The sequence below is a fragment of the Staurois parvus genome, unplaced genomic scaffold, assembly GCF_062004578.1.
Source record: "Staurois parvus isolate SC_StPar_1 unplaced genomic scaffold, SC_StPar_1.0 ptg000169l, whole genome shotgun sequence".
Lineage (NCBI taxonomy): Eukaryota > Metazoa > Chordata > Amphibia > Anura > Ranidae > Staurois > Staurois parvus.
The window spans coordinates 968764-1257121 of record NW_028317965.1 but is presented as its reverse complement, the minus strand read 5'-3'; the positions used below and the strand labels follow the sequence as shown (position 1 = coordinate 1257121).

Here is a 288358-nt window from a genome sequence, read left to right as displayed (position 1 = left end):
CTGTGTGTCCATTGAAACACAGTGCTGCTTGGTCCTTCCCCCCACTCCCTCCTTCCTGGCTGTGATTGACAGCAGCAGCAGCCAGTGAGCAGAGAGAGAGCAGCAATGCTGCTATGCTGCTCTCGAGCACAGCACTGGATTGACATCAGACTTGGGTAGTTGTGTGTGTAGGGAAGGGGGAGGGGGACTGCACACAGATGTTTCTTTACCTTAATGCAGAGAATGCACACCTTCTGCCTTTAGAAACAATTCAGTTCATTTTAAATATTCAAGCTTACCCATCCATCCATGTCTCCATGCTTTATTTTGTTGAGAAATCTCTTAAAAACACCCCCTAGCATTTCTTTTTGCTGTATTGGGCTGTCTCTTTGCCGGATAAAGATGTCTCTTTGCTGGATTTGGATGTCTCTTTACTGGATTGGGCTGTCTCTTTGTTACATGGAGATGTCTCCCTCCTAGATTGTAAGCTCGAAAGAGCAGGTCCCTCGATCCCCTCATGTTTTGCATTGTATTTATATTGTTCTGTCACATGTTCTGTCCCCCTTTGTAATGTACAGCGCTGAGCAAACTATTGGGGCTTTATAAATACTGTATAATAATAATAATAATGTCTCTGCTGGATTGGGCTGTCTCATTGTTATATGGAGATGTCTCTTTGCTGTATTTGGATGTCTCTTTGCTATAATTGGATGTCTCTTTGCTGGATGGGGTGTCTCTGCCATATGGAGATGTCTTTTTGCTGGATGGGGATGTCTCTTTGCTGTATGGAGATGTCTCTTTGCTGGATTGAGCTGTCTCTCTGCTAGATTGGGATGTCTCTTTGTTGGATTTGACCATCTCTTTGTTGAATTGGACTGTCTCTTTGCTATTTGAAGATGTCTCTTTGCTGGATTGGGATGTCTCTTTGCTATATGAAGATGTCACTTTGCTGGATTGGGATGTCTCTTTGCTGAATATATGAGGATGTCTCTTTGCTGTGTAGCATTACCCTCTTGGGGTTGCTGTTGATTTGGGTCCACCTATAGTCTTGTATAGCCAGGCAATCTGAGTACTCCACACAATCTTGCATTTAAAGTCAGAAATCAGTCCTTGAGCTTTTGTTTTGTTGTTTCTTGAGGGGATTTAGAACTGGGATAGGGTAAGGGGGGTATAGGATGCCCAAGGGAACCGACAACTGAGGACAAACTTCCTGGAACTATTCACAAGCTTTTCTTTTGCATCACAGTCTCTGTTGGAGAGCTAGCCAGCATCTCCTTGATGTACCATCCCAGACCCCAGATGAAATTTGCCTCTTCACCCAGCAATCTGGAGGTTTTTCCTGAGCAGGGGATCCAGCTCCTGTCCCTTTAAATAGGTGAACAGTCACTAGTAGGGGGATAATCTGGTTCCTACCAGAGTGTTCTTTCCTCTATCTGCCCAGGGGGTGCAGTGAATACCCCCTGGGCACCCCTATCTGCCCAGGGGGTGCAGGTGCATTCACTAAGATCCTCTCCTGTACCACTTGTGGGTTGGTGTCTGCTACCAGGCCTATCAGCTGAGCCATTCCTTCCCTGCCAAACAGGTGGTCCTCACTCAGGGGGCCAGTGAGTTCCAAGTGTTCCGCCTTTCCAACTCCAGGCTCACAGGCAGGCCCAACCCCACTAAGCATCCATCCTCAGCCTCACATCTTCCTCTCTCACTCTTCCACCCGACTCCTCACACACACAATCCACACTCCTCCCTCTGAGCAGGCTCCAACACTTTTTAAGAGTGTTCAGCCCCTTGCCAACCTCTTGTTGGGGATTGGCTAGAACCCCTCAAGAGTGCAGCCAGCTACTCCTCACATCCACCCACTGCTTTTAAGGCCTTCCTCCAAAAGCCTTAGAGCACAGGGAAATTCCAGCGGGGCTGGCCTGCAGAGCCTCTCAGCCCTGACCACAATTTGACCCCTCTGGCTATTACACTTGAGCTGCAATTCAGCTCCTGTCTAACCATTAGGATTTAGCCCCCTCTAGCTAAACTAGGAGGGTGCTACAGCTGGGTTGGGCCATCTCTTTGCAGAATATATGGGAATGTCTTTTTGATGGATTGGGCCATCTCTTTGCTGAATGTGTGGGGATGTCACTTTGCTGAATATATGAGGATGTCTCTTTGCTGCTCTTTGGCCAAAATATACTGTAATTTCTTACTGTTATATTTTGAAAGCACTGATGACTTGGAAAACATGTTTCATTTTCATATATTAAGTTGCAAGAATGTTAAAATAAGTGGGTACACTGAAGGACTCCGTGGGATGGCCAGTGGGTGTATTTGGTTGGATGGCCAGTGGGTGGGCCTAAAGCTGTGAAAGGGGCCCCAAAATGTATGATGGCTGGCCTGTGTGTCTCCTCTCCTGGCTTTCCCTCCCTGTCAACAATGTCATCCTATCAGCAGAGCAGGGGGTGGGAGTAGCTGGAGATCTGCACTGAGAGCAAAAATCTTTTCATGTTAACACACAGGTATTCACCCACGTGTTAATATGATCCATATCTGCAGCTCCTCCTGCCCCCTGCTTTGCTGATAGGACATCTTCATCAGGGAGGTGGACACTGGAGAGGACACATGGGCTGAATCTTGCCTCTGCCCTGGACTGTGCAGGGGAGGCAGAGAGTAAAAGGGGCACTCTGATTAGAGTGAAAGGGGGGGGCAGGACTGCACGGGGCATTATGATGGGAGAGCTGTGATTGCTAAGGGCACTGTAACGTAAAGATAATCAATACAGTGCTCCTGTACAGTGCAGTCCCCTTTATATCACAGTGCCCCTTTACATTACAGCGCGGAGGAGCGGCTTCGTGAATATCCTGTCAAAAACCACCCCCCGCGAACTTCCAGCCTTCATAGGAATTCGTTAACAGTAGACAGTACAATTTCAAGCCTGTCTGTTAGCTGAGAGAGGGCAGGAGAAGGGAGGAACAGGGGAATGACTTTCCATTCTAGGCTACAGGTCCGTGTGTTTCTATTGATGCAAAAAGTGTAGGGAGGACAACCCTAGTCTATGCATGCAAGGGTTACTCCATAGGATGCTGCAAGTGAAAGGAGCCATCTTGAACAGAGGGACAGCGGTCATGGCACCAGCTTAAACTGGAACATAGACAAAGATTAAAAGTTAGCTGCACACTGAGTAAGTGATTAAAGCATCTGCTGAAATTGCTTAGGATAAAATATCAAATCCAGCAGCCTGTACTTCATACCTGTCAGCAACTTTTTGTTTTCCTAATACAACAGTCTCTTTAAGGCTATGTTTAAGATTTAGGTTACTACCTCTACTGGAAAACTCTTCAGAACGTAAGTCACCAGTGTCTTCCTCATCTGGCCAGCGACTGAGTGACACATCCAAACAAAAGAGTGTGTCACCTTACTGCTGTGTCCTTCATAGTGACCCAGCCACAGGAGAGATCTCACAGATGTGACATTGGCCTAGGGGTGGTCATAGACTTCTGAAAGGTGAACAGATATCCATACATGATCTATCTGCCAAGAGATAGAAATGTTTGACTTGGTTAAATTATAGAGAATTGAGAGAGAGGAGGGTAAAGGAGGAGAAGACTGTTTGAATTAGTTGAATGCTCCTAGTCCTGAGAACTGAGAGAGGAGGGTAGAGGGAGACAGGAATGTATGACTTGGTCGAATGTTCTTATTTTTGGGATGGGAGGGAAAAGAAGGTAAAGGAGAAAATGTTTGATTGGTTAAATACTCCTAGCCTGTAGAATTAAGATAGGAAGGTAAGGGAGGAGAGAAATGGTTGACTTGGTTTAATGTTCCTAGTCTTGAGAATTGAGATAGACATTGTAAAGTAAGAGGGGAATGTTTGCCTTGGTTGAATGTTCACAGTTTTGAGGGATGATCGAGAGGAAGGTTAAATTGGGGAAAAATGTTTGACTTGTTTGAATGTTTTTAGTCCTGAGAAAAATAGGTAGTCAAAAAAAAGAGTAATGTTTGGCTTGGTTGAATGTTCCTAGCCTTGAGAACTGATTGAGGGGTGTAAAGGAGAATTGGAAAGTTTGAGTTGGTTAAATGTTCCTAGTCTTGAGAATTGAGAGAGATGAAGGTAAAGGTGAAGATAAAGGTTTGAGTTGGTTAAATGTTCTTAGTTTTGAGAATTGAGAGAGATAAGGCTAACAGAGGACAGGAATGAATGATTTGGTTGAATGTTGTTAGTCTTGAGAATTGAGAAATAGGAACATAAAGGAGGAGAGGACTGTTTGACTTGGCTGAATGCTCCTAGGCTTGAGAACTGAGAGAGGAGAGTAAAGGGAGAGAGGAATGTTTGACTTGGTTGAATGTTCTTATTTTTGGGATGTGAGAGAGGAGGGTAAAGGAGGAGAAAATGTTTGATTAGTTAAATATTCTTAGTCTGGAGAATTAAGATTGAGCAAGGCAAAGGAGAAGAGGAATGCTTGACATGATTGAATTTTTTTAATTTGGAGAAAAAGAGGTAGATAAAACGCAAGAGAAATATTTGGCTTGGATAGATGTTCCTAGTCTTGAGAATTGATTGAGAGGGGTGTAAAGGAGAATTAAAATGTGTGCGTTGGTTAAATGTTCCTAATCTTGAGAATTGAGAGAATTTAGAAGGTGTACGAGGAAAAAAGTTTGACTTTTGATGTTTGGTTGAATGTTCTTAGTCTTGAGAATTCACTGAGAGAAGGTGAAGGAGGAGAGAAATGTTTGACTTAGGTGAAAAAGTTTAGTCTTGGGAATTGAGAAAGAGGAGGGTAAAGGAGACGAGGAATGGGAAGAATATTGGACTGAATGTTTTTAGTCTTGAGAAACAGAGGTAGGCAAAAGAAAAGGGTAATGTTTGGCTTGGCTGAATGTTCCTTCCCCTTGAGTTGGTTAAATGTTCTCAGTCTTGAGAATTGATAAATGTGAAGGGGAAGGTTTAAGTTGGTTAAATGTGTTTAGTCTTGAGAATTGAAAGAGCGGAAAGTCGGAAAGTAAATGAGGAGAAGAACATTTGACTTGGTTGAATGTTCTTAGTCTTGAGAATTCAGTAAAATAAGGTTAACAGAGGACAGGAATGATTGGCTTGGTTAAATATTTCTAGTCAGGAGAATTAAGAGAGAGGAAGATGAAGGAGGAGAGGAATGTTTGACTTGGGTGAATGTTCCTTGTCTTTAGAATTGAGAGAGAGGACTGTACAGGAGAATAGGAATATTTTAGTTGGATATTATTATTATACAGTATTTATAAAGCGCCAATAGTTTGCTCAGCGCTGTACATTACAAAGGGGGACAGAACACGTGACAGAACAATACCAATACAATGCAAAACATGAGGGGATCGAGGGCCCTGCTTTTTCGAGCTTACAATCTAGGAGGGAGGGGATAGTGGTACAGGAGGAGATAGCTGTGGGGGATGGAGTGGTAGGAAGAGTGGAGGAGGTCGGCTGGTTAGCAGGGGGTGGGGTAGGCTTCCCTGAAGAGGTGGGTTTTCAGGGTGCGCCTAAAGGAGAGGAGAGTAGGTGATAGTCTGATGGATTGGGGTAGGGAGTTCCAGAGGATGGGTGATGCCCTGGAGAAGTCCTGGAGGCGGACATGGGAGGAGGAGACCAGGGAACTAGAGGGAAGGAGGTCTTGTGAGGAGCGGAGTGTGCGTGCTGGGCGGTACTTGGATATTAGGTCAGTGATGTAGTTCGGGGCAGTATGGTGGACAGCTTTGTATGTCAGTGTTAGGATTTTGAATTTGATCCGTTGCGCAATCGGAAGCCAGTGGAGGGATTGGCAGAGGGGGGTGGCGGAGATGAAGCGGTTGGAAAGGTGAATGAGTCTGGCAGCCGTATTCAGGATCGACTGAAGCGGGGATAGCCAGCGGTGAGGCAGGCCAGTGAGGAGGGAGTTGCAGTAGTCGAGTCGTGATATGGTGAGGGAGTGGATGAGCTGTTTAGTGGTTTCTGGGGTTAGGAACGTGCGGATTTTGAATTATGTTTCTAATCTTGGGAATAGAGAGAGAGGAAGATAAAGGAGGAGAGGAATGTTTGGCTTGGTTAAAATTCTTAGTCTGAAGAGTTAAATGAGATGAGGGTAAAGGAAGATTTGATTTGGTTGAATGTTGCTAATCTTGAGGCTGAGTGAGAGAAGTGTAAATGAGGGAAGGAATGTTTGACATGGCTAATTGTCCATAATCTTGAGAATTAGAGGATGGTACAGGAGGAGAGGGGCAGTACCAAATTCTGCCAATACTGATCTCAGGGGGGAGAGTTTTCTAACCTGCCATTTGTTCCCCATATAACGGACAGCAAGATGAAAGACCTCTCGCATATATGAGATCATCAAAAAAAAATCCTGACTAGGCAACTGTCATCTCATGTCTATAGGTAGCCCAAAATCAATGAAAGCAAATGTCTGATTGCCATGTAATAAAGCACTTATGTTTGTGCTATATTATTATATTAATGTAATCTAAAAAGTACTGGTGTCTGGTCCCTGAAGATCCCAGTATAAAAGCCAGAGCAGAATGTCACTGGAACAGTAATGATAGAGACACTCAGCAGAAATCTGGACTATTAGCAGGTTACCTGGCATGACCTTGCAGTTTATGAGCTCTAAATATCTATTATCCCAAGAACCACTGTTTATCCAACGTCATGATCTCGAAATGTCAGAGATCTGCACAGCGAAGGGTTTACCAAGCTTTGCAAGTGTTCATACTGAATGTGAGAACCACTCTCATACTTAGCCCTCTGCTTCAAGAGGTCAAGTACCCCTCTAGACACCCAACAAGCTGGAAGAAAAAAAAAAAATACTTGTTAATCCAATAAAAAAAGGACAGGAGGGGTTTAAAATGCCTCTTGATTACTCTCTCGAGATCTCACAAATCTGTATTGTAATGCAAAATGAATATCCTGTCTATTGCTCTTTCAGCATTGCCACCCTTGTTCTTTTTCACCAATCAAGACACCTCATTTTCCACTTGTCTTATCCCTATTCACAATCACTTATTGGGTTTTAAATGGCCGCCTAATCTATACACTCTTACTCCAGTTATAGCAGTCATTCCATGTATAGATACTCTTCTCTTTTCACTTCACTTTGCTCTTTGCAACACAAAATGCAGCATCTTGGTTTAAATCTGAATTCCAATAAAATATAAAAGACACAACAGCTCCGTATTTATTATTAAATTATTACATTTAGTTTTTAAATGCAAGCAGTGTAAGTACCTGAATTTGACTAGGACTCACCCTTTCGCAGTCCCTGTACAGCAGAGCTCAGACTGGGAGAAGAAGAAGCAGCAGAAGGAGCCAATAAATCTGGCTATATGTAACTCAGGGGGTCTGATAAAAAAAAAAATGAATATATGACACCATCCACACAAGCAAGGTGGATGTGGGAATCCTCCCCGCCACGCTATTGTATTCTGCATTGTATTATATTAGATCAACTTCTCTCAAGCGGGAATGGTCATAGATGGATTGAAATTTGGCCAGTCCCTGCTGAACCAGCTGAATTTCGATCCATATTTGGCCAGCTTAAAGTTTGCTGCAGTGGTAACAAAGAACATACTGATAGGGGGGAAAGACATACTGATAGGGGGGAAAGTCAGAGTGCAGGCAGGTGCAGTTAGTCAAAACCAAAAAATAAAAAAACTTTAGCGTGTCTTGGGTTCTAAATCTTATTTGAACCCATACAGTGATTATGTGATCAATAATAAGGTGACCCTTTTTAGAAAAAGCTTCACAAAAACCGACTCGCCAAATAGGGTGGGTAGGTGCATTTAGTCACTTTGCCACTAAGTGGCTCTGTAGCAGAATAGTGTCTGTTAGTGACACTAGGTGTTAGGCCCCTTTTAGGTAGAGCCCTCGCTCAAGTGATGTCAGGGGAGAGTCAGCACCCACATATAAACTGGGTGGGAAGGGGACACAGAGTCTCTTGGTGCATGGGAAACCGAACACCCCAAAATCTGTGAAAATGTAGCCAACATACGTAGTCCCTGGACAGAGAAGGGTGGAGTGGACCTGTGCGCAGGAGGAGCCGGCTGTAGTCATTCTGTTTCTTAAGGAGGTGGGGATTAGGGCAGATTGCAAAAGGCCTTTAGGCCAGGCTGGAGATCCCTGTGTGAGGCTGCTTCCCTGGAGGGTTCCTAGGAGAGATCTACCCATTTAGGCGGTGTCTGCAGAGAACTTGTGAGTACCTTGGGCAGAAGAGAGACTGTAGGGAGATGGCTGTTGAGGTGCTGCATGTGCTTTCACCAGTGGCTACTGCAGATCATCCACTATATGTAATGTGACTGTGTATGTCAAGTGGAACGGATGTCCTTGTGATGTGCCTGTAATGCTGTTTCCTGTACAACACCAGTAAAGTGCAGTGCATCTGTTTATTGTGTGGACGTTCTTCCATCGGGATGTAAAGGTCTATGGCCGTGACTGTCATGAGGAGGCCTAAGGCAAGGAGCAGGGCACAAGATGGTGACAGGGTTGGCCTCAGCAGGTAGGATTGTGCTCCAGCAAGGCTGGAGCTGGGGAAGGGACTTGTGCTTGGGTGTCAAAACTAGCCAGCCACGAAGCCCATCTTACAAAAGAGATTGTCTCATTTGCCTGCTGCTACACCTATTAAAGAGGGACAAGACATGTGGGTGTCAGGCTGGCCATACATTATGCAGTCTTCTTTCTGTCAACCATGGGTTGAAGGAAAAAATGTTTCTCAATTCCCCCATCAACACAGTGTCAATCCCTCCCACTACGCTATTGTATTCTGACAGTGGGAAGTTTCCATGCTATCAGAATACAATGATCAGTGCTGCCGGCTACAGCCAGAGGCAATGATTATACAAAAAAAAAATCACAGGCCGGTTGTACTGAAGTAGATCAATAGATTGACTTCAGTACAACCAGCCTGCCCATAGATGGATCAAAACTCAGCCGGAAACCAGATCTCCACCCCTGCCAGACAGGTCTGACTTGTATAATCAAAAGATTAAATTGTCCTAAAAGGACCAAAAAGGGAAGTTTAAATGTTTTTAGGCCCACCAACCCAACTTTACTTACAGAACTGGGCCGCGCACCTAAACACTAAGTGTAAATAAAATAAAGAAATCATTCCTGGAATAGTAGATGCTATAAATGGCCCATGTGGTTTGACCAAAAAATGTAAAGTTTATTAAGTGCAAAAATATTAATAATACAAAAATTTAAACAAATATCAAAAGAGATTGACCTGTATAAACCTCACATCTGAATGGAAAGAAATACAAATTCTTTGACACAGCTCACTTAAACGCATTTAACCCCCCGGCGCCGGAGCCTCCCGGCCCTTTAAGGGTTTCAGAAGGCAGGGCGGGGTTTAGGGGCATGTGACCGCCGTGACACGCTGTCACAGCGGTCACATGATCGGGAAAGGTCCCGATCGAAAGAGGAGATCGGGACCTTTCCGTGAGTATCGGACATGTGTGCTGGGTGCGCGCAGGGCGTGCTCTCTCAGCACATATGTTTTTCTTAATTGCACGCAAATGTCCGGCCACTCGGCATCAAGGCCCCCACACCGGGAGGCAGCACATTTGTGTGCCGCCAGCGCCAATAGGTTAAAGTGGTTGTAAAGACTCCTCGAAGTTTTTTACCTTCATGCATTCTATGGATGAAGGTAAAGAATCTTCTGTGTGCAGCAGTGCCCCCAGCCCCCTCACTACTTACCTGAGCCTCATCATGATCCAGCAATGTGTACAATAGCCTCAGCTGTCCCAGGTCTCTGCCTCCTCATTTGCCGAGACAGTAAACGGGAGTCATTGGCTCCCACTGCTGTCAATTACAGTCAGTCAGTCAATGAAGGGAGATAAGGCGGAGCCATGCTGCAGCTGCATGTGTGAATGGACATAAGGAGCAGCGGGTGCCTCCATAGCAAGCTGCTTGCTTTGGGGGCACCCAACAGGAGGGAGGAGCCAGGAGAGCCTGCGAGGGACCCAAGAAGTGGAGGATCTGGGCTGCTCTGTGCAAAACCACTGCACACAGCAGGTAAGTATAGACATGTTTGTTATATTTCACAAAAAAAAATTAACCTTTAGAATTACTTTAATCTGTGTTTTTAGACTTTAGATGGGGTTCAGTGTGAAAGCGACCTAATAGGTGCTGGTATTTTAAATAATTATCTGCTATGTTGCTGTTGGAGGGTTAAGCAGGCCATACAATGTTAGATTTTCATTAAAATCTGTGTACGAAATTCAGAAACATTATTCGTCCATGAGGCCATCATTGACGCAAGTTTTATTAGAATATAAACATTTTGTCCAGTTGCCATGCCCAGGTACAGAAATGTAACACTTAATTACTTTTATTCTCAGTTCACACTACTGCGACCTGAATGTTGTGCGACTTAGAGTGCGATTTTGCCAGGCAACTTCCTGGTGACTTAAGTACTACTTTCATGTGACTTTGAAGTGACTTTCCGGGAATGCCTGGGTAATCCTCCTGTAATGTCGGACCCAAATCACATCAATATAGATGAGTATCCGACTTGGAGGCGACTACCAATAAAGTCTATGGGCACAAGTTGGATAGACGTTGTCTTGAAGTAGTACAGGAACCTTTTCTAAACTCAGAGCGACTTCAGTAGTGCTAATTAAGACAGTCTCATTGACTAACATGGGATTTCACATGTCAGGGGACTTGGGGGTCTCACAAGTTGGATCTCAAGTTGCGGCAGTGTGAACTGAGCCTTATTGTTTATGAAATCAATGAAAAATACAAATTAAAGTTTATTTAAATGTAAAAGTTTATTGCATTTTTATAAGTAGATTTATATGCACATTCTACTGTAAATAAGCCCTTGAGGTTATATTTGACACACACAGTATTGCATCATACTACAATATACTGATAAATCAAATGTTGCGTGTACCATATACTTCCAGATTTACAGAAACCCTTGTTAGCATGATTTATTCATACATTCCTATACAGTACCATACATAATGGCTTAAAGCGGAACTACACTGCATCTCAGCACCACAAACCAAGAAAAGCGCTACTTCATTCATTTTTAACTGCGTGGCATCGCCAGTACGCAAATATGCGGTCTCTCAGTGGCTGGGCCTTGACACCGAGAGGCCTCATATTTGCGTATCCAATGTAAACAAACATGTGCACCCTGCGCGCTCCCGACACATTTACTGGCGCCTCATGGAAAGGTCCCGATCGCTACTTGCGATTGGGAGCTTTCCGATCATGTGGCCGCTGTGACAGACAATCATGGAGGTCACATGGCATATACCCCTTCCTAATATTGAAGCAAGGTATGGCGCTTCACATACATGCTATACAAACAATAGACTGTGATATAAACATACAAAACCCAAGTCCTCATGCACACGGGACGTTTTTACAGCGGCTGTTTTTGGCTTTTGATGTTTTTTTCTACAGCCAGTAAACCCAGCAGCATGTTATCCTATGTGTCCATTCACACATAGACTGTAATCAACGTTTTTTGGCTGAAAAAACCCAGGACTAGAGAGTTTCTAGAGGAGTTTTTTTAGCTGTAAAAATGATCTAATGCTGAAAAATGCTGCATACCGGTGTTTTTGGACTTTTTTCGACCCAAAAAAAGCTAAAAAACGCTAAAAACGCAAACACAGAAAAACGATTCTAAACGTGGCTAAACGCTAATGCAAAAACGCTAAAAAAAGCTTACGTTTTTAACGTGACTTTACACAGCTAATGTTACCAGCGATATCAAAACGCCCCGTGTGCATGAGGGCTAAAGTGATATAGATCAACAAGTCCAAAAACAAAAGTCCCACACCAAATTGTGGATCAAAAACAGTGTATAATCTTCTGGTCAGGTGCGTATTTACCACAAGGCACTTGCCTAGGGTGGCATTTTTCAGGGGAGCAGCACCTCCCCCCAAAAGAAGGGATGAAAGAGAGACATGTGCTCCATGGGAACCAAGTGGGATTCGAGAGAGGCTGCGGGCTGCTTAATGGTGTACGTAGAGCCTGACTCTCATTCTCAGGGATGTCCAGAGATGAAGATGAGTTTGTGGGGGGGGGGGAAGTTGAATGGAAGGCTCTCCCTGGTGGGGGGCAGGGGTGTTCTTGGTCAATGTCAGGCTTTCTCCACGAGAGGGGCAAGGGGGGGGGGGGGTTGATGTTGGTTGGTGTCCGAGGGGTGGGGGGGGCAGACGACTTTTGTGTTGCCTAGGGCATATATGGCCTGCATTACAGTGCATAAGTCTAGGTTCACACCTGTGCAGGTTGCGTTTTCTGCATTGCATTTTGAGTTGCACTTTGCATTTTTGCCGTGTTTTGCTTTTTTTAATTTTCTTAAAATTTTTCATGTTGCTAGCCAGATTTTAAATGCAAAACGCATCAAAAACGCAGCAAAAACGAACTAAATGCTTTTCTGCAGCATTCCCATTGAAGTCTATAGAGCCAAAAACGTTCAAAAAAGTCACTGACCCTTTCCAAAAAATGCACTGGGTGAAAACGCAGAGATGTGAAACCTGTCCCATAGGAAATCATGATAAATGGACTGCAAAACACTGCAGAAAACATTTAGGTGTGAACCTACCCACATGGAAGAAAAATGTAATTGAAATGTATTTCAAAAATATTCTTCCCAAATATATTGACACATATTTGAAATACTACAATGTTGGCCGTACGCAATATATTTCAATAAATATATATATATATATATATATATATATATATATATATATTGTATGTTGCAATGCGTTTTTATTACAAAATATATGAAAAATATTTTTAAAAATACATTTTCAAATATACTGTATGTCTTTAAAAATACAAATCTACATTTTTGGAATGCATTTACAATTACCTTTTTATATGTTAAAAAAAAATCTGAAGAATGTATTTAAAAAATATATATTGTTAAAAATATTTTTCATATACTTTGTAATATATAAAACAACGCATTTCAACATATATATATACACACACACATTGAAATGCGTTTTTTTGGCCGTATATTGAATATGGCCAAAATTGTAGTATTTCAAATATATTTTTCTTCTACTTTCACTTTACCCTGTCTGGAAAAATAGTATCAGCAAGATAGAAAGTGAAAGGAAATCTCTCCTACACGGCCCCAGTTAGCATTAAAAACCAGACCGGGGCTCTAACCCTTCCCCCACTTTATCCATGTTTTGGCTGGGCATGCATTTTAACCCCCTGTCTACCAAGGTATGTTTCTAAACCTTCAGGTATACAAGTGGTAGAATAGGCTCAGTTTACGGCAACGGGACCATGGACGCATTTACGCGATAAAGCCCTTCCGCCATGCTGCCGCAAATATACATTATGCTGGCAGAAATAAGTTCAAAAGAGAACTTGTGATAGGAAAGTTTCACAAAAGGAAATCGCATTCTAGTAAGAAATCATTTACACAAGTCACCCGTCGTGCGTCATCAATGAAAAATAACAAACGCGGCATAAAGCATTTCCAGGTTATTGATAAGCGCAAATATCTCCAACAATTTTGCAACCTCATGTCAATGGTGATGTAAAAATCAAGAGGTTTTTTGAGAATGACGTGACTAATTAATTATCTATACTATGCTTCCGTTCCAGCTGGCTTAATCCCCATCAGCCGCAATAATTTATTAACGGAGGGATGAGAATAGACATGAATCAGTTTAATGCGCTATAAGTAGGGCGTAACCATGGAAACGGGATGCAGAATTCTATTTTATCTTTGTTTATGTACGGTGTAATTCCCACCTAACCTTGGGAAGTAATGAAGGAGATAAGTGAGTCTACGGATGTCAAATAACTGCAGACTCTGCAAATCGTATCATCCAGGGCGTCATAAATTTCATTCACATGTATGTAAAGTGCACCTGTCATCTGGTATGCTGTCGGTGTGTTGAAATATGGAGGATGAGGAAGGAAACACGTTGAGGGTTTAGAGTGATGGAAATTTACACATGGAAGAAAAATATATTTGAAATATATTTTAAAAATATTCTTCCCAAATATATTGACAGATATTTGAAATACTACAATTTTGGCCATATTTAATATATTTCAAAATCTATTTCAATAAATATATATATATATATATATATATATATATATACTGCATCTTGAAATGCATTTTTTATACATTACAAAATATATGAAAAATATTTTTACAGATATATTTTTTTAAATATATTGTTCAGATATTTTTTAACATATAAAAAAAGTCATTTTAACATAGATTTTTACATATATTTGTAAATGCTTTCCAAAAATGTAGATTTGTATTTTTAAAGACTTACAGTATATTTGAAATGTATTTTTAAAAATATTTTTCATATATTTTGTAATAAAAACGCATTTCAACATACAGTAAATACATTTATTGATATATATTGGATACGGCCAAAATTGTAGTATTTCAAATATATGTCAATAGATTTGGGAAGAATATTTTTAAAATATATTTCAAATATATTTTTCTTCCATATGGAAACAATTTATTTTAAACATTGGGCGGAATTCAGTAAAGTCTTAGCGATACCTGGTGGATACCTGGCGGTATGGCCCTTTAAGGTAGTCTGTGCCTGATTAAAAATTACCCACCACCCCTTTTAGTAGTTGTTTCTAATAGCTCCGCATTTACAAATTAGCACTATTACTGCATCAGATTCAAAAATAATTATTTCTACTCTAGATAATAAAACTGGAGGTAATAAGAACCAACTCTACGTTGGTGTACAGAGACGGGCACAGTGCCTGTCTCCGTATGAAAACAAATTTTATCCAAGCTCAACTGCTCTTTTCACCACACAGAGACAGGAGACTGGTGCACTGGATGAGTTGTCCTCTCCTCACAGCAAATATCCACAATACAAGTAGCCAGCAACTCGGAAAGTTACTTAATGGAAATCTTTATTGGTTACATAAATTCAGGATCCATAGAGCTGACGCGTTTTGGATTCACAAAGCCTTATTCATAGTATGTTCATGCCTTTCTGCATATGCTGTGTAGCAGGAGACATATTTGCCACCACTACCCCCTTCCGAACTGTCACTGGTTTGTGGCTTTGCAGCTGACAGCCTCCTGGTGGCCAGTCATGCTGATGGTGGGTGGAGCTTGGGGTTGCCACCTCATCCCTTTAAACCCAAACACATATTCATTACACAGGTTCTGTGGCTGATTAGGGTGGTCGTTAAAAACTCACTTGGTGCTTTATCTCCATTAAATTAGCCTCAGAACCTGTGTAATTTATTTTAGTTACTTATATAGCTCTGTCAATTTATGCAGCACTTTACTTATATATTGTACATTCACATCAGTCCCTAACCCTCAAGGGGTGTACATTCTAAGGTCCCTAACTTACATTCATACATACACATACTAGGGCCAATTTAGACAGGAGCCAATTAACCTACCAGCATGTCTTTGGAGTGTGGAAGGAAACTGGAGTACCCGAAGGAAATCCACGCAAGCACAAGGAGAACATGCAAACTCCAGGCAAGTGGTGCCGTGGTTGGGATTTGAAACCAACAACCCTAATACTGCCAGGTGGAAGTGCTAACCATTTAGCCACTGTGCTGCCGCAAAAGGGTTAGGGACTGATGTAATGTACAATATACAGTTGTGCTCAAAAGTTTGCATACCCTGGCAGAAATTGTGACATTTTGGCATTGATATTGAACATATGACTGATCATGCCAAAAAATGCTCTTTTATTGAAGAATGATTATCATATGAAGCCATTTATTATTAAATAGTTATTTGGCTTCTTTTTAAATCATAATGATAACAGAAATCACCCAAATGGCCTGGATCAAAAGGTTCCCTCCCCTGGAATGTTTGGCCTTGGTACAGACACACAAGGTGACACACTCGGGTTAAAATGCCAATTAGAGGTTAATGTCCCACATCTGTGGCTTTTTAAATTGCAATTAGTGTCAGTGTATAAATAGTCAATGGGTTTGTTAGCTCTTACGTGGAAGCACTGACTAGGCTAGATACTGAGCCCAGAAAAGAACTGTCAAAAGTCCTGCGTAACCAGGCAATGGAACTTTATAAATATGGAAAAGGACATAAAAATATGTCCAAAGCCTTGAATATGCCAATCAGTACTGTTAAATCATCTATTAACCACTTCAAGTCCGGACACTTTCACCCCCTTCCTGTCTAGGCCAATTTTCAGCTTTCAGTGCTATCACACTTTGAATGACAATTGCGCAGTCATGCAACACTGTACCCATATGAATTTTTTAGTTTAGCATTTGTTTGAGACAGATAACGCTTTATTTTGGTGGTATTTATTCACCACTGGGATTTTTATTTTTTTTTTGCTATGTAAATGAAAAAGTGCAAAAAATTTGAAAAAAGTGTTTTTCTTATAAAAGTTAGCAAATAAATAGTATTTCATCATAAATCTTGGCCAAAATTTATTCTGTTATCTTTTTAGTAAAAAAACAAATACCATATTTTTCGCTCCATAAGACGCACTTTTTTCCCCCCAAAAAAGGGGGGAAAATGTCAGTGCGTCTTATGGAGCGAATATGGAGCGGCCGGTCCGGTATTTCCACTGCCGCCTTGTCAGAATACCGGGCCGGCCGCTCAGCTCTACAGCGGGACCTTATGGAGATGACTGCTGACCTTTGGGGAGGGAGGGGGAGCGGGTACCTGAATTTGACAGGTAGCCGCTCCCACTTCCGTGGAGTTGTTCTTTCATCTTACCCGTTCCTCTATCCAGCGGCGCGGTCTTCCCGGCTTCTGTAGTGCGGGCATGACAGCCGGGTGTCAAGTGCGCATGCGCAAGAAGGGGTGCTTTTTGTGAATGGTAAGGCGGTACCTGGGGCACATGACAGATCCCAGAAGCCGCCGGACCAATCACAAAGCGCAAGTGCTTCTCGCTCATGCGCACTGGGCACCCGGCTGTCATGCCGAGCGCCATTACAGAAGCCGGGAAGACAGCGCGCGGCTGGATCGAGGAACAGGTAAGATGAAAGAACAACTCCGCGGAAGTGGGAGCGGGTATCTGTCAAATTCAGGTACCCGCTCCCCCCCCTCCCCAAAGGTCAGCAGTCATCCCCTGTACTATCCACAGTCTCTGGTCATCCCTGTGCTGTCCCCAGTCTCTGGTCATCCCTGTGCTGTCCGCAGTCTCTGGTCATCCCTGTGCTGTGTCCGCAGTCTCTGGTCATCCCTGTGCTGTCCGCAGTCTCTGGTCATCCCTGTACTGTCCGCAGTCTCTGGTCATCCCTGTGCTGTCCGCAGTCTCTGGTCATCTCTGTGCTGTCCGCAGTCTCTGGTCATCTCTGTGCTGTCCGCAGTCTCTGGTCATCCCTGTACTGTGTCCGCAGTCTCTGGTCATCCCTGTGCTGTCCGCAGTCTCTGGTCATCCCTGTACTGTGTCCGCAGTCTCTGGTCATCCCTGTACTGTGTCCGCAGTCTCTGGTCATCCCTGTACTGTGCCCGCAGTCTCTGGTCATCCCTGTACTGTGTCCGCAGTCTCTGGTCATCCCCTGTACTATGTCTGCAGTCTCTGGTCATCCCTGTACTGTGTCCGCAGTCTCTGGTCATCCCCTGTACTGTGTCCGCAGTCTCTGGTCATCCCCTGTACTGTGTCCGCAGTCTCTGGTCATCCCCTGTACTGTGTCCGCAGTCTCTGGTCATCTCCTGTACTGTGTCCGCAGTCTCTGGTCATCTGTACTGTGTCCGCAGTCTCTGGTCATCCCCTGTACTATGTCTGCAGTCCATTAGTTCAAAATTTTTTTTTCCTGTTTTCTGCCTCTAAAACCTAGGTGCGTCTTATGGTCAGGTGCGTCTTATGGAGCGAAAAATACGGTAACCCAAATTAGTTTATAACCAAAAATTATAATTTTTAAACATTTTTTTAAATGTTTTTTTTTATATTATTTATGTTTTTGGTTTTTTTTTACATACTGTCACCCTAGCAGTACAGTGTCACCATGGTGACACTGTACTACTTGTGGTGGGTAATGAAGATTTTTTTTTTTTTTTACACTGATTGTTTTTACAATCATAAAGGCTGTAAAAGCAATCATTTCTCCTCTCTGGCTGCATTCTTGCAGCCATTGAGAACTACTGAGTGAGCTGTGATTGGTCACAGCTTGTCACATGGTACAAGGCATTGTGAATTGCCTTATACCATGTGACCTCTGTGATCATTCACAGATTTCACACGTAGTAAGCAATGATGTCACAAGTGACATCTTGCTTACTACTCTTCATGTGATCACTGATTGGCCAACGAGTGATCACATGATTGGGACCTCGTACAGAGGTCCTGTTCGACGATCGGTGTTCTACTGTGTCCGGAGGACTGTGTGCTGCGTGCTCCCAGGTAGCGTGCACAGCTAGAAATGGCAGGTGCCGTTTATGAATGGCAAACTGCCCCTGGAGTGCCACCATCCTGACATTTATAAACAGCAGGCGGATGGCAAGTGGTTAAGAAGTGGAAAGTTCAGGGATCTCTTGATACCAAGCCAAGGTCAGGTAGACCAAGAAAGATTGCAGCCACAACTGACAGAAGAATTGTTCGGGATACAAAGAAAATCCCACAGACAACCTCAACAGAAAACCAGGCTGCTCTGGAAAAAGATGGCGTGGTTGTTTTGAAGGAGTACAATATGGTGATACTTGAACAAAAATGAGCTGTTTGGTGGAGGTGCCAGAAAGAAGCTATTACTGCACCAGTGCCACAAAAAAGCCCGGCTACAATATGTCTGACAACACCTTGACATGCCTAACCGGGCCTTCTTGTGTCTTAACATACGCGATTTGCTGCAGCACAATTTCATAAGTAGTTCTTGTATTACTTTTTCTGCAGTTTGTTGCAATTTCGGATATAGGCTAAAATAGGAATCACACTGCAAAACGCAATGGAAAATGCAAGAAATCGACGGGAAATCTTCAGAAAATGCGGTGAAATCGTAAACAAAACGCTCATTTTAAATCGCATCCATTGTGAACCAAGCCTTAGAGCTTAAGTCACTGGTCACACCACTGCAATTTAAAATTGCGCAATTTGTGTGCAATTTCAGTGCGATTTCAGGTGCAATTTGTGAAGACTTTATTTCTACCTGTGAAGATTTTCAATGATTTCTTGCAATTTGCAGTGCGATTTCCATTATATTCTATGTATGTGAAATTGCAATAAAACTGCAGAAAAAGTCATGCAAGAACTACTTTAGAAATCACACTGCAGCAAATCGCACACGTTAACACACTGACATTCACATTCAGTAGATTCGATTTCAGGTGCGATTTGAAATCGCACCTGAAATCACACTGGTGTGACTGGGAACTTAGGGATGGATTTACTAAAAATTGAGCACTCAGAATCTGCTGCAGTTGTACATGGGAGCCAATCAGCTTCTAACTTTCGCTTGTTCAATTAAGCTTTCACAAAACCCCGGAACCCAATTGGTTTCTATGCAGAGCTGCATAGAAACCAATATGAACCCATATGAATTTTTAAGCATTTTTTTTGAGACAGATAAAGCTTTATTTTGGTGGTATTTATTAACCACTGGGATTCTTATATTTTTTCTGCTATATAAATGAAAATGTCCAAAAATTTTGAAAAAAAAAGTGTTTTTCTTATAAAATTTTGCAAATAAATAATATTTCATCATAAATCTTGGCCAAAATTTATTCAGTTATCTTTTTAGTAAAAAAAAAAAAAAAAACACCCAAATTAGTTTATAACCAAAATTTATTTATTTTTTTAATATTTTTGATTTTTTTTTCTGCATACTGTCACCCTAGCAGACACTGTACTACTTGTGGGGGGTGATGAAGATTTTTTTTTTTTACACTGATTGCTTTTACACCCATAAAGGCTATAAAAGCAATCTTTTCTCTTTCTCTCTGGCTGCATTCTTGCAGCCATTGAGAACTACTGTGTGAGCTGTGATTGGTCACAGCTTGTCACATGGTACAAGGCTGTTGTTAATAGCCCTGTACCATGTGACCTCTGTGATCATTCACAGATTTCATACGTAGTAAGCAATGATGTCAGAAGTGATATCTTGCTTACTACTCTTCATGTGATCACTGATTGGCCAATGAGTGATCACATGATCGGGACCTCGGACAGAGGTCCTGTCCGACGATCGGTGTTCCACTGTATCCGGAGGGCACAGGAGGCACCGGATCGCGGTGCTGCGCGCTCCCAGGGAGTGCGTACATCTAGAAAATGTGGTTGCCGTTTATGAACGTTTATGATCGGGACCTCACACAGAGGTCCCGTATGACGATCGGTGTTCCACTGTGTCCTCCAGATCGTGGTGCTGTCGCTCCCAGGGAGCGCGCACAGTCCATAATGGCGGGTGCCGTTTATGAATGGCAACCCGCCCCTGGAGTGCCACCGTCCTGCCGTTTATATACAGCGGGCGGACGGCTAGTGGTTAAATGGACTGTACTACGTTTCTGCAAAATGCAAAACACTGCAGAAAATGCTTATGTGTGAACCTGGGGTAAATCACCCCCTGAGAGTGTTACTGGCCAAATCACCAGGTGAAAATAAACGGGCAGCATATAAAGGAACCGATGCCTTCCATTTTCTTCTTCCAGCCTTTCAGCAGCTACAAGAGGAAATTGGAGGGGATTGGTTTCTCTACACGCCATCCCTCCTATCCACCTCCTGCTGTGATCAGGCTCCTGTGTAATCCTCGGGCCCCTCATCATCCCTTAGAGCACTGCAGGGTTCCCGGCCCACCTCTCCTGCTGGCTGCTGAAAAAGAATCTCTCAAGATAAAGAGAAAATGTGTCAGTTCCCGGCCTCTTCCTTGTTTTGCTGCTGCATGATGCATATTGATATCACATTTAAGCCATATTATGTTCATTTATGATTATGCTTCTTTATTCTTTTTCTTTTTTTTTATATTTACATGTTGTAATCTGACATACCCAATTTATGTATATTTCTTTTAGATTTTATTACTCAGCCCCTGAAGAAGCAATCATTGTCGCGAAACATGTTGGGTGCTTTTCTTGTGTTTTAATGTCCTTCACACCCCTCCCACATGGGATTCATCTGGTGGTTATCATGTCTCTTATCAGTAAGGTGTTCCTTGTACATGGTGGGCTGTGGGACATTGTCTGCGGGGACAGTATAACTATGATCTTTTTAACTACAAGATGTTTTTCCATGACCTATTGTCATAATAAAGTACAAATGATTTTACTAATATGTGTTTGGAATTTCTGTGCCTTTAAAGTCCATTTGCAACACCTCCCGCGTTTTTTCCCCTTCAATTTTTGACTCTTCCTGAATTGAGTCGGTGATCGGTACTGATTGCTGACTCCGTTCATTCATAAATGAATCAACTATGCTTTCATTTGTGAATGAACGGCAAGCTCCATACAGAGTTACTCCTGTCCATTCATTCTGTACAGCTGAGGCTGCAGAGATGGAGATTGAGGGCTGTGTCTTCAATCTCTTTTCTTTGTCTCAGAGGTGAAACATCACAGGTCTGTTTAGACCTTTGATATCTCATTCAAGACCCCCAACTCCTAAAAAAATTGTAAAAAAAAAATTATAAAAAATATAATTGTAAAAATAAAAAATAGTATGGTAAAAAATAATGTAACTGCTTCCTGTCCGCCCTATAGCAGAAGTACTTACTCAACGGCGCCTGGTTATTGCCGAGCATCTCTGATAGGGAGGAGAACTGTTTGTAAACAATACAGTTCTCTCCCGTCAGCTCCTGCACACTGTGTGCCTACAGTGAAGCACAAACACAGCCCAGTATGCAAAACAGCACACCGTTAACCCTTTGATCGCCCCTCATGTTAACCCCTTCCTGCCCAGTGCCATTAGTACAGTGTCAGTGCTTTTTATTATTTATTTATTACATGTACTTATATAGCACCATCAATTTACACAGCACTTTACATATATATTGTACATTCACATCAGTCCCTAACCCTCAAGGGGTGTACAATCTAAGTCTTAGTCCCTAACTTATTAGCACTGATCACTGTATTGTAGCAAGTCAGTTCCCCCCCCCGTGTCAGAATACCCGCTGTACTCCCGCTATAAGTCACTGACCGCCGCCATTAGTAGTAAAAATAAAAAAAAATTCCAGTATATATACCGCCATTTGTAAATGCTATAACTTGCACATAAACCAATTAATTTACATGTATTGGGATTTTTTTGCTAAGACATGGAGCAGAATACATTTTGGCCTAAATTTATGACGAAATTAGATTTTTAAAATTTTTTTATTGGACATGTTTAATAGCAAAAAGTCAAAAATATAGTTTTATTTCTCAAAATTGTTGGTCTTTTTTTTATAGCGCAAAAAATAACGCACAGATGATCACATACCACCAAAAGAAAGCTCAAATTGTGGGAAAAAAGGACATAAATGTAATTTGGGTACAGCATTGCATGACTGCGCAATTGTCAGTTAAAGTAACTTCACTCTCTCACCAACTATTCCTAATCCTAACCCCTCATGCACATGGGACGTTTTGATAACGCTGGTAACCTTAGCTTTTTCAGCTTTTTTTAATGTTTTTGCATTAGCGTTTAGCAGTGTTTAGCATTGGTCGAAAAAAAGTCCAAAAACACCGGTTTGCGGCATTTTGCTGCGTTTTTCCGCGTTAGAGTGTTTTTACAGCTAAAAAACTCCTCTAGAAACCCACTAGTCCTGGTTTTTTTTCAGCCAAAAAACGTTCATTGAGTTTTTCAGCTTTTTTTAGTGTTTTTGCATTAGCGTTTAGCGTCCTTTTCCCTCGTTTGAGTTTTTTAGCGGTTTTTTTGGTCGAAAAAAAGTCCAAAAACACCGGTTTGCGGTGTTTTGCAGCATTTTTCAGCGTTAGAGCATTTTTACAGCCAAAAAAACTCCTCTAGAAACCCACTAGTCCTGGGAATTTTTTCAGCCAAAAAACGTTCATTGAGTTTTTCAGCTTTTTTTCGTGTTTTTGCATTAGCGTTTAGTGTCCTTTTCCCTCGTTTGCGTTTTTAGCGGGGTTTTTTTTGGTAAAAAAAAAGTCCAAAAACGTTGGTTTGCGGTATTTTACTGTGTTTTGCAGCGTTTTTCAGCGTTAGAGCATTTTTACAGCTAAAAAAACTCCTCTAGAATCCCACTAATCCTGGGTTTTTTTCCAGCCAAAAAACGTTGATTCCAGTCTATGTGTGTATGGACACATAGGATAACATGCTGGGGAGTTTACTGACTGTAGAAAAAAACATCAAAAGCCAAAAACAGCCGCTGTAAAAACATCCAGTGTGCATGAGGACTTATGCTGCTAGCAGGGGCGGACTGCCCGGGGTCAGTAGGGGGCCCCATGAGATGCCCCTGGTACCTTTTTCATAAGCTTTTTTGAGTTTGGGCAAGGACACAGGGGCCCCATGATCCCCTATTGCCCGGGGGCCCCATGAGTTGTCAGTCCGCCCCTGTCTGCTAGCATCAGTAATTAGCTAGGAAGATATACTAGATTTACTTTGTTTTTTTTTCTTTACTTACTTCCTTGTTTCTAGGCCTAGGCAAATAATATCATACATCCCAGGAGTCTTTATGGGAGCAGGAGTGTTTTCAGCTAAGCACACTCACCTGTCTGCATTCCTGAGCTAAGGGTAGATGGATTCCAGGAAGTATATGCTACATGAATCATTTGCCCTTACCCTAGGTTCACACCTACATTAAGTGTTTTCCGCAGCGTTTTGCAGAAACTCACTACAGTCCTTTTAACATGATTTCCTATGGGATATGTTCACATCTCAGCGTTTTCACCCGGTGCGTTTTTTGGAAAGGGTGAGCCTGGTTTCCCACTGATGCGGCGCGGCATATTCGCCCAGGAACCGCACCGCATTCCTGTGCAAATCACATGCGAATTATGTGCGGTGCAATTTGAGCCATACATTTTGTATGGCTCAAATCGCACCGCATCTGCACCAAAAAAAGTGCAGGACCCTTTTGTTTCCCACACCAGAATTGGATCGCATGGGTGTTCACATCCATGTGATCTGATTCTGCACATTGCATTGCGTTTGGCGAACTGATTTCGGGGTGTCGTATGAATGGGGTGCAATCAGAGGCGGACTGCCCGAGGTCAGTAGGGGCCCCCATGAGATGCCCCTGGTACCTTTTTCATAGGCTTTTTTGAGTTTGGGCAAGGACACAGGGGCCCCGTGATCCCCTATTGCCCGGGGGCCCCATGAGTTGTCAGTCCGCCCCCTGCCTGCGATTATGATGCGGTGCATAAATCACACAGAAACTAGTGTGAATCCGCATCAGTGTGAACCCAGGCTCAGGGACTTTTTTGAACGCAAGTACAGTACTAGTACAGACAAGGCAAATAAGTCAGCTTCTCTGTGCATGTTGCAGTCCTTATCAGTGTCCATTGAAGGGCTCAGGGGTCAACTCTACAGCCTCACCTAGGGCCCCCGTTCTTCCTCAGGCTGGGTTCACACCTATGCAGTTTGCGTTTGATCCATTTCTGCATTGTGTTTTGCTTTGCGTGTTTGCACTTTTTGGTTCTATAGACTTCAATGGGAATGCTGCAGAAAAGCATGTAGTGCGTTTTGGCTGCTGCCTTCTTGATGCGCTTTGCGTTTTAAATCTGTCTCAGAACAAGAAAAATGTAAAAAATGAACAAAAAAAACTGCATCAAAAACATGGCAAAAGTTACGTTTTTGGTTTTATAGACTTCAATGGAAGCAGCGTTTTTAATGTGTTTTGCGTTTTAAATCTGCCTAGCAACAAGAAAAAAAAAACACAAAATGTGGCAAAAACACAAGTGCAAAAGCGCAACGCAATGCGGAAACGGCTCAAACGCAAACTACATAGGTGTGAACCTAGCCTTGCTCAAGATGGCCACAGCCAGGGGGGGTGTTTTCAAAGTGATTTCTCAGCAAAATAAAGCATGGAGACATGGATGCATGGGGGAGTTTTCTTTGAATAATAACAATGAATTAAATGGCAGTTGTGGTTTGTGGCGCTCAGATGCGGTGCTGTTCCTCTTTAACTGCTTTCAAAGTGACTTTCAGACTGTTTTGCAGCTGCAACATCACTGATTGTAAGACATGGCATAGCGGTTTTCCCAAATGTATTTTGTAGCCTGTTTTACATACAATAATGCAGTTTGTTTTGTTATTATTCTATGATCTGCTGTCTGCAAATAAGCTTTGACATATTCAAATGATACAAGTGAATGTCAGGGGCAAAGGAACCAATGTTACAAGTCTGCCATCTACTGGTCATATGAGGAAATGTGGCTTACTTGAAAAGCCCAAATCTTTTTTTCTAGATTTTGTCTGCCTGTGTCCACTTCCATAGATTTCCTATTATTATTATAATAGAGGATTTATATAGCGCCAACAGTTTGCTCAGCGCTTTACAATATAACGGGAGACAATACAGCAACAATACTGTTCAATACAAGAGGGATAGGAGGGCCCTGCTCCTTGGAGTTTACAATCTAAGAGGGAAGATCACATCCTGTCCTGAGAGAAAGAGAATGAAATTCTCCCCACTGATGACACAGGTGGCAGTACAATTTGACATGGACTCGAGCCCTTCCCCCTAAACAAAATAAAATGTTTTGGCTGGAGTTGGGCTTTCAAGGAAATCTGTACTATCCTGAAATGTGGCAAATACCAATGCTCAGCTCCATCTGAGAAGGTTAGCTGCTCTCAAGCTTCAATACTTTAAAGTAAAGGTAAAGGGAAAACATTTATTAGGTTTGGATGGAGTGGAGAGGGGTTAGGACCCCTTTAAGGTTTTCATTTCTGTCTGTTAGGAAGATTCCCCCTCTCTATTTGTCCTGTTTACTGTTATTACCAAAAGTGAATGTGAAATAAAATCCCTAAATTTAGGTTGTCACCAGAACAGAAATAGAGGGCAAGTCTCCAAAGGAGACACTTACACGGGGCGTTTGGAAAACACTTCTGAACAAAGGAAACTGACTGCTGGAAAATGTAGGTTAAAAAAACGTCTGTTTAGCATACCGCGTTTATGCGTGTTTGCGTTTAGAAGCGTTTTTTAAAGATAACCTCAGGAGACCTTCCAAAATGCCCAGAATGCACTGAAAAATAGTAAAAAATTAACTATTTCAGACATTTTGAGAGAAATAGAGAGAGTAGAAGCAGAGAGAGCAGTATGTGTTGAGATGACCTGTCTGTTCTGGTTGTATTCACTATGGATCCCATCATGAGCATAATGCGGCACGTTCTACCATTTTTTCTTTCACGCAAAACCTGGAACTGACTGCGCTGGTGCACCGGGTCCATTTGAACACATGGAAAACGCTTTGCATGCATTTCTGATGATGAAAAAAGGCTCTGGACAGCATCTGGATATGGAACAGTTAAAAAACGTTTCTAAATGCAAATGCTTATAAACACGGTTAGCCGCGTTTACAATCCCTTGCCATTTGAAATGCTGATAAAATCTACTCCTGAACGCAAGTTTGGTGCGTTCAAAAAAACGACTGTAAACTGAACTGCCTGTAAACGACGATGTGTGCATGGACTCATAGGAAAACATTAGGGAGAGTTCAGGGGCTGCTGGAAAGCTTCTGGATGTGAGTTTACCAGCTGCAGTGTACATGAACCCTTATTCTGGTGACTACCAGGGATTCTCTTGCATTGGAGAGATTTCCTCTCCCTTTCTGTTTTGGCCATGGGACAGTAGTGAAGGGAAATCCCCCAATTGGACACATACAGTGCTCAGCATAAATTATTACACCCCTTTTCAAAAGTAAGATTTGAATCAATATCTCAATGAACACAAGAAAAAGTACCAACATTTTGAGAACACTGAGTTTTATAGAACATTTGTTCGGCTCATTACATGAAAGTAAGACTAATAATATAACTTAGATTACAAAATCTTCAGTTTTACTCAAATTAGTTGATGCAAAAATGATTACACCCCACAACAAAAACTGTTCCATCTAGTACTTTGTATGAGCTCCATGATTTGTAAGGACAGCACCAAGTATTCTAGGCATGGAATGAACAAGTTGGCGACATATTGCAACATCGATCTTTTTCCATTCTTCAAGAATGACCTCTTTCAGAGCCTGGATGCTGGATGGAGAGTGATGCTCAGCTTGTCTCTTCAGAATTCCCCATAGGTGTTCGATTAGGTTCAGATCAGGAGACATACGTGGCCAATGAATTACTTTCACCCTGTTCTTCTTGAGAAATGCAACAGTGGCCTTAGATGTGTGTTTTGGATCATTGTCATGTTGGAAAAGTGCACAACGACCAAGGACACGAAGTGATGGGAGCATCTTCTCTTTCAATATAAAGCAGTACATCTGTGAATTCATGATACCATCAATGAAATGCAGCTCCCCGACACCAGCAGCACTCATGCAGCCCCACAGAAGGATACTGCCACCACCATGTTTCGCTGTAGGCACCGTGCATTTTTCTTTGTACTCCTCACCTTTGACAGTTTTGAAGCCATCAGTTCCAAAAACCTTTATCTTGGTGTCATCACTCCAGAGTACAGAGTCCCAATAGTCTTCTTCTTTTTCAGCATGGGCTCTGGCAAATTCTAGGCGGGCTTTTTTGTGCATGGGCTTTAGGAGAGGCTTCCTTCGTGGATGACACCCATGCATGCCATTCCTCTGCAGTGTATGCCGTATTGTGTCACGGAAAACAATCACCCCAGTTTGACTTTCTACTTCTTTAGCTAACTGCAGTGAATGTGCATGGCAATTTTCTTCAACCCTTCTCATCAAAAGACGCTCCTCTTGAGGTGTTAAATTCCGCGGATAGCCTGGACGTCTCTGTGAAATAGTTGCAGTTCCATCTTTGTTACATTTTTTTATCACTTTTGCCACAGTATTCTGAGTTAAGCTTTGCTGATCTTCTTGTAGCCTTCACCTTTCTTACGTAAAGAAATTATTTTCTTTCTCAGGCCTTGTGACATTTCTCTTCCATGTGGTGCCATTGCTGACAGTATGAAATGGGAGGGATTGTCATTTCTAATTAACTCCCTTTTGTAATCAAGTGTCTGCTGGACACCTGTTTAATGAATAATTAGACTCACCTGTGTTGAATTCTTGTTAATTCGGATTTTGTTGTCAAAAATGTAGCTTCGCTCCTAAGACTTTCATTGGGGTGTATTCATTTTTGCAATGTGGTCTTGAATGAATTTGTTAGGAAAAATACTTTTTTCTGTGTGCAAATGAACAAATCTTGTTTGCAATCAATGGCCCACATTTGTGGGAGTATTTTGTAGTATAGTGTCCCATAGAAAATATTGATTCTGAAAGGAAAGTAAAGGTTTTCTGACAAATGTGTTGGGGTGTACTCATTTATGCTGAGCACTGTATGACAAAAAAAACATGACGGGTTATAACCCCCACTTACTCTACCCAAAATAAAATAAGGTTCTACCTTAAAGTTCAACTTTGGGCATAAAAACTGAAAATTGTATCAAATACTTACCATAATTTTCCTTTCCTGTCACAATCCATAGCAGCATACATGTGATATAGCTCTGCCCCTATATCACATGTATGATGCCATGTTGGCGTCAGGAATAAACTTTCCCATGTAGTGGGGCTGTACCCGTCCTGCATGGGTTAACTATTCATTTTGTCCAGGGGCGAACAAAAAGTTTATACTCACCCGATCCCCTGCTCCAGGGGCAAACTGCCCCTTCCCCCCACGATCCAGTGGTGGACTCTTCCAGATGTCCTCATGTCCACAGCAGGTCTATGAGCTTGATGACATCAAGGAACAGTCCACTGTACAAGACCACTAGACCGGGGGGCTTAGGAGCTGAAGGGACCAGTCTTGTGCAGAGAGGATCGGAGGATTAGGTGAGTATATCTTCCTTCTCCAATCCCCTGGACAAAAACAAGCATTTAACCCTTGCAGTGGAGCTGTGTAAAACCTTCCTTTCCTGCCCTGACACAGTCCTGGCCTGGAACAAGCATGCAGATTAATGGAGACAGAACTCCTAATTTGAGTACTTGATTCAAGTTCATGACTTCAGAAGTCATTGGATCATCAAAACAGCCAAGTAACCAGTGTATTCAGAGGAAAGGTCAGCACTGGAGGCTTCCATATTTTTTGAGTACAGGTTTCCTGAAAGAAAACTTTCATACAGTAAGTGAATCATGAAGACTATAATCCCCGACATATCCTTCTAAAAATACTAGGTCTCTGGCTGTCCACTACCATCTCTAAATGACACAACACACCAGAAAATGACTGCTTTCTGGCAACTTATTACACCAGCAGGGACCCTTGGTGACGTCACTGACCAAATACGGTCATTACCATATGTGGTCCATGGCATCGCCCAGGTTCCTGTGCACCGTATTGACATTCCAGCAGAACCTGTGGCAGGCGTGGAGAGAATGATTGTGGCTGAGGGTCATCCTGTTGTTGGGCATTGCCCATGACTGACTATGGATATACATTGCCAGATGGCGTGATTGCCTTTGAAATTACCTAGTGGGAACAACATTTTTGGGGGAGTAGGGGTTCTACTAAAGGACTTTTTGCATGGTGTCTTTATTTAATATTTCCATTTTTATTTTCAAATGAGTAGGGAAGAGGGACGGATATCTGTTGGCCACTTATTCTAAATGTCATCAGAGCCCAACATCCACCAAGCCAGGGGTGTCAGAATGAGGCCCTTGTCTGTATCAACATGGCGGCAAGGTGCCTTGTAGGGGGGTGGCTTCACTGCTCCTTCCCCTGCAAGATACCTTCCCCATGTTGAGAGCACGTGGCCTGATATGGTTCTGGGGGGAAGGCATGCTTGCTGTTCTCCCCTTTCCTGGCCAATGCTTGAATAAGCATTCCATGCCTGAATAAGGGTCTAGCATGGATTTTGAGGACAATACCACACATCTACTTAAACCCTACTAAGATGGAATTGTAATTTTATTATTTTTTTCTATTCATTAACCACTTGCCCTCCAAAGGATTTACCCCCTTTCCTGACCAGGCCATTTACTGTGTTATGGTGCTGCATTATTTTAACTGACAATTGCGCGGTGATGCAACACTGTTCATAAATCAAATTTATGTCATTTTCCCCCACAAATAGAGCTTTCTTTTGGTGGTATTTGATCACCTCTGCACTTTTTAGTTTTTGTGCTATAAGCAAAAAAAGATCAGTAATTTTGAAAAAAACACCCAATATTTTTGACTTTTTGTTATAAAAAATATACAATATTTCTTCATAAATTTAGACCAAAATGTATTCTGTACATGCCTTTGCTAAAAAGAATCCCAGTAAGTATATATTAATTGGTTTACGTGAAAGTTATAGCATCTACAAATGGCTGAATATATACTGGAATTTTCATGTATTTTTTTTTATACTAGTAATGGCGGCAATCAGCGATTTATAGTGGGACTGTGAGACTGCGGTGGGCATTCTGACACTGCATGGAAACTGTCACTGACATCCCCAGTGATATTAATACAGTGATCAGAGCTAATAAAAAGCACCTACTGTCAGGAATGGACTTGCCAATAGTGGTGGGACTCACCTGCCTTGTGGGCTGCAGTACCAGGGCTGGCCAGCGGGTGCTCTCAACAACCAGAGGTTCACTTCGGCAATTAGCCATCACCTGGGGCTGATTGCAGGTGGTGTATTTAAGGGATGGCCAGACCTGCAGTCTGTGCCTTGGTGTGTGTTTTTCCATGGGCCCCTGTATCTTGTAACCTGTTCCTGTTTCTGCCTGACTTGTTGCCGACCCTGCCTGATCCTGACCTCTGCTGACTTCTCCTGTTTGATCCCTGGCTTGTGACCCTGACCATTCTCTGCCTGACCCCCTGTACCTACCTGTCCGTTAGTTGCTGTACCCGGCTCGTGACCTGACTACTCTCCGCCTGCTCCTCCTGCACCTACCTGCCCGATAGTTATCGACCCGGCCTGCCTGACTACGTTGTGCTCTATATGTATATGTACCTGTGTATCTATATCAGTTTAGGTTTGGGTTTGTTTCACCTTGTTGTATGTATTTGTGTTAGCTTGGGGTTTGGTGCTCTGCATTTATATTTGTATTGTTAGTCTTAATAAATTGTCTTATTTATACCATATCTGCAGCCTGCGTTTCCCTGTGTCAGTCCACACACTTCTGGTCACACCCGCATCCCTGACACCTACACTGTACTAATGACACTGGGCAGGAAGGGGTTAACATCTAGGGCGATCAAAGGGTTAACTGTGTGCTTTGTGTGTCTTACTATGTGTGTTGTGTTTTACTAGGGAGACATGTTGCTTTGTATGTCTCTGCTGTGCAGCATATCCATGCCAACAGGAGAGACACCTGTGTTGTTTACACACAGATCTCTCCCCTCTCAGCCCTGCCAACAATCACTGAGTCCCGGCCAGGAATCGCTGTCCGAGACCCGGAGATTGGCATCCCCGTGAATTTGCGCAGCCATGCAGCCTTGTAGCAGTACTTCTGCTATAGGGTGGAGGACAAGTGGTTAAAGATAATGAGATTATTGAATATTTATTTAGCTGTCTATAGTACAGTAAATGTGTGACTCTTGGGTGAATGATGTGTGAACACATTTATAAACACACTGCTTAGGGCTTATTCACACAGGTGCTCAGCCCCATGGAGCGTATATACTTTTTTTCTGCAACCAACAAGCTATGTGCAAGCAGCCCATAAAGGTGAATGGGAGTGCATCAGGCTGTACAGACTTACCGAGCCGAGCCGAGTTTGATAGACACACAAGGATGGGTGCACAGACCTTGACTCAGAGCCTACTCATCCAGGTCAATGCACCTGTCTCTGCGTACTTGTTAAAATCAGTTGTGCAGAGGAGTCCATACAGTCATTGAGTTCCCATTCACTTTTATGGGCCGCCTACACACAGAATAGCGATAGCCAAGAAAAGTAAACAACTCCCCTCCCACTGTGAGGCTGAGCTCCCATGTGAATGAGCCCTTAAAGTAATATTTTATTACAAATAAAGTTTTTGCAAAGAAATTATCAATTTGTCAACTTTGGGTTTATAATTTTTATACTTTTGCTAGGCAGTGATATACGGTGCATTCATAAAGTATTCGGACCCCCTTCATTAATTCTCATTAATCACAACTCAGTACCCCATAATGACAAAATGAATTTTAGAATGCCTGTGAATTTATTAAAATGAAAAAACTGAAAAATCACATTGACTTAAGTATTCAGACCCTTTGCAACAACACTTGAAATTTAGCTCAGGTGCCTCCCATTTCTCTTGATCATTACTGAGATGTTCCTACACCTTGATTGGAGTCCACCTGGGGTAAATTAAATTGATTTGATTTGATTGGGAAAGGCACACGCCTCTCTATAAAAGGCCTCACAGCTGACACTGCATTCTGTATCAGAGCAAAAGCCATGAGGTCAAAGGAACTGCCCGCAGAGCTCTGAGACAGGATTATTGTAAGGCACAGACCTGGGGAAGTCTACTAGAAAATTTCTGCTGCACTGAAGCTCACAATGGCCTCCATAATTCTCAAATGGAAGAAGTTTGGCAAAACCAGGACTCTTCCAAGAACTGGTCAGGGGAGAAGGGCCTTACTAAGAGAGGTGACCAAGAACCCAATGGTCACTCTGACTGAGCTCCAGAGATCCTGTGTGGAGACGGGACAATGTTCCAGAAGGACAACCATTACTGCAGCCCTCCACCAATCTGGGCTTTATGGCAGAGTGACTGGACGGAAGTATCTCCTCAGTGCAAAACACATGAAAGCCTACTTGGAGTTTGCAAAAAAGCCCAAGAGAAATGGGAGGCACCTGAGCTAAATTTCAAGTGTTGTTGCAAAGGGCCTGAATACTTATGCCAATGCGAAATTTCAGTATTTTTCCTTTTTCATACATTTGCAAGCATTTCTGTTTCCCTTTGTCTTTATAGGGTACTGAGTGTAGATTAATGAGAAATAAATTGAATTTAAAAAACTAGTATCAGGATCAAACATAAAATTTAAAAAAGTGAAGGGGGTCTGAATACTTTAGGAATGCACTGTAGACAATCAGCATGTGCAGGTGTAAAGATTATAATTCAGTTTTATCACACTAATCACTTCTTTCCTCCTATGTTCTTTCCATGCAGGTCAGTTCCAGCCCTTGCATTGCTGGCCAGTAAATGAGTACGTGAACAGATAGAGAATTAAATCTGCCCTTTAAGAGGCAAAGTTATGGATTTAAAAATATTGTCCTATTACTTGCTACAAAATCGATAAACTGCATTTACTCTGCACAGGTAAAATAAAGTAAAATCCATAGCAGATCATTGTCTATGAAAGACCTTCAAGGTCCAATAGTATTTACAGTTGTTCAACAATAAAATCAAAGAAAAAGAAAATTAAACTGATCTGACTTCATTTAACTCTTACTTTAAGGGCAGATCTCCATCTATGCTTTAGGGCATCTAACACATTACTGCAGCACACGGTACATGCATTGAGGCATTGCAGTGTCATTCACTTTGATCCATGCTTGGTAAGGCAGTGCCCATGTGGCCATATTACGCCAATGATGTTGCAAGCATCCTCACTTCTTTGTTTGCATGGAACCAACCAGCAGCTGATTAGCCTGACGCTGACAGCTTCTTTTTGGGTTCATATAGAACCCAAACTCCTCCCTACCCAGAATGTACAAAATTATGGGCGACAGTCATTTTAGTTGAGCGCATAGCAGTATGGGAAGGGGGGTGAGGTATAAATCAGAATATCCCCAAAACTACAGTAGATCTTATCACAGTCAAGGATCGGGCTCAGAGACAAGTAGCTATAGCAGTAGAGAGGCCGCCACCAATCAGCAGGATAAGTACACAAGTAGGTCACCCTGGAGAATGACATGGGCTTACCCAAGGCAAGGGGTCTGAACACTAACTGGTATTCACCAGAGCTCCTGATGGTGGAGATGGGTTTTGCTGAGTGATAGTACCAGGTCGCGGTCCCCAGGATTGCCCCACCTGGAGTTGAGCAAGTCAAGGCCCAGTAGCAGATATAACAGGTAGGAATCAAGCAGAAGCGTAGTCGAGGAGCAAGCCAAGGTCAGTAACAAATGGTTCCAAGTTGGGATCAAGTGGAAGGGTAGTTGAGGAACAAACTGAAGGTAACATATGATAGTGAAGATAGGGACAGCTGCAGGTATGCAAAGAAGCAAGATATTGGCTGAAGAGAGCACAGTATTCTGGCAAACAGGAAATGCAAAGGTATGGCTTGAATAGGAATGTTATGGGACGAGTTGGTTCAAGGTTCACAAGAAACTATGTACAAGGCAGGATTGTCTAAGGCGTGGGTCTCCAAACTTTCTAAATATAGGGCCAGTTGACTGTCTTTCAGGCCTTATGGGGGGCCAGACTATGGACAGTGTGGATAAATAATTCCTCAGGCTTGATGGTCAGTGGGAGTAAAAAAAACGCATATCACCCGTGTGGTCAAGAGGAGAAAGAGTAGTGCCCCATCATTGGTATCAATGGCAGAAATAGTGCCCCATTGTTGGTGTCAGTGGGAGGAATAGTGCCTCATCATTGGTATCAGTGGGATGAATAGTGCCCCAGCATTGGTATCAGTTGAAGAAATAGTGCCCCATCATTGGTATCTGTTGGAAGAATAGCGCCCTATCATTGGTGTCAGTGGGTGAAATAGTGTCCCATCACTGGTGTCAGTGGGAGGAATAGTGCCCCATCATTGGTATCAGTTGGAAGAGAAGTGCCCTATCATTGGGGTCAGTAAGTGAAATAGTGTCCCATCATGGGTATCCATGGGGGGAATAGTGCCCCATCTTTGGTATCAGTGAAAGGAATAGCACCCCATCCTTGGTGACAGTGAAAGGAATAGTGCCCCATCCTTGGTGTCAGTGAAAGGAATAGTGCCCCATCCTTGGTGTCAGTGAAAGGAATAGTGCCCCATCCTTGGTGTCAGTGAAAGGAATAGTGCCCCATCCTTGCTGTCAGTGGGAGAAATAGTGCCCCATCATTGGTATCAGTGGAAGGACTAGTGCCCCATTGTTTATGTCAGAGGGATGAGCAGTCTGTCAAGGGCAAGCAAAGGACCGCATCAGGCCGGTGGGCTGCGGTTTGGAGACCCCTGGCTCAACAAGAAGACTTACTGCCAGACACAGCAGAGGTCCTGGTTTCAGATCCAGGCCCTGCCACTTATATTTTAGGCTAGGCCTCAATCTCTTCCAGATCTCTCTCAAATTCTCTCATGGTTACCTTCTAAATCATAGACTGTACTGGCTGGACTCTTGCAGAGCTCTGGTAACTGGAAATTGAGGTTCTCAGGAAGTTGTATCTCAGTCTTTATCTTCCAAGGCAGGACAAAAAGGAAAGATTTGTTTGTATAACTTCACGCTCAACCAGTCACTCACCACATGGCCATATGTGGGGGACAGTTGCAGCTTGCTTCCTCTAGGCCTTATACTCTTGTCTTCAGCAGCCAAAACCTTCAGGGGTTCCTCCCAGGAAGGGAAATGCCTGAATCCTTTCATGTGCTAGGCATTAGGCAAGACTGACTTCTAAGGGGACATCCTCACAGGGCAAAAGTCCAGGAGGGAACAGATAGAACAGGAAGTGCCTAATAAGTTAAATTGTTCGCTTAGCAACCCTCAACAGATTCCCAAGGCCTATTATTTGGCCAGGCTATTAATCACCCACAACACAGAATATTACATCCCTAGTTCCCCCTGCTGGAGCCAGTTCAGACAGCATGTGGCAGAGAATGTCAACTCTATGCAGAGAGGCTCACTCCCACTAAGGTACAGTTAGGCTGACTACAGCACACTGCTGGCTACAGAGTTTACAAAAATACAAAAAAAAGGAATTTAGCAAAAATACAACTACCCTACATGCTAAATATATGAGATGTACTGCACCTGTCATCTTATATTTGGGGCTCATTCACATCAGCAGCCTTGCATTAGGCAGCATTGCCCAAGGCAATTTCAGGGGAAGAACAAGGCAATTTTCCTCATGTCCTATGACTTCAGTTCACACAACAGTGCTGCATTGGTGTATGCTGAGAAAAGGAGACATGTTGCATGTTTACATTTTAGAATGTGTTCCAGCATGCTGTAATTCATCACAATGCAGCACATAAGAATTGAATACATGCTGAAAGAAAAATGAAGCACTGTAATGAATTTTAACAATACACACTGCAGCGCAAGACAACAATACACGCCAGCTGTCTAGTGTAAATGGGCAGTTAAGGACAGCTTCACCTTTGTACATTTGTCCTTTGACCCCCTTCCGACCCAGTCCTGGCATCCCTTTAATAGGGTCTGAATGCCGGGGGCGAGGTAGGGATCAGCAATCATGTGACCACTGTGATTGGCTGTCAAAGTGGCCACATGATCAGGAGCCAATCCTGCTAGCTACTGATCATTAGTGGGCACTGAGAGTTGTCTTTGAAAGCTCGATCTCCGTGCTGGGAGTGTGCAGTAAGCGTGCTCTGAACACAGGAACATCAGCTGCCCAGTGACACATATGTACAATGTGTGGCTGTTACAGTCCACCCTCTTATCACCGCAAATACACTATATTGCTAAACGTATTGGGTCACCCCTCCAAATCATTGGATTCAGGTGTTTCAATCACCTCCATAGCCACAGGTATAAAATCATCACCCAGGCATGCAGACTGCTTCTACAAACATTTGTGAAAGAATGGGTCGCTCTCAGGAGCTCAGTGACTCCAAGCGTGGTCCCGTGATAGGTTGCCACCTGTGCAATAAGTCCATCCGTGACATTTCCTTGCTACTAAATATTCCACGGTCAACTGTTAGTGGGATTATAACAAAGTGGAAGCGACTGGGAACAACAGCAACTCAGCGACCAAGTGGTAGGCCACATAAAATGACAGAGCGGGGTCAGCGCATGCTGAAGCACACAATGCGCAGAAGTCGCCAACTGTCTGCAGAGTCAATAGCTAACGACCTGCAAACTTCATGTGGCCTTCAGATTAGGAGAACAACAAAGTGTAGAGAGCTCCATGGAATGGGTTTCCATGGCCGAGCAGCTGCATCCAAGCCTTACATCACCAAGTGCAATGCAAAGCATCAGATGCAGTGGTGTAAAGCACGCCGCCACTGGACTCTAGAGCAGTGGAGACGTGTTCTCTGAAGTGACCAATCACGCTTCTCTGTCTGGCAATCTGATGGACGTGTCTGGGTTTTGCCAGGAGAACGGTACTTGCCTTACTGCATTGTGCCAAATGTAAAGTTTGGTGGAGGGGGGATTATGGTATGGGGGTTTTTTTCAAGGGTTGGGCTTGGCCCCTTAGTTCCAGTGAAGGGAACTCTTAAGGCCTCAGCATACCAAGACATTTTGGACAATTTCATGCTCCCAACTTTGTGGGAAGAGTTTGGGGATGGCACCTTCCTGTTCCAATATGACTGTGCACCAGTGCACAAAGCAAGGTCCATAAAGACATGGATGGGCGAGTTTGGGGTGGAGGAACTTGACTGGCCTGCACAGAGTCCTGACCTCAACACGATAGAACACCATTGGGATGAATTAGAGTGGAGACTGCAAGCCAGGCCTTCCCGTCCAACAACAGCGCCTGACCTCACAAATGTGCTTCTGGAAGAATGGTCAAACCTTCCCATAGACACCCTCCTAAACCTTGTAGACAGCCTTCCCAGAAGAGTTGAAGCTGTTATAGCTGCAAAGGGCGGGGCCAACTCAATATTGAACCTGACAGACTAAGAATGGGATGCCAATAAAGTTCATGTGCGTGTAAAGGCAGGCCGACCAATACTTTTGGCAATATAGTGTATGTGTTATGTGGGCAGCAACAGGTTAATAAATTCTCCCCACCTCCTTGAGTGCCTGCCACCAGGGCAAATATTTACATTCATCCCTAGTCCAGCGATCTTCACGATGTGGACCTTTCCTACTATAAATTCACATCATGGCTACATTTATTCCTATGGGAAAACAGTGATTGTGGTTGCAGCATCCAGCAGTCATTTGGAGTACAGCTTTCTCATAGGAATTAATAGGACTGCAATGCACAGTATGAAGCAGCTGTTTACCGCAATGCATAAAATATAAATGGGTCCTAAGTATTTGGATTTTGTTCCCCATTTATATAAAGCTTTATAATCTGTTTTTGTTACTGCATCCAGTGAGTGCTGCTGCTCAGCAGATGTAAGTACTGTGCATTGATCTGAGCTTTGTGTAAAGTAATCATTGTCTCCATTAGAGGGCAGCAGCTGTACTATTAATTCTAACCAAACTGACGCTATCCTCACTGGTGTAATTTAATTCCTAATGAAAAGATCTCAAGATTACAAATTACATTTCGTGACTCTACAGTGAGTTGCAGCAATCATTGTATAAAGGTGATTCAGTGAACAAAGTGCGACACAAATGTCTGTAGTGAGTCTCTGTGGATTTCACATGTAAGCTCAAATTTTAGCTAAACAGCTCCCGAAGCAACACAGACTGACTAGACCAGGGGTGGGCAAACTTTTTGACTTGAGGGCCGCAATGGGTTCATATATTGGACCCGGGGGCCGGACCAAGAGTAGATGAATGATGTGTATGTGTCATCCATAGTAAGTATAGTAATATTCCCCCATAGTAATTAATCCCCCATATAGTAATTCATCCCCCATAGTAATTCATCCCCCATATAGTAATTCATCCCCCATAGTAATTAATCCCCCATATAGTAATTCATCCCCCATAGTAATTCATCCCCCATAGTAATTCATCCCCCATATAGTAATTCATCCCCCATAGTAATTCATCCCCCATATAGTAATTCATCCCCCATAGTAATTCATCCCCCATAGTAATTCATCCCCCATATAGTAATTCATCCCCCATAGTAATTCACCCCCCATAGTATTTCATCCCCCATAGTAATTCATCCCCCATATAGTAATTCATCCCCCATAGTAATTCATCCCCCATAGTAATTCATCCCCCATAGTAATTCATCCCCATAGTAATTCATCCCCCATATAGTAATTCATCCCCCATAGTAATTCATCCCCCATAGTAATTCATCCCCCATATAGTAATTCATCCCCCATAGTAATTCATCCCCCATATAGTAATTCATCCCCCATATAGTAATTCATCCCCCATATAGTAATTCATCCCCCATAGTAATTCATCCCCCATATAGTAATTCATCCCCCATATAGTAATTCATCCCCCCTATAGTGTCAATTCAGTTACCTTTGCTCTGCGCGTTCCTCTCGCCGTGTTCCCGCGCCGTTCCGGTCTTCAGGGCGGACTGTGAGAGGAGCCTAGCTCCCCTCACGTTCGTCACGCTGCCCCACCTACACACCTCCTGACAGCCATCCTGACAGTATCACGCTCCACGGGCCGGATTAAAAGGTCCGCCGGGCCATATACGACCCGCGGGCCGTAGTTTGCCCATTGCTGGACTAGACGAATCAAAACTGAACTTCAGCCTAAGGCTGGCCATACACTATACCATTTTCTGCCCAATTTCCTTTAGATTTACCTTCAACTATGTAGTGCAAGAGCCTGCCTAATTGGTTACAGCTGAAAGTGTTGTTAGGATTGACCTCCTATTACAGTGATGGCGAACCTTTTTGAGCCCGAGTGCCCAAAACTGCAACACAAAACCAACTTTTTTATTTCAAAGTGCCAATACTGCAATTAACCACTTGCCTACAGGGCACTTCTACCCCCTTCCTGCCCAGACCAATTTTCAGCTTTCAGTGCTGTTGCACTTGACAATGACAATTGTGCGGTCATGCAACACTCATTTTTTCACACAAATAGAGCTTTTTTTGGTGGTATTTAATCACCACTGGGTGTTTTATTTTTTGCACTATAAATGAAAAAAGAGCAAAAAATTAAAAACATAAAAGGTTTTCTTTGCTTCTATTATAAAATTTTGCAAACAGGTAATATTTCTTCTTTGATGTGCGTTGGTGAGGCTGCACTAATAGGCAGCACTGATGGGCATTGATGAGGCGGCACAGATAGGTAGCACTGATGAGGCGGCACTGGTGGGCATTGATGAGGAGGCACTGGTGATGCACTGATATGCAGTAATGATGGGCACTGATAAGCGGCACTGACTGATAGCACCAACTGGAGGCACTGACAGACGGCACTGATCGGCGGCACTGCTGGGCATCATTGATGGGTGGCACTGATGGGCAGCACTGATGGGCGACACTGCTGGGCACTGACAGGTGGCACTGCTGGGCAGCATTGACAGGTGGCACTGCTGGGCACTGATGGATGACACTGCAAGCAGTTAATCTCACCTCTGGCAGTGTCGGTGTGGCTTCCAACCCAGCAGCTCATTCCCATCCACGCTGAACACATCGCCCCTGGCCTCGAAGCAGTGTGGGAGCCTCTTCCTCTCTTCCACGCCCATCCCCAGCTACATTACCCCTGGTGCCAGATCCGCATAGGAGCCATTTCCTCTCGTCCACACCCACTCTGGCCCCAGAGACATGTGGGAGATGTAGTTTGATGGGGGTCCAGTGTGGACGAGATCTGGATGGCCGGTCAGTGTGCGCTCATCTTCCTCTTCTTCCTGGCGTGCCCACTGAGATGGCTCTGCGTGCCATAGGTTCGCCATCACTGTCCTATTATATGGTTTTTGGTAAATCTAAACCAAAAATCTCAAGAAAATTGTATAATGTATGGCCAGCCGTAGCTTCAGCCTTGCAGTTGTACCGGCTTCTCTCCTGTACTGAAACTGCTTACTCTGATTTCACTGCACACTTAGATCTTCTCGCAGTGTGCAACAAAAGCTGCAGAGAGAGCCTGCCTTATTTTCTGGATGGAAGATGTCCAGCATTCTTTAGGCCTTTCTTCACCAGTCTTAAGATGGGAATACACGATTAGAAAATCGACCGATCGATCATCCGACGACCGAGAGGTGTTCGTTCGTTGGTCGAAATCGTGGCCCACATTAACCAATCTAAAAAAATACGTAGTGTTGATGTCTTCCATACAAGTGGAAGTGATGCGGTGTGCGTGTGACCTTGTAGCCATGCCCTTCCGGCCAGAACGAGCGATATACACAACAATGACCAGCAATGAGTATAATATAATTTATTACATGACCTATATACATAAATAGTGATACATAAAATATAATCTGCAGAATTCTGGTTTCATGATCTCATTAGGACAATCTACTTTTAACATTTGGATTTTTCGTTCATGTTTACGAAGATTCCTTGGACATAAACATCCGGGTCATCTTCTGTTTCCCCTCATGCGTGATAGCTCTAGATAGATTTTTTTCGTACGACCGTCATACCATCGCATAGCAAATCGGTCGTTCGTATTGCAAAACAACCACATTTTTCACTGTTGTTCAACCGGATTTTTTCGTTCACAGTATCATTATCGGTTAAAACATCCTGCTCATCAACGAAGGGAAAATCATTTGATCAGTGGTTCTACGAAATTTTTCATACAATTTTCTTATCGTGTGTACGGGGCATTAGGCAAGCCAAAGATTAATCAATTTCTTTCCTTCCTTCTTGAGTTGTAGCTGGTTGACCATTTGATGGTGTCTGCAGCCAATGCCATTTAAAGGGCTAGCAGCATGTCACCAACCATCTGTTGAGCTCTCTGTATATGTGGCATTCCAGCCTCCATTGTAAGGGGGGCATTCTTCCCACTGACCACCAATGTAAGGGGCATTTTTCCCCCGTCCCCAATTAGTGTTTTTGGCAGGAGCTCCCTTGCACCTGAAAACTATTTCAAGGCTTCCTTGGGGGTAAAAGGTAGCAAAAGCCTGATCTAGATATTTAGTATGGGATTTGGCTTCTGTCCAAATTAGCCTTTGGGTCTCTATTTTTTATTTTTTTTTACATGAATTATTCCAACTGTGCATAGAATTTTGCAATGTGATAGCAGTTTGTATGACTAATAAGGAGCTCTGACAGAGTATCTGAAGCTCTTCAATTGCTGTAATGAAATTTCATTATGCTAGAATTGTCTGGTGTGGATTATTATACCACAAACATGACCTCAGAGTAAATGTATCTGTTTATTTAGCCAGACATTTGTCAGGCTTTTACTAGATTTGATCACCATTATATGTCTGCAAAAATCATGACCCATATCAGCAGGTTAATTAAAGCAATAGTTCTATTGTTGTATCTCTATAGCTTTACCTAAATAAGAATCCTCCTATTTATAGTGCAGTTATCACTTTAGCTCTACAAAGAAATGACAATTTTTATATATTTTATTCTCTTACTTACCATCAAAGTATACTTAGAGTGTATATATAGGCAAACCTTTTTTTCGGTTCGTTTTGGATAGAGGAGGAAAGGGTTAAAAGCTATCGGATATTTTTTTCCTGCTGTGGCAATTTTCCTTCACTTGCTGTAATCAAGAAGAAACAGAAATTGAGCAAAAATCTTCCCAAATGTAGGGGAATTTGTGGCCGGGACCAGGGGCGGACTGACCATTTGGAAACTCGGGCACTACCCGAGGGCCCGGGGTCAGTAGGGGGCCCCATGAGATGCCCCTGGTACCTTTTTCATAGGCTTTTTTGAGTTTGGGAAGGACACGGGGGCCCCATGATCCCCTATTGCCCGGGGGCCCCATGAGTTGTCAGTCCGCCCCTGGCCGGGACATTTGTCTCCAATAGATGATTTACCTTCCCCATGGCTCTTGTGACAACTTTAACATTTTTAACAACTTAAACATTTTCATTTTCTCCTCACGATTTGTCCTCAGCAGGGTCACAGACAGCAATAGAAACTTTACAAAGGGTAAAAACACAAGAAGAATATACAAATTCCATGAAGAACTTCCATATGTAAGGCAACAGAGCATACCTGTTAAGCTACCCAATGATAGATAAACATGATGTACGCTAATCTCCAGTTGGTCATTTAGTTCTTAATTTAATAGAGAGAAAACAGGTGGCGCACACACCTAGTGCATTATCCAAGGTTTATTGTAGGAGTGAAAGAATAATAAAAACATACTCACAGACGAAGCATGTATCTAAAAATCATAGAAAAATGACAATGGCCACAACAGCAGGCAAGGTGTTCTCACTGTCAGTGTGGTCAAATGGCTGATGCGTTTCGGGGACGAATCCCTTTCCTCAGAGCTGATGACCAGCCTCTGATGCTGATGTATGATGAATGGAAAGTAAGAGCCTTGCTGTTGATGCCTTTTGGCTATGCATATCCTGAGGCGCTGGAGAGTACATACGATATCGTTCGGTTGTTTTCTTAATCTAAAGCTGATCTCCATGTTTTCGTGAAGTTTAAATAATTTGTTTGGACTAAGCTTGTCCAAACAAACTATTAACTTTACTACTAGCTGTATAAACTATATGTATCCTCAACTACATACAGAATACAGGGCTTTCTTTCAGCAGCGGGAGGGGAACTTATTTAGCCAAACTTCTTTGGCTAACCACCCCATTGTTTAGAAAACATAAATCTAAATGGCTCAAATACTTAACAATCCATGGACATGACATAACATGCTGGGTCCCGAGTCTTCTCTCTTCCAGACTGTAATGTGAGAAGGACCTTCTTCAAGTGCCCACGTTGCTGCTTGATGATATGAAGATGACATGAAGATGACATGAATGCTTTACATTGAGTCAATCACTGTGGTCCTCACAAGGCCCTAAAGACTAAAGCAGTGGTGAGATGACCTCATGGTAAAAGGGGTAGGGGCCAAAAAAAACAGCCAGCAGCAACTTGGACTGCTTTGGTGGATCACCAGTCTTCATTCCTGGAAGAGGCAGACACAATTGTCATATGCAAGGGCGGACTGACCATTTGGAAACTCGGGCACTGCCTGAGGGCCCGGGGCCAGTAGGGGGCCCCATGAGATGCCCCTGGTACCTTTTTCATAGGCTTTTTTGAGTTTGGGCAAGGACACAGGGGCCCCACGATCGCCTATTGCCCGAGGGCCCCATAAGTTGTCAGTCCGCCCCTGGTCATATGACAGCATAAAAAAATACTTAAGAACTTTTTATTGTGAGTGGGTGGTAGGGTAGGGATTATAGTAAAAATGTAATAGAGAACAAAAGAAAAGAACTCACAAACCTTGCGCATTACCTCAGTAAACAATTAATGTATTTATTGATAAGTTATACTCACAAGAGTAGCAGTAAAACAGGCATATAACATCCAAAACCAACACAGGGCTAGATGACACGTGCAAGTTCCATCCGGAAGGGAGATAGAATCTTGGTCAATCTGACGCGTTTCAAAGGGGGATCCCTTCTTCCTCAGTGCTTAACCATTAGCCGCCCGGCCAATGGCCGTTTGGCGGCTTCAAAAGTGCTTCGGCATTCCAGGTGCACGCCATTTGGCGTGCTCCTGCACATGCGCAGTTTGCGCTAATGCAGAGCCGCGCAACGGCGCGATCTGTCACCGGCCGTGTACCTCGGACATGGCCGATGACAGATCTGAGTACCGGCCCCCGTTGCTGTTACCATGTGACCTGCTGTGACCAATCACAGCAGGTCACATCACAGTTGTATACAATGGATGGCTTCATTCATGCCATCCATTGTATACTAGTGCCTAGCTGTGAATGGTCACAGCTAATCACATGCACATGTCATGTGATTAGCTGTGACCAAATCACAGCGAAGCACAAAAAAAAAAAAACAAAAAAAAAAAAACCTGAATGAATCGATTTCATTCAGGTAAATGCTTGCTTATAGCAAAGTAATTCTTTGCTATAAGCAAATTGTGTAAAAAAAAAAAAAAAAAAAAAAATACTGATCACTTCCCCAAAGTAGTACAATGTTATTATGGTAACATTGTACTACTTTGGTCATAGTAAAATCTGAAAAAAAAATCTTAAAAAAAAATTAAAAAAATGTAATAAAAAATTTAAAAAAATATATATATATATATATATATTTTTTTTTTCATACTGTCACCAGTCAGTGTCCCTGTTCACCGCCATGCCAGTTATATGATGATGCTGTACTGCACTGGTGAAAATATGTAAAAAAAAATAGTGAAAATAATTTTTTTTTTCATTTTCCGAAAAATTATGACAAAAAAAATACAACTTCAAAAAACTCGCCATGCCTCTTATGAAGTACGTCGGACTGTCTACTCTGCAAAAAGGGGTCATTTGGGGGATATCTGTACTATTCTGACATTCTTGGAACTCAAGAAATGAGATTGGCCGTCAGTACTTAAGGATTGATCAATATTCAGATCTATACCATAGTTTGTGAACTCTATAACTTTCCTACAAACTAAATAATACATCCTAATTTGGGTTATTTTCACCAAAGACATGTAGCAGAATACATCTCAGCCTAAATTTATGAAGAACAATTATTTATTTGTAAACTTTTATAACAGAAACAAAGAAAAACGTGTTTTTTTTCAAAATTTTTGGTCTTTTTTTGTTAATTTGGCAAAAAATAAAAACCCCAGCAGTGATTAAATACCACCAAAAGAAAGCTCTAGTTGTGTGAAGAAAATTATAAAATTTTAGTTTGGGTACATAGTTGTATGACCGCGCAATTGTCATTCAAAGTGTGAGAGCGCTGAAACGTGAAAAATGGCCTGGGCAGGAAGGGGTAAAATTGCCCGGTATTGAAATGGTTAAAGTTCTGCAAAAGAGGTTATAAAATGGTTTGCAGGAATGACCAGTTTCCAGTATTCAAATGATAATTGGCAGCCTCACTGTTGTGTGTTATCTATGTGTTTTTAATTCCTAGGAGGCATTTTGCCACTATGTGTCAGTGTTTCAGTATTTCCATCAGTTTGTAGTAAAAATGCCTGGGCTTTAGGCTAGCTTCACACCTAGGTGTTGTGTTAAACGCATTAGTGAATTGCAGTGTCAGTCATTCTCAATGGGACCCCAATGCATGGTAATGCATTATAAGACCCCTTGTTATGATCAGGCCTGCCTGTCAGTTTTCAAGGCGGCCTGAATGGACGGTCCATTCATTTCTATGGAATGTGTGTCTGTTTGCACCCACCTACTTCCGATCCCATCCAGATTCGTCCTCTTCCATGTAAGTGGATCGGATTGGAGGTAGTTGGGTGTAGATGGACAACTGGTCCATTTACACTTGGCCACCCATAGAGCAGAGCGCAAACTGAGCAGACACGGACCTATCATCCACCTGCTCTGCTTTGCTCAGCAGGGTATCAGCGGACAGATCCACTGCTGATCTTAAAGCGGAGTTCCATTCACCCTGTCAAAAAAAAAGTCAGCAGCTACAAAATCTGTAGCTGCTGACTTTTAAAAAACAGCTACTTACCTGTCCCACGGTCCCATGGTGTGTCCCCTGCAGCCTGTTTTACCGGCCCTCCTGTATTCCAGGAGGCCGACATCTTCAGTGTGGGCACCCAGCTGTGATAGCTTGCGCTATGAATGGTCCTGTAGTCTTCTGGTACCTGTCACGTGTCCCAAAAGACTATAGGGAAGAAGGGAGGGAGGACACCTTCCGTTTCCGATCACCTAGGCCAGGGGTAGGCAACCTGCGGCTCTCTAGCTGTTGTGGAACTACATTTCCCATGAGGCATTGCAACATTACAAAACTGACAGTTACAGCTATGACTTGCAGAGGCATGATGGAACTTGTAGTCCTGCAACAGCTGGAGAGCCGCAGGTTGCCTACCCCTGACCTAGGCAATGGGACCAGAAGTGGGAGCGGGTACCTGTCAAATTCGGTTACCCACTCCCCCCCCGCCCCCTAAGGGTGCCAATCCTTAATGGGGGGCGGGGGTGCAGTCCTTAAAGCGGAACGTCCTCTTTTGGGTTTAACTGAGCCCAAACCCTGTGAAAGGGGTCTAAAAGTTCTTTCTGGTGCTTTGACAGTTCACCAGAACGTATACATGTGAAGGGGGCTTTAATGTTGGAGCATAGCATCACTTTAATGGTTTAACTTGGTAGTGTGCCATCATTATGGTTCAAGAATCCAACTAAGGTACAGGGCTGTTTGACTAGAAAGGAAAACTATATTTTAGGAATAGGCTTTAAAAAAACCTTGTGATATAGCATCATACTATACCATTGGGACCAGGAGAGCAGATATTCTAAAACTGTGTATGTATTAGGCTTAGGCCCCTTTCAAATGGGCGTCATGCGTTCTGTCACACTTTTTCAAAGAAAAAACAGATTCAGTTTACATCAGTTTTCAGTTCAGTTTACATCAGTCTACATCTGTTTTTGAATCTGTTTTTTTCCTTATTGTAGAAACCAATTAAGGGTGACTGTAACTGTATACACAAATGTTCTTGCCTAAAAGCAGACAAAAATGGAACGGATGTAAACGGACGGCCTCCATTTACATCTGTTCCTTTTCAACAAATCTGGACATTGGCTGTTCCGTTTAAAAAAAAAAAAAAAAATAACTGAACAGATGTGGAAGTTCATTTATAGAAATCAATTGCTGTCCGTTTTTCATCCATCAAATGACGGATGAAAAACAGAAAGACGAAACGCCCGTGTGAAAGGGGCCTGAGAAGTAAGAAAGACAACAGACCTGTTGCAGTGCTGGCCATAATAAATGGGTAGAATTTCAAATTAAAAATTTTAGGAAAAGAATATTCTAAGAAGTTTGTTTTTCTAATCATTAGTGGGTCAAATCGATGTTCATTTCCAAACACAGTGATGAGAAAATTTGAAGGAGCAGGATGGAAAAATCTTGAATGAATGAAATTCTGACAGTATATGTGGTTTTCATTCAGTTAAGTCCATTCATTCCAACATCAAATGTTAAAAGCAAATTAAATCTTTTGAACGAATTTGAATGTTCTGAGAATTTATGTACAAATTTTCTTAGAACTTTTCCTAAGAATTTTCATCTGAAATTCTTGTTTTAGGCTGGCCATACATGGATCCAATTCCAAGCAAGGTGGATGGAGGAATCCTCTGCTGTGCCAATGTATTTTGACAGTGAGGCTCCTTTGATGTCAAAATACACTGATCAAGTGATTGCAGCTGATTGGCTGCAAGCCCCATGATCAACAAAGGTTCTCCAACATTCCTGTTCAACAGAAGTTGACCATTAGATCTACGTCTGTCAAGCAGGAATGACCATAGATTCATTGAAATTACACTCACCGGCCACTTTATTAGGTACACCTGTTTTATTGCTTAGTAACACAAATTGCCAAAGACGACTTTCTGAAGTTCAAACCGAGCATCAGAATGGGGAAGAAAGGGGATTTAAGTGACTTTGAACATGGCATGGTTGTTGGTGCTGGTCTGAGTATTTCAAAAACTGCTGATCTACTGGAATTTTCACGAACAATTATCTCAGAGAATGGTCTGAAAAAGAGAAAATATCAAGTGAGCGGCAGTTGTGTGGGTGAAAATGCCTTGTTGATGTCAAAGGTCAGAGGAGAATGGGAAGACTCATTCGAGATGATAGAAAGGCAACAGCAGATCATATCAATATGGACCAAAATCTCTGAGAAATGTTTCCAACACCTTGTTGAATATATGCCACGAAGAATTAACCACTTCAAATCCGGACACTTTCACCCCCTTCCTGCCCAGGCCAAATTTTCAGCTTTCAGTGCTATCACACTTTGAATGTCAATTACCCATATTAATTTTTTAGCATTTTTTAGAAGGATAAAACTTTATTTTGGTGGTATTTATTCACCACTGGGATTTTTATTTTTTTGCTATATAAATGAAAAAGTCCAAAAATTTAGAAAAAAAGTGTTTTTCTTATACAATTTTGCAAATAAATAATCTTTCTTTATAAATCTTGGCCAAAATGTATTCATCTCTTTTTAGTAAAAAAAAAAGAAACAAACCCAAATTAGTTTATAACCAAAAATTATAATTTTTCAAAACTTTTTTTACATTTTTAATTTTTTTATATTACTACTTATGTGTTTTTTTATTAACATGCTGTCACCCTAGTAGTACAGAGTCACCATTATTATTATTATTATACAGTATTTATAAAGCGCCAATAGTTCGCTCAGCACTGTACATTACAAAGGGGGACAGAACATGTGACAGAACAATACCAATACAATGCAAAACATGAGGGGATTGAGGGCCCTGCTCTTTCGAGCTTACAATCTAGGAGATAATGACACTGTACTACTTGTGGGGGGTAATAAAGATTTTTTTTTTTTTTTACACTCTTTGCTTTTACACCCATAAAGACTGCAAAACAATCATTTCTCCTCTCTGGCTGCATTCCTGCAGCCATTGAGAAATACTGTGAGAGCTGTGATTGGTCACAGCTTGTCACATGGTACAAGGCTGTTGTGAATAGCCTTGTACCATGTGACCTCTGTGATCATTCACAGATTTCACACGTAGTTGTAGTATATTGTGTGTAATATATATGTATACAGGGGCGGACTGACCATTTGGAAACTCGGGCACTGCCCGAGGGCCCAGGGTCAGTAGGGGGCCCCATGAGATGCCCCTGGTACCTTTTTCATAGGATTTTTTGAGTTTGGGCAAGGACACAGGGGCCCCATGATCCCCTATTGCCCGGGGGCCCCATGAGTTGTCAGTCCGCCCCTGTATGTATATACTGTATATTGAAGACATTGAAACACATACTGACAGTCCAGTGACAAGACCACTTTACACACCAAAAGGACTCCTTACTATGTTAATGTATGCAGGAGGTAATCACCTTACCTTTGTTGTGTTGGGGTAACCTGTTTTGGGTAGATATATGGAGAGTCAGGGGAAGTTTAATAGCAGGTTATTTGCAAATAGATTGGGAAAAGTCTTACATATTCATGGTGTGCTTGTTTATGGTGAAGAGAGCAGATTTGCCATAAACAAGACAAGGAGTATCTATTTAACTTTTTAATTAAAATCTATGCATACAGCTATTCTAGGTCTAGACACAGAAGTTCAAACATGCTAATAAAATTGGGCAATCAGAGTGCTTGCCATTGTACTGAATGGGGAAAATGTGTATATTAACACAGGACACAATACATAGGATAGAATACAAAGGTAAGGGCTCATTCACACTTGGCTGCTTTACCAACGCTTGCCAAACGGAGTGTTTTTAACGCTCGGCAAACGCTCCGCAAACGCCGCATGCGCGGTTTAGCGGCGGTTGCTAGGCGTTTGCCGAGCGTTAATAACGCCCCACAAACGCCTATAATGCAGTTTGAGTGGTGTTACCGCTCCGCAAACACCCCGCAACCGTGTCTCAACTGCACCGCAAACGCCGGCTGGGCATTTGCGGAGCGGCACCATAGATGAGAATAGGAGGCTTCAACGCCTCCTGACTCGACCAGAGGCGTCCGTTTTGCTGCGACGCAAACGCTCCCGTTAGAACAGCACCATGTGCTGTAATGTGCAGAATTGGCAGAGGCGTTTGGGAAGCGGTAAAAACGCTTCCCAAACGCCTCTCTGCCGCCTGCACACGACGCTAGTGTGAACGTAGCCTAAGAAAGCACAAGGAATACATGGGACAGGGCACAGGAAGGTTCTCTAATGATTGCCTGTCATCTTACTTGTCTGTACCTCAGCTGGAAAAGAGAGTTTTTTTCCTGTCATTGATATGGGAGCACAGGTATAGATCATAACAGTGGCGGACTGACAATTTGGAAACTCGAGCACTGCCTGAGGGCCCGGGGTCAGTAGGGGGCCCCATGAGATGCCCCTGGTACCTTTTTCATAAGCTTTTTTGTTTGGGCAAGGCAAGGTCCCATGATCCCCTATTGCCCGGGGGCCCCATGAGTTGTCAGTCCGCCCCTGGATCATAAATCACAATATTGCATGCATGGAAGCTACCTAGGTGCATATTATAGCTTGGACATATGCTGGACGGTGTAGGATCTCTATGCTTGATATGAAGTATCTTGTTCTGTCACATGTTCTGTCCCCCTTTGTATTGTACAGCGCTGAGCGAACCATTGGCGCTTTATAAATACTGTATAATAATAATATATAAATATACACTGGTCGTACGTCCTCCATTATTGATATAAGACAATAGATTTGTCTTATGAACTGTTTCTGTGTGGACTTCATTATTTCAAGACAACAGTAGTAAGCAATGATGTCAGGAAGTGACATCTTGTTTACTACTATTCATGTGACCACTGATTGGCAAATCAGTGATCACATGAATCGGGACTTCACACAGAGGTCCCGTACAGCGATCCCAGACACAGCGGGCACCGATCGCATTGCCGCGTACTCAGGGGTGGACTGACAACTCATGGGGCGCCCAAGCAATAGGGGATCATAGGGCCCCTGTGTCCTCGTCCACACCCGAAAAAGCCAATGAAAGGTACCAGGGGCATCTCATGGGGCCCGCTACTGACCCCGGGCCCTCGGGCAGTGCCCGAGTGCTCGAATGGTCAGTCCGTCCCTGCGCTTGCTCCCAGGGAGCGCACACAGGCAATGATGTGGGGGATGTTAAGAAATGTCCACCCTCATCGGCAGTGCTCCCGTCCAGACGTTTATATACATGAGCCAGACGGGAATTGGACAAAGCAGTTTTGAATGCAAAAGGTGTCCAACCCGGTACTAGCAAGGTGTACCTAATAAAGTGGCCGGAGAGTGTATTTGTTCAGATGTAAATGTTATTATCAGTGTTTATAAAACAAACCATTTACATCAGACTTTGATCCCAGAGTATCTAACAATCTAACATGACAGAATCAAAATAATCAAGGGCAGGAGCACTGCCTGAGACTTTCGGCCAGGCTCCGGTAGGTACATAAATTGCCTACACCTATAGCTAGGGCATTGTTCAACATTAGTCGAAGCTGCACAGTTGGTTTTTATCTACAGGCTCCCCTTACTTGCATAGGCAGTTTTTTTGGTAAAGGTGAACTAACCCTTTAAGTACAAAACACTTAGGGGTTGATTTACTAAAGGCAAATAGACTGCGCACTTTGCAAAGTACAGTTGCATTCTGCAAGAGCAGTTACTCCAGAGCTTAGTAAATGAGCAGAAGCGCTGCTGACTTCCATCATCCAATTATGTGCAAGCAAAAAATGTTTTTTTGTTTATTTTTTTATTTTCTTTGCAAGCGATTCACAAAGTGAATCTTTACCTGATTTATTAAGCTCTGGAGTAACTGCACTTTGCAAGGTGCACAGTCTATTTGCCTTTAGTAAATAAACCCCTTAATGTTTGACTGAAGACTTGCCCTCCTGAGGATTTCCCCCCCTTCCTGACCAGGCCATTTTTTGCTTTACAGCGCTGCGTTACTATAACTGACAATGGCGCGGTAATGCAACGCTGCACCCAAATTAAATTTACCGAATTTTTTTCCCACTAATTGAGCTTTCTTTTGGTGGTATTTGATCGTCTCTGCGTTTTTAAATTTTTTTTACTATAAGCAAAAAAAGACCAACAATTTTGAGAAAAAAAAACAATATTTTGGACTTTTTGCTATTAAACATGTCCAGTAGAAAAATTAAAAAAATCAAATTTTATCATAAATTTAGGCCAAAATTTATTCTGCTCCGTGTCTTTGCTACAAAAAAAATCCCAATACATGTAAATTAATTGGTTTACGTGAAAGTTATAGCATCTACAAATGGCAGTATATATAATGGGATTTTTTTGTTTCTACTAGTAATGGCGGCGATCAACGACTTTTAGTGGGACTGTGGCGGACATTCTGACACTGGGGGGAACTAACTTGGTGTCACTGACACCCCAGTGACACCAATACAGTGATCAGTGCTAAAAAAAAAACAATGACACTGTACTAATGGCACTGGGCAGGAAGGGGTTAATGTGAGAGGCGATCAAAGGGTTAATTGTGTGCTGTGTGTGTCTTACTATGTGTGCTGTGTTGTGTTTTACTAGGGAGACATGTTGCTTTGTATTTCTCTGCTGTGCAGCATGTCCATGCTGACAGGAGAGACACCTGTGTTGTTTACACACAGATCTCTCCGCTCTCAGCCCTGCCGACGATTACCAAGTCCCGGCCATGTGTGCTGTGTGCTGGGAGTGTTTTACTAGGGGGCGGGGGTGTTCTTCACTATAAACACACTATAAACACACTGATCGGGATGGCTGTACTGTGCACAACCATCCTGAGCAGTGTGCCCGAGCAGACAGGGAGGAAGATTGTTTGTAAACTAAACAATCTTCCTCCCTGTCGGAGATGCTCGGTAATCACTGGGCGCCGGCAGGTAATTACTGGCACATAATTAATGGCGGTGCGGGTAGGGCGCGTGCGCGTCTCGCGCGCGCCCCCTACCTGGAAATGCAAAACCACATATATATACGTGATTCTGCGCACAGGGGCCGCCCTGTAGCAGTATATCTACTATAGGGCAGTCCATAAATGGTTAAATTCTGTTTTTTGTTTTGTTTTTTGGAACAGACTACCTGCAGACTACATGCTGCAGGTTATGTGTCCTTGTGTCATTCTTCTACAGAAGCATGGTATTCGGTTATGTGTACTTTCATTGACAGGGAACTGTATTTTCTGTGACTAGGTTGCCTAGGAGATTTTGATTTTGCTCAATAAGTAGTGTCCTTAAAGAAGAAGACAAATGTCAGCGAAAGCATATTTTAACACGTTTTTCTTCTGAATCTCACCACTGAATGTTAACAGGGATTCATTGCTTCGTATTCCGGCGTTGTGTTCGTACTTTCCATGATATGTGGACAAAGAAGAAAATTCCTCAGCTACGCAGCTCCTAAAAGGTCCTAGGATTTGTGTAACTGAAAAACCAACATTGATTTGTACAATTCAACAGACCATCCTACGTTTATCATTCATGATGATCATCGATTCCACTGCTGTTCTCTCATTGCTTTCTGTCTAGAGCTCTTGTAGAATTGCATCTCAGCCATTTCATTTTTATCTTTTCAAGAAAAAAAAAAAACCCTAGCATAGCAACAACATGACTGTGAATTGGGCATGATCATTATTGTATCCATGTCATTTTTATATTCTTGGACTTTCATAAATAGTCATGACAATCACGATAGACTCCTTTTAACCCTCGGTTCACACCTAAGCGTTTTCTGCAGAGTTTTGCAGAAACGCACTACAGTCCATTTAACATGATTTCCTATGGGACGCGTTCACATCTCAGCGTTTTTTTGGAAAGGGTTTTTTGTATTTCAATGTTTTATTGATTTATAAACATTTTAAGACAGGAGCAACTAGAGATGAGCGAAGAAATGAAAAATTCGATTCGACTGATTCGGCGAATTCGTGGACAATATTCGATTCGAGTCGAATAAATTCGCTGTGAATTTAACTTAAAAAAGGGTGTTTCTAGGCTTCAGAGAGACTTAATATTAGTGCAGAACACTGTACCTTTAATTTAAATGCCCTTGGAGTCTGCTGGGGAAGAGAAATAATACTGTCTGTCAGTATGACATGCAGATGAGTGCCGTCGATCTTAGAATCACTGCACACTTCACTCCTTTGGCCAGTCACGGGGCCAAAACCAGTGTTTGGAGCCACAGTGTGGCGGTGGAGGCAGCAGCAATGGGAGGCCATACAGCAACCTATGACAAAATGGAAACCAGCAGGAGCGTGAGGAGACCTGAAAGTGGCACATGGCAGAGTGGGAGCAATGGGAGGCGGTACAGGGACCCAGGTCACACTATGGGCCCAGCAGCAGCGTGACCAGGCGGTACGGGGGCCCATGGCCGATATGGGGCTTGGTGGCACCTATGGAAGGCCTGTAATCTGCCAGCAACCTATGACAAAATGGACAACCGCAGGAGTGTGAGGAGATTTCAAAGTGGCACATGGCAGAGTGGAAGCAATGGAAGGCCGTACAGGGACCCAGGTCACACTGTGGGACCAGCATCAGCGTGAACAGGCGGTACGGGGGCCCATGGCCGATTTGACCTCATTCATCCCATAGTCCTGCCGACTCACGAATAGCGTGGCCTCCTCAAAGGGCCTGAACAAGCGCAGGTGTCACACATGAGCTGCCAATGGCTGACATCTAAGTTACACAGGGAGTACCTTTATCCGCTTTTAACATCAGGAAATCTGTGATGGCCTTTAGCTGTTCGTAAAGGCGGTCTAACATATGTAGGGTTGAATTCCACCTTGTTGCAACGTCACAGCATGAGGAGTCGGTACGGGGGCCCATGGCAGATTACATGTCTGGCAGCAGCTATGTGAGGCCCGTAATCTGCCTGCACCCTATGTCAAAATATTTAACACACCAGCAGTGTGAAGAGACCTGAAAGTGGCACATGGCAGCAGAGTGTGGCGATGGAGACAGCAGCAATGGGAGGCCGTACAGGGACCCATGAGAGACTCTGGACTTGGCAGCAGCATGAGGAGGCGGTATATAGGGGCCCATGGCAGATTAGGGGCCTGGCAGCAGCTATGTGAGGCCCGTAATCTGCCTGCACCCTATGTCAAAAAATTTAACACACCAGCAGTGTGAAGAGACCTGAAAGTGGCACATGGCAGCAGAGTGTGGCGATGGAGACAGCAGCAATGGGAGGCCATACAGGGACCCATGACAGACTCTGGACTTGGCAGCAGCATGAGGAGGCGGTATATAGGGGCCCATGGCAGATTAGGGGCCTGGCAGCAGCTATGTGAGGCCCGTAATCTGCCTGCACCCTATGTCAAAAAATGTAACACACCAGCAGTGTGTGAGGAGACCTGAAAGTGGCACATGGCAGAGTGGGAGCAATGGGAGGCGGTACAGGGACCCAGGTCACACTATGGGCCCAGCAGCAGCGTGACCAGGCGGTACGGGGGCCCATGGCCGATATGGGGCTTGGTGGCACCTATGGAAGGCCTGTAATCTGCCAGCAACCTATGACAAAATGGACAACCGCAGGAGTGTGAGGAGATTTCAAAGTGGCACATGGCAGAGTGGAAGCAATGGAAGGCCGTACAGGGACCCAGGTCACACTGTGGGACCAGCATCAGCGTGAACAGGCGGTACGGGGGCCCATGGCCGATTTGACCTCATTCATCCCATAGTCCTGCCGACTCACGAATAGCGTGGCCTCCTCAAAGGGCCTGAGCAAGCGCAGGTGTCACACATGAGCTGCCAATGGCTGACATCTAAGTTACACAGGGAGTACCTTTATCCGCTTTTAACATCAGGAAATCTGTGATGGCCTTTAGCTGTTCGTAAAGGCGGTCTAACATATGTAGGGTTGAATTCCACCTTGTTGCAACGTCACAGCATGAGGAGTCGGTACGGGGGCCCATGGCAGATTACATGTCTGGCAGCAGCTATGTGAGGCCCGTAATCTGCCTGCACCCTATGTCAAAAAATTTAACACACCAGCAGTGTGAAGAGACCTGAAAGTGGCACATGGCAGCAGAGTGTGGCGATGGAGACAGCAGCAATGGGAGGCCGTACAGGGACCCATGAGAGACTCTGGACTTGGCAGCAGCATGAGGAGGCGGTATATAGGGGCCCATGGCAGATTAGGGGCCTGGCAGCAGCTATGTGAGGCCCGTAATCTGCCTGCACCCTATGTCAAAAAATGTAACACACCAGCAGTGTGTGAGGAGACCTGAAAGTGGCACATGGCAGAGTGTGGCGATGGAGACAGCAGCAATGGGAGGCCGTACAGGGACCCATGAGAGACTCTGGACCTGGCAGCAGCATGAGGAGGCGGTATATAGGGGCCTATGGCAGATTAGGGGCCTGGCAGCAGCTATAGGAGGCCCATAATCTGCCAGCACCCTATGTCAAAAAATTCTACACACCAGCAGTGTGAGGAGACCTGAAAGTGGCACATGGCAGCAGAGTGTGGCGATGGAGACAGCAGCAATGGGAGGCCGTACAGGGACCCATGACAGACTCTAGACTTGGCAGCAGCATGAGGAGGCGGTATATAGGGGCCCATGGCAGATTAGGGGCCTGGCAGCAGCTATGTGAGGCCCGTAATCTGCCTGCACCCTATGTCAAAAAATTTAACACACCAGCAGTGTGAAGAGACCTGAAAGTGGCACATGGCAGCAGAGTGTGGCGATGGAGACAGCAGCAATGGGAGGCCATACAGGGACCCATGACAGACTCTGGACTTGGCAGCAGCATGAGGAGGCGGTATATAGGGGCCCATGGCAGATTAGGGGCCTGGCAGCAGCTATGTGAGGCCCGTAATCTGCCTGCACCCTATGTCAAAAAATGTAACACACCAGCAGTGTGTGAGGAGACCTGAAAGTGGCACATGGCAGAGTGTGGCGATGGAGACAGCAGCAATGGGAGGCCGTACAGGGACCCATGAGAGACTCTGGACCTGGCAGCAGCATGAGGAAGCGGTATATAGGGGCCTATGGCAGATTAGGGGCCTGGCAGCAGCTATAGGAGGCCCATAATCTGCCAGCACCCTATGTCAAAAAATTCTACACACCAGCAGTGTGTGAGGAGACCTGAAAGTGGCACATGGCAGAGTGTGGCGATGGAGACAGCAGCAATGGGAGGCCGTACAGGGACCCATGAGAGACTCTGGACCTGGCAGCAGCATGAGGAGGCGGTATATAGGGGCCTATGGCAGATTAGGGGCCTGGCAGCAGCTATAGGAGGCCCATAATCTGCCAGCACCCTATGTCAAAAAATTCTACACACCAGCAGTGTGAGGAGACCTGAAAGTGGCACATGGCAGCAGAGTGTGGCGATGGAGACAGCAGCAATGGGAGGCCGTACAGGGACCCATGACAGACTCTAGACTTGGCAGCAGCATGAGGAGGCGGTATATAGGGGCCCATGGCAGATTAGGGGCCTGGCAGGAGCTATGTGAGGCCCGTAATCTGCCTGCACCCTATGTCAAAAAATTTAACACACCAGCAGTGTGAAGAGACCTGAAAGTGGCACATGGCAGCAGAGTGTGGCGATGGAGACAGCAGCAATGGGAGGCCATACAGGGACCCATGACAGACTCTGGACTTGGCAGCAGCATGAGGAGGCGGTATATAGGGGCCCATGGCAGATTAGGGGCCTGGCAGCAGCTATGTGAGGCCCGTAATCTGCCTGCACCCTATGTCAAAAAATTTAACACACCAGCAGTGTGAAGAGACCTGAAAGTGGCACATGGCAGCAGAGTGTGGCGATGGAGACAGCAGCAATGGGAGGCCGTACAGGGACCCATGAGAGACTCTGGACTTGGCAGCAGCATGAGGAGGCGGTATATAGGGGCCCATGGCAGATTAGGGGCCTGGCAGCAGCTATGTGAGGCCCGTAATCTGCCTGCACCCTATGTCAAAAAATTTAACACACCAGCAGTGTGAAGAGACCTGAAAGTGGCACATGGCAGCAGAGTGTGGCGATGGAGACAGCAGCAATGGGAGGCCATACAGGGACCCATGACAGACTCTGGACTTGGCAGCAGCATGAGGAGGCGGTATATAGGGGCCCATGGCAGATTAGGGGCCTGGCAGCAGCTATGTGAGGCCCGTAATCTGCCTGCACCCTATGTCAAAAAATTTAACACACCAGCAGTGTGAAGAGACCTGAAAGTGGCACATGGCAGCAGAGTGTGGCGATGGAGACAGCAGCAATGGGAGGCCGTACAGGGACCCATGAGAGACTCTGGACTTGGCAGCAGCATGAGGAGGCGGTATATAGGGGCCCATGGCAGATTAGGGGCCTGGCAGCAGCTATGTGAGGCCCGTAATCTGCCTGCACCCTATGTCAAAAAATGTAACACACCAGCAGTGTGTGAGGAGACCTGAAAGTGGCACATGGCAGAGTGTGGCGATGGAGACAGCAGCAATGGGAGGCCGTACAGGGACCCATGAGAGACTCTGGACCTGGCAGCAGCATGAGGAGGCGGTATATAGGGGCCTATGGCAGATTAGGGGCCTGGCAGCAGCTATAGGAGGCCCATAATCTGCCAGCACCCTATGTCAAAAAATTCTACACACCAGCAGTGTGAGGAGACCTGAAAGTGGCACATGGCAGCAGAGTGTGGCGATGGAGACAGCAGCAATGGGAGGCCGTACAGGGACCCATGACAGACTCTAGACTTGGCAGCAGCATGAGGAGGCGGTATATAGGGGCCCATGGCAGATTAGGGGCCTGGCAGGAGCTATGTGAGGCCCGTAATCTGCCTGCACCCTATGTCAAAAAATTTAACACACCAGCAGTGTGAAGAGACCTGAAAGTGGCACATGGCAGCAGAGTGTGGCGATGGAGACAGCAGCAATGGGAGGCCATACAGGGACCCATGACAGACTCTGGACTTGGCAGCAGCATGAGGAGGCGGTATATAGGGGCCCATGGCAGATTAGGGGCCTGGCAGCAGCTATGTGAGGCCCGTAATCTGCCTGCACCCTATGTCAAAAAATGTAACACACCAGCAGTGTGTGAGGAGACCTGAAAGTGGCACATGGCAGAGTGGGAGCAATGGGAGGCGGTACAGGGACCCAGGTCACACTATGGGCCCAGCAGCAGCGTGACCAGGCGGTACGGGGGCCCATGGCCGATATGGGGCTTGGTGGCACCTATGGAAGGCCTGTAATCTGCCAGCAACCTATGACAAAATGGACAACCGCAGGAGTGTGAGGAGATTTCAAAGTGGCACATGGCAGAGTGGAAGCAATGGAAGGCCGTACAGGGACCCAGGTCACACTGTGGGACCAGCATCAGCGTGAACAGGCGGTACGGGGGCCCATGGCCGATTTGACCTCATTCATCCCATAGTCCTGCCGACTCACGAATAGCGTGGCCTCCTCAAAGGGCCTGAGCAAGCGCAGGTGTCACACATGAGCTGCCAATGGCTGACATCTAAGTTACACAGGGAGTACCTTTATCCGCTTTTAACATCAGGAAATCTGTGATGGCCTTTAGCTGTTCGTAAAGGCGGTCTAACATATGTAGGGTTGAATTCCACCTTGTTGCAACGTCACAGCATGAGGAGTCGGTACGGGGGCCCATGGCAGATTACATGTCTGGCAGCAGCTATGTGAGGCCCGTAATCTGCCTGCACCCTATGTCAAAAAATTTAACACACCAGCAGTGTGAAGAGACCTGAAAGTGGCACATGGCAGCAGAGTGTGGCGATGGAGACAGCAGCAATGGGAGGCCGTACAGGGACCCATGAGAGACTCTGGACTTGGCAGCAGCATGAGGAGGCGGTATATAGGGGCCCATGGCAGATTAGGGGCCTGGCAGCAGCTATGTGAGGCCCGTAATCTGCCTGCACCCTATGTCAAAAAATGTAACACACCAGCAGTGTGTGAGGAGACCTGAAAGTGGCACATGGCAGAGTGTGGCGATGGAGACAGCAGCAATGGGAGGCCGTACAGGGACCCATGAGAGACTCTGGACCTGGCAGCAGCATGAGGAGGCGGTATATAGGGGCCTATGGCAGATTAGGGGCCTGGCAGCAGCTATAGGAGGCCCATAATCTGCCAGCACCCTATGTCAAAAAATTCTACACACCAGCAGTGTGAGGAGACCTGAAAGTGGCACATGGCAGCAGAGTGTGGCGATGGAGACAGCAGCAATGGGAGGCCGTACAGGGACCCATGACAGACTCTAGACTTGGCAGCAGCATGAGGAGGCGGTATATAGGGGCCCATGGCAGATTAGGGGCCTGGCAGCAGCTATGTGAGGCCCGTAATCTGCCTGCACCCTATGTCAAAAAATTTAACACACCAGCAGTGTGAAGAGACCTGAAAGTGGCACATGGCAGCAGAGTGTGGCGATGGAGACAGCAGCAATGGGAGGCCATACAGGGACCCATGACAGACTCTGGACTTGGCAGCAGCATGAGGAGGCGGTATATAGGGGCCCATGGCAGATTAGGGGCCTGGCAGCAGCTATGTGAGGCCCGTAATCTGCCTGCACCCTATGTCAAAAAATTTAACACACCAGCAGTGTGAAGAGACCTGAAAGTGGCACATGGCAGCAGAGTGTGGCGATGGAGACAGCAGCAATGGGAGGCCATACAGGGACCCATGACAGACTCTGGACTTGGCAGCAGCATGAGGAGGCGGTATATAGGGGCCCATGGCAGATTAGGGGCCTGGCAGCAGCTATGTGAGGCCCGTAATCTGCCTGCACCCTATGTCAAAAAATGTAACACACCAGCAGTGTGTGAGGAGACCTGAAAGTGGCACATGGCAGAGTGTGGCGATGGAGACAGCAGCAATGGGAGGCCGTACAGGGACCCATGAGAGACTCTGGACCTGGCAGCAGCATGAGGAAGCGGTATATAGGGGCCTATGGCAGATTAGGGGCCTGGCAGCAGCTATAGGAGGCCCATAATCTGCCAGCACCCTATGTCAAAAAATTCTACACACCAGCAGTGTGTGAGGAGACCTGAAAGTGGCACATGGCAGAGTGTGGCGATGGAGACAGCAGCAATGGGAGGCCGTACAGGGACCCATGAGAGACTCTGGACCTGGCAGCAGCATGAGGAGGCGGTATATAGGGGCCTATGGCAGATTAGGGGCCTGGCAGCAGCTATAGGAGGCCCATAATCTGCCAGCACCCTATGTCAAAAAATTCTACACACCAGCAGTGTGAGGAGACCTGAAAGTGGCACATGGCAGCAGAGTGTGGCGATGGAGACAGCAGCAATGGGAGGCCGTACAGGGACCCATGAGAGACTCTGGACTTGGCAGCAGCATGAGGAGGCGGTATATAGGGGCCTATGGCAGATTAGGGGCCTGGCAGCAGCTATAGGAGGCCCATAATCTGCCAGCACCCTATGTCAAAAAATTCTACACACCAGCAGTGTGAGGAGACCTGAAAGTGGCACATGGCAGCAGAGTGTGGCGATGGAGACAGCAGCAATGGGAGGCCGTACAGGGACCCATGAGAGACTCTGGACTTGGCAGCAGCATGAGGAGGCGGTATATAGGGGCCCATGGCAGATTAGGGGCCTGGCAGCAGCTATGTGAGGCCCGTAATCTGCCTGCACCCTATGTCAAAAAATTTAACACACCAGCAGTGTGAAGAGACCTGAAAGTGGCACATGGCAGCAGAGTGTGGCGATGGAGACAGCAGCAATGGGAGGCCGTACAGGGACCCATGAGAGACTCTGGACTTGGCAGCAGCATGAGGAGGCGGTATATAGGGGCCCATGGCAGATTAGGGGCCTGGCAGCAGCTATGTGAGGCCCGTAATCTGCCTGCACCCTATGTCAAAAAATTTAACACACCAGCAGTGTGAAGAGACCTGAAAGTGGCACATGGCAGCAGAGTGTGGCGATGGAGACAGCAGCAATGGGAGGCCATACAGGGACCCATGACAGACTCTGGACTTGGCAGCAGCATGAGGAGGCGGTATATAGGGGCCCATGGCAGATTAGGGGCCTGGCAGCAGCTATGTGAGGCCCGTAATCTGCCTGCACCCTATGTCAAAAAATTTAACACACCAGCAGTGTGAAGAGACCTGAAAGTGGCACATGGCAGCAGAGTGTGGCGATGGAGACAGCAGCAATGGGAGGCCATACAGGGACCCATGACAGACTCTGGACTTGGCAGCAGCATGAGGAGGCGGTATATAGGGGCCCATGGCAGATTAGGGGCCTGGCAGCAGCTATGTGAGGCCCGTAATCTGCCTGCACCCTATGTCAAAAAATTTAACACACCAGCAGTGTGAAGAGACCTGAAAGTGGCACATGGCAGCAGAGTGTGGCGATGGAGACAGCAGCAATGGGAGGCCATACAGGGACCCATGACAGACTCTGGACTTGGCAGCAGCATGAGGAGGCGGTATATAGGGGCCCATGGCAGATTAGGGGCCTGGCAGCAGCTATGTGAGGCCCGTAATCTGCCTGCACCCTATGTCAAAAAATGTAACACACCAGCAGTGTGTGAGGAGACCTGAAAGTGGCACATGGCAGAGTGTGGCGATGGAGACAGCAGCAATGGGAGGCCGTACAGGGACCCATGAGAGACTCTGGACCTGGCAGCAGCATGAGGAAGCGGTATATAGGGGCCTATGGCAGATTAGGGGCCTGGCAGCAGCTATAGGAGGCCCATAATCTGCCAGCACCCTATGTCAAAAAATTCTACACACCAGCAGTGTGTGAGGAGACCTGAAAGTGGCACATGGCAGAGTGTGGCGATGGAGACAGCAGCAATGGGAGGCCGTACAGGGACCCATGAGAGACTCTGGACCTGGCAGCAGCATGAGGAGGCGGTATATAGGGGCCTATGGCAGATTAGGGGCCTGGCAGCAGCTATAGGAGGCCCATAATCTGCCAGCACCCTATGTCAAAAAATTCTACACACCAGCAGTGTGAGGAGACCTGAAAGTGGCACATGGCAGCAGAGTGTGGCGATGGAGACAGCAGCAATGGGAGGCCGTACAGGGACCCATGAGAGACTCTGGACTTGGCAGCAGCATGAGGAGGCGGTATATAGGGGCCTATGGCAGATTAGGGGCCTGGCAGCAGCTATAGGAGGCCCATAATCTGCCAGCACCCTATGTCAAAAAATTCTACACACCAGCAGTGTGAGGAGACCTGAAAGTGGCACATGGCAGCAGAGTGTGGCGATGGAGACAGCAGCAATGGGAGGCCGTACAGGGACCCATGAGAGACTCTGGACTTGGCAGCAGCATGAGGAGGCGGTATATAGGGGCCCATGGCAGATTAGGGGCCTGGCAGCAGCTATGTGAGGCCCGTAATCTGCCTGCACCCTATGTCAAAAAATTTAACACACCAGCAGTGTGAAGAGACCTGAAAGTGGCACATGGCAGCAGAGTGTGGCGATGGAGACAGCAGCAATGGGAGGCCGTACAGGGACCCATGAGAGACTCTGGACTTGGCAGCAGCATGAGGAGGCGGTATATAGGGGCCCATGGCAGATTAGGGGCCTGGCAGCAGCTATGTGAGGCCCGTAATCTGCCTGCACCCTATGTCAAAAAATTTAACACACCAGCAGTGTGAAGAGACCTGAAAGTGGCACATGGCAGCAGAGTGTGGCGATGGAGACAGCAGCAATGGGAGGCCATACAGGGACCCATGACAGACTCTGGACTTGGCAGCAGCATGAGGAGGCGGTATATAGGGGCCCATGGCAGATTAGGGGCCTGGCAGCAGCTATGTGAGGCCCGTAATCTGCCTGCACCCTATGTCAAAAAATTTAACACACCAGCAGTGTGAAGAGACCTGAAAGTGGCACATGGCAGCAGAGTGTGGCGATGGAGACAGCAGCAATGGGAGGCCGTACAGGGACCCATGAGAGACTCTGGACTTGGCAGCAGCATGAGGAGGCGGTATATAGGGGCCCATGGCAGATTAGGGGCCTGGCAGCAGCTATGTGAGGCCCGTAATCTGCCTGCACCCTATGTCAAAAAATGTAACACACCAGCAGTGTGTGAGGAGACCTGAAAGTGGCACATGGCAGAGTGTGGCGATGGAGACAGCAGCAATGGGAGGCCGTACAGGGACCCATGAGAGACTCTGGACCTGGCAGCAGCATGAGGAGGCGGTATATAGGGGCCTATGGCAGATTAGGGGCCTGGCAGCAGCTATAGGAGGCCCATAATCTGCCAGCACCCTATGTCAAAAAATTCTACACACCAGCAGTGTGAGGAGACCTGAAAGTGGCACATGGCAGCAGAGTGTGGCGATGGAGACAGCAGCAATGGGAGGCCGTACAGGGACCCATGACAGACTCTAGACTTGGCAGCAGCATGAGGAGGCGGTATATAGGGGCCCATGGCAGATTAGGGGCCTGGCAGCAGCTATGTGAGGCCCGTAATCTGCCTGCACCCTATGTCAAAAAATTTAACACACCAGCAGTGTGAAGAGACCTGAAAGTGGCACATGGCAGCAGAGTGTGGCGATGGAGACAGCAGCAATGGGAGGCCGTACAGGGACCCATGAGAGACTCTGGACTTGGCAGCAGCATGAGGAGGCGGTATATAGGGGCCCATGGCAGATTAGGGGCCTGGCAGCAGCTATGTGAGGCCCGTAATCTGCCTGCACCCTATGTCAAAAAATGTAACACACCAGCAGTGTGTGAGGAGACCTGAAAGTGGCACATGGCAGAGTGTGGCGATGGAGACAGCAGCAATGGGAGGCCGTACAGGGACCCATGAGAGACTCTGGACCTGGCAGCAGCATGAGGAGGCGGTATATAGGGGCCTATGGCAGATTAGGGGCCTGGCAGCAGCTATAGGAGGCCCATAATCTGCCAGCACCCTATGTCAAAAAATTCTACACACCAGCAGTGTGAGGAGACCTGAAAGTGGCACATGGCAGCAGAGTGTGGCGATGGAGACAGCAGCAATGGGAGGCCGTACAGGGACCCATGACAGACTCTAGACTTGGCAGCAGCATGAGGAGGCGGTATATAGGGGCCCATGGCAGATTAGGGGCCTGGCAGCAGCTATGTGAGGCCCGTAATCTGCCTGCACCCTATGTCAAAAAATTTAACACACCAGCAGTGTGAAGAGACCTGAAAGTGGCACATGGCAGCAGAGTGTGGCGATGGAGACAGCAGCAATGGGAGGCCATACAGGGACCCATGACAGACTCTGGACTTGGCAGCAGCATGAGGAGGCGGTATATAGGGGCCCATGGCAGATTAGGGGCCTGGCAGCAGCTATGTGAGGCCCGTAATCTGCCTGCACCCTATGTCAAAAAATTTAACACACCAGCAGTGTGAAGAGACCTGAAAGTGGCACATGGCAGCAGAGTGTGGCGATGGAGACAGCAGCAATGGGAGGCCGTACAGGGACCCATGAGAGACTCTGGACTTGGCAGCAGCATGAGGAGGCGGTATATAGGGGCCCATGGCAGATTAGGGGCCTGGCAGCAGCTATGTGAGGCCCGTAATCTGCCTGCACCCTATGTCAAAAAATGTAACACACCAGCAGTGTGTGAGGAGACCTGAAAGTGGCACATGTTTGAGGCATGATTCATGGCGGATTTAGTCAGTTGTGTCAGGAACTGGTGGTTTGAAATCCAGACTAATCCACGCCTGATTCATTTTCACAAACGTGAGTCTCTCCACACTTTGGGTGGACAGTCGTGTCCTCCGCGGAGTTACAATACCTCCTGCCGCACTAAACACGCGCTCCGATGCCACGCTACTGGCCGGGCATGACAGCCTTTCAAGGGCAAATTCAGCTAGTTGGGGCCAAAGGTCAAGTTTCGTTGCCCAGTAGTCAAGGGGATTGTCTACCTCGGTTGGCAGGGTGCTGTCCAAGTAGGCCCAAGCCTGTTGTTTGAGCTCCTGCTCCAGGTCCACCTGATGCTGCTGCTGCTGCTGCGGCTGGTTAGTAGTTTCCTCACTGCGCTGGTGAAGAAAGCTACTCATCATCGACTGCAGACTGAGGCAGCCGCTGCTGGTGGAGCTGCCACTGCTCCTACCACCCCACCCCTCCCCTGCTGCCATGCCAGCGGAACGCGAGCGCACAGGGCCCACAGTGTCTGAGGATGGACGTTGGCGCACAAAGGCAGAGACCAACTGACTACATAGGTGGTTTTTATAGTACGTAATTTTGGCCTCCCTCTCAGCAGGTGTGAAAAAGGCCACCATTTTGGACCGGTAGCGAGGGTCCAACAAGGTGGACAGCCAAAAGTCATCCCTCTGTCTGATGGTTATTATTCGGCTGTCGCTACGCAAGCAACCGAGCATGCTATGGGCCATTTGTGCCAAGGAATGCGAGGGACTCCCTGCCTCCATCTCCACAGCATACTGCCACGGTGCGTCTGGGTCCTCTGTCTCCTCCTCCTCCTCCTCTACCAGATGCTCCTGCTCCTCCACTCCTGTCCGCTGAGTGGAAAAACCACCCATTTCACTCAATAATTCCTGAGCACAAATGTCCTCCTCTACCTCCTCCTCTTCTTCCTGTCCTGCCCCCACAGGGGTCATGTGGCGTTGAGATCTGTGCGCCACGTCTACCGCACCCTGACCAGCCATTGTTAACAGCATTTGTTCCAGGACGTGCAACAGAGGAATGACGTCGTTCATCCCATAGTCCTGCCGACTCACGAATAGCGTGGCCTCCTCAAAGGGCCTGAGCAAGCGGCAGGTGTCACGCATGAGCTGCCAATGGCTGACATCTAAGTTACACAGGGGAGTACCTTTATCCGCTTGTAACATCAGGAAATCGGTGATGGCCTTTCGCTGCTCGTAAAGGCGGTCTAACATGTGTAGGGTTGAATTCCACCTTGTTGCAACGTCGCAGATCAGGCGATGCTGTGGAATTCCGTTCTGACGCTGCAGCTCAATGAGGGTGTTCTTTGCGGTGTAGGAATGGCTGAAATGCATGCACAGTTTACGTGACATTTTAAGGATGTCTTGCAGTGGGATGGTGGATTTTAGGAACCGCTTGACAACCAGATTGAACACGTGAGCCATGCATGGCGCATGGCACAACCTTCCTTGACGCAGAGCAGACACCATGTTCTTTCCGTTGTCAGTCAACATGGTTCCGATTTTTAGTTTGCGCGGAGACAGCCATCTGTCGATTTCTCTGTTCATTACACTCAGCAGTTCCTCCCCTGTGTGACTACGTTCGCCAAGGCATACCAGGTGCAGCACAGCGTGACACCGTTGCGCCCTGCACATGTGATATGCCGGTCGGGTAATGGGACTTGGCACGGGGGTGGCGGCTGAGGACACGGCGGAAAAAGAGGTGGTAGAGGCGGACATGCTTGCTGGACCAAGGACGTGCAAACGTGGAGGCAAAAGCGTCGTGACCTGTCCAAGTTGCTGGTGCGGCTGTGCCGGCACCACGTTCACCCAGTGGGCCGTAAATGACATGTACTGTCCCTGACCGTAGTTACAGCTCCACACGTCGGCGCTGCCGTGCACTTTGGCAGAGACCGACATGCTCAAAGACTGGCCCACCATCTCTTCTACATGTGAATGCAGGGCTGGCACTGCCTTTTGGGCAAAGAAATGACGGCTTGGCACTCTCCACCGCGGCGCGGCACAAGCCATCATTTCTCGGAAAGGTGCTGAGTCCACCAGTTGGAAAGGGAGGGACTGCAGCACCAGCAACTTGGACAGGAGGACGTTCAGCTTTTGCACCGTCGGGTGCGTGCTCGCAAACTGTTGTCTCTTGGATACGGATTCCAAGAAAGACTGTTGACGGAATCCGAGAAGAGGAGTAGCAGGAGAAGGAGCATCTGAACGAGCGGAAGATGCCAATGAGCGACAACTCCCCTCAGCAGAGGTGTTGGAGCCTTGACTGGCTGATAGAGGGCGATTGACGACGTCGGGTGACGGAGCAAGTAACGGAGCGGGTGATGGAGCGGGGGCTGGGGCAGGCAGAACCGCCGTATGTTTATCACGGTTTTCCCAGGCCACCGAATGGTGACGCTGCATATGCTGACGCAACGCTGTAGTCCCAACATGGGCCCCCTGGCCACGCTTGCATTTCTGGCCACATAGTCGACATACGGCTACGTTTACTTCCTCGGGCGGCTTGAGGAAAAATTGCCACACCACCGAGTAGGAAACTTTGCCCCCGCTACTCTTCACTGGCTGACTGCTACTTCCTCCGTGCGCAACGGCACCACTACTGGCCGTGGTGGTAGGCTGCAGTGGAGCTGGTGCTCTACTCCGTGGACGTTTGGCTCCACTGACACTGATGCGACCCTGCTGCTGTCTCCTGGGCAACCCACCGACTGTTTTGCTCGCTGCCAAGCTGCCACCCTCTTCTCCTGATGATGCGGAAGAAATTGCCTGATGACGACGAGGCTGCCAAGTGCGATCAACCTCCTCATCATCAAGTAGGGTCTCCGCCTCACTACTAGCCCCCTCGGCTGCGTCTGGGTCAGGAGACAGACCTGTCTCTAGACCGGCTACCGAGCCACTCTCCTCGCCAGTACTTGTTCGCTTGGCTGCTGAAAAGGCCGATGTCTCCCCCCGTTCCTGACCGCCCTCTGTTAGCTCTTCCTCACTGTACAGTGGGGCTGAGCCCACAGCATGCGATACTTCGCTTGGTGAGGGAACAGCAAAGGACAGGGGCAGGTAGAGGACACGTGATTTCAGTGGGCTTGGTCCCGGGCCATGCCAACTAACGGTTGTGTCTGACGTACCCACCGACCGTTGGCTGTAGGTGTCAGAGGTGACCTGGGAAGAGGAAGACGACCGAGCCAACCAATCAATGACGGCAGGGTTGTCGGTGGAGACACGACCGCTGGATGACACCGGGAGCACTGGCCTCTGGCTGCGAATACTGCTGCCTCGACCCCTTCCTCTGCTGCCACGTCTGCTCGCTCCTAAAACATTGCCTCCTCTGCCACTCCTCTGCATGTTGTCTGACATACTATTTAATTCAACGATTAGGTGTCCCTGAGTAACAATTCTCTGGCACTCAGTAACAATTCTGTCTGTCCCTGAGTATGAATTCTGTGGCCCTGAGTAACAATTCTGTGTCTGTGCGAGTAACAATTCTGTGTCTGTGCAAGTAACAATTTTGTGTCTGTGCGAGTAACAAATCTCTGGCACTCAGTAACAATTCTGTCTGTCCCTGAGTAACAATTCTCTGGCACTCAGTAACAATTCTGTCTGTCCCTGAGTAACAATTCTCTGGCACTCAGTAACAATTCTGTCTGTCCCTGAGTAACAATTCTCTGGCACTCAGTAACAATTCTGTCTGTCCCTGAGTAACAATTCTCTGGCACTCAGTAACAATTCTGTCTGTCCCTGAGTATGAATTCTGTGGCCCTGAGTAACAATTCTGTGTCTGTGCGAGTAACAATTCTGTGTCTGTGCAAGTAACAATTTTGTGTCTGTGCGAGTAACAAATCTCTGGCACTCAGTAACAATTCTGTCTGTCCCTGAGTAACAATTCTCTGGCACTCAGTAACAATTCTGTCTGTCCCTGAGTAACAATTCTCTGGCACTCAGTAACAATTCTGTCTGTCCCTGAGTATGAATTCTGTGGCCCTGAGTAACAATTCTGTGTCTGTGCGAGTAACAATTCTGTGTCTGTGCAAGTAACAATTTTGTGTCTGTGCGAGTAACAATTCTCTGGCACTCAGTAACAATTCTGTCTGTCCCTGAGTAACAATTCTCTGGCACTCTAACAATTCTGTCTGTCCCTGAGTAACAATTCTCTGGCACTCAGTAACAATTCTGTCTGTCCCTGAGTAACAATTCTCTGGCACTCAGTAACAATTCTGTCTGTCCCTGAGTAACAATTCTCTGGCACTCAGTAACAATTCTGTCTGTCCCTGAGTAACAATTCTCTGGCACTCAGTAACAATTCTGTCTGTCCCTGAGTAACAATTCTCTGGCACTCAGTAACAATTCTGTCTGTCCCTGAGTATGAATTCTGTGGCCCTGAGTAACAATTCTGTGTCTGTGCGAGTAACAATTCTGTGTCTGTGCAAGTAACAATTTTGTGTCTGTGCGAGTAACAATTCTCTGGCACTCAGTAACAATTCTGTCTGTCCCTGAGTAACAATTCTCTGGCACTCAGTAACAATTCTGTCTGTCCCTGAGTAACAATTCTCTGGCACTCAGTAACAATTCTGTCTGTCCCTGAGTATGAATTCTGTGGCCCTGAGTAACAATTCTGTGTCTGTGCGAGTAACAATTCTGTGTCTGTGCAAGTAACAATTTTGTGTCTGTGCGAGTAACAATTCTCTGGCACTCAGTAACAATTCTGTCTGTCCCTGAGTAACAATTCTCTGGCACTCAGTAACAATTCTGTCTGTCCCTGAGTAACAATTCTCTGGCACTCAGTAACAATTCTGTCTGTCCCTGAGTAACAATTCTCTGGCACTCAGTAACAATTCTGTCTGTCCCTGAGTAACAATTCTCTGGCACTCAGTAACAATTCTGTCTGTCCCTGAGTATGAATTCTGTGGCCCTGAGTAACAATTCTGTGTCTGTGCGAGTAACAATTCTGTGTCTGTGCAAGTAACAATTTTGTGTCTGTGCGAGTAACAAATCTCTGGCACTCAGTAACAATTCTGTCTGTCCCTGAGTAACAATTCTCTGGCACTCAGTAACAATTCTGTCTGTCCCTGAGTAACAATTCTCTGGCACTCAGTAACAATTCTGTCTGTCCCTGAGTATGAATTCTGTGGCCCTGAGTAACAATTCTGTGTCTGTGCGAGTAACAATTCTGTGTCTGTGCAAGTAACAATTTTGTGTCTGTGCGAGTAACAATTCTCTGGCACTCAGTAACAATTCTGTCTGTCCCTGAGTAACAATTCTCTGGCACTCTAACAATTCTGTCTGTCCCTGAGTAACAATTCTCTGGCACTCAGTAACAATTCTGTCTGTCCCTGAGTAACAATTCTCTGGCACTCAGTAACAATTCTGTCTGTCCCTGAGTAACAATTCTCTGGCACTCAGTAACAATTCTGTCTGTCCCTGAGTATGAATTCTGTGGCCCTGAGTAACAATTCTGTGTCTGTGCGAGTAACAATTCTGTGTCTGTGCAAGTAACAATTTTGTGTCTGTGCGAGTAACAATTCTCTGGCACTCAGTAACAATTCTGTCTGTCCCTGAGTAACAATTCTCTGGCACTCAGTAACAATTCTGTCTGTCCCTGAGTAACAATTCTCTGGCACTCAGTAACAATTCTGTCTGTCCCTGAGTATGAATTCTGTGGCCCTGAGTAACAATTCTGTGTCTGTGCGAGTAACAATTCTGTGTCTGTGCAAGTAACAATTTTGTGTCTGTGCGAGTAACAATTCTCTGGCACTCAGTAACAATTCTGTCTGTCCCTGAGTAACAATTCTCTGGCACTCAGTAACAATTCTGTCTGTCCCTGAGTAACAATTCTCTGGCACTCAGTAACAATTCTGTCTATCCCTGAGTATGAATTCTGTGGCCCTGAGTAACAATTCTGTGTCTGTGCGAGTAACAATTCTGTGTCTGTGCAAGTAACAATTTTGTGTCTGTGCGAGTAACAATTCTCTGGCACTCAGTAACAATTCTGTCTGTCCCTGAGTAACAATTCTCTGGCACTCAGTAACAATTCTGTCTGTCCCTGAGTAACAATTCTCTGGCACTCAGTAACAATTCTGTCTGTCCCTGAGTATGAATTCTGTGGCCCTGAGTAACAATTCTGTGTCTGTGCGAGTAACAATTCTGTGTCTGTGCAAGTAACAATTTTGTGTCTGTGCGAGTAACAATTCTCTGGCACTCAGTAACAATTCTGTCTGTCCCTGAGTAACAATTCTCTGGCACTCAGTAACAATTCTGTCTGTCCCTGAGTAACAATTCTCTGGCACTCAGTAACAATTCTGTCTATCCCTGAGTATGAATTCTGTGGCCCTGAGTAACAATTCTGTGTCTGTGCGAGTAACAATTCTGTGTCTGTGCAAGTAACAATTTTGTGTCTGTGCGAGTAACAATTCTCTGGCACTCAGTAACAATTCTGTCTGTCCCTGAGTAACAATTCTCTGGCACTCAGTAACAATTCTGTCTGTCCCTGAGTAACAATTCTCTGGCACTCAGTAACAATTCTGTCTGTCCCTGAGTAACAATTCTCTGGCACTCAGTAACAATTCTGTCTGTCCCTGAGTAACAATTCTCTGGCACTCAGTAACAATTCTGTCTGTCCCTGAGTAACAATTCTGTCTGTCCCTGAGAATGAATTCTGTGGCCCTAAGAATTCTCTGGCACTCAGTAACAATTCTGTCTGTCCCTGAGTAACAATTCTCTGGCACTCAGTAACAATTCTGTCTGTCCCTGAGTAAAAATTCTGTGGCCCTAATAACGTTTCTGTGGCCCTAAGTAACAATTCTCTGGCACTGAGTAACAATTCTGTCTGTCCCTGAGTATGAATTCTGTGGCCCTAACTAGCGTTTCTTTGTCCCTAAATAACGATTCTGTGGCCCTCATTAACAAGTCTGTGTCCCTGAGTAATGGTTCTCTGTCCCTAAGTAACTTCTCTCTGTCCCCAATTCTCGTTTCTGTGGCCCTAACTCTGTCCCTGTCCCTAGTACAGAGCGGTCTGCCTCTGTTCAATGACTGCAGGCAAATGAAGATTTCCAAAATGGCCGCTATATATACCTCGACCATTACACAGTGCTGGCTGGCTGGCTGCTGATTGGCTGATGCGATCACATGTCGTTGAGGAATGCATTATGGGGCAGCGCGCCTTGTCTGCGCGCCTTCCCCGACATCCCCGCTCCGTCGCCGCACATGTCAGCCGCCATTTTCGGAAAAATTTCGATTCGCGCGTCCGAATTAGGCTGTTTTTCGGATTCGGCACGAATCGAAATTTTTCCGATATTCGACTCGAATTCCACTTCGGATGCTTCGATTCGCTCATCTCTAGGAGCAACAAAACACGCCCACGCAGGAGCTATCAATTGCACATAAAATAAAAAAATTAAAAAACAGTGCTCTAACACCAACAAAGCAAAAGGGTGCCCAAGCAGGGGCTAACAATGGCACATAAATGACATAAACATTAGTATAACACCGACACAGGGGCGGACTGACCATTTGGAAACTCGGGCGCTGCCCGAGGGCCCGGGGTCAGTAGGGGGCCCCATGAGATGCCCCTGGTACCTTTTTCATAGGCTTTTTTGAGTTCGGGCAAGGACACAGGGGCCCCATGATCCCCTATTGCCCGGGGGCCCCATGAGTTGTCAGTCCGCTCCTGCACCGACAGTAACTCAAACTAAAGGAAGCTATCCATTGCCACACCAAAAACAAACAGAAAAAGAAAAGGAAAGAGGAGTACAAAAGGGAAAAGATAACAAGACCAAGAGCAGGGGTCCGAGAATGTTTTTCTAATGCAAAAAGTTAAATTTTTGGTTCTATAGACTTCAATGGAAACGCTGCAGAAAAGCATGTACTGCATTTTTGCTGCATTTTTTACGCGTTTTGAATCTGCCTAGCAACAAGAATAAAAAACACAAAACGCGGCAAAAACACAACGCAAAACGCACTGCAGAAACAGATCAGTTGTATACAATTAGGCAGGCTCTTGCAGTACACAGTTGAAGGCAAATCTAAAGGAAATTGGGCAGAAATTGGACAGAAAATTGTATAGTGTATGGCCAGCCTTACTAAAACTGGAGCACGCACAATCTGGTGCAGCTCTGCATAGAAACCAATCAGCTTCTAGGTTTTTGTGAAAGTGTAATTGAACAAGCTGAAGTTAGAAGCTGATTGGCTCCCATGCACAGCTGCACCAGATTCTGAGTGCTCCATTTTTAGTAAATCAACCCCTAAGTGCCCGGTCACCAGTACGATTTCAGGTGCGATTTTAAATTGCACCTGAAATCTACTGAATGTGAATGTCAGTGTCCTAACATTTGCGATTTGCTGCGGTGCGATTTCTAAAGTAGTTCTTGCATTACCTTTTCTGCAGTTTTGTTGTGATTTCATACATAGAATATAATGGAAATCGCACTGCAAATTGCAAGAAATCAATGAAAATTTTTACAAGTAGCAATAAAGTCTTCAGAAATCACACGTGAAATCTCGCTAAAATTCCAAACAAATCACGCGATTTTATATCGCAGTGGTGTGACCGGTGACTTAAGCTCTAAGGCTTGGTTCACAATGGATGTGATTTAAAATCGCGCATTTTGTTTGCAATTTCACCGCATTTTCTGAACATTTCCCAACGATTTCTTGTGCTTTCCATTGCGTTTTGCAGTGCGATTTCTATTGTAGTCTATATGCGAAATCGCAACGAACTGCAGAAAAATTAATACAAGAACGCAGAAACGCACTACAGTCCATTTAACATGATTTCCTATGGGATGCGTTCACATCTCAGTGTTTTCACCCAATGCGTTTTTTGTAAACGGTCAGGGACTTATTTGAACACAAAAAGTTATGTTTTTGGTTCTATAGATTTCAATGGAAAAGCTGCAGAAAAGCACGTAGTGCGTTTTTCCTGCGTTTGTAATGCATTTTTGCCACATTTTCGATGCATTTTTGATGGGTTTTGCGTTTTAAATCTGCCTAGCAACAAGAAAATTTTTAAAAAGAAAAACACATCAAAAACACAAGTGAAAAAAAAAACGCAATGCAGAAACGGAAAAAACGCAAACTGCATAGGTGTGAATTTAGCCTAATGGAATTTTTTTCTTAGGGAAAATCTTCTAAGGGTCAGACATGGTTGAGAGAAATGGAGTGCAGATTGTTCATATTTCTATGGGTAAACGTGAACAAAATTTCTACCATAAGCATGCAGAATTTGTTAATTTGTGGGAATAAAATTGTAGAAGATCCCAGTGGTGCTGCAGGCAGAACCTTTTCCACTCTTTAGTCTCAAGGTTGCCATACAAAGCTGAAATTTCACTCATTATGCCTGTGAACTCATAATGACAAAATCAATCCAACCCTTTATGCACACTCAGCAGTGTAGATGAGGGAATCGCCAATACTGGATATTGTATTCAAGCAGTCGTAGCACCCGCGGCTGCCTGAATACCTGAACAGTGACTGCATCTTCCCTGAATAGTGATCGCATCTGGGAAAGCCATCTGGGAAATGTAGCTTGATGTGGGAAAGACCAAGAATCACTCACAATACTAGTAGAGCGTCCATTGATGAAGGGTTGGGTAGAAAGGGTAGAACCCATAATCGTGCTTGATAGTCTGCCTGAGTTGTTGATGGTGAGATGGCGATAGAGTTGGTGGAACAAGGAGCCTATGCACCCTTATGGGGGTCCATACAGGATTACGTTAGGAATTCAGTCTTCCTGAAGAAGCAGATGGACTATCACAGCCAAAAGTACATCCAGGCAAAGGTCTGGATTCCTTTGTGGACTAGAAACGGTCAGAATTTCTATGAGAAAAATTATATTTTCATCTTTTCTCCAACTCAAATCTTAGTTGTTTTAAACTCAACAGGCCCCAACAACCCAGGGTTACTTTCAGGTCTCAGTTCACACAAGAGATAATCTCATTCCCAACGGAGATAGTTTGTTTTTACAAATATAGGTGTCCGTTTATGAACCAGCGGTAATAGATCGCTGCTCAGTTCTCCGGCATTCTCGGAGAACACAGTTCTCCTGTGAATGCAGTTTATGAAGCAGTTCTCCGAACGAAGGGAGAACGGTCTCCAAACGCTGGAGAACGGTCTACAAACTCTGGAAAACGGCTGATTTTACTATAATCTCGTGAGATTACAGTAAAAGATCAGTTTACTAAGCAGAGGTAAACTATCGCTGCTTAGTTTGCGGTCCCTCTGATTCTCCAGCTCTGGGCTGGAGAATCTGGAGGGAGAACACAGATCTCCAGCGAAGGGCTGACATGATCTCCTGGGTGTCATAAACTGTGAATGACCAGAGAATAGCTGAGATCCGTTGAATCGCAGCTATTCTCTGTGTCATAGACGGACACCAAAGTGTGCAGAATTGAGGGAAAGAAGGACAACTCTCAGTGCAGGAGCAATCGGTTTATCACATTTTTACTGCAGCTGGAAAAACTGAACCATATCTACCAGCATTTCCAGGCCCCATAAATGTGAAGTGTGGAGACACCTTGTATGTGTGACCAGGTAGACTTGTGGACACAACAAATTAACAGTCTAGTCATTCAATGACTCACCATTGTTCAGCTCTGGGAAGGCTAAACAAGAGACAAACACTTCTCATTAAAGGGATGTCTATGGGAAGTTATCCAGATGAACCTTGGAACTATTTATATGTTTAAAACTATCCATATAACCAGGGGCGGACTGACCATTTGGAAACTCGGGCACTGCCCGAGGGCCCAGGGTCAGTAGGGGGCCCCATGAGATGCCCCTGGTACCTTTTTCATAGGCTTTTTTGAGTTTGGGCAAGGACACAGGGGCCCCATGATCCCCTATTGCTGGGGGCCCCATGAGTTGTCAGTCCGCCCCTGCATATAACTAAGTTATTTTTTGGGAAAAAAACATTATGAAGATCATGGACATATTTATAAATATATGTTATTAAATTGGAACACAAAGTTGCAAGATATCTAGGTTGATTGGATATAAAAAAAAATATTTTATCCCCATATAATATCTCGTTGCTAAAAAAGATTTCTGAATGTTAACACAAGTTATTTATGTGTAATCCCATTATATATTTAGTGTGTTGAAATGTATCTTTATTATTATTATTATACAGTATTTTAAAGCGCCAATAGTTCGCTCAGCGCTGTACATTACAAAGGGGGACAGAACATATTGTATGTGTGCTGCCATATCTATAATCAATCAGTAGTTAAGTATGCAAACTATTAGGTTTATATGTATGAATATATATATATATACATAAATTTTTTAATTTTTTTTAATTATATATTTTTTTTCTTTATGTCCTATATGTGCATAAATAATATTTTAATCGGTATACATAAGAATACAACTCTTTACAGTTAAGGTTTTCCATTTAAAATACTGGTATACAAGAAATTAGGAATAGTATCTACGCTCCAAGGGCATTTTTACAGTTTTCAGTCCAATTTGTTATAGTGAATATTGATCTTTCCCTATAACAAATTAGTTACTTCAGAAACATCAAAATAGTCAGGAATTATCTTAGAGTAACACTCCGTGGGAAAAGTACAAAAACAAAAGTTGGCTGGATTATTAGACAAATTCACCAATAAGAAGAAGGTACTACCTTCTGGGCCAGTTTGTTTTTTGATAGGCTGTACCTCATTAGGGGTGCTGCTGTGCTGGAAAGAATGGTTAAAAGGTCAGACATTTTCAACAAGGATCCAAGGGCAGAGAGAAAGGGAAAATGTGCCAAGATGAAGAGGTTATGAATGGGCATTAGCAGGGGTTAATAAGAGTGAAGGGTGTGGCAACCAGCATGAGAAGTAAAGAGGCAATTAAAACTACTTATGCCATAAATACAATAAAATGTGTCAGTAAAATATAAAATGTAGGTTAGGATACAAGAAAGCTAATCAACAAACTGGAACTGATGTTGACTGACAAGGATTATTCTATAGTACATACTACAGAAACCTAGCCATATGAAAGTACGTAGTAAATTTAGAAGTCTACATTGTATTTAAAAAAGGATAAAAAAAAACAACGCAGGAAGGGGCTTGTCTGCTTGTTAAAATTATTTTACACCAGCGCTGAAGGCTGTGAAAGCATTTAGTCTGTATGTATTGTGTGCACCTAGTGATACAATCATTACCTGTAATTGGGTATGGTATCAGCTACCTCCAAGAAATTACAGGGCTGAAGTTCAAATGATGATAAAAACTGAAAAGACATTTAAACAAAAATGAGGACCTTATTGATGGATGATAACAACTATCTAGACATCACCTGCAACCAGGGACGGACTGACCATTCGGAAACTCGGGCACTGCCTGAGGGCCCAGAGTCAGTAGGGGGCCCCATGAGATGCCCCTGGTACCTTTTTCATATGCTTTTTTGAGTTTGGGCAAGGACACAGGGGCCCCATGATCCCCTATTGCCCGGGGGCCCCATGAATTGTCAGTCCGCCCCTACCTGCAACTCTGGGTTCAGAAAAATATTGAACGAGGGCACTAAAAAGCTATACATTTTAGAAAGACAAGGTAAACAACTTAGAGAAGTTCCTAATCGTACAGACTATGGAAGTATATAGTTCAATAAAGATACCAACACTGAATATGAAACTTAAAAATATATTGAATAAATACGATAGCAAGTACATTCCTGCCTGGGAATAACACATCTAGAAGAGTACTGGTATAAATAGGAGCATTTTAGATAGTTGCAGCATGAAAGGAAAGCATTTGAATTCTGAAGGTTTAAGGTACTGATCTTATTTTTAAAGAGCCAGAAGAAATATATTGTAAATGCTTGTTAATATGTTTTCAAGTATATAAACTAGAAGAAAAATAAATCTATTAACATAAGCCTCTAGAAGAGAGAAATCAAATTACAGACAACGCAACATAGGCTGATTTGTTATCTATTTTTAGTCTTTCAATTAAATGTTACTGAAGTGTACCTGTACTTGTACCTAAATAAAATTAGGTTTAGCACAAATCTGGGACTGGTCTGGCTGTTTGATCCCAGGTTCTATTCCCTGCACACAGCAGCCAGGCACTCGGTATTTCCCAATCACCCACGTAAGAGAACAGGCTGTGCGTGTCTTTTTTTGTTGTTTTATTTTGTCATAGAACTTGGATAGGATGAGGGTGAGCCTAGAGATATTCCAATAGACAACTTGCAGTAGAGGACACTTAAAGCGGAGTTCCAGTGAAAATAAAAGTCAGCAACTACAAAAACTATAGCTGCCAACTTTTACAAAACAGCCACTCACCTGTCCCTCGATCCCGCAGTTTCCCCCCGTAGCCTGTTCCACCAGCCGCCCTGTATTCCTGGCACCGGCATGTTCAGTGTGGGCACCTGGCTGTGACAGCTTGTGGCTTCACATCTGGGTGTCCACTGCGCATGCCTGAGAAGCTGCTTTGTGAATGGTCCCGTAGTCTTCTCGGACCTGTCATGTGTGTACCAGGGGGGGCAGTGTGTTCCAGGGGAGCGGTGTCTTCCAGGGGGACTGTGTGTACCAGGGGGGCGGTGTGTTCCAGGGGGGCAGTGTGTAGGGGGGGACTGTGTGTTCCAGGGGGGCGGTGTGTACCAGGGGGGCGGTGTGTTCCAGGGGGGCAGTGTGTACCAGTGTGTACCCACGGTTTCCCCCTGTAGCCCGTTCCAACAGCCGCCCTGTATTCCTGGCTCCGGCATCTTCAGTGTGGGCACCTGGCTGTGACAGCTTGTGGCTTCACATCCGGGTGTCCACTACGCATGCCTGAGAAGCTGCTTTGTGAATGGTCCTGTAGTCTTCTCGGACCTGTCATGTGTGTACCAGGGGGGGCAGTGTGTTCCAGGGGGGGCAGTGTGTTCCAGGGGGGAAGTGTGTTCCAGGGGAGCGGTGTCTTCCAGGGGGACTGTGTGTACCAGGGGGGCGGTGTGTACCAGGGGGGCGGTGTGTTCCAGGGGGGCGGTGTGTTACCAGGGGGGCGGTGTGTACCAGGGGGGCGGTGTGTTCCGGGGGGCGGTGTGTTCCAGGGGAGCGGTGCATTCCAGGGGGGGCGGTGCGTTCCAGGGGGGTGGTGCGTTCCAGGGGGGTGGTGCGTTCCAGGGGGGCGGTGCGTACCAAGGGGGCGGTGCATTCCAGGGGGGCGGTGTGTTCCAGTAGAGCGGTGTGTACCAGGGGGGCGGTGTGTACCAGCGGGGCAGTGTGTACCAGGGGGGCGGTGTGTATCCGGGGATCAGTGTGTACCGGGGGGCAGTGTGTACCGGGGGGGGCAGTGTGTACCAGGTGGGCAATGTGTAGAGAAGTTGAGAAGGTGTGCACAGGGGGTGAATTTAATTTGGGATAATTACCTGGTTGTGTTTATTTGTTGTTTCTAATGAGACTAATCCCTGGTTTACACTGGATCCAACTTTGAAATCATGCAACATCACTTGAAGTGACATGATTTCAAAGCCACATGTCAGTGCAACTTCAGCTGCAACTTGGCAGACATCTGTGTGACTTCATGCACAGATGTCTATGCAAGTCGCACCTGAAATCGCAAAGAATAGTGCAGGAACCTTTTTTTCAAATTGGCGCGGCATCGCAAAGTTGGAGTCACACTGATTTGAACAGTTCCATTGCTGACAATGGGGTGTGACTTGAAACTGTCAAATTACATGACAAGTCACAGTTAAGAGCTGTGAACACTGTATACCCCTTTCAGCCCCCTGCTGGTCACTTACCTGACCAAGGATTGGCTGGAGAGGCATTAATATGCAGGCCAGGGCTTGTATTCTTCACTATTTCCCATTACTCCCTGGGATACAGGGGAAAGCAATTTAATCTGCACCAACAGAACCCAGAATAGACTACACAATGAGTGTTCTCCCTGGCTACAGAGAGGCCAAAAACGAAATTTAAACACTGGTAGCCTACTGGGGCGCTAAGTATGATTAAGGTCTTGCTTCAGAAATCCAAACTCCATCTGGTTTCTCACTAGTATGGTGCATGATCTGGGAGAATCCCATTTGTTTCTATAAAGAAACCGTCTTTTGCAGACTGTTGTATGCTATCAGCTTACGTGGCAGGGCTGCTCCCGTCTCTGGAAAGAGCCTGACAATATTGTCAAGATCCACCCAGCTGCCTGACAGCTGGCTCCACCTATCAGCGTGCGGCCGAGAGCAGGCGCCAGCTGCACCCGCCCACTCCCAACCCAGTGCTCCAAAGAGCACTGGAGGAGCAGAGTGGAAAGCGGTGACTGACAGTCACTGCTCTCCGCAGACCAAGAACTGAGCAATCAGCAGTCATGTGTTCACTCAATTCTCGAGCTTTATATGGGACAGCTGCAGCATCACACTGATGCTGCAGCATGGAGGTGAGTATGTACTGTATGTTTGTTTTTACCAAACCTCAAAGGAGAGGTTTGCTATGGCCTTGCCTATACTGATGGCTCCCAAATGGGGTAAACATTCTATTTGTAAACTGACTTTGATCCCATGTATTAGCAGGTCAGGATCTAGCCTGTCTGATGGGGGGGGGGGGGGGAGTGTAGTAAAAAATGTCAGGGGGGCAGAGGATGGGAGGTCAGCAGGGCAGGGGTCACTGCTAGCAGGGCAGAGGGCGGGGGCAAAGTTCCTTCTCCGATCCCTGTACTATGTAGAGCCTGGGCACAGACAGCAGAGCTCCTCCTCCCCACACAATCCATAACTGAGATCAGCATAGTGTCAGGCTAGGGCAGTATAATGTCAAACTGGGGTGGTAAAGTATCAGATTAGGCTGGTATTGTGTCAATTTAGGGCAACATAGTGGCAGTTTATGGCAGTATAGTGGCAGGTTAGGGCAGCATAGTGGCAGGTTAGGGCAGCATAGTGGCAGGTTAGGGCAGTATATTGGCAGGTTAGGGCAGTATAGTGGAAGGTTAAGGCAGCATAGTGGCAGGTTAGGGCAGTATAGTGGCAGGTTAGGTTAGTATAGTTGCAGGTTAAGGGTAGTATAGTGGCAGGTTAGGTTAGTATAGTTGCAGGTTAGATTAGTATAGTGACAGTTTAGGGTAGTATAGTCGAAGGTTAGATTAGTATAGTGGCAGGTTAAGGGTAATATAGTGGCAGGTTAGGGCAACATAGTGGCAGGATAGGGCAGTATAGTTGCAGGTTAGGTTATTATAGTGGCAGGTTAGGGTAGTATAGTGGCAGGTTAGGTTAGTATAGTGGCAGGTTAAGAGTAGTATAGTGGCAGGATAGGGCAGCATAGGGGCAGGTTAGGGCAGTATAGTTGCAGGTTAGGTTATTATAGTGGCAGGTTAGGGTAGTATACTGGCAGGTTAAGGTAGTATAGTGGCAGGTTAGATTAGTATAGTGGCAGGTTAGGGCAGTATAGTGTCAGGTTAGGGTAGTATAGTGTCAGGTTAGGGCAGTATAGTTGCAGGTTAGGGCAGTATAGTGGCAGGTTAGGGCAGTATAGTTGCAGGTTAGGTTATTATAGTAGCAGGTTAGGGTAGTATATTGGCAGGTTAGGGTAGAATAGTTGCAGGTTAGGTTAGTATAGTGACAGTTTAGGGTAGTATAGTCGAAGGTGAGATTAGTATAGTGGCAGGTTAAGGGTAGTATAGTGGCAGGTTAGGTCAGTATAGTGGCAGGTTAGGGTAGTATAGTGGCAGGTTAGGATAGTATAGTGGCAGGTTAGGGTAGTATAGTGGCAGGTTAGGTCAGTATAGTGGCAGGTTAGGGTAGTATAGTGGCAGGTTAGGGTAGTATAGTGGCAGGTTAGGGCAGTATAGTAGCAGGTTAGGGTAGTATAGTGGCAGGTTAGGGTAGTATAGTGGCAGGTTAGGGCAGTATAGTGGCAGGTTAGGGCAGTACAGTGGCAGGTTAGGGTAGTATAGTGGCAGGTTAGGGTAGTATAGTAGCAGGTTAGGGTAGTATAGTGGCAGGTTAGGGTAGTATAGTGGCAGGTTAGGGCAGTATAGTGGCAGGTTAGGGTAGTATAGTGGCAGGTTAGGGTAGTATTGTGGCAGGTTAGGGTAGTATAGTGGCAGGTTATGGCAGTATAGTGGCCGATTAGGGCAGTATAATGGTCGTTTAGGTAAGTATAGTGGCAGGTTAGGGCAGTATAGTGGCAATTTAGGTAAGTATAGTGGCAGTTTATGTAAGTATAGTGGCAGGTTAGGTTAGTATAGTGGCAGGTTAGGTTTGGCTTTGGGGAGGCACAACTAAAATCTAGAGAGGGGGGGAATAGCTCACCCCAGCACCCCCCCCCCCCCCCCAGATCTGGCCATGTATATTAGTATATATGTTTACAGCATACAGCCTGGAATTTGATTCCTTTGGCACTATGAAGATGAATTTCTGGGGAATATGAGCTTTAGTTTTACAGGCCTGAATTGCTTTTTATCTCTGTATCATTATTGTGCAGAATCTATTTTCTTAACAGATACTGAAAGAAAAAATAATATGGTGCATAACGAAGCTACGAAATACTTGGCATGGAAGGTGATTCAGTATGTCTGATAAGATGATTTAAACTTGAGGTATGAACATTCACATGCACTTAACAACTACAATTACTGGCTGCCACTCTGGATTGCAGTTCATAGAAGCAATGCTAACTACCGAAGATCTAGTTGCAAACTGACTTGTGTGCAGTTTATTATGGACACACCCGCGGCTGCTAAACCAAACTGACTTCAACTAAATGTTAAAAGAAAACCTGTACCTGTTACAGAATTTTGTAGACTGTTACTGAGCTCTTCTAAAAACTTTGCCGGGTGGATATTGGCAATCTGCCTAGCATTCTGTACAGTAAACCTGTACTTGAGTCCTAATCCCTATGTAAACCTAATCACTAAGATTTCATATACACTTTAAAGGAAATCTATGGTCACAGCATACACTTTCATTTTATATCAGGGCTGTAGTAGCAATACAAACAATAATTGATTTTGAAAATCCAATATAGGCTTACTTAAAAAACAAAATATCCTTTCATGTAGTGCTGCATGTCTGCTGGCTGCCACTTTCTACTGAAAAAAAATAATTTTCATTTTTTTTTTGTATTTTCGAGAAATGTGTTGCAAAAAAACCAAGGTCTTCAAAAGACTTACAATACCTCTTAAAAATACATTGGGGTGTTTATGCACCCAAATGTGGTCATTTTTGGGTGTCTCTACTGTCCTGGTGCTCCAGGGCCAACAACGTGATAGAAAATTGATGCGCAATAGAACAAATAGATGTGTAGTTTATGCCCTAGAAAGCCTGAAGCTTGGTACTTGGATTTTGGGTCTCTCTAAGTTGTTTGGCCTTAAAAAATCTCAAGCATATGGTATTGCCACACTCGGACAGAGTTGAAGATTGAGTCTTGAGGTCTAAATCTAAGTATGCCATTGCCTATGCTTTGTTTTAGAAATATCTTAACTCACAACTTTGTGTAAAAAATATATATATTTTCATTCCGCATTTTCAAAAACTTGTGGCAAAAAAATTACATTTTCAAAAGACTCACTATGACTTTTAGAAAATAGCTTGGCATGTTTTGTGGTGTATCTCCTGTCCCTGCACTTCAGGGACTCAAGATATATGATAGGTAGTCAGAAAATTAGATTAATAATTTATGCTTCTTGAAGGCCCAAAGGTGCTCCTTGAATTTAGGGCCTCTTTATGCATCTAGGCTGTAAATAAGTCTCACATATGTGGTATCCCCATATTCAGGAGGCATAGCAGAATGTGTTTTTGTGTGTAATTGTAAGCATGCCTATGCTGTGTGTGAGAAATAACTTGTTAAAATGATGGCTTTGTGACAAAAAAAAATTTAGTTTCTTTTAACTTTAAAAAACTCACCATGCCTCTTACTAAATACCCTGAACTGTCTACTTTCAAAAAGGGGTCATTTCCAGGGCATTTTTACTGTCCTGACATTTCAGAGCCTCAGTTAATAACTAAGTATATCAGGATTGATCAATTTTCAAATATACATACCAGAGCCTGTAGACTCTAACTTTCAGACTGGGTAAACATTATAACCTCCTAGATCAGTGGTCTCCAAACTGTGGCCCGGGGCCGGATGTGGCTCTTTGCTTGCCTTTATCCAGCCCTTGGGACACTTTTCCTCCCATAGACAATGACAATGGGGCATAATTCCTGTTATTGACATCAGCAACTGAGCACTATTCTTTCCACTGACACCAACGGTGGGGCAATATTCCACCTACTGACACCAACGATGGGGTTCTATTCTACCCACTGTCTCCAATGATAGGGCACTATTCCTCCCACTGACTCCAACGATAGGGCACTATTTCTCGTACTGACTCCAATGATGGGGCACTATTCCTCGCACTGACTCCAACGTTGAGGCACTATTTCTCCCACTGACACCAACGATGGAGCACTATTCCTTCCCCCAATGCCAAAAAGTTGATGTTTACTCCCACTGATGGCAGGACAATTTCTACTCCCAATGGCCTACAGTCTGGCCACCCTAAAGTCTGAAGGACAATAAACTGGGCCTCTGTTTAGAACGTTTGAAGACCCCCATCCTGGATTGTAAGCTAACGAGCAGGGTCCTCTGATTCCTCCTGTATTGAATCATATTGTAACTGTGCTGTCTTCCCTCATGCTGCACAAACTGTTGGTGCTATATAAATCCTGTGTAATAATAATAACCTGGTTTGAGTTATTTTTAGCAAGGAAATGTAGCAAAGTACATTTTGGCCTAAATTTAAGAAAAAAGATTATTTATTTGCAAAGTTTTATAACAGAAACTGTAATGGTAATGCAGACTGGGCCCCTCACAAAGCTGTGTGAAAGGGTAAGGTAGCCTTGTAGTTCAGAATTTAGCCATGACAGTTTGTAACACAAGGAGGCTGAATAATAGCTTCCCCTAGGAAGCTATTTGGTACAAGTCTGGAGTCTGTAGAATTATACATTTCTGTCCCTTCCTCTTGGTAGAATCCATAGCCTCAGTGTATTTCATAACTTCTGAAATAATAACAGTACAGACAGAATAACGACATATTTACCTCCATCAGTTAATCAGTAGCTCTTTGAGCCCAAACACTGCTACACTAGGAGTACCGGGAGCAGAACCAACCCAATTCCTCTCCAAGGCGAACTGGGCGTCTGAAATCTGTCATATTGTCAAATACCTGTTTATTGCTAAGGTAATTAGATTGTAAGCTCTAATGAGCAGGGCCCTCTGTTTCCTCTTGTACCATATTGTATTGTAACTGTAATGCCTAACTAAAGCGCTGCACAAACTGTTGACTCTATATATATCCTGTATAAAAATAATAATAAGAATAATAATTCAATGCTGGATGATCATATGCAAGTTAGCAGACTGTAAACTGTGGGTATTCAAAGACATTTATACCTATAGAAAACTGTACCTGGGACATGGTTGTAAACACAGTAACATTCCGTGGCCACTTCTCAGCCGCTTAATTGGTCATGTCAGGCTCCACCCAACGGGATCTCTAGTGGTCCACAGTATGGGATTTCCCAGGACGTGGAGTCTAAGTCCCAGTCTGCCTTTTCACCAGAGCCCCTGATGGTGGGGATGGACTTGGTGCAAGACTGGGACCAGGTCGCGCCCCTGGGCACCCCCGGCGGTGGTAGAGGGGTCCCGTTGAGAGTATGTGCCCGGGATAAGCCTGCTGTGAAGGGGCTGACAGGTCCCAATCCGAGCGGGATGGATGGATGACTGCTAGGAGTGAGCGAAGGTCAGACTAGCCGGATCGGTAACAGTGGTCAAAGAGTAGTCAGGTCACACGCCGGGTTCAGTAACAGAGGGTCCAAAATAACAGTAACTACAGGCAGAGGAATGGTCAGGGACGAGCCGGGGTCAGAGCAGGAGAGGGTCAGCATAAATCAGAACAGGCAGAGTTTGGCAACAAAGAAACGTACTAACAGGAACACAGGAACAGGAACAAGACCTTGCGGCAATTGCGGAGATGCACAGGGCAGGTTTAAATAGAGTGCCCTGTGCTCTCATTGGTGCGGCCGCGATCGCTAGTGCGCATGCGCGGCCGCCACCGCGATCGCCGAGAACTCTGTGCTCGCCGGCTTGGACGAATTGGCGATCTGCGCATGCGCGCACTGCTGAGCGGCTGGGATCCCTGACAGGTCAGATCACTTCTGTAAACACCCCCCTCACCAGCAGGAAAACGGGGCTGCCCTTGCAGTTGAAAGCTCTCATTTAACATCAAACCAAGGAACACCTGTCAAGTTATATGACAGCCAATGTACCATCTTGCTTGATTGATTGGACTTTGCAAAACCAGGACATTGTTACCCCTGGTTCACATATATGCAGCCGTGCGGGCCGCTTTCATTTGAATGAACTCCCGTGCCCCGTGACACTCAGGGAAGAAGTCCCTGCACTTCTTCTAAAAACAAAGTCCACACGGGAACCTCTGTTCCCAGTACGGTTGCTTTTTCCAGTGCGGGTGGCGTGCCATTAGAACTAATAGCACCCGCCCACGGGTCCGCATTCCTCTGTGCGGGTGGTGCGGCTGCACGGATTTTAGTGCAGATCCGCAGCTGCACCACCTGCACATATGTGAACCAAGCCTTAAGTATTCTCACCCTCAACCCTTTTGTATTTCTCTGTTGCATTACTGTCTCTTTGCTTCTTTGTAATATCTTTTTTCTGTAAATATTTATTTTCATCGTTTTTTTACCTTTTCATTTTTAAACCATATTTTGAAAAAGTGTTAAAATTTTCTCTAATGTCCTAATGCAAACGTAAAGATCTCTGTCTCTTGAAGAGCGCTATTACATGGTAAGTCTCTGAATATACCTGTCTGTGGTGACCGTGTGTGTTACAGATGTTTATTTTAATATCATAATTGTTATTGCTAATATTGTGAACGGCTGATAGGCCGATCCTATTTCGTGGCAGTTTGTGGTTTAAAAGGTTAATTGCTTAGTTAACTAAAGCCAGTGACAAGTCTGTTGGCATCTACATTGTGGTCCTGCAAGCTGGAAAATCTTTGTGCAGGTAGAGGTTGAGAGTGTCATTGTTGCGAATCAATGACAGCTTATTGTGAGGTTGACTACTCATTTGTCACAAGTTGGTGAAAAGGGTGGTGGTCTGACACCACGTTCATCACAGAAACTAAGATTTTTTTTTTTTTCAAAATGTGCAAAAAAAAAAAAACCCGTGGAAGTCCCTTTGGAAGAATTGCTTATGTCTGCACTTTTTAATGGGTCTTTTTGATTGTACCTGTCACTGCTTCTAAGCTGTACGAGCAGTGATTCCTGTACTGATTCCGTCGCCTGAAACTCCTCCTCTCAGCTCCTGTGTAGTTCAGAAGGCAGGCTCTGCGAAATGTGTGGCACAGCAGTGCCTACTCACAGCGGTTAAGAAAATCCCAACCTGATCACCTGCTAGTAATTTCAGTCACGCTATAGAATTCCTTATGAGTTGTTCACAGAGCATCAGTCACCACATGACTGACTTAAAGTGTATCTCCACTTTTACAGTCAAGTTTGAGAACCCCCATTATGGTGTCCTTTTATCAAGCAGTGGTAAATGACTGCTGCTCAGTTCTCTGGCACTCTCTGAGAACGCAGTTCTCCTGTGAACCTTTTATGAAGCGGTGTAGATCAGTTCTCCGAATGAAGGGAGAACGATCTACAAACGCTGGAAAACAGCTGCTTTTACTATAATCTCGCGAGATTACAGTAAGAGATCAGTCAAACACCATTTACTAAGCAGAGGTAACTTATCGCTGCTTTGTTTGCGGTTCCCCTGATTCTCCAGCTCCGGGCTGGAGAATCTGCAGGGAGAACACAGATCGCCAGTGAAGGGCTGACATCGCTCCTTCATATACTGGCCATCTGTGTGCTGAGATGATCAGCGGAGAACATGTTCTCCGCTGATCATCTCGATTTCCTAAACCACTAATGCTGTGAGATCAGCAATGATCCTCAGGATCGCCGCTGATCTCTGTTTCATAAAAGGACACCTATATGTTTGTGTGCTCCATTTTGTGCAGCATACCTAACAATTAAAAAATATTTTCTATCTTTTTAGCTGTTTATTTGAAGCAGGTCTATACGCAGGACTCCATAGGCATGTTAACATTTTTAGAGTAGCTGCAATGTGCTATTAAGGTACATATGTAGGGATAGTTTGTTTTTTTTTGTTTTAACATACAATTAATTATGTTACATAGTTATTCTGGCTGAAAAAAGACAAAAGTCCATCCAGTTCAACCATAGAAAAAAAATAAAAAGTTATAATCCTACACCCACAGTTGATCCAGAGGAAGGCAAAAAACCCCAGCAAAGCATGATCCAATTTACTCCTGCTGGGAAACAATTCCTTCCTGATCCCCCGAGAGGCAATCGGATATTCCCTGGATCAACTTTACCTATAAATGTTAGTATCCAGTTATATTCTGTGTATCCAAGAAACAATCCAGGACTTTTTTAAAGCAATCCACTGAGCTGGCCAGATGTTACATGTTACCTATGGCTTGTTTGGTGACTGTGATCCCAACTGCCCTGAGATCATTCACAAGCTCCTCCCATGTAGTTCTGGGCTGATCCCTCACTTTTCTCATGATTATCCTTAGCCCATGAGGCGAAATCTTGCATGGAGCTCCAGACTGAGAGCATTGTATTTTGTATTTCTGCCATTTGCGAATAATCGCTCCAACAGTTGTCTCCTTTTCACCAAGCCTCTTGCTGATGGTCTTGTAGCCCATTCCAGCTTTGTGCAGGTCTACAATCTAGTCCTTGATGTCTTTTGACAGCTCTTTGGTCATTTGTCCATGGTGGTGAGGTTTGAATGTAAGAAAAATTCTGTGGTCTTTTATACACATAAAGAGTTGTTGCTAGGAGCATCTTTCTAAATTGACAGGACTAATCTGTGTACCACGCAGGGGGGGACCGACCATTTGGAAAGTCGGGCACTGCCCGAGGGCCCGGGGTCGGTAGGGGGCCCCATGAGATGCCCCTGGTACCTTTTTCATAGGCTTTTTTGAGTTTGGGTAAGGACACAGGGGCCTCATGATCCCCTATTTCCCAGGGGCCCCATGAGTTGTCAGTCCGCCCCTGGTACCACATGAGCACATAGCCAGTCTGTGGGAGCCAGAATTATTGTTGGTTGGTAGGGGATCAAATACTTATTTTACTCACTGAACTGCAACTCAATTTATAACATTTGTATTGTTTGTTTTTTCTGGATATTTGGTTGATACTCCGTCTCTGTCATTTGAAATACAGCTGTGACATTACATTTCTTTGTAAGTGGGCAAACATACAAAATCTGCAGGGGATCAAATAATTTTTTCCCCCACTAAATATATATATATATATATACACGCACACATGCACACACACACCCACTAGTAAATATTTGATTTACATGAAAAAGTATATGTTGCTTTCAACAAATTATTCTGAAATAAATGTTGATGTTCTCAGAATGAATAAGACAATTTCACTAAAAGGTTGGTTAGAAGTGGATTACCTTTCCATAGAAAACATCTACACTATATTTTCTTTTCTAAGTGAATCTTGGTCATCTGTAAAAAAAAAAAAAAAAAGTACAGTTAATGGATTTAAAATGGATAGTGATTTGTCAAAAGAAGATGCCTCACTTTTAAAAGTTTATCCAGTGCATTAAATTGAGTGTAAAGTTTTAAGGAATTTAAGTGCAACTTTTATAAGAAGCGTTTCTAAAACGAGCAATGTGACTGAATTGGTTTCTTTTGGCGGAGATATTCATTATTTATAATAACTGAGCTTGGCACAACCCCGCTTATGTTCAAGTAGGGATACATAAAAATGGAAAAATGTTACCTTTAATATTATGCTTACACAAAAACAGAGCAAGGTTGGCCGTAGACGTATCATTTCAAGTGTTGCTTCTGATTATGAACATCTCTTGCATTTATTATGCATCACGAAGGAGCAAAAATAAGTACTTCAGGCAAAATACATCTTCATGCAGGTGTGATCCTTCACTCCTCTATGTAGAAATGTGAAGGACCCAAAGTACCATGTAGAGATGTGCACAACAGAATCATTTGTTTTGTTGCATTTTGGATTCGTTTGTTGATTTAATCATTTTGTTTTTTCATATTTGTTATGTTAGTAACAAATAACACATTTTTAGCATTTATTCCCTATATTTGGATTCATTTCATATATTAGTTTTTTTCTAATCAATTCCAAATTCAAATTTCAGAAGAGGGCTATATTCGTTCTATTTTATTCTATTTGAATTTTGGAAGATGACTATATTCTTTTTATTTTATTCTATTCTATTCAAATTTTTTAAATTCGAATTTTGGAAGACAGATATATTCTTTTTATTTTATTCTATTCTATTCAGATATCAAAATTTGAATTTCGGAAGGCGGCTATATTTTTTCTATTTTATTCTATTCAAATTTTGAATTTCAGAAGATGGCTGTATTTTTTTCAATTGTATTCTATTCAATTTGAAATTAAAATTTGGAAGACGGCTATATTCTTTTAGTTTTATTCTATTCTGTTCGAAATTCGAATTTCGGAAGGCGGCTATATTCTTTCTATTTGATTCTATTCAAATGTTGAATTTCAGAAGACAGCTATATTCTTTCTATTTTATTCTATTTGAATTTTGGAAGACAACTATATTCTTTCTATTTTATTCTAATAGAATTTCGAAATTCGAATTTTGGAAGACGGCTATATTCTTTCTATGTTATCCTATTCTATTTGACTTGAATTTCAAAATTCGAATTTCGAAATTCACATTTCAGAAAACAGCTATATTTATTCTATTTGATTCTATTCTATTGGATTCCATTCTAATCTAATTCTTTTATTTTCTATTCTATTCTTTTCTATTATTATTTGTTCTCAATTCCATTCTTTTCTATTCTTTTATTTTAATTTTTATTCTATTCAGATATCAAAATTTGAATTTCGGAAGGCAGCTATATTTTTTCTATTTTATTCTATTCAAATTTTGAATTTCAGAAGATGGCTGTATTTTTTTCAATTGTATTCTATTCAATTTGAAATTAAAATTTTGGAAGACTGCTATATTCTTTTAATTTTATTCTATTCTGTTCGAAATTCGAATTTCGGAAGGTGGCTATATTCTTTCTATTCTATTCTATTTGAATTTTGGAAGACAGCTATATTCTTTCTATTCTAATAGAATTTCTAAATTAGAATTTCGGAAGATGGCTATATTCTTTCTATTTTATCCTATTCTATTTGAATTGAATTTCAAAATTCAAATTTTGAAATTCACATTTCAGAAAACAGCTATATTTAATCTATTTGATTCTATTCTATTTGAGTCTATTCTATTCTAATCTAATTCTTTTATTTTCTATTCTATTCTTTTCTATTATTTTTTGTTCTCAATTCCATTCTTTTCTATTCTTTTATTTTAATTTTTATTCTATTCTATTCCTTTATTCTTTGATCTCTTCTATTATTTTATTTTATATTATGTTATTTTTTTTTGTATTCTGTTTTATTCTTTTCTATTCTATTTTATTCTATTCTATAAAGCAGCCTATAAAGTATGAATCGTAATCTTATTTGACATTTATACCTTACTGTATTTATAGCACTCTGTTTCCATTTCAAACTCATTTTATAATTCCAATTCGTTTTGGAATTTGGATAATTTGTTTTGTTATAATTTATTTTGGATTTGTTGAAATTCATTACTATCATGATTTGGAAATTCGGATACATCCGAATCACGGAAATAATATAATTTTATTTATAATAATAATAAAATCTAGTAAATGCCTCAGTACACACCCTTCCACTTAGCTGAAGTCCCTTTCAGGAAATGCTGCTCTCCCTAAATTCATAGGCATTTGATCACATGATCTTTGCTGAAAGGAAGATCAGACTTCAAGCAGAGCCACTGACTGAATTTAAAGGAGTGCAATGGCCACAGCATACACATTCATTTTATAACATCGGCTTTGTAATAAAAGTACAAACAATAGTTATTATTGACAATCCAATATAAGCTTACTTGAAACATCTCCTTTTATGTTGTGAGTGCTGCCTGTCTGCTGGCCGTCTCTTTCCACAACTTCCTGGATTCCCTGCATAGTTTGCAGCTTCTCCTCAATCTCTAAGGACTACATGGTACTTTACAATCAGTGATTCTTGTACTGACTCCGCCTCCTGAAACTCCTCCTCTCAGCTCCTCTGTAGGTCAGAAGGTGGGCTCTGTGAAATGTGTGACACAGCAATGCCTACTCACAGTAGTTACAAAAATTCCAACCTGCCAATAATTTAGGTCTCCGTATATAAATCCTTATTGATTATTAACAGAGCAACAGTCACATGATCAGTCACCACAAGACCAACTTAAAGTGTATTTCTACTTGCAGTCAAATGTGATAACCCCCACTATATGTGTATGTGTTCCAATTTGTACAGCGTACCTAAAAGAATTTAAAAAATGTTTTCCACCTTTCTAGCTGTATATTTGGAGTGGGTCTATACATAGGAATACATAGGCAATTTGAAACTGTTCAGAATAGCTGCAATGTGCAATTAGGGGACATACACTATATTGCCAAAAGTATTGGGCCCACCCTCCAAATCATTGGATTCAGGTGTTCCAATCACTTCCATGGCCACAGGTGCATAAACTCAAGCCCCTAGGCATGCAGACTGCTTCTACAAACATTTGTGAAAGAATGGGCCGCTCTCAGGAGCTCAGTGAATTCAAGCGAATTGGTACCATGATAGGTTGCCACCTGTGCAGTAAGTCCATCCGTGACATTTCCTGGCTAATAAATATTCCACGGTCAACGGTTAGTGGGATTATAACAAAGTGGAAGCAAATGGGAACCACAGCAACTCAGTCATGAAGTGGTAGGGCACGTAAAATGACAGAGCGGGGTCAGCACATGCTGAAGCGCACAGTGCGCAGAAGTTGCCAACTGTCTGCAGAGTCAATAGCTAAAGACCTCCAAACTTCATGTGGCCTTCAGATGCACAACAACAGTGCATAGAGAGCTTCATGGAATGGGTTTCCATGGCCGAGCAGCTGCATCCAAGCCTTACGTCACCAAGTGCAATGCAAAGCGTTGGCTGCTGTGGTGTAAAGCACGCCGCCACTGGACTCTAGAGCAGTGGAGACGTGTTCTCTGGAGTGACCAATCACGCTTCTCTGTCTGGCAGTCCATTGGAGGTGTCTGGGTTCGGCGGTTGCCAGGAGAACGGTACTTGCCTGACTGCATTGTGCCAAGTGTAAAGTTTGGTGGAGGGGGGATTATGGTGTGGGGCTGTTTTTCAGGGGTTGGGCTTGGCCCCTTAGAAGGGAACTCTTAAGGCGTCAGCATACCAAGACATTGTGGACAATTTCATGCTCCCAACTTTGTGGGAACAGTTTGGGGATGGCCCCTTCCTGTTCCAACATGACTGCTCACCAGTGCACAAAGCAAGGTCCATAAAAATACATGGATGAGCGAGTTTGGGGTGGAGGAACTTGAATGGCCTGCACAGAGTCCTGACCTCAACCTGATAGAACACCTTTGGGCTGAATTAGAGCAGAGACTGCTAGCCAGGCCTTCTCATCCGACATCAGTGCTCAACCTCACAAATGCACTTCTGGACGAATGGTCAAACCTTCCCATAGACACCCTCCTAAACCTTGTGGATGGCCTTCCCAGAAGAGTTGAAGCTGTTATAGCTGCAAAGGGCGGGGCCAACTCAATATTGAACCCTACGGACTAAGACTGGGATGCCATTAAAGTTCATGTGCGTGTAAAGGCAGGCAGCCCAATACTTTTGGAAAATAGTGTATGTAGAGACAGCTTTTTAAAAAAGCGTTGTCACATATTGAGCCTGACGTGAAGAAGAAGGCCTCTCCTACAGCTCAGGTTCAGGATCCACCGATACTGGAATAGTGGCCGCGAGAGCACGGCGGGGTATGAGTGCCTTTAGTGAGTCCAGTAGTCTGCGCTGGTGGTAGCCAACACTACACTGGTTGGAAGCCAGGAGACAGAAGCAGCTGACAGTAGAAAGGTACAGCAGTCAATGCAGGCTGGCATGGAAGAGCTGGCTGTCGACAGATGGCAGATGCTTGGCGGAGAGCAGAAGCCAGAGGAGAGCATGCTGGATTGGAGGAGCTGTAGCAGGCTGGCTGAGCAGGAAGCAGGCCAAGACAAGTCGAGTCAGTAACACAGCCAGATCAGGCATAATCGTCAGGCAGGAGAACGGTCAGGTCACAGGCCAGGGTCAACAATGGCGAAGCAGATTAGGCAAGAGCAGGAGGCAGAAGCAGAATCTGAGGACAAGCCAAGGTCAGGATCAGAGGTCGGGCACAGGAATCAGGAAATGAAGAACACGGCACTTTAGACCAAACAGCAATGAGCCAGTGCTATAGCCCTGTTTAAATAGTTTGGCGCCAGTATTTGTGACAGGCACGCACCTGGGCGTGCGCGCATGCATATGTGTGTGCATGTGTACATGTCTCTATACATCTGCCCAGCCAGTTGCCGGCCTGCGCAGGTGGACATGTATGTGCCTAGGAACACTGTGGGCAAGTACTGTGGGCAAGCCTTCCCTGACAAGTCCATTAGGGGCATCCAATATTGTGTTTCGGCCTTGTCCCTTGAGCACAGAGATTTCTCAATATTTTCTGAATCTGTTCTTTTTTTGGTGATGAGCACTGAGGGCAGAACAGTGGTGTAGAAGGGAATGTCAGAAAGCACTAAAGATTTCACCAACTTCAGTGGTAGCAACGAAGAAATGGCAAAAAAATTAAAAAAAACAAAAACAGCATGGAGCATCATAATATCAAGTGTTCAGTTACAAAGTGTTTATCTTTCGAACAAGGTTATGTGTTTTGGTCAAATTTTGTAGAGGAATCCATGCCTAGACATTTGGTCACCTGACTGATCGCTGTGGGAGCGTGGAGAAGCACTTTCTTTTGACATTTATAAATGAAAGAGGTGTTAGCATTGTACAGATCCTCTTTATTTTCCTTTTTTGTAGCAATTTACTATGAATAAGATGCTGTTTAGATGGATCTTAATCCCCATTAAGTCGATTTTCTCTTGGTGTTTCTATACGGTACCTTCAGTGTTAGATTTCTGCAATCATCCCTGCAAATTGTTGTGGATCTAATATGTCTGTTGTCACTTAGCTGACCACACAATCAGATTTTGTTGTGACCAACACTTGTTTAATGTGAGTGTCTAGTTAATGGATAAAGAAATAAATGTGAACAAAATTGCACATATGACAGATTTGTAGAGTCGCCACCCGTTGAACATTGTTTTATCTTGTGACACTACAAAGTGTATTATGTAAACTTTGCAGGTATGCCCTTGAAAGTTGTGAATTCAGAAATTTTGTTGCGACACAACAGCTAAAATGATACTACTTTAAAAATAATTAAAAGCTAAAATAAATAAATTAACAAAAAAATCTAAAAGAGCATTTTAACATGAAATTGGTGTTTTAATACATTTATAAATGCACTTTTTATGTATAAAGAGATGCATTTAAGATTCAATTATTATGTCCTGCTAGCGGCATAATAATTAGTTTCCACAAGGTGTGAAAAAAAACCTGTAATTGCTAGATCTAATTTTATTCGAAGAATACTCAAGAAACAGAGATTTCCCTTTTACATGAGTGAGTTCTTTCTTTTGTCCTATGAGCGTGTTAGTATTTCCTAAGGTAACAATTATTCTGTAATTACTGGTAAATTAATGTCTGCTTCCAAATCTTAATGTAAAAAAAAGTTTAAAAAAAACCCCAGTATATATGCTTTTTCCCCTCAGATTCTTTGAAAGGATTGGATTTATGGTATTACTACAAGATTAGCATAAACTTTAGAATAGGATAAAAAATAAGGTGGGCTCTCAGGGAAGAATATTCTCAGATAGTCTGAGTTGTCTATAGCAGGGTCTCCAAACTTTCCAAACAAAGGGCCAGATTACTGGTCAATGGAATCAGTGGAGGAATAGAAACCCATCCTTGGTGTCAGAAGTTGTAATAGTGCCACATTGTTGGTGTCAGTGGTTGGAATAGTGACCCATCTTTGGGGTCTGTGGGAGCTATAGTAACCCTCCGTTGGTGTCAGCGGGAGGAATAGTGACCCATCGTTGGTGTCAGCAGGAGGAATAATGACCTATTGTTGGTGTCAGTGGGAGGAATAATGACCCATCCTTCGTGTCAGTGGAAGGAATAGTGCTTCATCATTAGTATCAGTGGAAGGAATAGTGCTCCATCATTGGTATTAGTGGGAAGAATAGTGACCCATTGTTGGTGTCAGTGGGAGGAATAATGCCCCATCGTTGGTGTCAGTGGGAGAAATAGTACCCCAGGAGCCAGATAAAGGCAAGCAAAAGGATCACAGTTTGGGGACCACTAGTCTATAGAACCAAGCACTTGCTTTCCTTCCTTCCTCTGCAACCTTTACAAAGAAAGGGCCAGATTACTGGCTACTGGAATCAGTGGGTTGAATAGTTCCCCATGCTTGATGTCAGTGGGTGGAATACTGCCCTGTCATTGGTGCCAATGGAAGGAATAGTGCCCAATCGTTGGTGTCAGTGAAAGGAATAGTGCCCCATCCCTGGTGTCAGTGGAAGGAATAGTACCTCATCATTGGTGTCAGTAGGAGAAATAGTGGACCATCCCTATTGTCAGTGGAAGGAATAATGCCCCATCCCCGATTTCAGTGGAAGAAATAATATCCCATCTTTGGTGTCAGTGGCAGGAATAGGCACCATCCCTGGTGTCAATGGGAGGAATAGCCCCCCATCATTGGTGTCGGTAGGAAGAATAATGTCCTATTGTTCGTGAGAGTGGATGGAATAGTGCACCATCATTGGTATCAGTGGGAAGAATTGTGCCTCATTGTTGGCCTCAGTTGAGAGAATAGTGCTCCATCATTGATATCAAGGAGAAGGACCAGATAAAGGCCATCAAAGGATTACAGCATGGAGACTACACTATAGCAACAAATCACTTGCTTTCCTTCTCCCAGGGTAGTATGGGAGCATTATAACAGACCTCTGATTAGTTTAATTGGTTAATACAGATTTTTTTTAGACATTACAACAATTTTTCAGAATGTATTAAAAATAAGTTCCAGATTGGGTACTTTTATACAGTTCACAGCAAACACTTTAAAGGGTCTATTGATAAAATATTTGCTGTGTGAATGCCTCAACATTTGTACAGCAATCAAGAATAATTCCCATAATGTGTCTAATATGTGTATGTCCTATGATCATCATCACCGTCTAGTGGCCATAATGCAGTATACTCATGAAATACCACAATCAGGGAAATACTGCATTATGGCCATCAGATAGCGCTGACGATCATAAGAAAACATACATATTAGACACACTACAGGGACTATTTACAATGGCTGGGCAAATGAGGCATTCTCAAAGCAATTTTTTATAAATAATTCTTTAGACATGGCCTGGATGACTGGAAAACCTCACTGACAAAAGTGTTTTTTTTTCTTTGCTGCTGGAGAAAAAAACATACAAAACAGACAATATTGGTGGTGTAGCAACAAGGATAGCACCCGCTAGCAAGCCGAGGGCAGGGGCGTATCTACCACGAGGTAAACAAGGCATTTGCCTAGGGCGGCGATTTTTAGTGTGTGGTACTCAGATGCAGTACAGTTCCACTTTAAAGCACTGTCTCCACTGGCAGCACATGTGACATGATGACAACACGTGAGGACAATGTGGAGATAGAATGTTGTCACCAGGTATTATTTTAGTGACAGCTGAAGATTTAAAAATATTAAGAACTACTTTTGAATGTAAATTAAAGTGGTTGTAAAGTTAAAACTTTACTGCAACCTAAACCTAAACCTTACTGCATGCTCTGCATTAAGGTAGAAAACCTTTTAATAATAGCCCTCCCCTGTCCCCCCCCCCAAAGTCTGATCTTGATCCAGCGCTGTGCTTGTCTGCAGCTGCTATTCTCTTTTCTCCCCTTTCCCAGCTCTCACAGGCTTGGATGAGAGCAAAGGGAGCCACTGGCACTTTTACCCCCTTCCTGCCCAGGCCAATTTTCAGGTTTCAGCACTCTCATACTTTGAATGACAATTGCGCGGTCATGCAACACTGTACCCAAACTAAAATTTTATCATTTTGTTCACACAACTAGAAATTTCTTTTGGTGGTATTTAATCACCACTGGGGTTTTTATTTTTTGCTAAATTAATAAAAAAAGACCAAAAATTTTGAAAACAAAACATGTTTTTCTTTGTTTCTGTTATAAAAGTTTGCAAATAAATAATTCTTCTTCATAAATTTAGGCCGAGATGTATTCTGCTACATGTCTTTGGTGAAAATAACCCAAATCAGTATTTATTATTTAGTCTGTAGGAAAGTTATAGAGTTCACAAACTATGGGATATATCTGATATTGATCAATCCTGAAGTACTGACGACCAATCTAATTTCTTGAGGTCCAAGAATGTCACAACAGTACAGATATCGCCCAAATGACCCCTTTTTGCAAAGTAGATAGTCTGATGTATTTCATAAGAGGCATGGCAAATTTTTTGAAGTTGTAATTTTTTTGTCATAGTTTTTGGAAAATTAAAAAAATTATTTTCACAATTTATTTTGTACATACTGTCACCAGTGCAGTACCGCGTCAGCATATAACTGGTGTGGTGATGATCAGGAACACTGATTGGTGACAGTCCGAAAAAAAAAAGTTATTTTTTTCTAATTTTTTTTATGTTTTGCTTTCTTTTTCTTAGATTTTTTTTTCATATGACCAAAGTAGTATAATGTTACCATAGTAACATTGTACTACTTTGGGGGAGTGATCAGTTTTTTTTATTTTTTTTTTACACAATTTGATTGCTTATAGCAAAGAATTTATTTGCTATAAACTAGCATTTAACTGAATGAAATCAATTCATTCAGGTTTTTTTGTTGTGATTAGCTGTGATTGGCCACAGCTAATCACATGACACAGATGGGCTGCGATTGGCCCAACCTGTGCATGTGATCACTGTGACCATTCACAGCTAGACACACTTGTATACAATGGATCTCATGAAAGGAAACCATCCATTGTATACAACTGTCATGTGACCTGCTGTGATTGGTCACAGCAGGTCGCATGGTACTGGAAACGGGGCCGGTACACAGATCTGTCATCGGCCATGTCCGAGGTACACGGGCGGTGACAGATCTCGCCACAGCGCAGCCCTACGGGTACATGCAAAGCGCAATGCAGGAAGGACATCATATGACTCCCTCCCGGAGGGATGCGGTGTTCGCCCGGCCATCATTTGACTATAGGCTGGGTGGCAAGTGGTTAAGAAACACTTAAAAAAAGAAAAAAAACTGTAGTCAATTGTAACTATTTTTGCAGATCAAGCAGAGGAAAAAAATATGGAATCACTCAATTCTGAGGAAAATATTATGGAATCACCATGTACTTTGTAGTTCTAAAACAAACATCTGCATCAGATTACATCTGCTAATTAGTCTGCAGGTAAAAAAGAGTGCTTGCACACCTTGGTGAGCTGTTGCACCAAGCTGATTGACATGAATCATGGCTCCAACACTAAAAATGCCAGTTGAAACAAAGGAGAGGATTATAAAACTTCTTCAAGAAGGTAAATCATCAGTGAATGTTGCAAAAGATGTTGGTTGTTCCCAGTCAGCTGTGTCTAAAATCTGGACCTAGTACAAATCAAATGGGAAGGTTGTAAAAGTGAAGCGCACTGGTAGACCAAGGAAGACATCAAAAAATCAAGATAGAAAACTTAAAGCAATATGCCTTGAAAACAGAAAATGCACAAAACAAATGAGGAACAAATGGGCAGAAACAGGAGTCAATGTCTGTGACCGAACTGTAAGACATCGCCTAAAGGAAATGGGATTTACATACAGAAAAGCCAAACGAAAACCATCATTACCACCTAAGCATAAAAAAACAAGGTTAGAGCGGCTAAAGAAAAGCAATCATGGACTGTGGATGACTGGATCAAAGTGATATTCAGTGATGAATCATGAATCTGCACAGGGCAGGGTGATGATGCTGGAACGTTTGTTTGGTGCCGTTCCAATGAAATGTATAAAGACGACTGCCTGACGAAAACACGCAAATGTCCACAATCATTGATGATATGGGGTTGCACGTCAGTTAAAGGTACGGAAGAGATGAGTTATTAAATCTTCAATAAATGTGCAAGTTTATATTGAGATTTTGGACACATTTCAATTGAAAGGATATTTGGTGATGATGACATATGATGATGACTTTTTCAGGATGATAATGCATTTTGCCCATAGGGCAAAAGCCGTGAAAACTTTCCTTCAAGAAAGATATTATGTCAATGGCATGGCCTGCAAGTAGTCCGGATTTGAAAATTTGAAAATCTATGGTGGAAATTAAATAAAATGGTCCATGACAAGGCTCCAACCTGCAAAGCTGATCTGGCAACTGCAATCAGAGAAAGTTGGAGCCGGATTGATGAAGAATACTGTTTGTTGATCGTTAAATCCAGTCGCCAACTGTCTGCAGAGTCAATAACTAAAGACCTCCAAACTTAATGTGTCCTTCAGATTAGCACAACAACAGTGTGTAGAGAGCTTCATGGAATGGTTTTTATGGCTGAACAGCTGCATCCAAGCCTTACATCACCAAGTGCAATGCAAAGCATCGGATGCAGTGGTGTAAAGCATGCCGCCACTGGACTCTAGAGCAGTGGAGATGTGTTCTCTGGAGTATTGAATCACACTTCTTTGTCTGGCAATTCGATGGAGGTGTCTGGATTTGGCAGTTGCCAGGAGAATGGTACTTGTCTGACTGCATTCTGCCAAGTGTAAAGTTTGGTGGAGGGGGGATTATGGTGTGGGGTTGTTTTTCAGGGGTTGGGTTTGGCTCCCTAGTTCCAGTGAAAGGAACTCTTAAGGTGTCAGCATACCAAGACATTTTGGACAATTTCATGCTCCCAACTTTGTGGGAATAGTTTGGGGATGGCCCCTTCCTGTTCCAACATGACTGCACACCAGTGAACAAGGCAATGTCCATAAAGACATGGATGAGCCAGTTTGGGGTGGAGGAACGTGACTGGCCTGCACAGAGTCCTGAGCTCAACCCCATAGAACACCTTTGGGATGAATTAGAGCGGAGACTGCAAGCCAGGCCTTCTCGTCTGACATCACAAATGTGCTTCTGAAAGAATGGTCAAACCTTCCCATAGACACCCTCCTAAACCTTATGGACGGCCTTCCTAGAAGAGTTGAAGCTGTTATAGCTGCAAAGGGCGGGGCCAACTCAATATTGAACCCTACGGACTAAGGCTGGGATGCCATTAAAGTTCATGTGTGTTTAAAGGCCTGCCAACCAATACTTTTGTCAATATAGTGTATATGAAGTTATGGATAGAAGCACAAAACGGAGTATACATAGCCATCTTATAATATTATGTATATATATGTGTGTGTGTGACTCAGTAAGGATCATAGTTATCCCTATACAGAACAATTGAATGAACATTTTCCAAGAGTGGTGATTCCATACTTTTTGCCAGGGGTTGTATTACAGAACAGGTAAGTATGACATGTTTATTATTTTAATTAAAAACAATTCAAGCTTTACAATCACTTTAAACATGCTTTAATCAAAGATATTGATCTCAGAATTTAAAACATGGCTTTGTCCCCCTTTAGCTTACCTGAATCCCCCAAGCAACCTAATCTTGGTTCTGTTACATAGGCAGACCTGTCAGTGACATACAAATACTCTAGATACTGGCAAAAGTAGAAGTGGCTTTACTGTAAGCAAGTTGTCTGTATACACAGCATAAAACTGAGTGTAATAACAACAGTGCACAAATAGAAGTTACCCCAAGACAGCAGTTGGACTTTCCAAGTAGATGACGATCCTACAAATCTTTAGAATCAAGTGTTGTAGAAGCAGAAGACAACAGCAGCTAATAAGGCAGCACCATTTCCTTTGCAGAGCAGAGCTGGTAGCAAATTCTTTAAATTTGCACGTAAAGTGGTTCTAAAGGCTGAAGATTTTTTTTATCCTCATGCATTCTAAAGAAGGAGGTAAAAAATCTTCATTGTGCAACTCCCTCTTCAGCCCCCGTAATGCTTACCTGAGCCTGATCTTGATCCAGCAATGTGCACAAGAGCAGCAGCTGCCTCTGGGGGCACTCAGCAAGGGGGAGGAAACAGGAACATCAGTGGGGGACCCAAAAAGAGAAGGATCAGGGCTGCTCTGTGCAAAACCATTGCACAGAGCAGATAAGTATGACATGTTTATTATTTATAAAACAAAAAATATTAACCTTTTGCCTAGGTTCACACTAGCTCACATCGATTCCTGCACCCCCAACCCCCTATAGCTGCTTACGAGAACAACATGCATCTCATCCCATAGTGCGATCGTAGGTGCGGGAACCACATGGAAACTGCATGGTCAAAAAGACCACACGGATGCATTTTGGAAAAGGTGCATGAACTTTTACCTTGAATGAAATGTGGGCACAACAGCCTATTAAAATGAATGGGCTGCCATGCCCATGCATATGCGGGCTATACGGCCCACACTAGTGTGAACCGAGCCTTAGTTCTATTGTGAGCAGATGTGAGCAGTCAGCTAGGAGAGAGGAAATTAAAGTGATAACATAGAAGGGTGAACCGCCGATATCTACAGTGCTCAGCATAAATAAGTGCACCCCTTTTGAAAAGTACGTTTTTAATCAATATCTCAATAAACACAAGAACAATTTGCAACATTTTAACAAAACTGAGTTGCACAAAAAATGTGTTTTGCTCATTACATGAAAGTAAAGTTAATAATATAACTTAGATTACAAAATGTTCAGTTTTGCTCAAATTAGTTGATAAAAAAATGAATACACCCCACAACAAAAACTATTCCATCTAGTATGTTGTATGACCTCCATGATTTCTAAGGACAGCACCAAGTGTTTTAGACATGGAATGAACAAGTTGGCGACATATTGCAACATCAATCTTTCTCCATTCTTCAAGAACGACCTTTCTCAGAGCCTGGATGCCGGATAGAGTGTCTCTTCAGAATTCCCCATAGGTGTTTGATTGGGTTCAGATCAGGAGACATACGTAGCCACTGAGTCACTTTCACACTGTTCTTCTTCAAAAATACAACAGTGGCCTTAGATGTGTGTTTTGAATCATTGTCATGTTGGAGAAGTGTATGACGACCGAGGGCAGGGAGTTACGGGAGCATCTTCTCTTTCTATATAGAACAGTACATCTGTGAATTCATGATACCATCAATGAAATGCAGCTCCCGGACACCAGCAGCACTCATACAGCCCCACAGAAGGACACTGCCACCACCATGTTTCATTATGGGCAACATGCATTTCTTTTGTACTCCTCACCTTTGTGACACCATACAGTTTTAAAGCCATCAGTTCCAAAAACATTTATCTTAATCTCATCTCTCCGGAGTGCCAGAAGTCTTTTTTTTTTCAGCAGGAAGCCCTGGCAAATTCTAGGTGGGCTTTTTTGTGCATGGGCTTTAGGAGAGGCTTCCTTCACGGACGACACCCATGCATGCCATTCCTCTGCCGTGTACGCCATATTGTGTCATGGAAAACAATCACCCCAGTTTGGCTTTCTACTTCTTTAGCTAATTGCAGTGAACTTGCATGTCAATTTTCTTCAACCCTTCTCATTAGAAGACACTCCTGTTAACTGTGATAACATCTGTGAATGGCCTGGGCGTCTCTGTGAGATGGTTGCAGTTCCATCTTTGTTAAATGTTTATATCACTTTTGCTACAGTATTTTCTATTTTTCTTGATAAATTTGATTTGGTATCCTCTCTTTATACCCTCCATTGTTCCATTGGGTCTTTGAAGACAACAGAGTTACCCATAGACAGAGTGACATGTCGCAAGTATCTACCGTGGTGGAGGGAACCCACCAAGATAAGTCCTCTGTGCAAAACAGATAAAGTTTTGAGAACCTATTTTGGAGGACGGATCTCTTCTCCACTTTCTGCCATTTCTCTTCAATCAATTCTTTATTCTCCGACATAAGCAGGAGAAGGGACATAGACCCTTTTAGAGCTTCTGGGCAGTTCCTCAGCCCAACACAATTAGACATGTATCCGAATTTCCGAATTACAATAGTAATGAATTTAAACGAATCCAAAATAACAAAACAAAATTTCATCAGAAATAACAAATTATCCAAATTCAAAATGAACTAGAATCAAATTTGAAACTAATTTAAAAACTAAATCGAATTAAACAAATGGGAAATGTAAACATATTGCTGACTATTGCTGATTTCCTTGAAAGACTGTGTATATTAGTGTTAGAATATAGCCAGCTTCTGACATTCAAATTTCGAAAAGAATAGAATAGAAAATAAAAGAACAGAGTAGAAAATATAAGAATAGAGTAGAATATAAAGGAATAAAATAAAAAATAAAGGAACAGAATATAATAGAACAGAAAATAATAGAATAGAAAAAAATAGAACGAATATAGTGGTTTTCAGAAATTCAAATTTTGAAAAGAATAGAAAAGAATAATATAGAACAGAATAGACTAAAATAAAATAGAATATAATAGATAATAAAGAACAGAATAAAATATAAAGGAATAAGGTAAACAATAAAGGAATAGAATAGAAAAGAATAGAATAAAATAGAAAGAATATAGCTGTCTTCAGAAATTCGAATTTTGAAAACAATAGAATAATATAGAATAAAATAGAATACAACAGAATAGAAAATAAACAATATAATAGAAAATAAAAGAATAGAATAAAAAGAAATAGAATATAATAGACAAGAAAAAAATAAAATAAATTAGAATAAAATAGAATTTTGAAAAGAATAGAATAATACAAAACAGAATAGAATATAATAGAAAATAAAGACTAGAAAATAATAGAATAGAATAAAAAAAGAAATATAATAGAATATATGAGAAAAGAATAGACAACAAAAGATGAGAAAAAATAGAATAGATTAGAACAGAATACAATAGAATAAGATAAAAAGTATATAAGTTCAGAAAATTGAATTTCGAAAAGAATAGATTAAAATATAAAAGGAATAGAATAGAAAAGAATAGAAAGAAATAGAAGATAAAAGAATAGAATAAAAAAAAGAAAAAAGATTAGAACAGAATAAAATAGAAAGTATATAACAGTCTTCTGAAATTCGAATTTTGAAAAGAATACAAAAGAATAAAAAACAGAATAGAAAAGAATAGAGTAAAACAGAACAGAAAATAAAAGGAATAGATTAGAAAATAAAAGAATAGAAAATATAGAATAGATTAGAATACAATAAAAAGAATATAGGTGCCTTCCAAAATTTGAAATTCTAATAGAATAAAATATAAATATAGCCATCTTCCGAAATTCTCATTTCAAATAGGATAGAACTAGCTATTTTAGGCGATCGCAGCAGAAGAGGGAATGGGTACCTGTCAAAATCTCCTTTTGGGTTGATCTCCTCTTCAACATTTAAAGACAAACTCATGGCTGCAGTGATATTGATGAGCTTGTGCTTGTTTTCTTTGGCTGGCTACTGGCTGTAACATGAGACCTGGGTGGCTGTATAGCTGCCTGATCACTTTTACAGTGTGGGATGTTTGGTCCCCACTCCAGCATTTCCCTGGAGCGTGGGACAACATCAAAGGGTCAGGATGGTGAATGGGAGACCAGGGACCAGCTGTTCCCTGATTTCCGATCTGATTGTTTTGTTGAATCAGACATCAGATATTCAGTTTATTACAGTGGAGAAAATAATTATTTGATCCCCTGCAGATTTTGTAAGTTTTTCTACTTACAAAGAAATGGTCTATAATTTTTATCATAGGTGTATTTTAGAGACAGAATATGAACCAAGAATCTAAAAAAACATGATACAAATGTTATCAATAGAGTTGCAGTTCAGTGAGTAAAATAAATAATTGATCCCCAAGCAAAACATGACTTAGTACTTGGTGGAGAAACTCTTGTTGGCAAGCACAGAGGTAAGACGTTTCTTGTAGTTGGTTCCCAGGTTTGCACACATCTCAGGAGGGATTTTGGTCCACTCTTCTTTACAGATCTTCTCTAAATCCTTAAGGTTTCTTGGATGTCACTTGGCAACTTGACGTTTCAGCTCCCTCCATAAATTTTCTATAGGATTAAGATCTAGAGACTGGCTAGGCCACTCCATGACCTTGATTGTGCTTTTCCTTGAGCCACTCCTTTGTTGCTTTGGCGGTATGTTTTGGGTCATTGTCATGCTGGAACACCCATCCACGACCCATCTTCAGTGTTCTGGCTGAGGAAAGAAGGTTCTAATCCAATATTTTACAATACATGGCACCGTTCACTGGCCCCTCTATGTAGCAAAGTCGGACGTTTCCTTTAGCAGAGAAACAGCCCCGAAGCATAATGTTTCCATCTCCGTGCTTGACTGTATGGATAGTGTTCTTAGGGTCATGGTCAGCGTCTTTCTTCCTCCAAACATGGCAAGTTAATACAATACGCCAACATGGATTGAAATCTGTCAGCGCCCGTAAGACCCCCTTCCTCAAGAAGGCACATGTACAGGCCCATCTGAAATTTGCCAATGAACATCTAAATGATTCAGAGAAGGATTGGAAGAAAGTGCTGTGGCCAAATGAGACCAAAATTGAGCTCTCTGGGCAACTCGAGTGATTCTGTGACTGGCCCACAGGTATCACACGGCACAGTGGGCCAGTCACAGCCCCCCATACCATATGATCACAATACTAAGCACAACTGGTATGATCGAAACCCATTCACAACAGTTCAAAGCATTGCTCTGATCATCACTGTAATGGCAATGTGTAAAAAAAAAATAAAAATCTCTGATCAGCCCCCCACCACCACCAGAGTAGTACAGTGTCACTCTGATGACAGGATGTTAAAAAGAAAAAAAAATATTTTTTGAAAATACTGTCAGCAGTCAGTATCCCTGGTCACCGCCATACCATGATGGTGCTGTACTGCAATGGTGACAGTATGTCCCAAAAAAAGAAAAAATTTAATTTCATCATTTTTCCCCCCAAAAATTGTGACAAAAAATGACGTAAAAAAACTGCCTCTTACTAAGTACCTTGGACTGTCTACTGGAGGGTATTTGTACTGTCCTTTGTACTGTCCTAGCATATTAGGGCCTCAAGAAATGAGATAGGCCATCAGTAGATCAGGATTGATCAATTTTCATATATATATATATATACACACACACACACAGTATATATCTATCTCAACAGGGCTTTTTTTCAGTAAGAACGAGGGGAACGCAATTCCGTCACCTCCAGTACTGAATGTATGCACTGGCAAGTGGTGCTGGGGTGTGTTGCATGCTGACTGCTGGGAGATCACTAGAGGGATCTATTGTTGCTGAGGAGGTCTATTGTTGCTAGCAGGGATCTACTGTTGGAATGGTCTATTGTTGCTGGCTTATAAACAGTGTATCGATGGTGGCTTCTGGGGGATCTGTTGTTCCTGCTGGGGGTCTATTGTTGCTGGGGTGGTATTTTGTCGAGGGGGTCCATTATTGCTGGGGAAATATATGTTGGGGGAGATCTATTGTTGCTGGGAGGTCCATTGTTGCTGGCTGCGAAAGATGTATTTTACGGCTTTTTTGTTATTAACAAATCCCATACAAATTACTTAGCACCACAAAATGATATTTGGCTCTGCATTCTCTAAAAGGAGTGGTACTGGGAAGTGGGTACAGGGTGGAAGCAAGTGATGGTGCTTGGAGGTGGATAGGGGGAAGGAAACAAGAAGTGACTCAAAAAGGGGTCGTTCCTGCACCTAATCTCTGAGGAAAAAAAAAAAAAGCCCTGTATATCGATATGCACTTATTGGGTTTTTTTTTACCAAAGACATGTAGAATACATTTTGGTCAAAATTTTTTAAGAAATTTGATTTATATCAGATATGTTTTATAACAAAAAGTAGCAAATATAATTTTTTCTCAACATTTGTAGTCTTTTTTTTTTTGTTGCTATAATAACCAGTGGTGATCAAATACCACCAAAAGACAGCAAAAAGGATAAAAATGTAATTTGGGTACAGAGTATTGCATGACCGTGCAATTGCCAGTTAACCTCTTCCTGCCTAAGGGTAAAGAAAATGTTAATGCCTAAGCACAATTTTGCAACTTTGACGTGTTGTTAAAACCGTACATATCATCATCACAACTACTTTCTGTATCCAGGTGGATTATACCTTGTTTTTTTCAGGACAAATTGGGCTTTTAATTTTGTGATAAATAGTAATGGATATCTCTTGATTTTTGTTTTGTTGTCAAAGGAAAACTGTCCCAAAATAGTACAAAAAAAATTGTTTTTAAATTTAGTTGTATATTTCTTGCTATTACCATAACTTAAACAACCCAAAATAAATTCACCTGATCCTGTCGATCGCAGGGATATCACATACAGTATGTGTATGTTAGTTGCTGTTTGTACCTGTAGTATGGTACAGAAACAATAGTCAGCATTTTGCTTTTTTTTTTATCCTACCTAAAACACCTTGACACTAATTAATTAAAATATACATGATTAACATTCCACCCCAAATATGCTGACCGTGACCTTTGACCCCAACACTAACCCTGGCAAACCTTGATCTTATTTTTTTTCTTTCATCTCGGTCCAACTTTCAGGGAATTCGTGGGTAATCTTCCTGTAATGTCACATCAATATACAGTGGATCTAAAAAGTCTACACACCCCTGTTAAAATGTCAGGTTTCTGTGATGTAAAAAAATTAGACAAAGATAAATAATTTCATAACTTTTTCCACCTTTAATGTGACCTATAAACTACAACTCAATTGAAAAAATTGAAATATTTCAGGGGGTGAATTAAACATAAAAAAACCCCACTAAAATAATGCGGTTGCATATGTGTGCACACCCTATTAAAACAGGGGATGTAGCTGTGTTCAGAATTAAGCAATCACATTCAAATCATGTTAAATAGGAGTCAGTACACACCTACCATCACTCTGATGTGTCTCTGATTAACCCCAAATAAAGTTCATCTGTTCTAGTAGATGTTTCCTGACATTTTCTTAGTCGCATCCTACAGCAAAAGCCATGGTCCGCAGAGAGCTTCCAAAGCATCAGAGGGATGTCATGGTTAAAAGGTATCAGTCAGGAGAAAGGTACAAAAGAATTTCCAAGGCATTAGATATACCATGGAACACAGTGAAGACAGTCATCATCAAGTGGAGATAATATGGCACAACAGTGACATTACCAAGAACTGGACGTCCCTCCAAAATTGATGAAAAGACGAGAAGAAAACTGGTCTGGGTGGCTGCCAAAAGGCCTACAGCAACATTAACCACATGCCGCCCAGCCACTGTATAAATACGGTGGCAGGGCGGCACGGCTGGGCAAAACCACGTTTTAAAACATGTGTTTTGTAAACAGGTAGAGGGCGCACCGCCACCCTACCTGTCCCGCCGATCACAGCCGCGGATGTCAGTCGCCGGGTCATTTCCTGGCGATCGACGGCAATCCCTGACAGAGAGCACAGCTGCAATAGCTGTGCTTTCTGTCAGTTCCGACAGCTCCAGGACACGCTGATCGGGACAGAAGTGTTTCTCTCTCCCGATCAGCGGTATCCTGTGCAGTACACACCCCCGCCCCCTAGTAAAACACTCCCCTCACACAGTTAACCCTTTCCCTGAAAATAAACTTAACCCCTTCCTCCCCAGTGCCATTAGTACAGTGTCAGTGTTTTTTTTTTTTGCACTGATCACTGTATTGGTGTCACTGGGGATGTCAGTGACCCCAAGTCAGTACCCCCCAATGTCAGAATGTCCGCCTCAGTCCCGCCATAAGTCGCTGATCGCCGCCATTATATCATTATAAAAAAAAACTAAAAATCCCAGTATCTTTCCCGCCATTTGTAAATGCTATAACTTTCACGTAAACCAATTAATTTACACGTATTGGGTTTTTATTTTAGAAAAGACATGTCGCAGAATGCATTTTGGCAGAAATTTATGACTAAATTTGATTTTTAATTTTTTTGTACTGGACATGTTTTATAGCAAAAAGTCCAAAATATTGTTTTTTTCCTCAAAATTGTCAGCCTTTTTTTTTATAGCACAAAAAATAAAAACCGCACATGTGATCAAATACCACAGAAAGAAAGCTCAATTTGTGGGAAAAAAAAGGATGTAAATTTCATTTCTGTACCATATTGCATGACCGCGCAATTGTCCGTTAAACTAGCGCAGCGCTGTATAGCAAAAAAATGGCATAAATTGCAGTATTTATCCCATAGTTTGTAGACGCTATAACTTCCACACAAAGCAATCAATATACACTTATTGGGATTTTTATTACCAAAAACATGGAGCAGAATACATTTTGGCCTAAATTTATAACCAACTTTGAGTTTACTATATATTTTTTATAGCTGAAAGTAAAAAATATTGTTTTTCTTAAAAATTTTTGGCCTTTTTTTGTTTATAGCGTTTTTTGTTACATGAACGCAAATGTGTGGCCGCTCGGCGTCTAGGCCCAGATGCTGGGAGGCCGCACATTTGTGTGCGGCCGGCGTAAAGGGGTTAATTTAGCAAAACATAAAAACCCCGGCGGTGATTAAATACCACCAAAAGAAAGCTCTAGTTGTGTGAAGAAAATGATAAAACTTTAGTTTGGGTACAATGTTGTATGACCGCGCAATTGTCATTCAAAGTGTGAGAGCGCTGAAACCTGAAAACTGGCCTGGGCAGGAAGGTGTAAAAGTGCCCGATATGGAAGCGGTTAAGAAAGTCATATACGATTCTACCCGATTGTGTGATTTTATTTACAGTTGCCTTACAATCAGACTGACCAGTGTAGAGCCACCATACACCAGATTGTACAATCATATTATAGAGTGTATAACCACACAGAACAGATTGTACGCTCGCCAAACATGAGATTGTAATATTGCATTTATGGTGGCCGTATACTATTGTATCCGAATGTCGGCTCTCACTTCTGGTGCCATACAATCAGATTATACAGTTGTTATAAATAAGATTGTATAGTGTATGACCACCATACCGAAAACTGTACAATCCGATTGTATGGTTACTAGAAGTGAATGTGTACAATGTATGGTCACCATGAGGAAGATTGCACAACTACATTGTATGGTTGCTATGAGATTGTACAGTGTATGGTCACTCTTAGTCGTCACAGAACCCCTTGTGTCTCGTCAGTCCCAGGTGTTCCTGTGATTGGTCAGTCAGGTGTCTCCCTTTCCTTTCATTAGTTTGTCCCGTGTCCCCTTCCCTATGATTGGTCTGTTGGGTGTCCCCCTTTCATTAGTTTGTCCCACATCCCCTTTCCTGTGCTTGGTCTGTCGGGTTTCCCCCTCCTGTGATTGGTCAGTCAGGTGTCCCCCTTTCCTTCCATTGTTTTGTCCAGTGTCCCCCCCCCTCATGTGATTGGTCAGTCAGGTGTCCCCCCCCCCTCATGTGATTGGTCAGTCAGGTGTCCCCCTTTCCTTTCATTAGTTTGTCCCGTATCCCCTTTCCTGTGATTGTTCTGTCAGGTATCCCCCCCTCCTGTGATTGGTCAGTCAGGTGTCCCCCCCCTCATGTGATTGGTCAGTCAGGTGTCCCCCCCCTCATGTGATTGGTCTGTCAGGTGTGTCCCCCTTTCCTTTCATATGTGTGTCAGGTGTCCCCCTTCCTGTGATTGGTTTGTCTGGTGTGCCTCCCTTCCTGTGATTGGTCGGTAAGGTGTCCCCCTGTCTTCCTTCCTGTATGGTGTCACCGCTCACTCCCAGTCACGTCCTCTCACACTGCGTCACCGTCCAGCCCTTCACTCTGTCCGCCATTACCTCACCAAGGAGCCGACCCCTGCCCTTAGCCACCCTCCCCAGCCCGTCTCTGGTCCCCCCCGGGCCCTCTGTGCCCCCCGTCCTCTGTCCCTTTCATCTCCCTCAGCCAGTCACCCAACTCCACCCCAGCCTCCATCTTCCCTCAGCCACCGTCCGGCTGTGCGTGAGGGAAATTGTTATCGTCGCCGATTGGCTGCGGAGCGGCTGCGGATCTGCATTGCCCTCTGCGAGTGGCCGTCTCGTCATCGGCGCGCTGTGTCGGGGTCTGTGATTGGCTGTGGCCGGAGCAGGCAGTGAGTACGCGGCTGTTCCTCCTCCTCCCCTCAGCTGTGTGCCTGTGTCTCTGGCGGTGTCAATGGCTCCTCCTGCCGCGGACAGACGGGGCTTACGGGAGGGGATCTTATCGGGGCTCCTGTGAGGAGAGGAAGCAGCCATCGGAGGAGGCGGCCGGCACCGGGACGGACAGCGGAGCCGCCAGGAGGAGGAGGCGGAGGAGGGGTGGACGGTGACTCAGCTTCTCCCTCATAACCAGCCCCGCTCTCCACAGCGCGACACCCAGGGCGAGCCCAGAGCTCTGCGAGCAGCCCGGCCCTCCTCAGTCAGCAAATGAACTCGGTCAGAGCAGCCAACAGGAGACCCAGGCGAGTGTCGAGGCCGCGCCCGGTACAGCCGGAGAGAAACAACGCCGGGGAGCGGGGTAAGAGGACGGGGGGGAGGGGAGGACGGGAGGGAGGAGGAGGAGGGGGTCCCGGATTACTACACACTCCCAGGCCGCACTCCAACACCGGACTATCCCCTCACCCGCCTCCGGGGGCGCTGCCAGGAAACTGCGCGGCTCGGGGATGGGGAACAGGCCGCAGGCCGCGCTTTGTCTGCTGGACCGGTGACGGGGGAGGGGGGGATGAGGCCTGCCGGGGGCAGCGAGGGGACACAGCCCGGCCTGAGCCGCCTTCTCACCCGGGAACACAATGCACAGCCCGGCCTGAGCCGCCTTCTCGCCCGGGGACACAATACACAGCCCGGCCTGGGACACAATACACAGCCCGGCCTGAGCCGCCTTCTCACCCGGGGACACAATACACAGCCCGGCCTGAGCCGCCTTCTCACCCGGGGACACAATACACAGCCCGGCCTGAGCCGCCTTCTCACCCGGGGACACAATACACAGGCCGGCCTGAGCCGCCTTCTCACCCGGGGACACAATACACAGGCCGGCCTGAACATTACAGATACCTGGCTGCAGGATGACAGCACTGCCGGGACACTGCACGCACAATGAGACACACAGCCCGATCACCGGGCACATACAATGAGACACACAGCCCGATCACCGGGCACATACAATGAGACACACAGCCCGATCACCGGGCGCATACAATGAGACACGCGCAGCCCGATCACCGGGCGCATACAATGAGACACGCGCAGCCCGATCACCGGGCGCATACAATGAGACACGCGCAGCCCGATCACCGGGCGCATACAATGAGACACGCGCAGCCCGATCACCGGGCGCATACAATGAGACACGCGCAGCCCGATCACCGGGCGCATACAATGAGACACGCGCAGCCCGATCACCGGGCGCATACAATGAGACACGCGCAGCCCGATCACCGGGCGCATACAATGAGACACGCGCAGCCCGATCACCGGGCGCATACAATGAGACACGCGCAGCCCGATCACCGGGCGCATACAATGAGACACGCGCAGCCCGATCACCGGGCGCATACAATGAGACACGCGCAGCCCGATCACCGGGCGCATACAATGAGACACGCGCAGCCCGATCACCGGGCGCATACAATGAGACACGCGCAGCCCGATCACCGGGCGCATACAATGAGACACGCGCAGCCCGATCACCGGGCGCATACAATGAGACACGCGCAGCCCGATCACCGGGCGCATACAATGAGACACGCGCAGCCCGATCACCGGGCGCATACAATGAGACACGCGCAGCCCGATCACCGGGCGCATACAATGAGACACGCGCAGCCCGATCACCGGGCGCATACAATGAGACACGCGCAGCCCGATCACCGGGCGCATACAATGAGACACGCGCAGCCCGATCACCGGGCGCATACAATGAGACACGCGCAGCCCGATCACCGGGCGCATACAATGACACGCGCAGCCCGATTACCGGGCGCGCACACACGCAGCCTGATCACCGCATAGACAACACACAGCCCTGGTTACTGTGTACATAATAAGAAGCGCAGAGCCCCGATTACTGGGCACATCCTAAAGAAGCGCAGAGCCCTGGATATTGGGTTCATAATCAAGAGCACATAAGAGTGCAGAACCTTGATTACTGCCCACACGATACAAAGCGCAGATTAGTGGTCACACAGTGAAAAGCACAGAGCTCTGATTATCAGGCTCATAAAAAGCACAGAACCCTGATTACTGGGTGCATAATAAGAAGCACAGAGCCCTGGTTATTTGATACATGATACAGAGCCCTGATTACTGGGCACATAATAGAAATCACAGCCTCATAATACATAATCTAGTACAGAGTATAGCCTGATCTCCAGGTATGTCATGAGAGGCACAGAGCCTTGATCACTGAGTACATAATAAAGAGCACAGATCCTGATTATTGGGCACATGATAGAAATCACAGCCTCCTAATACTAATAATACAGCTTAGATTACAGCCCGATCACCAGGTACATAATAAAGAGCACAGAACCCTGATTACTGCATGCATGATATAAAGCACAGATTACTGTGTACATGATGGAAATCACATCCTCATAATACATATACTAATATGATCATATAATAAGTCTCCCAATACAGAGCACAGCCTGATCACCAGGTACATAATTAGAAGCACAGAGCCCTGATTACTGACTACATAATAAAGAGCACAGATCCTGATTACTGGGTATGTAATGAAAAGCACAGCCTGATTATCAGGCTCATAATAAAGAGCACAGAGCCCTGATTACTGCATACATGACACATAGCACTGATTACCGTGGACCTAATGAGACAAAGAGCCTTGATCACCAGGTACATAATAAAGTGCATAGAGCCCTGATTAGTGTGTACATAATACTAAAATCAGGATACAGCCGGTTCACCAGGTACATAATGAGAAGCACAGAGCCCTGATCACTGGGTACATAATGAGAAGCACAGAGCCCTGATCACTGGGTACATAATGAGAAGCACAGAGCCCTGATCACTGGGTACATAATGAGAAGCACAGAGCCCTGATCACTGGGTACATAATGAGAAGCACAGAGCCCTGATCACTGGGTACATAATACAGCGCACCTTTTAATCATTACTGGGCACATGACAACCACAGAGCCTTGATTACTGGGTAAATAATAGAGATCACAGCCTCATATAATATTAATATGGCTCATAATACAGTACAGCATGATCACCAAGTACATAATAAAGAGCACAGAGCTCGGATTCTGGGTACATTATACAAAGCACTGATTACGAGGTATGTAATGCAAAGCACAGAGCCCAGATTATTGGGATCATAATGAAGAACACAGAGCCCTGATTACCGGGCTCATAATGAGGAGCACAGAGTCCAGATTATTGGGCTCATAATGAGGAGCACAGAGTCCAGATTATTGGGCTCATAATGAAGAGCACAGAGCCCAGATTGCCGGGCTCATAATGAAGAGCACAGAGCCCAGATTGCCGGGCTCATAAGGAGGAGCACAGAGCCCAGATTGCCGGGCTCATAAGGAGGAGCACAGAGCCCAGATTGCCGGGCTCATAAGGAGGAGCACAGAGCCCAGATTGCCGGGCTCATAAGGAGGAGCACAGAGCCCAGATTGCCGAGCTCATAAGGAGGAGCACAGAGCCCTGATTGCCGGGCTCATAAGGAGGAGCACAGAGCCCAGATTGCCAAGCTCATAATGAGGAGCACAGAGCCCAGATTGCCGGGCTCATAATGAGGAGCACAGAGCCCAGATTGCCGGGCTCATAATGAGGAGCACAGAGCCCAGATTGCCGGGCTCATAATGAGGAGCACAGAGCCCAGATTGCCGGGCTCATAATGAGGAGCACAGAGCCCTGATTGCCGGGCTCATAATGAGGAGCACAGAGCCCTGATTGCCGGGCTCATAATGAGGAGCACAGAGCCCTGATTGCCGGGCTCATAATGAGGAGCACAGAGCCCTGATTGCCGGGCTCATAATGAGGAGCACAGAGCCCTGATTGCCGGGCACATACAGTGCCTTGAAAAAGTATTCATACCCCTTGAAATTTTCCACATTTTGTCATGTTGCAACCAAAAACGTAAATGTATTTAATTGGGATTTTATGTGAGAGACCAACACAAAGTGGCACATAATTGTGAAGTGGAAGGAAAATGATAACTGGGTTTCAAAATGTTTTACAATTATCTGAAAAGTGTGGCATGCTTTTGCATTCAGCCCCCTTTACTCTGATACCCCTAACTAAAATCTAGTGGAACCAATTGCCTTCAGAAGTCACCTAATTAGTAAATGGAGTCCATCTGTGTTTAATGTAATCTCAGTATAAATACAGCTGTGCTGTGAAGCCCTCAGAGGTTTGTTAGAGAACACAAGTGAACAAAACGTTATCATGAAGACCAAGGAACACACCAGACAGGTCAGGGATAAAGTTGTGGGAAGTTTAAAGCAGGGTTAGGTAATACAAAATATTCCAAGCTTTGAACATCCCACAGAGTACTGTTTAATCCATTATCCAAAAATGGAAAGAATATGGCACAACTGCAAGCCTACCAAGACATGGCCGTCCACCTAAACCGACAGGCCGGGCAAGGAGAGCATTAATCAGAGAAGCAGCCAAGAGGCCCATGGTAACTCTGGAGGAGCTGGAGAGATCCACAGTCAGGTGAGAGAATCTGTCCACAGGACAACTATTAGTCATGCACGCCACAAATCTGGCCTTTATGGAAGAGTGGCAAGAAGAAAGCCATAAGAAGTCTCATTTGCAGTTTGCGAAAAGCCATGTGGGGGACACAGCAAATGTGGAAGAAGGTGCTCTGGTCAGATGAGACCAAAATTAAACTTTTTGGCCTAAAACCAAAACTCTGTGTGGCGGAAAACTAACACTGCACATACCATCCCCACTGTGAAACATGGTGGTGGCAGCATCATGTTGTGGAGATGCTTTTCTTTAGCAGGGACAGGGAAGCTGATTAGAGGTGATGGGAAGATGGATAGAGCCAAATACAGGGCAATCTTAGAAGAGCTACAATGGAATGGTTTAGATCAAAGCATATTCATGTTAGAATGGCCCAAAGTCGAGACCTAAATCCAATTGAGAATCTCTGCCAAGACTTGAGAATTGCTGTTCAGAAGCTCTCCATCCAATCTGACAGAGCTGGAGCTATTTTGCAAAGAATGGGCAAAAATGTCCCCCTCCTAGATGTGCAAAGCTGGTAGAGACATCCCCACAAAGACTTGCAGCTGTAATTGCAGTGAAAGGGGGTCCTACAAAGTATTGACTCCGGGGGGCTGAATACAAATGCCGCCACACTTTTCACATTTATTTGTAAAAAAAATTTATCATTCTCCTTCCACTTCACAATTATGTGCCACTTTCTGTTGGTTTATCACATCAAATCCCAATAAAATACATGTATGTTTTGATTGTAACATGACAAAATGTGGAAAATTTCAAGGGGTATGAATACTTTTTCAAGGCACTGTAATGAGAATCATAGAGCCCTGATTACTGGGTACATTTTACAGAACCCAAATCACTGGGCTCCTAATAAATAACAGCCTGATTACCAGGTTCATAATACAGAACCCTGAAACCTGGGCTGATAACCAGGGCTCTGTGTACTTTATTATCTGGTACATGATACAGAGCCAAGATCACTGGACACCTAATAAAAAGCACTGCCTCATTACCAGAGTCATAATGAAGAACAGAGAGCCCTGATCACCAGGGTCATGACAGCGCACAACTCATCATACGGAGCACAGAGTGGTCACCAGACACATTGGGGTTTATTTACTAAAGCTGGAGAGTCCAAAATCAGACTCCCTTCTGCATAGAAACCAATCAGCTTCCAGGTTTCATTGCCAAAGCTTCATTGAACAAGCTGAGGTTAGAAGCTGATTGGTTTCTATGCAGAAGGGAGTCTGATTTTGGACTCTCCAGCTTTAGTAAATAAACCCCATAATGACAGGCACAGGGCCCTGATTACCAACCACATAACAGAAATCACAACCTGATTACTGGGTACATAATAAAGAGCACGGAGCCCTGATTACTATGTAAATGATACAAGACATTGCTTACTGTGTATACAATGAGAAGCACAGAACCCAGATTATTGGGCGCATGATAAAGCGCACAGAGCCCTGATTACTGGGTATATAATGAGAAGCACAGAGCCCTTTTCACTGGGTGCATAAAAAAGAGCACAGAGCCCTGATTATAAGGTGATGAAAAATCACACAGCTCAAATTACAGAACACAGTCTGGTCACTGCACACATGACAGCACAGAGCCCTGATTACTGGATACATAATGAAAAGCACTGCCTGATTACCAGGCTCATAATAGAGTCCTGATTACTGGGTACATGGACACACCGCACTGATTAACGGGTACTTGATAGGAAGCACAGAGCCCTGATTACAGGCACATAATAAACAGACCGCAGAACCCTGATTACCAGGTATATAGTACAGAGCTTTTATTACCTGGTACATAAGGGAAAGCACATAGCCCTGGTCATCTGGAACATGATACAGAGCCCAGATAACTCCGCACATTATGAAAAGCACTGCCTGATTACTGGGAACATGACACATAGCACTGATTACTGGGAACATAAGAAGCACAGAACTCTGATTTCTGGACACTTAAGAGCACAGAACCCTGATTACTAGATGCATAATGAGAAGCACAGAGCCCTGATTACTAGATGCATAATGAGAAGCACAGAGCCCTGATTACTAGATGCATAATGAGAAGCACAGAGCCCTGATTACTGGACACATAATAAAAAGCACAAAACTCTGATTACCAGGTATATCATATAGAGCCTGTATTACCTAGTACATAATACAGAACCCAGATTACTGGGCACGCAATGAAAAACATTGCCTGATTATCAGGCTCATAATAAAGAGCACAGAGCCCGGAGTACATGATATGTCGATTGGGTACATAAAGAGAAGTCCAGGTACATAATAAAACGCAAAAAATCCTGATTATCAGGTACATAAGAACAAAGCCCTGATTGTCTGGTACATACTACACAGACCAAAGAGCCCTGATTACCAGATACATAGTGCGAAGCACAGTTTGATTATTAGGGCACCAAATACAGAGCCCTGATCACCAGCCTCCTAATTAGAGTACGGCCTGATTAGTGGGTAATTATAAGGCACACAGCCTGATTACTGGGCTTATAACAGACTATAGACCCCTGATTTCTAGGCTGATAATAAAGAGCACAGCCTGATCAGCTGGCTTGTAATAAAGAGCACAGCCTGATCACTGGGCTACTCATGTGCACAATCTGTTCCCAGAGCTTGTAATAAAGAGCAAGGCCTGATCACTGGGCTCATAATAAAGAGCATAGTGCCCGGATTACTGGGCACATAATATAGGGCAGTGCTTCTCAACATTTTTTTCAGTCAAGGCACCCTTTAAAATTATGGATAATCTCAAGGCACCACAATCTAAAATGTAAAAAACTATTTTACACACATTCAATCCACTACATCCAACGTTAGAGGTGATTTATTCTTCCAAAGGAAATACACCTTTGCACACTGGTACTGACTAGTATTCCAATGTGTCTCACTTTCTCTCCCTCACTCCAGTGCTGACGGAGAGGGACAGGGGAGGGCCAAGCAAGGATGATGTGCATGCCATGTACCCAACATCCTTCTTATGAATTGATGATGTCATTGGTTGTTAGGTCATTAAAGTACACAATGAAAACCTGTGACTTTGTGTACTAAAAGGCAGGATTGATCTACCTGCTGGCTTGTATACATTTTTGGGCATTTTGCCAAGGCGTCCCTGAAGAAGCCTGAAGGCACCCTGGTTGAGAGAGGCTGATATAGAGCACAGCCAGATCACTGGGCTAATACAGTGTATTTCCCCACACACAACAGTCTTGAGTTGAGGCAAATACACCATACACACATGTGGAGGCAGATTTAAAAGCAAACAGCATTTACATGATTCTGGACGCATATACCCTTTCACTTGTATTGGTGGCTGTATGTGGCAGGCATGAGAAAGCGATGTAATTTTACTTACAAAGACATAAATGACCATATGCAAGAAGGCCTATGTTTGTTTACATGTTTTACATCAGATATGGAGGGCCAAATCATCTCTGACCACTCTGGACACATCCACTGCTTGTGAGGCTAGACACATTCTGGGGCTACATTCATACTGGCGTTGGGAGGAAGGGGATAGTTTGTACAAATTAATGGCACAAATTCTAGTGTTATGGCCGCATACAATCTGTATCCTGGGTTGGTTGGAGGCTCTATTCACATGTAGGCGCTCAGAAGAGCAGTTTCATGCAAATGGCATAAGCCAATAATTTGTACAGATCTGACAGCCACCATTGACAGCTGCTGCTTTTCACATATAAGGGTTGATTTAGTAAAACTGCAGAGTTGAAAATCTGGTGCAGCTTTGTTTAGAAACCAGTTGGCTTCCAGGTTTCTTTATCAAAGCTTAATTGAACAAGCTGAAGTTGGAAGCTGATTGGCTACCATGCACAGCTGCATCAGATCTTGCCCTCTCCAGTTTTAATGAATCAACCCCATAGTGTGATTCTAAGGCTGGCCATACATTATACAATTATCTTCCAATTTTCTGCCCAATTTCCTTTAGATTTACCTTCAACTGTGTAGTGCAAGGGCCTGCCTAATTGGAAACAACTGAAAGTGTTCTTTAGGTTTGTCCTCCTATTATATGGTTTTTGGTAAATCTAAACCAAAAATCTCCAGATAATTGTATAATGTATGGCCAGCCTAACTGGTGGTGGCCCCTGGCCACCCTTGTGAATGTAGCCTTAAACTTCTGAAAGGTCTGCCTCATAGTTTCATATCACAGGGTAAATGCATCATCTCCTTTCTTCTGATCAGTAGTCAGACACCTTTTTTTTTTTTTTTTTTTTTTTTTTTTTTTTTCTTTTCACAGCTACCCCAATCCCCTTCCCAAGAAATTGGTAATAATTTTCTATGGAATTGGTAACTTCAATAAAGTGGTCAGCTGCTCAGCGATTGACATTCAGCAGTGTTTTGTGACAGTGGCAAAATCACCAACAGTGGTTTCTCTTTATTTACTTATCTCTTACAGCAACAGTCACTCTTCATTCACCTCTATTACTTGGCTGCAAATCATTGAAGAGAGCCATTTGTAGCTAAGCCATTTTACCATTGTCGCAAACAGCTGCTGAATCTCAATTGCTGAGTGACAAATCACGTTAAATATTTAAGAGTTAGTGATCCCATTATGCATTAGTTAATTGCCCGTCTGACATCAGCCTTAGTACCATACCGCACATAAAAAATCACCATAATACATCAAAAATGCATGTGCCTTGATGTACATTTAACATGCATTTTCATGTGTTTGTAATTGCGTTATTATGCAGTTTTACATGCGTTTAAATGTCTTCTGTGGTGAAGGGACATGTCCTTGGAAGAGTGAAAAAAATCAAAAATTTTTTACTGTCAGTTGTGTTTTACACACAACACAAATCTTCCTAGATTGTAAGCTCCAAGGAGCAGGGCCCTCCTATCCCTCTTGTATTGAACTGTATTGTTGCTGTATTATCTCCCATTATACTGTAAAGCGCTGAGCAAACGGCGCTATATATATCCTGTAGAATAATAATTCACAGCATTTTGATTTGAATAAGGCCCTTGCAGTAAACTGTTGATCTGGTTCAGAAAAATGCGGGTCTATGCATGTGGTGTGAACAGGCTCATGTGCATGTGTGAACAGACTCCTGTGCATTTACACGTTTTCCATCACATTCAAAGGGCCAGTGTCCTCTCTGATGTCTTTGGACACAATAAGGCCCCTTTCATATGACTAGTTCAGTGTTTCTCAACTCCAGTCCTCATGGACCCCCAACAGGTCATGTTTTCAGGATTTCCCTCAGATGAAACAGCTGTGGCAATTACTAAGGCAGTGAAACTGATCAAATCACCTGTGCAAAATAATGGAAATCCTGAAAACATGACCTGTTGGGGGTCCATGAGGACTGGAGTTGAGAAACACTGGACTAGTCCGATCAGGTCTTCCTGTCTGGTTTTCAGGCATACCTGATCGGCCCTCCATTTGCATCCATGGAGTGGTGGATATGAACAGACTTGTGTCCGTTTACACCTGTCCACGTCCAATCCGACCCACTATAAAAAAAAAAAAAAATACGGAAGAGGTTCTGTTCCCCTTTGGTCTAGCAGATCGGATCAGAGGGCAGTAGAGAGTAAATGGACAGCTGGTTCATTTACATCTGGCCACACATATAGCAGAGCGGGCTGTGTCTGTGTCAGCTCTGCATAAACTGAGCAGACATAGACCTATCATACTCCCTCTCTGCTCTGCAGAGGATCAGTGGACAGGTCCCCTGCTGAGCAAACTAGAGTCAAGCAGTCTGACCAATGTGAAAGGGGCCCCACTGTTAGTAAGGCTAAACGCCTTCTTTCATTCATATGTCTTAAAGGCTAAGTTCACTTTTAGGAGCAGGTTACATGTTACACCCATATTTAAGGTGTAATATGCTCCTAGTGAACCACCTTCTGCTGCCTCTGCTCCTCGCTTTGTGACAGCGGGATGGGGATCTTCTCCCTGCACCTACTGTTGTTTGAACACATTGTGGCCTTGCGGGCTCTGCCCACACGGCTGGATCATTCAGTCACAGTTTCCTGTGAACTACTTGGACTACAATTACCGTCAGCCATTGAGGTTTACTGCTTGTAGATCTGAATGAGCTGCGAGGGTGCTGGTGAGCGCTCTTGTAGTCCATTGATTCTACCTGCCCGTATCTCCAGTACAGTCTCAGAGTACACTGGGATACTGAATCTTGGCATTGCACCTATGGGTACAATGTTTTAAAGGCTGCAATGTAAAAAAAAATCCCCACACATTGTTTTTACCTGCAAAAAGACATGGATTTATTTTTGTAAAAGGTGAACTTGTCCCTTTTAAGGCCTTTTGACATGTTGAGGGGAGTTTCCCAAGACTGGATCAGTTGTGCATAACATCCTATCAGCTGTTAGCTTTCATTTTCAAAGCTTAACTGAACAAGCTGAGGCTAGAAGTTGATTGGTTACTATGCACAGCTGCTCCAAATTCTCTCTGCTCCAGTTTTAGTAAATTTCCCCCCCATGTGTGATGACTGGATTTTTGTCAGCACCTAATCACCAGCGGTTACTACACGGTCGCGTACAAATAAATGTTTTCTATGTTCCCCTATTCACACAGTACTGCTGGTGTGGAGTAATGCAGACATGCTGCATTTTTCAGCAGTGCATTGAGTGGAAATGGAGGTCATGCACTGCAGTGCAGAGACATGAAGGTAGTGTGGGGGCTGGTATACATGGCCTGAAAATCATTTGGTTTACCTGGAACTGTCTGAATTTTGCTCTTTGTACACTGCTGTCTGATCAGAAAAACCGCATTCGATCAGAGCCTGCAGCCCATGACTGCAGTGCTGATCTGTGTGTTTTGATGGGGGAAGAGTCCCCACTGTCAGAATACCATAGCTTGGGGGGGGGGTCATGCCTCCACAGCACTTGTGTGGATGGGGGAATCTCCTTAAATTTTTTTTTTCCATTCATCCCACTGATTGAACAAAAAAACTGTCCATGTATACCTTGCGTATCTTTTTGTACACTTTAAAGTTAATGGATAAAAAGTAAATCATGTGATGTGCTAAAACACAGCAAACTGTACACCAGCCTGCACACTACAAATGAGCATTTCATTGTGCAGCTAGTGTGAAGGACCCTTGGCTACCAATTTTTGAAGAGCGCTCATTAGTAGCAGTGTACATCCTAATGCTTTAGTACTGGTACTGAAAACAGGCTGCCAGCAAATGTAGCCACAAAGCTCTGTGAATTGCTGGCATTAGTGATAGTGATTTGTAACATCGAAAAATCTTTGCTACAAAGTTGGTCATCTGACAACAGCCTTACACTTAATATATTACATTCTTCTTCCATAAATACAATTACACAGAAGTGCGATCTAGTTATGGAGAATTTTTTAAAGTGGCGTATGCACTACTTTTGGCATGGTGATTTTTAGCTCATCCAAATTGAATGGTCTTGAAATCGCACAGCCTGTTCCTGTGTGATTCAGCTCCAGGCATGGTGTGAACCGGCCCTAATGGGGTCATTTTCTGATATGAGTGTTGCTATCCACATTTTGTTTTCCTTAAAAAATATATTGTCTTTAAAGCCTAATGCTAGGAATGAAAAAAAAGAAACCTACCCTTGCAGTGGCCCCTGTGTATACTACAAGGGTTAAATGCTCATTAACTCAGGAACAAGGTGTAATATTTGCCTCACACCTGGCTTCAATAGGCTCTGGTACTTTCCTAAGCTTTGGCTTCTCAGTCCTTGCATACAATGCACAACTGTTGGCCAAAACTGGGGGGAATTTAGTAAAACTGGCGCTATTGTAAATAGTAACCAATCCGCTTAAGCTCTGAAATTAAAAGAAGCTGATTGGTTCCCATGCACAACTGCTTCAGATTCTGCCTGCTCTAGTCTTAGCATTTTACCTTTATAGTGTGTGATGATATCACTGCATGACCGAAGCATGGTGCACCTTAGAGGGGAGGCTGTGCGGGACCAATTAGTACAGATGGAAAGAGCTTGTTGGCGCAGAATACCGGAAGTGTTGCACAGTACTCCAAATCCCATGCAAGGGTTTTTTGGAATTCCCAGAGTTGGTCTTTAAGTACTTTTCATACCTGATGCTAAAAAGACTTCTGCAAATATAATTTAAAAAGCCAATACACAGACCGGCCTCCCCGCTGGTTTTCATATACATTTATGGATCACACTGGCTGCATATTCGTTCAGTGTAATTATTCAGTGCCCTATGAATGATTTGCACATTATGGTTCTACCATCTTAAAGTGTTGCTAAACCCAGAACAGTAAAGTCGGTCTGTATATGCAGTAAAGCATGCTTTTTATACTCACTGTGGAACCTTAGGGTTAATCCTCTGCATTGTGTAAATGCTGTTTTATTCTGACTTCTCTGTTCCCCCCCCTTCTTCCAGTGTTCTCCCTCATCTCCTGATAAGACACATTGTGTGGAGTCACTCTGCACATGCTCAATTTGGTGTGTATTGCTAGAGAGGTTTTTTTTGTTTTTCTTGGGAGAGTGCATTTGATCAGCACAGGGCCAATCAGCATTCTCTAGACAGGTCAGGGGTTCTGCATTCTCTTAGAGGACAATGAAAACCCCTACAGGCTTTAACATGTGTTCTGCTGTACACTGATAGAAGTCACAAGACTGCTATATACTGCTGTGAGAAAAGGTATTTAGCAGTTTATATTTACTAAAATAATTGCATTTCCATGTTCTGTGTACTGTGGGAGACCAGATATAGTGAGTGCAGGGTCCGGGGAGGCCGGGTATAGTGAGTGCAGGGTCCGGGGAGGCCGGGTATAGTGAGTGCAGGGTCCGGGGAGGCCGGGTATAGTGAGTGCAGGGTCCGGGGAGGCCGGGTATAGTGAGTGCAGGGTCCGGGGAGGCCGGGTATAGTGAGTGCAGGGTCCGGGGAGGCCGGGTATAGTGAGTGCAGGGTCCGGGGAGGCCGGGTATAGTGAGTGCAGGGTCCGGGGAGGCCGGGTATAGTGAGTGCAGGGTCCGGGGAGGCCGGGTATAGTGAGTGCAGGGTCCGGGGAGGCCGGGTATAGTGAGTGCAGGGTCCGGGGAGGCCGGGTATAGTGAGTGCAGGGTCCGGGGAGGCCGGGTATAGTGAGTGCAGGGTCCGGGGAGGCCGGGTATAGTGAGTGCAGGGTCCGGGGAGGCCGGGTATAGTGAGTGCAGGGTCCGGGGAGGCCGGGTATAGTGAGTGCAGGGTCCGGGGAGGCCGGGTATAGTGAGTGCAGGGTCCGGGGAGGCCGGGTATAGTGAGTGCAGGGTCCGGGGAGGCCGGGTATAGTGAGTGCAGGGTCCGGGGAGGCCGGGTATAGTGAGTGCAGGGTCCGGGGAGGCCCGGTATAGTGAGTGCAGGGTCCGGGGAGGCCGGGTATAGTGAGTGCAGGGTCCGGGGAGGCCGGGTATAGTGAGTGCAGGGTCCGGGGAGGCCGGGTATAGTGAGTGCAGGGTCCTGGGTTTAGTAACACTTAAACATTTAGATTTGTAAACTCCCCTATTACATGTAAAGACTGGCTTCACCATTACTCTGCACGTTTACTATAAGTCACAAAGTGACTGTGCTGTCATTTTAAAATGAATAAAAACCTTTTAAATGTATTAAATTTCTCAGTTTGTTCAAACATTGATATACATGTTATTTGTATATTACATTCCTTGACTGCTCCAGATGATACAAGGTAAACAATAGATTGTATTCATCACATGTTACCTATTGTTTAACTTGTATCATTTGTGATCCTTTTTTTACTGATATAGGTGTAATATGCTTGTATGCCTTTTTTCTCACCTAAAATAATACAGTAACAGTAATCTTTTTCAGTTGAATATGTTACGGCCAATCATCTATTTACATTGTGCCATTTAGCAAATACTTTTTTTTGTTTTTTTTTGATGCATAAATAACATTTGTATAGTTTAATCTGCATGTGGTCTGTCCATTGTGTCTCCAGAAAGAAAACTAGAATAAGATACATTTGAATGAGATTTTAGATCTCCGATATACTCTACAGATATACTATTTATTTATTTTTTTTGTTCCCTAGCATAAAGAGTAAGGCATCATTTTTGTAATTTTGGCCTTGTGAATGGAAACCCATCAGTGACAGCTTAGAATGTGAAGAGAGGCAATAATCATTACATGAACATTTGTCTTCTGTGAATAATCATAACAGGGGTCATGTATCTGATTAGCATTTACTAATGAGGAGCGAAGCTACAGCAGATATTATACTGTGCTGAGTATATTGCGGGTATTGTTATGATACTAAGGTGGTATAGGAACAATGGCTATGTGATGGGAAAGATTATTTGCAGTGGAAGAAAACTGGTGCTGCTTTACTGGTTCTTAGTCGAGGCAAATTTTTCCTTGCAAGCGTATAAATTAGTGGTATTGTCATGTTTTTTTGGTGTCATACTGTTCAATGAGATCCTAAATGTTTATTGCAGTTAGGTCAATTCCATTGTAGAATGTGGCCCTTAGTAGTAAAAAATAAGAGTGCCTACTAAATTCATTTTCAGCATGTGGTACTAGAAGTATGGCTGTGTGGGGTTTTTTTTTATTTTTTTTTTGTTTTTTTTTCCTTTTTAGTTTGCATACTGATTGTGCATATTTTAAATATTACTAACATGTTAGCATCTAGTTACTTCATATTGGTGTATTAGAACAGAAAGTAACCTATTTCTAATAGGATGGTTTTTATCTATTCCTTTTATTTTTTGTTTTGGGGATTTGTCTATCCCAGTGGTCTCCAAAGTGCAGCTCCAGGGTCGGGTGCGGCCCCTTTGGTTGCCTTTATCTTGCCATTGGGGCACTACTCTTCCCACTGATAAGAGGCACTATTCCTTCCACTGACAACACTGATAAGGCATCATTCCTCCCACTGACACCAATGATGGGGCACTATTCCTCTTACTGATAAAACAACAAAGGGGCACTATTCCTCCCACTGATATAAATGTTGAAAAACTATGCTTGCCACAGACACCAACGATGAGGGGCTATTCCTCCTGCTGACCACAGGCATTGTTTACTCTTACTGACCACCAATACCATGGCATTTTCTATTCCCACTGACCAGTCTAGCCTCTTAAGAAAAGAAAAAATGTTTTTTTTTTTTAATTTAGAATTCCTTTTACTTTATGTTGTGCATTATTAGTTTTATGTTCTGAAATTTGGTCAGTTGGATCTTCTCCAAAATTTGCATTTTGTTTACCTGCCAAATTCTTTTAGGTGCTAGCTCATGCCACGTGACATTCCAGGTAACCGTTCCTTGTCGTCATAGTGCTGTGTGTGGCTGACGTGCTCTTCCTGGTGAATACTTTATAATTACATCTAAATAAATAGAGCTATATTTAGAAATGAAGAAATTAAGGGCACTATGTTAATGGGAATATCTGAATAATATCAGTGACTCAGTCCAGATCTGTCTGGCACTAAATACAGAAAATGGAGTTTTTCTATGGAACTTTTTTTGGAATAGTTGAATATCGGAATAGTTTTCTTGTAGTGGAATACAGTGGTACTCAGTAACAGTTGACTTCGCAGGAAAGGGCAAACTTTAACTTTTATGTTGTGTTTATAGCTGGTATAATGCATATAGATGAACGTATATGCAAACCCTCATATAGGCTTTAACATGGTAATGTCATTTCAAAGTTATCTTCATTATTTTTAAATCTGCAGTTTGCATTAAATTAATCTACTTTAAAATTTTAGGACATAAACTTGTATTTCTTCATCCTACTTGTTTTTGTACATGCTGTATTAGTGGTCTGTAGCAGCGATTTAATACCTGGAGCTCCTGCCATGGAATTTCATGTTTTAGGGCGACAACACTTTTGTCTCTGTCTCTCAGTTGTGCTCTTTTGTTACCCTGTCATAAAGACTTCTGATGAAGACTGCAAATGGCCTGGCATGATGCATAGTTATCACCGTCAGGAAACCCTTCCTGAGAAATGCTATGGAACTACCAAGACAGATCAGTATGTTATTTAAAAAATCACAACTGTATGGGATACAATGTTTAAATTAATTGTCATTCATTTAGGGTTTCCATCTACTTTAAATTTTTAGGACAGAATTCTTCATCCTATTAGGTTTTTTTTACATGCTGAACGGCTGTAATCTTTATCCTTTCTTTTACCACTTGGGGTGTTACTGACTGTAGGCTCATCTGTGAATATCCTGTGTCCTGGCTGTACATTGGATGCATGTATGTTCTGGGTCAAGAACTTTACAAATATTAAAGCCTATGAATGACCTCTCCTGAGCATGCAGCTTTTTTTCTATTATACTATTTTCACACACATACAGTATACCACTAATAACTCATATGACCATTATGACCATTGACAGGTTGCGTGAATAACATTGTCATCTGAAAGTTGGTGGGATTCGTTAGACAGCAAGTAAACATGATGTCCTTTTGAAGTTGATGTGTTAACCACTTGAGCCCCAGAGGATTTACCCCCCTTAATGACCAGGCCTTTTTTTGCTGTTTGGCGCTGCACTAATTCAAATGATAATTGCGCGGTCATGCAATGCTATACCCAAACAAAATTTACGTCCTTTTTTTCACACAAATAGAGCTTTCTTTTGGTGGTATTTGATCACCTGTGCACTTTCTATTTTTTGCGCTATAAACAAAAAAAACCACGAAAATTTTGAAAAAAAACAATATTTTCTACTTTCAGCTATAAAAAATATATCGTAAACTCAAAGTTAGTCATAAATTTAAGCCAAAATGTATTCTGCTACATGTTTTTGGTAAAAAAAATCCCGTGCATTAGCGGGCAAACTGGCGCTATCTAGGAGGGGCGCTAACACTATCGGAAGTCACCAGTGACACTAATACAGTGATCAGTAAAAATCTGTTCACTGTAATCAATGACACTGGTGACAGGGCAGTGAAGGGGTTAACGGGGGGGGGGGGGCGATCAAGGGGTTAAATGGGATTTCTGGTGCACTAGCGGGCAAACTGGCGCTATCTGGGAGGGGCGCTAACACTATCGGAAGTCGCCAGCGACACTGATACAGTGATCAGTAAAAATTGGTTCACTGATCAGTGACACTGGTGACAGGGCAGTGAAGGGGTTAACTGGAGGGGGGGGTGATCAAGGGGTTAAACGGGATTACTGGTGTACTGGCGGGCAATCTGGCGCTATCTGGGAGGGGCGCTAACTCTATCGGAAGTCGCCAGCGACACTGATACAGTGATCAGTAAAAATCGGTTCACTGATCAGTGACACTGGTGACAGGGCAGTGAATGGGTTAACTGGGGGGGGGGGGGGGAGGAGATTAAGGGGTTAAATGGGATTACTGGTGTACTAGCGGGCAATCTGGCGCTACCTGGGAGGGGCGCTAACACTATCGGAAGTCACCAGCGACACTGATACAGTGATCAGTAAAAATTGGTTCACTGATCAGTGACACTGGTGACAGGGCAGTGAAGGGGTTAACTGGGGGGGGTGACCAAGGGGTTAAACGGGATTACTGGTGTACTGGCGGGCAAACTGGCCCTATCTGGGAGGGGCGCTAACACTATCGGAAGTCGCCAGCGACACTGATCAGTAAAAATCGCTTCACTGATCAGTAACACTGGTGACAGGGCAGTGAAGGGTTAACTGGAGGGGGGGGGGGGCGATCAGGGGGTTAAATGTGTCCTAGAGTGTTCTAACTGTAGTGTACTGTTTGTGTACTCACTTTTTGGATGTCTTCTTCTCTGTCTGGAACGGAATGTGTCCAGGCAGAGAAGAATGACATCATATCCTGCCCTGTGTGTATGTCAACACAGGACAGGATAGGACAGGGACCGATCATGTGATTTCAGCCAGAAATCACTGGCTGAAATCTAATGATTGATCCCTCCTGGATCAAATAGTGTCACCCGCGGGTCGGCGGGAGCGCGCGCGCGCCCCCTGCCGGCGAAAGTGTCGGGAGCGCGGAACCCGTTTTTAAACGTGGTTTTGCGCTCCACTGCCGCCCTGCACACGTATATACACAGTGGCAGGGCGGCAAGCGGTTAAAAGCAGAAAAATGGGCACTCAGTTTGTTGTGTATAGGGCTGCATAGCTGTAGACCAGTTGGTGTGCCACAGTCTGATTCGTGTCCACAGTCGAAAATAAATATGATGGGCACATTGTAAGCTCGAAAGAGCAGGGCCCTCGATCCCCTCATGTTTTGCATTGTATTGGTATTGTTCTGTCACATGTTCTGTTCCCCTTTGTAATGTACAGCGCTGAGCGAACTATTGGCGCTTTATAAATACTGTATAATAATATAATAATAATAACATGAGCATCAGAACTGGACCATGGAGCAATGGTGGAAAGTGGTTTTGGTCTGGTGAACATTTTCTTTAACATCATGTTGATGGCTGGGCACATGTGTGCCACTTACCTGAGGAAGAGATGGCACCAGGATGCAGTATGGAGGAAGGCAAGCCAAGCCAGTGGAGGCACTGTGATGCTTTGGACAATAAACTGCTGGGAAACCTTGGGTCCTGCCCAGGGTGGATTTGATTTAAATCAAACTGATTTAAATCACGATTTAAATCACTAGTCAGTAAGGCTTGATTTAAATCCTAGTTTTCTACATAAAGACTAATTCTTGCTGGTATAACTTTAATATGCAAGTAGATGAAGATTTTTAGAATAACAACTTTTCATATTAGTTTTTTTATCCCCAGTTTAATAGGTTAATCATTCATATTTGGACAACTTTTCTGCTGTACTTAGGAAGGAGAAAAATAATCATTACCTTAATAATAACAATTTAAATAGATTTATTCAACTGAAACAATAACATTCCAGCATATGTGATTTGCTTAAACAAACATCCATGTTTGTTAACTAATTTGGCTAAACAAAATCTATATATTTTAAGAAACGTAGACTGTCAGCCCCTTCCTCCTCACACTTAGTTTCACTTTCTTCTTGTGCAGATCTATTCCACTCCAAACAATCAGAAAAATATTGTTTCTATTCTATTCACTGAACTTCTTGAAACTTATCACTGAAGGGGTTGATTCTGTATTCATAGGTTTGTAGAAGTTAGGATGAAGGTCTTTTTCTTAACTCTGTTCATGTTATAACATTTTTGCTGTGAAGAAGAGGCATGTGATCTCCGCTGAGTCAAATTCAGTTTTGAGAACTGCAAAAGTAAACCGAGCATCTGTGATAATATCTTGTAGGCAGAGAAACTGCCCAATAATCTTACAAAAACCTCTGGAAGAGCATGACATTGTGAATGGATTCATGGAATTTATTTACCAAAAAAATTAAACATATACAGCCTTATTCTACATAATTAAACTAATCTTTATTTCATGATGGAATAACCTTTGGATGGTAATATATTTTCCAAAAAAGCATTTTATTTAAAAAAATCAGATTTTAAATAAAAATCTGATTTAAATCAAAAAAATCTGATTTCTTTTTTTGATTTTTTTTAAAAAAAAATCATTGATTTTTATCCACCCTGGTCCTGCCGTTCCTGTGGGTGTTACTTGACATGTATTGCCTATAGCTAAACGTTGTTGTGACCAAGTATACCCTTTTCATAAAAGCGGTATTTCCTGTTGGTAGGGGTCGCTTTCACTTTTTACCCTACCACACTGCACAAATGGTTCGGGGAACAAAACAAGTTTAAGGTGTTAAATTGGCTTCCACATTCTCCAGATCTCAATCCAATCTGATCACCCCCATTACTAGTGTAGTGTTTGTATGGATCAATATAATGATCATGAACAGAACTATACTAGTGCCTGCTTTCTATAGTGTCCCCAAAAACGCAGTGTCAGCTCTGTTTGCTGCCAGCACAAGCGTTTAGTCCCTTCGCTGTTTTTCACAGAAGATTTGTACCAATTGATTGTGGGCCAAAGCAATTTATACACACGACAATACATTGCCGCCCACCGAAAAACAGCTCTTGCCAGACAATTCGTATGGACACCTATGAAGGTTTCTAAATGTAATACTTTTTTGGGCCTAACCCTCACCATGAACATTACAAAAATGAATGAATTGTCATATTGGTTCACAAACCTGATTCCTTATATGCCTGTGTTTTCTGCTGTTACATATATGCCCAACATGGACCAGCAATGTATTGGTACGTTGCTGGACTTTGAGTGGTTATACTGGGATGATGCCTGCCGTTACAGGCATCATCCTAGTATCATCTTTTTCAGCTGGCGGTCAGCTTTTATGTAAAAGCAATCCTAGTGGCCAATTAGCTGCTAAATCGTTTTTACAAGCATCGGGAAGGGACACTCCACCCCCCCCTCCTGCTGCCTGCCACAGTTTTCTTGGGCTCTCCTGTCCCACAGAGGAATCCGAGAATGCAGCTGGCAGTTCCGCTGGCTGACTATAGAGCTTATCGGAGACCAGAATGGCTCCAATCATCTCTATGGTCTAAGACAGTGGTCTCCAAAGTGCAGCCCTTTGCTTGCTTTTATCTGGCCCCTGGGGCACTTTTACCTCCCACTAATACAAGACACTATTCCTCCCACTGATACCAACAATTGGGCATAATTCCTCCTACTGACATCAACAACCGGGCACTTTTCCTCCCCTTGACACCAATGATGAAGCACTTTTCCTCCCCTTGACACCAATGATGGGGCACTTTTCCTCCCCGACATCAATAATGGGGCACTATTCCTCCCATTGACACCTGTCATGGAGCACTATTCCTCCCACTGACACCAACCATGGGGCACTGTTCCTCCCACTGACACCAACCATGGGGCACTATTCCTCCCACTGACACCAACCATGGGGTGCTATTCCTTCCCCTAATACCAAAGATGCATTGTTTACTCCCTCTGATGCCAGGACAATTTATTTTCCTGATGACCACAGTCCGGCCCCCTAAAACCTGAAGGACAGTAAATTGGCCCTTTGTTTAAACAGTTTGGAGACCCCTGGTGTAAGAGACCGGAAGCTATGAGCATTTCATAATTTCCATTTTGCTGGACTTTAACAGCGCCATTTGTAAATTGGGAAAGCATCTGATCACACTGATCTTGGTGAGATCAGATGATGTAAGGGCAGAGGAGATATCTAGAGTCTTATAGACCCTAGATTTATCAAAAAAGAATAGCTGTCAATGCCTATTGCAGTCACATGGGATATATACATTCCCTGTGATGGCACTAAAAGTGATTAAAAAAAGACAAAAATTAAAGGGACAGTGTAAAAATAATTTAAAAAAAAAAGCTCACCCTTCCCCCCCCCCCCCCCCCCACCTGCGTGCACAAGCGTTGACCCCGTGCCACTATGTAAACAGCGGTTGCTCCATGCATGTGAGGTATCTCCACAAACGTCAGATCGAGGGCAGTATTCTAAATATAAATTTTAAAACATCACCTATCGATATTAAAAATGTATGTACTTTGTCTCCATTGCATGGGCTTGCGCAGTTTTAAAGCATGTTATGTTTGGTATCTATTTACTCAGTGTCCCATCATCTTTTATATCTTATCAAACAATTGGGCAATAATATTGTAGTTTTTGTGCATTAAAACTCTAAAAAGTGTATTTTTCCCAAAAGATTTGAAAAATCACTGCGCAAATACGGTGTGACATAAAAAATTTCAACATCCACCTTTTTATTCTCTAGGGCATCTGTTTTAAAAAATATATATGTTTGGGGGTTCAAAGTAATTTTCTAGCAAAAAAAAAAGTTTTTTCATGTGAACAAAAAATGTCAGAAAAGCCTTGGTCTTCAAGAGTGGGTGATGTGTGCCATAAGCTTCTAATGTTGGCCCTGAAATGCCAGGATAGTAGAAACAACCCCTCCAAATTACCCCTTCTTGTAAAGTAGACAATCCAAGGTATTTGCTCAGAGGCATGGTGAGTGTTTTGCAGATCTCATTTGTTGCCACACGGAAAACGAAGAAATAAAACGTATTTTTTCTTTTTTTCAAAACCCTGTAATAAAAATTATATTTGTAAAATACTTACGCCTCTCATCAAAATCCTTGGGGTGTCTTACTTTCCAAAAAGGGGTCATTTTGGTGGGTGTTTGTACTTTCCTGGCATTTTAGGGCCTCCGAAACTATGATAGGTAGTGGGGAAGTGCTATGAGGAAATATGCCCTTTGAAAGCCTGGAGGTGGTCATTGGATTTTGAGGGCCTGTATGTAGCTAGGCTGCCAAAAAGTCTATCACATGTGGTATCCTCATACTCGGGAGAAGTAGGAGAATGTGTTTTGGGGTGTTATTATTATTATTATTACATCGAGTTTATATAGCGCCAAAGGGTTTGCTCAGCGCTGTACAATACAATGTTATTCCACATATACCAATGGCATGCATGAGCAATATATCATTTAAGTGACAACTTTGTGTAAGGAGAAAAAAAAAAAAAAAAAAAAACTTAATTTTCGAAAACTTTCTGGCAAAAAATATAATGTTCTAGGGACTCAACATGCCTCTCTGCAAAATCCTTTGTGGTGTCTACTTTCCAAAAGGGGGTAATTTGTGCTGCCCTGGTGTTTTAGCACCTCAAGAAATGTGATAGGCAGTCAGAAAGTAAAAGCTGTTGAAATTCCAGTGTGTGTGTGTGTGTGTGTGTGTGTGTGTGTGTGTGTGTGTGTGTGTGTGTGTGTGTGTGTGTGTGTGTGTGTGTGTGTGTGTGTGTTATCATCATCATAGTTTGTAGACGCTATAACTTGCACACAAACCAATTAATATTCTTATATTGGGTTTTATGTATATGTGTGTGTATATATATATATATATAATGTGTGTGTATATATATATATAATGTGTGTATATATATATATATATATACACACACACACACATAATTTTTTTTTCCACTTTTGGTCATAAAAAATATCCAATAAACTCAGTCATAAATTTAGGCCACATTGTGCTACGTCTTTGGTAAAAAAAAAAAAAACCCAATACAAGAATATTAATTGGTTTGTGTGCAAGTTATAGCATCTACAAACTATGATGATTATATATATATATATTTTTTTTCCCCCAGAATTTTCGGTCTTTTTTTTGTTTATAGCACAAAAAGTAAAAACCACAGAGGTGATCAAATACCACCGAAAGAAAGCTCTGTTTATGTGAAAAGAAGGACATTTCGTTTGGGTACACCATTGCACGACTGCGCAATTACCAGTTGAAATAGTGCAGTGCCGAACAGAAAAAATGGCCTGGTCATGAAGGGGGGTAAATCTTGTGGAGGGCAAGTGGTTAAGAGTGCATGTTTTGTTGGTAAACATGATAGAAAATACTCAGCTGGATTTCTCAAACAAAGCAGTGTACTATCAACTTGGTGTTTTGGTGCGTCTCGTCCACATATGACCATTGCCATAGCAAGGTGAAACAATACACACTGACTCCTTGGCAGTTGTCTATTCATGTATCTCAGCTACCACTGCTAGTTATATCCAGGGCATCTAAGGATACCAGCAACCCAATAAGTGTTTTGCATAATGCAGCGATGTAATGATCATAGCACAACTATGCCGGTAACACAAACTTTGAAGATAATTCTTACAACTAGAAATGAATTGGTTTGTGGAAGTCTCATACTTAATGACACTTGAAATAGCATTGCCTTTACAGTCTCCAAATTTATTGCCCAATATGTCCCCACATTCCCTCACCAGACTATCAAAATCCTTAACCACAGTCAACCAGTTATATTAGGTACACATATGACTTCAGAAGATGTCAATAGCTTGATTTTACTTTTACATGATGATTGGCAGCAACAGAACAGCTAAAAAATAACTATGATCTTTATCATTCTCTGTTTAAAAGTAGCACATTACAAATGCACAAGCAAGTTACCAAACCAAAATCTGAAATAGTTATTGACAATGTTACTTGCATGTCATCCAGTTCAACACATTGAAGACAAAATCTTAACTTTGATTTCAGGTTTAATAATGTGGAGAATCCTGTTGTATGTTTGAGTCAATTTAGTCAAAATTATTTAGACATCCCCAACTTTACTAACTTCATTTGGTTCTTATACAACAGGTTAAAAGTCTCTGATTTACACATTTTAAAGTGGTTCTGAAGCCTAAACCTTTTTTTCTGTTAACATGCTATTAAAGCCACAACAGTAAATTCAGTCTGTATATGCAATAAAGCATGCTTGTTATACTCACTGTGGAAATGGAGGGGTTAATCCTCTGCAATATGTAAAAAGGCTGTTTGATCCTATCTTCCCCTTCTGCTGTTCCCAGTCCATCTGCTGATCGTACAGAGCTCTAGGAATCACTCTGCACATGCTCAGTTTTAGTGTGTATTGCTAGAGTTTTTTTTCTTTAGAAGGGTGCATGTGATCAGCACAGGGCAAATCAGGGCTATCCAGACAGAGGGTCAGGGGTTATGCAGCCTCATAGGACGGAGCAGAATGAAAACTCCTCCTATAGCCCGTCTGTAGTAGACCTCTCTGCCCTGACAGGCTTTGCTGAGGCAGCAGGAACCATTGGTGGTTGCCTGACTGAGCCACGCTTTGTCTGTGTATGCAAGCAGCATGGCTTGGGATCAAGCCTGTTGGTGTGCCACTATAGGAAGCGACTTCCTATGGTGGCACACTGAGAAGATGAAGCACCGGTGGGGGACCCCAGAAGAAGATCGGGGCCATTCTGTGCAATTCAATTGCACAAAGCAGGTAAGTATAACCTATATTTCTGTGAATATTTTCATTTCTCCAGGACATGGTATAGATAATAGCAGGGTGGATTTGATTTAAATCAAACTGATTTAAATCACGATTTAAATCACCAGTCAGTAAGGCTTGATTTAAATCCTAGTTTTCTGCATAAAGACTAATTCTTGCTGGTATAACTTTAATATGCAAGTAGATGAAGATTTTTAGAATAACAACTTTCATATTAGTTTTTTAGTTATCCCCAGTTTAATAGGTTAATCATTCAAATTTGGACAACTTTTCTGTTGTACTTGGGAAGGAGAAAAATAATCATTACCTTAACCACTTGCCTACCAGGCACTTATACCATCTTCCTTACCAGGCCAATTTTCAGCTTTCAGCGCTGCCGCACTTTGACAATTGCGCGGTCATGCAACATTGTACCCATATGAAATTTTGATCATTTTTTTCTCACAAATAGAGCTTTCTTTTGGTGGTATTTAATCGCCACTGGGCGCTTTACTTTTTGCGCTATAAATTAAAAAAGTGCAAAAAATTTGGAAAAAAAAAAAATTTCTTTGTTTCTATTATAAAATTTGTCAAACAGGTAATTTTTCTCCTTCACTGATGTGCGTTGATGAGGCAGCACTGATGGGCACTGATAGGCAGCACTAAAGGGCACTGATAGGCAGCACTAATGAGGTGTCACGGATAGGCGGCACTAATATGCAGCACTGATAGGCGGCACTGATGATGGGTACTGATAGATGGCACTGACTGGCACAACCGCTGGGCACTGACTGGCACAACCGCTGGGCACTGACTGGTGGCACTGACTGGCAGCACTGGTGGGCGGCACTGCTGGGCAGCACTGCTGGGTGGCACTGGTGGGTGGCACTGGTGGATGGGCACAGGTGGGTGGCACTGCTGTGCACAGGTGGGTGGCACTGCTGTGCACAGGTGGGTGGCACTGCTGTGCACAGGTGGGTGGCACTGCTGGGCACAGGTAGGTGGCACTTCTGGGCACAGGTGTGTGACACTGCAGAGTGGCACAGGTGGGTGCACTGCTGGGCACAGGTGGGCGGTGGTCCGTAGGACACAGCGATCACGGAGATCGCCGGGTGCGTGCCCCCTGGGGCGCGCAGGAGAGCGCGTTCTGGGGGGACGTCATATGACGTCCACCCAGAACTGGCTGGCCACAGTGTAGCCGTCATTCGGCTATCTGCGGTCGGCAGGTAGTTAATAATAATAATTTAAATAGATTTATTCAACTGAAACAATAACATTCCAGCATATGTGATTTGCTTAAACATCCATGTTTGTTAACTAATTTGGCTAAACAAAATATATATATTTTAAGAAACTTAGACTGTCAGCCCCTTCCTCCTCACACTTAGCTTCACTTTCTTCTTGTGCAGATCTATTCCACTCCAAACAATCAGAAAAATACTGTTTCTATTCTATTCACTGAACTTCTTGAAACTTAGCAGTGAAGGGGTTGATTCTGTATTCATAGGTTTGTAGAAGTTAGGATGAAGGTCTTTTTCTTAACTCTGTTCATGTTATAACATTTTTGCTGTGAAGAAGAGGCATGTGATCTCCGCTGAGTCAAATTCAGTTTTGAGAACTGCAAAAGTAAACCAAACATCTGTGATAATATCTTGTAGGCAGAGAAACTGCCCAATAATCTTACAAAAACCTCTGGAAGAGCATGACATTGTTAATGGATTCATGGAATTTATTTACCAAAAAAATTAAACATATACAGCCTTATTCTACATAATTAAAAAACTAATCTTTATTTCATGATGGAATAACCTTTGGATGGTAATATATTTTTCAAAAAAGCATTTTATTTAAAAAAAATCTGATTTAAGTAAAATAAATCCGATTTTCTTTTTTTTTATTTTTTTTAAAAAATCATTGATTTTTATCCACCCTGGATAATAGTATTTAATCACATTCAGTAACATTGAAGATGTATCTCCCCCATCTTCAGAATTACAAATCAAGCCCAGTGGAATGTGAAAAGCTTCTGCTAGCAATGCTAAGTAAATTTGTACAGGTGTGTATGGGTTACTTATGTAGCCTCCCAGCTTTGTTGTTTCAGTTACTTCTGAGACAGGGCAATGTGACTTTATTTCCTCGCTGTGATCATTGGCAGTAGTTGGATGCAGACACTGTTCATGGTTTAGAATGCTCTTTTCATATTACAGATTTAAAAAAGAATTTGGATCATTTCAAATTAGTTATTATCATAGCAATATATACAGTCTTGGTGTTTGGTTCCTCAACAGAGGCCAACAATGACAAATAGCTGACACTGAAGCCATCTATTGGTATGCATGTGGTTGCATAACACACGTTAAAGTATAACAAATGGCAATTTCCATTTTAGACCGAGTAAAGAATGGTAATAACCCATTTAAGGATATGTTTTGGGGGGGATTTACCTTCATTTCCTGTCCCAAAGCCAAAACAGGAAGTGAGAGAATCTCTGCAAATTAGTTCTGGTGACCTGGGGGCCCCAGGGAATTCTCTTAGTGTCCTCATTGGAAGATTTCCCTTCTATTACTTTTCTGGGGACAACCCAAAATTTAGGGTTTCTTTTAATTTCTCTTTCAATGATAATGGTAAACAAGACAAATAAGGTGAAAAATTTAAAAATTCCCTTTTGTATGCTAGACACAAATGTCAGGCAGTGTTTTTGCTTTGTTGTCCACTACATTATAAAACCATGCCAGGCTGAACATCATTTCCTCAGGTTAGCATAGGAGTTATTTTCTCCATGTAAGACATGACATGTTGTGAAGAATGTCTCCAGAAATTGGTACAAGTGAACTAAAGTTGAGAATTTTCATTTTGGATAGAGTAAGGGAGGGTAATAATCTGTCAGGGTGTTTTTGTTTTTTTCCCCTATCTGTGGAGAATTTGGGGAGATTTCCTTTTCATTTCTGGTTTCCTTTCACTTCCAAAATGAGAGAATCCGTTGTCACCTGAACAAGCATCCCTATTTGAATATTTTCCCACCATCACTGTTCTGGGGACAACCCAATAAAAACCTGACAGGCGGTTCATTCCTCTCAATTCTATCCAAAACTTAAAAAAAAACAAAACTCTCAGATTTATGGGCAGCACAGTGGCTAAATGGTTAGCACTTCTGCCTGGCAGTACTAGGGTCGTTGGTTCGAATCCCAACCACGGAACCTCCTGCCTGGAGTTTGCATGTTCTCCCTGTGGCTGCATGGGTTTCCTCTGGGTACTCCGCTTTCCTCCCACACTCCAAAGACATGCTGGTAGGTTAATTGGATCCTGTCTAAATTGGCCCTAGTATATGAATGTGAGTTAGGGACCTTAGATTATACACCCCTTGAGGGTTAGGGACTGATGTGAATGTACAATATATATGTAAAGCGTTGCGTAAATTGACTGCGCTATATAAGTACCTGAAATAAATAAAATCTCATGCAGACTGTTTTTCTCTCTGGTGTATAAGACTGTGGTTGGAGGCCATAGGCACACTGTCCAGCCCCACTGCTGCCAGCCTGTCAAACTCTGACAGCTGCTGAGGGTGAGTAGTGTACCTTGCGGGTATGTATGTCCAGGACAATATGCACCCAAAGAGAAAATTCTGCATTACGAACAATCGTCCTTGAGTGCATCCTGCTATAAATGGAAGAAACTATGAGGGCATCGTCCAGCCGCAGCAGCCATCAAACTCCTATAGAGTTTGATGGGCTTCAGGCAGCAGGCAGGATGGTGCGCCTGTGCCCTCCAGCTACAGCAAATTGCCGAGGCTTCATGCATCAGGGCTAATGTGCATGCGACCTTATACTTGAAGCATTCTTTGTATTGTTTTCAGGGAACCCATCCTTTTTAAAAATGGGTGTCCAATTTCCTTGCCAGTCCTGTTCACGAAGTGTAGGAAATGGTTGGAGAAACTGCTGTTCTGGGATTCTACAGTATGTGTGGTTAGCCTGGTCACTTAATCTTTCCTAAAGGTGTATGGGGAGGTGTGTTGCAATAATGGGTTCTGTCCATGATTTGAGCCACCCACAGCTCGAACTTTTGTCCATTTCTGTTGAATTCAAGCCATGTAAGGTTAGCATAAGCAGCCTTTCTGAATAAAAAATAGATAAAAATCTCCACCATCTGTAAAGCCTTTGTACGCTATCAGCCAGCCCAATGTATACCCTGTCCCCTATCTTCCTATCACAGTGGGCTATTCTCTGCTGCTGGCAGTATATAGAGCATTAAAACAAATGGATTGGAACACTACACCCTGCCAGGGGCGGACTGACAACTCATGGGGCCCCCGGGCAATAGGCGATCATGGGGCCCCTGTATCCTTGCCCAAACTCAAGCCTATGAAAAAGGTACCAGGCGCATCTCATGGGGCCCCCTACTGACCCCGGGCCCTCGGGTAGTGCCCGAGTCTCCAAATGGTCAGTCCGCCCCTGCACCCTGCGCACTTTGTAAAGGAAAAGAAAGGCATGTTTTGTTTACAGTCGGGCAGGCCATACTGTACTTGTTGCAGCACTGGGTTTTCTAATGAAACTGAAGTTATCCTGTGAATTTGTTTTAAATATCCTTTAGTGTCAGTTTGTCAAATTCCATCTTGGATGAGTGCATTTGATAGTAACTGTGTATAGCCACACATTGCTATGGGAGTAGTAGCTATAGGGAGCTAGGGACAGGTTATGACAGACCTGTGTTGTATAAGCAACTAACCAAGCAAAGGCAACAAGAAACAAACATTGTAAACAATATTGTATTCATGGGAGAGCTGCAAAGCATGTCAAAACAGAAGTCTTGTTTGTAACATTTTTGGAAGGTTATAAACCGCTTAAAATAATGGTAAGAATTAATTATTTGATATGACAGTTTGATAAGTCTGATTTCTTTTCAGCTTGTTTGAAAGGGTTACTTAGTTTACCTTCTTTTGATGATGGTATGCATGCTTTTTAAATTGATCAAAACATGACAAGCGACAGTACTTGGTATTGGAATGGTGTATGTCAGGTTGTGCCTAGCATAGCGTTTTGTGAAATGATGATGAAGGGTATTTCATTTGGGTTTGCTTTCTTCACCATTGTGCCTGCAGAGATAAGAGCACATGGCGTTTCTTTCTGACATGCACAAATATCTGATTGTAAAGTGCAAATATCATTCCACAGTGCAAAAAGATAGTGATTTTCATCTCAGATTTCCATAGCTTAACTGGATTGAGTAGTTCTGCTTTGATATATGAATAAAAGGTATGTTTGCGTGCGTACAGAACATGTATAGCCATTGTTTAATTTGGTTTTGAACAGATTAGGGAACAAAGAAAACAAATGTAATTTCTACAAACTATCACTTTCCTCAGAAACCTGGATTATCTTTTTCTTTTACAGCATTCCAGCTCTCATAAATCCAGAAGAAACAATCTTAAAGGATAAGTTCACCTTTCGTTACACCAATATTCAGAGTGTAACACTGTTACTGTAACACTTACAGTAAATATAGGGAAAAAAAATGGACAATGTTAGAGTGCCGTTTCACTTTAATTTTATCTGCTGCAGTAACACTTACAAGTCTTGTATTCTCCCCAGCCTGTGATTTTACAATGAAAAGAGAATCCGCAGATTTATGAGCCCATCTGTCACTCTGGTCTTTCCTTCTGTCTGCATGCTCCTTATTCGTATGTGAGCACTGCACTGATTGGCTCCTTGTGCTTCTGTTTCTTCTAGTCATAGTTCTGATGTACAGTGGATTATCAGAGGCTGATGCAAAGTTAAATATAGGCCATTGCTTGCATCAAAATAAAAAAAATTATATATTAGTGCAGTTGCTATGAGACCTGTACCTGCTTGCAGTTTAGCTTTAAACAACATTAAAGCTTCCCTTTTTTTATTTATTTTTAAATTAAAAAAAACCCCAAACATGTCATACATGCCTGCAAGGGTTTCGCACAGAGCAGCCCCGATCCTCCTCCTTTTCAGGTCCCCCACCTTCACTCCAGGCTCCTCCTCCTTCTGTGCGTGCCCCCCATAAAGCCGAGCTGCCCTGTCTGCATCCATTGAAACAGAGCAGGTGGATCAGCCCAGCTTGCTTGGAACAGCATATTTTGTATTTATTTTTGAATTAAAAAAACAAACATGTCATACTTTCATATTTGCCTGCAGTGGTTTTGCACAAAGCAGCCCCGATCCTCTTTTCAGGTCACCCACCGACACTCCAGGCTCCTCCTCTCCTGTGCGTGCCCTGTCTGCGTCCATTGAAACAGAGCAGGCGGACCGGCCCCGCTCGCTCGGAACAGCATTTGAGTGACAGCAGTGGGAGCCAATGGATCTCACTGCTATCACTTTGTCTAGGGAGGAAGGAGACTGTGTTGAGGGCCGCTGCTCACTTGCACATCATTGGATCAGGCTCAGATAAGAATAAGGGGGGGGGGGGGATGGACAGAAGTTTTTTTATCTTTCTAACGCATAGAATGCATTAAGGTGAAAAACCTTAATGCTTTATAACTACTTTAAAGAATAAGTGCTCTTTCACACAAAGTACACCTAGTCTTTTTGTCTAAAAGTGCGCTTGTTGTTTAAAGATGGCTGTAGGTGTACAGCGGCCACTTACACTTTTTGCTCTTGATATTTCCAAATTCTCCCAGGCATTACTACATACACCTGTGTGCAATAAAACGCTATATTTGTGTAGGCTTGTTAAACTGTATGTTGCTGATGCATTGTGTGAATATAAGGCAGCACAGTGGCTTAATGGTTAGCACTTCCGCCTGGCAGTACTAGGGTTCTTGGTTCGAATCCCAACCACGGCACCACCTATCTGGAGTTTGCATGTTTTCCCTGTGCTTGTGTGGGTTTTCTCCGGGTACTCCGGTTTCCTCCCACACTCCAAAGACTTGCTGGTAGGTTAATTGTCCCTAGTATGCGTATGTATGTTAGCTAGGGACCTTGGATTGTACGCCCCTTGCGGGTTAGGGACTGATGTGAATGTAAAGCGTTGCGGAAATTGACGGCGCTATATAGGTACCTGAAATAAAAGTAAATGTACCATTAGGCTGTGTGTGCTTTGTGCTTTCATTGACCCCAGAGTCCATGACCATGAGGTGGGATAGGAGCAACTGTAAGTAGAAGAATGTAACACAAAGTAGAAGGGGGGGGGTATGTGATGGATGGTGCATAGGCCTGTAAAGCTGAATGCATGCAAGAACCCTTAAGTACTGCTGAGTGGATGAGGTGTTTTCTGAAAAACATTGCTGCTGATGGGGAAGCAAAAAGTGCTTTTCTATTGTACAAGATGTTCAGGCAGGCATGTATCCCCAATTAATACTATATATTTTTGTATGTGTTTTTTGTACTAGGTAAACCCCCTGTACACCAACATTTAATTTAGTGTTGAGGCTTTGGAGAGGTGAGTGAGGATGGTCCTCACCAGGCAAATTCACCCTCCCTGTCTGTCCTGGTGGTTCTCTGCTGCTTTTTAATCAAGCCCAGCAAAACAAGGAATGCTTCTTTCTTCCTGCCCCCCTTCTTAATTTGTCAGTGCTAGAATTTCTGACTGGTAAGGCAGTCTTAAGGTTGTGGGTGCTTCTTGTTAAACTATTGGGGTTTCAGTTTTTTGATTTAGGACTTTAAGGGCCCATTCATACCAGCTGCTGTGGTCTGGCCAGATATCAGCACATTACACTGTTCCTTTTTTTTTTTTTTTTTTACATTTTTAAACAAACTTTGTTGGAATGTTACACACAGACATTTCATAGAGTTCTGCTGGCTTGTTTTTTCAGAGCCCACCACCACAACGCAGCAGTAGGAACTGGCCATACCGGAGACAAAGCATTTTGCCTTGTCTTGGAGTGGGACTGTTCAGGATTAGCCTCCCAACTCGATCCCACCGCTCCTGGTGTGAATGGATCCAGAGGCTACTTTCACGCTGATCTTTGCAAAAATGCATGTGTGTTTACTGTGTGTTTTACAGGTCATGTGACTCAAACGCACTGCACTTTTGATGTGATTTTTTGCCATGTTTTCAATGGGGAGGTACGTTTTTATTGTGTGGTGTGTTGGTTTTTTTTTTTTTTTAAAACCACACCAAACCTGGACTAAAAATGCAGCAAGCGGGATTTTAAAAAAAATGCACCTGCATTGGCAGTCTGTTGTGCAAGGCTGTCAGTGCAACCCTATGCATACGGTGTGAATGGGCCCTTTTAATAAGCTTTGTAGGGGCAATGATACTATTCACAGGGTAGATGTCAGCAGTTAGGTGGTCACATTCAACTGGACTTTTGGGAATGTTGGAGATATTTTTACCTTTCATTTCATGAAAAATTTCTTGTACAAATAAACCTATTTTATTGCAGATTATATCTGACCTTACCGATGGGCAGCACAAGTACCCTGCATATTACCCTACACATCCGTTTCATTTTAACAGCTGAGGCAAGTGGTGACATTTAGAAACTGAATTGAGGCTTTTGGAATTATAACTTGAAACTGCCCCTTATGTTTACAGTGAATATAATAAGGATTCATTTTATATTTAACTTTAGCAGTAAAATTCATGGACTTGGTTGCTTTGTCTAGATAAAACAAAGCCCTTCCTTGATGTGTTGCCAACAACTGCATATGTCTGCATTGAAGCCAGTTATATTTGCACTCGAGGGGATAATAGCTTTCTGCAGCCTTTTGGCGTTTGTAGCGACAATAAACTGTAACTGAAAATATACAGGCTGGTCCCTTGGCCTCTGTGATGAAGGAAATGCCCAATTATTTGGGTAGGGTCTGACATTTTTAGTGTTCCTTGTGTGTGATTCCAATAACAATAAACATATATTGTGGAATGCTGGATTTTTTTCTAATTAGGCTGTTTAATTATAATTAATCTTGAAACCATTGTTCATGAGGAATGTTTAGTCGCTAAATCTGCACAAGCCGAGCAATTTCATCTTTAGAAATGATTGATATATTTTTAGCTTGGCGTTTTTGAAGCACTGTAAAGCTTTGTGATATGTTAGATCTCCGTGTGGCTGAAATGCTTGTGCAACAACTTTTCACTGTTGAGTTCTAAAGCTCCATCACTTTTTAATGGAAACTGCAAATTCAGTTATTGAAGGGGGTGGTGCTTCATTTCATTCATTGATGCAATAGTATGTCTTCTGGGAACAGTGGAGCTGGGTGTAAAGGCTGGACATCGTTGGGCACTCTTGATGAATGTCTGTTACTGCTCCCTCCATTCTATTAACTCTCACTGCACCCAAAGATTGAGAGGGGCGGGGATCGCAGTTTGAAGATTGCAAGGGATCCAGGAGCCAGTAACACAAGGGATATCATCGATTAAAGTGGTTGTAAAGCCTTAGGGCTTTTTACCTAAATGCATTTTCTCCTAGATTGTAGGCTCTAAGGAGCAGGACCCTCTGTTTCCTCTTGTACCAAATTGTATTGTAATTGTTATGTCTACCTTCATTTTGTAAAGTGCTGCGCAAACTGTTGGTGCTATAAAACTCCTGTATAATAATAATGCATTAAGGCAGGGGTGTCCAAACTTTTTTCAAAGAGGGCGAGATTGGATTAAGTGAACATGGTGGAGGGCCGAACATTTTTCCGAACATTCTTTGAACCATTACAATTAAATGCAAATAAATTATTTTATGCCAAGTTAATTGCAAACGACATACTTTTCATTTCATAACATTAAGATCAACTGACAGCTGAGTTTTCACAATGTATTGAAAATAAATTTTAAAAAAAACTTACCTGCACTCATGTGAAGGGTGAAAAAGGTAGCTGGAGCTGAAGTCTCTGCTCGGCAGCCGGGAGGGGAAGAGAAACACACTTCACGCTGGAAGCCCGGCCCTGACGTCACCGCCCTCTGTCGCTCCCAGCGCGGCGCAGTCACGCATGCGCACTGCTCTCAAGCAGAAGACTGTCTGCCACAGAAGGGAGGGCCATGCGACAGCCGCATTTACACAGACCAGGGAGAACGCGCCGCAGTCAGGCATGCGCACTGCCCTCAAGCAGAAGACTGTCTGCCATAGAAGGGAGGGCCGTGGGAGGGCCACATTACACAGAGCAGGGAGGGCTGTTGGAGGGCCGTATTAAACCGATTCCCGGGCCGTAAATGGCCCGCGGGCCGGACTTTGGACATGCCTGCATTAAGGTAAAAACCCTCTGTGCTACATGTGTTCCCTCCCACTCCTGTTAAACTTACCTGAACCCAATCCCGGTCCATTGATGTGCATGAGAGCATCAGCTCCCCTGGCTCTGTCCCACTTCACTGCACAGATTGATAGCAGTGGGAGCCTTTGGCTTCCGCTACTGTCATTCAGATTTTTTTATTTCATGTTCTGTATGTTTTATGGATATAAGTAATTTGTCAGTCCAATATATTGTTACAGATATAAAATGTTTGGTGATCTCTTACAGATGTGGATTTTATTGCTTAGTTACATTGGTCCAGCTTGGACCAATGTAAGTATGCTTATTATTATTATTACTACTGATACCTATATACCACAGTCAGTTTACGCAGCGCTTCACATATATTGTACATTCACATCAGTCCCTAACCCTCAAGAACGTACAATCTAAGGTCCCTAACTAACATTCATACATACACATACTAGGGACAATTTATACAGGAGTCCGTTAACCTACCAGCATGTTTTTGGAGTGTGGGAGGAAACCGGAGAGCCTGGAGGAAAGCCACGCAGGGACAGGGAGAACATGCATATACCCTACATGCCATGCGGGGATTGCTGTGGAAGCGGAGAATCAACATTTTGTCTTCTAGGTCCCTACGTCAAGTGGCTGCCCTAATGCATACTGCCTGCACAGGGTTACTGGCTTGGCCCAAATGCCATTCATGGAATTCCTTGCATTTTTTGCTCAATGAATACAAGACAAACTGATTGGAAAGGGTGGATAGGCAGGGCGGTGATGTCACAATCTCCACCTCAATTAGAGCACACCTTTCATCCACTGAGAAAAATGTGCGAATGCTGCTGACCTTCCACAGAATAGAAAGACGTATTTGTACATTTTTTGTTTTTTTTATATGTGTTAAAGGCTAAGTTCAGCATTTACCAGAAAGTAGCCTATGCAGTGGAGGGTTTCCTGGGGATAATAAAACTGTGCAGCTTTGTAAAATGTTCAGTGACATTGTTGTGCCTGTAGGCCATTTGGGTCCCCTCAGAAGCCTGGCATGGAAACTCCCAGTTAGCAACCCCCATTGTCCTAGCTTGTTGCTAGGAAATGAAAACCGTTGGGTGCTCAGTCCACAACGGTTTTCAAGTCCTAGAGAAAAGCCAGTACATGGGAGTTGCTAACTGGCAGTTTTTTTCCAACCCAGGCTGGTGAGGGGACCAAGATGGCTTACAGGTATGACAATAATATTGAACATTTTACAAAGCTGCACAGTTTTTTAATATCCACTGCTGCTTGACTGTGTAGGTGATTTTCTAGAAAAGGTGAACTTGGTCTTTAAGGAATTTTTATTAATTTTTGGATATATTAAAGAATATTTCCTTTAGGTTGTTTAGAGAGTATCTCTCTGTACTGGGAAATAGTGTAGTTCCCTATTATCTGTTGTATAGTGTTTACTGGGGATGCCTTGATTAGAAAACTGGCTGAATGATGGTGTGTTGTTTTTTTTTTTTTTTTTGTGTGTGTGTTCAGTTCCAGCATTGTAGGGATGAATGCTTGGAAAGCAAGTATACTGCATCTTGGGCATTCAACCCTGAACATAGGGCCCTAAGCCAAGGGTATCATTCGGTTCAGTATTCAGCCTTATCCAGCCATAGTGTATCTCAGCCTTCAGTGGACTTTGACAGACCGCAGGACTGAACCCTGCACCTGTGCTTCCTGGGTTCACTAAAATGCCAGGATTGGACGCATAGTTGCAAGTTGCCCAGTGTGAAAGGGGCCAGCATGATAAAATGCGATGTAATTATGATGGATGTGGTGTTGATTTGTGCAGAAGTGTTAGCATATTTTGTACTTTTGCTGGTTATCCAAATCTGTCATCCAATAATATGAAAATCCCAAATTTTTCTAATCTTCAAGGGACTACTAATGAAAATTAACATTTATGTAAATGCTAACCATAACTTTATCTTATTACTTCTGTTAAAGTGGAACTTTAGTCTGACCATTAAGTTCTGATAGATCACTTTCTGGTCCCCCCCCCCCCCTTTTTTCAGGTATAGCTATGTAAAACATAAAAAACAAGTGCCTATACTGTTCCCAGCACCTGCTGTCACAATTTGCAAACAGCACAGCCATGCAGGGCTCCGCCCACACAGAATTCTGTGAATGAGTGAACTACTACTACAGTCAGCCATTGCAGCTGACAGCTTGCAGTTCTCAATGAACTTCGAGGGCGCTGGTGAGTGCTCTCCTAGTCCATCGAATTTCTTTGAATTCAGTAACTGCCTGCCTATATTGGAGGTACGGGCAGTGTACTGACAATCTGCAAGAGCCAGACTTTGCAGCTGAAAAAAAAAAAAGTATTAGTATTTAGTAATAAAATATATATATATATATATATATATATATATATATATATATATATATATATATATATATATAATATTTTTTAAGTGAACATATCCTTTAATGGAATATATGGTTGAACTGTACCCAGTTTGTAGAGTAGGACTCGCCTTGAGTGGGCTTTCTGATGTGCTGATTTGTGGCGTACCTTTTTGTCCGTACAAGATACTTTTTTTATACAAAGAGTTCTATTGAGGATATCACATGATGCCAATGCACTTTCTATTTGTTCTATAGAGTTTTTACAAAGATTCTCAGTCTGGAGAGAGATCCACAGCTGTGGAAATTTGTGATTACTACAAAGGAAAAACTGGAATGGATTTCCGTTAGAAAGTTACACTCCTGCTCTGGAGGAACTTCTATCACTCTGGCATTGACAGTTTATACTTTAATGCCCGTCGACTAAAGCTTTGCTCTTTTAAAAGCTTCATAAGTAAGAGGTATCACTTTAACTCCAAGGTTTTTGCATTGGTGGATGAATAACCTGATACAAAACCCTTCTAAAGATTTGTTAAAATAAATATTTTTTTTATATATGTAGATACTGATGAACAAGTGAAAATCTTTGCTTGTTAACCAGCCTGAGTGGCACCGGTAGCCTTTGCTTGTCTGACCTCAGAAGGACAAAAAGTATTTTGCTGGAAATGTTTGGTTGGCCACCCTGGTTTACCTGAAGATTTGCCAATATATTTTTTTTTGTCTTGCTGCAGTTAAACCTCCGCTAGCTTGCATGCTTGGGTATTCTGAGCATCCAAAAAAAATAATAAAATCATTTGAGCCATGCCTGTGCATATTGTCTATGGCCGACTTAAAGGAGAAGTACAGCCAAAGCTTTGTTGGCTGTACTTCTGTGGATCATAGGCATGCAGTTTGTTCTACACGCCTGTGACCCGTTTTCAGTTGACGTTACTCAGCCAGCCCAGGCTTGGGAAAGATCCAGACTTCAAAGTCGGGATCCACCCCAGAGTCTGGAACAGAACCTGGCTCAGGCTTTCAGGGCTTCGAGCCAGCCTCCCCCTCTACAGTCCACTGCTCTAGTGAGTGCTTGGGGGACTGAGCAGACAGCGGTGACCGCTGTTTGCTCAGAGCAGCTATGAGAACTCGGCAATCATTAGAGCCCCTGGGGGACAGACGCAGCATTGAATTGATGCTGCATCCACCTAGCTAAGAATAAAAAGGGGGGAGGGGAAGCCCTACTTCTCTTCTAAACCTGAAGTGCTATGACCTATGAACCATGGTATAGAAAGTTATCAGTGAGTGAATGATATGCACCTTTATTGGACATGGGCAACCATCTGCACTCCAGCTGTCGTGTTCCATCCCCCAGTCTACTCTATTTTGCCATCTAAAAGGAATGGTAGTTGTAGTTCCAGAACAGCTGGAATGCCTAATACTCCTCTATTAGAGCCTGTTCCTGGATACTTCATAGCTTTGAACCCAAAATTTATTGTAACATGCATCCCTATTCTAGTTTGGCTTTTATTTACAAAATCCCCAAACTAGTTTAATTCTAGAAAAAAAAGCCTGTTTTTAATTCACTTAGAAATACTTGGGCTTTGTCAGTGACCTTCTGAGACAAATGTATTTGTAACCCCCTGCTGTTGCATTCATGTCCCCCCCCCTTCCCCCCATAAAGTTTTAACCTTTTTCCTGTGTTGTCTTTTGAGGTCTGTTGTGTTCCCTGTCTATTGCTGCATTGTTTGCTAGGGAATTTGGATTATACTTGGGAGTGTCTTCACCTTTTCACAGTATCCTTTGCCCACCTCTCTCATTTATTTATCCCTGAAAAAGTATTTGCTCCTAAAGGACCCCTAATCCAAAGCCTGCCATTTTACTTGGTGATCTGAGCACTTGGAAGTAATTACGACTGTCAATCTTCCCTTCTCTTGACTTCTCCACATTTTCATTGTTTTTTAGTGGGTCTTCCACTTGGGGGTGTTCCACTATACTACATGCGGCCAGGCTCTTTCACTTTATATGTTTTATCAGCAGAGAAAAATGGTCATTGCATATAAAATTATCTTCAAACAGATCTTATGAAACCGGTCAGGTTCGTGTCTTTGGATACTTTAAAGAGGTACTGTTAGGTGGCTTTTCATGTAATATTGGGGTAGGTAGGGTTTGCTTCTTAATTTCAGAGCTTTCAACAAAGAGAACAGTGAACAGCACAGTAGTGACATCACCAGATCTCACATATCAGGTAGTAAACTCATTTTTTAGGAGGCATTTGAGAAAAAAGTTAGTTTTCCAGGGTAATGCTTAAGCACAATTGTTTCTAGGCGATCATAGCAAATCTTCACTTTTTGATTTCACTTTAGGGCATGTGACACTTCTTGTGGCGGGTGATATTTCCCACTCTACAGCTGACTTACTGTCTGCCTTTTGAAGAATTCTACTAGCAACATTTCCTTTTAGAGCTCATTCTCCCAATCTCTGTTCAGCTGCATTCAGATCAATGCAGGCTCAGCACATGGGTACAAAGAAAACCATTGTTTTCGATATGTCCTGTTCATACCACAATGCTGTGCTAAGTTGCTTTGTGGTGCATTGCAGCTACTTAAAAGCCACATTCATTGTTGGATTGCATTTGGCAATACAGCAAGTACTGAAGCAATATGAAAGTAGAATTTTAGGCAAAACTTTTTTTTTTCTTTTTGGATAGAGCCAGGGAGATTTTTAAGCTCTGTTTATTTTTTGCCATCTGTGTGTCCCATAGGGGAGATTTGCCTTCATGTCCTGTCTATATCCAAAATAGGAAGTGAGAAAACATCCCTGCAAATTATGGGAATTCCTTGGGGACCCCTAGGTCACCAGAACTAGTTCCCCTCTAACTTTTCTTGGGGCAGCCCAAAATTTGGGGTTTTCTTTTAGATTTGCTTTCAATATGTAAACAGTAGAAATAATGAGGGTGAAACTCCCTAATGGGGACACAGCAAAAAAAAAAAAAACAAACAAAAAACTGCCAGGTGCTCTAATCCTCCATTCTATCCAAAACCACCTTTACTTATTACATTACATTGAGTTTATATAGCGCCAAAGGGTTTGCTCAGCGCTGTACAATAGAATACAATACTTATGCTTCATATGTTTGCTTTCAATAGGATAGGTGTCCTTAAATCTATATCCATTTCATCTACTAATGACTTTTTGTAAGTAACACGTACTTCAAAGTGTATGCCAACTTTTTTTTTTTTTTTTTTTCTTCCTGGTTTTGGTTAGGATGGAGAAGAATTGGAATTCGTGTTGTAGTTAAAACTTGCAGGTGTTCCAACACTGCCACTTGAAGTCAAAGCTGGCCATAGATGGAGCGATTTTCTTTCCTGCGACCATAGGATGTGTTAATGGGGGAATCCCTCCTGCGGAGCCATCAGGGTTTATTTACTAAAGCTGGAGTGTGCAAAATCAGGCTCACGTCTGCATAGAAACCAATCAGCTTCCAGGTTTGATTACCAAAGCTTAATTGAACAAGCTGAGGTTAGAAACTGATTGGTTTCTATGTAGACATGAGCCTGATTTTGCATTCTCCAGCTTTAGTAAATATACCCCATTGTGTTCTCCATGCCAGGAAAGGGAGCTCTGGGAGAACACAGTGGTTACTGCTAGCGGCTATATTAGCCGCTAGAATTGCATGTAAAACCCAACAGGTTGGTTCTACCCAAGTTGATCAACTGATCAGCTTGTGTACATTCACCTTGCCCACATATGGTTTGAATCTTGACTAGTCCCTGCTGAACTGGCATAGTTTCAAATGGTCTATGGCCGCCTTAAGGAAAAAAGTTTTGGCTGGGCATACACTTTAATAATTGCAATTGATGTGATCAATATATTAAGCATTGCTTGCAGTAATTTAGCAGTGTATCAACTGACTATGCTCCAACTTTATAAGTGCTTTTAATATAGCACCTGTTTACCTGTCATACTCATAAAGCAAAACTATATGAGAGGTTATTGCGAAATTATAACCATTTACATTTATTTAGCAGAGCAAGCAAATTAACGGTGATTAGAGCAACCATTTGTGTAACTTCTCTGTTGGAAGTTGAGTTGCAAGCTAGTTTGTATGCTTTAATGCCCAACTTCAGGTCTCATTTCACTTTAAATAATTTGATTGGGCCAAGCTGGCCAAACAGATTCTTTCCATTACTAATATATGCACCCCTTGTCATCGCTGTGTTCTGGCTGCAGCACAGGGCCTTTCCGCCCCATTGCCAGAGCAAAATCCTGTCCGGTTGAGCACTACTCAGTCATCCATAGGAAGCTTTGTGTTTTTATGAATGGATACAAGTCTTCCTCTGACTGAGGTAGAGATCATGACATTATCTGCCCACATCTCCATTCAGCCAACCTGCTCACTTCTCCACTTAGCCAAACCCAACTAGAATTTGTTCTGGGGATGACACCACCATGCCGCTGCCAGAGCATAGCGCTGTATATTGTATGTAGCCAATGCTAGGGGCACATATATTAGTAATGGAAAGAGTTTGCTTTGGCTAACTTGCCCCAAAAGAATTATTTACAGTGAAAGGAAACCTGGAGTTAGAACTCAAAAACAGGGCAATGCTTGTTCAGGTGGATAGCCTTGATATTTTACATTTGTGTGTGTGTACAAACACCAGCCACTTGATTAGGTACACTTGCTTGGTAACTCAAATTGCTAATCAGCCAATCACATGGCAGCTACTCAATGCATTTAGACATATAGACGTGGTGTAGACGTCTTGCTGAAATTCCAACTGGCATCAGAATGGGGAGGAAAGGGGATTTAAGTGACTTTGAATGTGGGATGGTTGTTGGCGCCAGATGGACTGGTCTGAGCATTTTAAAAACTGCTGATTTACTGGGATTTTCACACACAACCATCTGTAGTGTTTACAGAGAATGGTCCAAAAAAGAGAAAATATCCAGTGAGCAGCAGTTGTGTGGAAGAAAATGCCTTGTTGATGTCTGAGGAAAATGGGCAGACTGGTTGACGTGACATTCAGATGGTGGGGTCATAATTTGGCTTAAACAACATGAAAACATGGATCCATCCTGCCTTGTATCAACAGTTCAGGCTGCTGGTGGTGGTGTCATGGTGTGGGGGAGATTTTCTTGGCACTAGCAAGGTGTAGCTTTTTATAAAGTGACCAGTGAGCGTGTGTAAGTAGATATATTCTTCCTGGCCCTTCTGAACTACCAAGTGACTTATATTTGGACATACAACTGCAGTGCATCTCTGAATACATGACCTTGCAGCGCTTTCACAGCACTTTACCCATCTTTGTAACTTTTGCTTGTTTGATTTTTCGGTGTTTGTTTTAATCAAAATAGTGTAATTCTGTGATTCTGCACTTATGTTTACTTCAATAGTTGGTTTTATTTGAGAAATTTGTCATCAGACACTGAAAACGATTCTGCGACTTTGCTCAGTGATGTGCGAACTTGGCGCTATATTTCACATTTCAGTGTTTTTGGTTTGATTACATTATTGAATTAAATGTATTATATTTTTTATGATTATATTATAATTTTATAATTTCATGTTTCAAATTTTATCATACCCGGAATGTTTGCTAGACTCTTGTTCGGATAGATTTCAGTGAGTTATTCCTAAGAATTACAGGCCTACAATACAAAAACATATTTCCATTGAAAACAACGTACCGCTTTGAGCACAGAAATACTGACCTAATCAGACCGCTAGGAAGGTTAAAGAGTACTTTGCTGTCATGCCACAGTACACTTCTCTTTTAAAATGTGCGGTGGTTTGCGTCAGAAAATGACATGCCTCGAAATGTTGATCTGACCCACACCCCTAGTGCTTTGTCAAGCAGTATGTTTCCACGGAAGCAACATAGGGGATGGTTGGGAGTATTACTGAGTGCAGTGATGTATTCTTGTTTCTGTAGAAATCTGATTACTGAGTTGCCAGTTAAAAAAAACAAAACAAAAAAACTCTCAAAAACATCCTTCGCTTTACATCTGATGCAAAAAGCTGCTGCATGCGACCTTGGTCATCCGGTTCCTATAGAAGCCATGAACACTGGAGCACTTGTAGCCTGCAGTTGATCCTGCCTCTCTGCAAGTAAGAGGCAGAAATCAATTAGTGTAGGGGGCAGCAGTATGTATGGTCACCTTGAGGGGGAGGTCTGCCGCACTCACATTTGTATGGAAATCTAATCGCTGAGAATTGCCAGGCTACATGCAGCTGCTTCTTCATCACAAGGTGAGCATTTGTGATACTAAGTGCAGAAAGGCCCTGGTGGGAGGATGTGTATTTTTTTTGTGTGAATAATGGTGTTAGCTTGCCAGCATGTAAAACTCCTGGCCACTAGAGCAGCTGAGAGCTTGTTTATATTTTTACTGTAGGCTTCCTGATCACTTCTGTACACTTGAAAATGAGCCCCCCCCTTCACCATGTGTCCTGGGATGACCTTTTTTCCAGGGTGCCTGGAATCATCATGGCAAGTGTCTGGATGGTTAACTTTGTTCACTAATCTCCCCTGGGTAGACTGTACCTTGGAAAAATACTCTGTTCTGAGTTGTCAATTCCCAGATGCTCTGGTGGGGGAAGAAGCTGATAGAGCATAATCCATGATCAGTCAGCTTCAGCAGAGTGACAAGTTAACAGTAGGTGTCTAATAGACCCTGATAACTCCTTGAACCTGTTTCCTGCACTTCGGTATCACATAGGAGGGTTATCGGCCCCATTGTAATAGAGTTAAGTGGGAAAATAAAAGCTAAATGAAATCTGTGGTCACAGGATACACATTCTTTTTATAGTATCAGCATTATATTAGCAATGCAAACAATATTTTTGACCATCCAATATACACTTAAAATTTCTAAGGATTACATATCCCATAGTACCTTGCTGCCTGCAAGCAGTGAAACTCCTCCTCCTCTCAGTACCTCTGTAGTTCATAAATGTGGCACAGCACTGACTACTCACTGGGCATAGTGACTACTGACAATAGAGGTGATCGGGACCAGAATGTCCCCAATCTTTTATCCACTCCCTCATCGTATCACAACTCAATTACTGCAACTCCCTCCTCACTAGCCTGCCTCGCCGCTGGCTTTCCCCGCTTCAGTCGATCCTGAATACGGCTTCCAGACTCATTCACCTTTCCTACCACTCCGTTTCTGCCAATCCCTCCACTGGCTTCCGATTGCGCAACGGATCAAATTCAAAATCCTAACGCTGACGTACAAAGCCGTCCACCATACTGCCCCGAACTACATCACCAACCTAATATCCAAGTACCACCCAGCACGCACACTCCGCTCCTCACAAGACCTCCTTCTCTCTAGTTCCCTGGTCTCCTCCTCCCATGCCCACCTCCAGGACTTCTCCAGGGTGTCACCCATCCTCTGGAACTCCCTGCCCCAACCCATCAGATTATCACCTACTCTCCTCTCCTTTAGGCGCACCCTGAAAACCCATCTCTTCAGGGAAGCCTACCCCACCCCCTGCTAACTTGACCTACCTCCTCCACTCTCCCCACCACTCCATCCCCCACAGCTATCTCCTCCTGTGCCACCATCCCCTCCCTCCTAGATTGTAAGCTCCAAAGAGCAGGGCCCTCAATCCCCTCATGTTTTGCATTGTATTGGTATTGTTCTGTCACATGTTCTGTCCCCCTTTGTAATGTACAGCGCTGAGCGAACTATTGGCGCTTTGTAAATACTGTATAATAATAATAATCTTCTCTATGGTGTAGGAATTCAGTGAAATAAATGTGTGGGGGTCGTCGCAAAGTAATCCTTAAAAACTGCAACAATTTTGGGTGCCTTCGTTTTTTTTTTTCATATATATACTGAGAGCAATCGTCGCTGCGTGCACTATGATTTAAATATTTTTTACTGAAGATATAGCTATGGTAAATTAACTGTTCATATATTGTGTAAGGTAAAAAAACAATTGCAACAATCCTCCCTTTTTTTTTTTTTTTTTTTTTTTTTCTTTCAACTCGGTTAAACTTTTGGGTGTTGGGGCCTAAAATGCACATTCTAACATGTACAAGAAATGGGGGCAAAACAATTCTATGCTAGCAAAAGGATTGAAGTAGAATATACCAAAACAGACGAAGGTGTTCAGTAAAACCTGGCTGGATGTAGTTTGTATATAGAGATTTTGCATTTGCTGTAACTAAAGATATAAATATTCAAATGGTAACTATCCCCGTGCATGTTTAGGCTCTGTGCCTATGTAGCTCCTGGGACTTAATCTGTCGGCAGCATTTCTGTTTTCATTAGCTATTTAGTTGCAAAGATACTCAGATTCAATGTTACAGATTTTTAGTATGTAACATTCTTCAGGCACTTCAAAGATTTTTTATTTCTTTACTTTGTTTCAGTTGTCACCCTTGACAGCTGTAATGTACTCAAAATGTATGTGAACATGCTGAGAGAGAGTTTTGCCAACTTTGCTGCACATAAAGTCTGGGCAAAATAAGAGTACGAAGATCTAGAATATGATACAGATGTATATCTGCTTGACACAATTGACCCCCTCTGCTGTTCAAAAATATCTGCAGCAAAATAAAACATGCCCCTTACCACTTCTTCATAGTGAGTGTTTTTAAAGCTAAACTCTGCCCTGAATTGAAATACTTTGAAGGTAAACAAAGCTATTCATTTAATTGTGAGCAGGTAAAATGAGGACAATGGTTACTCATCGGTGTACCTATTTCACAACTGAACACTATGAATGGATTTGTTTACAAATCTAAATCCATTCATAAATGTTTTTCGTTTCAAAAAGAAATTGTAAATCTAGATAGCAGTTACTAAAAGAAAAAAAAAAGTTTTAACTATTTTTTGTTTTATGTGAAAAAATTAGGAAAAAATAATACATATTTCAAGAGCCATTAGGGCAGTTAGACACGCAACCCCATAGAATGGTCTGCATCCAACCTCTTCCCTTGCCCCCCTCCTTCTTCCTTCTTTTTTTTTTTTTTTTTTTTTTTCTTTCCCCTTTTCTGACCCTTTCCTTCCCCCTTTTTTGTTTGGTTTTAAAATGTAATTTTAGAGCAGATCCCTTTTAATCTGTGTTCTAGTAAATTCTATTATAAAGTGGTCTGTGGTGCTGCTCTGCCGTCTCAGCCGGGGAGTGGGATCTCCCTTCTGGGGGGGGGGGGGGGGGGTTGTCCATCCTTATTATAGAAGGTCTACAGCTGTACCTTAGGAGCAGCACCTAAAGTACTGTTCTCTTATGACTATATATGTAATGCCTACCTTTTGAATGTTGAGTCTTCTTTATAGACTGTAGTCTCTTTACATATCAAAAGTATATTTGACTTTATACTTATACCACTGGGGGGGTGTTAGCAAATTTAGGAAAAACAAAGCTGTTATGTGGTCTTCCATACATGGTTTTTCAAAGGCTAAACGTACCAATGATACATTTTGTGAAAGTGCGGTTGTGCTTTCAAATGTTTTTATCAACTTCTCCTATAAGTAATTTGTGGAAAACGGTGGCAGACCTTTCTTGGGCTGAGCAATGTCTGGCAGTGTGCAGCTTAATAAAGCAGCTAGTAATGTCTGGGCAGTTTGCATGTGTTACTATCATAGGCTTGTTTCTGTTCCATTGTGAATGATGGTATCATCAGTGACTCACCATTTGCTGTAGTGATAGCTTTGTAAGAAAAAAATAGCTTGGTTTCTGTGAAATATGTCCTGTAATTGGCTATCAAGCCCTAGCAAGTTTAAACTTCCACTGCAGAGAGTGCCATGCAGAGGTATTTGTGATGAAGCAGAGCAAGGGCAGACCCTTTATGCTTTGTATATGTTCACACTGCAGACCGGTTTATGGCTTTCAGCTGGGTGCTGTTGGTTTATTGCACAGCTAAACAACCAATTCTGATTTCTGAGTTGTTACTTCTTCTAGCTTGGCTTCCTATATTTATTATTTCTGGACACATGCTGCTGCTAAGATGTGTTTAGATGACTTGACTGTGACTCATTGTGTGAAGTATGCATGTGAAAAGGAGGTAACTGTTACGTCAGTATGTTTTATTGTGGACAGCTATGGGAGAGACTGACTTGCCATTCTGATTCCTCGTGATTTATATCAACAAAATTAGTGTGCAGTCATAAGAAAGTTGGACCGTTTTCGGCATTTCCTGTAGATATTTGAGACCGTTTTTTTGCTGTGTGAAAAACTTGAATATTTATATATAAGCTCTTCTTTTTTTTTTTTTTTTTTTTTTCCTTTTTCCCCAATATTAAACACTACAAGGAGATTTAAATTCTAGTAATACCTGGCTGCTTTTATATAGACTGTGAATACCATTAGTCAGTTTGTTGCTTGAGGTCGCTGCTGGGCCGCCTTCTGTGTTTAAAATTTTGTTGCAAGTATTTTCCTACTTTGCCGCACCAGCTAGCAGTTCCTTGGTGTTACCTGGTGTAAACATCATGTGCACAGATAGTAGTAGATAACTCTGCTGGAAATGTTTTGCTTATGATGCTGTTGTTTCTCCCACTGACCCCTTCATTGTTTCCTAAAGCAAACATAGGGGTTGGAGTAACCTTGGCGTCCAGCAGGGCACATGGGCAGACACATTTGAAAGTGTAGGACAGCAGGGATGCTGAGACAGTAACAGTTTACTGCACTGCCCATTTGAGTATGACCACCTTAAGACCAGGCCTTTTCTAACACTTTTTGTTTACAAGTAAATATCAGTATTTTTTTGCTAGAAAATTACTTAGAGCTCTTAACCATTACATTATTATTTATTATTTGTTTTTTTTTTTTGTTTTTTTTTAGCAGAGGCCCTAGAGAGTAAAATGGTGATCGTACTTTTTTTTTTTTTTGTGTAGCAGTTTTTCAAATGCAATTTTTTTTTTTTTTAGAAAATATACTTGAATTTTAATGCAAAAAACACAATATATAATCCAGTTTTTTGGTAAAATATATTATGCTGAGTAAATAAATATCAAATGTGTCACATTTTAAAATTGCTCACGCTCGTGGAATGGTGGCAAACTATATTTAAATATCTCTATAGGCAACGCTTTCAAAGTTTTGATAGGTTACTAGTTTAGAATTACAAGGAAGGGCTAGAGCTAGAATTATTTCTCTGTAAAGTTCTCTGTAATACCTCGTGTGGTGCGAACTCCGTTAACATATGCACGGGTGACATATGTTTGCCTCTAGTTTTGTTTTTTTGTTAAAACATTTTATTTTTACACTGTACCTTTTTTTTTCATTCGCTTTTATTGCTATCACAAGAAATGTAAACCTCCCTTGTGATAGCAATAAAGCATGGCAGGTCCTCTTTTATGGAGACCTCTGGGGCCTAGAAGACCCCAGATCTCTCCTCTACCCTTGAAAGCATGAGATTTAAAAAATAAAAATCTCGTGCTTTCCAGAAAAAAGAAAGTAGCTCTGTTTACATTTTTCCAAACCGGAAGCGACGAAAGGCTTGTCTATTCCGGTCTCCTAGACCATAGAGAAGATTGGGGACATTCTGGTCCCCGATCACCTCTATTATCATTAGTTGTAACCAGCAGATCAGATCCTGGGCACCCTGGATGGAAGAAAGAGCCCGGTAAAGAAGAAAAGCACACCAGAGAGCGATGGGGGGGGGGGGGGGGTCAACCCCTCCCACTGTTGTCTAAAAGCGATCCAGTGACTAACCAGCTGTTTGGATCTGCTTTTAGCAGAAAGGGAATCCGCTGATGGAAAAAAAAAATACTGGGGTTATGGTGGACAGCTGCAGCCGTGGCCCCGCTAAACCACTTCAAAACCGCAGCCATGGCCCCGCTAAACCACTTCAAAACCGCAGCCATGGCCCCGCTAAACCACTTCAAAACCGCAACTTATACATATGTATTGTAATCTTGACATGGAAGAGAGCAAAGGTTTACCGCACTACCCACTTGAATAGCGAGTAGTAAGTTGCCTTTACAGGGTGCTGACAGGTTCACATTAGGGTAACCGTATTCTACAGATCTACTTATGTTTGGTTTTTCTTAATCCTGTCTTCCATAGTAAGAATAGATCTGTGTCCTATTGAGATGGGCCTTCATGAACCGGGTTTTTGATCAGCGTCCTTAAGTAACATTGAATTGTAGAATTGTGAGTTCTTCTGTACATATGATAGTGGATGGGAGTGATTACAGCTGGTCATTGTGAAGAGTCTGGGAGGCAACACACATCAGATGGTAATCACTCATTTGACAGTGATCAAGTAGGTAAGGTTATTGTTCTATAAACATTTTTTGTCAAAGTGTATTTGTCTGACTCTGTCACTGAAAATTGTTGTGAAAAAATATCTTTACATATTACTGGTTATGGTGTCCGAATAAACGTATGATCTTGTAAGTCTGGATTTTTTTTTTTCCTGTAACGATATAGTTCCTAGCAATTGGTGATGGGTTAAAATGGCAGGCTGAAGGTTAATAACCTGGCATGGCCATGAGCTTGTGTCATTCTGCAGCGAGTGATGGAATCTTGCTGCAGCACAGCAGTCTTGTATCTTTTACCTCCAGCTCCACGCTTTGTCTTTTCTCATTCTTATTTTTCATGTAGTGTCATTTTCTTGTACTGTCAGCTTCATCAACAGCATCAACAACCTTGAAGCTGAGCTTATTTATTGCACTGTTAAGCAGTGCTTTTAGAATAAACAGCAGCAGGTTTTGTCTGAGCTGTCACAGGAATCATGGCTTCTGCTGCAGTTGGGATTATTTGAGGTAACCCAGAGATAAAGGACTGGCTGTTGCATAGAGACATTTACAGCAGTTAGGATTCCTTTATTTTTATTTTTACTTTCCGTGGTGGGTATGACATGTCTGTTGGCATTTTTTTGTACACATGTATGTTGAGGACAGTGGGGAATATTGTCATAATGTTACCGGGTGTGGTCCACCTTTTTTGTGTTTCCAGTTCACATTTCAAGGGTGTATGCTTGATTTTGAGCACTGCTGAGTTTTGTAGGAGTCTGTTAGCTAGGCAGGTAAACCTGTTCCTCCTCCTCCTGCTGTGTGTAGATAGTCAGGGCTGGACCAGTCCTAGAAGACGGGTATCCAGTATGTCTGAAATACCGTATTTATTTATTTTACATACTACATGGAATACCTCATCTAAGAGCTATTTGCACTTGAAGTGTGCACATAGAAGACAACAACATTGTGTCCTGCCTCCCTGTTAGAAACTTCAGGATCTAGCCAGCTGCTAGCACTCTATACTCTCTATAAGCTCTCCATACACTAGTAGAATTTTTATTCATTTTTTAATTTTTTTTTAAGAATGTTCCTTTTACACTCTAATCATTAGTGGGTCGAATCGATGTTCATTTTCAGCTGCACTGATTTGAAGATTTAGAGGTGCAGGATGGAAAATTTTTCAAGAATGACTTTCAAACAGCGAATGTGGTTTTGTTCCAAAATAGAGTGCACTGCATGTATATGTATGTGTAAAATATATACTTTTTTTTTTTAACAAATGTTCGTTTGAAATCTACTAATGTACAGGGGTCAGAAAACAAAATGGAAACACTACATGATTAGCAGCTGTGAAAGTGATAACATGTTTCGCATTGAAAGCGAAAGTGATGTAATGTGATGAGACACCTAGCTAACAGGTGGGAAGCCTCACTTTCGTCATTCGATGTGTGCGCTGCTAGTAATACGGAGTCATGTCAGAGCTTACTGAGCTTCAAAGAGGGCAAATTGTTGGTGCCGCTTAGCTGGTGCCTCTGTGACTGATTTGCCGTGTCACGAGGTACAGTATCGAAGGTTATGACCGCATATACAGTTTCCGGAAAACATTCTCTGATGAGCACAAACGCGGTCAACATGGTCAATTGACTGAAAGAAACAAAAAGGTCATTGCGCAGGCTTGTGATCCGGAATAAGAAAACAACTGCTGCCAAAGTGACTGCAGAGCTCAATCTCAGTCCTGTGAAGATTGAGTCCTATGAAGGCTGAGATTGAGCTCTGCACTCTTGCAGCAGTTGTTTTCTTATTCCGGGTCACAATCCTGCACAGTGTCCTTTTTTGTGTCTTTCAGTCAGTTGACCATGTCGACCGCGTCTATGTTTATCAGAGGACGTTTTCCGGGAATCTGTATATGCCGTCATAACCTTTGGTACTGTACTTTGCGACACTGCAAGTAAATTGTCAACTTCAGTCACAGAGGCACCAGCTAAGCGGCACCAACAATTTGCCCTCTTTGAAGCTCAGTAAGCTCTGACATGACTCCTTATTACTAGCAGCGCACGCAGTGAATGATGAAAGTGAGGTTTCCCAACTATTAGCTAAGTGTCTCATCACACAGCGGAAGCAAAAGAATGTTACATCACTTCCGCTTTCAATACAGAACACGGCTTTCACACCTGCAAATTATGTGTCTCCTTTTTTTGTTTGTTTAACCTCTACAGAGGTGTGGAAATTTCTTTAAAAACTACCAGGGGCTAAATTTGGGGTCTCAATCTATTTGTCCCTCTTGACCATCTACTTGTCCTGCTTAAAAAAAAAAAATGCCAGAATGGAAAATATGAAGGGTTGATGGTGGTTGTGTTTTTTTTTTTTTTTTTTTTACATTTTTTTTTTACATTTTTTTTTTAATTAGGCAGCGGTGATTTTAGGACTACCTGGGGCTTTTAAAAACGAAAGGGGCTTTATGATGACTTTAATTTTTATTTTTTGCTATAAAATTTCTTAGGACACCCAAAAAAATAAATGTATTAATATTATACAGGATTTATATAGTGCCAACAGTTTACACAGCGCTATACAACATAAGGCAAACCGATGCAAAAAACCCCCCACAATACATAGCCCAATTTTTTTGTAAAATATAAAAGATGATGTTATGCCGAGTAAATGGATTCCAAACTTGTAATGCTCTAAAATTGCGCATGCCCATGCAATGGTAACAAACGGCGTACATTGTACTTTTTATGGTGGAAGTGATTGCTGGTGAATCAGGTGTCCTGATGGGATGGGACAGCTAGTGGAAGGTGGTGAGATGTCCCCTCCTGCTGCCTGTAAAAAATAATCCAGCGGCTAGTTAGCCACTCAGCCTGCTTTTCCAAATGGGGTGGGGGGGGGGTCACAGGGGATGTATGGGAGGGGGGTTAGGGACAGTATAGACAGTGTGCTCTTGGATTATATGATGAAAGATATTGGTGGGATCTCTGTTCCCTGTATGGTGGTCTGCCCCGGAGTACTGGGCTTCCCCCATAAAGGGTGAGGGCCAGTATAGACTGTGTGCTCTCAGTAGATTATATGAGGGAAGATTTTGGTGGGATCTCTGTTCCCTGTATGGTGGTCTGCGCCTGAAAGTCAACCCCCCCCCCCCGACTAACAAATGATCTCTAGAAGCACCATGCACCCAGGTATATAGTACATATAAAACGGAATACAACTCTGAGCATCTGCACTGGCAACCTATGTTACAGAAGGTTGCGGGCCCTGAGAGGCAGGGGGCGCACTACCTGCGGTGAAATGCCAGGAGAGGGAGAAGCTATGGGACATGCCGCACACCGGAGTGGAATGGAAGTGAACCATACTGTAAAGCAGGCCACGGGCCTGGGAGGGGGTGGCGAAATGCCCAGCAGTGACATGCCAGGGAGGGAGAGGAGCTCTGAGGATAGGCCCACCTGCAATTTGGAATTGGATGGGACCAGACTTCTCTGTACAGCAGGCTGAAGGCCCGGAGAGGGGAGCACACTGTCTGGCAGTGACTTCCGGGGAGGGGGTGTGGAGCTTCGGAGAGAGTCCGGGGACAGGCCACATGCTGCATTGGGATGGGACAGCCCGCGGCGGGAGAGGGCTCCCCTTTAGAGACGACCACTGGCTCTAAGCCCTGCTGCTTGCCTGCAGCAGGGCTACATGTAAAAGAAAAAAACCCTGTTGCCCGGAACTACATGTCCCGGATGTCGGGTGATAGGAATCGCACATCCCTGCATTGTATAGCAAGCATAAGGCTACCCATACACCTATAGATTTCTCCAACCCTTTCCTTTTGGCTATTGAGTTCTGATGGCTGGCACCTGCTGCTGTCGAAATACTTGGTACCTGCATCTCATTGGATGCAGTCACTGTTTGGCTGACCGTATTCCAGCTGGCAGACGGGGCCAAGAGTGGCTCGAGTTTTGTTAACCACTTGCCCTCCAAAGGATTTACCCCCCCCCCCCTCCTGACCAGGCCATTTTTTGCGATACGGCGCTGCTTTACTCCAACTGACAATTGCGCGGTCATGCAACTCTGCACCCAAATTAAATATATGTCCTTCCCCCCCACAAATTGAGCTTTTTTTCCATGGTATTTGACACGGGGGGGGACTAACTGCCACTGACATCCCCACTGACACACTAGTACAGTGATTAGTGCTAATAAAAAGCACCAACACTGTACTGACACTGGGCAGCAAGGACGTAACATCTGGGGCAATCAAAGGGTTAACTGTGTGCTCTTCTAATATTTTGTCTGTGTGCGGTTTACTGTGTAAGCACGTTGCTTTGTATTGCATATAAAGCAGGGGAGAGATCTGTTTTGTTTACATACTATTCCTCGCGGATCGCTGGGTGCCGGTTGGGGATCTCCGGGACGGGACCCAGTGATTGACAGCTGTAGCTGCTAATGGCGGCGCGGGTAGGACCCGGAAATAGAAAATTGTGTGTGTGATTTTAAGCGGCCCTGTAGCAGTACTACTGAAATAGGGTGGTCAGGAAGCGGTTAACTTCTGAAGACTTAACACAGGTGGACTGAACAGTCTATATGTTAATGGTAAAGCCTGGTTCACGCTGGTGCTGCTCTGCGATCCGTGTTTGCATGGGCACAGCATTCATTCACTTGAATGGACTGCTGTGCCTGCGTCTCATGCAGGAAAAAGGTTCCTGCATCATTTTTGAAACACCGTGGCCAGGAAATCACATGGTGCTTTTACACCATGTGATTTTCTGGCGGTTCCAACACCTGCAAACACACTGCATTTTAGATGTGTGGGGGTGTCATTAGGAATGAATGGCATCCTCACGCATTTATAAAGGGCGGTGGGTGGTTGCGGGTATCTCACCTGTTTCTGCACCCCCAACCACCCTCTATAGTGTGAATCTTGAGTAAGGGTTATGTTCTGAAAGAGCCAATTGGTAAATCACAGAACCCATGTGTCTACACATTTTTTTGGGATGGATGCTTTTTGGTAAGCTATGTGGAAAAGAGCATTTAATTGCTGATGAATCTAAACCAGACACAACATTGGCTACCATGAAGCAATGACAGCTTTCATTGGTTTGAACTTCTGCTGTGAATGAGAGAAATGAGAGGAAAAAATAACACAACCTTGTGATACAGAAAGTGGCCTTCCACAAGGGATGATTTATTCTGAGTGATTGGCAGGCTGCAACAGCTTAATAGCACATGAAAGATGCCCTCTGCTGCTGTAAAAACCGTGGCGTAGATTTATTTACAAACATTAAAGTTTTTACCAGCAGAATATACAAATGCTGGTTTGAGGAATAAAAGACCTTTATGTCCCCTTTTATCAAAGTGCAAAAAAGCCTTGCCAATTTCAACTGTTTATAAATTGCCCCAGTGCAAGGCTATTGGTAGTCCCAAATTAAAAAAAATTTTGATTTTTAATATGTACCATGCAAGTATTTTTATAATTGAAGCTTAAAGGAAACTTTTGTTTTAATAATTCTTAATACTCTGTGCCCATTCTGAAGAAAGGGAGGTAGATACATTGATGATCAGTGGTGCGAAGGATAGCAAGGATGTTAAGGTGGGGCAAAGGTATGACACCTGACCAGGGGGGGAGTGACAACTCATGGGGCCCCTGTGTCCTTGCCCAAACTCAAAAAAGCCTATGAAAAAGGTACCAGGGGCATCTCATGGGGCCCCCTACTGACCTCGGGCAGTGCCCGAGTTTCCAAATGGTCAGTCCGCCCCTGCACCTGACAAGCAGGCCCTGGGGGCAGCGTTAGGACCAAGCATCAACTTTGGGGTCATGTCTAATTTACTAACCACTAAGTGCAACTTGGTTATCACTGATGGCAATCTAATTGGACAGTAGGCCGGGGGGAGCCAGGATTTCCTGGAGCTGCATTTTCTCTGTCGTAGCCATGTTGACCACAAGAATGTTTTTTATATATTGGTAGGCTGTGATTGTGATAATCTTAATATAAATCTCATCAATGTGCATAAATGTTCTCTGTACAATTATGTGCATACATTTTCTTTATTTTATTTATATATATATATTATTATTTGTGTGTGTGTGTATGTATGTGTGTGTGTGTGTGTATATATGTATGTATATATATATATTTTTTTTTTTTTTGTAGCTTGCATTGGTCCTGTTTTGATTAGATCTAATCCTTTGTAGCTCATATCCAGAGGGTAGCTGGGATTGCAGAAATTTGCTGTAGTAGTCTGTACTACATACAGTCAGTGTTTTGGTCTTTTCCGAATGCTGCTCAAGCAACTTGCCGTCTGTAGACTTGAAAGATATTCCCTGAATGGAGGAGGTACTGAGTGAACAACACCCTATTTTTCTTTTTTCAAAGAATACAAGGTGTTCTCTTATTTGATGAAGCAGAGATAGTGACATCATCCACCCTTCTTCTACTCCTCATTCAAGGAAAGAACAGCTTGTATTCATTTGAAAAATAAAATACAAGACATTCTTGGAATGGAAAAAATGCTGTGCAAGTGACCACCTGTCTTCAGTATACAAGAGGGCAAGTCACTGTTCAGTAAAGGTGATCTGGGTGGCTGTAGCACGGACTATCACTTTTACTGCACTTGGAAGTGCCCAGACGCCCCTCTTTATCATCCTTATTGTGATTGCAATAAAGTTAAACAAAAAAAAAGTTAAAATTTAAATTAAAAAATGTAAAATTTAAAAAAAATTATTTTTTATGAGCAACCCTGTTACCCTGTGCACCTGTTTAAATACAAACAGGCATAGAATGTGCATGTGTATATAAACATTGAGTGAGAGAATGTGAGCAGAAATTTTAGGGCCATCATTAATGGTATAGTTAACCCTAAATTGATCTGATTGGTCTTGTCTGTTGACCATGTCTCTATTTTTATTTTTTTTCTGGAGGTGGGGAGACAGATCTTGCTACTGAGAAATTGTGAATCTCTTGCCATTACGTTAACCACAGAAACCTAAAAATTGTGGATGGGGTTGGGTCTTTAAAAAGGAATAAAATGTAACACCTTTATGATCATTAAAGTTTTTACCTGCTGAAGCTTTGATGTTGTATAAAATTGCTAACCTGTCTCCCTTCCTGTGCAGATGAAGTGCCTGCAGACATGGTTGCAGAAGAATCAGGTCCTGGTGCACAGAATAGTCCATATCAACTTCGCAGAAAAACTCTTATCCCTAAAAGAACCGCTTGTCCAGCAAAGAGCAGTATGGAGGTAAGAGAAGAAACTATTTACATTCTATTTTTATGTTGTTGTTTTTGGTTTAGAGGATTTTCTGATCTGCATGATCACAAGGATCTTTTTCTTGCAGATTTGAATAGAATGTTATAGAGCTGTATGACACTGTTTAGAAAATAAGAATTACCGTATTTTTCGCTCCATAAGACGCACCTGACCATAAGACGCACCTTGGTTTTAGAGGCAAAAAACAAGAAAAAAAAATATTCTGAACCAATGGACTGACACAGTACAGGGGATGACCAGAGACTGCGGACACAATACAGGAGATGACCAGAGACTGCGGACACAGTGCAGGAGATGACCAGAGACTGCGGACACAGTGCAGGAGATGACCAGAGACTGCGGACACAGTGCAGGAGATGACCAGAGACTGCGGACACAGTGCAGGAGATGACCAGAGACTGCGGACACAGTGCAGGAGATGACCAGAGACTGCGGACACAGTGCAGGAGATGACCAGAGACTGCGGACACAGTGCAGGAGATGACCAGAGACTGCGGACACAGTGCAGGAGATGACCAGAGACTGCGGACACAGTGCAGGAGATGACCAGAGACTGCGGACACAGTGCAGGAGATGACCAGAGACTGCGGACACAGTGCAGGAGATGACCAGAGACTGCGGACACAGTGCAGGAGATGACCAGAGACTGCGGACACAGTGCAGGAGATGACCAGAGACTGCGGACACAGTGCAGGAGATGACCAGAGACTGCGGACACAGTGCAGGAGATGACCAGAGACTGCGGACACAGTGCAGGAGATGACCAGAGACTGCGGACACAGTGCAGGAGATGACCAGAGACTGCGGACACAGTGCAGGAGATGACCAGAGACTGCGGACACAGTGCAGGAGATGACCAGAGACTGCGGACACAGTGCAGGAGATGACCAGAGACTGCGGACACAGTGCAGGAGATGACCAGAGACTGCGGACACAGTGCAGGAGATGACCAGAGACTGCGGACACAGTGCAGGGGATGACCAGAGACTGCGGACACAGTGCAGGGGATGACCAGAGACTGCGGACACAGTGCAGGGGATGACCAGAGACTGCGGACAGTGCAGGGGATGACCAGAGACTGCTGACCTTTGGGGAGGGAGGGGGAGCGGGTACCTGAATTTGACAGGTACCCGCTCCCACTTCTGTGGAGTTGTCCTTCCCTCTTCTTCCCGGGCCGGCTTCTGTGACAGCTGGGTGCCCACTGCGCATGTGCGAGAAGCGCTGCGCTTTGTGAATGGCCCGGCGCCTTCTGGGACCTGTCATGTGTCCCAGAAGACACCGGATCATTCACAAAGCGCAGCACATGCGCAGTGGGCACCCGGCTGTCACAGAAGCCAGCGCGGGAAGACTGTGCAGCGCTGGAGCGAGGAACAGGTAAGGTCCTGCAGGAGAGAACAGCTGAGCGGCCGGCCCGGTATTCTGACATGGTGGTGGCAGAAATACCGGACCGGCCGCTTTATATTCGCTCCATAAGACGCACTGACATTTCCCCCCCTTTTTTGGGGGGAAAAAAGTGCGTCTTATGGAGTGAAAAATACGGTAAAGGACATTTTAAAGTGGTTATAAAGGCTGGGTGTTTTTTATCTTGATGAATTTCCTGATTTAAGGTGAAAAAGCCCCACTATTTCCTAAGCCCACTTTCCAAACACTCACCTGAGCCTGTCAGGGATCCAGCACTGTGCCCCGCTGCAGTATTCTCTACCCTTACGTCCTCTTCTCACAGGGACTAAGGCAGCAGCCATTGGTTACTATTGCTGTCAAAGGCTGTGAGGAGGGAGCAAGGGGGGGGTGGGGCTGAGCAGCGCTGTGTGTCTATGGACACGGGTAGTGTGGCTCAGGAGCTAGCCTGCAGGTGTGCCTCCATGGCAAGTAGCTTGCTGTGGTGGCACACAGAAGAGGAGGAGCCTGGAGTAATAACACGTTTGTTATTTTAATAAGAAATTCTTAGCTTTACAGTCACTTTAAGAAAAATGGTAATTTAGCCTGCTCTTGTAAGTGGTGGTTTTACCTCTACTAACCTGGTCCGCATTATATTACATTAGATGGAATAGGCCCAGATGTTATCTAATTGATATCTTTTGTACACCTCAATGTCTTTTAATTTTTTTTTTTTCCTTTTGGGTCACATGACTGTTAACAATTAAATTTCAGTGCTTTCCTTCCCTTCTGAGGGCAGTAATTTCCCTTAAGGCTAAGGTAGGAGGGAAGGAGCTGTATTAGTATTTATATCCTCTTAGGTTGCATCAGCGTGAGCTGTATTTCTGCCTGTGCTCCGACAACACTCTGTTCAGGAACAATTACAGCATGTGTGTACTATGAGGGGAAGTGTCCAAAGAGGATATAAAGCCCTGTTGTATGCCCTGCAGAGGAAATGAGGACTTATTCATGGGAACAGTAGGATCAACATGTAATAAGTATACATTATACAAGGCTGTGAAAATAGCACACACATGGTCAATGAGCATGTTTTTGTGGAAACCTTCAAAGGACAGTTTGCTATGCTTTAAAAAGTTAATTCGCCTTCACAATAGATGTGATATACTTGGACAGAGGGGTGACGGTGGACACGGTATACTTGGATTATACTAAAGTATTTGACACAGTTCCCTGCACACTGCTAATGTGTAAGGTAAAGTCTACAGGCTTGGAAAACTCTGTATGTAAATGGGTAGAAAACTGGCTAAAAGATCGTATTCAGAGAGTAGTGGTTAATGATTCATTCTCTGAATGGTCTAGGGTTGTCAGTGGTGTAGCCCAAGGTTCAGTGTTGGGACCCTTTTTAATATATTTATAAACAATATAGGTTCTGGGATTATAAATCCCATTTCAGTCTTTGCAGATGACTCCAAGCTGTGCAGTGGAATAACGTCCTTACAGGATGTCTCCAATTTACAAGCCGACCTCAATGCTCTGTTTAATTGGGCAACTATTTGGCAAATGAGGTTTAATGTTGATAAATGTAAGGTTCTGCACTTAGGGACTAAGAATATGCATGCATCATACATACTGGGGGGGTACAACTGGGGGGATCAATGGTGGAGAAGGATCTGGGGGTTCTGGTAGATCACAAGCTTAATAATTACATGCAATGCCAAGCTGCTGTTTCTAAAGCGAGCAAAATCCTCTCTTGTATTTAAAAGAGGTATAGACTCCAGAGAGAGAGAGATCATATTACCCGGTACAAATCATTAGTAAGACCTCATCTGGAATATGCAGTTCAGTTTTGGGCACCAATTCACAAAAAGAAAATTGGGGAACTGGAGAAAGTGCAGAGAAGGGCAACCAAACTGATAAGAGGCATGGAGGAGCTCAGCTATGAGGAAAAATTAGAGAAACTGAATTTATTATCTCACGAGAAGAGGAGATTAAGGGGGGGATATGATCTCCATGTATGATGCATAAGGGGGGATATGATCTCCATGTATAATACATAAGGGGGGATATGGTCTCCATGTATAATACATAAGGGGGGATATGGTCTCCATGTATAATACATAAGGGGGATATGATCTCCATGTATAATACATAAGGGGGGATATGATCTCCATGTATAATACATAAGGGGGGATATGATCTCCATGTATAATACATAAGGGGGATATGATCACCATGTATAATACATAAGGGGGGATATGATCACCATGTATAATACTTAAGGGGGGATATGATCACCATGTATAATACATAAGGGGGGATATGATCTCCATGTATAATACATAAGGGGGGATATGATCTCCATGTATAATACATAAGGGGGGATATGATCTCCATGTATAATACATAAGGGGGGATATGATCAACATGTATAATACATCAATGGTTTATATAGTGAACTCGGTGTAGAGTTATTCACCCTGAGGTCATCACAGAGGACAAGGGGGTATTCTTTATGTCTGGAGGAAAAGAAATTTAATTTCCAAACACGGAAAGGTTTCTTCACAGTAAGAGCTGTGAAAATGTGGAATAGACTTCCTCAAGAGTTGGTTCTGGCCAGCTCAGTGGATTGCTGTAAGAAAGGCGTAGATTCTTTCTTGGATACACAGAATATAACTGGATATAACATTTATAGGTAAAGATGATCCAGGGAATATCTGATTGCCTCTCGGGGGATCAGGACAGAATTTTTTCCCTTGCGGGAGCAAATTGGATCATACTTTTTGCTGGGTTTTTTGCCTTCCTCTGGATCAACTGTAGGTGTGGGATTATAACTTTTTTTTTTTTTTTTTTAATGGACTGGATGGACTTTTGTCTTTTTTCAGCCAGACTAACTATGTAACAATAAACTTGCTCATGCATTCCAGCCTCCAAAATACATTAAAAAAAAAATAACACTGTTCAGGTTTTTAAAGAGAAAATTCTTTTTAATGTCATACCTGTCCACTGGGTGTGGCATCTCCCAAGTCTGTCTGAAAATCTGAGGTAGGCGCATGTTGTACGACATGTTTCGCCCCGCCCACCGGGGCTTGGAGTAACAGAGGTGAAAAGGAAAGCGTGCGCACGTCTCATGTGCAGCTTTTAAATGCGCCTAGATAGAAGTTTTTAAGACATTTTACAGGTATGACATTAAAATGAAGTCTCTCAAAACCTGGACAATGTTTCCTCATGTACTGGGGATGCTGGAAATCACATGCATATATTATATAAAGATAAACTAAACCTTTATCAGCTGTTTTCTGTTTCCATACATTTTTCTTAATAGAGCTTTAAATAACCAAACTACAGAAACTTAGATAAACTTCAAACATTTGGGAGTATACATCTTTACATTGGGTACAAAATACAAATCTAGGCACCAGTGCAACGAGGTGTCGTGCATCATGAGATTCTAAATAGGGATAGCATTTAGCCGATACAGGGGACTGTGTGTACTTCAGATTTGAAGGGGCGGCAGAGAAAGGCAGGACAGGAGCAGTGTATATGACTGCCTGTCACTATATGTCAGTGCCGGTTTTTAAATGTAATTACCGGCTTTTTTTTTTTTCTTCACTATAGCTCACAGAATGAGCTGTCAATTTCCCCCCAGCTAAGAGAAACACAGTTTCCTTTCTGTTTCTTTCCCCAAGCTAAAAGAAACAAAGTTTCCTATAGCTCTGGGGAAAGTGACAGCTCATTGAGCTATAGTGAAGGAAAAAAAAAAGCCGGCAATTGAATTTAAAAACTGTCACTGACACATAGTGACAGCCAGTGAGGGAGCCTCTCTGTATACACTGCTACCTCAATAAATATATATATATATATATATATATATATATATATATATATATATATATATATATATACACACACACACTGCTGATCTCCGGCCCTCTCCTTGTACACACTGCCCCCCTCTACCCTACAAAGATGGCCTGTCACTCATACAGTGAAGGAAATAAGTATTTGATCCCCTGCTGATTTTGAATGTTTACCCACTCACAAAGAAATGATCAGTTTAAAAATCGAATGGTAGGTGTATTGTAACACTGAGACAGAATAGCAACAAAAATTTCACAAGAAATGCATGTCTAACAAATTCTGCACTGATTTGCATATTCATGAGGGAAATAAGTATTTGATCCCCTATCATTCAGCAGGATTTCTGGCTACCAGGTGTCTTTCATACAAGTAACAAGCTGAGATTAGAAGCAGTCTCTTAAAGGCAGTGCTGCTAATCTCATTTTGTTACCTGGATAAAAGACACCTGTCCACAGGAGCAATCAAACGATCAGATTAAAAACTCTCCATGGCAAAGACCAAAGAGGTGTCCAAGGATGTCAGGGACAAGATTGTAGACCTACACAAGGCAGGACTGGGCTACCAAACTATCGCCAAACAGCTTGGTGAGAGGGTGACAACAGTTAATGCCATCATTCACAAATTGAAGAAACACAAAACAACTGTCAGTCTCCCTAGGTCTGGTGCACCATGCAAGATCTCACCTCGTGGAGTGTCAGTGATCATGAGAACAGTGAGGAATCATCCCAGAACTACACGTGAGGATCTTTTCAATGATCTCCAGGCAGCTGGGACCTCAGTCACCAAGAAAACAATTGGTAACACTACGCCAACAAGGATTGAGATCCTGCAGTGCCTGCAAGGTCCCTCTGCTCAAGAAAGCACATGTCCAGGCCCGTCTGAAGTTTGCCACTGAACATCTGATTGATGCAGAGGAGGACTGGTGGAAAGTGTTGTGGTCAGATGAGACCAAAATCGAGCTCTTTGGCATCAACTCAACTCGCTGTGTTGCTTATGACCCCAAGAACACCATCCCAACTGTCAAACATGGTGGTGGAATCATTCTGCTTGGGGGGTGTTTTTTTGCTAAGGGGACAAGACAACTACACCGCATCAAAGGGATGATGGCTGCAAGGGTGCTGTGACTGCACAGAGAGGCACAGAATCTGTAGTAGCAGTTCTGGTTTCCTCTGTACTGCCGACTTCTGAGAAGGGGGGGCAGAAATGAGCTTCTCCATGGCTGCACAGAGAAGCACAGTATCTGGCATAGGAATTCTCTCCTCCTCTTTGCTGCCGACTACGAAGGCAAAGTGGGGGCGGAGATGAGAGGGGTGCTGCAGGAGAGAGGTGCAAGGGCCGCATGAAATGGCCTGATGGACCAGACTCTGGGTATTGCATTGATGTTTGAGGCATAGTATATGTAAATAATGGTTCTTATTTAGGATTATTTTAAGGGGATTGCAGAAATAACAAATGCATCTTTTCATAAATGGCCCACTATATGTGTTATAAGATATTAATTTTAAAAAAGTGTTTTACATTTGATCACTGGATGTTTTTTAAAGCATGTATGTGATCATAAAATGAACATTTGCGATTGCTGTAAGTGTTTTGTGGGAGTTTTTTGTAATATTCCATGTTTTAAGCATTCTTCCTATCCATAATGTGATAGGTTTTCAACTTTGTGCCAGTTTGCTTTCCCTTACAGCAGTGTCCCCATATCATTTGATTGCTAAAACCAGCTGTGGCACATGTTGTCATTGCATCATGCCCCTGGTGTTGCCAAAGCTTCACTTGCTGTAAAATGCTTGTATGTATTCCATGATAGAATGCACATAAGTTTCCAGAATTTTCAAAAAATTAGTGTAAGTGTTTAAAGGAGAAGTAGGACCAAAGCTCTTTTGGCGCTACTTCTCTGGGTCATGGGAGTGCATTTTGTTTTGCACTCCTGTAACCTGTATGCAGACAACCGCAAGCTAAAGTCCACTGTCAGCTGACGCACTTAGCCGGTCGAGGCTCTGGAGGGATCCCATATTTAATGTTTGGATCCACCCAGCTGCCTGAGGGGCAGCTGTGTCTGCATGCTGTGGAGAGCCTGAGCCAGCCGTTCTGCTCCCCCCATGCAAGTATGGATGCTTTATTTTAATTTTTTTTCTTAATTTCTCATGTCTCTTTAAGGCTATCAGACTGGCAGTGAGTGTGTGAAAATCATTGAGGCAGAATATGGGAGAGCGTAAAACCGCAAGCATGATGTAGATAAAGGGTGAGTGAGATAGAGGGACAGGAATTGGGAAGTACAAGGGTCTACTGACAGTAGCAAATGAAATAGAACAGACCATTACATCAGGTAAAATAAGTATTGAACACGTCATCGTTTTACTAGGTAAATACATTTTTAAAGGTGCTATTGACATGAACTTTTCTCCACATGTCGGTAACAACCCATGCAATCCATACAGAAACCAAAACAAATAAGTTCAGAAGTTCAAAGTTGTGTAATAAAATTAGATGACACGGGGAAAAAGCAGTGAACACACGAACTGAAATTTGTTTAATACTTTGTCCAAAATTCTTTGCTGATAATGACTGTCACGAACGCGGGATCGCTGTCACCAACATGGGGCGATCCCACGATCGCGATGTCCAATATGTGACGACCGCGGTGTCAGACCCCAGCCCCTCTCACCAAACTCGTGACCGAAGGACTAGCCAATCTAAAACCGCGATGTCACGTGCGTAACAATGCCACACCCAGCTGCACCCTGCAAAACTATTTTCCAGCTAATTGGACCACAATCGATGTACCGGCAGCCTGAGCGATTGTTACTCGGTCAGGTTAATTACGCAATTAACCCTTCACACTGCCATCACCTCCTTTTTGTACAGAGAAAGAGGAAACTTGGCGATATCAGTTATAACACTATAATGGTTGAGGTAATCGTCTGTATAACACGGTTATACAGAGGGTTAAACAAACACAGTAGCGTTCTCTTTAGAGGCAGGAATTCATAAATTGCAATACAGAGATATAGAAACAGTTAACACTTTCAGAAAGAAAGATTTATTACTAATAGATCAAACGGGTGCAATAAAAATCTTTACAGAAAAAGATGCAAGTAAGATATATACCGTATTTTTCGCTCCATAAGACGCGCCTAGGTTTTAGAGGAGAAAAACCAGAAAAAAAATATTCTGAACCAATGGACTGCAGACACAGTACAGGGGATAACCAAAGACTGCGGACACAGTACAGGAGATGGCCAGAGACTGCGGACACAGTACAGGGGATGGCCAGAGACTGCGGACACGGTGCAGGGGATGGCCAGAGACTGCGGACACGGTGCAGGGGATGGCCAGAGACTGCGGACACGGTGCAGGGGATGGCCAGAGACTGCGGACACGGTGCAGGGGATGGCCAGAGACTGCGGACCTTTGGGGAGGGAGGGGGAACGGGTACCTGAATTTGACAGGTACCCGCTCCCACTTACGCGGAGTTGTCCTTCGTTCTTCTTCCCGCGGCGGCTTCTGTGACAGCCGGGTGCCCACTGTGCATGCGCGAGAAGCGCTGCGCTTTGTGAATGGCCCGGAGCCTTCTGGGATCTGTCATGTGTCCCAGAAGACACTGGACCATTCACAAAGTGCAGCGCTTCTCGTGCATGCGCACTGGGCACCGCCGCCTCGGGAAGACTGCAGCGCTGGAGCGAGGAACAGGTAAGGTCCTGCAGGAGAGAAGAGCTGAGCGGCCGACTCGATATTCTGACATGGTGGCGGCAGAAATACCGGACTGGCCGCTTTACATTCGCTCCATAAGACGCATTGACATTTTCCCCCTTTTTTTGGGGGGGAAAAAAGTGAGTCTTATGGAGTGAAAAATACGGTATATATAAATATACAGAGACCAACAGCACAGCAAAGAGATATCAGAGAGAGGTGAAAGGCTTAAGGTACTTGCCAAAGTCCTGGGTTAGCAGATCCAAGTTTCAGAGCGAAAGGGCACGGGTCTCCCCAGGTGGTACTGATGTTAAAATGGGAGACATCTTCAACTTCTTTCTCTTAGGCCTGACAGCCCAATTTGTAGTTCCCCAGCAGGGGGTATCTCTGAAGTCAAGGACCAATACCCCGTTTAGGGCGTTGAGGTCTGGGCGTGGACCTAAACTAAAGCCAAAATCTTTCCTAACTCATATTTTGGCTCATAACTCTTCATATGCACCAGTGACACTCCATCCACGGGTAGATTATTATGCAGACACGTTTGAGGATTGATTAGATATGAATTCTGAAATTATACACTGAACGGTTCACGAGATCTACTTTTCTGCTTTCCTATGTATTCGAGACAAGGCGAGGGACCTATCAAATTGTTCATCTTCTCTTAGCCAATCTGACGATATGTCTGGTTTTTATGTAAGTCTCTCTTATTCCAAGATATGAGACATAGGGGAAAAATGGATTTTTAAAGTGTTAGCTGATCCTTGGAATGTCTTGAACTCCAGGGAAAGCTTGCCTTCTCTTATACGAGGTGTTACTTTTTACAGGTTCTTCCGCCAGCTAGACCCCAGCTCCCTTGGGGACTTTATAGCTCCTAGCCCCCTGCTGGGCCCTGGCCTCCTGTGACACTCCTAACAAACATACACACTTGCCAAATGTCGCTGTGACTCTGAGAGGGAAGGGGGAAAGTATGAGGGAAGAAAATGGAGATTCTTAACAAAATGGAGGACTGCATCAGTCTCTGGGTATACGCTGTTACAATGACATTTTCAAGATGCCTCCTATATGGAAAAACTAGTCATATGCATTGCCCAGTTGTGATTTTGGCCCATTCTTTCACACAGCCTTCATATCTTGAAGGTCCCATGGGCATCTTTTATGTTCTCTAATCTTTAGTTCTTTCCATAGATTTTCTGTTGGATTCAAGTCAGGTGATTGACTGGGCCATTCCAGCAGCTATGTTTTCTTTCTTTGAAGCCAATTGGCTTTGTGTTTGGGATCATTGTCTTGCTGAAATGTCCACCCTCGTTTCATCTTCATCATTCTGGTGGAAGGCAGCAGATTTTTATCAAGAATGTCTTTGTACAGTTTTTCATTCATCCTTCCTTCAATGATATGAAGTTTTCCAGTACCATCTTCTGAAAAACAGCCCCACATCATGATGTTCCCACCTCCATGCTTCACTGTTGGTATGGTGGTTTTGGGGTGATGGTCAGTGCCATTTGACCTTCAAAAATGGTGTGTTCTATGGCATCCAAAGAGTTCCATTTTCGTCTCCTGACCAGACTATATTCTCCCAGTATTTCACAGCCTTGTCTAAATGTTGTGCAGCAAAGTTTAAATAAACTTCAACATGCTTTTTCTTCAGCGATGGAGTCTTGCTTGTTGAGCGTGCATACAGTTATGAATAAACACGTGATTGAGTGAAACGCGTCAACAGTTCTGTACTTGTCCTGGTGCCTTTTATGTCTTATAGATTCAATAAACTATTTTGATATTTCATCACCATCCGGTTTGCGGCTAACCTTTCTTCCTGATTGAGCGTGCATACAGGCCATGGCGGTTCAGAGCATTACTTATTGTTTTCTTTGAAACAATTGTACCTGCTAATTCCAGGTCTTTCTGAAGCTCTCCACAAGTGGTCCTTGGCTCTTGGACAACTTTTCTGATTCTTTTCACTTCTCTGTCAGAAATCTTGTGAGGAGCACCTGGTCGTGGCCAGTTTATGGTGAAATGATGTTCTTTCCACTTCCAGGTTATGGCCCCAACAGTGCTCACTCAAACATTCAGAAGTTTAGAAATCCTTCTGTAACCAATACTATCAGTATGTTTTGCAACAATAAGATTGTGAAGGTTTTGAGAGAGCTCTTTGCTTTTACTCATCATGAGATTTTTCTTGTGTGACACCTTGGTAATGAGACTCCTTTTTATAGGCCATCAGTTGAGACTGAACCAGCTGATACTAATTTGCACTGACAAGGGGCCGGATTACTTTCTAATTACTGATGGATTTCAGCTGGTGTCTTGGCTTTCATGCCTTTTTTGCACCTCCCTTTCTTCATGTGTTCAATACTTTTTCCCTATGTCATTCAATTTTATTACACATAACTTGATTTCTGAACTTGTTTTGGTTTCTTTGTATGGATTGCATGGGTTGTTAGACATGTGGTGAAAATTTCACGTCAATATTACCTTTTTAGAAGTGTATTTGAGAAAAATGGGGATGTGTTCATTACTTATTTTACCCGCTGTAATTTCTTCTGTTATGAAAATGATCTATTTACATTCTAATATCTGTTAAAAGCTACTATACCTGCTGGGTGTAACTTGTGTTTAGCCACCTCCCGCCTGGCCAGTGTACATAAACGACCAGGTGGGAACTTCCTCGTTCTGAGTGGACGTTCCTGTACGTTCCTCAGACCACGTGCCTGCGTGTGGCCCCAAGGCTGTGTAGCAGCACAATTCTGTGATAGTTGTGTCCCTCGGTCACAATCCATCTTGGATCGGTATATGGGCTCTCTGGTTGGCCTTGCTGATCACGTGATAGCTGTGTCCAATTACAGCCATCTCAGAATGTCAACAGAGACACGTCTCTGTAGTTGATTTCTTGCCTGAGCTCCTTCAGAGCTCAGTGGGGGGAGGGGGGAGTGGGGGAAGCTGCAGATTCATCCATTACACAGATCTGCATCCATCCCACACCAGTGCACCAAGCACCATTTGTCCCTGTCCATAGCCCAAATATCAACATCTGTCAGTGTCCCACAAACATCTGTCAGTGTACAGTGCACAAAACATCTGTCATAGTATACCAGTGCACAAAAATAATAAAAAAAATTTAAAGTACCCCCATCCCCCCTTGCTCACGTGCAAAGGCAATCGCACGCATTGGTCTCATACACATACATACACCGTGTTCCAAATTATTATGCAAATTCTATTTAAGTGTCACAAAGATTTAAATATTTTGTTTTTCAGTGTAACTCATGGATGGCATTGTGTGTCAGGTCTATTTTGATCACTGAAAACAATCTCTGACACCTGTGATAATTAGATTGGCAGGTGAGCCCAATTTAAGGAAAAACTACTAAAGGAGGATGTTCCACATTATTAAGCAGAGCACTATTTTCAAGCAATATGGGAAAGAAAAAGGATCTCTCTGCTGCTGAAAAGAGTGAAGTAGTTCAATGCCTTGGACGAGGTATGAAAACATTAGATATTTCACGAAAACTTAAGTGTGATCATCGCACTATTAAGAGATTTTTGGCTGATTCAGAGCACAGACGGGTTGGTGCAGATAAAGGCACATTGAGGAAGATTTATGCCAGATCCATGCATCGGCTCAAGAGAGCAGCTGCTAAAATACCATTACATAGCAGCAAACAGATATTTGAAGCTGCTGGTGCCTCTAGAGTCCCACGGACATCAAGGTGTAGAGTCCTCCAGAGTCTTGCAACTGTGCATAAACCTTCTATTCCGCCACCACTAACCAATGCTCACAAGCAGAAACGGCTGCATTGGGCAAAAAAATACATGAAGACTAATTTTCAAAACAGTCCTGTTCACTGATGAGTGCTGCGCAACCCTGGATGGTCCAGATGGATGGAGTAGTGGATGGTTGGTGGACAGCCACCCTGTTCCAACAAGGCTGCAACGTCAGCAAGGCGGTGGTGGAGTCATGTTTTGGGTCGGAATCATGGGAACAGAGCTGGTCGGCCCCTTTAGCGTCCCCGAAGGTGTAAAGATAACCTCTGCAAAGTATATGGAGTTTACGACTGACCACTTTCTTCCCTGGTACAGAAGGAAGAATTATGCTTTCAGTAATAAAATCATCTTCATGCATGACAATGCACCATCTCATGCTGCAAAGAATACCTCTGCATCAATGGCTGCTATGGGGATAAAAGGAGAGAAAGTCATGGTGTGGCCTCCATCCTCCCCTGACCTCAATCCTATTGAGAACCTTTGGAGCATCCTCAAGCAAAAGATCTATGAGGGTGGGAGGCAGTTTACATCCAAACAGCAGCTCTGGGAGGCTATTCTGACAGCTTGCAAACAAATTCATGCAGAAACTGTCCAAAACCTCAAAAGTTCAATGGATGCAAGACTTGTGAAGCTGCTATCAAATAAGGGGTCCTATGTTAAAATGTTTAAAAAGGTAAAATGTTGTTAAAAGTTTGATTGAAATAGCTTTTGATTTCAGTAAATATGCTGCAAACACAACAAATGACAATTTTCAGTTCTTTACAACCTATAAAGTGTTTTGAAACTTACTGTGCGGAATAATTTGGAACAGTGTATTGTAAGTGTTTTATGTTTAAAAAAAAAAAAATACTGTTATTAGGAGGTTTGTTCAATAAAATGTGAATTGTACTCTTAATAGTTGATATCATGAGAATTATGCTGACTGTTATTTACATCAATTATTTAGGTAAATGAGAAAAATGTAATTTGCATAATAATTTGGAACAGGGTATAAACAGTGATCACACCACACATGTATTGCTGCGAACGTCTGAGCGAGAGCAATAATTCTAGCACCTGACCTCTGTAAAGCTAAACTGGTAACCTGTAAAGGTTTATAAAGCGTCACATATGGAGATTTTTAAATACTCTAGTTTGGCACCATTCCATAACCGTGCGCAATTTTAATGCATGACATGTTTGGTATCTATTTACTTGGTGTAACATCATATATTCTATTGTACAAAAAATGTGGGTATTATATTGTTTGTGTGCGCATCAAAATTATTTAACCGCCACTGTACATAAACAGCCAGGTGGTATCTTCACCATTCTGAGTGAACGTTCCTGAATGTCCCTCAGAATGTGGCCACACAGCTGTGCGCTCTCGGTGTCCCTGCGTCCCCTGGACACAGCGCAATGCCGCTTGGCAGAAGGGCTCTCTGATTAGAACTTCTGATCACATGATGGCTGTGTCCAATCGCAGCCATCATAGGAGGTCAACAAAGCCACCAGTCTGTTGGCCGGCTCTGCCTCTTCTCACAGAGAACCTGCTAGTGAGGAGAAGCAGAGCAGATCTGTGTAAAACACACACACATCACCCCATAGTGTCCCCCACACAGCTGTCAGTGCACCAGTGATCCACATCTGTCACACAGTACCAGTTTAAATTCCACATCTGTACCTGTGATCTAAATTTGTCACAGCATAACCAGCGTAAAGTCCACATCTGTGCCCGTGATCCACATCTGTCACAGCGTACCAGTGTAAATTCCACATCTGTACCAGTGATCCACATCTGTCAGTGTACCGGCGTAAAATTTGAATTTGTACCAGTGATCCACATCTGTCAGTGTACCAGTGCTCATCTACTTCTGTATCAGTGATCAACAATTGTCACGGCCTACCAGTGTCAAATCCACATCTGTCAGTTTACCAGTGCTCAATATCTGTCACATAGTACTAGTGTAAAATCCACATCAGTACCAGTGAATAACATCTGTCACGGTCTACCAGAGTAAAATCCACACCTGTAACAGTGAGCAATACCTGTCAGAGTATCAGTGTGAAATCCACAGCTGTACTAGTGAACATCAAAATCAACATCAGCAGTGCAGCATAAACGTGTCTAAAAATTATACACCAGCGAGGAGACTTTCCAGATACTGAGTATGACGGACAGGAGTAGTGGGGAACTCTTTGTCGGCCTCAGATTCTGAGTATAAGCCACTTGAAAGCAGTGGGTCAGCAACAGATTCTGAGGAGAGAGTCCAAACAAGAGGTTCAGGAGATCTGAGGAGAAGCAGGCATCAGTAGCACAGTGGCGATTACAAGCAGCACAGCACTCCCAGAAGATAGCAGCAGAATGTATTTTGGGGTGTAATTTTTGCTATGTACATACGATGTGTTAGAGATATCTTATAAATAGACAACTTTGTGTAAAAAAGAAAAAATAATACATTTCCATTTTCTTTCCACATTTTCTGAAAACTTGTCGAGAAAAAAAAAGACATTCAAAAGACTCATTATGCCTCATAGAATATACATTTGGGTTGTTTTCCTTCCAAAATGGGGTCATTTGTGGGTAATTCCATTGTCCTGGTGCTCCAGGGCCTTAAAAAATGTGATAGGTAGTCAGGATATGAGATGTCATTTATGCCTCCTGTAGGTACTATTTGGATGTTTGGAAGTCTTACACATGTGTTATCCCCATACTCAGGAGGAGCAGCAGAATGTGTTTTGGGGTTAAGCTGCAAATACACATATGCTGTGTGAGAGGAATAAACTGTTAATATAACAATTGTGTGGAAAAAAAACCCCCAAATGTTATTTACTTCATTTTCCAAAGAATTGTGTGGAAAAAAATTACAGGTTGAAAAAACTCACCATGTATCTTACTGAATACCTTGGAATGTCTACTGTCCAAAAAAGGGGTCATTTGGGGGTATTTGTACTGTCCTGGCTTGTTATGCAGGCCATAGACGGGGAGAAAAACGGCCGATTTTTCTTTTAAAAAACGAAAAATCGGTCGTTCAAGCGGCCGACGTTACCAGCAATGGTAAAAAAAAATCGGCCGATTTTCATCCAGTCTACAGCTGGCAAAAAGTGTCCCTGCAGAGAGCTCTGCTATTTATTTGACAGTTCTTTGACATTTATAGCGGTTGCAACAATGTATCTATCTATTTGTATCCATTTAGGATACAGATGTTTTTATTCGGAAACAAATAGATACATTGTTGCAACCGCTGTAAATGTCAAGGAACTGGCAAAGAAATAGCAGAGCTCTCTGCAGGGACACTTTTTGCCGTACTGGAATTCCTCTTATTTTTCCTCCTCCCTCCTCTTCCTGGGCAACAACTTCAGTTTGGATCTGCCACCTACTTAACGCAGACCTTCACCAATGAACAGGGCAAACATTTTGAAGAATAACTACTCCTTTTTTTTAAATTAACAGTTTATTTTTTTATTTTCACTTCTAACATCCTAGGCAAGGGTGACATATCTAGCATATTTGCACATATCTTGCACACATAGTGGGCCTTTAGGACCTTGCAAGCACCAACTAAGTGACTGCGTATGTGCAAAATCCCATGCATGTGCAGGAAGCAGCAGGTCTCTGCCATTGTGTGGGACCTGGCAGATGTTCCTGTGTGCATGTGTGGGATTTCTCACATGTGCAGGCTGCCAGGGGTGTCTGCCAGGGGTGTCTGCCAGGTTTCACTCATAGTGTGTCTGTTCATGTGAGGAATACTGGTCCTTAATGGCTGTGTGTGAGCAGAGCAACAAGGACGAATTCTGGTCTGCAAGGAGTACAATGCTGAACTAGTTAATTTTTTGTGTGCGTGTAAAAAAAAAAAAAAAAAGTATATGCGTGTGTATGTGTGTTCTACTGTCAGCTGCTTCTGTCTCCTGGTTTCCAACCAGTGTAGTGTTGGCTACCACCAGCACAGACTACTGGACTCACTACAGGCACTCATACCCCACCGTGCTCTTGCGGCCACTATTCCAGTATCGGTGGATCCTGAACCTGAGCTGTAGGAGAGGCCTTCCTCTTCACGTCAGGCTCAATATGTGACAACGCTTTTTTAAAAAGCTGTCTCTACATACACTATTTTCCAAAAGTATTGGGCTGCCTGCCTTTACACACACATGAACTTTAATGGCATCCCAGTCTTAGTCCGTAGGGTTCAATATTGAGTTGGCCCCGCCCTTTACAACTACAACAGCTTCGACTCTTCTGGGAAGGCCGTCCACAAGGTTTAGGAGGGTGTCTATGGGAAGGTTTGACCATTCTTCCAGAAGCACATTTGTCAGGTCAGGCACTGATGTCGGACAAGAAGGTCTGGCTTGCAGTCTCCGCTCTTAATTCATCCCAAAGGTGTACTATGGGGTTGAGGTCAGGACTCTGTACAGGCCAGTCAAGTTCCTCCACTCTAAACTCGCTCATCCATGTCTTTATGGACCTTGCTTTTTGCACTGATGTGCAGTCATGTTGGAACAGGAAGGGGCCATCCCCAAACCGTTCCCACAATGTTGGGATTGCCAGACAGAGAAGCATGATTTGTCACTCCAGAGAACACGTCTCCCCTGCTCTAGAGTCCAGTGACGGTGTGCTTTACACCACTGCATCCGACTCTTTGTATTGCACTTGGTGATGTAAGGCTTGGATGCAGCTGCTCGGCCATGGAAACCCATTTCATGAAGCTCTCTATGCACTGTTGTTCTCCTAATCTGAATGCTACATGAAGTTTGCAGGTCCTTAGCTATTGACTCTGCAGACAGTTGGCGACTTCTGTGCGCTTCAGCATGCGCTGACCCCGCTCTGTCATGTGATGTGGCCTACCACTTGGTGGCTGAGTTGCTGTTGTTCTCAGTTGCTTCCACTTTGTTATAATCCCACTAACAGTTGACTGTGGAATATTTAGTAGCCAGGAAATGTCACGGATGGACTTATTGTACAGGTGGCCACCTATCACGGGACCACGCTTGGAGTCACTGAGCTCCTGAGAGCGACCCATTCTTTCACAGATGTTTGTAGAAGCAGTCTGCATGCCTAAGTGCTTGATTGCATACACCTGTGTCCATGGAGGGGATTGGAACACCTGAATCCAATGATTTGGAGGGGGGAGAGAGAGAGATTGTTTCTCTTTTTCATGTTTTTGACAACAATCCCCTCCAGCCTTTGCGAAAATATGCCATCTCCTTATGTTCATGTGTCACCCATACAAGAAATTTGTTAGGAGTTTCAATCCATCCCCACTCTTATTTTTGGACACTGGTAGCAATAGAACCCTGACAGCGGAAACCTTTCCCTGTTCTGTCCAAAACGAACTAAATGTTGGACTGGACTTAAGCTAATTGTAGCTGTTTAAATGAACATGCCGTGGTCTTTGTAGTATGGCTATTCCACTGTACCATTTTGCTTTTATTGGTTAGGTTAAATTATTTTGAGGATGTCTCTTTAAAATGTTTTTTTTTAAATGTTTGGGAGGGTGAAAGACAAACATGCAATTAAAATGTATTTAAATTTTAGCTCTGAGACCTGTTAAATCTTTCTCTAACCAAGATTTCATTCTTAAAGGGTGCTTCAACTTCGACAACTGAAAACTTCGGTCATAGAGCGAAGCGTGCAAGAATGTCTGGGAAATCCCAAGACCTACCTGGTAAAACTGCTATTCAAATTCTTCTGTCTGTGTGATGTATTTGTCGAGCAGTTCACACTGGTGTGTTGCATAGTTATACACTGGTTTGAAGGAAAAAAAACAGTAGAAAAGTAGCAAGAACCCTACTTTTTTCAATGCTACACGGTAATACATGTCAGTGCAATGTGTCTTAAAGCACAAGGAAAACCACAGGCCAGCATAAGATTGGCTTTTCTGCCATGCCATAACCCCTTTGTGTGTCCCAGTAAATGATGAGAAAAGTGCATATTAAATTGCAACACACCGCAATGTAATATATCGATGCACATGCGTTTACCTGCTCTCAACGCACGCTTTGCCGTCTGAGTAGACCTTTAGGCTTGGTTCACACCTATGCAGTTTGTTTTTGATCTGTTTTTGCAGTGTGTTTTGCGGCTCGCTGTGTTTTTTGATGATTTTTTATTTTTTCTTGTTTATAGGCAGATCAGCACTACATGCTTTTCTGCAGCATCTCCATTAAAGTCTATAAAACCAAAAACGCAACTTTTCGTGTTTAAAAAAAGTCCCTGACCCTTTCCAAACGCACCGGGTGAAATTGCAGGGATGTGAACCTGTCCCATAGGAAATCATGTTAAATGGACTGCTGTGCGTTTCCACAAAACGCAGCGGAAACCGCATAGGTGTGAACCTAGATTTAATCTGTGTTCCAATCTGGGTTACCTTCATGCCAGCTGCTTGTTTAATTCATCAGACAATTTTTTGTTCCCTGTATTAAAAACATCTATTGTATGAAATCATTAGTGATTTTTATTCTGATGCTTCAACAGCAGCACCCGCAGAACAGTACCTTCAGGAAAAACTGCCAGATGAAGTTGTGCTGAAGATCTTCTCGTACCTTTTGGAGCAGGACCTCTGTAGAGCAGCTTGTGTGTGCAAGCGCTTCAGTGAACTTGCAAACGACCCTATTTTATGGTAAGTGGTGTGTTTATGGAAATCTTTTTAGAGAAGGCTGCTAGGATGTTTTGGATTTGTACTGTTATATACATCATATACTGTCTCAAATGTCCGAACCTAGCTGCTGGAAGTATTCAGCTACACTTTACCACTTTATTGTCCCTTCTCCCTCCAACACTAGACAAATAAGGCTGGTAACTGACAGTGGTGGGAAGTGTGTGCTGTCGGATTGCTCTTGGACTATATTCCTACGTCTGCATTTTATTGTATTGCTTAGAAAATGCTTCCTGCAACTCTGCTGCAGTTTTTTGCAAAAGTTTAGTTTAATAGGAATGCATGTAAAATGCAAATAAAACGTGTCTAGAACACACCTCTCTGAGACTGCAGGACAGCTAATTTAGCCTCGGGCATTTAAATTAACAAAGTGCTGGCTTTATTTTAAGCTCAGGTTGGGTAGCCTTACAAGTGGTTTCTCAGGGAAGGGCGTAAGGGGCTGTACAGGTTCAGCAACATTGTCCATCCCTATGGAACCCAGACCCCGGAGACTCTTCCAGGGCTATGCCCACTGTGGGACTAACAACATGGATGAGTAAGACCTGTTCACACTGGACTGATACTGTAGCCTCATTTATTATAGGTATCCTGAATAGCTTTCCATGTTAAAGCTATCAGGAAACCGAGTATTGTGTTCTGAAATTAACATATAGAATGTTAAACTTGGGGTGGGTGGCTAGGTGTTACATCACACCACAGGTGCCTAGAGCACTTTTTAAGTTGGACTTTATGTACACTGCTGCTCCTAAACTCCAGTTTAGGAGCTTTTGGCATTTTTTTTGCCAAAGCTCCTAAACTCAACTTCATAAAAGCCTATGTGTCCATGTACACATAGGCTTTTAGGAGAGTTTAGGAGCTTCTGCATTTAGGTGAGGCTAAACGTCCCTCTCCTGAACGCAGAAGAATTGCGTTCAGGATAGGAAAGTTTTGACCGCCGGCTGCAGGAAAATGCAACATCGCGGTACCGCGTTTTGCCGTGATTTGTGGTCTCCCACGGCCAGCGGTCACAGTAGGCTCGTGTACATGGAACCTTACTCAGACACTTGCTGACGCATTTTTGCCACAGGGCTGCTGACACCCTGCTTGCTGTGCACTCCTTCACAGATACACTTGCTCTATTTCTGCACCCAGCCTACTCCATGCGTTTGCCTATCAGGGGAATACCCTTACAAATAGTGGTGGAAACCAGGTGAAAGGGAACTGGGACAGAAGCGCTCGCAAACATTTGTCTGCCGAAGGCCTGCAGATCACTCAAACTGCTTAGTGAAGAGGGTTCCCTTGCACTGGAGCAGGTCCCTATTCACCAGTTTTTGCATCAGATTCTACCTGTATCCCAGACATGCAGCAAGTGGCCAATTCGACCAAGTCAGGCTTTTCTACAACTATGTCAGGCTTTCTCGGGCAACAAACAGCCTTATTGGTGCCGTCCCTGTGCAGAGCACAAAAGCACCAAGCTTCTTCTCCCCCCTCATTATCGAAATGAAGAAGACTGGCATATAGTGTTACTGGAGACTGAGAAAGATCTCACTCCCCAGCCTTTTCTACAACTGATTGTTATTTCATTCATCATGTTTGCCGTTGTAGATATGTTCATTTCTGCTGTGCGCAAAAGCCTGGGCATTGCTGCACTTAATTCTCCTCTATGCTCCTTTGGATACCAAGAGACCTGCTGTCCTGTACTGTATGATTATGATGAGAGGAATTTTTACTTGGCTATAAATTCCATATCTTGGAGTAAGCACAGGACACATGCTACCCTCCTTTTTATTTCTGAGTTATTCTGCATTACTTGCAGCAAAACTGAAGGCTCAGGGAGTGGGGTAGGGTTATATGGGAACTCTCAGTGAGCATGTCCAGCAAAGCTTTGCCAGTGTCCAGTCACCTGAAAGTACCAACGTATAACTTGCCCTGTGGATATCCAACCTGTGTCCTGTATTGTACTTAAAGATATAAAATTTACACTTAATTTCCTCCCATCTTCTGTTTTTTGTTCAGGGCCATTTCACAGCATGCCTGCAAATGAGTTGCATAGGAACCAGGGGCGGACTGACAACTCATGGGGCCCCCGTGCAATAGGGGATCATGGGGCCCCCTGTGTCTTTGCCCACACTCAAAAAAGCCTATAAAAAAGGTACCAGGGGTATTTCATGGGGCCCCCTACTGACCCCGGGCCCTCGGGCGGTGCCCGAGTGCTCGAATGGTTAGTCCGCCCTGATGGGAACCCTCTGTGTGATTCACATACAGTTCTGTGCGCTGCGATTTCAGCCCATTCATTTTGAATGGGCTATAATCGCACTGCACCAAAAATGGTGCATGCACTACTTTTTGAAACTCATTGCAACCAGATTGCATGGTACAAAAGTACCATGCGATCTGGTGACCTGCGTTTGTTATTGACACCCCCTGCACATCGCAATTAGAGTGCATTGTGTGTGTGGTGTGAATTACACAGAAACGTATAGCGTGTTCCTGCTTGATTCGTGTCCAGGCATGGTGTGAATGGGCCCCCAAGTACAGCAGACCTTATTTCTGTGTCTGGGTCTTTGCTTAGAGATTCTTGCACCATCACTGCACAGCTATGACAGACCAGTTATGGCTTTTCAGCTGTGCGTTTTGTACCACTGGAACCAGGTGATTTCTCTTTACGTTTCTATAGAGAATTGCATAAAGGAAAGATCTGTGTACTAAATCCTTTATTGGATTTCCCATAAAAATAATTGGACACTTAGACTCCAGAAACTCATCTAAAAACCAAGCTCTGCCTTTTTACTTTCGTTTGTTGCATGGGGGTTAAAGTTCTAAACATCGGGCAGGATCATCCCTTATAAAATGTACAGTTCTCAGCATAAATGAGTATGCCTCTTTTGAAAAGTAAGATTTGAATCCATATCTCAATGAACACAAGAACAATTTCCGAAATTTTTACAAAACTGAGTTTTATAGAACATTTGTTTAGCTCATTACATTAAGGTAAGGTTAACAATATAACTTGGATTACAAAATCTTCAATTTTACTCAAATTAGTTGATGCAAAAATGAATACACCCCACAACGAAAACTACTACATCTATTTTGTATGAGCTCCATGATTTGTAAGAACAGCACCAAGCCTTCTAGGCATGGAATGAAGAAGTTGGCTACATATTGCAACATCGATCTTTTTCTATTCTTCATCCAGCATCCAGGCTCTAAATGAGGTCGTTCTTGGAGAGTGATGCGCAACTTGTCTCTTCAGACTTCCCCATACTGTGGATATAAAAAGTCTACACACCCCTGTTAAAATGTCAGGTTTCTGTGATGTGAAAAAAAACGAGACAAAGATAAATCATTTCAGAACTTTTTCCACCTTTTAGCCGCTTCCCGGCTGCCCTATAGCAGCAATACCGCTACAGGGCTGGACGGGTGTGCAAAATCTCACGCACGATTTTGCAGTTCTGGGCACAGCCATCCACAGCAGTGTGATTACAGTGAAGCACACACAACCCCCACCCACTAGTAAAACTCCCTGCACACAGTTAACCCTTTGATTGCCCCTCATGTTAATCGCTTCCTGCCCAGTGCCATTAGTACAGCGTCGGTGCGCTTTTTTTTCTTTTTAAAGCACTAATCACTGTATTGGTGTCACTGGGGATGTCAGTGACACCAAGTCAGTTCCCCCCAGTGTCACAATGTACGCCGCAGTACTGCAATAAGTCGCTGATTGCTGCCAATACTAGTAAAAATGATATCATTTGAGTGCAGCGTTGTATGACCACGCAATTGTCAGTTCCAGTAACGCAGCACCTTAACGCAAAAAATGCCCTCCAGAGGATTTCCCCCCCCCTTCCTGATCAGGCCAAGTGGTTAATGTAACCTGTAAACTGTACGACTCAATTGAAAAACACATTTTTTCTTTTAGGTGGAGGGAAGTAAGAATAAAAAGCTAACATTCAGAAGTTGGCTTCCTATTTGTTTTTGTCGCCCACTAGAACAATTGCTGAGGCCTGGAAGAGCCCGCTTGTCCCTCCACTATAATGCTTAATGAACAGATGTCAAGTATCTACAACGACTCCCAACATAAATTCTTGAAAATATGGGAGCCGTGGTTGCAATATGCCTTTCCCACGCTCCCCCCGGCTAGTCTGGGGATGTGATGTTGTTCGGTATTGGCGTTCTTGGACCCCTGCTCTTGGTTATCTTTTTTCTTTTGTACTCCTCCTTCCTTTCCTTTTTCCTTTTGTTTTTGGTGTGGCAGTGGATAGATGCCTTTAGTTTGAGTTCCTATCTGTGTTATACTAATGTTTTGTTATTTTAGTGCCATTGTTGGCCCCTGCGTGGGCGCACCTTTTGCTCTGTTGGTGTTAGAGCACTGTATTTTCTAATTTTTTTATGTGCAATTGATAGCCCCTACATGATTTGTTGCTCCTCTGTTAAAATTAATAAAAACTATTGAAATACAAAAAGCTAAAATTAATATGGTTGCATAAGTGTGAGCATACTTAATCTAGTACTTTGTTGAAGCCCCTTTTGATGTGATTCCAGCACTCGGTCATTTTAGGGATGAGTCTATCAGCATGGCACATCTTGGCTTGTCAATATTTGGCCACTCTTCCTTGTAAAAACACTCCAAATCTGTCAGATAGCGAGGGTATCTCCTGTGCACAGCCCTCTTCTGATCACCCCGCAAATTTTCGGTAGGATTCAGGTCTGGGCTCTGGCTGGGCCATTCCAAAACTTTAATCTTCTTCTGGTGAAGCCATTCCTTTGTTGATTTAGATGTATGCTTTGTGTCGTCATGCTAAAAGATGAAGTTCCCCTTCATGTTCAGCTTTGTAGCAGAAGCCTGAAGGTTTTGTGCCAATATTGACTGGTATTTGGAACTGTTCATAATTCCCTCTACCTTGACTAAGGCCCCAGTTCCAGCTGAAGAAAAACAGCCCCAAAGCAAGATGCTGCCACCACCATGCTTCACTGTGGGTATGGTGTTCTTTTGGTGATGTGCAGTGTTGTTTTTGCGCCAAACATATCTTTTAGAATTATGGACAAAAAGTTCAACCTTGGTTTCATCAGACCATAACATATTTTCCTGCTTGCTTTTGGGAGACTTCAGATGTGTTTGCAAAATTTAGCCAGGCTTGTATGTTTTTCTTCGTAAGAAAAGATTTCCATCTTGCCACTCTACCCCATAGCCCAGACATATGAAGAATACAGGAGATGGTTGTCACATGTACCACACAGCCAGTACTTGCCAGATATTCCTGCAGCTCCTTTAATGTTGCTGTAGGCCTCTTGGCAGCCTCCCAGACCAGTTTTCTTCTCGTCTTTTCATCAAGTTTGGAGGGACGTCCAGTTCTTGGGAATGTCACTCTTGCGCCATATTTTTTCTCCACTTGATGACTGTCTTCACTGTGTTCCATGGTATATCTGATGCCTTAGAAATTCTCCTGATACCTTTTACCAATGAGATCCCTCTGATGCTTTGGAAGCTCTCTGCAGACCATGGCTATTGCTGTAGGATGCAACTAAGAAAATGATAGGAAAGTTTTACTAGAACAGCTGAACTTTATTTGGGGTTAATCAGAGGCACTTTAGATGATGGCAGATGTGTACTGACTCCTATTTAACATGATTTGAATGTGATTGCTTAATTCTGAACACAGCTACATCTCCAGTTATTAGAGGGTGTGCACACTTATGCAACCGCAATATTTGAGTTTGTGTACGTTCCCCTCCCTAAAAGATTTCAGTTTGATTTTCAATTGAGTTGTACAGTTTATAGGTCACATTAAAGGTAGATAAAGTTCTGAAATTATTTTTGTCTAAATTTTTTACATCACAGAAACCTGACATTTTAACAGTGTAGATATTCGATTGGGTTCAGATCAGGAAAGCATCTTCTCTTTCAGTATAGAGCAGTACATTTGTGAATTCATTATGCCATCAATGAAATGCAGCTCCTAACACCAGCAGCACTCATATAGCCCCAGAGAAGGACACTGCCACCACCATGTTTCACTGCAGGCACCATGCATTTTTCTTTGTACTCCTCACCTTTGCGACACCATACAGTTTTGAAGCCATCAGTTCCAAAAACATTTATCTTGGTCTCACCACTGCAGAGTACAGAGCCCCAGCAGTCGTCCTCTTTTTCAGAATGGGCCCAGGCAAATTCTGGGCGGGCTTTTCTGTGCATCGGATTTAGGAGAGGCTTCCTTCCTGGACAACACCCATGCATGCTGTTCCTCTGCAGTGTACGCTGTATTGTGTCAGAGAAAACAATCACCCCAGTTTGGCTTTCTACTTCTTTAGCTAATTGCAGTGAACTTGCATGGCAATTTTCTTCAACCCTTCTCATCAGACGACACTCCTGTTGAGGTGTTAACTCCTGTGGATGGCCTGGACGTCTCTGTGAGATGGTTGCAGTTCCACCTTTGTTAATTTTTTGTATCACTTTTGCTACAGTATTCTGGCTGACAAGTCTTGGTTCACACTATTGCGACCTGAAAGTGTGACTTTGCCTGGCGATTTGAGCACTACTTTGAGGCAACGTTCCGGGAATGCCTGGGTAATCTTTCTGTAATGTCGGATCGAAATCACATCAGTATAGATGAGAATCCAACTTGGAGGCGACTTCCATTAATGTCTATGGGCACAAGTTGGATAGAAGTCTCATTAAAGTAGTACAGGAACCTTTTCTAAAGTCGGAGCGACTTCAGTAGTGCTAATTAAGACAGCTCTCATTGACTAACATGGGATTTCACATATCATGCGACTTGGGGTTTCTCAAGTTGGATCCCAAGCCGCAGCAGTGTGAACCGAGCCCATGTAAAGCTTTGCGGATCTTGTAGCCTTTGTCTTTCTCGTGTAAAGAAATTTTCTTTCTCATGCCTTGTAACATTTCTCTTCGATATGGTAACATTACTGACAGCATGAAATGGAAGGGGTTTTCTTTAAGTTATGCCCTTTTATAATCGCCTGTGTGCTGGACACCTGTTTAATGAATAATTAGACTTGCCTGTAGTTGAATTTGCTAATTAGGATTTTGTTGTCTAAAATTTAGCTTTGCTCCTAAGACTTTCATTGGGTTGTATTCATTTTTGCAACATGGTCTTGAATGAATTTGTTAGGAAAAATACTTTTTTGTGTGTGCAAATTAACAAATCTACTTTGCAATCAATGGCCCACATTTGTGGGAGTATTTTGTAGTATAGTGTCCCATAGAAAATGTTGATTCTGAAAGGAAAGTAAAGGTTTTCTGACCAATGTGTTGGGGTGTACTCATTTTATGCTGAGCACTCTATATATAAAAAAAAATTGTGTGGAGAAGCACATAAAAAAAAAAAAAAAAAAAAAATCTGACTAAGCACAAATATTTAGAGGATAATCAGACTTGAGAAATCTGCAGGTTCCCTGGAAGCTGGAGCTGCAGAAATAATACTTTTGAAATTAGTTAAAAAGGCTTTATAAAGGGACAATAGACATGTGAAATAACAATTTCTGTGACATTCCGACTACAGCCCAGTGCTGGTAAAGGTTGTCATGACATCTCCATGTTACCCATTACTTTAGTAATTGCTTTCTTTTGAAAATTGAAAGCATTCACTGAAGATGTTCATGTACTCATCATGACTGTAGTTGTGATAGTATGCAAAATTGTGACAACGTGTACGGAGTAATCATTTTCCTACAGTAAAGGGCTTGCTCTAAGTCTCGGGTAAAATTGCATTCAGGCAGAGAGTTCCATGTTTTTGTGTGTTTTTTTTTTTTTTTTTTTTTTTTTTGTCTAGAAAGGGATTCTTTCCTTTTCTCTGTGTTCTGTGTGTGGAGATTTTTCCAGCTGTTTGTCAGATTTGTCTTGTCATGATAAAATTATGGACCACAATTTGCCTTTTGAGTCAACAGAATGCAGGGATGTGCTACAGGTGAGATCTCTAATTCTTCTGTCACCGGTCACACACAAATTGCGTGATTTTAAATTGCAGCAGTGTAACTTCAGTGCGATTTCAGGTATGATTTCAGAAATCTTTATTGCTACTAGTGAAGATTTTCAACAATTTCTTGTAATTTGCAATGCAATTGCTATTGTATTCTATGTATGTGAAATTGCAACAAAACTGCAGAAAAAGTAATGCAAGAACTAATTTAGAAATCGCACTGCTACAATTCACACATGTTAAGACAATGACATTCACATTCATTGGATGCGATTTAAATTCGCAAATCACACATGAAATCGCACTAATGTGACTGGGCACTTAGTTTGCCATGCAGATGATGATAAAGTAAACCATTTTTTTTTCTTCTTTTTTTGGAATGAGGCGACTCATGTACTCCTTAATATGCTCATATAAAGACTTGTATTAACGTCCAACTGTTCTCTGGCAGGAAACGATTATACATGGAAGTGTTTGAGTATACAAGGCCTATGATGCATCCAGAACCTGGGAAATTTTATCAGATTAACCCTGAAGAGTATGAACCTCCAAACCCCTGGAAGGAGAGTTTTCAACAACTGGTATAAAGATCTATACTTTTGGTTTCTTAAATGTAGAATGAATAATGGTGGTATAGGTTAACAGAAAAGGGTTATGGCTGTTAAATGTACACATCTTGAAAGTGCTAGAGCTTTAAATTGGGTATTTAAATTTTTGTATTCTAAAATAAAAACTCAGTCCACATCAGTCCTTGCCCTCAAGGAGCGTACAATCAAAGGATCCTATCTCATCTTTTTATCCGTTTTTAACATTTGCAGTTTCTGAAAGATGCACTTTTTCGGATTTGTAATCCATTACCAGCCTAACAAAGATTGCACAGAATTCACCATGTGAAAAGCAGTCTCTTGAAGTGGTTGTAACCCTTACATATACCCAGTGAAGTGGCTAGCCTCAGGTGATGCACATATATAAAACAACTCTTCCTTCTTATCTAAGTTGTACCTGTTCATCTGAAGTCTCTTATGTACAGCCAAAATTCTGAATTTATAGAGCTTGTCTGAGAGTTCAGAAGAAAGGGGGTGGATAGCTACATTACACACTGCAGAGCTCAGTGAGGGCAGCTTTGGGATCTGATAGGAGGTCAGTCCCCGTCACTGTTTTTTTTTTTTTTTTCTTTTTCTTGATTGTCAGGATAACTTTTCAGAAGTGACTCAAGCTGATAGCAGAGAAACAAAGCAGCAGACAGAAATGACACTTGGTGCTCTTAACAGAGATAAGTACACACTATAGAGGGATATACTTTGTTCATATTTCATGTCTGAGGTTTACAACCACTTTTAGGAATTTTGTTCTGTGCTATGGCTGTGTTAAAACGGACAGCTTCGAACCCCACTAGTAATGAGGAACCAATCAGAGTGGTGTCTGATCATGTAATCCGGGAGTCAGGGTAGCTTTTTCAACACTATATCCAGAAGTGATATGAATGGCTTTGCAGCCACTTAAATCCGTGTTATCACACAGCAGTGCTTACAGACCAATTTAAACCCACCATGGACATGTTCTAACTTTAAATCGTCATGACTTATATGGCATGTCCTTGGCAGTCAAATTATAAAAACCTCTTAGCACACATAAGGGGAAAACATGGAAATCTGGCTACAGAAAGGGGTTTTTTTTTTTTTTTTTGCTAATGGAAAAATTGCATGTATAATGCACTTCTGCCTGCAACCCAAAGATAAGTGGAAAAATCTCCTTTGGATTGTTGAACATTAACAATGTTTGTTTTATCCTTGACAGTACAAAGGAGCTCATGTTAAACCTGGATTTGCAGAGCATTTTTACAGCAATCCAACAAGGTATAAAGGCAGAGAAAATATGCTGGTAAGTATCACTTAGTCTTTACGCGTACAGATGGTATATGATTTGTGGTGTGGTAAATGTTTTGTCAATGTTTTCTGCCAGTACTACGACACGATTGAGGATGCATTAGGTGGTGTCCAGGAAGCTCACTTTGATGGACTTATCTTTGTGCATTCGGGCATCTATACAGATGAGTGGATCTACATAGAGTCCCCAATAACAATGATTGGTGCAGGTAATATTGTATGGTAAATTGTACATTTATAGTTAAAGATTGAAACTTTAACATACAATTAGTTAAGTTCGGTTTCATTTGTCTTCACAGCACCAGGAAAAGTTGCAGACAAAGTAATAATTGAAAACACTAGAGACTCAACATTTGTTTTCATGGAGGGGTCAGAAGATGCATATGTTGGGTACATGACAATCAGGGTAAGCATGTATTTTAACGTGTTTTAAATTGACCAGGATTTTATTTTCTTTTTAACATTTTGTTTTTTGTTTTTTTTTCTCTTTGGCTTGGCAAGTGCCACCTTCTTATTTAAAATGTTCTTAGTCATACAGTTCTGATATAATACACAACACATTAGGGTACTTGAAATCGTTTGCATCAAGCTCTGCCAAAACAAGCTTACATTGTAATTTTCATGCTACAGCAATTACTTGTGCTGTAGCCACTTAATCTGCTCGTTTGTATTTGGCTTTTTAAAAGAAACCAGGTGTACCCAGAAAAGTAGACGACATCACAGGGAAGATAAATGGCATTTAAATTGTGTCCCTGGTGTAAATTGAAATCTAAACCACAGTGCTGTAAGGTCACAGTGCTAGCCACCCAGTATCTCAGCTGGCAGTTCTTGTAACCATATAAGGGTGCTTGTCTCAAAATTTGACTAATCATTTAAGCCCATAATTGTTTCTGACGCTCAATTAAGTGGAAAGGAAGTAACTTCCCTATACAGTGGGTATAGAAAGGAATCCCCACCCTTTAAAATAATCACATTTTTGTTGCTTTGCAGCCTGAAATGAAGACACACAGTTTTTGTTTTATCCAGCTGCATTTACTCAGTGCAACTTATAACATCCAAATGAAAGATATAACACCAACATGGCAGAAAAAAAATCAAAAACAGAATCCGTTGGAAAAAGGATCACCCCCTTGTGTCGGTATTTTGTTGAACCACCTTTTGCTTTAATTCCAGCCTTTAGTCTGTTGGGATATGTCTCCACTAACTTTGCACATCTAGACTTTGCAATATTTGCCCGCTCTTCTTTGCTGAACTGCTCAAGTTCAGTTACATTTTTGGACTGCAGTCTTCAAGTCATTCCACAGATTTTCAATGGTGTTTAGATCTGGGCACTTACTAGGTTGGGCAAGGACATTCCCTTTTTTCTCCTCCAACACTGTGTGCTAATTTTTGCTGTATTTTTGCCATGTTGGAAGGTAAACATTCCTCAAGAATTTTACGGTATTTTGCTCAATCCATTTTTCCTTCTATCCTAACAAGTGCTCCACTCCCTGCTAAAGAACCCCCCCCCAATCACAGGATATTACAACCTCAATGCTTTACTGCAGCAATGGTGTTATTTGGATGTGAGCTGCACTGGATTTCCATCAGACAAATCATTCTATTTGTATCTCATCTGACCAGAACACCTTGTTCCATGTGACCTCAGAATCTTCAAGATGTGTTTTGGAAAACCTCAGTGGTGACTGCATGTGGCCTTTTTTGAGGAGTGGCTTTTTTCTTGCAACTTTCCCATACAAGCCACATTTGTGGCGAATTTGTGATCTTGTCACATGCACACAATGACTGCTCTTTGTCATAAATTCCTGCAGCTGCTTAAGAGTTGCTGTAGGCTTCTTGGTATCCTCTAGACCAGTTCCCTCTTGGCTTTTTCATCCAGTTTGGAGTGACGTCCTGATCCAGGGAGGGTCTGCGTTGTACCAAATACCTTCCACTTCTTAATAGTAGACTTGACTGCCCTTTTAGGCATTGATAAAACCTTTGTAATTTTTTTGTATCCATCACCTGACTTGTACCAGTCCACAACTTTATGTCGGAGATCTTTTGACAATTCCTTGCCACCCATAGTTGAAGGCTTGCTTCAGTTGCACTACCAGGGACTGAAATGCTCCAGGAAAGCTCTTTTCATGCTGAGCTAATCAAAATGACCACAGCTGAACACAGTTGAAAGTCAAATGGCTTTGTGTGCCATTGAGAAGGTGATTAGCTATACACCAGATTTCAGTTTACAAGGTATTTTAGGAGGGGGTTGATAATTTTTTTTTTTTCAACTCATCGATTCTGTTTTTTTATTTTTTTCTGACATGTTGGTGTTGTATCTTTCCCTTGAATATTAAAAGTTGCACTGAGTAAATACAGCTAGATAAACCAAAAGCCGTGTCTGTCTTCATTTCAGGCTGCAAACCAACAAAATAGTGTGATTATTTTAAGGGGAGGGGTGAATTCTTTTCTATACCCACTGTAACTTTATGGGATGTTTGCTGTAAGCAGTTTTCCTGGTCTGGTGATCCTTAGGCAGGGCTTGGTAAATTTGCTTTGAAACTAGGAGGAAGCTAAGAAAGTTAGGAGCGTCTGTCTTGCTTGTCTCCAATTTCAGTACTTTCTCAGTTACTTGGCAATCACCGGGCGCCGGCGAGTAATCACCAGCCGGGACCTGATGATTGATGGCCACAAATGTCAGCGCAGGTAGGGTGCACGAGTGCCTTGCACACGCCCTCTACCCGGAAATGCAAAATCACATGTATATATATGTGATTTTGCGCACAGCTGCCGCCCTGTAGCAGTATTTCTGCTATGGGATGGAGCTGAAGCAGTTAAAGAATAAGTTCACCTTTTAACAAAAAATAATGCACTTCTTCTTTTTTTTTTTTTTTTTTTTTTTTTTTTGTGCAGGTAAAAAAATGTACATTTTATTCTTACACTTTTTTTTTTTTTTTTGGTTTTGAGCACCTGGAAAACATTGCACCAGCGATCAGAAGATTGCTGGTGCCATGCAGGACTCCTGCAAACCTTTCAGTGTATGTGTGCTCATACCCCGCACGGGCAAGCAGATACACACTGACAGGAAGAATCCATTAAATACCATAGTGCATAACAGCGCCATGGTAATTCATTGAGAACTACAAGCCAACAGCCGCAGAGGCTGACGGAACTTGTAGTTTTCCCATTCACAGAATACGGTAAATGAGTGATGTGGCCAGGTGGGCGGTGCCCTGCATGGCCACATTTTTAAAATTGCGACAGCTAGCGAGGGAGATGATCCCCAATAGATGTCACAGTGGGGGATCAGAAGGGAGTGGGGGCCAGTCCTTGATAACCTGTTACACCCTGAATATGGATGTAACGTTACAAAAGATGAACTTTTCTTTTTTAAGGTGTAACATGGTACCAATCAGACCCTACCCATACTCTTTTACAGTGTGCGTGATTCTTTCCTGCTGCAACTGTCAGATTTGAAATGTGCACAGCTGTGCTTGGCTCCATGTGCACAGCTCTGTCTATTATTAGGAGATCTGTGAATAAATGAGTTCCATCTGCCACCTTTTGCACGTAGACTCTCTAACTGAAAGTGCATACCTTGCAAAGATAGAAAGCCAGAGGAAGAGTCTGCAGGAGCCTGTCATTGTACCAGAGTTCCACTGATCATGGTTGCAATGCTTTACAGGTTGATTTGCAAAACTAATAAATTCTCCCTTTTTTTTTTTTTGCGCAAATTTTGCATTTATTTATTTAATTAATTTAATTAATGTATTTATTTATTTTGCAAACCGTGGACTTAGCCTTTAAATATATACCACTTTTTAAGTTTTGTGGTCTTTTGTGTTTATTTTTGAAGACCCTTATACTGCAGCAATCAGACTGAGAGAGGAAGGGGCAGGACCAGGGAGTCAGGTGTACTGCTTCAAATGTGCTGTCAGGGAACATACAGTGCGAACTAAGAGATGACCTCATCAGTCTGTAACTGCTGTTTCACTGTCCATTTGGAATGCTGGGGATAGAGAATACACTTCAGTATCCCTTCTGCGTTGCCCTCTGCCCAGCTACGCTGTGTTGCTGAGCTGTGTAAATTTCATAACTAGATAGACAAAAATACAAATCCTGTGGCAGATAAAACTCCTTTTAATAGTATTCCATCTGTATATGTGCATGTTTCCTTTTTTAATTATTCTGTACTTTAGATTATTGTATAATTAAAGGCTTTGGGGCCTTTGGAAATGAAACCGGCCTGTAACATTACAGACTTTAATTACCAAAACCTTACTCACTGCTGCAGCCCTTGCCGTGGTTTCCTCTGGCAGTCCTCCCAGTGTTGTATAGCAGATTGAGCATAATGCAGAGATGTCTGTATCTGAGGTCTGTAGTTCATATTTTTCTTTTTTTTTTTTTTTGTGAAGATGGGCTGGTTTTTTTTTTTTTTTCTTTTTTACGATTACTCTTTTTTGTAGCTTTTATTAGGATAACTTAAAATCCAGAACACACTGAAGAGGGCTATAGTATTTAAATTGTTGATCTGTGTGATCATTGCTGTTGAAATGTCACATCAGTATATATAGGAAGTATATGTGTCCAGCTACCTTCACTCAAGTCTATTGATATTCACTGCCTGGAAAGTATTTTACTATTTTACACTTGGAGCACTACCTGGAAAGTTTTGCTTGTGCCATGTAAACGTTTTGTCATAGTTACTGTAAATGTTTTATATGCTCAAGGATACAATGGAGTTGACTTACTAAAGGCAAATACTCCATGCTCCAGAGCTTAGTAAATGGGGGTGGGGGCGGCTCTGCTGCTTACTTCCATCATCCAATCATGTTCTTCACAAAGTGAAGTTTCACTAAGCTCTGGAGCAACTGCACTTGCAAATTGCAGTCTATTTAGTAAATCAACCTCAATGTATTACATATTTTGAGAATGTATGATGCACTAAATTGCTAAACCAGAACCTTGAAATGTAAAATTTTTTCAATAATTGCAAAGTATTCTATTCTGCTTTTGTTGTAGTTCAACCCTGATGACAAGTCTGCCCAGCACCATAATGCACATCATTGTTTAGAGATCACAGTGAACTGCAGCCCAGTCATTGATCACTGTATAATCCGCAGCACTTGCACAGGTACCTGGCACATAATTTTCATGTCAATAAAAGTCCGTAAGATCGTGTCATTTTACTGGTTATCATAATTGGGTATAATGCGTTATTGCTGTTTTCTCTTGCAGTCGGCTCTGCGGTGTGTGTAAGTGGCCAGGGCGCATGTCCGAACATCAAACACTGTAACATCAGTGACTGTGAAAATGTAGGACTGTATATCACCGACCATGCAGAGGTAATCATTAGTCCTACGGTTTTAATATTCTTTAAAACATAATAAAACTGTAAACTTTAAATTCGTGTTGCTTTTTTTTTTTTGTACATAATTGTTGCCAGTTAAACTTGTGTTTAAAGTTGGCCATACAGAGACATTTTTTCATACAGAGACAATGTTTCATTTTTGAACTGGTAGGTAAGCTAAATTTCCATAGTGTTAGGCTCAGCCTAAACCATCTATTTTAAATATCCATTCAGGTAGATCTCGTGCTATTCACTGGATCAACACTGATCAAATCTGGAAAATCTCTGTGGCCAACATAAACAGAATAACTTAGTTTACACTTTGGCGCATTTATTGAGATATGAACATCTGCTTTTGCTCAGCATTATTTAGTGATGAGATGGCCACAGGCACATCATTTGTTTGGGTGTCTGGTATGGGAAAGGCGCTAATCTGTTCTGTTGTCACAAAGAAGTTGAGTAAAAGTCCTAAGGACTCGTTCACACGTGTGTTAATTATGAAGAATGAAGCGGCACTCATTAATGAGCCTGTGGTTTTGAAGCGTTAAAAAGCATCAAGAAAAGCTTGTTAAATGCCCATGGAAGTGTTTTTTCTAGGGTGAAGTGCTTAAAAGGGGAACTGATGTAGAGCAAATAATCTTCTTTGAGGCGTGGTTAGCTTGTGGTGTGATAGCAGACATTTTTGTGATTTCTTTGCAAGATGAATTCCTTTACTCACTGGCACCAACAGTTTGCTGACACAAATAGCTTCACCACTGGCACTAATGCTCAATGCCTCTGTCCCTGCTTGGGCACTGTTGGTATTGCTGGCGGACTTGATGCTTTTGCCTGTCTGCAGGACCAGTTACCACACAGCTGCTCTGTACAAACCAGAAGTGGCTGGAGCTGCTCTATCTAGTTGTCTATTATTTCCCAGTGCATTCTGGGATACAGGAACCTCCACTGCCTCTCCTCTAGTGCACAGCTGAAAAACGCTTCATATCATCATCATCATCATCATCATTATTATTATTATTATACAGGACTTATATAGCGCCAACAGTTTGCTCAGCGCTTTACATTATAGTGGGAGACAATACAGTAACAATACAGTTCAATACAAGAGGGATTAGAGGGTCCTGCTCCTTGGAGCTTACAATCTAGGAAGGAGGGGATAGTGGTACAAGAGGTAATAAGCTGTGGGGGATGGAGTGGTAGGAGGAGTAGTTGATTCCAGTATTAGCTGGGGTCGGGGTAGGCTTTCCTGAAGAGATGGGTTTTCAGAGTGCGCCTAAAGGTGAGCAGAGTAGGCGATAGCTTGGGGTAGGGAGTTCCAGAGGATGGGTAAAGCCCTTGAGAAGTCCTGGAGACGAGCATGGGAGGAGGAGACAAGGGAGCTAGAGAGCAGGAGGTCTTGCGAGGAGCGGAGAATTAGTGCACCGTAAACGCTATAGGCACCTTTTGAAATTAATGGAAGCAGCTGATAAGCAGCGATGCTTCCTGAAAGCAACATGCTGCTGTAATATTTATGGCAGGCATTGAAGGGCAATTAAGAGGCTTTAAAAACACTGCTCAAACGTGACTTAAACACAGGGTGTTGCCGCATGTGTGAACGAACCCTAACTGCATGTGGCTGGCATATCATTCTGTAGCTGTATAAAGTAGAGTAGAAAGGAATTCTTTATTGGGTAGGAAGGAAATCATCTGAAAATATGAATTCTCACAAAAATATCTTCACTTCTGATATTTTTTAATGGGAAAAAAAAAATTCAGTCATAGCTTAATCATCATTGGTTGATTGTGAATCTGAGGGTTTTCTTTTTTTTCTTTTAATAGTATTTGTTTTTTTGCAGGGGATTTATGAAGACAATGAAATCTCCAATAATGCATTAGCTGGTATATGGGTAAAAAATCACGGCAACCCTATTATTAGGAGAAACCATATTCACCATGGTCGGGATGTTGGTGTGTTCACGTTTGACCATGGCATGGTATGTTCTAATCTTGTCTTTTTATTTTCTGTTGATAGGATTTAGGGCCCATTCCTACTAATTTGCTATAGTGATGTGTGCATTACTGCAACCCACTGTAACAAGCGTTGGTGAAATGCGGTGCTATTCATTCTGAAAGGCACCCAAATGCATCTTTCTGACATGCATGGGATGCACTGCCAGGAATGCTGCACTCACTTCTTTTGGTGCGTTAGGCAACCCGCTTAGATGAATGACCTACCTTAATGTGACATGTTCACGCCCATGAGTTAAGTCAGCCCTGAATTAATAGTTCCTTACTGTTATTTTTTTTTATATGTATAAAGCTAAGGTCGCTATAGTGGGATTTGATCTAATGACAGCAGATTGTAACAGCCCCATGATACCCCTGCTAGTGCTACCCTGTTTTGCACTCATTAGGACAGGAAGCATATGCTTCTGGTATATCCAGCAACATGTTGCCGCAGCAAGAACCTCCCATATCGAAGGGATGTAGTTCTGATGTTTAAGGATTTCAGCAAACGTCTGGAGGCATTGTTGTGAAGCTTCTTTTGCCTTGGTAGGAGCAGCTGTGCAACTGGTTGTTGTGGCTATCGGGGTCTGCCAAAGTCAAAAGGGTATGGGCTTAGTGCCTGTTTAGAAGGATTCCCTCTAAAGATTATGCTATTTTTGGGAGATGCCTGGTTTCTTGTTCTCTAAAAAAAAAAATTTTTTTATTTTGGGTAGCCCTGAAAAGGTAGTGTGCGGTGTTTTTCCTTTTCACAGAAAACATTTTTTCGATTTGACCTGGATGTTTATATCCAGAACACATCAAGAGGTAAGAGCATTCTGTTACAGTTTAAAGAGTAGGATGGACACATGATTCCAAAAACTGCTGTTCCTTCTGCTCAATGAGACATTCTCTTTGCCATCACAAGGCCTTGGACTCTTAGCCAAAAACTCATTTCCATGTAAAGTCCTAGGCTCCCCAGCCAGCTACACCAAGGACCCAAGTCTCTCGGGTGGGTGGACTTTTGCAGGCCTTTGCAGAATTTTGGGAGGGGGAGATGGCAGATGAGTGGATCTGCAGTATAGTGGCTCATGGCTCCCTGGTTGATATCCAGAGCTTTCCCTTTAGATGCATTAGGTTTGCTTTGAATCTGTAGAAAAGGTTGCTTGATAATCTTCCTTTTTCAGGGAGTTGATTTGTTCAGGTTCCAGAGGACGAGAGGTTCTGCGGTTTCTACTTAAACCTCTTTAACCCCTTGACGCCGATGTCACACAAATATGTGGCCTCACGGAACTGGGCTTTTTTCCGTGGGGCCGCATATTTGCGTACCTGTCTTTGTGCTGGGAGCGCGCCACACTGCGCGCACCCAGCACAAAGACCGTGCTGCACTGCGCGCACCCAGCACAAAGACCGCGGTGTCACTGAGAGCCCCGGGTCCCGTTCCAACGATCGGGACCCGGGACTCCCGATTCCGGGTAACATGATCACTGTGATAGCCTCTGATTGGCTATCACAGTGATCAGTCACTGTGCAGCCCAGCCCCCTTGTTTTTTACTCTCTCTATGAATGTAGAAGAGAGATACATTGTATCTCTAACTCCTGGCATAGAGAGAAAAATGTTTTTTTTTTTAAAAAAAGAAAAAAATAAATATTAAAAAATAAAATGAAAAAATACATAGATCAAGGTTTGATCTAGTTCAGTGCCAGGGTTGTTTGTTTGGGTCAAGGTCAGGGTTTAAAAAAAAAAAATAAAAAAAATAATGGTGTTCGTGTCAATGTCAGTGTGTTTTAGGTAAAAAAAAAAAAAAAAGACAAACAAAATACGCACTGTTGTTTCTGGGCTGTTCTATGGGTACAAACCACAAATAACATACACATATATGATATCGCTACGATCATCAAGTGCTGGATAACTTATTTTGGGCTGTTCTTTCGTGGTAGGTTATGGTAATAACAAGAAACACACAGCTAAATAAAAAAAAAGATGTTTTTTTTTTTTATTATTTTGTGCCAATTTTCCTTTGATAATAAAAAAATTTCAAGAGATATCCATTACCATTTACCACCAAATGAAAGCCCAATTTGTCCTTAAAAAAACGCTGTATAATTCCCCTGGATGTACAAAGTAGTTGTGATGATATGTACGGTTTTGCTAACACATGTCAACATTGCAAAATTGTGCTTAGGCATTTAGATTTGTTTTACCCTTAGGCGCGAAGGGGTTAAGATTCTGAAACTGGACAGGAATGTTTGTGCTACTCTGGCTCTCAATCATCTCAACAGGTTGCTTTCTGTCTGTGGGATAGGAATGTCATTTCAGTTTGTGGCCCTGCTGTTCAGCCTGTCCATGGTTCCCAAGGTATTCTCCAAGGTCCTGGCTCGTATTCTGGGATTTTTATGATACCAGGGGATCCTTATTGTAAGGTACCTGGAAGACTGACTTCTGAGGGTGCAATCCGCTCCCCTTTTGGAACATAATGGGGGTAATTTACAGAAACTGGAGAGCACAAATTCCGGTGCAGCTGTGCATAGAAACCAGTTGGCTTCCATGTTCTATTGCCACAGCTTAATTGACCAAGCTGAAGTTAGAAGCTGATTGGCTGCAATGCACAGCTGCACCAGATTCAGAGTGCACCAGTTTTAGTAAATCTGCCGCTCTGAGGCCACTCCCCTCCCAACTTCATGGTCACATGGGGAGTCTCAATTTTTGTTTGCCCCCCCCCCCCACACTTTTCAATACAGAGGAACAGCATTGTCTGAGTGCGGATGGTCTGAATGGACTTGGTGGGGTCTGTGGTGAGCTCTCTTCAACAGGGAACCTCCTGACATTAGTGATTTCAAAAATGCTTTTCTCTCACAGTGCGAGTAGTCTTTTTTTTCCTTTTGTTTTAAATTCCCAGAAATCAGCGGTTGGGCTGAAATATCACCTGAAGTGTGACAATTGCTGCTCTTTTAGCTACCTGAGCTCACACACTGTCTCCCAGCTTCCGAGTGTGCAGCGTAGAAGGACAGGCAGTAGATAGGGCAGCAATTGTCACTATTTGGGTGACCTTCACCCCATCAAGTAAACTGAGGCATGAGACACGGTCAAAGTAAACTAAAGAGGAAATGTAAATCTTTAAAAGGCAAGTTTGGGTAGTTATAATTTGAAACTGGATATTTAAGTTCTTGCATAAGCCGAGTTATGTTCGGTTCTTTATAATTGTACTTCTACTGCACAAAAAAATCCTCCCTAGAATGCATAAAGATTGGCGCAGGCAGATTTTACGAAAGTGTCTCGTGTTCTAAAAGTGGTGCAGAATGCGCTGAATTCATATACATGTCTAGAACTTGTACTTGAATTTGGCTCATGCTTTAGAATGCACGAGGAAACTTTTGCAGAATCTGTCGTTCGTTTTCCTCTTTGTACGCCAAAAGAGATGATGCTAATTAGCTCCACTTTTACATTTGGCACAATGTAAAAGCAGCGCATTTTAGAGCTATCTGAATTGGGTGAACGAGTCGCAAGTCAGAACCAAATTGTCGCAAATGCTTTATGAATCTGTAGCAATACATTAAGTGCGATTACCGCCAGAAAAGTGGTGCAGCAACTTTATTGAATTCCCCTCACTATGTTCTGGTTTGTCTGTTTTCACATATACTTTTTTTTCCCCTTTGTTATTTCATTATAAAATTGTTGCATTTTACCCTCTGTGGTTTCCTGCAGGGTTACTTCGAAAGCTGCAACATCCATAGGAATCGAATAGCAGGCTTTGAGGTGAAAGCCTATGCCAATCCCACGGTGGTCAGATGTGAAATCCACCATGGTCAGACGGGAGGGATATATGTCCATGAAAAAGGGAGAGGACAGTTCTTGGAGAACAAAATCTATGCAAACAATTTTGCTGGTGTATGGATTACCTCAAATAGTGACCCAACCATACGGTAAGTAGTTAACATTTGCTTTTGTGGTGTTGCTGAAATGGGTGCAGGTTAAGGGCTGGCTGTTTCAAGAATTGCCCTTCTTAGAACATTAATCAGGCTTGCAAGGTGAACAGAGAAAACATTGCATATGTAATTCTTTGGAGCTCTTGTGTGGCAGCAGTGTCATCCTATTACTATTTTGTACCAGTCTTTGGCCAGGCTTGAAGAGTTTTAATCAAATGTGTTCACACTTTTCCTGTAGCTGTAAAGTTTATGTATTCTCCACAACTGTAATGGTAAACTCTTTAGAAAGCATTGGCACCCCTGCTATGAATTTTCCTTGGATGTTGCAGTTTAACCACTTGATGCCAGGGCCATTTTTTTAAAAAATTTTCCCACACACTAAATTCAGCATCTTTTGCTAAAAAATTACTTGGAATACCAAAACATATATTTTTTGAAAGCAGAGGCCCTGGAGAATCAATTGGTGGCAATTTTTTTATGTCACACATTTGCACAGCCCTTTATCAAACACAAGTTTGCAGGAAAAATTACACTACAGTAAATTTTAATATACACAAGCTTTATATATTACCCCATTTTTTTTGTATTATATTAAAGATGATTAAGGAGTGAGGGGCGTTCAAGTTAAACCGTGACTTTTGAGTTTATATGATAAAAGAACAAATATCAAGGAGTGGAAACCACGTTTATTTTTCAACATCCACATTTATTTATTATCCCCTGCTATATTTATACACTTATCCCAGCGTTTAATGCCTGGAAAGCTTTGGCTAAGAAAGATTTGTCACCATGCCTGAACCATCCTAGGACATTAATGAATGATTGTGTTCACCCTTCCCACTGAAAGATTTGTCACTTGTGCCATTGCACGACCGGTTACGTGTCGATTATCCATGGTGAATGTTCACAGGAATGTCTGCTGTGGTCTGAGAAGCAGCACGGCCAGGATCACTGGCGAACGTATGGCCATCTTTGAAATGTTTGCACCATTCAAATATCTTACTGCGGCTGAGCGTCTCATCACCGTACTGTGCTTGAAGTCTTCTGTAGATATCCGCTGGATTTATGCCTTTGTTCACAAGAAACTTAATCACCACATGCTGTTCCATGCACGCACGAACACTGTTGTCTGCCATCTTGAGCAACAGTCTCTTGACTGGTCCGCAACATGTGCGCCGCTATCAGAAATAGGACACACTTGCCAGTTAATACTGCGTGAAGTACCGCCACAATAGCATCCCTTTTTATGCATGTAAAATTAAAAGTCCCGGTTTGACTTGAATGACCCTTGTAGATACATGTAAAGATTACCTAAAATTGTCCCTAGGTGGTACTTTAAAAGTCTTTGCAGGCTTTTCATTTAGACTTGATTATGAATTATGGCCGTAGAATTATTGCTCTCACTCTGACATTTGCACTGATACCTCATATGTGTGGTGCAGTCACTGTTTACATATGCATGCTGCACCTACATATGGATGTGTGTATGCGTGGGGGGAACAGGTTTGCATCTCATTTTTTTTTTTTATAATCTTTTCCACTTTTTTTTTTATTTTTTTATTATTTAACTCTATTGCTAACAAGCCCTTTGTTATAGCTTTGGATAGTGACAGGTCTTCCTTCTGGAGACATCAGGGGTTTATTAGACCCCTGATGTCTCCCCTGCCCTCCAGTGAAACTAACCAAGTACAGATTGTACTTAGTACTTGACAAAGGCGTGCCTTGCCCTGAAACTTGTAACTAAGCTTATATGTCATGCATGACGTCATCTTGGCCATTTTGTTGGCTGTAACAATGGTTATCGTGCAAGTGATATACACACACAGTCTGCTGCTGCTGATGGTTCTTTCTGGTGTTCCCTTAGTTGACTTACTGATTCTAAGCACCTTACATCACATCCACCTAGAGCAGTGGTTCTCAACCTGTGGGTCGCGACCCCTTTGGGGGTCGAACGACCCTTTCACAGGGGTCCCCTACGACCATTAGAAAACACATATTTCCGATGTGTAAAGAGCAGCTACTCTGTTAAAAGCAGCTACTGTGTTGAAAGCAGCAGTATTGGAGATAAAACGACACTCATGAATTATAATTACTGGGTAAATAATGTTATGGTTGGGGGTCACCACAACATGAGGAACTGTATTAAAGGGTCGCGGCATTAGGAAGCTTGAGAACCACTGACCTAGAGGGACTTGCTCACCATTGACCACCTTGATGATGCCATCTGCTGGAGACTTATAGATATGCTTTTTAATATATTTTGCATGATTGGATATTTTTTTTTTTTTTTACTTTTCTCTTACACGTGGTTTGCTGGTGGGAGCCTCCACAAATCCTGCTTGGAAGAGAGACTACTGGCCTTGGCCACTTCATGCCACGGTGTTTTTATATGGAATTTTTCCAAGGACTGAATACACTTTTATGTAATTTATAATTTTATATTCAATTTTTTTTCGCAGTAGTGCCCCCTCTGTTGCGCCTGGGTACACTTAGGACGTGTTAGTGCCTTTTGCAATTTTTTATTTAATGTGGGTGCTGGGAGGTGGTATCCATTGACTACAAAATGGAGTTTCACTCCCTGCTCCATCCTCAGTTTCTCACCTTTTAACCTTCCATTGTCACTGCATAGGTTAACAGATCTCCATCAAACCATCTCTGGTATTCTCAGAAATGTGTCATTGCCTTAGATCCTGTGGCCAAAACAGTTTTATGGATTTTACTTCCACCTGTTCAGTTGCCAAACTCATGGGGAGGGTTTCTTCCCCGTATTTGATCTAAAAGTACTCAAAATCAATATTTGACCTCAGAAATTCTGCATGGAGTCTACCAGGTCTTTTATTGCTTCCCTTTGCCAAGAGACTTTCTAGCTTCTGTGGACATCAAGGATACGTACCTTCATGTCTCTATCTTTTCATCGCTTCTTGCGCTTTGCTTTTGAGGTTCATAAAGTTCCAATTCTTTGCCCTGCCCTTTGGCCTCTTATCTGCATCTAAAGTGTGCAGAAGTGTCGCCTCCAGTATTGGCCCTGTTGTGCTCTCATTACATCCCTATTGTGGGATACTTAGATGACCACTTGTTGAGGGAATGTTGGCGCTGGCCCCCGTTGGATAAAGTGACCTTGACTGTCCAGGCATTACAGTAGTTTGGTTAGATCCTGAATCTTTAGAAGGCATCACTAGAATACACTCATCATTTTGCATGCACCGTGTCCAGGACTAGACCCTGACTCGTATATAGACCCCACACTTCTGTGTTTGATTATATACTCATTACAGCTTTTCTGTTCAACGGAGGCATGCTGGTGTTAGAAGAGGTTATCCTGGGCTGGCCTACAATTTTTTGTTTGCCAGTGTCCAGTCCTCCTGTAGGCGTCATGATAACAGAGATAAGACATCTGTATCCTTAATGGACGCCAGGAAAAGTATTTTATGGTTGGTACAAAAATCCTGTTTTTACGTGACCGCATAATTAAAGTAAATTTTTACATAACTCCCTTTAGTAAATCAGTCACATTATCTACATAGTATTGTGATGGACAAAGCTTAGGATCAGATGGAATGCAGCATTAGGTGACATAGTCCATGCAGACATATTAGGATTGTGTTTTTTTTTTTCTTGGGAGAGTGCATGTGATCAGCACAGGGCCAATCAGCGCTGTCCAGACAGAGGTCAGAAGAATGAAAACTCCTCCTACAAGCTGTAAACCGTGCTCTGCTGGACACTGATAGCAGTCACAAGACTGCTATATACGGCTGATGAGAAAAGGTATTTAGCAGTTTATATTTACTATAATAATTGCATTTCCATGTTCTGTGTACTGTGATAGAGTGAATGCAGAGTTATGGGTTTAGTAACACGTTAAGTCTAGGAAAGCTAAATGTCCCAGGACCCTACAGAACAAAGCACATACCACAGAACATGTGGGGTGCATATTTCGAAAATAAAAATAGTTTTTTAAAGTGCTCAAAAACGGTGAGAGAAAAGTTTGGCCTTTTTGTTTGGTATCTTTTTTTTTTTTTTTTTTTAAACTAGTCTTAACTGTTACTGACTAAATTTATTTTTATGTTTCAAGGGGAAATGCAATTTTTAATGGAAACCAAGGTGGTGTGTATATCTTTGGTGACGGAAGAGGCCTTATAGAAGAAAATGACATTTATGGTATGTACTTTTTTTTTATCTTTTGGGTTTCTTGCATATGGTATTCCTGTACTGCTTGTCCCTTATAAGATTTTAATTTGTGTCAACAGGCAATGCTTTAGCAGGAATACAGATACGTACAAACAGCTGCCCCATTGTCAGGCATAATAAAATCCATGATGGTCAACACGGTGGAATCTATGTGGTAAGCTAATATAATTATAACTTGTATACACAGTTAGGTCCATATATATTTGGACACAGGCACAATTTTCATACTTTGGGCTCTGTATGCCACCAGAATAAATTAAAACGAAACAATCCAAATGAATTTGAAGTGCAGACTTTCAGCTTTAATTCAAGGGGTTGAACATAAATATCAAGTACAAATTTTAGGAACTGCAACCATTTTTATACACAGTCCCTCCATTTTCAGGGGCTCAAATGTAATTGGGCAAATGAATATAATCATGAATAAAATGTTTATTTTTTAATATTTTGTTGAGAATCCTTTACTGGCAATGACTGCATGAAGTCTGGAACCCATGGACATTACCAAAGACTGGGTTTCCTCCTTTCCGATGCTTTGCCAGGCTCTAAATGCAGCTGTCTTCAGTTCTTTGTGGGTCTTTCAGCCTTCTTTAGTTTTGTGTTCAGCGTTTCATCCCTTCTAACATTCTGCTTAAACTTTGTGATTTGTAATAGTACTGCTTGAACTTTGAAGAAGGGGACGTACCCCGAAAGCTTGTCCTCAAAATTGTATGTTAGTGCAAATAAAAAAAGTATCACGGACAGTACTCAATTGTTTCTGTCGCAAATGCACTAATACGGCTACAATCACCTCAAGCGTTCAGCAAGTGAAATGCATGCTCAGTTGGGTTGAGATCACGTGATTGATTCGGCCGTTGCAGAATATTCCACTTCTTTCTTTAAAAGCTCCTGGGTTGATTTTGCAGTGTGTTTTGGATCATTGTCCATCTGTACTGTGAAGCACCATCCAATCAACTTTTCTGAATTTGGCTGAATCTGGGCTGAGAGTATATCTCTAAACACTGCAGAATTCATCCGGCTGCTTCTGTCTTCTGTCACATCATCAATAAACACCAATGACCCAGTGCCACTGGACGCCATGCATGCCCATGCCATCACACTGCCTTCACCATGTTTTACAGATGATATTGTTTGCTTTGGATCATGAGCTGTTCCAAGCCTTCTCCACACTTTTTTTTCTTCCCGTCATTCTGGTACAGATTAATCTTTCATCCATCTTAGTTTCAACCCTCTGTATTTGCTTTTCTATTCTTCAGGTTTATGAATGGTTTGCACCTTGTGGTAAACCCTCTGTATTTACTCTCGTGAAGTCTTCTCTTGATTGTAGACTTTGAGAGTGATACGTCCACTCCTGGAGAGTGTCCTTCACGTGTCTGGATGTTGTGATTGGGGTTTTCTTTATCATAGAGAGGATTCTTTGATCATCCACCACTGTTGTCTTCCGTGGACATCCATGCCTTTTTATGTTGCTGAGCTCACCAGTGCATTCTTCTTTCCTCAGAATGTACCAAACTGTTCATTTGGCCACTCCTAATGTTGCTGCCATCTCTCTGATGGATTTGTTTTGTTTTTGAAGCCTTACAATGGCCTGTTTCATTTGCATGGACAGCTCCTTTGAACACGATGTAGGTTCACAGCAATAGATTCCAAATGCAAATAACACACTTAGAATCACCTCCAGACTTTTTACCTGCTTAATTGATAAAGAAATAATGAGGGAGTAGCCCACACCTGGCCATGAAACCGCTTTTGATTCAATTGGTCCCTTGAAAAAGGGGGGATGGCTACTCTTAAGAGCTGTAATTCCTAAACCCTTCCTCCAATTTGGATGTACATACCCTCAAATTAAACCTGCGAGTGTGCGCTTTCAGCCCATATCCCTTATATAACTATATAGCTTGAATATGTTTTGGTAAATACCTGACAAAAACTAAAATTGTGTCCGTGTCAAATATATATGGACTTAACTGTATGTTTACCCATTTCAAGAACTCAGGAAAGAGATAAAGTTTAGAAGACCCAAAACACTACAAGTGGTCCCTGGTTTACGTAGGCCTAGTTTCACAGCTTAAAGTTGCATTCACCTGGTGACAGTTTGGGTATGCTGAATATACAACATCTATAAGCTAAGCAAACCCTGGTTCACAGTACTTGGAGTCAACAATACATGTCGCCTAGGCTGTAATAAAACGAGTATCTATACTTTTGTGGCTTCCTGATCGGTAAGATGTCACCTTTGTCCTTGACCCAATTTGTAACCATTTGATTGTGTTGAATGCCTGTTACCTCACTTGCTGTGGGGCACTCCCATTCCCCAAACTCTGACTCCTAACCATCCTCCGACTCCTACGTCCTGTAGTGGTGCACAAGCATATGGGGAAAAACCACAGCATACGATTGGGGAACAGGTATTCTATACATGCGGAAGTGTGGTATACATGCTGCTGCCGCAGTTGACATAGAGGCACTGTTTTAACACGCAGGCCTCCAGCCAGGGCATTGTTTAGTAACATGATCACTTTAGCCATTATAAATCAGGGAATTGTACTGCAATAGAGAATTTTCATAGAATATGTTAAAATGTGTTTCTCTCCATTAAAAAAAACCACGCCTACATTTCTATGTAATGCTATCTTTTATTTCCAGCATGAGAAGGGACAGGGAGTAATTGAAGAAAATGAGGTCTATAGTAACACATTAGCTGGAGTTTGGGTGACAACAGGAAGTACTCCAGTGTTACGGAGGAACAGGATACACAGCGGAAAGCAGGTATGGGGTAAATCCTTCTGTGTTATTGATAGGTTCCATGGTGACACTGTTCTATTACAGTCTGTACTGACAGTTTGATCTAGGAATTGTTCTAATTGGTGAAAAAAAAAATGTACGTCAGTGGTGTATTCATGTCTGGTTTTTTTCTTTTTGTTTTTTTTTTTTGTGGGGGGGGGGGGGTCACGGTCGCGGCCCCCCCACTATGAAAATAAATAGCCCCAGATCCTTCCCATAAACCACTAATACTAATGACCTGCTGTTCTAGAACATCATTTTTTTTTTTTTTTTTTTGTACAGAGGGTTTCTGCTCTGAGGGCCGGTTCACACCACATGCAGTCCAGTGTGGTTTTTATTTTTCTTTCTGCATAAAAAACCGCATGGATAGTAGGTTATATGGTTTCCAATGGCATATTTCACTCCTATGCTGTCAGTTCTAGTGTGTTTCAGTTCCAGAAAAAAATAATTTTTTCTACACTGAACTGTGCTGGAATATGGTAAAACACATAAAAAACACAGCACAATGCACATGTTCTTATTTAAGGTGAAGAAAAAAAGGGGGGAAAAATGCACTGGAACTCATCAGAAATGCATCTTCAAAGCACATGCAGAAACACATTTGAGCTTCATTTCGATGGTTTGAACCAACTCTTAGGGCCAGTTTACCCTGTAGAAACGCAGTCCAGATGGGTTTCTGTAATGCTGTTATTGATGCTTTCCAGTGCATTCTTTCCCCTCCTTTTTTTTTTTTTCCACCTTATATAGATGTGTGTTTTCAATGTGTTTTACTGTGTTCTGGTAAAGTTCAGTGCAGAAAAAAAATGCAGCACGTTTTTGGAACTGACAGCAGTGGTGGTGTTAATTATGCCATTGGAAACCAAATAACACAGTATCCATGCCTTTTTGATGCAGAAAAAGAACGCACTGGACTGTGTGGCGTAAACTGGCCCTTAGACGGTGTTCCAGGGAAAAAAAAAGTAGAACCTGCTGCATTTTTACTGTACTGGAACCCGGTATAACGCATCAAGAACCCACCAAAAATGCATTGGAATGCACAAGTCCTTAAGGTGATGAAAAAAAGATGGAGCGTGTCAAAAACGCGGATGCAGAAAAGCAACGGGCACCCATCTGGACTGCGTTTCTGTGGTGTGAGCTGGCCCTTATAGAAAGTACTCTCTATGCTTCAAGACTGCATAAGATTGCATTTAAGCAGCTCCAGATCTGCAAATACTCACCAGACTAGACTTGCGTAGCTAACAGCCTCTCCTCTCATAATTTTTGAGGCTGGTAGCTTTTCTATACATGATGCATGTAAACAGAATATACGGCCAGTCAGGAATACTGTTCACGTTTGTAACAAAATACAAATTCTCTCCTAGGTCGGTGTATACTTCTATGACAATGGACATGGAGTACTAGAAGATAATGACATCTATAATCACATGTATTCTGGGGTTCAAATACGGTAAGGAAATTTCCTGTGTAGGTAGAAATTCTTATCTTTACATTTTATGCTAGCAGGTGCTGAACTCACAAACCATCATCTACTCGAGTAATGAGATCTGACATCATTTCAGGCTTTACCTTTACTTATTTCCACATTGTGTCTAGTTGTGTCTGGAACTTTGCTCCATCCAGAAAGAAATGAGGGAGTTGGAACTTGAAGTCGCACTGTCGTTAAACTGAAACCATGGATAAAAAAATCTACTTGCAAAGAATAAAGTAGATGCTCACCTGACCCGCCGTCAAATGTTGCTCTGTTTGAAGAGAAGTAGTCACCTGAAATCCCTTCAGAAACCAACTCTTCTGGGAGTGTTTATCTCCTAGTCTCTATGTCCATACTGTATCCTGTAGTGATGTAGGGGTCATCAGGTGAAATCTCGGAATGCAATAGATAACCAGGAGATTAACACTTTCAAAAGGATGGGTTTCTGAAGTGATTTTCAAATATTTCTCTCCCAGAAGTGACTTCATGTGGTGGTATGTCTTGGGTAGAGTAGTATTTGGCAGCAGGAGAGGTAAGTGGACATCTGTTCACTGTGTTAGTTTAGCGACAGTGTCACTTAAAGCAAACCTGTTTACTACCAATGACTAAAAAGTGATTATATGCAGAACCCACCTTACTTTCCTGTCCCCCTAGAGCAGTTGCAAAAATATTAGCCCAGTCCGTAAGTGATGATTGTGCGCACTCGACCAGGCTGCTGAGCGGAACACTGTCGGTCAACCATTCCTCTTTCAGATCCTGGGCAGCACACATTAGAGACCATAGTTAGTTTTTAACAAATAACAGGCAGAAAAGGTAGCAGAAGAGATACCCGTTTTATAGTCTGGGGCAGGAATAATCGATTCGAAGGACGTCTGTCATTGAGATGACAAACAGTGTTTTTTGCAATATGTAAACAGATTTTTGTTTTCTGAACGTTGTTGGTAATGAGCATTGATACAAATTGCAAATATGGCAGTCATTTTACAAGCTTATGTTTCCCTTTAAGCACTGAGGAGGACATCATGCCTCTCAATTCTGACTGAATGACAGGACAATACTACTCAAAGCAGCACTTGGTCACTGCTCCACTTTGAAAGACTACATTCTTATGATTCATATAATTTTATAAGACTGTTCTGCAAGCGTCGTTAATCTTGTTTACCAATTCCTCTATTGTATTTGTTGCAGTGACGACTACTACTGGCCTGTTTTTAGAGCTCAACCTAATAAAATAAGATGCCCAATATTACATATGCTGTGGAAGAGAAAAGTACGTGTGTAGGCAGTTAGCAATTTCTACTAAATAAATAAGCAATAGGCTAAATTTGTTGATAAAATGGAAATTTCTTTATCGTACATCATGGGACACAGATCGTCTTTGTATTCATTACGAATAGGGTCATTCGGTGACCTTCAGGTGCTTGGACCAAGTCAGGGGGTCTCTTCCAGGTATAAGCCCTCCCTGTTAGGCAAGGCTTGCTAGTGTCTGAAGGTGATGGTCACAGCTGTGCAGCTCTCTGCACAAGAATAGCTAGCTTCTCAGCAGTTCCACCAGCGATCAGGAGACTGGCTTTATCTGGATCCATTCATCTCTTAGAGAAATGGTATCTGGACCCTGCTTTGGAGGACATGATGATGTCCTGTAATTTTTGCTTGTCAGCACTGGAACCTGTGCAATGATATATTGGCTTGTGGACTATTAGAATGCTATACAGGTCCGTGGCAGTCATCTCCTGGTGAAGGGTTGGGGGTGGAGTTGAGCCCCTGAACACCCTTAGTGGCAGAGCCAGCCATGATGGATAAAGATTGGACCCTCTGTGGTTGACGGGTGAGTGCCCTGGGGTAGTCCGTGCTAGTACCTTCATCTGGTGACTCTTCCCCAGTAGCACCAGGGAAGACTCCCATTAACCAAGGAATCTCAGCTGATACTATCCCTTACCACCATTAGGTTCCAGTCCTTTCTAATGTTTGCCTAAGGTGGGTATGCAACTTCATCAGATGGGCTATAAAAGGGTTCCAACTGTTGCAAAAGCCTGTTGGACATAACTGTGTCCCTAGGAAGTAAATGACTCTGCCTCTACTGATTCTTTATATTTTACCTTTTCTACGACTGACTATGCGATTGAAAAAATACAATCACATCTTTCATTGCCTGTCCTATAAAATTGGACTCCCTGTTTGACTCACTTAATTTGCTTAGGCTGAATTAGTTTCAAAGATCGGTTCACATTTACAAAAAAAAAAAATGCTTTTACAATTTTTTTTTTTGTAGGAGCCTGGAAAGCATTGCACCCACAACCAGCAGATTGCAGGCGCAGTACAGAGCTCCTGCAGACTGTAAGCCGTCTGCTTTTACCTCATACGGGCAAGCAGTTACACGACAGGAAGAATCAATGAATTACCTAGAGAGCTCAACAGTGCCCTTGTAGTTCATTGAGAACTACAAGCCGACAGCCACAAAGGCTGTTGGTAGATGTACTTCATTCATTCACAGCTTCACCCACACAGCTGCCCTTTTTTCAAACAATGACAGCAGTTGCAGAGAGAGGAACCCTGGCTCGCTGTCACAGGGAAAGGGAGGAGCCACTGCAGTATGGTACATCTTGACTTGGCAATATTTGCCTGCTCTTCCTTGCAAAAAAATCTCTGATTGTGAGGGCATCTCCTGTGCACAGCCCTCTTCACATCACCCCAGTTTTTCGATCGGATTCAGGTCTGGGCTCTGGCTGGGCCATTCCAAGACTTGGAATCATCTTCTGGTGAAGCCATTCCTTTGTTGATTTGGATGTATGCTTTGGGTCGTTGTCATGCTGAAAGATGGAGTTCCTCTTCATGTTCAGCTTTGTAGCAGAAGCCTGAAGGTTTTGTGCCGATATTGACTGGTATTTGGAACTGTTCATAATTCCCTCTACCTTGACTAAGGCCCCAGTTCCACCTGAAGAAAAACCACTTCAAAGCATGATGCTGCCACCACCATACTTCACTGTGGGTATGGTGTTCTTTTGGTGATGTGCAGTGTTGTCTTTGCGGCAAATATATCTTTTGGAATAATTGCCAAAAAATTCAACCTTGGTTCCATCAGACCATAACACATTTTCCCACATGCTTTTGGGAGACTTCAGATGTCTTTTTGCAAAATTCAGCCGGTCTTGGATGTTTTTCTTCGTAAGAAAAGGATTCCGTCTTGCCACTCTACCCCATAGCCCAGACATATGAAGAATACGGAAGATTGTTGTCACATGTACCACACAGCCTGTACTTGCCAGATATTACTGCAGCTCCTTTAATGTTGCTGTAGGCCTCTTGTTAGCCTCCCAGACCAGTTTTCTTCTCGTCTTTTCATCAATTTTCGGGGGACGTCTAGTTCTTGGTAATGTCACTTTTACGCCATATTTTCTTCACTTGATGATGACTGTCTTCACGGTGTTCCATGGTATATCAAATGCCTTGGAAATTCTTTTGTACCCTTCTCCTGACTGATATCTTTTACCAGTGAGATCCCTCTGATGCTTTGGAAGCTCTCTGTGGACCATGGCTTTTGCTGTAGGATACAACTAAGAAGATGTCAGGAAAGACCTACTAGAACAGCTGAACTTTGGGGTTAATCAGAGGCACTTTAAATGATGGTAGGTGTGTACTGACTCCTATTTAACATGATTTTGTATGTGATTGCTTAATTCTGAGCACACTTACATCCCACCCTTATGCAACCACATTATTTTAGTTTTTTGTTTACTCCCCCCTAAAAGATTTCCGTTTGTTTTTCACTTGAGTTGTACAGTTTATAGGTCACATTAAAGGTGGAAAAAGTTCTTAAATTATATATCTTTCTCATTTTTCTTAAATCACAGAAACCTGACGTTTTAACAGGGGTGTGTAGACTTTTTACCTTTTTATAGCCACTCTATGTATGTATATAGCAGCCGCCCGTCAGCTTTACATTGCAGGCGCTTGGGAAGTGGTTGTTAACCACTTGCCCTCCAGAGGATTTACCCCCCCCCCCCCCTTCCTGACCAGGCCATTTTTTGCGATACAGCGCTGCGCTACTGTAACTGACAACTGTGTGGTTATACAACGCTGCACCCAAATGAAATTTACGTCCTTTTTTACCCCAGAAATAGAGCTTTCTTTTGGTGGTAATTGATCACCTCTGTGGTTTTTATTTTTTGCGCCATAAACAAAATAAGAACAACAATTTAAAAAAAACAAAAAAAAAAACAACAATTTTTACTTTTTGCTATTAAACATGTTCAGTAAAAAAAAATTAAAAAAATCTAATTTCATCATAAATTTAGGCCAAAATGTATTCTGCTACATGTTTTTGCTAAAAAAAAAAAAAAAAAAAAAAAAAATCCTAATACTTATAAATGAATTGGTGTACGTGAAAGTTATAGCTTTTGCAAATGGCTTTATATACAGTATACTGGATTTTTTTTTTGACTTGTATTGGGACTGTTGCAGACATTCTGACACTGGGGGGAACTGACTTTGTGTCACTGACATCCCCAGTGACACCAATACAGTGATCAGTGCTAATAAAAAGCACTGACACACTACTAATGGCACTGGGCAGGAAGTGGTTAACATGTGGGGTGATCAAATGGTTAATTGTGTGCGCTGTAAGCACACTGGTTTGTATGGCTCTACTAGGCTATGCAGAGCCACACAAAGCGATGTGCAGGAGCTGACGTTAGAGATCCGTGTTGTTTATACACAGGTCTCTCCTCCGACGGTGATATTCGGCGATTGCCAGGTGCTGGCAGGGAATCACTGGTGGGGACCCGGTGTTTGACAGCCGAGGCAGCAGCGGGTAAGGCGCGCGCACCCCCTACTCGGGACTGCAGAATCATGTGTATATATACGTGATTTTGCGCACCTGTGCTGCCCTATAGCAGTATTTCTGCTGTAGGTGGCGTGGAAGCGGCTAATTAAGCTAAATATTAGGATGCCAGGTTGTACCATTATTTATTTAGAGTGACCTCTCTGGATAAGACCTAACATACTATTATTTTTTTAAATATATGCCCAGATAATGTAACCATATTCTCAGGACAGATAATTTCAAATACAATAATTTTCTTTAGAATACTTAAAGATGACGTAAACCATTGACACCAATTAAGAAATATCAATGACTCAAGTCCCGAGATAATGTTTAACACAAGAAATCCAAACTGTAAACTCGTAAAACTTCCAGACTTGCCCCTTTTGGCTCCATATCTGGAGGGAGACCAGTTCAACAAAACACATTAAGAGTGGAGGTTTCTTATCCAAACGTATGCAAGTATCATGAAGCTGACATTAAAAATGTAAGTCTCAGAACTGGAATACAGTGTCATGTTCAGTGTGGCGGCTTGATCTGCTCTTACAGATAAGCACTGGCAGAGACTAATTTGGCTGACTGCCCGGAATTTATTTTTAAATGAAAATAATTTCTTTAGCGAACGAGATTTATGAGCAAAATAAATATGCCGATCATGTGCATGACTATTTTCACAAAATTATAAACCACTCAAATTTGCAAATGTCCCCTTCATTCTCTGACCCTTTTCTCTGCTCAGTGCAGAAGTATGGACGTAATCCAGTCTTTCCCAAAGATCTTCATAAATATGAGATATTCTTCTAATGCAACTCTAACACAATCCTTCCTTTCATCTTTTTCCAGCCTTATAGGCAATATTGGAGATTCCTGTTCTTCATTATTGTTAGAAGATGTATGAAATATTTTCCCAGAAACCGAACAACTTCTGAACCCCCTTCCATCAACTAAATGATTGAGTGGATCTTTTTTTACATGAGAGAATTGCCACCTAAAAAAAAATTGTAGTTGGATCATGGTTATAGCCTCAGCCATGATCCCAGTATAACCACCTCAATATGAGGTTGTCGATATACATACGGTGTTATTGAGGTGGTAAAAATCACCTGGCTTATAGTGAGGCCCCTGTAACAAGCGAGGTATGGGAAGATGGCATCCATTTAACACATGCCATATAAAAATTCCTCCCCTTTGTTTGAAGTGCCCAATTTGTGTCACTGTACAGCATCACAGTTTGCATGGTGATGCGATCCCTGTATGCCTTGATAAAATGCATTTTACCGCTGTTCATTGCACTGCACGTCCAGGGTGCATTGCAGTGTGAACAAGACACATAGAAAACAATTGTTTTCTGTATGTTCTAGTTGTGACCTACCTTAATCCAGTGCGGTAAAATACAGAACACCGCACTGCATGAACAGGGCCTCAAAAATGCATATTAAACGCTTGCATATGTTTAAGTGTGACTGTACATTGGTCCGTAAAATTTTAATGAAAATGCTAAGAGGACAGACCAGCAGCCTTGCTTTAGGAAGGTGGTGTCTTCAGCATCACTTTAGTTATACGTGTTCTTAGTACATCATTGCAGGCGTATTGAGTTCTAACGTAGGCATGCTGCACATCCAAAGGGATGAATAATTGCTTTCTTTGATAAAGCTCTGTAGGCAGAAACCTTGTATTAGGAAAAAGAAGGCAGTTTTCAGCTGGCAGAACTGCCGATTGCATTATAGCTTTCACCACACTGCAGGAGCAGAGAGAAAAGGTAAAGGGGTGTATCTGCAAATGTCCTTAAGTTGTTTGCCTGGAACTGGTGGAGCTGAGATCTGTTATAAATTTGCAGTATTTGCAGAACAAGAAGTTAACTTACAGACCACACTGAAATAGATGATTACATTTTATTTAAATGTCCTTCCTTACATTATTTTCTTTGTATCACATTTATTTAACTCTTCACCGTTTTCTTCATCTAGGACTGGAAGCAATCCTAAAATTAGACGAAACAAAATCTGGGGAGGTCAGAATGGTGGAATCCTTGTTTATAATTCTGGTAAGTAATTTCGGTATAAATTGCTTCTGTAACTGAATATTTACATACATGTACTAACAATGTTGGTATCCTCTGTTGACAGGGCTTGGCTTCATTGAAGACAATGAGATTTTTGACAATGCAATGGCTGGTGTTTGGATAAAAACAGACAGCAACCCGACGTTAAGGCGAAATAAAATCCATGATGGGAGGGATGGAGGGATCTGTATATTTAATGGAGGCAGGGGTAAGTTGTTCCTACTTTCCTTGAAATGCATGGTGTTAATAGCATCTCCCACTCAAGCTGTCGAAGGCAGTGCTCAATGTTCTGATGGTAGGGTTCATATAGCATGCTCCTACTGGTGTATAGTGTAGGCATTCACTTACATTTTAATCTAAGGGACAATTTCAGAACATAACTAAAAAGGAGAGGGTGTCACTGTCTAAGTGTAGGTTTATTAATATAATAAAAGCATATATGCACTCACTGCAAGGATCTGGAAAGCCAGCATGTATATTTCTCCAAGTGAACACTGTCCCTCAGGTGCAGCTGAATGGAAACAAGGAACAGGAAAGGAAAATAACCAGAATAGTGGAGTTCACTACAGAACTCTGCTATACCAACTTTGTTCCTTTCAGGGTTCCCTGGCTCCATCCAGCGAAGACTAAGAGATAATCACTTGGATTGATTATTATCCATGGCGTCCTTCCCAAACCCTGCAGTACGTGCATACATGGTTTCAGGGCCGCTGACAAGGGGGTACCTCCGGCCCTCCTGTAGGGTGCCCGGGCCCTTCACTGTGACGAGGGGGCCTAACCAGCCAGCAACTTCAAATTTTTAATCATAATACAGTAGCTACAGCCAGAATTTGACCTGCGGCAAGGCCACTTGCATTGATGCTCACTACTCTCAGCTGTCAATTATAAGTTTCAGCAATCCTCTCCCAGCGGCGCACTCAACCCTCCCTGCTCTCCCTGCATATACAACGGAGGAGGGGACGGGGTATGCACAAAGCTCCAGCCTTGAACCCTGCACTCAGTGCGTAGCACACTCTGGAACCCTGCACTCGGTATGTAGCGCACTCTGGAACCCTGCACTCGATGCGTAGTGCACTCTGTGCGCAGCGCACTCTGGAACCCTGCACTCGATGCGTAGTGCACTCTGTGCGCAGCGCACTCTGGAACCCTGCGCGCAGCGCACTCTGGAACCCTGCGCGCAGCGCACTCGGGAACCCTGCGCGCAGCGCACTCGGGAACCCTGCGCGCAGCGCACTCGGGAACCCTGCGCGCAGCGCACTCGGGAACCCTGCGCGCAGCGCACTCGGGAACCCTGCGCGCAGCGCACTCGGGAACCCTGCGCGCAGCGCACTCGGGAACCCTGCGCGCAGCGCACTCGGGAACCCTGCGCGCAGCGCACTCGGGAACCCTGCGCGCAGCGCACTCGGGAACCCTGCGCGCAGCGCACTCGGGAACCCTGCGCGCAGCGCACGCCTGGAGCCTGCACCCTGCGCGCAGCGCACGCCTGGAGCCTGCACCCTGCGCGCAGCGCACGCCTGGAGCCTGCACTCTGCGCGCAGCGCACGCCTGGAGCCTGCACTCTGCGCGCAGCGCACGCCTGGAGCCTGCACTCTGCGCGCAGCGCACGCCTGGAGCCTGCACTCTGTGCGCAGCGCACGCCTGGAGCCTGCACTCTGTGCGCAGCGCACGCCTGGAGCCTGCACTCTGTGCGCAGCGCACGCCTGGAGCCTGCACTCTGTGCGCAGCACACTGGAGGAGGGGTGGAGGTGGTATTGTGGATGATATTGATGGCCAGTGATGCAATGGGGGCATGATAGTTCCTGCACCTATTCTCGAGGATGGGGTCAAAGGGGCCCCGTCAGGTAGGCTGTACAGGGCCCCATGATTTCTAACAGCGGCCCTGCATGCTTTTATTATATTTATTTCAGATACTTATATTGATTCATTAGTAAAGCTACACTTAGATGGTGGCACCCTCTCCATTTTGTTTGCACAAAGTTTTTCAAGATCCTGGTTTAAGAGAAGCTGCAACTATAATAAAATGACTAAACTGTGTAATACAGTACCTGCTTTCCTTCTAGATTGTACACCATTTTAAGGTCTTCTATTTATCTGAATTTATACTCTATTTTTGCATTATTATCATACAGGATTTATATAGCGCCAACGGTTTGCTCAGCGCTTTACAATATAACGGGAGACAATACAGCAACAATACAGTTCAATACAAGAGGGATTTGAGGGTCCTGCTCCTTGGAGCTTACAATCTAGGAGGGAGGGGCTAGTGGTACAAACGATAGTAACTGTGGGGGATGGACTGGTTGAAAGAGTAGAAGATTCCAGTATTAGCTGAGGGCAGGATAGGCTTCCTTGAAGAGAGAGGTTTTCAGAGATCGCCTAAAAGTGAGCAGAGTAGGCGATAGTCTAAATTAGGCTAGAGAGTTCCAGAGGATGGGGGAAGCTCTGGAGAAGTCCTGGAGATGCGCATGGGAGGAGGAGACAAGGGAGCTAGAGAGTAGGAGATCTTGCGAGGAGCGGAGAATATGGTTTGAGTGATATTTAGAGACAAGATCGGTGATGTAATTTGGGGCAGAGTTATAAATTTCTTTATACGTTATTGTTAGTGTTTTGAATTTTATCCGTTGGGCAATGGGAAGCCAGTGGAGGGATTGGCAGAGAGGGGTGGCAGATACAGAACGGTTACTAAGGTGGATGAGTCTGGCAGCAGCGTTCATGATAGACTGAAGAGGGGATAGCCTGCGATTAGATAGGCCAATGAGGAGGGAGTTACAATAGTCAAGGCGAGCTATAACAAGGGAGTGAATAAGTTGCTTAGTGGTTTCCGAGGTTAGGAATGGTCGTATCTTGGAGATGTTGCGGAGGGGAAGTCTACAAGATTGGGACAGTGATTGGATTTGGGGCTGAAAGGACAGATGGGAGTCTAGGATTACACCTAGTACCCTGGCATGAGGGGAGGGACTGATGGTTGTGTTATTGATCTTGATGGAGAAGTCAGGGGAGGGGGCACGGGCTGGGGGGAATACTAAGAGCTCAGTTTTGGAAAGATTGAGTTTGAGGAAATGGAGTGACATCCATTCCGATATGTCACTTAGGTTAGTAATGCGAGAGGAGACTGATGAGGTGAAGAGGAGACTGAAGGGGTGAGGTGAGGGGTAGAAAGATAGATTTGTGTGTCATCAGCATAGAGATGGTACTTAAAGCCCTGGGAGTTTATCAAGTGACCAAGGGAGGAGGTGTAGATGGAGAAGAGAAGGGGTCCAAGGACAGAACCTTGAGGGACCCCTACAGAAAGAGGGAGTGAAGAGGAGGTGGCAGCGTTATAGGTAACACTGAAGGAGTGCTGCGATAGGTAGGAGGAGAATCAGGAGAGAGCAGAGTCTCTAAGGCCAAGAGAGTGGAGTTTTTTGAGGAGGAGGGGATGGTCACCCATATCAAAAGCCACAGAGAGGTCAAATAGTAAGAGTACGGAGTAGTGGCCATTGGTTTTAGCAGTTAGTAGATCATTAGTGAGTTTTAGTAGGGCAGTTTCAGTGGAGTGTAGAGAGCGAAAGCCAGACTGTAAAGGGTCAAGAAGGTTGTTGTCGGTGAGGTAGGAGCTCAGGCGATTGTAGACTAAGCATTCTAGGAGTTTAGAGGTAAATGGCAGCAGGGAGATGGGTCTTAAGAAGTTCATGTTGGTGGGGTCAAGGGAGGGCTTTTTAAGTATGGGAGTGATGTGCGTATGATTTAGAGGGGAGGGGAAGGCACCAGTAGAGAGGGAAAGATTGAAGATGTGAGGGAGCATAGGATGGAAGAAGAGGGTGACCGTAGTAGTTGTGAGGGGACAGGATCCAGGGGGCAGGTAGTGAGATGGGCTTCTGAGAAAACCTTAGCGACCTCTTCTTCGGTAGTAGCAAGGTCAAAAGGGGAAAGTGTTGAGGGAGGTTTAGTATAAGGTATGCTAAGTGGGATAGATGTCTGTTGCAGTGGTGATGCCCCTACAAATTGCATCAATCTTGTTTTTGAAATGATTTGTAATCTCGTGAGCAGTGAGTGTCTTTTGTTTTATATTGCAGGATTGGAACATTGCTAGGACACAATCATTGGACACTCACTCTTTAACACTACAAAAGCGAAAACTAATTTTTTTTGTGTCCTAGCAATGAGGAAGGAAATGATCGCTGATTGGGATTTTTTCAGCCAGGATTCTGGGGAACATAATTTGGCCTACAAGTATAACAGGATAATTAATGAACGTATTACAAAGCTGCCCAGTATTACATGGGCTATTTTCTGGTAAAAGGAGGCCTATAAAAATCTGTGCTTGTAGAGTGCTTAGAACTTGTGCCTACTATGTCTCTACACTATTGCCTTTATAAATTAGTTGGCATTGTCTGTTTTATTTGCTGAATTAGTCCCTTGTCAGTGAATACACGGAGAAATCTTTGTTTGCAATGTTGATCTGCTGAACAGCAAAGTAAAAAGTAATTGTTACACACATTTTTAGTTAGGGTTTTCATTTGCAGTGTCTTACAAATAAGGGGTGCGGTACCAGTAAATCCTTCCGACAAGGATCTTGAGACTTTTTAGTTTTTCCATCCCCCACCTTATCCCCATTAATTCATTGTTACACATGTCTTCTGAATGGCACTTGTCTTTTTGGATAATCTATGGACACCCTCATGAAGGATGTCACCAGGAGTAAGAGTAATTATTTTCCCCAGCAAAAGAAGCCTAAGCCACAAACTTGAAAGACTTCTAACGCATCTGAAGCCAAGAACGGTTCCTTTCATTAGTTCCAGCCTTCCAAGCCAAGAACCCATTTGCAATCCCTCTGATGCAAAGTCTTCAGACAAGTCCTCTTCAGCATGATGGGATGCCCAACTTTCCAAAGGGTGGAGGGGTAGCTCATGGCCTTTGCGAACAACTGGTCAGAAAGCATCTCAGATTCCTGGATCAGAGAAGTCATATTCAGGACTTTACATTAGCAGTCTGATCTCTGCCCTCTTCTAGGTTTATGCTATCCAACCCACCTGTGTTCCTGCACAGGCTAGCATATTTCCATGTGGCTATTGTAGATCTGGTGCTAAGGAGTTACTGATTTTGTTCCAATAATCACTGTTCCAAAACCAAAAGGGTGTATTTGCTTCATCTTGTATGTGAAGGCTTTAAATGTTTTCATTCGAGTACCAACATTTTTTTTATTTGGCATCCACCAGATCTGTCATAGTCTTCCTCCATCAGGGAGACTTTCTAGCCTCTGTGGACATCAAGAAGGCGTAATTTTGTGTCCTCATTTTTCCAGCACATCAAAACTAAGTTTTTCTGTGAGCACACACTACCAGTTTTAGTACTCCTATTTGTCCTGTCTTGTGCACTGCAAGTGTTCATCAAAATGTATTCTCATAGGATATCTGGACAATCTCCTACTGAGGGAACAGAGCAATTACTGACCAACAGTGTGGACAGTTCAGTCCTTAAAAAGGTTCAGTTGGATTCTTAGCCTTCAGAAGTCATCGCTGGAGCCGGCACATGGAGTCTCTGAATCTCATCCTAGACATAACTCAAGCTAGAGTTTTTTCTTCGATAAGAAATCTCTAAAAACTCTAATTCTACACTTCCAGATTTTGAACTCTACATTTATGCTGTTCTTTGTGATGCTCTGGTCATGATAGTAACATTTGCTCAGATCTACTCTTGTCTCCTACAACTCTGCATTCTGACGTCATGAGAAAAATCGGTTCAGTTTCTAGACAAACGGATGCATCAGACACCAAAGACCAGATTATATCTGGTATGGTGGCTCGGGAATCTTGCCTTTTTTGTCTTGGAAAATCTTGACAATGGATGCCAACCTGAAAGGGTGGCAAGGAGTACTAGATGCCACATTAGTACAGGGAAATTTCACCACCTGATTAACATTCTGGAGCTCCAAGCAATTTGTCTGTCCCTGCAACACTGGACACCCCCACAGGAGGGTCATCCAACCGTGATATAGTTGAAAAATGCCGCAGCAATGGTATACATTAATCCTCAATGAAGATTCAAAAGTCTGTGGCATGAGAGGTAGAAAGGACTGTCCTGTTCAGAATGTCACATTTCAGCATGGGCCTACTGTTCACATCCCAGGTGTAGACAGTTGACAGACTACCTAAGCCAGCATAGCCTGGACCTGGAGAATGGTCTCTACACCCGGAAGTGTTTAGGATCTGTGTCACAGGTGGAAACCGGCGATTACGGTCCTAGTTTTCAGGTTCATCAACAGACTGGACAGGTTTGTCCTCGGGTGCACAGAACCTCTAGCGAAAGCAGCTTTGTGGGATCAGTACAGCTTAATCTACGTTTTACAAATCTCTATATTTCCTGGTTATGAGTGTCCGAGTATTTAGTTTATTCATAAACCACCTAAAAAAAAAAAAAAAGTGCCCTCATCTACTTCATAGGACTGAGATGAAGAGCATTTCACTAATACTGGTGGTATTTCGACATGATCATATTTTTGCAGACCCCATGGCCTCATCCAGATCAACCAGATCTCCTCTCTTAAGGTCTGGTCTACCCTGCTTCGGTCGCTGCCTTTAATATTGTAGTTTGTTGAAGCCCAATTTTTGGAGACGAGGTTCTCTCTTATTTGGTAATTCCCACACTGTTATAGCATAGGAACGGAGTTCCTGAGAACTATCGAGGGACAGATAATTTGTTCCAAAGACCGCTAGCCTCCCATTCACTGGTCAAGACATTAGTACAGATTGTCTCATGTGGTCGCTCCTGTACAACCACCTGTGATTCTGTGGGATCTGAACCTGATTCTGAGGCTCCTTAGAAACCACTTTTTCACCTGTTAGGGATATCTCCCTTTCCACTCTCACTCACAGTTTCTTTACTTTTTGCACATCAATACCACTGTTATTGTGTAAGACTTAAAAGGTTCTTTATGGGTGATGGCAGAGTCGTTCCCTTCCTAAGGTGATTTCGACCTTTTCCTTCTACCAGGACATTGTTCTTCCTTCTGTCTGCCTGTCTCCATTAAATAGAGAGGAAATTTCCCTTCCTTGTTCAAATGTACATTTTGTGAGATTTTATTGCCAATGGTCTCCTTTTGAGAGGGGCCCATTCACAGCATTGTGTTACAGTAACGACAGTTACGTTGCAATTCATTCTTAATAGCACCCCAACACACCTGGGTTGATTTTTGATCGGTTGTGGTTCATTGAGCAGCCTATTCAAATCATTGGGCTTCCTTAACACAATACTTAACACATCGTAACTTATTTCCCTGATGTATATAGACCCCTAAACTATATAATGTATACATACTGTGGATATAAAAAGTCTACACGCCCCTGTTAAAATGTCAGGTTTCTGTGATTTAAAAAAATGAGACAACGATAAATCATTTCAGAATTTTTTCAACTTTAACCTCTGTCCTGCCGCCCTTTAGCAGAAATACTGCTACAGGGCGACGGGTGCACAGAATCATTTTATATATATATATATATATATATATATATAGTTGTGTTCAAAATAATAGCAGTCAGACATCACTAACCTGATCAAGCTCTTCTCTCCTGCAGGGCCTTACCTGTTCCTCGCTCCAGCGCTGCAGTCTTCCTGCGGCGGCTTCTGTGACAGCTGGGTGCCCACTGCGTATGTGCGAGAAGCGCTGCGCTTTGTGAATGGCCTGGAGCCTTCTGGGACCTGTCATGTGTCCCAGAAGACGCTTCTCGTGCATGTGCAGTGAGCACCCGGCTGTCACAGAAGCCGCCGCAGGAAGACTGCAGCGCTGGAGCGAGGAACAGGTAAGGCCCTGCAGGAGAGAAGAGCTGAGCGGCCGGCCCGATATTCTGACATGGTGGCGGCAGAAAAACCGGCCTGGCCGCTTTACATTCGCTCCATAAGACACACTGACATTTTCCACCCTTTTTTGGGGGGTAAAAAGGGTGTCTTATGGAACGAAAAATACGGTAATTAAGTGATTCAAAGGAAAGCAAAATCTTCAAACATTTGTTTATATAGTGAATGTTTGAGTTTTCAAAAAAATAGCAGTGTTTGTATTCTTCTTTACACAGTCTAATATTCACTTTTCAGTTCTTTTAGAGGAACGACACAAATTTGATGTATTTTTCTTCATGTTTTGATTTTGAATAGCATGTGTAGTGTTCCCAATGCATTTGTGTGGATGGAAATAAAAGCTATTGGAAGGATTTGGAGCTTTATTCACTTTTTTCAACACACTGCTATTATTTTGAACACAACTGTACATCCCCAGTTACAAGAGGGTGTGCACACTTAAGCAAACGCATTATTTTAGTTTTTTATGTTTACTCCCCGCCCCTCCCCCCTAAAAGATTTAAATTTGTTTTTCAATTGAGTTGTACAGTTTATAGGTCACATTAAAGGTGGAAAACGTTTTGAAATGATTTTATCTTTGTCTCGTTTTTTACATCACAGAAACCTCACATTTTAACAAGGGTGTGTAGACTTTTGATATATAAAATTTTGGTGTGTTTTTTTTTGCTGGGTACTGTGGGAGATCTTTTGATATGTGAAACCTCTTAAGTAGGTGGTCATTCCTTAGGTCCTTTGTATTCTTGTCATAGATCTTCTGCAATACACAGTTACATAATCTCAGCAGAAGTCATGTTTGTGGGTAAACAGAATTGTGAGTTAACGCAAGCAAATTCTGTGTAAAAATCTAAAAGTATAAGACCCTAAAAAGTGAGCAACTTTTTTTTTTTTTTTTTGTGAAATGTGATACGAGTGTTTTTTTGGTGACAAATCTGAATTAAAAATTTCATGTATTGTCTTTTGCTTTCCTGTTAAATTGCCTCCTGTAAAATCTTTCCTTTTAATGAAATTTCTTCTTGCAGTTTAGATTCAATAATCTCTACAGTAAAAACATAACCAGCAGTGTATAGTAATATGTTATGAATGATGTGAGTCTGTTCATTTCCCTGCAGTGCTGTCATTATGTCAGTCGGGTAAAGACATCATCATGTACTTTTCTAACAATTCCTCTCTGATAGGGTTGCTGGAAGAAAATGACATCTTCAGGAACGCTCAAGCTGGAGTGCTCATCAGCACTAACAGTCACCCTGTCTTAAGGAAAAACCGAATATTTGATGGTTTTGCTGCAGGTTGGTGATTTGTGTTATATTTCTGTCAGAATAGTGCTGATGCGATGGATCAAAAAATTCAAAAGAAATGCATGTCTAACAAATGATGACTGATCTGCATGTTCATGAGGGAAATAAGTATTTGATCCCCTTCACAAAACATGACTTAGTACTTGGTGGCAAATCCCTTGTTGGCAATCAGAGGTAGTTTGTTTCCTGTAGTTGGCCACCAGGTTTGCACACATCTCAGGAGGGATTTTGGCCCACTCCTCTTGGCAGATCCTCTCCAAGTCATTTCTTTGTGAGTGAGCAAACAATCAAAATCGGCAGGGGATCTAATACTTTTTTCCTTCACTGTACATAGGAATATTAACCTGCATTACATAAGGGCAGCACATTAATTTTAAATGGACTGCGAATGTACCACAGTGTGGCCCAACCACACCGAATCCTTTGTAATGCAGCACATTGTATTGCTTTATAACACACTTCAACACCTAAGTGTGCTGGGGCGCCAATAAATATGGTTGGCAGTGCAACGGGTGCATAGTGTGGCATCGTGTTTTTGGAGAACACCTACATTACAACACAGACCTGCTCCCACCTCAATCTTATTGTAATCGAAAGTTTAAAATCCAGTTTTGTTTTGTTTTTTTATTTCCTATTTAGAGGTATGCGACCGAAAAAGTGTCTGACATGGCATGTCATTTTTGATGATGTCCATCAGTAGAAACATACGATATGCATACAGACATTATTATTATTACACAGCATTTTTATATAGTGACAACAATTCGCTCAGCGCTGTACATTACAATGGGAGACAATACATGAGACAGAACAATAACAATATAATAAAATACAGGAGGGGTTCGAGGGCCCTGCTCCTTGGAGTTTACAATCTAGGACATGAATGTAAAAATGGCAAACCGTGGTGACATGATAGTTGGAGATTGTTGTCTCCCCATTCTGGGATACATGCCCTAGTAGCGTTCAGATGTTTCAGCAACGGTTTGCGGTACTTCTTGCTGGACATTGTAGGTGAGGAGAACTGCAGCTGGGTTGTCCAAAAGACAGACGTCTGTAATCTTGTGTAAAGCATACAATCTGTAGGACCTGTTGTCAAAAGGGGTGGATCTTTGGAAATCCCAGAAAATGTGAATTAGTGTGCCAGCCTGGGTGTCCTATCACAAGCACAACAGGCTGTGTCTGGGGAACATTGATGCCAAATTGGATGGGGTGCAGTACCAGCGTGCCAAAGGTTTGGTATCTGATACATAGTGAAGCCTTATGGGCAAAGAAAAGGATCCAATTCTTTTGATCTTCTGAGAAAGTGGTGTTAGGATCCCTTCAGTTACTTTTTTGTTTTTTTACTACAATATCTGACTTTCCAGTTCCTTGGCACTCAGGGCACTTTGAATGTGGAAATATTACACTGAATGTTTTGGAGCAAGAAGTCTGCATAAGGTTAAAGTAATCCTGTCAATATCCTAAAACTTACTTGTTTATGGAATACCTTAAAGTGGAGTTCCACTCACCCTGTCAAATAAGTCCGCAGCTACAAAAACTGTAGCTGCTGACTTTTAAAAAACAGCCACTTACCTGTCCCTCGGTCCCATGGTGTGTCCCCTGCAGCCCATTTCACCAGCCGTCCTGTATTCCAGGAGGCCGGCATCTTCAGTGTGGGCACCCGGCTGTGACAGCTTGCGGCTTCACAGCCGGGTGCCCACTGCGCATGCGCGAGTAACGCTGTGCTTCATGAATGGTCCCTATAGTCTTCTGGGACCTGTCACATGTCCCAAAAGACTACAGGGAGGGAGGACTCCTTATGCTTCTGATCACCTAGGTGATCGGAACGGAAGTGGGAGCGGGTACTTGTCTAATTCGGGTACCCGCTCCCCCCCGCCCCCCAAATGCGCCAGTCCTTAATGGGGAGCAGTCCTTATAGTGGAACTTCCCCTTTTGGGTGGAGCTCCGCTTTAAAGTGCAAACTGCATATAAAAGGGTTTAAAGATCCAGAGATATAGTTGCTTTAATTATAGGCAAGTCAAAACTTTTTTTTCAGCTTGTCCACTGCCCCTCCCTCATCCCAAGTCTCCTTGAAGGGCTCGTTCTCACGTTCGTCAATACCCTGTGTTTTATGTGGCATTTATTCAGCATTTTTAAAGCCTCATAAGCTGTCTTGAATATTACAGTGGCACCACACAGTGCTGTTCATTCAGGAGTGGTAGCGTTGTCGTGTTAAAAATTAAGCAGCATGTTGATTTCATGAAGTTTCGATGCATGTAAACCGCCTCTACTGCCTCCAGTGGTAATGCTCTGTAACTGCACATTAACAGCAACTATAACATTTCTGTTATGTTTGTTGGTGAAGCATTTATATAGTGTTAACTGGGCAGTTGGGGAGACAGTGGAGGCTCAGAATGCACTGGGAAATGATAGGAAGTGACTGGAGCTGCTCTGTCCTAGTTCTCTGTACAGAGCAGCTGGGTGGTAACACAATCTGCTTCTGTGTGCGGGCAAAAGATTAAATCAGCCAGCAATACTGACAGTGCCAGGTAGGAGCAGAGGCATTGAGCATTGTGGCCAGTGGCAAAGCTTTTTGTTTCTACAAAGCTGGGCTGAACCAAGCAAAGTGTCAGAGTTCAAAGTATATGAATCCATCTTGTAGAGAACTCACAAATGTCTATCACACCACAACCTAACCACGCCCCAAAGTAGGTTACTTCCTCTACATCACTTCCCCTTTAAGCACTCCCCACTAGAAAAGCAGCACTTTCATGGGCATTTATCAAGCATTCTTGAAGCTTTATCAACGCTTCATAAACACAATGAAAACGTGTCATAAACACATCATAAATGCTATAGGCTGGGCATGTGAATGATTAACACACGAGTGAACAAGCCCTAATGGCGTTCTTAAATGTCATTAGTGGCCTCACTGACCAATAGGTGAAAGAGGAACAAACTCAACTTCTACAGGTGAGATTTGGAGCCAAATTCCATTGTCAATTCTGGTTTTGCCTTTTTTTTTTCTTCCTTATTATATGCTTGGTTTGAATTGTACAGGTTTGTAGCAGATTCACATTAGGAAAAACGTTTTTGCTTACAATTTACCTGAAATGTTTTTGTTTCCTTGAAGGTATTGAAATTACAAACCACGCTACTGCGACCCTTGAAGGCAATCAGATATTTAACAACCGCTTTGGAGGGCTATTCTTGGCATCTGGTGTAAATGTTACTATGAAAGGTATTTTCTGCTTCATGTATTTCAGATATGTGCCTGCTATCCCATGAACTATTTGTACTAAATTGTTTAAAGGGTCAGTCCGCTGTTAAGTGATCCTATATATGGGGTTTGGTTGACACACACACACGCACCCACCCTTATGGCTGCTGAGAATTTCATCAGTGAGATCCCCACCATGGATCTTACTAACCTTAGAAATCTTCTCAAACTAGTGAAATGAATGAATCTGACTGTTCCTTCTTTTGCAATCTGTATATTATAAATTAAATTAGGAATCAGGGAGAGTGTGAGTCTTACTCATAAATCTCCAGTAAGTGTGCCAACCTTGAAACTTTGGAGGCTGTCATTCCTTATGTGCTGATGAAAGTGCTTGTACGCCTCTGGTCTGTGATGTCTTTGGAGTATACAGGAGGTGACGTTGGTGTGATGTCAAAACTCCTGCATACTTGTCCAGGGTCAGTGACTTAGAATGAATGGAAACCAGTGTGATGCAGCCAGGCAACCAACTTTTTCAAATGGTAGTCTCCACATGTTTTTCATTGCAGGTTACTTTTAAGCTCCTGGACTTCCGGAGTGCCATGTGAATTTACCAAAATAATAGTTCTAACTGGATTGGCTATTTGAAGTTCTCTTTAGCAGTCAATGTTTCCTCTTTTCACAACCTTCTGGGACAGTTTATAATTCACAGGAGACTGCAGGACCATTCACAAAGCAATGTGTGTGCTTGAACATGCGCAGTGGCAAGCAGGCTGTGGTTCCTCGAGAATCCACAGCTGGCTCCCATATCCAAGATAGCAGCACCGGGCACCTGCAGTAGTAAGAACCCCCTGGCTGCAGGAACGCAGCGCTGGACCACAGGCACTGGTAAGTACCTGTGTGTTTTTTTTTTTTTTTTTTTAAGTTTTTTTTTTTCCCTTTAAGTAAGCAGATACAGTGTAACTGCTGACTTTAAAAAAAAAATCAAGCTGAAGTTCTTTAAGATCACAATTTGAAACTTTCATTTGTTTTTCAGTTTTGATATCATGTGTCAACTAAGTAATGGTAACTATTCACTGTAAACTGACAGCTGTATTCAGTTTAAGTGAAATGAGGGTTACACCAGATTGTTTGCTGTAATATCCCTCTTGTTGCATTTTTATAGACTCCTTTTAAATTAACCTAAAGGTCAAACAGCTGGTCTTCGCACTCATAATACATCATTAATTTTTTTTTTAAACATTGCAGTATACTACACAGTGATTTGAACAGGCTCTGTTTGAAATAATGGATTTCCACATCTGCATTTGTCTTGTGTTAGCAAATAGCATCTGGTGTGAGCTGTCCTTGCAAGAATACAGTGAATATAAAATGTCTACACACACTTGTTAAAATGTCAGGTTTCTGTGATGTAAAAAAATTAGACAAATGTAAATAGATTCAGAACTTTTTCCACCTTTTAATGTGATCTATAAACTGTACAACTCGAATGAACAACAAACTGAAATCTTTTAGGTGGAGGGAAGTAAAAATAAAAATCTAAAACAATATGGTTGCATAAGTGTGCACACCCTTAAACTAATATTTTATTGAAGCACCTTTTGCTTTGATTCCAGCACTCAGTCCTTTTGGGTATGTGTCTATCGGCATGGCACATCGTGACTCGGCAATATTTGCCCGCTCTTCCTTGCAAAAACACTCCAAATCTGTCAGATTGCGAGGACATCTCCTGTGCACAGCCCTCTTCTGATCACCCCACAGATTTCCGATCGGATTCAGGTCTGGGCTCTGGCTGGGCCATTCCAAAACTTTCATCTTCTGGTGAAGCCATTCCTTTGTTGATTTGGATGTATGCTTTGGGTCGTTGTCATGCTGAAAGATGAATTTCCTCTTCATGTTCAGCTTTTTAGCAGAAGCCTGAAGGTTTTGTGCCAATATTGACTGGTATTTGGAACTGTTCATATTTCCCTCTACCTTGATTAAGGCCCCAGTGCTACCACCATACTTCACTGTGGGTATGGTGTTCTTTTGGCGATGTGCAGTGTTGCTTTTGAGTCAGAAAGTTCAACGTTGGTTTCATCAGACCATAAGACATTTTCCCACATGCTTTTGCAAAATTTAGCCGGGCTTGAATGGTTTTTTTTTTTTTTCATAAGAAAAGGCTTCCGTCTAGCCACTCTACCCCATAGCCCAGACATATGAAGAATACGGGAGATTGTTGTCACATGTACCACACAGCCAGTACTTACCAGATATTCTTGCAGCTCCTTTAATGTTGCTGTAGGGCTCTTGTTAGCCTCCCAGACCAGTATTCTTCTTGCCTTTTCATCAATTTTGGAAGGACGTCCAGTTCTTGGTAATGTCACTGTTGCACCATATTTTCTCCACTTGATGATGACTGTCTTCACTGTGTTCCATGGTATATCTAATGCCTTGGAAAATCTTTTGTACCCTTCTCCTGACTGATACCTTTTAACAATGAGATCCCTCTGATGCTTTGGAAGCTCTCTGTGGACTACAGATTTTTCTGTAGGATGTGACTAAGAAAATGTCAGGAAAGACTGAACTGGGGAGTGGCCTGATCATGGTGCTGGGAGACTCCAAGGTGCAGGAGCTCCCGACGCCCACCAAACACTGACAAAAAATGCCCGTGGCCTGCTATACCCCTGCTGGAGGGATCGAGGGGGGGGGGCTTGGATCCCAGAGCTCTCGGTGAGGCAGGAGCTGGTTGCTGGGGGAGCGTCTCGGAGCATTGGAGGCTTGGAGGGAAGAGAGGAGGAAGCACCTGAGCTGTGAAGGACTCCTGTGGAGGCTGTCCACACAAGGCCTGCACTGAGCAAGCAGGCTGGCTGGAAGTCACTCTGTACCATCAGGAGATACCAGAGGACATAGGATTCATCTGGATTCAGGACACCCTGAGTGCCCTCTCAGACCTCCTCTCGGGTGATACCACAACCTGGGATACAAGACCCCAATGGGGGCAGAAGAGAACACCACACAGAAACACAGACCCAGAACTTCAGGCTCGGAAGGGATGGTGAGTTGCCATGGGCAACGTCAAGAAATTGAAAGCCTGTTACTGTTTTCTGCTGCTAAGTAGTTTGTATATCTGAGTTGTGGGGCTGGAGTAGAAGATTAAGGAATCGGGGTATCTCAGGGGCCAAGCATTGCTACAAATAATATATGCGCTATAAATGATATTCAAGACTGTTAAAACTTCTGGAGACAGGCTCCCTGTCCACCGGTGGGAGCGCGTGCTTGTGGTCTGATGGACAGCGCTCTTCTGCCAACAGCTGAGGCGTTACCTGCTGGTGTGTGAGGGCAGAAATAGACACAGGAGGAAGGCTTTTCATTGGTGCGCTGCATATGAGCTGTGGGAGATCTCCTCCTGATGAAGTCACATGATATGACGTAACACATAGGGTGCGCTGATGACCTCAGGCCGTAACCACATGCTGCCATTTTGGATAAGGGATTTCTGCACACTTCTTACAGCAAACACTGTATAGTTATCCATCCGTGATACACTGGAGAGAGATTGATACAGGAGGAAGGAGACCTCTGGAGGGGAAAAAGGGAGATACCTATCCATCCATCCATTCCTGACAAGCATCAGTCACATTCATTGCAGAGACCCCAGGTGGATTAAGATCTAATTACAACCATCTATTTGCCATTCAGAAAACCCCATACAGGAGGATTATGTCATCAGTCCTGTAAGGACAAAAAGCCAGTTTTGCCTACTTAGGCAAAACTTAAGGTGAGCGCATATTAAGACCACACTGCACTTGGATTGTGGGAGTAGCATTTCACCATTGTAATTCACATTGGAAGAGGACTTTTTATGTGCACATATTTATTGATTTTTGCTCACTATTAGATTTCACAAATGATCACAAGCACAATCATGTTTTATCATTTGTATATGAGGTTATAGGCAATAGATGATCAATTCCTGCATCATATATTATATTTTATATGGTAAATTTTATTGTTTAATTTTCATTTATTTATATTGTTTATCAATTGATTTGGAAATCATAACACAAATTATTACAGATAATTTATATAGGAGCACGGCACTATTGGTATATTTATCTTTTAGTCACAGAACACTGTTTAATGAGTTGGTGTGAGTGCCAGCGAACCACAGGTGTATTACATTTTGTTCGTCACTGCATATAGACAATCAATTGGAATATCTTAGACTCTCATCATAGTAGCTCACAAGTATATATATGTTTCATTATTGCAAACATGAGGAGTAGATCCACTAAGGGTGGGGGAGAAAGAACACTAATCCAGTGCAAATACTAGCACAATAAAGAAATACGACACAATGTTTAGAAAAACACCAGGAAGGAGAGAGAAAACATGATGGGGAGCATTCCAGACTGTCATTTGGAGTTCGGGAAGATCAGACTAATGAAACAATAAATATTGATAGTATAAATGATCAAAACGCTCCCGAACAAGGAGTTATATTACAAATCCCTACAAAAAAAGAGATGGAAATGCTTGCAAAACTGGATATTTTCTATGAAAAAGGAAATGGCGGTGATCCATAAAGATCTTGGACGAATGTTGTCAAGAGTGGAAGAAGTGGAGGAGAAAATGGAGACTGGAGACACAGGCTCAGCAAATATGTAACCTGGAAATGCAGTTGGATGAGATGCGGGGGGAACAGAGGAGGCTTTCATACTAACTGGAGGACCAAGAAAACAGAGAGAAGAAATAATTTAAGGATCAGGGACCTCCCAGAAGATGTGCATGAAGAGGACCTCCTGGAAAAAGTAAACAAAGTGTTCAATCCTTTGCTAGGCAGAACAGTCACAGATCCTCTGAAGATTCAGAACTCACAGATTAAGACGTCCATCAGGAGTAGCATCAGATGCCTCTAGAGATGTGTGTTTCCATGATTATGAGGATAGAGAAAAAAGTATGGAACAAGCTGCGGGAGATCCCAGAGTTGAAATATGGAGAAACGGACCTACAAGTCTTTGCAGACATTTCTTCTGAGACACTAGCTAGAACGAGATTGCTGAAACCCTTATTGGATCAAATGAAGGAAAAATAATTCAATATAACTGGGGATTTCCAACTTGTCTGATCGGGTGGAAAGATGGGAAATCGGCAAGGCTAAGATTCCCAGAAGAACTTAGTGACTTCTTTGAAAAATTAGAACTGCAGAATATGGGAATTGTGGGGTGGACAGATGGGTCAAATTAAAGGGAAAGGCCAAAAAAAGAGAAGTGTCTGTCTGTCAGTGAATAAAAAGAGAAGGTAGACTAAATGGGGGGAGGTGAGTGGGGGGGGGGTTAGTGGGAGAGGGATAGGGGGTAATGGGGGATTAATTGCTGTCCTCGTTCCCCCCCTCTGCCCCTCCCCACCTCTCCTGTGTTTTTTGTAGCAGATTTTTGTGTATGATAAGTAGGGCTGGTGGGGCGTCAGGAGGCCAAACAGAAATTCAAACCTCTAAACCCCATGTTGAGAGTGGGGAGTAGGAGCAGGTGTCCATGTTCAGAGTTTTACCCCAATTTAGGAATCGCCAGTGGGGGAATCTAACTTCAGATTCCAGGGCAACATATAGGCCACAGGTTTTTTTAGTAAGGGCATGGGTGGGTGGAAGTGGGGGCGAGGGGAAGGGGTGTGGGGGGGAGTTGGGGGAGGGGTGGGATTGGAGGAAGGTCCATGAGATGGGTAGTCTATAGAAGAAAAAAAAAACAGAAATATTAGTTATGAGCCTGATTTAATTTAATGACGTGAAAATTTTAAATTCTCCTAATAAGACATAAGATACCTTTAAGTCCACCAACTCTCTACAGAGGTGTTCTTACAAGAGACATACTTATATGATACTAATGTCAAAATACACTCAAGTTATTACCCTACTTGGTATTATGCGGACTTACCAATAAGGAGGGCTAAAGGTGTAGCGATCAGGTTCTCAAACGCTGGCTTTGATGTGGAGGAGAGATTGGTGAACCCAGAGGGACGATTTCTATGTTTAAGAGGGAAAATGTGGGGACAAAGTTATACCTTGGTTAATATTTATTGCCCGAATCAAAATCCATAGGTTTTTTTTTTGTATGAAGTGTTGGGGAAAGTTGCAGAGTTTAAAAGGGGAACTCTGGTTTTGGCAGGATATTTTAATTTTTGTCTTGATCCATGGATGGATATGTCCTCGAACGCGCAGAGGAGGAAAAAAAAATTAATGTTGAAAAAGAGGTTATATCAAAGTCATGGAGGATAAAAGAGATTATACCTTCTTCTCCCTTGCGCATAGATCTTACTCACGGTTGGATTATATTATGATCAGCATAGACAATTGGATTCATTGGTTAAATCCAATATAGAAGTTAGTCTCGCCGTGACAGGAGCATGGCCCTAGATAGACATAAAGGTAGGAGGAGAAGGGAACAAAAGGGCAATGTGAAGATTGAATGAGATGCTTATACAGAACCCTGAAGTAGAGAGGAGGTTAAGGGAAGAGATAGAACAATTTTTTTTTCTGCTGAATGAAACCAGGGAAGTCTCTGTGGCCACCATTTGGGAAGCACATAAGGCGTACATGAGGGGAATCTTGATAGCTGCAGGAACTACAAAAAAAAAAAAAGAATGGGAAGGCAAAATTTAAGGAGGTGATGGATGAGCTATATAGGTTAGAACAGGCACATAAAAAGAGACATAACTGAGGTTTATTCGAAGATTATACTTAAGAGGAGTTAAGACCTACTGGAACAGGGGTCAAGGAAGATCTTTAATAGGGTTTCAAATGAAAGATACCAGTGGGGGAATAAGCCAGGAAAATATTTGATGAAAAAAGAAATCAAAGTATTATATTGAAAACAATTTAAAGATGAAAAAGGAGATCTGGTATATTCCACCACTGATATTGCTGAAACGTTCCAAAAATTTTATAGTAGGTCCTATGATGTAAAACCTAGGAACACGAAAGTTTCAGAGAAAAAAAGAGGAATCGAGAAGAATTTTTAAATGCGGCAGACCTCCCAAAAATATCAAATTAAAAATTAGTATTGTTAGAACAAGGGATATCCCAAGAGGAAATTAAAATGGCCCTGAAGAATACAGTAGGAGGGAAAAGTCCAGGACCCGATGACGGTGGGTTATTACAAAAAGTTTGGAGACTTGCTGGTCCCTAAACTTTGCATATATATGAACGCCTTAGGAGAGGGAATGGGAATAAGAGCAGAATCGCTGCAAGCGCATATAACTATCATGTTAAAAGAAGGAAAAGATAGTTTACAATGTGTCAGCTATAGACCTATATCACTACTAAATACAGACACAAAAACCATTCGCGAAGGTGCTAGCTACGAGGTTAAGAGAGTTGATGCCGGAATGGATACATTCGGATCAGGTGGGTTTTGTCCCAGGAAGGGAAGGAGAGGGATGATGGTTGGAGAACATTGCTTCTTGAGAAAAGCTGTCAACAACTTTATTGTTGATCGATGCCGAAAAAGCATTTGGGTAGATTGGGGGTTTATGATAGATACTCTAGAGGCCTTGGGAATAGGGACTAAGATGATGAGTTGGATAAAGGAGCTTTATAATGGTCCATCCGCAGCAGTGAAGGTAAATGGGATATTGTCAGTTAAAACCTTTTGTTGCGAAGTTGCCCCAACCACTGAGGATGGCGAAGGACATGCTCCCGTTTGAAAAGATGCTGGTTTCCAGGATGGCGCCAAGGCATGCTACTTCTGGGATATATAAGATTCTTGTTGAATTGGGGGAGCGGGTCCTCTGCTGTTCTTAGAGAACTGGGTAAGGGAACTGGGAACAAAAATGAATGAATCACAGAAAAGTAAAATGTTTAAATTAACACAAGGGGCGATTAATATGAACACAGTTGAAATGAATTATAAATGTTTAACGAGGTGGTATTTGACACCGAATGTTGTACATAAACAATGAATAGAGGTCTCACTGTTATGTTGGAGGGGATGTGGAATTAAGGGAACAATGGCACATATATGGTGGGAGTGTCCAAAAATACAGGTGTTTTGGCAAGATGTCATCCAGTTCATACAAGAGATACTGGGGACAACTATACAGAAGGATCCGTGGGTGTGTTTGTTTTATAGGACAGAAGCATCAGCAAAGCAGTATAAAAACAGTATATTGTACCACCTAATCAGTGCGGCTAAAGGGCTTATTTCAAAATTCTGGTGGTCACAGGAGCCTCCAACAACGAGGGTCTGGTTAGACAGGGTGGAATATATAAATAGGATGGAGGAACTATACTATAGACGAAGGTAATATGAACAAATTTAGGAAGGATTGGGGAAGATATGACTTCAAGGCATCTGGAAAATATATCGAAGTAATGGAAGGTCCAGGGATCTGATTTGAAGTTGGAGAATAAAGGGAATGATCTGTAAGGCAATAGCATGAATAAGGAGAAGGGAAAAGAAAGGCTGGAGGGAAAGGAATAATAGTAAGAAAAAGGGAGAGTTGGAAGTGAGGGTCAAGGAGAAAGATCATAGGTATAGAATGGAAAGTTGGAAAGAGAAGGGAAGAGCTAAATGGACCTGGGTAACTTATTAGGGGGTTTGAGTGAGGGGGGGGGGGGGGGGGGTTGTGGGGAGGTGGGATTGCTAAATTTTAGGAGAATGGTTGACTCCTATTTTACATGATTTTGAATGTGATTGCTTCATTCTGAACACAGCTACATCCCCAGTTATAAGAGGGTGTGCACACTGCAGCCACATTTTAGTTTTTTATGTTTACTTCTGCCCCCCCCCTAAAAGATTTCAGTTTGTTTTTCAATTGAGTTGTACAGTTTATAGGTCACTTTAAAGGTGGAAAAAGTTCTAAAATTATTTATCTTTGTCTAATTTTTTTACATCACAGAATCCTAGGGGTGTGTAGACCTTTTATATCCACTGTACATTCTCATTTTATCTGTCAGACTGAGATGGGTCCAGAATGGTTTGTAATCTAAAGTGACTTATGTGAAAGACCTGTTGGTAGCAATAAAGAAATGCTGTGTCTTATCTGTATACATAGGTTCCCTGTTGGTAGGGATATTTTGCAATGCATTCATATTATGTAATTGAACAAATAGTGGTCTTTCTAGGTATCCTTTCCCTGGCTTCAAATGCCTGGTAACGGCGTAATCAGACACAGCAATATGATAGGAAAGCTGTTCCAAAAATGCACATAAATTATAGTTTTTCTAATATCTTACAGATGCTTAAAAAGGTTCTACAGTCTGTTAAAAAAAAAAAAAAAAGCTACAAATGCTATAGCTGCTGACTTTTACTATAAGGACACTTACCTGTCCAGGAATCCAGCGCTGTCCTCACCCAAGCCTGTTCTTCACCAGCCTGTGGGTCCCCAGCACCGGCATGTCTAGTGTTGAAAGCCGGCTGTGACCGCTTGCAGCTTCCCACTATGCAAGTGCAAGTTGCACTGTGCTCTGTGAATGGTCCCGCAGCCTCTTGGAACTTGTGACGTGTCTCAAAAGGTTTTGGGGGGGGTAACTTTCAGTGGAAGTGATTCCAGCGGTCGTGGGAACGGGTCCCCCCCAAGCAGAACATCCCGTTTAGGGTGAAGTTTCAAAGTCCCACTTTAAGTCTGTGTGTTGTCTCTGGTTCTCACTCTCTCGGCTACATTTTTTTTTTTTTTTCTCTGAAAAAATGTGTCTCGGATGGCTGAACATGGACTTTTCTAGTGTCGTAAATTAATTGTATTTCACAATATTCTTTCAGATAACAAAATAATGAACAATCAAGATGCTATAGAAAAAGCAGTCACTAGAGGCCAGTGTCTGTACAAGATTTCAAGTTATACCAGCTACCCAATGCACGATTTCTACAGGTAAATCTTGCCATTCCCAGACCCTGTAATGGAATGAGAACTCCAGGAGTGAGTGGTTTTCCACACTTTGGGCAGTGTGAGAATGACCAGTCACTGCAGGCTGAGCTAATGCTCAGACCACACTGGACTGGATGTTGCGGGGATAGTCTGCTGGTGATCTTTCGGCACTGGGTTCCACGTAATGCAATTTCCAGACCCATTTTCTGATAAGGTAGCCGCAGAGCACTTTTCAGGTCCAGGGCCTCTGGCATTGCCTCAGTGTTTGCCCTGTCTCTGAGGACTTGCTGCACAAGTAGGCTGTTCAAGCCGAGCACCTGGGGCTACCTCATTTGCATAGGTCGCTGGGCTTTTAAATGCCACCATTTGTTTCTTGAAAAAGGGGTTAACACTGTGGGACTGGGTACTGACAACATCCACTGGGATGGAGTTTCATGGTCTTCCAAGCATACAGAATCGAGGAAGCATCTTCCTGATGCTGCTCCTGCTTGCTAACCTTGCTTCATACCCTGAGCTTAAAGCCAAGTTAAATCCAAAAACAAAAATGTATTCAATTGCAGCTCACCAATTCTAGGCTGTGGTGGCTGCTCTATTTTTTTTCCCGTTTATTTGCACCTGGTGATCCATCCATTTTATATTTTATTTTAACCACTTGATCCCCCGGGCCATTTGACCATTCTCACATACATGAACAGCACCCCTTGTGATGGCATGGTCAGTAACAGGTACTCTTTATTGAGTGATCTGGTGTCTATTAGACCCCAGATCTCTCCTCTGCCCTCCAAATGCAGATCAGTTTAATTGGCTGCTTCACCTGGCCGGTAACAGGCAGTAACCAAAGAATTGAAACTCAATTTCATTACGGGCTGCATCAACAGTATATTGGCCTCAAAGGGATGGTTGTATCTGGGGTGCGCTATGTACGGAGCGCAGGTTTCAAGATTACACTTTGAGTTAAAGAGTGCAGTTCCAGGGGTGCCCTATGCACCAAGTATAGGAGTGTGCTATGTATAGAGTGCAGTTTCAGGGGTGCCCTGTGCACAGAGTATAGGGGTGTTCTAGTACAGAGTGGGGGGCGGCTAGGAGAGGAGCAGTGTATACAGAGAGTCTCCCTCACTGGCTGTTGCTATGTCACTGCCGGTTTTTCTTCACTATAGCTCAGAGAAGGAGCTGTCATACGAGAGGGGGGCTAAAGGAAACAAAGGGGCGGGGTCATCCAATGACATTACCCAGTGACCTCGTCCCTTTGTTTCATTTAGCACCTGGGAAGAGTGACAGCTCATTCTCTGAGCTATAGCGAAGAAAGAAAAAAAAAAAAGCTGGTAATTAAATTTAAAAACCGGCACCGCCATATAGCGCCCCACGTCTGCAGTACACAGTCCCCTGTATCAGCTACATTTTTCTCTTATCAGCAAAATGCCGATAGGGCTATTTTCAGCTGATATGTTTGAGCGGCCAACATTTCTGTGCATCCCTACCTTTAGCATTTTGGGACACCCAAAAGCAGTCCAGCTGAAGACTTCTTGTGCCTTTTTAGACTTGACTTTGCTGCCTTCCCCTATTTTATATTGTGCCGTGATATTGTACAGTACTGTATAAAAAAAAGTGTTGGTACTTTCATCTTTTACACCAATCACCATCCCTTTCAGAGCAATTGTATTTACCCCTTCTAAAAATCTCATCCATCCCTTAATATACCAAAAATCGTTTCTCAGAGGCAATGCGGTCATGCACTGTACACGACCTTATTTTGCGCTGCATCAGGCGGTGTTTCATTCAGTTTTGCACCAGTGCCATTGCTGCAGTATGTAGACACAACTACACGCTGTATAAATAGATGAATGGAAGAGACTCAAAAACCGTGCCGTGATTGACAACTAGAACACATCAGGATTTTAAATTGTCAGATTACTGTGCAATGTGCTGCCTAGGTCTGATGTATCTAAAGCTTTCTCTCAACATTTTTATCCTAACAATTTTGAGATCTTCAGAACCCCTTCAAAAACCAGTTTGGGGGGGGCGCGAGCGAGAATGTCATTCTCTCAGCGATCATTGGTGTCATGCCACTGGCTCAACCAAGTTGCTTTTTACCCTAGAACAGTGGTTCTCAACCTTCCTAATGCCGTGACCCTTTAATACAGTTCCTCATGTTGTGGTGACCCCCCAACCATAAAATTATTTACCCAGTAATTATAATTCATGAGTGTCGTTTTACCTCCAATACTGCTGCTTTCAACACAGTAGCTGCTTTTTACACATCGGAAATGTGTTTTCTGATGGTCTTAGGGGACCCCTGTGAAAGGGTCGTTTGACCCCCAAAGGGGTCGCGACCCACAGGTTGAGAACCACTGCCCTAGAACAAGGCAGGTGCCATTAGATGGGAGGTTAGTCGAGCAGAGCTCAAACCCCTAGCAAGCTCTGGAGGAACCAATTCTGAATGTATGGTCTAAAGCAGTGATGGCAAACTGTATAGAGACTGAGTGCCCAAACTAAAACCCACTCCTTTATCGCAAAGTGCAAACACTGCCTGTATATAAAACCTGAATACTGAGGGTTTAGTTTAGAAAAACAACCCCATACATTAACATCTTTTGTCTTGAAAGAAAAACACAACAGCTTCCACTGGCCACCAGCGCAAGGGGGGCAAAGTTTCACTGACCACTAGCACAAAGCTAAAATCTTGTGTTAATAAAAAGAAATGTATTAAAACTCACAGCCAGTCCAATTTTATATATATATATATATATATATCTCCTTATCTCTCCTTGGCAGCGCACTGACCGGCCATACGAAAGCTCACGAGTTGCGACTAGTGAGTCCTTTCTGAGCATTCGCATGGCCCCTATGTGCTCTGTTATCCCATGGTTAGCTGCTGGGGTGACCTGAGGGTTCTGCGTGTCCACTGCGGCATGGGTGCTATAGGTTCACCACCACCGATTTTAAAGGAACCATTGTACTCACCAAGCACGTTAGGGGCTTTGAATATGTTTTAGAGAATCGTTGTGATGCTGAACTGCAGTAACACTGAATTGATTGAACAGAATGATCTTCTTGCTTTATTAGATGTCACACCTGCAACACAACAGACCGCAATGCCATCTGTGTGAACTGCATTAAGAAATGTCACCAAGGACATGATGTAGAGTTTATTAGGCATGATAGGTGAGTTTAAAAATAAACAATTATTATTTTTTTGTGTGTGTGTGTGTGGGGGGGGTTGTCTAAACCTGGGGTGCTCAGCCTTTCAAATAGTGTGGGGCACTTAAGTGATTGGTAACCGCTCGTGGGCCACAATGAAATGGTTCAGAATTTTGGACTTTTATTTTGAATAGCATAATGCATTTTTTTTTCTTTCCTGCAGCCTCTAAATGCCAACAGCAGCGAGAGGAGGAGAAGCTGGCTTTTGGCAGGTGCAGGAGGAAAACGGAGAGGATCAGTTCCTGTATATGCCATCCTTCCTGTCCAAGTGTAAGACAGAATGTGACAGGGAGCCACATGGGCCCCCTGCAGCATAGGGTGGTATCCCATTGAGACCCCTGTCACTACACCAGTAGTAAAAACATCTCAACTATGGGGTTTTACCGCCTCCCAAATTTGCTGTCCTGAGCCCCCTATAGGGCCTTCACACTGATGTGCTGTGATTTACCTGCATTGCACCTGTGCTTTGCCATTGAGTTCTATCATATCTTGCGGGTGTGATGCACTTTCTGAAAGCACACTATACCCGCAGGATATAATATAGAAGTCTATGGCTGAGTTGGCCAACCTGCAGGAAAGCCACATGTGCACTGCACCCGCAGATCGATATGGAAGCAGTCTCATACTAGTTAACCCTTTTATAGGTTCTATTATGCCCATTACAAAAGAACAGTGCATGTTATACTGACCCCCCCCCCCCAATCAAATATATTTGCGTCTGGCAGCGCTCTCTAGGCTGCTACAATGGTTCCGGGTGAAGACTTGGCATCACGTCACCCGGGACAGGAGCTGAGGCTACAGCAGAAGCATCGGCTTACGCGGCCCCTGCTGCCAGCTCTGCGCACTCTGATGCTCTGGGATGGCAGGTCGGCAAGCCCAGATTGATCAAGGGGTTGCCACCACTGGGCATGTGCGTCCTGGTTTGAGGTTGAGCACCCCTGGTGTGAATTGTTAGGATTGGTTTTTCTAACGCTCTCATTTCCTCCTCTAGGTTCTTCTGTGACTGTGGTGCCGGAACACTGTCTAATCCTTGTACATTAGCTGGAGAACCCACTCACGACACAGATACATTATATGACTCTGCTCCACCTATAGAATCTAATACATTGCAACACAACTGAACTTATTTACAAAAAGGGGAAGTCCTGCCATTCTAACTGTTATAAACTTTTTGTTTGGAAAAAAAAAATTAAAACAAAAAATTGCCCAATTCTGGAAGACTGATGTTGATATGAGCATACTCCACTTGCCAAAAAAAGGAAGTAGAAGAGGCAATATGTTGACTCAGGATGTAAAGGAAGAGCTGGGCATTTTGTTTTTCTTTTTTATTTTAGCATTACTCGAAGACTTTTGGAAGGACAGAAGTGAAGAAAATAATAAGCTACTGTTTTGTACAGACGCTGCCCTCTGCTGGTGTTCCTATAGGCAGCAGCTTAGAGGCAGCCACATTTGCAGTAGTTCTATCCTGTAGACAGGCAGCATTTGTTGTTGCTGCTGAACACACACGGACATGGGTACCAATTGCTTTTTGTAACATGGTAAAATGTGAGCTAGCACTTCTGCATTTCTTTTGATTTTTTTTTTTTTAACACGTATTCAGAATGAGATATTTTAATGCTTTAATCTCATGTAGTTTTGTTTTTTTTTATTTTTTAATTTCAAGCACAGTTTATTGTACTTGAACGTGTCCTGTTTTGTTAGCCCACCATTAGCATTGCTGTAAAACTGTACTCATGTCCCAGTATCTATGTTCTTTCTATGAAAGAGGAAAAACACTAATCTTAATCCAGCAATTTTTCTGGTATCCTTTTGGAAAAGTTAGAATGTTGTCTCCTTTCCTCTCGTACCCTCCCCGTGACGGTCTTCATTTACATATTGCCCCGGACGAGGACAGTTGCGTGAGGAGACGCTGAAGCTGCGCGTGTGTACGCTTCCATCACTCCCCTAGGCGATGGGGCGGGTGTTGACTTTGGTTTAAAGTTTACTGTAGTCTCCTCAGATTGTACTGGTTTGTTACTGTTCATTTTTTGTTTGAACAGCCTGGAACTTGTATACTGCTGGAAATTGTCAGATTTCCTGCTCTTTATGAAGCTGAGACAAGCATATATAGAGTTTCAAAGCTTTTTTTTTTTTTTTTGTTTCTCTTCCTTTTTAATTTTGTTTCTCTCCCCCATTTATATGTATTGGTGACAGTGGGTAATCAAACAGCCTGAAAGTGTATGCATGTACCATAACATCTAGACTTAATATATTGTGGAGTATTCAATAACCATTATGTAGAGGGTAGGTATGAAATAAAAGGGGTTTAATTTCCTAGGAAAGAAAAATGGAAATATGGTCATTTTTAAAAAATAAAGTTTATTAGATCATAATGTGTGAAAACCAGCCTTGTGAATAAACACCAAAAAACATTGTTGTATTTTATTTTTTTTGCTTTTTAAACAAGTTAAAGCATTTCCAGTAGTTTGTTGATCGCTTGCAAATCCCAAGTATGTTCCTCCAGCAACGTGTTCAACTGCCTGTACAGAAAGAAGAAGGAAACTGTATTAACGAAAGATAAAATGGTTCAGTTTTGTGAGGGTTATGTTTTTAAGACTTCCTTTAAATAAAATTTGTTTTTGACCTTTCTTGAAAATGTTAGTTGCCTGGCTCCCTTTGGGGGTTTTTTTTCTTAAATGTGTTAGTTGCCTGACTGCCATACTTATCCCCTGCCCCAGAGTATGGAGACTCATGCTGGCTGTACTTTTTCCAGGTCTAAATAAAGAGATAGCTAGCAATTAGTATTTTAAGGTCAGCATTAGCAGACTCCATCTTTACTTACCAACCAAAACAGGTACATCTGGGGAATCTATAGTTTTGTATCAATGTTACCTACACCCACATAGATTGGATGGTGCAAAATTGAAGGTACCCCATTTGCTTTAATGAGGTTACAGTCTGTGTTTAATAGCTAGCCCAAGGGGGTGGAAACCCCACACCTTAAAGCTGCACTTCCCTCTGTTAACATGGACTATGTCTAATCCTTTTGCTGCAAGCATTAATAAAGTATATTAGATGTATTTTTTTTCTTCCTTTTACATTTGAGTTACTTCCTGCTTTCCAAATGTCATACATCCCACTGGTCTGCAGAAGGCTTCTTTGCTCAGCATGAGCTAAGGTGCAGATGGATGCCAGGAAGTAAGTGATACAAATCCTCTGCCCTTACTCAAGATGGCCACAGCCAGAAATGCTAGGTAGTGTTTTTCAAAATGTTTTCTCAGCAAAATAAAGCATGGAGCCATGCCTGGATGGGGGAAGTTTGCTTTAGATATTAAAAATGAGTTAAATAGCATTTTTGGTGCTCAGATACAGTGTAGTTCCAGTTTAAGGGATCCTCCCCATTGTATATCTGAAAGTTGGGGCATCACCTTTGCTTTCCTGTTAAGGAACATCTGCCAATTCTATACCCTTGTCTGCTGCACAGTACACACTATTGTAATGCCATCAAAACTTGGGTGCTGCACTAATTACCAGTAAATATATATTCTCAAATACAGATCTATCAATAACTGGTGTTGGGGCATTCTGTTTTATCACTAACTCTCTCCTAGTACCCTCCAGTCACATTAAGCACAACTTTAAAATCATGCAACTTCACTGTAAGTCACAAGAGCCACTGATACCGATGTCTGCAAATTGAACAAAAACTAGTGCATGTACTACTTTTGAAATCTGTGTGGCTCCAACCACATCAGAAGTGTACCAATTCTGGACAAGAGCGTGCGACTTGACTTGCAAGTCCCAACCAGAACTTAAAGTGGAACTTGATGCTAAAGTCAGAGATGGGTGAACAGGCAGGCATTTCACTGCAGAAGAGATGCTGTAATCGCATTAGGTACTTGAGTGCCTATCCACCCTGTACAGTCCGTGAGCCACACACAGCTCACTATGCAAGGTCAGCAATACTGACTGAACTCCTGCACGGGAGTGACTTTACCCACCCCTGACTGCCACATTGCTGGAGAATAGTTCTGCTATAAGCTACACAAGTTTCCTGCCTTTTTACAGTGGATGTTATGTGCCTCTGAATATAAATGCACAGATGGGGTGAAAGTAATTTTTTTTTTTTCCCCCTTCAAAATGTTTGTAAATGAGATCTCTGTTATCTAATTTGTTTTTGTGAAAGACTGTTCTAAGAAGCCGCATTCCTCAGAGACATTTTGGCAATGTATTGTACAGAAAGCTCTAGCCTAATGCAGGCCATAGATGGGGAGAAAAACGGCCGATTTTTCGTCCGAAAATAAAACCGGCCGATTATCTTATCGTTAGTGGACGATTTTGTCGGCCGTTTTTCGTGTATTTTGGACTTTCAGATTATCGGTGATGTTGGAAAATTTTCGAAACACGCCCGACTTTATCCTCATTGATGGTCAAAAACGAACGATCGTTTTCCGAAAAAGGATCACAAAGGTCACAAAATGACATCATTTCCCGTTATAGGTTACTCATTAATCGGCCGATTTTCGTAATAATTGGTGGTCAGGTAAGTTTTTTAGACCGACCGATAGTTCGTTAATCGGCCGAAAATCTGCCGTTTTTCTCCCCATCTGTGGCCTGCATTAGTCAGGACTTTAACTTATGACACAATTCTCAAGTTTTCCTAATTTCTAAAAAGGTAAAGTGCAGAAATGACAATTATCAAAGCTGCTGTACAGAGACTGACTGCAACAGGGTGATCAGTTATGTTTTTACTAACCGTACATTTTAAACACCCTTGGAGCTATGACCCCCCAAAAAAATAGCAGCTTTGTTCATAATACTCATCTCCCCTACCAACCCCTCCCTCCAAGAAGAGCTTTCCCACCTGCCACCCTGTGTGTACAAACATACACTGCTTCAAACAGCATCAGTCTGCAAAGATGGTCCAAGAGAACCGTCACATTACTAACCTGAAGACCTCTGAAAAAACAAAGTCCTAAATCTATTAACCATTGCTAGGACATGTGACTGCAGGATGGATGGTTAAGCCTTTCCAATGATGCAAACTACAGTACCTCATAAGAACAAGCAGGTTTTCGTGAGCTGAGGTAATACTGTAGGGTGCTTTTACTTACAAAGACATAATTCTACATACCCCTGTTAAAATACACATTAAAATTTTTATATATAGTTGCATAAGTGTGCACACCCTCTTATAACCAGGTGTGTTCACAATTACGCACTCACGTTCAAAATTGTGTGAAGTAGGAGTCAGTACACAGCTGCCATCATTTAACCACTTGACCTCCAGCGGATTTACCCCCCTTAATGACCAGGCCTCTTTTTGCTACTCGGCGCTGCACTAATTCAACTGATAATTGCGCGGTCATGCAATGCTGCACCCAAACGAAATTTACGTCCTTTTTTTCACACAAATAGAGCTTTCTTTCGGTGGTATTTGATCACCTCTGCGCTTTTTATTTTTCACGCTATAAACAAAAAAAGGCCAAAAATTTTGAAGAAAAACAATATTTTTTACTTTCAGCTATAAAAAAAATATAGTAAACTCAAAGTTGGTTATAAATTTAGGCCAAAATGTATTCTGCTCCATGTTTTTGGTAAAAAAAAATCCCAATAAGTGTATATTGATTGCTTTGTGTGGAAGTTATAGAGTCTACAAACTATGGTATAGATACTGCAATTTACGCCATTTTTCTGCTATACAGCGCTGCGCTAGTTTAACGGACAATTGCGCGGTCATGCAATATGGTACATAAATGAAATTTACATCCTTTTTTCCCCCATAAATTGAGCTTTCTTTTGGTGGTATTTGATTGCCTGTGCGGTTTTTATTTTTTGCACTATAAAAAAAAAAAGGCTAACAATTTTGAGGGAAAAAAAATATTTTGGACTTTTTGCTATAAAACATGTCCAGTAAAAAAAAAAAAAAATGCAAAAATCAAATTTAGTCAAATTTCTGACAAAATGCATTCTGCGACATGTCTTTGCTAAAAAAAAAACCCAAAACCAATACGTGTAAATTAATTGGTTTACGTGAAAGTTATAGCGTTTACAAATGGCGGGAAAGATACTGGAATTTTTAGTTTTTTTATACTAATTATGGCGGCGATCAGCGAATTATGGCGGGACTGCGGCGGACATTCTGACACTGGGGGGTACTGACTTGGGGTCACTGACATCCCCAAAAACAAAACACTGACACTGTACTAATGGCACTGGGGAGGAAGGGGTTCACTTTATTTTGCAGGGAAGGGTTATCTGTGTGAGGGGACCGGCTCTGACCCGGCGACTGACATCCGCGGCGGTGATCGGCGGGACAGATAGGGCGGCGGCGCGCCTCCTATCTGTTTACAAAACACACGTTTTAAAACGTGGTTTTGCCTGCCCGTGCCGCCCTGGCGCCGTATTTCTACAGTGGCAGGGCGGCAAGTGGTTAAAGTGCCTCTGATTAGCCCCAAATAAAGTTCAGCTGTTCTAATAGGTCTTTTCTGACATTTTCTTAGTCGCATCCTACAGCAAAAGCCATGGTCCGCAGAGAGCTTCCAAAGCATCAGAGGGATCTCATTATTAAAATGTATTTTAAGGAGAAGGGTACAAAAGAATTTCTATGGCATCAGATATACCATGGAACACAGTGAAGTACTCATCAAGTGGAGATAATGTGGCGCAACAGGGACATTACCAAGAACTGGACGTCCCTCCAAAATTGATGAAAAGACAAGAAGAAAACTGGTCTAGGAGGCTGCTGAGAGGCCTACAGCAACATTAAAGGAGCTGCAGGAATATCTGGCAAGTACTGGCTGTGTGGTACATGTGACAATAGTCTCCCGTATTCTTCATATGTCTGGGCTATGGGGTAGAGTGGTAAGATGGAAGCCTTTTCTTCCAAGCCTGGCTAAATTTTGCAAAAACACAGCGGAAGTCTCCCAAAAGCATGTGGAAAATGTGTTCTGGTCTGATGAAACCAAGGTTGAACCTTTTGGCCATAATTCCAAAAGATATGTTTGGTGCAAAAACAACACTGCACATCACCAAAAGAACACCATACCCACCGTGAAGCATGGTGGTGGCAGTATCATACTTTGGGACAGTTTTTCTTCAGGTGGAACTGGGGCCTTAGTCAAGGTAGAGGCAATTATGAACAGTTCCAAATACCAGTCAATATTGGCACAAAACCTTCAGGCTTCTGCTAGAAAGTTGAACATGAAGAGGAACTTACATAGCCACATAGTTAGTCTGGCTGAAAAATGACAAAAGTCCATCCAGTTCAACCATAGAAAAAAAAAAGTTATTCCTATAAGCACAGTAGATCCAGAGGAAGGCAAAAGAAACCCAGCTTCATCTATCAGCATGACAACGACCCAAAGCATACATCCAAATCAACAAAGGAATAGCTTCACCAGAAGAAGATTCACGTTTTGGAATGGCCCAGACCTGAATCCAATCGGAAAACTGTGGGGTGATCTGAAGAGGGCTGTGCACAGGAGATGTCCTCACAATCTGACAGATTTGGAGTGTTTTTGCAAGGAAGAGTGGGCAAATATTGCCGTCGGGATGTGCCATGCTGATAGATGCATACCCAAAAAGACTGAGTACTGGAATCACATCAAAAAGGTGCTTCAACTAGGTATTTAAAGGGTGTGCACACTTATGCAACCATTTTTTTAAATTTTTACTTCCCTCCACCTAAAAGATTTCAGTTTGTTGTTCGACTTTATAGTTTCTAGGTCACACTAAAAAGGTGGAAAAAGTTCTGAAATTATTTATCTTTGTCTCATTTTCTTACATCACAGAAACCTGACATTTTAAACGGGTGTGCAGACTTTTTTTTATATCCACTGTACAGCACATGCCAGGTGGAGGTGCCTATACTGATGAACACTGTAAAGGACCCGAAAATAAAACCCAGTGGATCACTTTACAGGGAATGGGTGACTGCCAAAATACCGCTCTGTACATTGCATACAGTTGTGGCATTTGCTGATATTGGTCACATTTGGCAGCTGTAGTGCCTGACCAGCATGACGGGATTTCATTTCTGCTGCATCTATACAGCCCTCAGTGCCTGCATTTTGATGGGTTGGTGGAGAAAACCGTTTTCTGCGCTTGCAAACCCTAAGACATTGCCAACCTAGTTCCTATATATTGTAAAGCGCTGCGTAAACGGTTGGCGCTATATAAATCCTGTATATTAATACCTGAATATCTTCACAGACAGCATGATGCTTTCAAACTCCCTTGCTTTTCTGTGACCCGTCTGAATGATATCATCTGGTATATTAGCCAGTCTTGCTGCATTGAATCCATAACTTTTTGGACAGGCCCCCTGGATAAACTTGTATAGGAAAGTAATGGTCTCCTGGCTGGGATCTTCACACTCGTTTTCAACCATACAGGCCTAAAAGAAAATACAATGTATAAATCAAGAACAATGAAAGATTTCCAGAGAAGCTCTTCCCTGTTTTGGCTGCAAATCTCACTCACCATATGACCAAGCCGTACTGCGGGTGTGTGGGAGTAATCCTCCACCAAGGAGTGGTAGTGTGTTGAAAACAACGTGCGGCATCTGGTCCTTTCAGAGAGTTCTTTTACAACAGCACTAGCTATAGCTGTTCCATCGAATGTAGCCGTGCCACGACCTATAGATTAGAATGTATTCATCTTATAAAGGGGACTCTGCTCCCTACTTGGAAAAAAGGTCAAAGAATCAGTATTCAAGTCTACCTTTTATACCAGGTTTCATGTCACACCGATATATGTGAAACCCGGTCAGAGAGCACCAGGTACAGTGGTGTTAAAAATAATAGCAGTGTGCAACTCCTAGACGCCAAGCGCACACAAATATGACGCCTCTCGGCACCTGGGCTGCATATTTGCGTACCATTTGAAAATACAAATGTGCTGAGAGCGCACGCCCTGCATGCTACCAGAACATATGTCCGTGACTCATGGAAAGGCCCCAATCTCCCCTTTCAATCATGTGACCGCAAATCACGACGGTCACATGACCCTAAAACCTGACCCCCCCACTTCTGAAACTTCTTAAAAAGGGCCAGGAGGCGCCGGCACAAAGGGGTTAAAAAAGGTAAGTAAAGCTCAAAATCCTTACAATAGCTTTTATTTCCATACACAGATGTATTGGGGACACTGCACATTCTATTCCAAATCAAAACATAAAGAAAAAGGCTTCAAATTAGTTTCGTTACAAAACTCAAACATTTACTGTATAAACTGAAAAATGTGTGAAGATTTAGCTTTCCCACGAATCACTGACTATTTAGTTGTATAAGCACAGCGTCCGAGAACGACTTCACATCTGTGTTACATGGAGTCGACCAACGTCTGCCACCTGTGACCAGGTATTCCAGGACAGGATGATTGCACTGCCTTCCACCATTCCTCTGCATCTCTTGTTTTACCTCAAACAGCATTTTTCTATTGAATGAAGATCCGGGGATTGGGCTGGCCACTCCATAACATCAATCTTGTTGGTTTGGAACCAAGATGCTGCTCACTTACTGGTGTGTTTGGGGTCGTTGTCTTGTTGGAACACCCATTTCAAGGGCATTTCCTCTTCAGCATAAGGCAGCATGACCTCTTCAAGTATTCTGATGTATTCAAACTGATCCATGATCCCTGGTATGCGATAAATAGGCCCAACACCGTAGTATGAGAAACATCCCCATATGATGCTTGCACCACCATGCTTCACTGTCTTACTTTCATCAGTCCACAAAATGTTGTGCCATTTCTCTTTAGGCCAGTCAATGTGCTCTTTGGCAAATTGTAACCTCTTCAGCACATCATTTATTTCAACGATAGGACTTTGCGGGGGCTTCTTGCAGATAGCTTGGCTTCACATAGGCGTCTTCTACATTTACAGTCCTCTCAGGTAACTTCAGACCTTCTTTGCTCACCCCAGAGCTGATCATTGGCGGAGTCTGTCATTCTGTCTATTCCTCCATCCTTTCCAATGGTAGTTTTCCATTTTCTTTCACGTCTTTCTGGTTTTGGTTGCCATTTTAAAGCATTTGCGATCATTTTAGCTGAGCAGCCTATCATTTTCTGCACTTCTTTATATGTTTTTCCCTCTCCAATCAACTTTCTAATCAAGGTACGCTGTTCTTCTGAAAAATGTCTGGAGCGACCCATTTTACTCAGATTTTCAGAGAAATGCACTGTAACCAGCATGTACAACATTTGCTACCTTCATCCTTGAGCCCAGGTTCACACTGATGCAGTCCGGAATTCGCAGCGGTTTCAGTGCAAATTCCGCACCGCATCAGAATCGCACCTTGTTCATACGAACCGATGCGGGTGTGTATATTAAGTTAACAACACCCCAACATCGGTCCGCAAAATGCGATCCGATTCTAGTGCGGACCAAAAAAAGGGTCCTGCACGTTTTTGGTGTGGTGCGATTAGATCCATACAAAATGTAAGGCTCTGATCACACCGCACACAAATCGCATGCGATTTGTACAGGAATGTGGTGCGGTTCCTGTGAAAATCACATGGGATTTACCGCACAGCTACAGTGTGAACCTAAAGTATATAAGGACCACCTGTTTTTTCACAGACTGAATGACCTCACTAATAGAACTCCACACTGCTATTATTTTGAACATGCCCCTTTCAATTAGTGATTCATTTACACAGAATCAGCAGCATGCATGTCATGACTGTTGGGTCTGTTGGATTTCTATTACTCTACTACACCTGCTAGGAAATTATTTGCCATGTAGAAATATCATTTCTACCAAAAACAGTGATTGATCCGGTGAGTGATGTCTGACTGCTATTATTCTGAACACAACTGTACATTGCAGTGGAAGGTGGTGGGGTAGTAAATTAACAGAACACTTTACATAGCACTTAAAGGCGGGGGAAGTAACAGTGACATACCAAGTTCATCCAGAAGCACAAGGGAATGTTCTGTTGCATGCTGAAGTATGCTGGAGGTTTCACTCAACTCCACAAAAAAGGTACTTTCACCTTGGAGGGGGGAAATGCATCATTATAAAAATGCTCAAAAGCAATATGCAAAAATTACGTTACTACAAAAAAAAAAAAAAAAAAAACTAGGAGGTTCATACACAAAGAGAAACCATTATAAAACGGGGAGCAGGCTGTACTGTAGAAGCTGTACTAGAAGGCCTAGGACTATGCTGGTTCTTATTTGATACAGAGATCAGAACTGCTTGTTGAGTTACACCATCAGCATCACATGGATTTCAAAATGCTGTAAATGAAAATGACTGAACTGCCTATAAATGGCGGATGGGAAGCAGTGCTGATGCAGGATAATGTACCTGTATGTCAGTCCACATCGGTGGCTCACAGAGCACACACCTGGGAGCCCAGCGATCCTAGTATCACCCAATCATTCTGAAAGACCCTCTGCACACTAGGTTCACACATATTGCAATACATGCTTAAGCCGGCCAACTGTGTCACAATAATCCCTCTATGGCCAGTCCTACTCTGCCTATGCTACTGTGGACACAATGCCAACATAAGGGAAAAGACAAAGTGGGGGGAAAGCTACCAGGTCTGGGCCTGGCTACTGACCCAACACAACAACCAAGATATACCTGTGCTCAAATCTCAATAGCTTGTACATGCATTTACTAGCTACTGGGGTTTGAACACAGGTATATCTTTTTTTTTTTTCCCCTAGTATCACCCAGACACAGTGGATCACATTACAGTTGTGTCTGGGTGATCACACGGTATTTTACCAGATCACATTACTGCTATGTCCAGTCACAACAATCACATCCTAAACAATAGAAACAAAGTATCAGTTCTCACTGTGAGCAGAGAAACAATGCTGCAGCCTGCAAGTGTACAGCAGCCTGTCTTTGTCCTAAGGGCCGGAGAAAGGCCAGCACTCTTCTGCCCTCTATCAACAATAATGGGGGATTATTCTCCAACTGACACCAATGATGGAGAATTAATCATTCCTCTGGCACCAAAGATGGGGCACTATTTCTCCAACTTACACCAACAATGAGGTATTATTACTAAATCAAAAAAATAATTTTTTGCTCAAACAAATAAATATAAGGAATGCGCTAAATAAATATATAAATATTTAGCGCATTCCTTATATTTATTTGTTTGAGCAAAAAATTATTTTTTTGATTTTTTGAAGTAGGAATCTGCTGCTTTAGAGATTTAGGGGTGTGGCGCTTTTCTAAAAATACTTTGATTATTATTACTAACCACCAAGCCTGAGGCACGGTCTAATCCCACAGTCCAGTCCCCCTAAAGTCTGAGGGACAGTACACTGGCCCTTTGTAGATCCCTGATCATACACAATGTCTCCACCCAAATGTACCTGCACACCATACACTTCTAATGGCACTTGGTTAGAGGTTTCTTTCTATATCTTCCCATGGAATTATATTTATATCATTAATAGATTGTGGGTTATTTAAACATTGGAGCCCAGCTGAAGCTACTTGGTAAAAATGTGGTTGTCAGAGGACCTGTAATCTGGGTTAAAAGACGTTACCTGCCATGATCCTGTCTGACGCTCCCAGTCGTGTAAACACTCTGTCCACAGGAGTCAATCTACAGACCTCAGCAGGTACATAACATCCCAGCTGTGCCATGACCACCAGGAGACCAGCCTAGAGGGCAAAAATAATCACAATGTTTACACACTCATCTCCTCCTAAAATCAGATCTATTATACCATTTATATTACAGGATTTTGAGGGGTCAGGAAGGATTTTTTTCCTGCAGGAGCAAATTGGATCGTGCTTTGCTGGGTTTTTTTGCATTCCTCTGGATCAACTGTGTGTAGGATTATAACTTTATTTATTTTTTAATGGTTGAACTGGATGTACCTTTGTCTTTTTTCAGCGAGACTAACTATGTACATACGATTGTATTTTAGTAGAAACCCAGTTGATTCCTATACGTATCAATGTGTCTTGCTTACTTGTCTGAGCAGAGTGGATTTCCCACCCATATTAGGACCCGTCACGAGTACGCAGCTGGCGCCATTATTGTCCTCATCGCAGTCCTCTTCCTTGCAACCAATCACAACATCGTTTGGAATAAAGTCATCTCCAAAAAAGGTTTTTGTAATACAGGGGTGACGGGACCCTCTAAGCTCCAAAAAAGGTGACGTATCATCAGGCAAAGCTATGACAGGCCTACTAACTGGTCCATCACCACCACGGCTGTACTGAGCAAAACACATGAGGACATCTGCAAAAAGAATGTGTACAGGATCAGCTTAAGGTGATTGTAAAAGGAACAGGTTTTATTTAGTTTTTTTTTTTAAATAAACAAATAATAATACCTGCTTTGTGTAATGGTTTTGCACAGAGCAGCCCTAATCCTCCTGCTTGTGTGCCCCACTGGCACTCTTGGCTCCCCCCCACTGAGTGCCCCCATAGCAAGCCAATTGCTTTGTGGGAACTTGTGTGCTCACTTCCAAGCTGATTCTGTGTCCAAGGGCTCCACCCCCTGCTCCCTCCTCATGGGCTATGATTTGACAGCAGTAGGAGTCAATCATTTTAATGCAAATATCTACAATGTCTTAAAGCGGAGCTCCACCCAAAAGGGAAAGTTCTGCTTTAAAGACTGGTCCCCCGCTCCCCATTAAGGATTGGCACCTTTGGGGGGCAGGTACCTGAATTTGACAGGTACCCGCTCCCACTTCCGCTCGCCTAAGGAAGTGGAAGGTGTCCTGCCTTCCCATAGTCTTTTGGGACACGCGACAGCTCCCAGAAGACTACGGGGCCATTCAGGAAGCGCAGCGCTACTCACGCATGCGCAGTGGGTACCTGGCTGTAAAGCCGTAAGCTGTCACAGCCAGTTGCCCACACTGAAGATGCCGGCACCCAGGGAGAGAAGACGGCCGGTAAAACGGGCTGCAGGGGACACACCGCGGGACAGGTGAGTATGTGTTTTTTAAAAGTCAGCAGCTACAGTTTTTGTAGCTGCTGACTTATTTTTTGACAGCGTGAGTGGAACTCCTCTTTAAAATGTAATGCCAGGTGTTTCATTTATTAATTTATTACAGCACTCCAGCAGCAGGAGCGATTTGCTGCAGTTAATCAAATGCAGTGAGGAAGTGGGGGAGGGGATAAGCCCCACAGTGTACGTTTATGGAGTGCGGTTCTGTAGACAACTTTTTCAGACAATAAAAAAAATTGCTCTAGAGCCAAACTGGTTAAAAAAACTTACCAAGCACAGCAAAGCATTCTACGGCTGTCTGCCACTCTTTGCAGTTTTTATCGAAGTTGTAAAACAACCTCCTCATGCAGTCTTTAAGTGCTGCGTCCCTGCGCTCTTCTGCATTCACCAGGTCACCAAAAAGCTTCTCAATAGTCTTGGTCCAGTAACGTTTGTAGCCCTTCTTGGTGGATTTGAGTTCGTACTCCTCTGGTAAATTGCGCTCCGTTACACTCTCTGGTATTTCCATTTGGTAGCGATTCTTTGCCGTACCCCAGTAAACTATACTTTTACACCCAAGCCTCTTGCGTTGTTTCTCCAGATAGTCTGTAAGATTCTGCTCTGCAGTCTTGATATCTCTCAGTGCTTCGTCATAGTCAGGGTCAAAGCCAGCTTTAGGGGTAATCACCCCAGTTTTTCTAGCCTTCTCATGATCGAATGAAGTGTCCCATCTCTTCAGTTCAGATGATAAGTCTGGGAATCGACCTTTAGGATGTTTATCTTTAAGAGCCAAAACCTGCTTGAGGATATTGGACTTAAAACCATCAACAGCATCGTCCATGACCATGATGACTTCACGCATCACCTTAAAACCTTCCAGGGCAGAAAGGAAATCTGCAATCTTCTTTTTACTGTACGTGGTCTCCTCGTACATTACAGCTCGGCTGTCTGGATGGTTCTGGCTTTTCAGCGGTGAGCCAATGCTGTGAATTTTGCTCAGTAGTCTCTCCAGATCTGGAAGTTTTTTCAGGAGATCTCCCACTTCAGTCAGTTTTTCTGGGATAGCCATGAGATCTTCCAGTGCATCTAGGCGATCGTTAATTGAATAAGGATTGCACAGGGGTGCGCAAAGCCACTGTTTTAAGAGGCGTTTTCCAAAAGGAGTAAAGCATGCGTCTAGTTTTTCCAGTAGTGTGCCTTCGGTGGACCCATTCGTCCCATTCTGTAACAGTTCTAGATTGGTTAGTGTTACCCCATCAAGAACCATTCGCTGACTGGTTTTAGCAAAGAAACTGGTTGAGCTTGTGGCTTTTTCAATGTCCATGTCAACAGGAACATACTCTTCGAAGTTGCCCATAGAGAGCAGCTCCTGATCGATTAGACATTTTTTCATGTAAAAAATGCATGCCCCAAGAGCAGAAAGAGCCAGCTCACTCTTATCTCCAGGGGTAAGTGCCAGCGAGTCGCTGTCTGAAGTCATGTTCTTAATAACGGGAGGCAAGGTTTCATTATCATGGTCACCTTTGCCTTCTTTCACAAAGTAACCTCCCTCAGCCAAGGTCTTTAGTGATTTTGTGCCATCCCAAAACTGAGAGGTAGGCTGCAAACCCTCTTGAATTGCTGTGGACAAACCGCTTTTAAGAACCTTCTTTGTGTCAGATGAAGGGTTGCCCTTTTCAAACAATATCTGAACCGGAGGAAAGTGGGCTACTAGAGTCCTGAACCGTGAACAATGGCGATCGTCGTGAAACTGACCAATGTGAAATTTGCCCACTGAGGTGTCCACAAAGCACACACCATATATTCTTTGATGCCCAGAGGAATCATCTGCCTTTTCCTTAAAGCTCAAAAGATATTTACTATGACTTTCGGAGGGGTTTCCATCAAGAACACTGTAGGTCTGGGTCCCCTTTGTAATAATTCGACATATTTCCCTCCGTACCACTCGATCATATTTGGTTGGATGAGACAAGGACTTGCAACGTGCCTCCATCATCTCTGGGGTTTCTGTCTGCTCTACCCTGGCTACTTTGTATCCTTTCTGTACAAGTACATCAGAGAAACGTCCGAAAGCAATCTCCGGAAAACCAGAGTGAGCCCAAGCTCCTTTCATGAAGGTCAAACCCAATTCATTGACACCAATAACAGCATCCATGTGGTACAGTTCATAGAACTTCCCAACTTTGTAGAATATGACGGTGTCAAAGTTTTGAGATTTGAGCTGCCACCATTTCCTCACTCCTGGTGTGCATTTATTGAGGAAGTCATCTGGAACATACAGTGTTGTTGGGTCATAATTTTCATCGCTCTGTTTTCTGCGATTGGCATCTTTTCTCCGCCCATCCTGCTGCCATTCAAACTTTTCATGTTCCCAAACGGTAACACCCCCAGCAGCACCTGCAGCTGACTGAGACTCAAAGGATTCTGGGGCAGAGAAAGAGGACAGCTTTAATTTGACCTCTGCAGATACATTGCTTGTTCTTTTTGGCGTTTCTGAAATCTCATTTTGCAGACTCTTTTTAGAAGCTGGAGTCTTGGAAGTACCAGCACCTCGCTTGCGTTTGACAGGAACCTTTACTGGACTGTCTTCCTCTGCTTCATTCTCTGATGAAGAAATCGCCCCTTCGTCCACACCGCTGCTTGCCTCATCACTGCTCCCAGAATCCTTTTCATCAGGCTTGAACTCGTCATCAGAACACTCATCTTCACTATCAGACGCAATCATTATTCTTCTCCTCTTGCTCTTCCCATTACTCTTACTTTGACGAGCTGGTCGGTTTGATTTTCTTTCTGGCGTTTCTCCATCACTTACAGTAGAACTCTCCTCCACCTGATGAAAATTGTTAAGTCACACCATTAGCAAGTGCTTCCACGAAAAGCACCGGAAGCAAGCATAAAACTGCAAACACATACTTCTGTACTCAATATTTACTTTTACCTGGGATTTTAGATGTCTAATCTACACAATAGACCAGAATGTGGAAGAAAAAAAAGACCTGTAAGTTTCCAGATTATTTCCAAAAAACTAAAATGCCAACTTCCAAATAAGCTCATTGGAATCAGGTGTCAAAAAATACTGTCACATGACAGGCTGAAGGAAATGAAAGCCATTAGTGGGTCACATGATTTACACATTTCAGAGCAGAGCTGTATCAAAATATATATACAAAACTTCAAAATCAAACACAGTACAGACTCTATGGGGAATCTGTCTGCTGATCCCCACTGAGCAGGCAGATGGCTGGTCTGTGTATGCTCCACTTATGCAGAGCGGACACAGACAGAGCCTGCTGTCCTCTATGGACAGTCCGATGTAAACAGACCACCTGTGCGTTTACACCCGACTGCCAGCTGATCTGCTAGGCAAAAGGGAATGTATACCCATCTGTGTTTATAGCGGCTAGGATCGGATGTAGACGGGTGCAAACGGACACAAGTCTGTTTACATCCACCACTCCATAGAGGATAATGGAGGGTCCGATAGGGTCCACTTAAAAAAAAAAAACGGACAGATGGACTTGATCGATCCGCCTGTGTGAAAGGGGCCTTAGACCAAAACCCTTTCAGAATTTACTAAATAGCACATGCAAGACAGAAGAAATGCAAAAAGATCTGATCCAACGACCTCAAAAAATATTTGTGGCAGAAACATGTACAAACACAACACCACCCCCCCCCACCAAAAAAACCCCACACAACCCAAGAAATTTGATCTCTGAACGGTTAGCACTGACAAGACAGACAGACAGACGGTTTAATAAATAAAAAGCAAGGGAATATTTTAGTTCTTTAGTGCAAGTACTCAATTTTGGCAATCACAATTCCTCTAGTGCTCAGGAGAGGCACACTTGCTAGTTCTAATAGAGCCCCAACAGTGAGGTACATTAGAGTTCTGTGAAATTACACCACACAGAAAATTGTATTCAATGTATTTACTATTAATAATAATTTGGATTGTAGTTCATCTCTGAAGTGCAGCATTTTTATCAGGGAAGAAAAAAATATTGGTAGTGTGTAGCAGCAAAAAAAATTAAATAAATAAAAAATCAGCACACATCTGTGTAACACAGTTGCTGGGAGGAAACAAACATCTTGATAATTTTTGTCCCGTTGGGTTTTTTTCTTACCTCCATTTCCTCCTCAGAATCAGAAGGTTCTGTGCAAACAGCCAGTGCAAGTCTGTTATCCTTTTCGGTTTTCAATGCATCATCTGCCATTTTCATTGCTTTAGTTATTTCCAGCCTGGTACTAAAAAACATTCCCCCTTTTTTGGCGTCTGCAGCATAGGAACCTTAAAGACACAAAGAAGAGCAAAAAAAAAAAAAGTAAAATATATGGTCCATGTACAGCAGTATAGACAAGGATGTATTGGAAAGGCTTTGTGCTGACTTCTACTCCATCAGTCAACTGGCAATAATAAGCAATGTGTTTATGTGCAAAGAAACGGAGTTATGTTGCCTCTCATCTGCAACTGAATTACATACAATTTCATTTTGGAAGGCACACAGTTTTGACACAACCTGTCATATTGCTTTCCAAGTATGTGTCTATTTTACGTTAACAAGAAACTCCTACAAAATGTACAATAATTAGGCAAATACTTGTAAAGGTTTTGTCCCCCCCCCTTTTATATACCAGATATGATAAACTCCTAAAACAGAATTTATAACCACCATAATATAATGACCAACATCAATGTACTAATCAGTATTTTTAAAGTGTTACTAAACCCCAACAGTAAAATCAGTCTGTATATGCAGCAAAGCATGCTTGTTATACTCACTGTGGAACCTAAGGGGTTAATCCTCCACATTGTGTTAGACGGCTGTTTGATCCTGTCTTCTCTGCCCCTCCTCTTGTTGAAATGTCCACCCGATACAGACTGAATCTGTAGTCACATGTACAGTTTGGTTTGTATTGCTACAGAGGTTTTTTCTTTCTTGGGAGGGGGCATGTGATCAGCACAGGACTAATCAGCACTGTCCAGACAGAGGGTCAGGGGTTTCACATCCTCCTAGATGTGAAAGAAAACTCCTCCTACAAGCTTTAACCAGTGCCCTACTGAAGTCACAAGACTGCTCTAACTGCTGATGAGAAAAGGAATTTAGCAGTTTATATTTACTAAAATAATTGCATTTCCATATTGTGTGTACTGTGGGAGACCAGATATAGTGACTGCAGGGTCCGGGGAGACCAGATATAGTGACTGCAGGGTCCGGGGAGACCAGATATAGTGACTGCAGGGTCCGGGGAGACCAGATATAGTGACTGCAGGGTCCGGGGAGACCAGATATAGTGACTGCAGGGTCCGGGGAGACCAGATATAGTGAATGCAGGGTCGGGGGAGACCAGATATAGTGAATGCAGGGTCGGGGGAGACCAGATATAGTGAATGCAGGGTCGGGGGAGACCAGATATAGTGAATGCAGGGTCCGGGGGAGACCAGATATAGTGACTGCAGGGTCCGGGGAGACCAGATATAGTGACTGCAGGGTCCAGGGAGACCGGATATAGTGAATGCAGGGTCCGGGATTTAGTAACATTTTAAAAACTATTCCATTAGGGTACTGACATAAGCAAAAGGGAAGGAAGCTATATTTCTAAAATGTACAAAAGTAATGGTAATACATTTACCATACATTTTTTATAATGAGCAAACTATACACAAACAGCATTTGTATGAAATAAGAAGTTGCAAGTACAGCTGTACATAAAATGTAATAAGAATTGAAATTACAGTAATGGTAATAACTATAGCAATGTCACTATTTTCAGAATTAAAGTGGACCCAGACTTACCTTTTCCACTGTCAGCTGATGTAATTCGGCTAGTCCAGGTTGGGGAAAGATTCCGACTTTAAAGTCGGGATCCACCCCAGAGTCCGGAGCAGCACCTGGCTCAGCCTCCCAGCGATCCCCTGCTCTCTGCTCAGAGCGGCTGCAAGAACTCATGTGATTGCCAAGTTCTCGCACTTAAAGCCGGCAGGGGACTGATGCTGCATCCACCTAGGTAAGTATGATTTTTTTTTTTTTTTAAAAAGAAAAACGAAATCCCATGCTGCTCTTTTAAGTGTACAAGGAGGAAAATTAGACAAGCCGTTTCCAGCTTTCTGCTGCACTAATAAAATGAATGTGGTATGTACATGATTAACCTGTTGCAGCCTGAGTAACATGTGCGGTGGCAAAAGGATGGGCTTTAATGCCCACAAGCTGCACAGCTAGCAGAGCGCTCACATCAGAGAGACCAAGCTGCCAAAGACAGCTCAGTCCCAAACAATCAGTAGCCAGCAGGACCGACTCCTGATCATGTAACCACTGTGACAACCAAATCAATGGTCACATGTTCGCTGATCCTTCCCACCCCCTGTAAAATTCAAAGAGATGCCAGGGTGTACAGGAAGGGGTTAACATGCTCTTCTCTCACCACTGCCCACTAGTCTGCCCATGGACTACCAAATCCAGCATAATGGGTCTACATGTACAAGTGTTTATACACCAAACTCCTCAGTACTTGAAGATCTTACCTGAGTAATTTTTCACATAGTTCGCACCTATCCATCCTCTAGATGGTGGGTCATCAAAGAACTGCACATGAACATGAAGAGACTTGCCCTTTCCTCTGAAGTGAGTGTCTTCCTTGGGGTGGTTGTAAACTAAAGATGGCCACCAGGGATGACCTGGCATCTTGGCCCAAACAAGGTCACCAGGTGAGAATTCACAAACACTGCAGACAGAAAATGGATTTTATTATATTAACAAGCAAAAAAAAATTGTCCAACTTTTTACAGCAGAACTTCAGGCAGAGAATAAAATCCAGGTAGCTATTAACTTACAATTTTATTTTTTAATGAATATGTAAGTATACGAAAAGTAAAGTACAGTAATACCTCGGTTTAAGAACGCCTCGGTTAAAGTAATTTTCGGTTTACAAATGAAAATCCACTGAAAATAATGCCTCGGTTTACAAATATTTAATGAATTTTTTTTCGCAATACGAAGTGTATGTCAGTGCTGATTTTTAAATGCAATTGCTGGCTTTTTTTTTTTTCTTCACAATAGCTCACAGAATTAGCTGTCACTTTCCTCAAAGTTAATGGAAATGTTTTTTTTAAGAAACATTGTTTGTTTGCCTGCCTGCACCCCCCCTTCCTGACCTGCCAGGCTGCATGCTCTGAAAAGGGTCTGGTATGGATTTTGAGGAGGACCCCCACGCCATTTTCTTTTAAACTTTGGCGTGGGAGTTCCCCTCAAAATCCATACCAGACACGAAGGGCTTGATATGGATGGGAAGGGGGACCCCACGCAGTTTTTAAAAAAAATTTTTTAATTGCCGGCAATTCTTTTACATTCAGCTGTCAGTGGGGAACCCCTCTGACAGCTGAAATATTAACACATAGTTGTCACTACTAAAATGCCGCATGACTTGATAAAAAAACTCATGCGGTATTTATTAGTGTTCACTTTTTTCTGATCTCCGGAACAGATTAATTGGTTTTCAATGCATTCCTATGGGAAACGGCGTTTCGGTTTAAGAATTTTTCGCTATAAGAAAAGTCCTGCAGAACGAATTAAATTCTTAAACCGAGGTATTTCTGTATATGAATTTGTATCAGCCTCCTGCAAGTACATCTGCATTCTACCACAGACTGGGAGGGGAAGACAAAATGGAGAGCCAATCAGATGTGTTGCAAGCAAACATGCTTCCAAGGAACATGCAATGCAGGAGGGTAGAGCTGGCTCACAGGACTACATTCCATGCAATGCCTACATTTTCCATAGTCTACAGAGGGCCGATGCCATCTTTATTCAAGTATAATACAGGATCAGATGGTGTTGGCATCTACTTCCATGACTAATATGCTGGCAAAGGGAGGGGTGACAACCATGTACAGTAATGTATGTTTATGTCTTAGTACCTTCCTGTAGTTCTTAAGGTTCGGGGCTTACGTGTTTCCTGTCCCAGAGGGAGGAGCCCTACATCTCAAGGGGCTGTCCTGGAAGACTCCTAGAAAAGGAGTTAGCGGTAAGTCTAACTCTTTTTTAATTCCAAAAGCATTTTATCAAAATAAATTTTATATAAATCAAAAATATCCGATTTTTTTTTTTTTTTTAAAACAAAATTAATGATTTTTATCCATCCTGACTTCCTGTAGACCAGGCGTCTCCAAACTGCGACCTGCTGGAAGATTTTATCTGACCCACAGCTAGGATCAGCATCTTATCCTCCGTGTGCACTGATTAAGGGTTAAGGCCAGCAGAGACTGCCTACGATTTCCACCTCGGATGTAAGGGGGGATTCTGATGTAAAAGCAGACGCCCAAAGCAGGAGGGATGGGGACAGATTCTGATGAGGAATTTTTTTGCTTGTGATTATTTTATGTATTTTAGGTACTTATATAACGCCGTCAATTTACACAGCACTTTACGTATATATTGTACATTCACATCAGTCCCTGACCCTCAAGGGGTGTACAATATAAGGTCCCTAACTCACATTCATATACAAGGGCCAATTTAGACAGGACCCAAGAAACCTACCAGCATGTCTTTGGAGTGTGCGAGGAAACTGGAGTACCTGGAGGAAACCCACACAGGGAGAACATGCAAACTCCAGGCAGGTGGTGCCGTGGTCAGGATTCGAAAAAGTGACCCCAGTACTGTCAGGCGGAAGTGCTAACCATTTAGCCACTGTGCTGTCCTATTTGTAAAATGTACACTGTGGTCCTTGTTCTGAAAAGTCTCACCTCAGGGACCGTCTACAAAGTTACTTTGTTCTATTAGCCCTGAGAAAATCTCCCTACAAAACTAGGGCAGCAAAACACAAACCGAGTGGACCCCCCATATTTCACTCACTATAGGTAATCCTTTTAAGTACACAGGACAAGCAATTGCAGAGACCTTCGCCTGGTTCACATAAATGCGAATAGGATGAGTTTCGAACTTCGCATGACGTGAACCAAAAGGCTTTGCTATGGAGCCGGTTCACATATGTGCGGGCTAGCTGCACTGTGATTTCATAGTCTAGCACAAATTTCAGCCCGATTCAGGTGTGATTTCCAATGTCATGCACTAACAATTTGCACCAGAACTGCTGAACAATGTCGCACCGAATGGGGCTTGAAATCATGCTGCAAACTGATCCACACATGTGAACCCAAGCTCAGACTTGTACAGAACAGTGTTTAGTTGGACAACTGAAGGAGACTCATTTTAGACAGGAAATTATGAACGGCAAACTAAGGCAGCCCAAACAAGATTCATTTTTTTTCTACTTTCAACCAGTGAGCTGAACGGAAGAAAAAAAAAAAAAGAAAAAAAGTGAGCCAATTCCCCCATCCACACATTTGAGATGGATGGGGAATCACTCCCGCTGTGCTATTATATCCTGCTGATGGGGAGTCTTCCTGGCAGCCAGAATCAGTGGTACAGGCTATATAGTGGGCAGCGCTGACTGTTAGGGAAAACTCAGTGGGCTGGTAGTACGCAGATCGATCGATGGATTGACTCGTGTACAGGGTGGATAAAAATCAATGATTTTTTTTTTAAAAAAAATCAAAAAAAATCAGATTTTTTTTTATTTAAATCTGATTTTTTTGAATAAAATGCTTTTTGAGGAAAATATATTACCATCCAAAGGTTATTCCATCATGAAATAAAGATTCGTTTTTTAATTATGTAGAATAAGGCTGTATAGGTTTAATTTTTTTGGTAAATAAATTCCATGAATCCATTCACAATGTCATGCTCTTCCAGAGGTTTCTGTAAGATTATTGGGCAGTTTCTCTGCCTACAAGATATTATCACAGATGTTTGGTTTACTTTTGCAGTTCTCAAATCTGAATTTGACTCCGCGGAGATCACATGCCTCTTCTTCACAGCAAAAATGTTATAACATGAACAGAGTTAAGAAAAAGACCTTCATCCTAACTTCTACAAACCTCTGAATACAGAATCAACCCCTTCAGTGATAAGTTTCAAGAAGTTCAGTGAATAGAATAGAAACAATATTTTTCTGATTGTTTGGAGTGGAATAGATCTGCACAAGAAGAAAGTGAAACGAAGTGTGAGGGGGAGGGGCTGACAGTCTAAGTTTCTTAAAATATATAGATTTTGTTTAGACAAATTAGTTAACAAACATGGATGTTTAAGCAAATCACATATGCTGGAATGTTATTGTTTCAGTTGAATAAATCTGTTTAGATTGTTATTATTAGGTAATGATTATTTTTCTCCTTCCTAAATACAACAGAAAAGTTGTCCAAATATGAATGATTAACCTATTAAACTGGGGATAAAAAAACTAATATGAAAAGTTGTTATTCTAAAAATCTTCATCTACTTGTATATTAAAGTTATACCAGCAAGAATTAGTCTTTATGTAGAAAACTAGGATTTAAATCAAGCCTTACTGACTAGTGATTTAAATCAAATCCACCCTGCTTGTGTCCAACCAGCTCGTCCATACATGGAGCAAAACGTGGCTGGACCCTCCTAAACTGACTGAATATTGATTTGTGGCTGGATTAAGGCAACTGCCATCTGATTTTCAGTGCAATTACGCAGCATGACTGTTACATTTTGGATGTGATTTGCAAATTCTATGGGGCCAAAATCGCACCAAAGCAGTACAGGAACCTTTTCCAGAGCCGCATTGATTTTGCATGAACATCAATGAAACAATACGATTTCCATTGTTATGCAATTCTGAGCGACAAAAGCACACACAAGAAGCAGACAGTAAAGAAACATTAAGTCTCGGTTCACACCTAAGCGGTTTCCGTTGATTTTTCAGAAACACACTACAGTCCATTTAACATGATCTCCTATGGGACAAATTTACATCTCCGCGTTTTCCCCCAGTGCGTTTTTTGGAAAGGGTCAGGGACCTATTTAAAATGCAAAAAGTTGCGTTTTTGGTTCTATAGACGTCACTGGAGACACTGCAGAAAAGCATGGAGTGCGTTTGATGCGTTTTATGTTTTAATCTGCCTACCAACATGAAAAAGAAACGCACCAAAAATGGATGTACAAAAACGCACAGCTAAAAGCACTGCAGAAACAGATCCAATGCAAACTGCATATGTGTGAACCTTGGGTAGTGTACAGTATACATGGCCAAGACAAATATTTCACCAATGAAGCACCTAAACACAACGCACAGAACGCTGCGCACAGAACGCACAATACCAACATCCACAGCTTGGAATTCTAATTCCTGGAAATAGTTTGTCATTCGGCTCCTATGTTATGACAGAAAGGATGTCTGCACACAGCTTCCCAACACCTTCCCATCCCGGAACACCATTTCATCACATTGCAGTCTACTGATTGGTCAGTTACAATCCACAAGCCAACTAATCAATCATTCCTGATCAAAACATTGCTCCATGGTCATTGGTCAACATCATGGCATTCAAGTGTTACTAAGTGCAAGTTACAGATCCCGTCATCTCTCCCCCCCCTCCAGAACTACAGATCCCGACACCCCCCCCTCTCCAGAACTACAGATCCCGACACCCCCCCTCTCCAGAACTACAGATCCCGACACCCCCCCCTCTCCAGAACTACAGATCCCGACACCCCCCCCTCTCCAGAACTACAGATCCCGACACCCCCCCCTCTCCAGAACTACAGATCCCGACACCCCCCCCTCTCCAGAACTACAGATCCCGACACCCCCCCCTCTCCAGAACTACAGATCCCGACACCCCCCCCCTCTCCAGAACTACAGATCCCGACACCCCCCCCCCTCTCCAGAACTACAGATCCCGACACCCCCCCCCTCTCCAGAACTACAGATCCCGACACCCCCCCTCTCCAGAACTACAGATCCCGACACCCCCCCCTCTCCAGAACTACAGATCCCGACACCCCCCCCTCTCCAGAACTACAGATCCCGACACCCCCCCTCTCCAGAACTACAGATCCCGACACCCCCCCCCCTCTCCAGAACTACAGATCCCGACACCCCCCCCCCTCTCCAGAACTACAGATCCCGACACCCCCCCCCTCTCCAGAACTACAGATCCCGACACCCCCCCTCTCCAGAACTACAGATCCCGACACCCCCCCCTCTCCAGAACTACAGATCCCGACACCCCCCCCTCTCCAGAACTACAGATCCCGACACCCCCCCCTCTCCAGAACTACAGATCCCGACACCCCCCCCTCTCCAGAACTACAGATCCCGACACCCCCCCTCCTCCAGAACTACAGATCCCGACACCCCCCCCCTCCAGAACTACAGATCCCGACACACACCCCCCCTCTCCAGAACTACAGATCCCGACACACACCCCCCCTCTCCAGAACTACAGATCCCGACACACACCCCCCCCTCTCCAGAACTACAGATCCCGACACACACCCCCCCCTCTCCAGAACTACAGATCCTGACACACACACCCCCTCTCCAGAACTACAGATCCTGACACACACCCCCCCTCTCCAGAACTACAGATCCCGCCCGACACACACCCCCTCTCCAGCACTACAGATCCCGCCCGACACACACCCCCCCTCTCCAGCACTACAGATCCCGCCCGACACACACCCCCTCTCCAGAACTACAGATCCCGACACCTCCCCCCTCCAGATCCCAACACACACCCCCCTCCAGAACTGCAGATCCCAACACACACCCCCCTCCAGAACTGCAGATCCCAACACACACCCCCCTCCAGAACTGCAGATCCCAACACACACCCCCCTCCAGAACTGCAGATCCCAACACACACCCCCCTCCAGAACTGCAGATCCCAACACACACCCCCCTCCAGAACTGCAGATCCCAACACACACCCCCCTCCAGAACTGCAGATCCCAACACACACCCCCCTCCAGAACTGCAGATCCCAACACCCCCCCCTCTAGAACTGCAGATCCCAACACCTCCCCCCCCCCTCCAGAACTGCAGATCCCAACACCTCCCCCCCCCTCCAGAACTGCAGATCCCAACACCCCCCCCCTCCAGAACTGCAGATCCTAACATTACCCCCCCAGAACTACAGATCCCAACATCACCCCCACCTCCTCCAGAGCTACTGATCCCATCATCCAGCTCCCCCCAGAACTACAGGTCCCTTCACTCCCCCCAGCCCAGTCATGCTGGGATTTGCACCCCTCACACCGCCGTCCTCATGAGATACCTGGGGGTGTTGGCACGAGGGGTCTTTCCTCCATGTTTCGGGGCCCCTGATGACTCCTTGGGAGATGAGTTCTTCTTCTTCCCCCCCAGGGAGGGCAGGTCGGCCTCTGTGGGTGAGGTGGACAGGCCGCTCTTGGTCCGGCTTTTGGACAGAGTCGGGGACTTGGCGAAGAAGCTGAACAGAGTGCTCTGCTTAGCCATGGCAGCTCCCCTCTCCTCTCTGGATTGCCTCACACAGATGGCGGGAAAAGTCCGCTCTGAGGGTGGACCAACCCCAGCCGGATGTGTGGCTGCTCGGATCAGCCAATCAAAGGAGGGAAGGGGCGGAGAGCGGCATGCTGGGGGAGCACGTGGAGGGTCAGGGTGGTTGCCATGGTGACGGAGCGGAGTTGTTATTGTGGGAAAGGCTTCCGGCCTACTCTGGGAGAGAGTTGTCATGTGTGACCTGTGTGCCTGACTCACCGAGCTGCTACTGACAGGCTGATGTCTGTAACAAAACACTCTTCACATGGAGATAAAAGTGTATGAAACTCCCAATAATAATAATACATTACAGCTTAGCAATCCTTACATGTGTGACATGTGAAGACTTCCTTCATCTTTACCAAAAAGTGCCTATGCAGATCAGGTCCGGACTGGGAGCTTTCAGGCAGCAAGGATGAGGAGAGGGTTAAAAAACCACTGATCCATCAAAGTCACATAGGAATGTTTCCTATATATATATGTATCTATACTAATGCAACTTCTGTGAGATAACATGGTTGAAATCGCATTGAATTCGGAATATTAGTGGTTAGCACGTCTGCCTTACAGTAAATGGGTCATGGGTTTGATTCCTGACCATGGTGCCTCCTGCATGGAATTTGCATGTTCTCCCTGTGCCTGCGTGGGTTTCCTCCAGGTACTGTGGTTTCCTCCCACACTCCAAAGACATGCTGGTAGGTTAATTGGCTCCTGTCTAAATTGTCCTAGTACAGGGGTGGGCAACTGTGGCCCTCCAGCTGTTGGTGAATGTACAATATATATGTAAAGAGCTGCGTAAATTGACAGCACTATATAAGTACCTGAAATAAAATAATGTGATTTCCCTTGTCATGCAATTCTGTGAACCCAGGCTTGAGAACTTCTAAAGTCACATTGAAGTCTCATGAAAGTCGCATCAATAGTCACACTGGAAATCGTATTAAAAGTGCAAATAGTGGGAAGTAATATGGGGAAAAGGAAACGTGGCAAAAGCGCATGAAGAGCACACACACAGAACAAAACGCATTTGTGTTTTTGATGTGTTTTTTATACACAGCAGTGTGAAAGTAGCCATAGTTCCAACGTGATGTATCTTGCAGGGGCGGACTGACAACTCATGGGGCCCCCGGGTAATAGGGTATCATGGGGCCCCGTGTCCTTGCCCACACTCAAACCACACCCAACAAAGCCTATGAAAGGTACCAGGGGCATCTCATGGGGCCCCCTACTGACCCCGAGCCCACGGGCAATGCCCGAGTTCCCAAATAGTCAGTCCGCCCCTGGTATCTTGTCGATGCCAGCATCCTCTTCTAGGTGGTCTTCAGCCGTCTTTATTGGCCAGCGCGGGATGACATCACTCCTACTTGTAGGCAGGTGCAGTTAGCCTTCCCACCTTTAGATGGCATTGTGCCATTATTGCATGGAAAGGGGAGTCTCATAGGAGAATTGGTCATTTAGAGCTTCCATACAGTGTGTTGAGAGATGAAAGTGGCTTGATTGGACACTGAACTCTCCAGAGACTCCAGCGGCCATCTTGGTTCAGGGAACCTTTTAAATAAGGGACCTGACGTCATCTTGGTGCACTTCTGGCAAATGTGTGGTAGGGTGAGGGACAGTACTTAGCACAGGGACAGGTTCCTGATGAGGAGGACTAGCTCTGGGCAGACTCTCTCTTCACTTCATACACTCTGGAAGGTGGTGCGGTGGCCTGGAACCGGTGCAGGCTGCAGAAGTATCCTTTGCCTATTCAAGAAAGAGATCCTACCACTGATAATGGAAGACGTCCTCCGGTAACGTACTGTAAATATTAATACTGTATATTATCTGGATTGCTTATATCCATACTGAAGAACAGTTTTTCTGTTGCTTCCACCAAACTGTGTGAGGGTACGAGGTGGTATCACATAACAGATGGCAGGACAAGGCTGCATGCACAGTTGCAGTGAGCATGACTTTCATAAGTCAGTGTGCCAAAAGACATCATCCTGTGTACATCGGGAGCTGTGTAACTGGTGCTGTTCTGACCACATGTGTTACTACGTCTGATATTTTATCATGAACAGCAAATTAGAACAAAGAGCAAATGTGAAATTCTGTGAGAAACTGGGAAAATCACTGGGTCTTTGCAATGTTGTCAAAACGGCAACCCTTGAGCTGAATCTTCATCTTCAGGAAGAGGGCATTTTTGGGGGTTGAGCTCATTGAAGGTCCTCCTGATCTCTTGTCATCTTCTAGTGAAGTTCTTCTGTTCTTGAAGCGTGCGTGCCACTCAAAACACCTCAAATGACTCATTGCAGCATCGTCATAAACTTACCGAATCATGTCAAATGTCTCTGTGGCAATTTTGCCCAATTTCACGCAGAATTTCACGTTTGCTCTTTGTTCTAACTTGCTGTTCATGATGAAATAACAGACGTGGGCATGGATGTAAAAAAAACCTGACACCCGTCCCAAACGGCTCTGATTCAGCAGGGGTTCTGTTCACAGATCTGTTCACTCCATGTGAAAGGACCCTTAATGTTGCAGTTGTGTCTCTGCAGGATCAGTCTGCTGTTTCACACCTGGGTCCCATACTTGATTCCTGTTCATATGTGGCTTTCCAAATCCCTGGAAACATGCTTTATATCTTTTCCAGAAAGAGCTGAGAACGAACCACTGGACACAAATGTTTATATGGTAAAAAAGGGAATTCCTTGAGTCTAATAACTTGGGTTTGGCTACTCTCTACTTAAACAGGGTGGCCTTGGACAAACCGGAATCACCCAGATTTGGAAATTCAGATATAGTCAAACTAATGATAGCACCAAATGAATGTCTTGGGAGTCCAATGACTTTTAATAATTCAACTGGTTAAATAAAAGAACAAAAGGCGGCCTGTAATAATAGTCAGGTACAATCTCCACTGTAGGTGGCACTAGACTGGAGCGGTACTGCTGGAGAGGAAGCCTAGAAAAGCTGGGTTTCTCTATGGTTTCCATGGTCTTCTGAGGCAATGTTCCAGTTGGTTGTGCTGCATCCAGGTGACCTTGGTGATCAACTTAGTCTTTAGAAGTGCCTGCCTCCTGGCTTTGGTGTGGATAGTATAGGAAAAGAGCACCAATCTCTCAGGGAAAGTGATTAGCGACGGGGAAAGGTTCCGGATGAGTAGGGACAGGCTAGGGACATGACATCCTGCATCACAATCTTCCCCATTGGGCCCGGACTGGCCAGGGCGCATTCCACCCTCCACTACAGATGCTGTTTGTGTATCAGAACCCATTCTTCCTGCTCTACTCTGCAAGTTTATACTAGTGCTCCCAGCTGGGTCCTCTCCCACTGGGCTGTTTGCAATTTTAGGCCGTTCCTTCAATACAAGCTGTGTTATCTGCAAGCCGACTCAGTGTGTACACCCCGCTGTACCTACCCATACTTGTCAGCAGTCGGAAAGATATGTCCCTTCTTGCAGCAGGTGGAGAAGGAAGAGCAGACTCCATCATGGCTCCATTAGATCGTCCCAGGTGTCTAAGTTTAACATCCCCCTGGCTTAGTGGAAGGAGAGACTAGAGAGTAGTGCACGCCTGTACCAGGTCTCGGCCCTGCTGATCACAGAGCTGGCTATTACCATCTTAGAGGAGGACACCTGCAGTAATGGCACTACTGGAGGAGGAATGGGCTACATTAGAACAGATCGTGTCACATCTACCTGTTCAGAGAAAAGGTCCCTCAGCTAAGATGGTGATTCTGTTCTCGAAGCAACATTAGCACTCCAAAACCTCTGGAAAAAAGGGATGTGCATGGCTAAGCTGATATCACTGCATCAGAATATATGCTGAGCGATTAGTTCATAGTGGGCATGAAAGTTGGCTCTGTCAGGATAGCCTTGCTAGAGTGAATCAGAATGCAACATGCCATCTTGTTCCATGACATTGCGGTGAATGTGGTTGCGTGGGAGCAAGAAGATGTGGAGGCAACCGTGGCAGTAACCAAAAAGTATGAACCTGTGTGCTTGAAAGAGGAGGCCCTAGCCCTTTCACCACTGTCATCCCTACAAACTACACTGAGGGAGTTAGCTGAAGATGTGGCCTCCTTGAAGCAAGAGTTGTCCTCTTTAAAACAGGACCCACCCCAATCCTACAATGGCAAGATTCTATTACAAAGGGACCCCAAGGAGGACTAGAAGTACTGGTGGTGTGGCCATATGGTCATATATCCAAGAACTGTGGGAGGACTGAATTCAAAAATTCACATGGTCACCATTAAACTAGTGACTCCCAGGGCAGATGGATGACCCCCAGGACAGGCAACTCAAAGTCCCAGCTAACCATGTCCATGGTCGGGCCAAGTTCAGTGTGATCAGCCCTTGTCAATGACCAGGAGGTCCCTTGCCTGACTGGCACGTGTTCAGAGGTAACTGTCATGGAGTATGAAATCTATGCCCCGCGGTTTGGAGCAGCGGTTTGGAACATGGGAACAACTGGACTGCTGCTGGCTTTCTCTCAAAGAGGCCAATAACTTACCTGGTTGAAGGTATCACCTGGATGAGGATCTAGATAGAGGAACAGGTGGGAGTAGTGGTGACCTGTGGTCCTGTAAATCTGGCAGTACCTGTTGTGCTGGGCATGAACGCACTGAAAGACTTGGACTTACCTTGTTTGCTAGCTAAGTTTGATTGTTCCAGATGGCATGCACAGGGCCGTGGCCTAAGGGCGGTGTGGCTCAGAGTTATCCAGGCTTATGAGGCTCAGCAAGGGTACAGCCAGGAGGCAGCCCAAAGAAGTGGGGGTGGTTCACACTCCACCCGAGCAAATTTCTACTCCTGGTGCGTCTTGAAGAGGTGATCTGGTTGCTCTCTGTCGGGGCCCACAAGAAGTTGCAGGGAGCCACTCTTGTGGTTGAACCCTGTAAGAACTCTTTGGTTCCTGGAGAGTTGCTGGTGGGTCGTACCTTGTCCAAAATTTGGTGCAGCTCATGGTATATCTAATGCCTTAGAAATTCTTTTGTACCCTTCTCCTGACTGATACCTTTTAACAATGGGATTCCTCCGATACTTTGGAAGCTCTTTGGCTTTTGCTGTAGGATGCGACTAAGAAGATGTCAGGAAAGACCAACTAGAACAGCTGAAGTTTCATTGAGGTTAATCAGAGGCACTTTAAATGATGGCAGGTGTGTACTGAATCCTATTTAACATGATTTTGAATGTGATTGCTTAATTCTGAACACAGGTACATCCCCAGTTATAAGAGGGTGTGCACACTTATGCAACCACATTATTTTAGTCTTTTATGTTTACTGCCCCCCCCCCCTAAAAGATTTGTTTGTTTTTCAATTGAGTTTTACAGTTTATAGGTCACATTCAAAGTTCTGAAATGATTTATCTTTGTCTAATTGTTTTACATCACAGAAACCTGACAATTTAACAGAGGTGTGTAGATTTTTAATATCCACTGTATATGTAGATGATGTCTCTTTGTTGGATTGGGCTCTTTCTTTGCTGAATATATGGGGATGTTCCTTTGCTGGATTGAGCTGTCTCTTTGAATATATGGGGATGTCTCTGTGATGAATATATGGGGATGTCTCTGTCAGGAATGGACTGGCCAGCAATGGTGGGACTCGCCTGCCTTGTGGGCTGCAGTGCCAGGGCTGGCCAGCGGGTGCTCCCAGCAATCAGAGACTCAACCTTGCAGCCAGCTAAACACCTGAAACTGCTTATACTGGTGTATTTAAGGGATGGCCAGACCTGCAGACTCTGCCTTGGTGTGGGTTTTTCCTGGGCCCTGTATCCTGTTCCTGCTCCCTGTTCCTGTCTGATTCGTTGCTGACCCTGCTCTGATCCCTGGCTTTGTCTGACCATTCTCCTGCTCCTGATCCCTGGCTTGTCTGACCATTCTCCTGCTCCTGATCCCTGGCTTGTCTGACCATTCTCCTGCTCCTGATCCCTGGCTTGTCTGACCATTCTCCTGCTCCTGATCCCTGGCTTGTCTGACCATCCCTCTGCCTGACCCTCTGTACCACGCTGCCCGCTACCTGCTGAACCTGGCTTGTGACTCCGACCATTCTCCGCTTGCTCCCCCTGTACCTACCTGCCCGACTGATATTGACCCGGCCTGCCTGACGACGCTTGCATTGTATGTACTGTTATCTGTGGGTGGTTGGTTGGTTTGTTTGCACTGTGTTATGTTTTAGTATTGCACTGCGTTTATGTTTGTATTGTTAGTGTCAATAAATTATATTGTTTATAACATATCTGAAGTCTGCGTTTCCCTGCGTCAGTCACACACCTCTGGTCATACCTGGGAGCCCTGACATTACACCAAGGCCAATCCTGACCAGAAGTGGCTGCACAGGGAAGCCATCTTGGTTTGTTGATGGGAAGGATGGATCTTGATGAGGTTGTGTATTTATATCTGCTAGTGTTTGATGACAGAGAGTATGCTTATCAAACTCTGAAGGAGTATCCCCGGGATGAACTGCTAGAATGTATACGGCTCGCTCATGTTCTAGTAGATCAGGGCACAGAGTTCTCTGAGGTGCAGCCATTGATTCAGGTTTGTGCGGAGTTGGTTTCATCTGGTACCCCCGAATGCAGGGATGAATTTTTGCCGCCATTTAGTGCCGACCAGGTAGAGTCCCTGGTATGGTTATTAGAGGATGATGTGGATTGCTTCTTGGAGCATTATGCTGCATGTTCACCACAGACACTAAGAGATTGTATAAACGCAGTGCAGTCTTTGGTCAGACAGGCTTTGTGTAAGCTCAGCTTTGTTCAACCCATACTGCAGACATGGACAGATTTGTTGCACCCAGCCTCAGTCAGCTTGCAAAAACCCAGTCCTGCTTCTAATCTATTTCCTCAAAGCTCTATTCCTGCATTCCCAACAGCTCCTCCTGCCCTGCTATCTACCGCATGTCAGTACCCTGTTCCCACTCGCTGCACCTATCCTGCCTTTAACCCTGTAAGAAAGCCCTCTGTAGCAACTGCTCCCTCTCCTGTTCCATCCTCCAGCTCTTCTCTGTCTCCAGCTGCTCCATTCGTTTGCAGACCTGCGTTTACTTGCAGTGCTCCAGTAGTTAAAACCAGAAAAAAGCGAAAATTCTTTCCAACCAATACCATCCTGCCAGTATCCAAACCGGTGAGCCTGCCGTCTGAGAACCTGCCTTCCGTGGTTCAGCCTGAAGCCTCTAATCAGCCTGAAGCCTGTACGCAGCCTGAAGCCTGTACGCAGCCTGAAGCCTGTACGCAGCCTGAAGCCTGTACGCAGCCTGAAGCCTCTACTCAGCCTGATGCCTCTACTCAGCCTGAAGCCTCTACTCAGCCTGAAGCCTCTACTCAGCCTGAAGCCTCTACTCAGCCTGAAGCCTCTACTCAGCCTGATGCCTCTACCCAGCATGATGAACTGATCCAGCCTGATGATCCTATTAGGCCAGTTGACTCGATGCCCGCTGTTGATCCAGACGATCCGGTACCTGATCCGGTGCCCGCTGTCGTGCCAGTTGACTCAGAGCCCGCTGTCGTGCCTGGTGACTCGGTGCCCACTGCCTTGCCAGATGACGCGGTGCCCGCTGGCGAGCCAAATGACCTGATGCCTGGTGACCCAGTGCCCGCTGTCATACCTGGTGACCCGATGCCCGCTGTCGAGCCAGACGATCCAATGCCTGGTGACCCGGTGCCCACTGCCTTGCCAGATGATGCGGTGCCCGCTGGCAAGCCAAATGACCTGATGCCTGGTGACCCAGTGCCCGCTGTCATACCTGGTGACCCGATGCCCGATGTTGAGCCAGACAATCCGGTACCTGATGACCCGGTGCCCGCTGTCGTGCCAATTGAGTCAGAGCCCACTGCCTTGTGACTTGGTGCCCACTGTCTTGCCAGATGACGCGGTGCCCGCTGTTGAGCCAAATGACCTGATGCCTGGTGACCCGATGCCCGCTGTCCAGCCAGACGATCCAATGTCTGACCCAGTGCCCGCGGTCATACCAGTTGACTCGGAGCCCACTGCCTTGCCAGATGACGCGGTGCCCGCTGTCGAGCCAAGTGACCTGATGCCTGGTGACCCGATGCCCGCTGTCCAGCCAGACGATCCATTGTCTGACCCAGTGCCAGCGGTCATGCCAGTTGACTCGGAGCCCACTGTCGTGCCTGGTGACCCGGCGCCCACCGCTCCGCCTGGGGGCCCGAGACCTGTCGCTCCGCCTGGGGGTCCGGCGCCCGCCGCTTCGCCTGGGGGCCCGGCGCCTGTCGCCCCGCCTGGGGGCCCGGCGCCTGTCGCCCCGCCTGGGGGCCCGATGCCTGTCGCTTCGCCTGGTGATCCGATGTGCCTCCGCCCGGAGTCCAGCCGCCCGATGTGCCTCCGCCCGGAGTCCAGCCGCCCGATGTGCCTCCGCCCGGAGTCCAGCCGCCCGATGTGCCTCCGCCCGGAGTCCAGCCGCCCGATGTGCCTCCGCCCGGAGTCCAGCCGCCCGATGTGCCTCCGCCCGGAGTCCAGCCGCCCGATGTGCCTCCGCCCGGAGTCCAGCCGCCCGATGTGCCTCCGCCCGGAGTCCAGCCGCCCGATGTGCCTCCGCCCGGAGTCCAGCCGCCCGATGTGCCTCCGCCCGGAGTCCAGCCGCCCGATGTGCCTCCGCCTGGAGTGCCAGTCTTTGATATCCCGCCAGTTACCAGACCCGGGCGGTGGAACATTTTGCCCAGCTAGGACTGTTTGGAGCGTCCTGAGGCCGCTCCTTGAGGGGGGGGGGTACTGTCAGGAATGGAGATTTTTTATTATGTATTGATGTCATACATATCCATCAGACTTATGTATAAAAGTATAAATATAAATAAATAAATACAAAACTCAACAGAAAGGAAACTAAAATGTCCCAACAGTCCCTGGGGAAAAAAAAAAAAAAAAAACTCAAACATAGCCTAACGGCTCATAAATAAAAGTCCATAACCTGAAAGGAAAAAACGGAAACTATATACAATATTTACAGTACAAGGCCTTTATGGCCGAGACCACATGACTAAGAGCCTTTATGGCTCAGACAAAAACATAAACCATATGCAATTTCCATATTCAAACCTGCTGCTTACGGCCTATATGGCCTAAACTATATACAAAGGACCTAACCATACCATTATATACACCACAGGGGAGGGCTAAGGAACCCGCAGATCTTCCACGTCTGACCCCTACAACCTACCATGCAAAAGGCTACCAAAAAGATCCGAACGCAAAAATCTAGGGAGTGCTGAAGGCAGAAACTAGGGACAGATCCCACCACCCGAGATCAACAGACCGCAGCAACAGGCTTGATGTTCCTCCACGCCTCCATCCAAGCTCTGCGTCGCAGCCTGTCTTTCTCAAGACCCCGAATTTTCCCCACCTCACCAAGGATGTCACTCGCCACCACCTGAACAGGGAGGACCTTCTGCCGAATGGAGACCTGACACCGTGCCATCCAAGTGTTATAATGGACAACTAAGCTGACTAAAAACAGGGTGTCCAAATTAAAACCCATGCGACTCTCGAATGCTCCGTACACCCACTCCGCATACGACATGCGATGGAGGAAAGGAACACCCAGAGCCCCTCCCACCTGTTTATACACCTCTACGTTAAAGGGGCACTGAAGCAAGAAGTGGTCCATAGTCTCCACTTCACCCCCACATTCCGACCTCGGACAACCACGGTCATCCGCAGGACGGTACTTCAGGTTACCCCTCACGTAGAGCCTGCCATGGAAGGCGAGCCAGGCCTGGTCCCGCAACTTCAGGGGGATCCGCTCCAGATTTATCAACCGCAAACCCTCCCTCATACCATGGCCCGGGCAATCTCTCAAGGCCAGCGGCGCATGGAAAGCAGATGCCACAATCCTCTCACCCAGGAGCCTCCTGAGGAGGGACCGGACCTCCTCCGCAGTCACATGCCACCGCCGGAGTAACTTCAGGCACGGGGCCACATAAGCCGGGAGCTTACCATGCTTGACCCGCAGGCTTCTCACTGGCCCGCCACTCTCCCAACTGTGCAGAAAGGGTCCAAACCAGATCCGGAACAGTCCTACCCATGCAGGCGGTCTCTCTGCCAGCATGTTACCAAAGTTATGTTTCAAGAACATCAGAGAGAAAAAGACCACCGGGTTGACCATACCTAGGCCACCCTCCCACCTGGATGAGTAAGTCACGTCCCTCTTGAC

General features: G+C 43.3%; 2 protein-coding genes and 1 long non-coding RNA gene across 4 annotated transcripts; 1 reads left to right on the top strand and 2 right to left on the bottom strand.

Annotated features, from left to right (window-relative positions):
* Positions 1 to 47949: 47949 nt before the first annotated feature.
* LOC149462747 (uncharacterized) lies at positions 47950 to 53518 on the bottom strand. Its single transcript, XR_016312595.1, has 2 exons — positions 53391 to 53518; positions 47950 to 48149 (listed from the first exon to the last, which is right to left on the bottom strand). It is a non-coding gene; the product is annotated as an uncharacterized LOC149462747 (long non-coding RNA).
* Positions 53519 to 112711: 59193 nt separating this feature from the next.
* FBXO11 (F-box protein 11) lies at positions 112712 to 253553 on the top strand. 2 transcript variants are annotated; one of them, XM_089676435.1, is made up of 23 exons: positions 112712 to 113145; positions 169754 to 169878; positions 188153 to 188234; positions 189044 to 189185; positions 197586 to 197715; positions 198932 to 199015; positions 199097 to 199229; positions 199320 to 199426; positions 204022 to 204133; positions 204238 to 204344; positions 206182 to 206319; positions 210015 to 210232; positions 214308 to 214393; positions 214483 to 214577; positions 217070 to 217192; positions 218569 to 218654; positions 225465 to 225541; positions 225624 to 225767; positions 234565 to 234675; positions 237797 to 237904; positions 247615 to 247723; positions 250784 to 250882; positions 251910 to 253553. In XM_089676435.1, exons 1-23 carry the CDS (start codon positions 113055 to 113057, stop codon positions 252037 to 252039), a joined length of 2637 nt encoding a protein of 878 aa, XP_089532561.1. In that variant the 5' UTR covers positions 112712 to 113054; the 3' UTR covers positions 252040 to 253553. The 2 variants fall into 2 exon arrangements, with proteins under 2 accessions (XP_089532561.1, XP_089532560.1); XM_089676434.1 differs by having other exon boundaries at positions 112714 to 113145; positions 189041 to 189185.
* Positions 253257 to 278244, bottom strand: MSH6 (mutS homolog 6). The gene is made up of 10 exons (XM_089676433.1): positions 277962 to 278244; positions 271338 to 271537; positions 268942 to 269105; positions 265106 to 267644; positions 263850 to 264121; positions 263418 to 263535; positions 261803 to 261892; positions 259382 to 259536; positions 259096 to 259295; positions 253257 to 253437 (listed from the first exon to the last, which is right to left on the bottom strand). Exons 1-10 carry the CDS (start codon positions 278159 to 278161, stop codon positions 253365 to 253367), a joined length of 4011 nt encoding a protein of 1336 aa, XP_089532559.1. The 5' UTR covers positions 278162 to 278244; the 3' UTR covers positions 253257 to 253364.
* Positions 278245 to 288358: the final 10114 nt, after the last annotated feature.

Bases quoted from the DNA above. Each gene is read 5' to 3' on its own strand.
- FBXO11 (XM_089676434.1), top strand. From the start codon at position 113,055: ATGAACTCGGTCAGAGCAGCCAACAGGAGACCCAGGCGAGTGTCGAGG. The intron at 204,345-206,181 runs GTAATCATTAGT...GTTTTTTTGCAG, and splicing joins ATATCACCGACCATGCAGAG to GGGATTTATGAAGACAATGA. The intron at 217,193-218,568 runs GTATGGGGTAAA...ATTCTCTCCTAG, and splicing joins GGATACACAGCGGAAAGCAG to GTCGGTGTATACTTCTATGA.
- MSH6 (XM_089676433.1), bottom strand. From the start codon at position 278,161: ATGGCTAAGCAGAGCACTCTGTTCAGCTTCTTCGCCAAGTCCCCGACT. The intron at 264,122-265,105 runs GTAAGTTTTTTT...TTCTTTTTGCAG, and splicing joins AGAATGCTTTGCTGTGCTTG to ATGTCCTCATGTGTTTTGCT. The intron at 259,296-259,381 runs GTGAGTGAGATT...ATTTTCTTTTAG, and splicing joins CAGTACGGCTTGGTCATATG to GCCTGTATGGTTGAAAACGA.